At 46.4% G+C, this 286,008-nt stretch overlaps 5 protein-coding genes across 11 annotated transcripts; 4 read left to right on the top strand and 1 right to left on the bottom strand.

Moving 5' to 3' along the window:
• Positions 1 to 23,984: 23,984 nt before the first annotated feature.
• On the bottom strand, positions 23,985 to 35,574 carry DYNLL2 (dynein light chain LC8-type 2). Its single transcript, XM_055327123.1, has 3 exons — positions 35,308 to 35,574; positions 32,343 to 32,481; positions 23,985 to 30,399 (listed from the first exon to the last, which is right to left on the bottom strand). Exons 2-3 carry the CDS (start codon positions 32,472 to 32,474, stop codon positions 30,262 to 30,264), a joined length of 270 nt encoding a protein of 89 aa, XP_055183098.1. The 5' UTR covers positions 32,475 to 32,481; positions 35,308 to 35,574; the 3' UTR covers positions 23,985 to 30,261.
• A 66,416-nt stretch (positions 35,575 to 101,990) lies between these two features.
• SRSF1 (serine and arginine rich splicing factor 1) lies at positions 101,991 to 105,814 on the top strand. Of its 2 annotated transcripts, XR_008663938.1 has the most exons (5): positions 101,991 to 102,335; positions 102,742 to 102,926; positions 103,301 to 103,473; positions 103,673 to 104,351; positions 105,296 to 105,814. XR_008663938.1 is itself a non-coding variant. In XM_055321490.1 (4 exons), exons 1-4 carry the CDS (start codon positions 102,142 to 102,144, stop codon positions 103,865 to 103,867), a joined length of 747 nt encoding a protein of 248 aa, XP_055177465.1. In that variant the 5' UTR covers positions 101,991 to 102,141; the 3' UTR covers positions 103,868 to 105,814. The 2 variants fall into 2 exon arrangements, 1 of the variants encoding a protein (XP_055177465.1); XM_055321490.1 differs by having other exon boundaries at positions 103,673 to 105,814.
• Positions 105,815 to 122,223: 16,409 nt separating this feature from the next.
• On the top strand, positions 122,224 to 138,535 carry VEZF1 (vascular endothelial zinc finger 1). 4 transcript variants are annotated; one of them, XM_055324807.1, is made up of 8 exons: positions 122,224 to 122,470; positions 124,469 to 124,591; positions 125,196 to 125,416; positions 127,322 to 128,016; positions 128,785 to 128,848; positions 129,896 to 130,097; positions 131,602 to 131,739; positions 135,154 to 138,535. In XM_055324807.1, the coding sequence occupies exons 3-8, from the start codon at positions 125,411 to 125,413 to the stop codon at positions 135,579 to 135,581; spliced, it is 1,533 nt and encodes a 510-aa protein (XP_055180782.1). In that variant the 5' UTR covers positions 122,224 to 122,470; positions 124,469 to 124,591; positions 125,196 to 125,410; the 3' UTR covers positions 135,582 to 138,535. The 4 variants fall into 4 exon arrangements, with proteins under 4 accessions (XP_055180782.1, XP_055180776.1, XP_055180757.1 ...); XM_055324801.1 differs by lacking the exon at positions 124,469 to 124,591; XM_055324782.1 differs by lacking the exons at positions 124,469 to 124,591; positions 125,196 to 125,416.
• Positions 138,536 to 151,644: 13,109 nt separating this feature from the next.
• Positions 151,645 to 233,681, top strand: CUEDC1 (CUE domain containing 1). 3 transcript variants are annotated; one of them, XM_055324699.1, is made up of 13 exons: positions 151,645 to 151,733; positions 195,840 to 195,976; positions 202,813 to 202,909; positions 212,460 to 213,127; positions 217,424 to 217,551; positions 222,739 to 222,865; positions 223,529 to 223,721; positions 224,661 to 224,747; positions 227,227 to 227,298; positions 228,097 to 228,190; positions 228,907 to 228,965; positions 229,767 to 229,837; positions 231,991 to 233,681. In XM_055324699.1, exons 4-12 carry the CDS (start codon positions 212,747 to 212,749, stop codon positions 229,832 to 229,834), a joined length of 1,209 nt encoding a protein of 402 aa, XP_055180674.1. In that variant the 5' UTR covers positions 151,645 to 151,733; positions 195,840 to 195,976; positions 202,813 to 202,909; positions 212,460 to 212,746; the 3' UTR covers positions 229,835 to 229,837; positions 231,991 to 233,681. The 3 variants fall into 3 exon arrangements, with proteins under 3 accessions (XP_055180674.1, XP_055180665.1, XP_055180680.1); XM_055324690.1 differs by lacking the exon at positions 195,840 to 195,976 and having other exon boundaries at positions 151,655 to 151,733; XM_055324705.1 differs by lacking the exons at positions 195,840 to 195,976; positions 202,813 to 202,909 and having other exon boundaries at positions 151,655 to 151,733.
• An 11,099-nt stretch (positions 233,682 to 244,780) lies between these two features.
• On the top strand, positions 244,781 to 251,417 carry MRPS23 (mitochondrial ribosomal protein S23). The gene is made up of 5 exons (XM_055336173.1): positions 244,781 to 244,935; positions 245,482 to 245,652; positions 249,602 to 249,679; positions 249,886 to 250,012; positions 250,424 to 251,417. Exons 1-5 carry the CDS (start codon positions 244,892 to 244,894, stop codon positions 250,544 to 250,546), a joined length of 543 nt encoding a protein of 180 aa, XP_055192148.1. The 5' UTR covers positions 244,781 to 244,891; the 3' UTR covers positions 250,547 to 251,417.
• The last annotated feature ends 34,591 nt before the right edge of the window (positions 251,418 to 286,008 follow it).

Below are 286,008 nucleotides of genomic sequence, written 5' to 3'. Positions count from 1 at the left end.
AAGATCTAGAATACCCAAAACAATTTTGAAAAGGATAAAGTTAGAGGAATCACACTACCTGATTTTAAGGCTTACTATAAAGTCAAGTAACCAAGATAGTGTGTATATTGATAAAAAGACAGACACAGAGATTAATGAAATAGAGTAGAGCCTAAAAATATATCCACACAAATATGGCCAATTGATTCTTGACAAAGATGCAAAGACAATTCAGGGGGAAAGGATATTCTTTCAACAAATGATATTGGAACAATTGGACATCCATATACAGGTAGATGAACTTAGTCCTAACCTTCACACCTTATACAAAAAATATATTCAAAATGATCTATAAGTCTAAATGTAAAATTATAAATCTTTTAAAAGGAAACATAGAAGAAAATCTTTGTGACCTGGAATTAAACAAAGAGTTTTTAGACATGATAAAAATATATACAAAAAAAAAAGGAAAGCATGGGGGGAAAAAGAATTTTTAGACATGACACCAAAAGCATGATCCATATAAGAAAAAAATTGTAAGTTGACCTTTATCAAAACTAAAATTTTGCCCTGTGAAAAACACCAGTAAGAAAATGAAAAGACTATCTCACACTGGAATATACTACTTGTAAGTCACATGTCCAACAAAGGATTTATAATAAAACAAACGTATAAAACTCAACGGTAAGAAAACAATCCAAGTTTAAGATGATTAAAAGACATTTCACCAAAGAGGATTTACAGTTGGTCAATAAGCACATGAAAAAGGGCGCCTGGGTGGCTTAGTGGTTGAGTGTCTGCCTTTGGCTCAGATGCTGATCTTGAGGTCCTGGGATCAAGTCCTACATCAGGCTCCCCAAGAGGGAACCTGCTTCTCCCTCCGCCTGTTTCTCTGCCTCTCTCTCTATCTCTCTCTCTCTCATGAATAAATAAATAAAATCTTAAAAATATATAAGCACATGAAAAGATGCTCAGCATCATTAACCATTAAGGAAATGCAAAAAAAAAAAAAAACCATTAAGGAAATGCAAAGTAAATCACAATGAGATTCTACTACCCACCTATGAGAAAGGCTAAAATAAATAAATAACCCGACAATACCAAATGTTGACAAGGATATCAAGCTCAAACATTGCTGATGGGAATATAAAATGACATTGTCACTCAGAATAACAGTTTGGCAGTCTTATAAAATCAAGCATATACTTCCATATAACTTGGCAAATCCAATCCTAAGCATTGATCCTGGACGGGGGGAATCTGTTCATACAAAGTCTATGAATAAAGATTTGTAACAATTCTACCTGGAATAAAAAAGAGCTGGAAATGGGGTGCCTGAGTAGCTCAGTCAGTTGAACATCTGACTCTTGGTTTTGGCTCAGGTCTTGTTTTCAGGGTCCTGGGATCAAGCCTCACATCAGGCTCCCCACTAAGCAGGGGGTCTGCTTGTCTTCTTCCTATGCCCCTCCCCCTGCTCACTCATGCTCTCTCTCTCTCTTAAATGAATGAATAAATCCTTTTTTTAAAAAAAGAGCTGGAAACAATGCAAATATCCTTTATAGATGAATGGATAAACAAATGCATTACATCCATATAATAGAATACTGCTCAGTATTCAGAGTATGAACTACTGATATATACAGCTACTTGAATGAATCTCAAAGGCACTATGCTGAGTGAAAGAAGCCAGTCTCAAAAGATTACATACTGTGTGATTTCATTTACATGAAATTCTGAAAAAAAAAAAAAAACAACTATGGTGATAAAGAACATATCAGTGGTTGTCAGGGTTCAGGGGTTGGGGGAAAGTGTAACTACAAAGGGTAACATAAGGGAGTTTTTCGAGGTGATGAACCTGTTCTATAGCATGTGGATGCTCAATCTCTCTCTGTGTCTCTCATGAATGAATAAATAAAATCTTAAAAAAAAAAAAGAAAGAATTACAAAACCAGAAGAACTAAGAATGGAGAAGCCAGTGTAAAAAGACTGGGCAGCCAGCTTTAGATACATTTAATTATATAATCTGGAAATTGTAATTACAGAACAGAATATGAAATATAAACCCCGATGAAAGGAAAAGCAGGGATCCCTGGGTGGCGCAGCGGTTTGGCGCCTGCCTTTGGCCCAGGGCGCGATCCTGGAGACCCGGAATCGAATCCCACGTCGGGCTCCCGGTGCATGGAGCCTGCTTCTCCCTCTGCCTGTGTCTCTGCCCCTCTGTCTCTCTCTCTGTGACTATCATAAATAAATAAAAATTAAAAAAAAAGGAAAAGCAGCAGAAGTAACCAAATTGGGAGATTGGTAAAGAGAGGAATTATAACTGAGCTAACCACAGCACCTTTTATAGCAAAGAATCAATCCATACTGTCTCAAATTGAAATGTGAGGTTTGAAAAATCAATGACTCTAACCTCTTTCTGGTTTTTATGGTTTTCATAATCATTTTTTCTTAACCTTGGGGAAATCTTTTAGTAATTAATATCTCCTGTGGTGGAAAAAAATATTTAAAGTACAGCATTTCCTTCAGATCTATTTCAATTTATTTCTCTTCCATTGAATTTGATTAGAATTGAGTTTATATTTTGATAAAATGTGGAGTGGGATCAACTTTTACAAAATCATTTTTTTTAAAAAAGATTTTATTTATTTATTCATGAGAGACACAGAGAGAGGCAGAGACATAGGCAGAGGGAGAAGCAGGCTCCCTGCAGGAACCCGTTGTGGGACTCTGTCTTGGACTCGGATCAGGCCCTGAGTCACAGGTGGACGCTCAACCACTGAGCCACCCAGGTGTCCCTACAAAATCATTTTGGTTTAACTTTATCTAAAACTTTCTTTCATTTATTCATTCTTCTTTTTTGTATATGAGCATAGAGAGCGATTTGAAATAATGTTTATCAGAACTTCTGTTTCATCCATTCTAAAATGCAGATTTCTTTTTTTCACATGTAAATAACTTTGAAATTTAGTGAGCTCTGGCAAAGGCTGTTGGCCAGGTGCCAATAGTGAAGTAGTTGTTTTTGCTGACACCTTCTGGTAAGATAAAGGAAGCCCAGCATCAAAATTCATAACGGTATCAGTTCTTCGAATGAAAAGTCCAGAGATGATAGCTGATCACTCTTTTAAGAAATGCAATACTCCATCACCTGTACTCTTAATGCACAAAGGGTTATATTGTATTTACACACACACACACACACACACACACACATACACATACACATACACACAGTGATTTAGAATCAAGAAGAGACTCAGAAGAGTTAAACTCTAAGTGTGAAATGGTTTTAGGGGTGCCTGGGTGGCTAGTTGGTTAAGTGTCAGCCTGTAGTGCAGGTCATGATCCCAGGATCCAGGGATGGAGTGCCTGCATCAGGCTCCCTGCTCTGTGGGGAGCCTGCTTCTCCCTCTTCTCTTATACTCCCCGTACTTGTGCTTGTTGTTGCGCTCTCTGTCTCTCTCTCTGTCAAATAAATAAATAAAGGGACGCCTGGGTGGCTCAGTGGTTGAGCATCTGCCTTGGGCTCAGGGTGAGATCCCAGGGCCCCAGGATGGAGTCCCATATTGAGCTCCTAGCAGGAAGCCTGCTTCTCCCTCTGCCTATGTCTCTGCCGCTCCCTCTCTGTGTCTCTTATGAATAAATAAATAAAATACTTTTTAAATAAATAAATAAATAAATAAAAATAAATAAATAAAAAATCTTTAAAAAAATAAATGTGAAAGGTTGAGGAATATATTATCCAATTTCACTTCTATTTGCCTTTTTATGTTTGCATAAGAATGATATATCACAAAATACATGTTTAAGTAAGTCTAAAAGAGTTCTTTCATAAACATTCTAAGTGATAAAAAATCATTATATCATGGTTTAATTGGCAGCATTTTTTTAGTAATATAAGAAGATAATTTGTCTTAGAATCAAAACCTAGATTTGATGAAATATGCTATTTCTGAGTGATAGAACTGGATAGTTTATTGCTTTCTTCTTTAAAGTTTTCTATATGGCTCAATTTTATAATGAATATGTGATTAAAGGGGTGCCTGGGTGGCTTAGTCGGTTAAGCAAGTGCCTCTTGGCTCTTGTCATGATCTCAGGGTTGTGAGATGGACCCCCACAAGGAGCTCTGAGCTCTGTGGGGAGCCTGCTTGAGATCTCTCCCTCTCTCTCTGCCCCTCCCCTCACTTGAGTGCACACTCTCTAGCTAAAATAAATAAATAAATATTTAATATAGATATACTTATATCTATATTAAATATATAAATCTTTAATATATAATATTCAAGGGAATATTATTGATCTTCATGTAATATATAATTCTAAGCATATATCAAATATAATATTTTATGCACAATATATTATATAATACATGATATAGTGTGTATAAAACATATAACCTGATAGTTATCAATATACATATTACATAATATGTAAACTTTTCATATGGCTTTATTTTCATCATGAAATAAAAGCTATGCGATTTTTTGTATAATAACTGGTATTATTTCACTTGAACCATCTGTTTTTAAAGATTTTATTTATTTATTTATTTATTTATTTATTTATTTATTTGAGAGAAAGCATTGTGGGGAGAGGGGTAGGGGGAGAGGGAAAAGCAGACTCCCTACAGAGCAGGAAGCCCAATGCAGGACTCGATTTCAAGGACCCTGAGATCATGACCTGAGCCAAAGGCAGATCTTTAACCAGCTGAGCCACCAGCTCACTTGAACCATTTTGATATTATTCTCCCAATCTTATCCATATTTACTCACATTTGCTTAGCTTGGTGTACAAAGTTTTCATATTCTTCAGTTCTTCAGTATTTTGGCCATAGTCTAGGTCTAGGGTCGTTTATTTCATGGTAGAAATAAATATTTCTAAACCAAAGAACCGTTTGACACTCTTTTGGGCTGGTGCCTTTCTAACAGCCTCTGTATATTCTTTCTCTCTCTCTCTTTGTGTCTCATTTTCTCCCTCTCTCCCTCATCTCTTATTTTTCCCCACTCTTTTATTTCCTATTTCTGGATCTTAGAGAGATGTTGCTAGGTTAGAAGAAAGTCATTTCTGGGGCACCTGGGTGGGTCAGTTGGTCAAGCATCTGACTCTTGATTTCAGCTCAGATAATGATCTCAGGGCCATGAGACTGAGTCCCATGTTGGGCTCTGTGCTCAGTATAGAATCTGCTCTCTCCCTCTCCTCCTGCCCCTCCTCTTGCTTGCACTTACTATAAATAAAAAAAATAGATAAAGTCTTTAAAAAGAAGAGGAAGAAAGGGGATCCCTGGGTGGCTCAGCAGTTTGGCGCCTGCCTTTGACCTGGGGCGTGATCCTAGAGTCCCAGGATCGAGTCCCACATCAGACTCCCTGCATGGAGCCTGCTTCTCCCTCTGCCTGTGTCTCTGCCTCTCTCTGTGTGTGTGTCGCTCATGAATAAATAAATAAAATCTTAAAAGAGAAAAAGACTAACCTTTAAAATGGCTACATAGGGGCATTTGGGTGACTCAGTGGCTGATCATCTGCCTTCGGCTCAGGTTGTGATCCCAGGTCCTGCAGGTCCCCTGCAGGGAGTCTGCTTCTCCCTCTGCCTATGTCTCTGCCTCTGTGTCTCTCATGAATAAATAAACAAAATCTTTGAAAAAAAATGGCTATACATTCTTGCCTTCCAGTATTTATGCCCTTGCAGGGTAACTCTGTACCTCCTCTCATCAAGAGACTGTCAACTCCTTGAATCTGAGTTTGTGACTTGCTTTGGCCAAAGGAACAGTAGCAAAGGTGTTGCTAGAATAGACTAGAATATTACTCATCACTGGTGCTTGCTCTCTTGTGTTTGAGACACATGGCCCAGGTGCCCCCATCATGCCAGCCAACAGCCAGCAAATGTCCAGGAAGGAGAACCATCAAGCTGACTCACAGCTGGCTGTAGACCCCAGGGCTCACCCAGCCAAGACCAGCAGAACTGCCTGGCCCTGACTGCCAACCTGCCAAAACATAAGCAAATAAATGGTTGTTTTAAGCCCATCACATTTTTGGGGATTTGTTATGCAGCAAAATCTAATTGATAGACTTAGGCTTCTGCCCAAGATGAAGTAACAGGGATCAGATTTATCCTCCTACCTGAAACAATGAAAATAACCCAGCAAGACTGTGGACTTTGGGTGGGTAATGTAGGACTGTGATCCCAAAAGACAGAAAAATAAATGATGTGAGCCCCAAGATTGCCCCAGCTTGTTGCCTAGAAAAAGTTTCCAGGTGGCAGTACAGATGGGAGGCGGGGACCCAGATGGAGTCTGGGGAATTCCTGAGTTGAGGAGATGTAACTGAGAGTCTGGGGAAACCAACGTGGATAAAGCTCCCAGGACAGAGTGTGGAGGAGAGAGACCTCTGGAGATTCCAGAGGGTCTCTCTCAGAAGTCTCATCAGTGCATGCAAGTAAGGAAGTTATGCGAGGCCAGGGAAATAATCCTGTGAAAGGAAAAAGAACAGTGCCCTGCATTCTCACAGAGCTGGAAATGGAGGCCACTGCCACCAGCTAGACTATAAAAACTCATAATCACAGGGCATTGAATATTCAGGAAGGTCATTCTTCCATATTGGGGAATACTTTGTCCTACATGGAACTCCAAGACTTGTCTAATAAGAGCAAGATCTAAACCAATCAGACTGTTTATAAGTAACTTTACTGCATCATAGAAAATCTAACTAAAGCTAAAACTTATGGAGCGTCTACTATATTCCATCAACTTTACATACATTAGTTTTTTACATATATCATTACATTTATATTATTTATAATGATCCCTTCAAATAGCTGCAATTATCACCCCAATTGTACACGACGATGGAGTTTAAGATAATATATATTAAGGGCCTGGCACATAACATGTTCAATAAGTGATATTTCCCTCAACTCCCCACCACTCTTGCACCCCACCAACCAAGTGACTTTTTCCAAATTGCACATCCACTTCAAAGAGACTATGGTTTTAAAAAAATAATAAAACCCAAAAATTTTGGCCTTCAGGAGGAAAGTGGTCTTTAGCTGGGGTCCTGGGAAAAGTCCTGAATGAAGAGTCAGGAGTGCTGGTTCCAGTCCTGCCACTGCCACTACCTTGCAGGGTGACCTTGAGCCAGCCCTTCATCTCTCTGAGCCTGATTCCTTCATCTGCAATGGGGTGGCAGGGGATAATTTAGATTAAATTTCCTCAGAGCAACCCTCTCATTCCAGAGGCCAGGATGCCTCAACCATTCTCAGGCTAAAATTCTAATGGTAGAGGATGGTAAATTTGGAAAAGCGGAGTGGTATCCAACAACCCCCCCCCACACACACACACACACACACACACACTCAGGGAGCCTCTTTTGGAGCTCTCTTCTGAGGTTTCTTGCACCTAGGAGAACTGGCTCTGTGCTCCCACAGTGGTGCAGCATTACCCACATATGCCAGAAGATGGTGCTGCTTCTCCGTGTCCATTCAACTGTATTTATTCTGTGCATCAAATGCTGCTCTGGGCACAGAGTTCGCTTTACAACCCTACTTTTAAACACCAGGCGCTCTAATTATGCTCAGAGATGGTAAAAGTATGAAGCAGGTGCTTGTTAAACGTTGATTAAATTTCCACTTTGTAGCTTTAACAGCATGGGGCACTTGGTTGATGGTCAGCAACTTTGTATTGATTGATTGAGTTGTATCTGCAGGTTAGAAACCTAAGTGTAAGGCCAGGGTGGCAGGACCAAAGAGTATTCAGTCTGAACACTACAATTCCTAGATGTAGAATAAGTCTTGGAGAGAGATGGGAAGAAAAAGGATGTGCCTGGCACAAAGCAGCTTCTCCTCAAATATCTGCTGACTTAATACATAAAGTACTTTTGCTTACATTGTCATTTATTCCCCAATGCAATAGTTGCTATTCCCACTCTACAGATAAGAAAACGGAGGCTACCATAAGAGACCTGGCCAAATCACAAGGTGACTTCAAAGCATACTGTGCCCCCCCACCAAGATTAATAGCTGATATTTCTATTATTCTTGAGAATTCGTCAACCACTTTCATATACACTTTTTTTAAAGATTTTATTTATCCATGAGACAGAGAGAGAGAGAGAGAGAGAGAGAGAGAGAGAGAGAGAGGCAGAGACACAGACAGAGGGAGAAGCAGGCTCCATGCAGGGAGCCCGACATGGGACTTGATCCTGGGTCTCCAGGATCAGGTCCTGGGCTGAAGGTGGCGCTAAACCGCTGAGCCACCTGGGCTGCCCTCCTATACACTCTAAGTTATTTAAACCCTCATAGGAAGGGCACCTGGGTGATTCAGTCAGTTGAGCATCTTACTGTTTATTTTAGTTTAGGGCATGATCTCAGAGTCATGAGATCTAGCCCACTGGGCTCCATGCTCAGTAGAGAGTCTGCTTGAGATTCTCTCCCTCCCTCCCTCTTCCCCTCCTCCTGCTTTCTAAAATAAATAAATAAATAAATAAATAAATAATCTTTTTTAAAAAATAAAAATAAATAAACCCTCACAGGAACTCTGAGGAGTAAGCTTTTACTATATTTATTTTGCAGATGAAGAAACTGAGGCTTTGCAAGATTGTCTGCCCAAGTACACATGACTGCTGAGGGAAAGATGAATACCACAGCCTCTGAGTCTGCCCCACTTCCCCTATATCAGTTTAACTCAACTGTTCTTGGGGTTACAAGAATTCACTAGAATAATTTTTTACTTTACGTTTTCTTTTGATAACTTTTCTCAGTTTTATTGAGATGTAACTGACATAAAACATTGTGTAAGTAACTCAATGACATGTAACATGTGGTGATTTGATCCACGTATTTAATGTGATATGTTTACCACCTTACATAGATTAGTCCATACACCCTTCACCTCACACAACTACCATTTGCTGTAGTGGTGGTGACAATATTCAAGCTCCACTGCCATTGTAACTTTGGAGGACACAGTACTGTCAACTATGGTCACCATGCTCCACATTAGATCCCTGACACTGACTTATCCTAAAACTGTCACCCTGTACCCTCTTACCAAAACCCCCCATGTCCTCCATCCCTCAGCCCCTGACAACCCCCTCTACTCCCTGTTCTATGAGTTTGATGCTTTTAAATTCCACATATAAGTGAGACCATACAGTATTTGTCTTTGACTTATTTCACTTAGAATAATACCCTTCGGGCACCTGGATGGCTCAATTATTGAGTGTCTCCCTTTGGCTCAGATCATGATCCTAGGGTCCTGGGATCAAGTCCCACATCAGGCTCCCCAGAGGGAGCCTGCTTCTCCCTCTGCCATGTCTCTGCCTCTCTCTGTGTGTCTCTCATGAATAAATACAATTTTTTAAAAAGCATAACATTTGGAAAAAAAAAAGATGAATACCCTCAAGGCCCATCCATGTGACGATTATAATTTTCTTTTTTTTAGTGAATGCTGGATGTCCACTTTATTTTTTTTAAAGATTTTATTTATTCGTGAGAGACACAGAGAGGCAGAGACACGGGCAGAGGGAGAAGCAGGCTCCATGCAGAGAGCCCGATGTGGGACCCGATCCCGAGAGTCCAGGATCACACCGTGAGCCAAAGGCAGGCACTAAACCGCTGAGCCACCCAGGGATCCCTGGGTGTCCACTTTAAAACTAAGACCTCCCTCCCCATTTTAATGTGCCTGTTTCTGTCCATGGTAGCTTTGGCTACTTTCATTATTCAGAGTCCATGAAAGGAAAATGTACTCATACCACGGAGAAACCAAATGACTCCCAGAAGCACCGTTAGAAGGGAGGATTCATAAGGGTTCACACCAAGCCAAGTGGTGGCAAGAGGTGAGCGGTCCTCCTGGCCCAGTCCAGTAGAGCATCCCAGGTATTAGAACCTGTGCTGTGGCTAGCAGGCATATATTCCTGGCAGCAAGTGTGACTTAGATGCAGAAAGAGAAAAAAATTGCATTCGCGTTGTTCATTTGAATTTTATAGGTTCTGTAATCTTGTTGGTATTTAATTTGCCAATTTGCTTTTGGTTTCAAAGTCACATAAGAGCTATAAGCATACATTTATACCTAGTTTTATGCTTATAAATACTTAAGTAATATAATAAAATTAGTTAACACTGGGAGTGCTGGGAATTTTTTCCCTTTAAAAAGATTGTGCACACAGGTTAGAGAAACACTGGCCATATCCCCTTCCGTTGAGAAAGGGACCATAACCACAGACTTTTTTTCTCTGGATAGGAAGGAGAACTCTCCCTAGAAAACAGGGAAGAGTTTATTCCCAGGCCAGATGTGGGGAGAGAGAAAGGCAGTCCCTGCTCACATTAGTCTTTCCTGACTAGAAGGGGCCAGAGGCTGTTGGCTTTGAGGCTAAAAAGGGGTTTCCTGTAGAAGATAGGAGACTCTCAAATGGTTTCACAAAAAACACAAAGTGGGGTTGCCTGGGTGGCTCAGTGGTTGAGCGTCTGCCTTTGGCTCAGGGCGTGGTCTTGGAGTCGCCGGAACAAGTACCACACCGGACTCCCTGCACGGACTCTGCTTCTCCCTCTGCCTGTGTCTCTGTCTCTCTGTGTCTCTCATGAATAAATAAATAAAATCTTTAAAACACACAGACACACACACGAGGGTAGTGGACCTCAAAATCAAGGGTGAAGTAGGTCCACCTTCCCCTCACTTGACTCCCTGATAAAAGATCCAGGATCCACCTCCAGGCAACTGAGAATAAGGACAATTAGACCCAAGGTTTCCATTGGTTTCCTTCAGAATTTTAACTCTTCAAAAATCATGGAAGTAACTCGTGTTTATTGCATCTAATGGGACAATCGGATACTTTAAAAAGTCACTAATCTCTTCCCAGCCCCCCTCAATACTAGCACCTTGAACATAGCTCTATCCTCAACTCCATACTCATGTAGCCATGTCCAAACACACATACCCTATTTAGAGGATGCTTTGGTGACATTTGTTTGACAACATAAGATCATGCCATATGCACATCTCTGCCATTTGTTCATCTCACCTAATATCAAGTCAGTGTACAGACACTCATTCTTTCTGAAAGGCTACATAACATTCCAGAGTATGGCTATAACACAATTTATTCACCCACTCCCCTAAGGAGAGATTGTTGGTTGTTTCCAAGCTTTCCTTCTTCTTAACTGTTAGAAGCAATGTTGCAATAACCATCCTTGGATATATGGCTTTCTCCTCTACACCCACTTTGTGACAGAGTCCTAGAAGTGAGCTAGGTCAACATGTGGGTCATTCTTTTTCAGTTCAATAGCTGTTTCCTATGTTATTCTTCATTTGTTCTTTTTCCAAATATGCATTGGGTGTCTGCTGTGTGCAAGGCACTGTGTTGGATGTGCAGAAGAAGTAAACAAGACAAGGCTCTGCCGGCCAGGCACATAAACACTAAGGAGTACTTATATAATTAATATATATTACATAGGTAACTATTATATCCATTCTAGTTACATATTGTATAACTGTATTTACATATCTCAACTCAACAAAGTGATAGTACCCTGAAAAGGACTTAGGTGGAGATAAAGGATGAGGTCAAGTGGAGAATGAACACAGAGGGCTATGTCCAGCTGGGACAAGGGCTGAGGCCCTGGTCCCATACTTCTCTTCCTCCCTGGTTGCCTATAAGAGATAATCTCTGAAACTGGAGGACATTTTTCCCACTCATGCTAGCCACCATTTATTATGGTGGCCTTATGTATGTTAGACACTTCACATATATTCCTTTATTCATACTAATTCTTATAAACCCACTGCATTAGTTATCTATTGCTGTGTAACAAATTTTCCCCAGGACATAGTGGCCCAAAACAATACGTATTTATTATTTTACAGGTTTTATTTGGTCTTTTATGTCTGGCTTCTTTCACTTAGCATAACATTCACATTATAAGCATAATCCGTATTCCATTCCTTTTTATGGCCAAAAAATATTCCATTGTATGGATACCACACTTTTCTTTAGCTATGCATAAGTTAATAGACATTCTTTTATTTTTACAAATTTTTTAATTTCAGTATAGTTGACACACAATGTTACATTAGTTTCAGGTGTACTAGATAGTGATTTGACTTCCCTATACATTAGTCTACATTCCCCATGAGTGTAGTAGCTTCCATCTGTCACCATACAATGCTATTACAACACTGACTAGATTCCCTATACTGTACCTTTTATTCCTGTGACTTATTCATTCCATATATGGAAGGCTGTATCTTCTGTTCCCTTTCACCCATCTCCTCCACCCCCCTACCCTTTCCCTCTGGCAACCATCAATTTGTTCTCTGTATTTATACGTCTGATTCTGCTTTTTGTTTGTTCATTTATTCATTTGTTTTGGTTTTTAAATTCTACATATAAGTGGGATCATATGGTATTTGTCTTTCTCTGTCTGATTTATTTCATTTAGCAAAATAACACCCTCTAGGTCTATCCATGTTGTCACAAATGGCAAGATCCCTCCTTTTCATGGCTGCATAATATTCCATTGTAGATACATACATCTTCCTTATCCATTCACCTATCAATGGACACTTGGGTTGCTACCATATCTTACCTATTGTAAATAATGTTGCAATAAACATAGAGGTGCATCTATATTTTCAAATTAGTGTTTTCCTTTTCTTTGGGTAAATATCCAGTAGTGGAATTACTAGATCATGTTATTTCTAATTTTAATTTAAGAACCTTCATACTTTTTTCCACAGTGCCTACACCAATTTACATTCCCAGCAACAGTGCACAAGGATTCCTTTTCCTCCACATCCTCGCCGACACTTGTTATTTCTTAATGGACATTCTTTTTTTTTTTAAGATTTTCTTTATTTGAGAGAGAGAATAAGAGAGAGAAAGAACGAGCAGGGAGAGAGAGGCAGAAGCAGACTCTCTGCTGAGCAGAGAACCCAATGTGGACTTCAATCCCAGGATGCTGGGATATTGACCTGAAGCTGACCAACTGAGCCACCCAGGCGCCCCTTAATGGACATTATTTTAATTAATACTTACATAGCACATATTTTTTCATCCTTCATTTCTCCTTATTAAAAATTATAGATAAGGGGTGCCTGGGTGGCTCAGTTGGTTAAGCTATGGCCTTTGGAGGCCCCTTTGGGCCTCCCTGCCCCCTCCACCCGCCCCCCCTCCACTCATGTTCTCTCTCATTCACTCACTCTCTCTCAAATAAATAAATAAATTTTTAAAAAGTTATAGGTAAAATTAAAGTTGCCTTACACTCCCACCACCCAAAGCCAACTCCCTCTCTGGAAGATTAAAGTTTATCCAAATTTTTCTCTGCACATGTATTCAAATGTATATGTACTTATATTATCTATTGCTGTGTAACAAATTACTTCAAAACTTAGGGGCTTAAAACAATAATAAGAATTTACTATGTCACACAGTATCTAAGAATTAGGAATTCTGGAGTGGTTTAGCTAGTTGCTTCTGACTCAGGCTCTCTCATGGGATTGCAGTCAAGATATTGGCAAGGACTGTGGTCAACTGAAGACATGACTGGAGCTTCCCCAATATCTCATTCACATAGATGAAGAGTCAGTGCTAGTTGTTGGCGGGAGGCTTCAGTTCCTCTCCATCCAGGGCTGCCATATGCCATATTTATCAAATAAAAATATGAATGCAAATAGTAAATAAGTTCTGTAGATCTAATTAATGCATAGCATAGTGACTATCACCAAAATACTGCATTATAAACTTTTAAGTTTCTAAGAGACTACATTTTAATTGTTTTCACCACAAAAAAGAAATGATAATGATACAACATCATAGAGGTGTTAGCTAAGCTACTGTGGTAATCATATTGTAATATATAAATATATCAAATCAACATATTGTACATTTTAAACTTACACAGTGTTATATACAAATTATATCCCAATTTTTAAAAAAATGGAAAGTAAGATCCAACTATCTGCTACATACAAGAAACTCACTTAAATATAAAAACATAAATACATTAAAATTTAAAAATGGGGGAAAGATATACTATTTTACTTCTAATCAAAAGAAAGTTGAAGATGCAATAGATTTCAAAGCAAAGAATATTATTCGGGATAATAACTTCATAATGATAAATAAATCAATTCATCAAAAGGATAAACAATCCTAAATGTTTATGCGGAGCTTCAAAACACATGAAAGAAACAAAAAAATGCTAGAAATTTAAGGAAAAATAGAAAAGGTAATAATTATAGTTGGAAGTCTCAACACTCCTCTATCAGTAATTTAGAAAAAAAGTAGACAGACACCAATGAGGACACGGAAGACAATATTGATCAAATTGGCCCAATGCCCAATAGCAGAAGATGCATTATTTTTTAATGAATATTGAATATTTACCATGACAGACCAGATTCTGGACCATAAAACAAATCTAAATAAATGTTAAAGGATTCAAATCATAAAGGTATATTCTCTAACTACAATGAAATTAAATAAGCAGTAACATAAAAATAACTGAAAATCCCAAGTATTTGGAAACTAAATAATTTACTTTAAATAATCCACGGGTCAAAGAAAAAATTAAAAAAGAAATAAAAAGGGCAGCCTGGGTGGCTCAGCAGTTTAGCATCGCCTTCAGCCCAGGGCGTGATCCTGGAGACCCTGGATCAAGTCCTAAGTCAGGCTCCCTGCATGGAGCCTGCTTGTCCCTCTGCCTGTGTCTCTGCCTCTGTGTGTGTGTGTGTGTGTCTCTCATGAATAAATAAATAAATTAATTAATCAATTAATTAAATTTTAAAAAGAAATTAGAAATTAATTTGAACTGAATGAAAATCAAAATACAACCTATCAAAATCTGTATATGCAGCCCAAGCTTAGAGGAAAATGTATAGCACTAAATGCCTATATTAGAAAACGGGAAAGATCTTAAGCAATGACCTCAGTTTCCACAAAAATAAGAACAGCACATTGATCCCAAAGTAAGCAGAAAAGAAAGAAAGAAAGAAAGAAAGAAAGAAAGAAAGAAAGAAAGAAAGAAAGAAAGAAAAGAGAGAGAGACTGGAGTGGAAATGAACAAAATAGAAAACATAAAAATTGAGTAAATAAATGAAACCAAAATCTGGTTTCTTGAGAAGATCCATAATGTTGATATACGTCCAGCAAAACTAATTAAAGGGGAGGAAGGAAGACAAAATCACCAATAGTAGATGATATTACTACGGATCCCATGTAAATAAAATGATAAGGAAATATCATTAGCTTTTGCTGATGAATTCTATAACTTGGATGGAATGGAGAAATAACTTTGCAATAGCAAAGATTACTCAAAAAGAGGTAGATAATCTGAATAGCTCTAAATCTACTCAAGAAATTGAATTTGCAGTTAAAAATCTATGCACAAGAAAACTCAAGATATGGATGGACTCATAGATTAATTCTACTGAACATTTAAGAAAGAAATAATAACCATTCTGCACAAACACTTGCAGAAAATTAAAGAGGAGGAAATAATTCCTAACTCATTCTTGGAAGCTAACCTGAGTCCGATGACAAAACCAGATGAAATATAAAAAGGAAAGAAAACTACAGACCAACATCCCTCCTGAAAACATGTGCAAAACTTCTTCACAAAATTTTAGCAAATAAAATTCAACAACATATAAAAAGGATAATTGTTATGATCAAGTGGCATTTATTCTAGTAATGCAAGTTTGACTTTAACACTTAAAAATCAATCAATGTAATTTCCCATAGTAATAGATATAAAAGAAAAACCACATGATCATCTCAACAGGCATGGTAAAAGCATTTGGCAAATTTCAATGTCTATTTGAGACAAAAACTCTCAGAAACCAGGAGTAAAATGGAACTTCCCTAACCCAAAAAAAGATCTTTTATAAAAATAAAGCAAAGCAAAGACCCTACAATTAATACCATACTTTATGGTAAAAGCTTGAATGCTTTCTCCCTGAGATCTAGAAGCAGCCCAGATGTTCACTCTTTCCGCTCCTATTCAGTATATACTGGAAGTTGTAGCAAATGCAGAAAAAGAAAAGCTTACAGAAAGGAAAGGAAGAAATAAAACTGTTTCCATTTACAGATAGTAGAAAATGCCATGGAATCTTCAAAAAGGTGCTAGAACTTAAAAATGAGTTAATTAGCAAAGCCACAGGATCCAAGTAAACACACAAAAATCAATCATGTTTCTGTATTCTAATATTGAACAAGTGGAAACATAAATGTTTAAAAACATTACTATTGGGACGCCTGGGTGGCTCAGTGGTTGAGTGTCTGCCTTTGGCTTAGGGCATGACCCTAGGATCCAGGATCCAGTCCCACATTGCGCTCCTTGCAGGGAGCCTGATTCTCCCTCTGCTTAGGTCTCTGCCTCTCAATCTCTCTCTATCTCCCTCTCTCTCTCTTTTTTTTTTTAATTTTATTTATTTATGAGAGACACAGAAAGAGAGAGGCAGAGACACAGTCAGAGGGAGAAGCAGGCCCCTTGCAGGGAGCCCCATGTGAGACTTGATCCCAAGACTCCAGGATCATGCCCTGGGCCAAAAGCAGGTGCTAAACCGATGAGCCACCCAAGCATCCCATCTCTCTCTTTCTGTATGTCTCATGAATAAATAAATAAATAATATCTTTTTAAAAAGTAAAAATAAAAACATTACTATTACAATAGCACAGATATACTTAGATATAAATCTAACAAATATGTGCAGAACAATCCTAGAAAAAAGTCACAGAAAACAAAAAAGGCAGAAGGATCATGGATCAGCAAACTAATTTAGGTTAAGCTGCCAATTGTCTCCAAATTGATTTATAAATTCGATGCAATCCAACCCAAAACCCCAGAAAGATATTCTGTAAATATTATAAAACAATTCTTAAATTTATATACAAAGGCAAAGAAACTAGAACAGCCAAAATAATTTTGAAAAAAAAGAACAAATTTGGAGGATTCACATTACCCAAATTTAAGACTTACCTTAAAGCTGCAGTAAGGTATTGGCAGAAAGATAGACACACAGATTGATGGAACAGAACAGAAAGTCCAGAAACACACAGATATAGCCAATTGAATTTTTACAAAGACGCAAAGGAAATTGAACAAAAAAATGGAGTCTTTTCAAAAATGTCAAAACAATCGGAAGATATGACCATATGCAAAAGGGACAGAGAGGAGAGGGAAAAAAGAGAAAAGAGAAGCAGCAAACTTACATTCACTTCACATCATTTACAAGAATTAACTCCAAATGCATCATAGATCTAAACGTAAAACTTTTAGGGGCACCTGGGTGGCTCAGTCAGTTAAGTGTCTGCCTTTGACTCCAGTCATGATCGCAGGGCCTTGGGATAGAGCCCCAGAGCCCCACAAGGGGCTCCCTGCTCAGTGGGGAGTCTGTTTGTCCCTCTCCCTCTGCGTCTCCCTGCTGCTTGTGCTCTCTCTCACACTCTCTCAAATAAATAAATAAAATCTAAACAAACTTAACAACTTTTAGAAAAAAGTAGGAGGAACCTTTGTTACCTTAGGTTATCAAAGTGTTCTTAGATACACCAAAAGCACAATGCAAAAAAGAGATGTTAGACTGAATGTTTACTTTGTAAAAAAACAATTAAGAGAATGAAAAGTCAAGCCACAGACTGAAAAACAGTCTTTGCAAATCCCGTATTTGAGAATGGACTCAGATCCAGAGCACAGAAGAAATTCTTAAGGGGCATGTGGGTGGCTCACTTGGTTGGGCAACAGACTTGTGGTTTTGGCTTAGGTCATGATCTCATGGATGGTGAGATCAAGTCCCAAGTCTGGCTCTATATTCAGTGGGGAGCCTGCTTGAGATTCTCTCCCTCTGCCCCTTTCCCACTCAGGCACTTGCATGTGCTCTCTCTCTAAAATTAATCAATAAATCTTTTTATAAAAAAAAGGAATTATTAAAACTCAACAATGAGAAAATAACCCAATTAAACATGAGAAAGGATATATAGGTAACAATCACTTGAGAAGATGCTCAACATCATTAGTCACTTAGGAAATGGAAATTAAAATCACAATGAGATACTGCTACACACCTTTTGAAAAGTTAAATTTAAAAAGAAAAATTGAAAAAATAAAGAAAAAATAAAATAAAGAAAAAGAAAAATTGACAATAAAAACTGAAAATCTCACACACTGTTGGTGGGAATATAAAATGGTGTGGCACCTCTGGAAAATTATTTTGGCAGTTTCTTTGAAGGTTAAACATGTGTTTACCATAGAATTCAGCAAACCCATTCCTAAGTTACTTACCCAAATAAAATAAAAACCTGAACACAAAATCCTGAATACAATGTTTATAGCAGCTTTAGTCATAATTGTCAAAATGGAACCTCAAATGTTCCTGAATTGGGGAATGGATAAATACACTGTGGTATATCAGCATGACAGGACTACTCAACAATAAACTATGACACACAGAAGAACAGCATGGATAAATCTCAAACTAATTATGTGGAGTGACAGAAACCAAACCCCCAAAAAAGTACACACCACATGATGCCATTTTTACAAAATTCTAGAGAATGCAAATTCATCTACAGTGAGGTAAAGCAACTCAGTGATTGCCTGGGGCTGGAGGGTGGCAAGGAAGGCAGAGGGAGGGTCAGAGAGGGTCATGAGAAGACTTTGGGTGGATAGGAATGTTTGATACCTTGATTGTAGTTGATAGTTTTAGTGGCTTATACATATGTCACTAAATGTATCAAATTGTGCACTTTATATTTTTTAAGATTTTATTTATTTACTTATTCACGTGGATAGGAATGTTTGATACCTTGATTGTAGTTGATAGTTTTAGTGGCTTATACATATGTCACTAAATGTATCAAATTGTGCACTTTATATTTTTTAAGATTTTATTATTTACTTATTCACGTGAGACACAGAGAGAGAGAGAGGCAGAGACATAGGCAGAGGGAGAAGCAGGCTCCTTGTGGGGACCCTGATGCAGGACTCGATCCGAGGACCTTAGGATCATGACCTAAGCCGAAGGCAGACACTCAACCACTGAGCCACCCAAGTGCCCCAAATAGTACAATTTAAATATGTGCGATTTATTGTGTATCAATTACACTTCAATAAAGTTGCTTTTAAAAATGGCTTGCCTTTCTGTACATGTTTGGATTCCTCTATGAGAAGGTATAACAGAATCTCAGTTTGCAAACTGTGATAGTCAATTTTATGTATCAACTATTTTTCAATCAAACGCTAATCCTGGTATTGCTGGAAAGGGGTTTTCCAGGTAAGATTAACACCTACAATCAGTTGATTTTATGAAAAGGAGATTATCCTGGATAATATGGCAGGCCCAATCCAACCAGTTGAAAGGCATTAAGAATGGAACTGAAGTTTCCCTGAGGAAGAAGAAATTCTGCCAGTGGACTGCAGCTTTAGCTCCTGCCAGGGCCCCAGCCTGCCAGCCTACGGACCTCAAACTTACCTACCCAGCCTTCAATCACATAAGCTAAGTGCTTACAATAAATCTCTTTATATATATAATATATTATACATATGATCTACTAGGATCTCATATTATCCTATTGATCCTATATTATCAATAATTATATATAGATTTATGTATCATATGTATTATACATGATGCTGGTTCTGAATAGAAGATATATATATATATATAGAGAGAGAGAGAGAGATTGCCTTTTCTTTTTTTTTTTTTTGAGACTTTTTCTTTAAGAAAGGATTGAAATACACTCCTACTGTACCCCCTTCCTCTCTTGCAACTCCTGCCTATGTTTGTGTGGATTCCCTAATCCCCAGAACCACACTGAGATGGACACATTGTCTGTAAACCCCTGGGTAACTGTCAAGTTATGATCCAGACTTCAGGTTGTTCTGTTGTTCTGTATAAAATGCAAAATAAATGTTTTTATTAACAATGGAAAAAATTTTTGCAAGCACTTGGCATATATAAATATAAATATATATTTTTTTCCCTATTTCTGGCTTAGTTCTTTTTTCCTGGTACAATAAATTAGCCCTAAATGACCATAGTCACATTACCTTCCCAGTCTGCAATTATGGCCTCAGGGAGAGTTCCCTATGACCAGCTGACTGAGGAACAGTCCCTCAGGATGAGTTTATAGATGGTTCTACACAATATGCAGGCACCACCGAAAAGTGGACAGCTATAGCACTATAGCCCCTTTCTAGGACATCCCAGAAGAACAGTGGTGAAGAACTTTGAGCAGAGTACCTGCTCATTCATTTTGTCTGCAAAAGACATGGCCAGAGGCTTAAGTCTATACTGATTAATGAGCTGTGGCCAGTGGTTTGGCTGGATAGTTAGGGACTTGGAACATGATTGGAAAACTGGTGACAGGAAACCTAGTAGTATAGACCTCTCTGAATGGGCAAAGAATGTAAAGATATTTGTATCTTACGTGAATGCTCACCAAAGGGTAACCTCTGCAGAAGAGGATTTTTAATAATCAAGTGGATAGGATGACCTCTTCTGTGGATACAAGTCAACCTCTTTCCCTAGCCACCCTTGTCATTGTCCATTGGCTTATGAACATAGCAGCCAGTAGCAGGGATGGAGGTTATATATGGGCTGAGTAACATGGACTTCTACCCACCACAGTCAATCTGGCTGCAGCCAATGCTGAGTGCCTGATCTGCCAGCAGTAGAGCCCAAAACTGAGAGCCAGCACCATTCCCTGGGGTGATAAGCCAGCTACCTCATGGCAGGTTGATTACATTGGATTACTTCCATCATGGAAGGGATAGTGCTTTGCTCTTCATGAAACAGACACTTATTCTGGATATGGATTTGCTTTCCTTGCATATAATGCTTCTGCCAAAACTACCATCTGTGGACTTCCAGATCCACCGTCATGGTATTCCAAACAGCATTGCTTCTAATCAAAGAACTCACTTCACAGCAAATGAAGTACAGCAATGGATCCATGTCCATGGAATTTACTGGTCTTATCATGTTACCCCATTATCCTGAAATAGCCAGCTTGTTATAAAGGTTGAATAGCCTTTTGAAGATCTAGTAGACAATACTTTGCAGGACTGTAGCAATGTACTTCAGGATACTATATATGTTCTATATCAGCATTTCAGGTATGGTGCTGTTTCTCCCACAGCTAGGATTCATGCTTCCAGGAATTAAGGAGTGGAAATGAAACGTTACTATTCACTAGTAGTAACACCCAGTGACCCACTAGTACAATTTTTCTTCCCATCCTTGCGTTATGCTCTGCTGGTCTATAAGTCTTCGTGCCAAAGGGAAGAGTACTTTTCCCAGAAGACATGATTCCATTGAATTGGAAGTTAGGACTGCCACCCCAGCTCCTCATGCCTCTGAATCAACAAACCAAGGAGGGAGTTACTGTACTAGCTGGGGTGGTTGATTCTGACCACCAAGGGGAAATTGGGATTCTACTACATAATGGAGGTAAGGAAAAGTATGTCTGGAATATAAGAGAGCCTTAAGGCATCTACTGGTACTACCATGTCCTGTGATTAAAACCAAAGGGAAACTGTAACAACCCAATTTAAGCCAAAACTTCTAAAGGCACAGACCTTTCAAGAATGAAGGTTTGGGGGCATTCTGTTAGGAAAAGAACCACAACCAGCACTAAGGTGCTTGCTGAGGGCAAAGGAAATATGTAATCAGTAGTAGAAGAAGGTAGTTATAAATACCACCTATGACCACCCAGCCAACTGCAGGAAGGGGGACTATGAGTATTCATTCCTTATTTTATTATAAATTTATTTCTGTGTATTTTTCCCTCTCTTATCCCCCTTGTATTCTAACATAAAACATATTAATAGTTAACTTTACCTTAAATTATTGAAGTTACAGGATTATCAAGGAGAAGAGTGAACATCACCCAAAGACTCTGAATTCTCTTTGGAGAAAAGGTTAGCACATTTTCAGTTGTACTAGGGTAATTGCGTCATGTTAGGTGGCAGTATAACTTTGTTATTGTTTTTACTTGGAAGTTAAGTATAGTTTAAGGAGATGCATATGGGTGCTGGGTTGACCGGATGTGGACTAAAATGATCAGTTACATGTGTTAACTTGGCTAGGCTATATATAATACCTAGATATTCAACCAAATGCTAATGTAGGTGTTACTGTGAAATTATTTTGAGATGTGATTAATATCTATAATCAGTTAACATTATATAAAGGAGATTGTTTTAGATAATCTGAGTGGTCCAACTTCTAACCAGTTTAAAGGCCTGAGGTTTCCCTGAAGAATTCTACCTGTGTACTGCAGTGTCAGCTCCCACCTGAGCTTCCATCCTGACCTTTCTTACAGACTGCACTAATATTCCCAGACTTGCCAACCTGCCCCCACAACCGAGTAAGCCAACTCTGGTAATAAATTAGATAGATTAGATGGATGGATAAATGGATGGATAGATAGATGATAGATAGATAGATAGATAGATAGATAGATAGATAGATGATAAACAGATATCCTTCCTACTGGTTATGTTTCTCCGGTGGAACTGTAACATAAACCACCTAAAAAAATGTATTGCAGGGATCCCTGGGTGGCGCAGTGGTTTGGCGCCTGCCTTTGGCCCAGGGCGCGATCCTGGAGACCCAGGATCGAATCCCACGTCAGGCTCCCGGTGCATGGAGCCTGCTTCTCCCTCTGCCTGTGTCTCTGCCTCTCTCTCTATCATAAATAAATAAAAATTTAAAAAAATGTATTGCATCTCCAAGAGTCAGAGCTTGTTTTTGACCCAAAAGGGATGAGGCATGATCCCCAGAACTCCTAGGCAAATCCCAGTTCAAAAGAGTATCCTGATGAAGGAGTGAATTAAGCAGGTCAGGGCAACGCACCTAGATCAGTGTTCTTTTAGGGCATGTGTTCAGATATCTTAGTCCTTCCATGGGTGTTAAACTATACACAATACATTGGAATATTGCATAGCCACTTAAAAATACACTTTTTAGGAGCACCTGACTGGCTTAGTCAGTTAGGCTCAGTCTTCAGCTCACGTCATGGTTTCGGGGTCCTGGTATCCAGCCCCACATCAGGCTCCCTACTCAGCAGGAGGTCTGTTTCTCCCTGCGCCTCTTCCCCCTGCTTGTGCTCTCTGGCTCTGTCAAATAAATGGATTAAATCTTTAAAAAAAAAACACTTTTTATCAACTTTCTCTGAAAGAGGAATATAAAATACATCATTAATTGTTTCTAAGGAGGGAAACCCAGTTAGTGCTGGGGGACAGAAGTGGGAGAATTTTCACTTTTTCTACTTTGAAATATTTTTTTAAAGACTTATTTATTTGAGAGAGAAAGAGAGAGAGCAAGTAGAGGTGAAGGTGATGAGCTGAGGGAGAGAGAGAATCCCAAGCAGACTCCCTGCTGAGCATCCCCTCTGATGTGGGGCTCAATCTTTCCACTCTGGGACCATGACCGGAGCCAAAACCAAGAGTTGAACACCAATTAAGTGTTAATTAACACTCAATAAAACGGGATCCCTGGGTGGCGCAGTGGTTTGGCGCCTGCCTTTGGCCGAGGGCGCGATCCTGGAGACCTGGGATCGAATCCCACGTCGGGCTCCCGGTGCACGGAGCCTGCTTCTCCCTCTGCCTGTGTCTCTGCCTCTCTCTCTGTGTGTGTGTGACTATCATAAATAAATAAAAATTAAAAAAAACACTCAATAAACCAATGTTCAATTGAGTTAATTGAACACTCAATTAACCAATTGAGTCACCCAGGCACCCCTACCTTTGGAATATTGAATCATGTAAATGTATCATCTAGACTAGGGATTGGCAAACTATGGTTCACAGGTCAAATCTGGCCCACTGTCTGTTTAAAATTCTATTGGAGGGGAACCGGAGTGGCTCAGTGGTTGAGTGTCTGCCTTTGGCTCAGGTCATGATCCCTGGGTCCTGGGATCGAGCCCCGCATCAGGGTCCCCACAGGGAGCCTCCTTCTCCCTCTGCCTATGTCTCTGCCTCTCTCTCTGTGTGTGTCTCTCATGAATAAATAAAATTTTAAAAAATTAAAATTAAAAAATACAGTTTTATTGGAACACATACATGCTCATTTTTTAATATATTGCCTATGGCAGCTTTTATTCTACAATGGCAGAGTTCAGCAGTTGTGACAACTGTATACACGATGTCATATGGCCCATAAAGCCTAAAATACTTAGTATCTGACCATTTACAGAAAAAAAGCCCATTTCAATGGAGATTTTTTTAAAATAGAAAGGCAAATTGGCATTAAAAAAATAAAAGATGCCCCAAGAGAATTAAAAACATACACATGAATGTTCATAGAAGCACTGTTCACAATAGCCAACAAGCAGAAACAAGCCAAATGTCCCTCAATTGATGCATAAACAAAATGTGATATGTTCATATGATGGAACATTACTTGGCCAGAAAAAAACAATGCAGTGCTGATAAACGCTACAACACAGATGAGCCTTGAAAACATTATGCTAAGTGAAAGACACCAGACACAAAAAGCCACATTTGTAGGATTTCATTTACGTGGAAGTCCAGAATAGACAAATTAAAAAAGACAGGAAGTAGATGAGTGGTTTCCAGGGGCTAGGGGGAAAGAGGAATAAGGAGTGACCACAAATGGGTACAAAGTTTCTTTGGGAGTCCAGGAATTAGATAGTGGTGATGGTTGCACAACTTTGAAAATGCTAAAAGCCACTGAATTGGGGGTGCTTAGGTGGCTCAGTGCCAAATCTGCTTCAGACTCTCCCTCTCCCTACTCATTCATACTCACACTCTCTCTCGAATATTTTTTTTTTTAAGAAACCAAAACACTGAATTGTATGCCCATCACCAAATACAGGGTATTCCAGAGTTCATTAGGGGGCTCAGCACCTACTGATAAATTAGTTCTCTCCACCACCTCAAACTGGAATCAGAACTGGCCTGGGAGTCAGGAGATCAAGTTCTACATCCCGGTTGTCCCCAACATCCATGTAACTTTAGGGAAGTTTCTTTCTCTGTCTGGACCTTAATTTCTTCTCTATAATATGGATGCATTTGGACAGAGAGGGGAGCATTTGAAGGGCCTGACTCTCCAGAATCCTTTCTTTCCCCAAGCTTTATTGTCAGACCTCGATAATCCGTATCCTCCTCCTCATTGCTTTCCAATTTCAAAGCACTTTCACACTTGTCATTTGATCCTCATAACCACCCTTTAAGGTAGATAGGTATTATTCCCATTTTCAGATGAAGAAATTGAACCTGAGAGGACTTGCCCAAGTTCATACAGTGGGTAAGTGTTGGAGATGGGACTCAGCTCCAGATCTTCAAATCCTAGATCCTGGGTTCTGCCCACACTATCACACTGTCTTTGCATGTTTAGCCTCTCTCTGGGAACTCAAGAAAGCAATGTCTAGCAGCCTTAGTGCAAACACTATATACCTTTGTTTGGACAAAGCAAGAGAGCAGAGGTGCAGGGATCTAGGGTCTTCTCTGATTGCTCATGAACCTGTCTATACTGGCACAGCAGCAGTCTATGCATAGAAGTATGCCTCTACATTGGTGTGGACACCAAGGCCATTACATTACACATATACATAAAGGTACACTTGACCTCTTCAACAGGTGATATAGGGCAGGATGGTAGAGAAGCTGTGGGAGGCCAGGACTCAGATTCTGTTCTCTAAGTCCACAAGACTTATTACCTCTCTAGTGAGACCTCAAGAAAAAAGGGGCAAGTCCTCAATCCTTAGTATATGGGAGGAATGAGAAGGGAAGAACAGGGAACTAACCTCCCTGCCCTTGCTAAAGCAGAGGCCAGGAAAGGGATTATCGGTGGAACCAGGGCTTTGCTCCTAAGCTTAGAGAGCTGGGCCTAAACCTTAAGGAATATCAGTGAAACCACTTCTGTCAAACCCAGTTCAGCCCTTATGAGTCACAGTGCCTGGGCTCTATAACACTATCAGCTTTGGCAAGTCACTCGCCCTCTATAATTGTTTGCTTATCCAAAATGTGGCTAGTGACTGCTGAGTCTAGCTCAGAGGGGTGCTTGGAGGTTTCCAGTTCGTAAACAAACTGAAATGTCTTTAAATATACTTTATGAACACACCCTTTCATTCTTCCACGGCTGGCAAGGAAGAAGGGCCAAAGCTTGAGCACACTTGGGATGTGACCCACTCACTCCTTTCCAGGCAGCAGGTAATTATGTACAGGTTGGGTAGCAAGAGGGCAGCAAGCCAGACAGAATTGTCTTCAGGAAAGGCTGGGCTGTCCTGGGGTAGAGGGGCTAACGATGCTCACTTACACTTTTTCATTTGACCAACATTTACCAAGCATTTAATATAGGACAAGTGCCATTCTGTGTGAAGATAAGGCAGTGAAGAAAAGAGAAAATGGCCCTGCTGTTACAGAGTTAATCTTCTAGTTGCGGGAGACCTACAAGTAAATAATAAACATGTCAAGCATTGGCAGGTTCTGTGCTGAATTAAACTGGATAAGGTTAGTAGGTGCTGCTTCATACAGGATGTCAGTAGGCCCCTCTGATAGGTAACAGGATGTCTGAGTATAGACATTAAGAAGCGAGAGGAGAGTCTGGGGGACAGCCACCCCTTAGGTCTAGGCTAGTGGACACTAGAATTCTGGAGAGACACAGACACATCCATGGCAACAGAGACAACTACCATGGTGGTTCAGTCTGCCCCCCATTTGGATTTATTCTCCACTCTTCTTTCCTGTTCCCTATAGATTGCATCCCTGGGTCAGCCTTGCCATCTGCCTTTTGGTTATGTTCAGCCAAAGGCCCCAGAAGACTGAACAGGATAAAAGAGAGGTAGGATATGGAAAATCCCACTGTTTGGCCCATTCTGACAGTGGCTGTGTTCTTCTGTACTATGATGTCCATCTGCCATCCATAGCCCCTTCTAGAACACATCCTCCCCACAAAGCCTTGCAAGATTAGCCTTCCAGGGACGCCTGGGTGGCTCAGCGGTTGGGCGCCTTTCGTTGAGGTCGTGATCCTGCGATCTCAGGATCCGGGATCGAGTCCCACATCAGGCTCCCTGCATGGAGCCTGCTTCTCCCTCTGCCTATGTGTCTGCCTCTGTCTCTCACTCTGTCTTTCATGAATAAATACATCTTAAAAAAAAAAAAGAAAAAAAGATTAGCCTTCCAGATGTGCAGTGTACCTACCTGTGAAGGGATGTGTCCACAGACACCAGTTGGACGGCCTCTCTCACCAGGGCAGGAAGAGGAGTTTGGGCACTAGAGATACCCATCAGAGACAAAATGTGGACAGTGGCCTCACTCTCATCCCTCAATGCTCTAGCTTTGTCCAATTTTTCATACTAGTGAAGGTAGGAACAGAAATTGGGGGTCTAGAGTCCCTAGAGCCACTGCCCCAGAGGTAAAACCTTCTCCAAGATCCAGCCTACCAACTTTGTACCTGAAGGAATTCATTGTACCTACCTCCAACATTGAATAGCTCATTACCCAGTTTATTTCCTTGACTGTACATTTATCACTATTGGAAAGAGCATATTATGTGTAGGCCTGCTCTACCTGATTAGAATATATGTGCTATGGAAGCTCAGAACTTGTCTTGCTGTGTGACAGCATCCTAGGCTCAAGTACATAAAAATCCAGTAAATGTTTTTGAGTAAGTGGCAATGGAAAGGAGTAAAAAGCACCCCTGCTCTCTGATACTCCCACAAGGATTGTGACAACTGCTTGGTACCAGGGGTGGGCAGATACGCTCAAAAGTACTGCCCATCTCCTTAGGTGTGTGGGGGGAGAAGCCCTAGAGCAGGACAACCAGGATAACCTAGGAGTCGGAGAATCCCTGGGTTCCACCAAGATTGTTTCCCCCCTTTCTAGAAATCCCCCACTTTTCCACTTCTAAGTAGCTAGAGCAGAACTTACCGGATATAATGTGCAGGTCTCAGGAAAGCACAGGAGTAGGAAGGCTATGAACTCCTTGGCCAAAGGTTCTAAGAAGCTAAGCTCCTTCAGGTCTAAGCAGCAGCTGGAAAACTGCCATCTGGACCTGGGGCTGGAAACTGGGAAGGCAACATCTGTACCAAAGACCCAAAATATGGCTCACCTGGCCATCTCTATTAAGGGACCTAGAAAGTCTTGTAGGTAAGTACTACTGGTTAATTTTCCTCCCAATTAAAGGGCCTTAGACTAGACCCTACAACTAAGATCTGATTCAGGCCAATCAGCCTCTTTGCTTGGTCTTAACTCTTCAGCCCTCATTCTACTTCACCTTTGATGCACTCTACCCCCACCCATGTGTGGCCCAACTGCCACCAGAGCAATCCTTTTGTTCCCCCTTCCCCCAAAAAACCCAAACAGCTCAGAAGTGCATCAATCGACCTTTAATGTCCAAAAGAGGCATGGATGCAGAGCATAGGAGATGTGGTGGGGTCTGAGCCCCTGCTCCAGAAATGAGGGAGAGATGAACACAAACCAGACATTTCCAACTGGCCACACAAGTCTGGGAAGGCAGGGGGAAACACAGATTTGGACATTCATTAAAAAAAAAAAAAAAAAAAAACCTAAAACCAAGCACTCAATCTTGTGCCCACTGAAGGGTTTGATATAGGGAACTCATTCACCATCCCAGTACCCACCCTCCCCTGTCAGCATCAAAGAGAAAGCTCGGCACACACTAAAGGCTTGGGGAGGGGGCATTCTCCTGCCTCCCCAGGCCCCAAGGATGGACTCAGGGGGAAAAAAAGAAAAGAATGAATGAACTGGATCCCAACCACCCCACTCCCAGAGTGCCAACCCTACAGATGAGAGTTTTAAATGCGATTTACAATAATCAGCAGCTCAGTCGGCAATGACTCCCCCGCCCCCCCATCCCTGTTTGATCAATAGACAAGATTTCCCCCTGCACTCTCCTTGGAATCTCCTCCCACTAGGGGCCCTGCTCCATCTCCTGATACCTGGGCTCCACCACTGCAAGACTAATCCCTTCTGAAGTTCCCCCAAAGGTCCTTGCAGTCCTCTATCACTTCCATCCCCACCTCCCACAAGAGGCTGCAACCACCCACAAAGTCACTTTCCCCCACAAAGTCACCCCAAAGTTACTGAGAATCAGTTCCAGGGCAGATGGCATCATGGCCATCTCCTCATGGGGTATCCTCCTAAAGCCTTCTGGGAAGCAGACAGCCATAGGCCAAGTAGTGTCTGGGCCAGATGGCCTAAGGGGCTTGACCACTGTCTTCACCCCCAAAGCAGACACCCCCAGAGGTTTTTAACATAAAGGCCCAATTAGAACTAACCGTGTAGGCTACCTACGCATACACCCTAGAGATTCCACACTGTCCTGCCCCTCCCTCCCCTCTACCCCAAACCAAGACACACACATACATACACACAGATATACAGAGGAGAATCAAGGGAGACATTGATTTGGTTTGATTGCTAAGACTTAACTAAGGAACTACAGTCACCAGAAATTCCCTTGCCAGCCAACTAACAGGGGCTGCTTTAAGAGAACTCCAGAGGAATGAGAAAACCGAGGGCTAAGCAGGGAGCAGACAGAAGGAGAGAAGAATGAATAGAGAAAAATCAAGCTAATCCTACCCCCAACATCCTCCTAGCATGAGCTCTGGCAGGAAGAATAAAAGAAGGTAATCCACAAAGACACAGCCCTTACTTAGAAACTCTTCTGACAAAGACAGCAAGACAAGTCTGCTCCCCACTCCCACACACCACAGACAAACACGTCTCAGGGCCCCTTAAAGAATCCACCCCCCACCCCACCCTACCCTCTGCCCCAAGCCGTGGAATCACAGTTCAGTGGAATATTCTCCCTGGTACTAGATCAATCCCCCACCCTCCTTCCTATCCCTCTCTCCTTGCCAACCCTTATGCTGTCCCCTGTAGCCTCCCTGGACCTCCCAAAGCAGCACCCACCACCAGGAGGAGGTGGCTGCACAGTTTGAGTTCCGCCTCCAGAAACCGATTTCTCTCCCCTAGCCCTCCCGTCTTTCAGGCTTTGTTGAGGGCTTTTTATTATATGTAGGGAGAGAAAGAGAAGAGGGAGGGGTGGGAGAGATTTCCTAGTGCAATACAACCAAAGAAAAAAATTTTAAAAAGTCTTGAAAAATAAACATAAAGCAGCCTTCTTCCCCAGGCAACTAAACAGAAAGAAGTTTGGTTTTGTTTACTGCGACATACACATGAAATCGAGTATACAGTCCATGCAGTAGCACAGCCATTGGAGAGGACATCCTGATGCTGGCCCCAGTGCAAAACAGTCCCAGCAACGCCGCCTGCCATCGCTGCCGCCGCCACTGACACCTTCACTGTGGCCACCTAGCCTGACTTGAAGAGGAGGATTGCAACTTGACCCAAGTAAAAATAGATGAAGTGCTTTGTCTCATGTGTAACATAGCTGCCAAAATTTCGGCCCACGATACAATGCCAGGTAGGGTTGTATTTCTTGTCAAATTCCTAAAACAAGAACAAAAGGGAGAGAAGAAAGGTGATTAGGACAGCTGGAAGATGAGAAATCAGAATAGGAATCTGATTAATTTAGTTATTACTCCCCCTCCCCCTCTAGCCCACGGCCTCAGCTCCCCAAACCTCAGGAGCTCAGGTTAAGGCTGGCTAGGACACTCCTTCCTTCATTAATAATGAACACTGCAAAGGCTCCATTATTTCTCTCTGCCACTTTACACCCCGATCATCTCTCTTCCTCCTCCTCCTAGCTATCCTGACTCCACAGCCTACCCTGTGATTCTTTAGCAAAGGAGTTGGGGAAGCCAGGGGCAGAAGAGACCACTCCAGAGTCACACAGCATGAGGAAAGCAGAGGAGGATCAAGCCTCCCTGACTTGCCACCTGCTGCCTCCCACATTACTAAACCTGCATTTTCAAATGCCAAAACCAAGACACTGGAGCCAAATGTCAGGAGTACCAGGAAACAGTTCTTTGTAAGTCAACATTAAAGGCACTCCTGTGTGCCAGGCACTGTGTGAGCTGTAAGAAGCAGAACAAGGACATCAGCCATGAGATCAGGGTAATTCCCTCACTTCTCTCAGGAGCACAAGTTCAGCATCAAAGCAACCTAGGAAATCCTTGTGACTTAATCAGACAGGCAGTTCCCTGTCACTCCATGGATGCAGCAGGAAACAGATGGCTCAGCAGATGCACCCTGCCATGCAACAGCCCTCCACCATGGACCCAGCAAAGCTGCCAACCCTGGGACTGTCCCCCAGGTGCTCAACATACAACTTGTTTGGCCTCCGCACAGACCCTACACCAAGGAACTCCAAGAAGTATTAGGGAGCAGTGGAAAGGGGATGGGTCACCAAATCCAGCCTTAATGTTGACTCTCAAGACTGTATAATATAGGAGGGCCACAGTCACTTCCCTGGGTCTCATTTTCCCCATCAGCAAAACAAAGAAGCTTGACCAGATACAATCTAAAGATTCTTCGGAGAGTCCATGATTCCAAATACTCTCCCTGTAAGGACAGATAAGGCCATCAATTAGGAAGGAGTCAGCACCCCCAGAATCCTTACGGGCTCTGCACCCACTGGCTCCTTATTCAGAAAGTCTCTCAGGACTCTAGAGTTTCCTTTTCTCATCCCACCCTGCCTAAGTAGGAAAACAGAAGTCTGTAAAACTTAAGGATGCCCTACCACCTCTATGGACCATAATACCACTAACATTTAGGCTTCCCTTTGGGATAGAGCTAAAAACATCAAAGACTGGAATTATGCCACTAGTAGACATGAATTTTGACTGGGAATCAGAGGCCCTGGGTACCACTTCCCATTTCTAGCTCAGCTGCTTCCTCACTGTGTAAACCATATTCATTCACCCATTCACTCAGGAATTTTTCAGGGATTAAACCTATTACCCCAATATTGCTCATCCATTTTAAGCAAATTATATATTCCAGCCTACCCTTTTCTTAAGAAGGTGGGGGAGGAGATGATGCAAGATTTTTTTTTTTTTTAAGAGAAAGAAAAGGAAACCTCCTGCATGATAAGGGTTATAATGGGGATATCCCACTTTAAATGATGCAGTTCCCTGAAAAATTTGTATATAATCTTATCTGTTCAAATATCCCTGATCTACATTTTGAATAGTTCTGAATTGAGCCAGTTATATTTGTTCCTAAACTTCTCTCCCCAATGCCTTAGTCACATAATTATCTGTAAACATACATAAGCACACAAGCACACCTGAACTGAGTTCCTATTAAGAACTCCTAAGATGAATGCTTTGGCAAGAATCACTCCCTAATTTGTCTGCTTTGCAAGCTCCTGGCTTTTGTTTGCATGGGATATACCCGCTTTCCTAAATTCCCAGTTTAGGCCTCCCTGAGGGCACAGCTCAGATGCCCATCCCCACCCCTGACCAAAAGCCACAGCTCTCTTGGTGCACCTTCTTGATATAAGCAGCAATGTCCTTCTCTATGTTGTACTTCTCCATAGCCTGCGTGGCGCAGTCAACGGCATCCTGTTGCATGTCCTCAGACATGTCTGCGTTCTTGATCACTGCCTTCCGGTCAGACATCGTGACACTGCAGAAGAAGCAGAGAGGTGAAGCTGACACCCCCAATGCTCTAAGAAATGAACAATAATAGCTGAGTGTGGAGCCTCAGTGGGAGAGCTGAAAACAGAAGGTGAGAGCAACAGAAAACAGACGTGAGGCATTATTAGGAGGGGGAGGTTTTAAGCTTTTAGCTGAGACCTGGTCCCCAAATCTGGGAAATACAAGATGGATGGGGAAAAAAGACATAAAGAGCCATCAACTTTCTTTTATCATTTATGAGGTTTTTCCAATTCTAAATTTATCTATTTCTGATATTTTGAATAGCACCAATTGCCAAAATATTACAATACATCACCTACTAGTTGTGCCTTTGGGCAAGTTACTTAACCTTTGTGCTTTTATACCATCATCTTAAAATGGAGACTTTGCCCTACTGAGGGCAAAGCAGGTGGCATTAACACCTGAACACAATAAGCCCTTGATTTAATGACCATTACTGTATCATTGGTATCACAGTGGAAAGAAGATGGACTAGGAATCAGGAGGCCTGACTTCTGGTCCTGACTATGAACTCTCGCAGTCTTGGACAAGACACTCAGCCTTACTGCATTCATTACTTCCATTTTAGCAACAAGGCTAGCTCTCTATCAGGGGTTTGTTATAAGATTAATTAAGGTTATATGAGAACATCTGCAAACAAGGACAGTCTACGCTGGAGTCTGCTGGCCAGATTCAGCCCTCCACCTGTTTCTGCAAAATAAAGTTTTATAGGAACAGGCTACAATGGCAGAGTTGAGTAGTTGCATGAGAATGCATGGCCCATAAAGCCTAAAATATTTACTATCTGGCCTTGCACAGAAAAAGGTTACCAATGCCCAATGGTGACAGAGATAACAAAAGGTGAGGAATTACTATTTTAAGAGCCCTGTTTCATATCCCGGCTATCTAAGCCACGGCATTCATCCTACAGTAAACAGAATTCTGGGGAAGATCTTGCATAGTCCATCCATACCTGGGATGACAGGAATCCCAAGAAGGCTGGTCAGAACCTGTTGAGCAGTCTATAGCTTCCAAGTGCTTTGCAAGAACAGAGAAGAGGAGCTACAAAAACCAATCCTCTGTCCTTGATCACAGTTCCATCACACAGATCCCCCACAAACTCCCCCCCCCCAAAAGACTCTGTCACCCAGCCCAGGGGGCAGATGTCGTCATTCCAGTCCTGTCTGATATTAAGGCTACACGAAGGCCTGCCTGCTTAAGGAGAGATTCCCGGTATCATTCCAGGCCACTCTGATCTCTTGAGTCCACACTAGCCTGTGGGCTGAGTGAACCGAAAGGGAAAGCAGAACTCATGATTACTCCTTTAGCCTGCACCAGATGCAAAGAAAGCATACGTGCCAGCTGCCAGCCACACAGCCCTTGACCGCACCCAAGGCACCTCAAACTAAGCAGGGCTGGTTCTATTTCAGCATCCTCTGACCTCACAACCCTGAAAGGAAAAGTCAGGGCTTCAAGGAGTATGTGAGCACCACCTGGTGCTGAAGAAAGGTCAGGAGAACCTTGTTGTTCAAGGCCTCACTAGCTACATGACCTTGGGCAAAGCAACATCTGCATTTTAAGAATCAATGTCAAGTTGAAATAAGATAAATGAGGCAACTTCAATGAGTTTGAGCAGATATATAATCAGCAAGCAATGTTCTGATTATAAAACTCTATATTTGACGAAAACTAGTGTCACCTGGTGGCCTATTCCAGGTTACCACTCAGAAGGGGGCACTGTTTACAAACGCAAGGGTGGGGGTGGGGCCTGGTTAGAGACAGTGAAGTTAAAGCTGAAATTGGCAGCGGTTTTCCCAGCAAGCTCACCTGCTCCACTGCCTTATCCCCGAAGTCCAAGGGAACAACTTTGTCACAGTAATTAAAAGCCACCTTACTCTCTACTAGGAGAGCGCCTGCGGTTACATAACGCTGGTCTTGTGACTACAATGCTACGATTCTTTACCCCAGGCCCCCCAGGCGTCCGAGAAGTGAGGCCTAGCCCCAATCTGCCCTGTCCAAGGTGCCAGTGAGAAAGAGATAGGGAGGTGCCCGGTCTACCCCTTCCCTCCTGAGAAAAAAAAAGGACCTGGGCCTCCAAAGAGAAGGATGACCAGAGGGCCCCAGGCCAGCTGCCTCAATTAAAAGGCAGGGGCTCCTTGGAAAAGCCAAGAGGGCACTCCAGGACAGCTCCCCTTCCTTCCCTGATCCCGGATTTGGGGACAGAAAAGGCCAAGCCTCAGAGACCTGGACCATCCTCCCCAGCCCCCAACACACACAAACGCTGGTATTTCCTCCCTTGAGATCTCCAAGGGGGCTTATCCCTCCACCATGCCAACCTCCAGAGAGAGCTGCGGCCCCCAAAGAACGGCACCTGGGGGCATGAGAAAGCATCCTCTCCCCACCTCCGCTCCGGCCGGTCAGCCGCCCTCCCCCCCCCCACCCCCCCCCACCCCGGCCTGGAGCAGCGCCGGAGTGACTGGGCGTCCTCGCTGCAGGAAGGACGCCCCAGAGGGTGGCGGCGGCAGGAGGCGCCGCGTCACGCCCGAGCCCTCTCCACCCCCTCTCCCTCGGCCCCAAACACCAGAGGCGGCCTCCACGCAGCGCAAGGAGACTCCCGGGGCGGGGGGGGGGGGGGGAGCCGCACCTCCGCAGCCCGGGGCCTCCGGCCGCGCCCGGGGGTCGCGAGGGCACAGGGTGGCGCAGCCCCAGGAAGGAGGGGCCCCGAGGGGCGTCACGCAGAAGCCGGCCCCGCGCGTGGCGCCGCACGCGATCCGCGCGGGCCGCCGCCCCGGGGACGCCCCCACCCACCGCTCACCTTCACGGAGACTAGTCCGCGCGGGGCCCCGGGGGAGCAGCGATGGCCTGAGGCAGGGCGCGGGCAGGGGCGGTGTCCCCTCGGCTTCTCCTGCAGCAGCAGCCGCCGCCGCCGCGGTCTCCGGCTCCCGCAGCCCCGGGCCGATGGCTTGCCGCTGCCGTCCGCCCTCCGAGCTTCCCCGACCGCCCGCGCTCCGCCTCGCGCCCGCCGGCCCGCCCGCCTGCTCCTCGCTGGCGCCTCGCAGCTCCGCTCCGCTCTGCCGCTGAGCACGGCCGACGCGCGGCCCCCCCTGAAATAGCGCCCCGCCCCCGCCCCCCCGCCGCGCGCGCTGCCGTCCGCGCTCCCCATTGGCTGCGCCCGCCCGGCCCCGCACTGCGGGCTTCTCCCCGCGCCGCTCTCGCCCCACATCTTGTTTCCTCCCACAATGCCTCGGGGCGGAGGGGGGGGGAGCTGAAAAGGGTGGGGGGGAGGGAGCTGTGGCCTTAAGGAGAGAAAGGAGACGAAGAATGCAGACCCCTCCACCTCGGGCTAGGAGGCCAGGCCTAAAAAGGAATAAAGAGGCGAGGCTTAAAGAGAGGGAGGGCGTTAAAGACCCCAATCCCTAGAAGAATAATCGGAGAGAGAGGGATGGAGATTAAGGACCCAGGGAACAGATGGGGAAGGGGTAGAGATCCTAACCTGAGGAGGAGGGAGGGGAGGGAGGTGAAGTCATCAGCCTCAGAGGAAAAGACAGGACCCCCTCCCTCCCCCCAGATCTGTAGGAAGGAACAGCCCGCTGCGGAGAGGTAAAGGCACAACAGCCCCAGGGCTCCCCTCCCCTTACATTCGGGAGAAGTCCCTTCCCCACGCAGCTCTGCCTTTGTTCCGAGTCTCAAGGCCACAGGACCTCCACTCCCAGCTGGAGCCCCAGCTGCTCTTTATCACCAGGAGCAAGATGGAGGCAGACCCAAGGCACAGTTGGGAGAGGGGAGGTTGGTCGTCGGCACGCAGGCTCCTGGGGTAGAGGCGACAGAGAGCCGTTTCTGGCCGGTCCAGACCGGAGGGGGCGTGCCTAGAACCCCGGAGAGGTGCGAACCAGAGTCGGGCAGAGCTGTGGGGAGCCTGAAAGCTCAGCCCTTCCGTAGTCCTCACCTTACCGAGGAGAGAACCAAAGCACGGAGAGGGCAGGCCTGGTTCTGGGTTCGAGGCTGAAAAGTGGTGCTTGGAGGCAGCGGCCCCCGCGGTGGCCCAGGAGGCTCTGTGGGAGTGTGTGTGATGCCTGTGCACGTAGGGGAGTGCCGGCCCTCCACTGCACCCCACCCACCTCCAGAGAACAGGAAATGTCTGCCTTTTTTTCTTCCCTTCGGTTTCACAAAGGAAGTGTCTACCTAAAGGGGTGGTGAGAATCTTCACAGGGAGCCATGCAATTGGGCCACAACAGTGAGAATTAAGAAGCTCCCCTTCTCATCGGTTTCCCCTTACTGGCCCAAACCTTGGTCAGGAAGTCGGACTTGCCCTGGCGGTGGTACCCATAATTTAATATTCGTTATGTGTCAGGGGAAGCCTGGAAAATCATGCCCTCCTACTTCTGCTTTCCACAGCTCTGTCATTTCCCAGCCTCAGCGAACATTTCAGAGAAATAGGCAAGGCCTGATGTATCCCTTCACACTTAGGGTATTCTGATGTCAGCCACATTGTGAATGAATGGGGGGCGGGGCACTTGTGGGCAGAGACGAGGGGTTGAAGGAGGACGCTCTATCACCTCAAGGCTTGTGGAGAGCTGATTTCATGGACTACTGGGAAGAGAAGTCGTACCCTCTTTCTCCAATGATCATTAGCTTCCAGCCCCTTCTATGGCCTGAAGGTCAGAACTGCCATGTATGGTTGTGCAGGTTGTTCACTCTACAATGACATCCAGCCCAAAGAGCAACCAGGGGCTAAAATAAAGCCTGCACATTACTTGCTAAGTTGTGTGCCCTGGTACAGGCCAGTGCTCACCCATAAGATGCATACTTTCTTCAAGTGTGCATAAAAGTGACTGAACTAGTGGTGGCCCTTCCAAGGCCATACTGCCGGCATATAAATCGGCTCTGGGATATTGGGAAGACTTACTAATAGTATGGTTTATAAATGATAATTCATATTTATAAAGTCCTCTGTGTCAGGCTCCCGTCTAAATGTTTTAGATGTATTGTTGCATTTAAATCTGGAACAATTGCAGCGAATGTGTATTACCATCTTCCTGTACAGATTTGGAAACTACCTCTTAGAGAAGTTCAGTAACACGCTCAAGATTACCCAGTTTTTGTCAGAGCAGGATTTAGCCCCAGGCTGTCTGTTCCCAGGACCTATTCTCTAAGCCATTCCACTATCCTGCCTTCTAACAGAGAAAAGAAAAAAAGTGTAGACCGGGGGTTTGGCTCTCTATATGAATTATACCAGCATTTCATAAACGTATCTGACTCTGAAGTTCCCTCCCCTTTTTTAAGATTTCATTTATTTGAGAGAGAGTGAATGAGAGCACAAGCAAGGGGAGGGGCAGAGGGAGAGAGAGAAGCAGGCTTCCAGCTGAGCAGGGAGTCCAATGCAGGACTCCATCCCAGAACCCCGGGATCATGACCTGACCCAAGGCAGATGCTTAACCCACTGAGCCACCCAGGCACCCCAAAGCCTTTTTTTATCCAAACATTTATTAACATCTCAGGGAACTACTATTCCATAGGATACAGTTTGAGAAACGTGTGCTATGCTAATTACTGCTATTTACGTGAAATGCTTATTGTTTAATTACCATGCAATGTTAGTAACAGTAGTAATTAATATGTCGGCTTAACTTGGTGGACCTTTTTATTTGATGCCACTACAAATTCATGATTGCCCAGTTATCTGTTGTTGCCCAGATGGCAGAAACATGTCTTCAGATTTATAAATCAGAAAGGACTTTCGTTCTTGTCTTATCGGTGGGCCCCATACCCTCTGCCTCCTTCTTTAACCGAACAGTTCTCCAGGGCATTGAGCTTTGGTCACTGTTCAACTTTACTTTTATTCACGTTCATGGTTTTTTACCATAATTCAGTCCTGGTGGCCCCCCTAAATCTCAGACCTCTCTACTGTGAGTATTCCACAGGCTTCTCTGACTCTTCACATACACACATATAAAGTCTGGTCATTAGAAGCACTAGCCCTGGAGCCAGAATGTCTGGATTCAAAGCTCTTGTCACCTCTCTACCAGCTGTGCAGAACTGGTCAAGCTATTCATCATCTCAAAATTTCATTTTCCTCATCTATAAATCAAGAATAATATCTATTTCATAGTTATGAGAAAATGCATTAAAAACTCAGCGTAAAAAAAAACCTCTTGGCATGATGCCTCATCCATAAATGTGATTAATAAATGTTAGCCATCATCATTTCTTTTCCAGACTTGTTTCCCTTCCCTGTATTTCTTACCTCGGTTCGTGGCCCCATTATCCACCCAGGGACCAAGTCAGGAACCTGCGAACCCTCTTGCCCACCCTGTGTCTATCATCACTCAGCTCTTAGTTATTTCTACAGCCCCCATTCCCTTTCACTGTGAATACCCTGCATGGGGAACTCATCTCTTCTAGTTGGTTCCCTGCCTGCAATCCCAGTACCTCCTCCCCAATCCACACTGAATTGATCCATCTAAAATGCAAATCTCCCAGGCACTTCCCTCTTCCCTACTCAGAAAAACAAAACAATACAAAAACTGCTCTTTCCCATAACTTCCCTCCCCCATCTCACCCTCTACATCCCCCCACCTCCTCCTTATCTCTCCACACTTCCCAGCTCCCTCTTTGTGCTCTAGTAATGTGGGCTACTGCCTACGAATTTCCCCCACACCCAGATTCCACACCTTTGTTCATGTGGTTCCCTTGCCTGTGAGGCTTGTGGTTTTCTTTGCTGGCTAATGCCTTGGTTTGAGTGTCCTCTGTCAAGCCTTCCCAAATCTCAGGTTTTTATCACTAACCACATTCTATAAAACTTGTAGGCTTAAGTTTGTCTGTAGTTCCTTGCAGGCAGAGGTTACATCTTATTTATATGTGGGCTGTAGAACCTAGCATAGTTCTTAGAACATGGGAAGTTCTCTGTAAGTATTAGTTAAATTAATTATGCTGATTAGGGTAGGACCTGTGGGATTCCCACAGTGGAGAGGTCAGGACTTAGGGGACCATCAGAGCCTACATGGTGATAACAACCATGAATGTGAATGAAACTACTACAAGGCTGAAAACTATGGGTTCAAAAGACACTTCATCCCTTCCTCCATCCAAAGAACCACATTAGGGCTCTTCTCTTTTACTAGAACTGGCAACACATGCTATTTACACTGGGGCCTTCCCACTCAGAGCAAGTTGCTGGCTGAGGTAAATCATAGTCCATGCTGGGGAACACCCAGGCCTGACTCTTGGATGAATTTTTCTCCTTATACTCCCTGCTGGGTAGTTGGCTGATATCCTGACCCTTACAGGTAGACAGTCAAAGACTCTCCACCCCAGGTGACTGGGTCACCCAGAAGAAAGAGAGGATGGCACTGACAAAAGTCATTTCACTAAGCCCTTCAGGTGTTGACTTGCTTCAAAGACTCCAGAAGGATGGAGAAGGGTAGTTACATACATATACCCTGACAGTACAGTGTAAACCCTAGTGCCAGTCCCCTCTGCCAAGTCTCCAGGGGCGTGGGGGGGAACCCAAGGAAGAAAGTAATGTGATAAGAAGTAGCGGAATCTGCCCTAATTCCTCACTGATTTCTTGAGTGGCCTCATAAAATATACTTCCCTAGGCAACTAGTTACCACACCCTAATTATCACCTTTCCTACTTCCCAAGTCTCCTGAAAACTGGAGGAACCAGCCATGGTCAACAATGTGCTGACAACTAGTGAGATGAGCACTGGTCTGGGAGTCAGAGAATTCCTGAACCAATTTGGCCCTAGTCAAATAATTTCGTTCCTTAGAATCTAGATTTCTGTATCTAGAAAACGTAGGACTGAATAATCTATAAGGTCTGTCAGCCCCTAAATCTATGATTTTCTGATTCCAATACCCTATCACAAAGTATATCTTACCTGTGGGTTAGAGAAATTTCTCTACATGTAGCCAAGCTTAAATACCTCTTTTCTGATCCTTCTCTCTGATCCACTTAGAATTCGGAGAGCATTTCTCTACCCTCCCATCACTCAACACAGCTGGGATATCATTCTGTTCAGCTGTGTATTCTCTCAAAGTGCCTTGACATAGTTAAGATTCAATGAATGTTTGAGCTTCAATTAAAACATGAAAGCAAGTGGTCATCAAGAAAGAACCGAAGAAAAGATGTTCCAAAGCGGTTTCCAGATCATGACTCCTCCTAATTTAGGAGTCCTCCTCTGCTTTGTTATCTGCACAATTCTGAGGAACCCTGCCCCTGCCATGGGAGAACCAAGACAATAAATAATATGGAATTTGTCGGTACTTGTCCAAAAGATCAAGCTAAGGTTCTTGTGTGCAGGTAACACCTGAAGAAAAAAACAGGGCCAACAGAGCCACCATCACCCCCAACCCCAGACTCCAGGGAGCAGGAACCATGGAATGGTTTCCTCAGGGAAGCCCTGGCATTTTCCTTAAGTCACCCAACTGTCAATTCAAATTCCCAAACAAGGGCATCTGATTGGACACATTGGGTCTCAGGCCCACTTTTTGGCCATGGAAGTGAAAGGCAGCCTGAGAGACCTTCTAAGATCAAAAGGGGAATATCTGACAGAAGGGAAACCTACATGAAGTTACAAGAAGCAAGAGAGTGGGTGCTGGGCAGGCAGAAACACAGATGTCTACTCTTGGAGAGCCTCCAGAGTGGGAGGCGAGATTATTTATGAGGGAGATCCTTGTCCCCACTGTCATAAAAACAAACACTAAGCTCTCTCACCCTCAGTCCCACAGAGTGAGATGGGGGATGGTGAGTGGGGTCCTAAAAAATGAGGTCTGTACAACTTTGCCCTCCTCTCTGAGAACAATTTCGAAGGAAAACTTTGCCTTGTTAGGCATATCACAGTATATTCTAGTTGGTAAAAACATGAAAAAAAATCCCATTAGGAAACGGAGGTACACCTTACATTGTAATGTAATAAGTTAGTTCTGTTTTTTACATATATAGCCTCTTTATTGAGATACAGTTCAATTCACATACCATAAAACTCACCTTTCCAAAGTGCATGATTCACTGGTTTTTCACTTTCACAAACCTGTGCAACCATCACCACTATCTAGCTTTAGAACATGTTCACCACTCCAAAAAGAAACTCTGTACTCATTGAAAGTCACTCATCTGGGCAGCCCGGGTGGCTCAGCGGTTTAGTGCCACCTTTGGCTCAGGGCGTGATCCTGGAGTCCGGGGATTGAGTCCCGTGTCGGGCTCCCTGCATGGAGCCTGCTGCTCCCTCTGCCTGTGTCTCTGCCTCTCTCTCTCTGTGTCTCTCATGAATAAATAAATAATTTTTTTTTAAAAAGTCACTCATCCATTTTCCCTTCCAGTTTCCACTAATCTACTTTCCATTTCTATAGATCTGCCTATTGTGGACATTTTCTATAAATTGAGTCATAGAACATATGGTCTTCTGTGACTATCTTAGTTCAATTAGTGTACTGTTTTCCAGATTCATCCATGTTATAGCACGGATCTGTACTTCATTTCTTTTTATGGCTGGTTAATATGCCACCATATAATCATACCACATTTTGTTCATCCACTCATCAGTGGAGGGGCATTGAGTTATTTCCACTTTTTTAGCTGTTATGGATAATACCTCTATAAGTATTTATACACAAGTTTCTGTGTAGATATATGCCTTCAGTTCCCTTGGATATACACCCGAGTGTGGAATTACTGGGTTTTGTAATAACTCTATGCTCAACCTTTGGAGGAGCAGTCAGACTATTTTCCAGAAAGCTACATCATTTTACATTCCTAAGCATATGAGGGTTGCAACTTCTCCACATTCTCACCAACACCTGTTATTGTCTTTTATATTACAGCCATCCTAGTAGGTATGAAACTATACCCGACTGTAGCTTTCATTTGTGTTTCCTCGGTGGTTAATGACCTTGGGCATCTTTTCATGTAATTGGCAGTGTGTATCTTTCCTTTGGAGAAATGTCTGTTCAGATCCTTTCTTCATTTTTAAATTAGGTCATCTTTTTATTATTGAGTTGTAAGAGTCCTTTATATACTCTAGATACTAGGCCCTCACCAGAGATATGGCTTACAAACATTTCCTCCCATTCTATGGATTGTATTTTCATTTTCTTAATGGTGACCTTTGAAGCCCAACAGTTTTAAATTTTTTTAAAGGTTTTACCTATTTATTCATGAGACACAAAGAGAGAGAGGGGCAGAAACACAGGCAGAGGGAGAAGCAGGCTCCACAAAGGGAGCCCAATGCCAGACTCAATCCTGAGACTCCAGGACCACGCCCTGGGCCAAAGGCAGATGCTCAACTGCTGAGCCACCCAGGCGTCCCAACAGTGTTTAATTTTGATGAAGACCAACTTGTCAAAATTTTTATCCCTTGTGCTTTTGATGTCATTCCAAGAAATCATTGCCTAGCCCAAGATCACAAAAGCTTACTTCTTTGTTTTCTTCCAAGAGTTTTAGCTCTTTCTAAATGAAACTTTTTGAGTTAATTTTTGTGTGTGGTGTGAGGTGGGTCTTAACTTCATTGTTTTGCTTGTGAATATCCAATTGTCCCACATCTTTATTTGAAAAAACTATTCTTTCACCTCTAAATTGTCTTGACACCCTTATGAAAGATCACCATAAATATAAGTTTCTTCTTGAACTGCCAATTCTATTCCATTGATTTGTCTATCCTTATGCCAGTACAACACTGTCATCATTACTATAGCTTAATAAGTTATGAAATCTGGAAGTGTGAGTCCTTCAAATTTGCTCTATTTTTTCAAGATTCTTTGTCTATCTGAGTCCCTTGTGTTTCCATATGACTTTTAGGACCAGCTTCCCAATTTCTGTACAAAAAAAAAAGCCAGCTGTGGGGCACCTGGGTGGCTCAGTCAGTTAAGTGTCTGACTTCAGCTCAGGCCATGATCATAATCTCAGAGTTCTGGGGTCAAGCCCTTTGATGGGCTCCATACTCAGCAGAGAGTCCCTTACCCTCCCCCTTTGCCCCTCCCTCTACTTGTGCATTCTTGTTCTCTCTCAAATAAATAAACTCTTGAAGAAAAAAAAAAAAAGTATGGAACCTGAAAAGATCCTGAATAGCCAAAGTAATGTTGAAAAGAAAAGAGCCTAGGTGACTCAGTCGGTTAAGCATCTGCCTTCAGCTCAGGTCATGATCCCAGGGTCCTGGGATTTAGCCCCACATCAGGCTCCCTGCTCAGTAGGGATCCTGCTTCTCCCTCTCCTCCTACTTGTGCTCCCTCTTACTATCTCTGTTGTTATCTCTGTCTCTCTCAAATAAATAAAACCTTAAAAAAAAGAAAGAGAAACAAAGCTAGAAACATCACAATTCTGGACTTCAAGCTGTGTTGCAAGGTTGTAATCATCAAGGCAGTATAGAACTGCCACAAAAACAGACACATAGATCAATGGAACAGAATAGAGAACCCAGAAATGGACCTTCAGCTCTATGGTCAACTAATCTTCAACAAAGCAGAAAAGAATATCCAGTGTAAAAAAGACAATCTCTTCAACAAATAGTGTTGGGAAAACTGGACAGCCCCATGCATAAGAATGAAATGACCACTTTTTTACACCATACATGAAAATAAATTCAAAATGGATGAAAGACCTAAATGTGAGACAGGAAACCATAAAATCCTAGAGAACACAGGCAGCAACCTCTTTGACCTTGGCCATAGCAACTTCTTGCTAGACATATCTCCAAAGGCAAGGGAAACAAAACCAAAACTGAACTATTAGGACTTCATCAGAATAAAAAGCATTTAGCCATTTGCACAGCAAAGCAAACAATCAATAAACTAAGAAATAACGTATGGGGATCCCTGGGTGGTGCAGCGGTTTGGCGCCTGCCTTTGGCCCAGGGCGCGATCCTGGAGACCCGGGATCGAATCCCACATCGGGCTCCCGGTGCATGGAGCCTGCTTCTCCCTCTGCCTATGTCTCTGCCTCTCTCTCTCTCTGTGTGTGACTATCATAAATAAATAAAAATTAAAAAAAATTTTAAGAAGTAACGTATGAAATGTGAGAAGATATTCATAAATGACATATCAGATAAAGGACTACTATCCAAAATCTATAAAGAACTTATCAAACTCAACACCCCCCCAAAAAAAAAACAAAAAAAATCCAGTCAAGAAACAGGCTGAAGACATGAACAGACATTTCTCCAAAGAAGACATACAAATGGCTAACAGACACATAAAAAAAGGCACAACATCACTCAGCATCAGGGAAATACAAATCAAAACCACAATGAGCCAAATCTCCCACCAGTCAGAATGGCTAAAATTAACAACTCAGGAAACAACAGATGGTGGCAAGGATGTGGAGAAAGGGGAAACCTCTTACACTGTTGGTGGGAATGCAAACTGGTACAGCCACTCTGGAAAACAGTATGGAGTTTCCTCAAAAAGTTAAAAATAGAACTACCCTACAATCCAGCAATTGCACTACTAGGTATTTATCCAAAGGATAAAAATAGTGATTTGAAGGGGCACGTGTACCCCAAAGTTTATAGCAGCAATGTCTACAATAGGCAAAATATGGAAAGAGCCCAGATGTACATCAACAAATGAATGGATAAAGAAAGTACGGTATATGCATACAATGGAATATTACTCAGCCGTCAAAAGAATGAAATCTTGCCGATTGTAACATGGATGGAACTAGAGGGTATTATATAAGTGAAATAAGTCAGTCGGAGAAAGACAAATACCATATGATTTCACTCATATATGGAATTTAAGAAACAAAACAGATGAACATAGGGGAAGGGAAGGGAAAATAAAATAAGATGAAAACAGAGAGGGAGACAAAACCACAAGAGATTTTTAACTGTAGGAAACAGTGTTGCTAGAGGGGAGAGGGGTGGGGGGATAGGGTAATTGGGTGATGGGCATTAAGAAGGGTACTTGATGTCATGAGTACTGGGTTGTTTTTTGTTTTTTAAGATTTTACTTGACAGAGAAAGAATGTACAAGTAGGCAGTGTGGCAGGCAGAGGGAGAAGAAGTCCCAGGCTCCCTACTGAGCAGAGAGCCCAACTCAGGGCTCCATCCCAGGACCCCAGGATCATGACCTGATGCAAAGGCAGATGCTTAACCCACTGAACCACCAGGCCCCCGCTGAGCACTGGGTGTTATATGCAACTGATGAATCACTGAATTCTACCCCTGAAACTAATAATACACAATATATTAACTAAACTGAATTTATTTTTCTTAACATTTAACATATTCTATTTTCTTTTAATTCCAATGTAGTTAGCATACAGTATTACATTAGTTTCAGGTGTACAATATAGTAGTTCAACACTTCCATCTATCACCAAGTGCTCATCATAGTGTGCTCCTTAATCCCCATCACCTATTTCACCCATCCGCCTGCCCCACCTCCCCACTGGTTACAAGTTTATTCTCTATAGTGAAGAGTCTGTTTCTTGGTCTGTCTCTCTTTTTTCCCTTTGCTCAATTTTTTGTTTCTTAAATTCCACATATGAGTGAAATCATATGGTACCTGTCCTTCTCTGACTTATTTCACTCAGCATTATACTCTCTAGCTCATTCCATGTCATTGCAAATGGCAAGATTTCACTCCTTCTTATGGCTGAACAACATTCCATTGTATAAACATATATTCTTTATCCATTCATCTATCAATGGACACCTGGCCTGCTTCCATAATTTGGCTATTGTTAATAATACTGCTGTAAACATTAGGGTGAATATATCCCTTTGAATTAGTGTTTTTATATTTTTATAAAAATTTTATTTATTTTAAAGGGAGAGAGCACAAGTAACTAAATTGAATTTAAATAAAAAAAATTTTTTAAAGCTAGCTGTATTTTTATTGTTATCTTAACAACATTAAGATAATTAAGATAATATTAACATGTTCTGATCCACAAACATGGGATTTCTTTCCATTTATTTAGGTCTTCTTTAATTTCTTCTAATAATGTGTTATAATTTTCAGTCTACATATCTTTCAGCATACATATCTTTCTTTTGGTAAATATATTCCTAAGTATTTCATTCTTTTAAAAATATTATTGTAAAAAAATAAATGAAAATATTATTGTAAATTGAATTGTTTTATTTCATATTCAGATTGTTCATTGCTAGTATATAGAAATATAATTGATTTTTGTATATTATATTTTGTCTTCTGCAACCTTGCTGACCCCATTCATTAATCTCTAATAGTTCAGAATTTTCTCTATACAAGATCAAATCACATATGAACAGATAATTTTACTTCCTCCTGGCTAATTGTGGTGCCTTTTATTCTGTTTTCTTGCCTAATTGTCCTTGCTAGAACCTTCAGCATACAGTTGAATAGAATTGATGAGAGACATCCTTTTCTTGTTTTACCCCTAATCTTAGGGGTAAAGCTTTCAGTCTTTCAACACTAAATTTAATGCTAGAAGTGGAGTTTTTGTAGATGCTCTTTATCAAGTTGAGGAAGTTCAGGGGCACCTAGGTGGCTCAGTGATTTAGTGTCTGTCTTGGGCTCAGGTCCTCAGGTCGTGATTCCAGGGTCCTGAAATGGAGTCCTGCATCCAGCTCCCTGTGGAGAGCCTGATTGTCCCTCTGCCTGTGTCTCCCCTTCTCTGTGTCTCTCATGAATAAATAAAATCTTTTAAAAAAACAAGTTGAGGAAGTTCATTTCTGTTCATTCCTAGTGTGTTGAATGTTTTTGTCATGAAAGGGTGTTGGACTTCTTCAAATACTTGTTCTGCATCTATTGAGCTGATCACGTGGTTTTGTTCCTTTATTCTACTAATATGGTGCATTACATTGGTTTTCAAGTATTAAACCAATCTTGCATTCCTGGAATAAATACCATTTGGATATATATAATCCTTTTTATATGTTGCTAGGTTTGTTCCACTAGCATTTTGTTGAGGATGTTTGCATCTATAATCATAAGCAATATTTTTAAAAATATTTTATTTGTGAGAGAGAGAAAGCATGAGCCAGGGGGAGGGGCAGAGGGAGAAGCAACCTCCCCACTGAGCAGGGAGCCTGATGTGGGAATGGATCCCAGGATCCTGGATCATGACCTGAGCCAAAGGCAGACACTTAACTGACTGAGCTACCCAGGCACCCCCATAAGCAATATTGATATATAGTTTTCTTGTGATGTCTTTGTCTAGTTTTGGCATCTAGGTAATATTGGACTCCTTTGGAAAGTATTCCCTACTATACTATTTTTTTGGAAGAGTTAGAAGAATGGATATTATTCTTTAAACACTTGATAGAGGGGATCCCTGGGTGGCGCAGTGGTTTGGCGCCTGCCTTTGGCCCAGGGCGCAATCCTGGAGACCCGGGATCGAATCCCACATCGGGCTTCCGGTGCATGGAGCCTGCTTCTCCCTCTGCCTGTGTCTCTGCCTCTCTCTCTCTCTGTGACTATCATAAATAAATAAAAAAAATAAAAAAAAATTTAAACACTTGATAGAATGCAGTTAAAGCCATTTGTTAGTCTTGACATTTTTTTGTGGGATGTTTTAAAAATATCAAAGAAATCTACTTTTAGGGGCACCTGGGTGGCTCAGTGGTTGAGCGTCTGCCTTTGGCTCAGGTCATGATCCCGGGGTCCTGGGATCGAGTGCTGCATCAGGCTCCCTGCCGGGATCCTGCTTCTCCCTCTGCCTATATCTCTGCTTCTCTCTGTCTCTCATGAATAAATAAAATCTTAAAAAAAAAAGATATCTACTTTTAGGTCTATTCAGATTATCTTTTTCTTGAAGTAGTTTCAGTAGTTTGTCTCTTTTCTAAGAATTTGTCCATTTTATCTAGGTCTATCAGATTATTTTAATAATCTGTTATTCAAGTTATTCAAGATATTTCTTTATAATCTTTTTTATTTAAGATCTGTGGTAATGTCTTTTATTGCATTCCTGATTTTAGTAAGTGAGTCTTCTCTTTTTTCTTGGTTAGTCTTGCTAGAGATTTGTCAGCTGTGTTCAAAGTACCAGCTTTTATTGCATTAATTTTTCTCTTGCTTTTCTATTAATATGGTGCTTCTTGAGCACTCAGATGATACAAGCTGCTTGGGTCAGTGGAAGTTCAGACTGGGACTATTTCTTTAAAGTATCTGGATTCAAACTCAGCTCCTTATCTATTTCCCTCTAAATCAGGAGTCTCTCTATTTCAGTGTTTCCCTCACCCCCATATCCTTGTAGTGATATGACAAAGAAGACAGAGATCACTATTACTTGGGGGCTATGAGGGACAAAATTCCATGAAATCCACAAACATTCCTTAAACATTTGTAGCAAGTTCTCTGGAAGAGAGATGGGGATGAGTATCCAGATGCAGCCTCAGACCTCCAAGCTCACAGCCTAGTCATCATACATGTACACACATGTACACAACCAACTTGACTCCAGGCCAGACTACAATGGAGGCTGTGATTGAGAGTGAGCAAATTCCCACTGGGAGACACAGGGTTGGAGGGCAACCTATCTGGAAGAATCAGGGAACAGAGGAGTTGACATTTGAGGTAAGTCTTGAAGTATGGTAGAATTTGAAGGGAAAAAAGACAAAAGAAGGAAGGAAGGAAGGAAGGAAGGAAGGAAGGAAGGAAGGAAGGAAGGAAGGAAGGAGGAAGGAAGGTTTTTCAGTCAGAGAGAAGCTTGGAACTTGGGCTGGTTTACTCAAACTCTGGTGCCATCCATACCTACAGAAGCAGGTAGAGACAGTTGCCTTTACCACTGTTGATCACACCCTCCTTGGGACTCCCTCCTCCCTAAGCTTCATGGCACAGCACTTCCTTGATTACTTCCTACCTCCCTGGCTGTTCCTTCTGAGTCTACTTAGCAGGTTCCTCCTCTTCCTCTGCCCATCCTAAGTGTTGTTGTTCCTCTGAGTTCTGTTCTAGATTCTTTTCTCTTCTCACTGGACCCCCTTCCCTTGGAGATCTTTTATGTTGCCATAGCTTCAGTGACCAAATATGGACTGGGAACTCTCAAATCTATGTGTAGCTTTCTCAGATCTCTCCCCTAATTTAGGTCCATCAGATCTACCACTCCACTTAAAACATCTCCACGTAGGTGCTATGTATTCTTTAAAATTAGGTCCAGATGTGAGTAGAAGGAAAACCCCAAGTTAAATGGCCCAAACAAAATAGGAGTTTATGCCTCTAAAAGGAGTCTGGAGATATTAAGTCCAGGCCTGGTATGGAAGCCTGCAAGTCATTTCTCTGAAATCTGTCCCTTTGTCTCTATCTCTCCACCACCATCCTCCTCCAGGTCAACTGCAACAGCTCTGTCATTCTTGCTCCTCTCATACACATTCTCTCCATTTACACTGTCCAATGTGGTAGCCACTAAACACATGGACCTACTGAGCACTCAAAATGTGCCTGGTCCAAATTGATATGCGCTGTAAGTGTAAAATACACAAGGGATTTCGAAGGCTTAATATGAAAAAAATGTAAAATATCTTAAGATTTCTCTATTGACTATATGTTAAAATAGCATTTTTACATTTTAAAATTTTCACCTATTTCTTCTTACGTTTTTAATGTGGCGACTAGAATTTTTTAAAGATTTTATTTATTTATTTATTTATTTATTTATTTATTTATTTATTTATTAGAGACAGAGAGAGAGAGGCAGAGACACAGGCAGAGGGAGAAGCAGGCTCCATGCAGGGAGCCCGACATGGGACTCGATCCCGGGTCTCCAGGATCAGGCCCTGGGCTAAAGGCGGCGCTAAACCACTGAGCCACCCAGGCTGCCCTAGAAAATTTTAAAATACATATGTGGCTCACATTTGTAGCTCTCATCACATCACCATTGAAGAGCACCACTCCACATAAAGCCAAAATGAAATCTTTTTCTAAAGCACAAATGTGAACAAGTCACACATCTTTTTAGACCCTGTCAGTGGCTTAACCATTCATTGTCTTTAAAATAAAATTCATTCCACTCAGTATGGTTTCCAAGGCTTTGTGACCCAGTCCTAGCCTCATCCTCCAGCCTCATCTTTTATCACCACCCTCCTCCTCTGCTCCTTGCATGCTGCACTCCAGCCCCATGTACTTCTTTCCATTCCTTAAATGTACCAGGTGCTTTCTAGGCTCCTGGCCTTTACACCTGCTATTCCATGTCCGGAGCACTCTTTCTCCTCTTGGTTTCTTGACGTGCCGCTCATCTTTCTATCCTCAGCTTAGATGTCTCTTCTCCAAGAGGCCTTCCCAGCTACACTGCTTCTCTGACCTCCCTTTACATTTCTATTTTGACCTCACTCTACCCCACCCCAACAGCTATGCCAAATGTGTCCTTTTCCAGACTGATTATCTTGCTTGTCACCTTCACTGTGGTATCCAGAGGAAAGGCTGACCTGTGTCCAGTAGTCAGTCAACAAGTATTTGCTGAGTCAATGAATGAATCGATGAATGACACACCCCAAAGCCAGATAAAGTTTCAGAGAGCAGCACGGGACCAAATGACTTCTAAGTCTCAAAGAAATGGTCACCCAGTGACCATTAGGTTCCCAATCTGGGAAATGAGGCAAAAGAAACTTGCAAACACATTGCCCTGTCTTCAGTCCTGCTCCAAGCCAGCACTGGCTTATTTACGGAGACCCAGGCCACCACAGTCTCTTCCTCTTTCTCAGGAAGAGCAAATAGTGCTGACTTTCCTCCCAGAAAAGTTCCCTGGCATGTGCCCCAACATTTTCAGAAAGAGCCGTATTGAGGATTCTCACCAGAAATGAGCTTCCTCCTGGATGGGGGTGGGGTGGGTAGATAGGAATGGGGGAGGGAGGTGAGAAGGGTGCCCATTTTGATTTGCCTTCTACCTAGTACCAAGAGAATTGATGTGCATGTTGCTAATAAAGTGTGAGCCTCTCTGTGAAAATTTCCTTTGAGGAGACAGGAGATGAGGAGATGAGGAGATGGGGATACAGAACGGAAGGCAGGGAAGTACTTGGAGTCACGAAGCCAGAGGAGGGATGCCTGGGTTTCCATCGCTAATTTGCTGTGTGACCCAAAACAAAGTCACATGGCCTCTCTCAGCCTAAATTCCTCTTCTATAATCAAAAGAATCAGCTTTCTGCACCTCTGGAGAGGTTGCTATAAGAATGAAAGGTTAAAAAAAAAAAAAAAAAAGAATGAAAGGTGATGGGGCACCTGACTGGTTCAGTGCATAGAGCATATGACTCTTGCTCTTAGGGTAGTGAGTTAGAGCCTTGTGTTGGGCATGGAGCCTACTTAAAAATAAAAATCAATCAATCAGTCAATCAATCAAGCTTTATTAAAAAAAAAGAAGAATGGAAGGCAATAATGGATGTGCATCGGTTTTAAAAACACAAGTATCAAAATAAAAATATCATGCACAGGCAAGGTTTTTAGGCTGTTGCTCTGTTTGGCCAGGAGATGAACACAGAGTTATGGGAATGAGGCTGGAAATTCTGAGTAAGAACCTATCTTCTCACAACCAGGATGAGTTTACACGAGGGCAGAGTGGGGAAACCATCCTCTCAGCCATGACCCTCCCAGGAGCCTAATCTGCCTATTGTGCCTTGGACCAGAAAAGCTGAATCCTGAATAGAGCTTTGAGGAAAGTGAGCCCAGCAGGTGACTTTAAGGCCCTGAAAAAAAGACAGTCCCATCTTGGCCTCCCTCATGGCTTCTGACACATTCAGGAGAACATGGACAAACACACAAATATGCATCTTTGTAGGTGATACCCACACTCCAGGCCCTCTGTCCAGTGCCCTGAATCTCAGAGCCTCCTATTATCCTTTTTCAACTTGGAAGGACTCTCAGTGGATTGACCCTGCCCTTTACCCTGCTACAGACCACCCTGCCACAGGATGCTCCATGTGGAGTCCCTAATTCCCAAAGAGTCCATCCAGCACAGAAATAGTGGCTAGAGTCCCCTCTGAGCTAATGAAGTGGGTCTTGAAGGTGGGGTACATGCTGGAGGCCCTTGCTCTCAGGGCAGACTCTGTGCTCAGCAAAGTTACCGCTCACAAGTTGTATTATCCTCTTCTCTTTTTTCCTTTCATAGCTATGTCAGTTCACACAAAGCAATCAGGAATACCTGCAGTTTTCAACCTGGAGAACTGAAAACATTCCCCAGCATGCTGCCAGCATGAAGAAGCTCTGTAATTACAGACATGCAGGGGCTTGTGTTCCTGACCTCACTCATCGATGAAACACTTCCGTCCCCTTCACTTCCCATGGTGTCTTTATCGAGGAAGTGTAAAGCTGGGTCCTTCAGAAAAGTAAGTTCCAACTCCCTACTCTATCATGGGCAGACACTAGACCTCACCATGATTCAAATCCATTCAGTCATGTATTCACTCCTTCATCCAACACACATTTTAATAGCCCCCTGCCATGTGTCAGCATAGGGCCAGGTGCTAGAGACACACCAAATGTGTGTTCCAACCCCTACTGTTGAGGAGATTATAGATTAGTAAGAAAGTTAAGGTATATGATGTAAACAGTGACAGTAAAAAAAAATCAAAAAGTAATGTGTGATAAGGAAAGTGCAAGTAAAATCCTAGATACGAGGAAGATAATTTGGGGAAGAGTAGTTGTTTCTTAATAGGCAATATCGTGCAACGGCTGAGAGTACAGACTCTGGGACAACAGACCTGGGTTCAAATCCTGTCTTTGCCACCTACTAACTATGTAACCCCACAGAGAAATGAAGAGAATCTTGAGGTTCTTGTAAAGATCAAGTGTCCAGCTGCTGTGGATGTCGGCTGCTATACTCAGGGAAAGTGGCATAGAAAATGGATTTTCTGCGTGTGTGGAACAGGAGGGTAAGGCATTCTAGAATGATAGAGACACAGAAAGAAGGTGTGGGGCTTGTATGAAATTCCTTTGGGCTACAAAATAGCCTGTGAAAAGGGATGAAAAAGAGATGAAATTGGTAAACTTGGCTGGGGTTAAACTCTGGAACACTGGATGCCAAAATGAACAGAAGTAGAATGACATAGTGCAGAGAGTGCCTGCCTAGGCCCAACTGGTAGTCCTCATCTTTAGAGCCATGTTCAATTGAGGCCAAACTTCAGGGTATCCAAAGAGGGGAGCCAGCCCTTGGGTCTTGGTGCATCAGCCTGTCTCCTGGATCCTGCCCACTTAGAAAAACCAGTTCCTGCCCCTCTGGCAGACAGCCCTGGAAATAGGGCCAAGGGAGAGCCCTCATTTTCTTTTCCAAGGACAAGTAGACATGGGACTCCCTGCCAATCTGAAGCCTGGTTTTGGGGCACAAAGCCTAGGAGACGCCCCTGAAAAGGTGGCAGATAGGAAGGGAGGTGGGAATGGAGAGTGGATTCAGCCAGGAGGGTGGATTCAGCTGAGCATGCTCATAATCATGATCACGAGCTTCTGTTTTGCTCTGGGGTTACACAGAGCCCCGTCAATGCCATGTTTGAATAGGGCAGACTGAGAGCAAATATTTCATCAAGCACAAAACAAGCTAAGGAAAGCCTGCAAAAGGGACCAGCTTCCCAGAGAAGGATTACTAGCTCAGCACCATTCCCAACCCTAGGTCGAGAGGGCCAGACAGGAAGGCCACCTAGTAAAGCACTCAGTGTCCTTACCTGGGAGCATCAGGAGGCCTCTATTCTTGTCTAGCTCATGCGTCTCTCTCTTTGTGTGACTTTGGGGTAATCACTTTCCCTTGGCTTCTGTTCCTTCTCAGTAAAACAAGAGTTTTGCTGGAAGGATCTCAGAGGTCATTCACAGCTCAGAAATCAAACGTCTGTACCCAAATTAAGCAATGCCCTGCTGTTAAGATTTAGGGTGCTCAAGTGTGTCCTTAATATTGGAAGGAACCCAGAACATACAGACATAAGAAAAGAAAGAGAAAACTAGGGGGGCTGTCTGGAGTCCCCACCCCTCAGTGAGCTCAGGGGTGAGGGCTGCAGAAGGGGTGGTGAGTGGAGGAAGAGCTGGGGGGGGGGGGTGGGCAGCTTATCTAAGAGCCTGACATCTCCAGGCAAAGGAAGCTAACTGGTAAGAGGATTCTTCTCCCAACTCCAGCCCAGGATCCTGTGGAAAAGCTGCATTATAATCGATAGCCTCATAAATAAATAAATAGTCAACGCATCCTGTCTCCAGTTCAGGGCTTCTTTAGGAAAATCAAACCCCGACCCACTTCTGCTCGCTCATTCTGTTTTTTTTTTATTTTTTTTATTTTTTTTTATTTTTATTTTATGATAGTCACAGAGAGAGAGAGAGAGGCAGAGACACAGGCAGAGTGAGAAGCAGGCTCCATGCACCGGGAGCCCGATATGGGATTCGATCCCGGATCTCCAGGATCGCGCCCCGGGCCAAAGGCAGGCGCCAAACCGCTGCGCCACCCAGGGATCCCTCATTCTGGTTTTCTATGGAGGCTTCCAGTGGGAAGAAACTCTTAAAAGTCATCTTGGGCATTCCTCTGCTTCAGGGCTGGCCTGCCATCAGTCATGACCTGAAGGAAAGAATTAGGAGGTAAATCCATAGCTAAGATACCCACAATACTTACACACACACATAACAGAATGGTGCTGTTTTAAGATGTCTACAGTGCATGCAGTTCCTTTCCGCCAGCACTGATAATTGGAGTTTAATTGTCTCAGGAAGGAATTCGGGCCTTAGAAGCAGTCAGTAATCCAAACTCCTGGCTTTGGTTTGGCTATCTCACAGCAGGCAGAGGTAGCTCTGGCTCCCCAGAAAGTGGCAAAGGACTCATTCTCTGGTCCCTTCTAAGAGGCAAGGGCGCCCAGTAGCTCAGTTTAGTGGATTCCTAAAGCTGGTTGCTAATTTGCAAGGCTGCATTAATGGACTCCCCCCACCCCCAACCAACTATGGGAAATTATCGACGCAATGGAATTCCTACCCTAGGAAGAGACTATGAATTGTATAGCACATCAACCCTCAGTCGGCTCTTAGAGCCAAAAGAGTCTGCAAGAATTCTTTGGCCCAGCTCTCTCCCTTTGAACAGCCTCCAAGGTCCCGCCCTAAAGTGATGGGCCTAGGGTCTAATGTAGGGCACCGGAGTCTGGCCTGAGGTTCCCCACTCTCCCCACAGCAGGGGCTGGGGCTGGTGCTGAGCAAATGGGTTGTGGCTGTCACCAGCAAGGAACTGGCAGCAGACACAGCAGACTCTGTTTTCTTTGCAGGCTGAGGGTAACTAGAAGAAGCTGAGAATTCCTCTGCTCTGCTCTGCTCTGCTCTGCTCTGCCTCAGCAAGAGGAGGGGACAGGAGGACTAGGGGAGCAGGGAAGCCAGTGACTCTCATTCCAAAGGAGGAACTGTTCCAGCTCCTAGAATAAGTGAAAGAGTGCAGGCCAAAGATGGAAGGGGAAGACAACTGTAGGGCCCCACGGAGTCCCTGGGGAGGATGTCAGGAGACTGGGTCCCCTATCTGGACTTGCTCTGGGGTGAGGGGGAGAGCTCACATTTATTAAATGCTTGTTCTATGCCAGGCACTAAGCTAAGGACTATTGTAGTATGAATGCAGTTTGCATAAGGGCTGGGAGCATGGCCTAAGTGACATGTGACTGTGTTCAAACCCCACTTTGCTACTCACTAGCTCTGTGACCTTGAGTAAGTTACTTAACCTCTCTGTGCCTCAATTTCTTCATTAATAAAATGGGAATAACAGTACCTACCTGGTAAAGTCATTTGAAGATTAAGTGTATTTACATACAAAAGCTCTTAACACAGTATCTGCCAGGTAGAAAGATAAGTTTTTGCTGTTATTCCTTTGTTGAATCCTCACACAAAGCTCTGAAGTAGCTATTAATCTCTGAGGCTCAAAGAAATCAAATGACTTGCCCCAGGTCCTGGATCCATTTGACAGCCTGGGTGCCCCCTCCTAAGATTACCTCTCTCGGGGGAAGCAGCTTCAGAACCCGCCAGCTCCCACCCCAGGTCCACCCCAGTCTGGAAACTCCGTGGCTGCTTCAGCAGCTGCAAGAACAAAGATGGATCTCTATTGTGTCTGTGAGGCCTGGCAGCCTCTTGGGGAGGAGGTCCCCACCATCCTCTGTGGCAGCACCCTGACGCCTCAGCCTGCCCCCCTGCCCCGGGCCTCCCCTGGAGCCTTCCACCTCCCAGCACAGTCTCCCCTGCTCGTGCAAGATGCCGGCTGCCAGCCTGGAGGATAAACAAACTGGCGCTCTGGCCCAGCCCTCTGCTGGCGGGTGGTTCCCCGCCCCCCTGGATCCGCAGTGCACAGTCGCTCTGTTCTCCTGCCAACTTGGCAGCGCGGCTCTGCTGTTACTATCAACACCTCCAAGGGAAGAGGGAGAGGAGTGAGTTCTATCGCCTGGCACACTGAGCAGCAAATACGTGTCAGAGCCAGCCCGGAGTGTTTCCCCGGCTCCCGGGGCTCCTGGTGAGAAGGAAAGGTGGGCCAGAGCAGAGAGGCCCTGACTGCAAGCCAGCCCCACCCCCCCCCCCCCCCCCCCGCACAGCCCCCGGGGGGTCCGGCAGCTGGGAGAGAAAGGGCCACAGAGGATACCTTGAGGCCTGGAACCACGCTGCCTGGGATCTACCCCACCCCAGTGCTTGCCACAGGCCAGGGGGGCTGATAGCTTGATCCTGGACGTGGCTGGTTCAGGGTGGGGCAGCCTAGGGCCAGGAGAGAAGAAACGAGTCTTTTCTCTGCAGACTGGGAAGCCCTGGACTGTGTGACCGGTGCCTTCTCTCAACTCTCTTGGACTTACGTGCAGTGAGCCCCTTCCCCCTTGTAGAACTGGATTGGGAGCCCTTAAGGGGCCACACGTTCCCACTGAATGGAAACTGCACAGACAGAAACCACATTTCCTTTTCCCAACCCTCTCCCCCAGGCTCTCTGGCCCTGCCCCCATGGGCTCCCTAAAGCAGCTGATACCCTTCTCAGCTCCTGCCAGAGTCCTGGGGCCCCTTTTGGAAGAAGAAAGAGCCCCTATTTCCAAGGACCCAGTGCTCCACCTCCAGCAATGCTGGCCCACAGCACAGGGTCTACATCAAGTCACCTGCCCCTGACAGAATGGAGGGTGGTCACCTCGCAGCCTCTCCCAGGAAGAATTGCTTTCGTAGCTTTCTTGTGAAAGGGAAGGCCTTTGTGTCCTGCTTTGGGCATCAACAAAGGTGGTGGGTTCAGGGAAACCTCCTAACCCTTACACCACGCTGCCAGCTAGTCTACGCACAGCTGAGTTGTATGCTCACAGTCTATGTGCTGTCAGCCTGTCTCCTCCCCAGTAACAGAGCAATAACCTTTCCTAATCCATGAGCCAATGGTGATAAAGACACGTAGATGGTGCTTATGTTTCTAGGGCTGTGCCTGGCACTTGGAATCAGTATGTTTTCCTTCCTTCTTTCCTACTTTCCTACCTCCCCACCCCCTTCCCTCATTTCTTTCTCTGCTCCCTCCCGACCCCTTCTTCCAGATGTGAAACTGATCCTAAGACCATCTCTATTCCCTGTTCCAGAAGTCTAAAAACCATCACAAGAGAGACAGAGCCACCCTTCTGGTAAGAACTCCCCAGATCCAGAAGGCCAGCTGGCTTTCCAGGGCCAGGAAACAGGAAAAGAGAATTCATTCAGTGAGTCAGAATGTAAATAAGCCACAAGAGACCGCGCCATTCCAGGCTGCACCTGTGAGCATCCCTCTGCTGAAGCTCTGTCAGCGTTTCCATGACAAACTCATATTTCTGGATGCCTCTCTTCCAGCTTCAAGAGCATGCCTTGTGCTGAGACTTGACACTGAAAATGCTTTCATAGTGCTTTTTTTTCTCCCTAAAAAAGATTGCACACTCTAAAAATCCACCTGCTCATTATATGTGTTTGCTTTTCATTCTGAGAGTTTTGTGGGTATTATATTTGTATGGTAGACATGCAAACGTATGATAATACACAAGGGAATTCTGTGGCGGAGAGCTGCCATGGCAAATACGCCACCACTGTTTACAGCACAATAAGATGTCTCCTCTCCCTAAAACAACTCTCATACCCATTGGCCTGTCCCAAAGCCTGAAATTCTACCATCAGAGATTTACTACTTTTGAACTTGGATGATTCTCCATCCCTAAGAGTCTACTGGGATGATGCACCAACCCCTAAAAGGGACTAAGCTGCTACCTAAAGAGAGGTTAGCAAAAGAAATGTGAGGCATCAGGAAAAACGGCCCAAGGGTAGAAGAGCCCTTAAAAAGGAGATGAGAGGCATCCAAAATATGTTACCTATCTTACAGGTTTGCTAGGCCTGCCTATCGGAGAACATGTGTGTGGTGCTTGTGTGCACACGCACACACACGTAGTGCTCTTTATATATAGCAGTTGTTCTCAAAATCTAAGTGGTATTCAGATTCACCTGGCAATGCTTCCAAAAATGCAGATCCCCAGCCCTGCCCTGGACATACTGAATCAGCCTTTCAAGGGCTGGAGAAGAGCCCAAGATTCTACATTGCAGGGAAGCATCCAGATGTGCTGCTGACCAGTCAGGTTTAGAAACCACTGCTATAAAGGATAGAGCACCAGGAGAGAGCACAGAACACCTGAATTTGGGTAACAGCACCACTATTTACTGGAGGACCCTGAGACCTGAACTCTCTGAACCTGGGGAAAACATGCAAGACCCAGCTCCCATGACCCGTATGAGGCAGTGTTACAGAAATGCCCACTGAAAACCAGCAGACAATACAAATGTTCACTGTTATCCCATATATACATGGCATGTGGCATGCACAGATACATGTTCATGTGTATCCATATACCTGGATGTCCTACAGAGAGGGCATGTTTGATCTTCATCATTCTCCTTCACCTATGCTCATGTCTGCCTTCACCTCCAGATGGACTTTCTCACCTCACAACATGCGCCCTGCTCACCTCTCCCAATAACTCAGCACAGTTCTTGATCATTTAAGCATGATTTCTCCGTCTAATGGGTTTATACACCATCTACAATCTCTTGGATGTTTATCCCCTCTGGGGGGAAAAAAGGAAGAGAGGAGTAGTCACTCTGTTTTATGACAAGGGGAAAGCCAGGCAAGTGGGTTTAGAAGGCTTTATACCATTTAAACAGAGCAGTGTTTCTTTCCTTTTGAAAATATGATGAAAATGTTTTCCCAAAAAGTCCTCATGCAGTCTCAGAGTTTTATGGACTTCCTGACGTCTTTCCACAGACCTGCTGGGAGTAGAGAACACCTGGCCCACATGGCTCTGGCAGTTCAAGCACATGAAGCGTCTTTTCAGCTGTGCCTTTGCTGAATGACAGACTTGTCACCCCTGGCCACAAGCTGTGAGATGAACTTAACTGACCTTCCCTCCCTCCCCAAGGAAGAGAGTTAAAACCCAGTGACACAGTGACCTATCACCCTTGTTGGACAGGATCTTCTCAGGCCCAGACTCCGCCTTCCTGTTCCTGATCCTGCAGCATAGAGTCTAAGCTGCCACACAAGGTATCAGGAGGATGGATGGTCTGTACTGCAATAACAGGAAACACAGCTCAGACTGGCTTAAGCAATAAAAGGAATCTACTGGACCATGAGGATAAAAAAGTTCGCCATGGGTGGGCAAAAGCCCACCCAGGGTCCGATCAATTTCCTCTGAGTTTTTTGTTTTTTAAGATTTTATTTATTTATTCATGAGAGACATAGAGAGAGGCAGAGACACAGACGAGAGAGAAGCAGGCTCCCTGTGGGGAGCCTGATGCAGGACTCAATTCCAGGGTCTCAGGATCACGCCCTGAGCTGAAGGCAGATGCTCAACCACTGAGCCACCCAGGCGTCCCTCCTATGAGTTTTTGTTTGCTTGCTTGCTTTTGGTCTCTCCGTCCTTCCTGCTGGTGTCAACTTCATGTGAAAATTTTCAGCCTTCAAGGCTGCCATGTGGTCTTGCCAGCAGCAACCAAAGCTGTATACACACTCATCCCCACTTAGGAGAGAGGGCAAGCTGCACTTTTGATAATGTGGAAAAAAAGTGGAAGCTTCTTTCCAGAACCCCTCAGTCAATGTCTCCCACATTTCATTAGCCCACATTGGGAAACATCGCATCCCAATGAGAGCCTCTTACACAGCAGTGCTGCCTGGCTGGGAAATTCAGAACATGGTAGAGATGGCATGCCTCAATGCTCAGACCTTAGCTCCTAGTCCTTGGGCTTCACCTCCCAACTCTGGACAATTTAAACTACTTTCAAGAAAGAGATTAAGGACTCCAAAGAAATGATTTTATAAAAGCTTGTGTTCCAGTCTTTTCCCACACAGACAGGCCTTTTGCAAAAGCCTGGGCCTTCTTAGGATGGTAAGGAGAAATGGATTTTCGCTTTCTAAAAAGGGAAGGAAGAGAATCTGCAGTCAACTGAGCAGAATGCAAGCCACACGGAGTCAGAGACCAGGGCTGTGTCTCCTTTCTCCTTTAGTCTTTTGTGTGACCATGGAATCCTCTCTGGCCTCTGTACAGAAAGAGTAGAATGGTCATCCCTTCCATTTACAGCAGTCCTATGTAAGGAGCAACAGCTTGGAAGGAAGCTGGGTCCTCAGAACATTCCAAGCTCATGAGCTACTGCTCTGAGCATAGAGATTGTGGTGTGTGGAGTGGTTTCTGACCAGTCCTCACTTGCCAAAACCATCCAGAAGGTTTTTTTAGTGTAACTCCAATAAAATTATGGGTTCCCTATGGGCCTTTAGCTCTCCTCAGACACTCATATAAAGGAATATGGTTCAGCAACTAAAAGACACTTAAGAAGGAATTCCAATTATGTATTAGCATCCTTGAAAAGACATAAACACTTTGCAAAGTTTTTATCTTAAAGGTTTTATTTATTAGAGAGAGAGAGAGAGAGAGAGAGAGAGCAAGCTGGGGGGAGCAGCAGAGGGAGAGGGAAAAGCAGACTCCCCGCTGAGCAGAGAGTCCGATGCAGGACTCGATCCCAGGACTCTGGGATCACGACCTAAACTGAAGATAGATGCTTAACCGACTGAGCCACCCAGGCACTGGCAAAGTTTTTCTATAGCCCCCTTTTCTCCTCCCTAAATCTGGCACATTCACAGCTACTTAAGGATCTTCTCTATGTCAAAAGCTTCTATACACTCTCCAGTACCCAAATGTCTCCCCTTTCTCTGAGCTCTTGATTCCAAAGGCTGATTTAGCCTCCTGTTCCAGGTCTTTCCCCTTCGCCTCCAATCTCTCTCCACAGCCATTCTCCCAGTTCTCCATCTGAGAAAATCTGGGCATCAAAGTTACCAAGATAAAATTCTCTGTAGAACACTCACACTTCAACAAATCTTGTCCCTGTCACATAAGCATTATTGGGGAACAGACTTGCAGTCTCATACACACATAGATTATTCTAATACTGTGTATTAGGGTTCTCCAGAGAAACGAAACCAATAAGATATATAGAAATATATATAAGAGATGTATTAAAGGAATTGCTCGCATGGTTACAAAGGCCAAGAAGTCCCATGATCTGCCATCTGCAAGCTGGAGAACTAGAAAAGCTGGTGGTATAATTCAGTTCAAGCCTGATGGTCTGAGAACCAAGAGCTCCAGTGTGCAAGGGCAGGAAAAGACAAACATTCTATATCAAAAACAGAGAGGGAAGCGGTGCTTGGCTGGCTCAATTGGTAGAACATGAGACTCTGGTCGATTTTAGAGTTGTCAGTTTGAGCCCCATGTGGGGTGTAGAGACTACTAAAAAAGGGATGGAGAGGAAGAATTTGCCCTTCACCATTTTGTTGTATTTGGTTGATGGATTTGATGATGAACACCCACATTGATGAGGATGGATCTTCTTTCCTCAGTCCACTGATTCTTTTCCAGAAACAACCTCACAGATACACTCAAAAATAATGTCTAACCAGCTATCTGGTCATCCCTTAGCTCAAACAAATTGACAAAAATTAACTATCACATACCCCATCTTGAAGCAGAACATCAGCTTTAGTTGTATTTGTTGGTGGAGATAGGAGTTCGTCTTGAGAACATTACCTTATAATAACTTTGACTCCAGGAGTTATTTTTCAGAACAAGTCTTCAGAATATTCTCCAATGGCCTCTCCAGCTCTACTCTCCAGCTGTCTCCACCCTGCTCTGAGATCCAGGAGGCTGAGCTGAGTGGTCTATACCAAGAGGCTTTCTTGCCCTCTGGTTTCTGGCTGGCTTAGGGGGCATTGATAGGAGATGGGAAGGAAGAAGAGGTCAGGATGTTTATTTTGCCAGATCCCATCTGGTGGGCTGATGGTTGGCCAAGTCTCGTGTCCCAGGCCCTCTCCAAGCTGCCCCTGGGATCTGGTCACTCCTCCCTACCAGCCTCTTCAGCCTAGAGGTAGTAACAAGTTCCTGTTGTTGCTGATCCTTGCAACTCGTTACTACCTCCCCTGCTTCCTCACTCTTCTGCTTTCCCTGGAACCTGTAAACATCCCTTTCATCCAAGTCTGGAGTGATGGGACCCAGACTGACTAGTGCCCCTGACTTCCATGGCATTGATGCTTCATTGTGTCTCATCTCATCAATGTAGAGAGTGGTGGGAGGTAGGATTATAGTCTTTTTTTATGGAGGATCTGGCATGAGATTTTCAAAGATGATTCAGTCAAATGTCAAGGTCTAACTTGCATCTTTGGACCAGAATACCCACTACTGTTGGCCAAGTTAAGGGTTTAGTCAGTGGCTAAAGAACAGCATCTCTCTGAAAAGTTAAGTGGAAAAAGAATCTACACTGTGGATCCACACTGTGTCACAGCTGTGATCTAACAACAGGGCTGCCACAACCAAGCAGGAGCCACTAAAATTTAGGGTGTGGCTTTGCTGCTCTAGTCAATCTACCTTATCCTGACCACAAAGAGACCAAAAGACAGAGAGAAATATCAAGGACCTCCTACGGAAAGACTGAGTCAGTGATCAACATGATTTGAGCAATTGTAGAAAAGCCTCTCACCCTCAAAAATACACTCACATCCCCCATTTCCATCCCAGGCCTGATGAGGGTGAAACCAAATCTGCCCATATCTGAAATTTCATCAGTAGAAAGGCATAACTTTGCCTTTGGCCAAATGTAAATATTGTTCCCTGAAAGGTGTAATTTTGTTACATTTGATTAATTTTCCATTATGCTCAAGGCACTGTGGTAAGTGCTAGCTAACACTGTAATCCTATCAGTTACCCCTGAGTATGAAAAAACTGAATATCAGAAGAGAGAGAAACTGCAGAGATGGGGAGAAATGTGCCCCAAAGGGAGGAAGCTGAAGACATACATACTTTGCCTTTCATCATCCTGAGCTCAGGAGAGGCTCTGGGTTAGAGATATAAGTAGGGGATCTTGCAGTGTGTGGTTGGTGTTTAAAGCCATGGGACTAGATCAGGCCACCCAGGAGGAAGGAAAGGAGGAGAGAAGGGCAGGGGAGAGAAGAGAGAAGAGAGAAAGGATATCCAAGAGCTAAGCCCCAGGGCATTCCAACCTTAATGCTGGTGAAAGGGGTAAGTGAATTCAAAAAAGAAAATGAACCAGGGCAGAGTGCCTGGATAGCTCAGTCGGTTAAGTGTCTGCCTTCAACTCAGGTCATGATTTGTGTCCGGATCCTGGGATCTTGGAATCCTGGGATCCTCAGATGGAGTACCTTGGTACCTCGTCTGGTTCCCTGCTCAGTGGGGAGTCTGCCTCTCCCCATTTCTCTCTGCCCCGCCCCCAATCTCATGTGCACATGGGCTATCTTTATTTCTCTTTCAAATAAATAAACTCTTTAAAAAAAAAAGAAAAAGAAAATGAACAAGGGAGAGCTGATAAAGTAGGAGGAAGATTGGTTGACTGGGATATCTGAAAGCAACTGAAGAAAGCCTTTCAGCAAGGCAGTGATCAAGTGATGGAAATTGCAGCATATGGGTCAAGTTGGAACAGAGAATTGACCATTGAATTTGTCAGCATTGAAGTTATTGGGAACCATGATCAATGTGGCTTCACTGTGATGGTAGGGGGAACAAGGCTGATTGGAGTAAGTGTAACAGAGAATAGGAGGTGAGGAGATAAAAACAGTATACAATTTAAGAAATTGTTTTTAATTTATTTTAAGTAATCTCTACACCCACATGGGGCTTGAACTCATGACCCTGAGATGGAGAGACATGTTCCTCCAACTGAGCCAGCCAGGTGTCCCAAAACAGTAAATTTTTTTTAAGTTTTGCTATGAATGGTTAGCAGAAACATGATGCAGTAACTGAAGGGGAAGGTAGAGCCAAGGATTTCGTTTTTTAAAGATCAGAGTTATAGCGCATTTCTGTGCTGGTGTGAATGGTCCAAAAGAGAGAAAATTTGACAATGCAGATGAAAAAGCAGATAATCGCTTTTAATAAGCAAGAAGGGAATAGATCCAGTGTGCAAGGGAAGAGCCCGACCTCAGACACATAGTCGTAAGAGGAGGGAAAGCAGAGTGAGTGTGAGAGCTTGAATCAGGAAGGTTGGACTTTTTGGTAGTGGGAGAATAAGAATTTTTTTCTCTGATTTTTGTGTTCTCAATAGGGAAAATATAATATCAATGTCTGAAAGTGAGAAGCAGGTGAAGTTGTGTGAAGACCTGAGAAGGGAGGAGTGAGATGCAGTTATCCCAAGGAATAGGATAGTGACTTGCCTAGGGGGGCAAATTGTAGGATTACTCGGCAGGATGTGGTCCTCTGAGGTTGAAGTCATAACTTTAACATTCCTTTAAAGGAAGGCCTTTTGCCACATTCAGCAGCTGGAGTGTAGGTGTGGAATAGGGATCCATGTTAGGATTTTACTAGGCCTATAGGTTGGGAGGGAAGAAGGTCAAGATGGTTGTATTAGTTATCAATTGCTGTTAAACAAAATATCCCAACACCTAGTGGCTTAAAACAATAGACATTTATAATCTCATAGTTTCTGAGACAGAACTTGGAATTTGGAAGCAGCTTGACTGAGCAGTTCTGGCTCGGCACCTGTCATAAGGGTGCAGTCAAGATGTTAGCTGGGCTGCAGTCATCCGAAAGCTCAAATGGGCTGGAGAATCTGCTTCCAAGATGGTACACATGATTGGCAAGCCAGAAGTGGCCGTTGGCAAACAGACTCAGTTCCTCTCTATGTGAGCCTCTCCATAAGCTGCTTGAGTGTCCTTACCATCAAACATATGGCTTCTCCCACAGCTAGCAATCCAAGAGGAAGAACTAAGCAGAAGCTATCCTTTTACGACTAGACTTGGGTCACACTGCATTACTTTTGCCACATTCTATTCCTTAGAAGCACGTCACCAGGTCCAGTCCACATTCAAGGGGGAAGGAGTTAGATTCCACCTTTTGAAGGGAGGACTACTGTTATGGACTGAATGTTTGCGTCTCCCCCAAATTCAACCCTCAGTGTAGCTGTGTTTGGAAATGGAGTCTCTAAGGAAGTTATTAAGGTTATATGAGGTCATGAAAGTCAGGCCCTGATCTGATAGAATTAGTGTCTGTATAAGAGGAGACACAGGTCACTTGCTTGCTCTCTCCATGTACACACAAGGAAAGACCATGTGAGGACATGGCAAAAAAGGCTACCATCTGCAAGTCAAGAAGAATGTCTTTACCAGAAACTAAACTGGCCAGAACATTGACATTAGACTTCCAGCCCCCAGAATGGCAAGAAAATAAATTTCTGTTGTAGAAGCCACCTAGTCTATGACATTTCATTATGGCACCCCAAGAAGATGAAACAACTGTCAAAGAACTTGCAGACATATTTTAATATCATTACAAAGGACAAGGATATAAGAAAATGTGTTTATTGTAATGGACCATGGACTCTAAGCAGAGAAGGGAGGGAGGTGGTGGTCTAGAGAAATGAATGAATAGACTGGAAATCACGAAGAGATGAAGTCCCTGAGAAGGTGGAGGAATGCAGGAATGGGAAGCAAATCGAACAGATATGAGGTAGTGGCCAGAAAGAACAACTCAAAATGGGGATATTTGGACATGGCACAATTAATGCTGGTGACAAGATCTAGGATGAGATGTGGGAGGAGGTGACCAAAGTGGGCCAGAAGGGAAAAGTCATTGGTGGCAAGGAGATTAACAGAGAGGCAGAGTATTGGCAAGATCATTTAAGAGATATTGAAGGGACCAGGATGATGCTGAATAGAGGGATGGAGAGAAAGACCGTGAACAAGCTATAAGGTCTTCAGTGAATGGGGAGCACTGGGGAAGAGAGTAAGTTAACAGGGGGCAGAACTTGACAGCAGGTGGGTCTCGAGGGGACATTCCAGGTTCTAGTCTGTGAGTCTGGGGGGAGGGTAGCCATGTGAAGACGGAAGTGGCCCCTAAGAAGTCAAGTGCACACCCAAGTTAGGAGGGAATCAAGGTTCTGAGAAAACTTGATAGAAGAGGAGGAGAAGCAGAGGATCTGAGGAGACGCACACACACACACACACACACACACACACACACATACAATGAGATCATAGTACATATCTCAGAGGCTTGATAAAAGGACTAACAGAGCTAACACTTCATGCTTAGTGCCTGACTATGTTTTCTGATGCGAAACATTCTCTGACAGCAACTGGGTGTTCAACAATTCAATTCTGACGATCTACACATAGTTAGCATCAGATCCCACAGGTTAAAGGGCCTAATCCCACAAGATGGCCCCCACTTTAGATGGCAGCCATGAGTGGGGTCCCCAGACTTCCTACATTTCTGTCCAGATGACTACAAATTGGGAGGTTCCCACAACCCTCACTCAGGCTCAGTAATTTGCTAGAATGACTCACGGAAATCAGGATAACACTTTGCTTACATTTATTGGTTCATTATAAAGAATACAAATGAACAGTCAGATGAAGAGGTATATAGAACGGGTCCAGAAGGGTCCCAGTGCAGGTGCCTCCGTCCCTGAGGAGTCGTGGTGTACCACCCTTCCTGTACACGATATATTCACCAACCCAGACGCTCTTCAAATCTCGTTGTTCAAGAGTTTTTATCTTGAACAACCTCCAGCCCTCCTCCCTCTCTGGAAATTGGGGGGTAGGGTTGAAAGTTCCCATCCTCTAATCATACCTGTTAGTCTTTTTGATGGCTAGCCTCTATCCTGAAGCTATCTAGGGGTTCCAACCTGAGTCATCTCATCAGCATAAACTCAGATGTGGTCATTAGGAGTGGTTCATTAGGAGCAACATAAGATACTCCTATCACTCAGGAAATTCCATGGTTTTTAGGAACTCTGTACCAAAACCAGGTTATTATTTATTTTTTTTTTAAATTTTTTATTTATTTATGATAGTCACACACACAGAGAGAGAAAGGCAGAGACATAGGCAGAGGGAGAAGCAGGCTCCATGCACCGGGAGCCCGACGTGGGACTCGATCCTGGGTCTCCAGGATCGCGCCCTGGGCCAAAGGCAGGCGCTAAACCACTGCGCCACCCAGGGATCCCCAGGTAATTATTTATTAAACCACAGCCTGCCACGTGGTAAGTGCTGTATAAGATACCAATAATCTCTTGTTACAGATGAAGCCACTGAGGTACAGAGAGGTTAATCAACTTTACGGACACATGGCCAGTAAGGGCCAGAGTTAGGGACTCAAACTCAGATTTGTGTTAAATGAGAGTAAGATCCAACTATCGAAACTGCAGCCCATCCAGAGGATTTTAGGCAAACCCTCCCTGCTACCATTCTTACTCCTTCTCCCTCTCCTCCTCCTGGTCCTTCTCCTCCTCCTTCTTGCGATAGTCTGAGTTGGTTTCTGTTATTTGCAACCATAAATACTCTGACCAGAGTCACTACGCCAGGGGACAGGATACCCTATGTGAGTGGTACAAGCTAGAGGTAGCTGAAAAAAAAATACTGTGCAGGCCAAAATTCCTCTTTAAGAAAGAACTGAGTCTAAAATATGAGCTTTCAGACAGAAGCTGGAAGTTGAGGGAAGAACATAAGGAGAGTTGAATTGCTTTGCTTAAAAATCAAGAGGATTTTTTTTTTTAATTTGGCTTCCTAAAAGGAAATTTAAGCTGCCTCCAACTTGACTTTATTATGAAGCTGTTGTGAGTAAATAAGCTTTGGGTACATCCTTATACCCAAAACTTTGATCATATCTCTATTTCCTTCAGATCAGATTTTAAGAAGCAGAATTATTTGGTCAAAGGGCATGGATATCTTAAAGACATTTTTTTATTTGGTACCAAATTATCCTCCAGAAAGACCAAAACAGTTTAGGTGTTTCTGGCTGGTTCAGTCGATGAAACATGTGACTCTTGATCTCAGGGTTGTGAGTTCAAGCCCCACATTGGGTGTAGAGATTACTTAAAATTAAAATCTACCCCCCCAAAAAAAACCCAGAAGTTTATACTCTGCCAGCAATGAATGAGACTTCCAGTTTACCAAGATGTTCATGTATTTTTAAATGTTTGAGGGCAGCCCCAGTGGCGCAAAGGTTTAGCGCCGCCTGCAGCCTGGGGTGTGATCCTGGAGACCCAGGATGGAGTCCCACATCGAGTCCCACACCGGGCTTCCCACATGGAGCCTGCTTCTCCCTCCACCTGTGTCTCTGCTTCTCTCTTCGCTCTCTCTGAATGAATAAATAAATCTTTAAAAATGAATAAATAAATAAATAAATACATGTTTGAATATAAATGAAAATTGCTTTAGTTTGTATTTTGATATTACCGATAAGACTGAAATTTGTTTTATTCTGCTTATTGGCCACGACTATTTATTCTTTTAAGAATTGCCCTCCCTGGGATGCCTGGGTGACTCAGAGGTTAAGAGTCTGCCTTCAGCTAAGGGCGTGATCCCAGAGTCCCAGGCTCGAGTCCCACATCGGGCTCCCCACATGGAACCTGCTTCTCCCTCTGCCTGTGTCTCTGCCTCTCCCTCTGCCTCTCATGAATAAATAAATAAAATCTTTTTTTTTTAAAAAAAAAGAAGAATTGCCCTCCCACAGGCCTCTGTCTGGTACTTCCCATCTTTCTGATGAACAAAATGCAGCCAACTTCTGTTACCTATCTGTCCACATCGGTTTACTTATTACTTCTTACAGGGTGACCAACTTGGGTTTTTTTTTGTTGTTGTTTTTTAAGATTGTATTTATTTATTTATTTTTGAGAGAGAGAGAGAGAGAGTGGGAGGAGGGCCAGAGGGAGAGGGACAAGTAGACTCCCCACTGAGCATGGAGCCTGATATGGAGCTCTATCCTACAACCCCAAGATCATGACCTGAGCTGAATTTGAGAATCAGATGCCTAATTGACTGAGTTACCCAGGTGCCCCAACTTGTTGGGTTTTATTTATTTATTTTTTTAAAGAAATTCATCTTTTTTTTTAATTTTTTTTTATTTATTTATGATAGTCACACAGAGAGAGAGAGAGAGAGAGAGGCAGAGACACAGGCAGAGGGAGAAGCAGGCTCCATGCACCGGGAGCCCGATGTGGGATTCGATCCAGGGTCTCCAGGATCGCTCCCTGGGCCAAAGGCAGGCGCCAAACCGCTGCGCCACCCAGGGATCCCACTTGTTGGGTTTTAAAAGTGAAAATCCCATGTCCTGAAATCCCCTCAGTCCCAAGTACACCAAGACAGTTGGTCACTCAGCTCTGGGTTAGATCTTCACCTGGGAAATGAGGACTAGAGGTCCTCTCATGTCTCTCCTGGATGTTCCTTCATTCACCCCACAAATATATACCATGCTCCATTGCTCTGGGCAAGCATTCTGCTAGGGAGGCATTATAGATTCCTCCGGGAATAGGCCCCAACTCTCCCTAACATCCATGATGGTTCCCCTGAAGGATAGTATCTTGATGACTTTTCAACTAAGACCTAAGTGATTGGTTGATAGCAGACAAGGAAACCCTAATATGGAAGCAGGAAGAATGGTCCCCAGGGCACACTGGAGGGAAGTGAAATGCCAGGAAAGATAAGAGGGGGATGAAGGGGCAAAGGTAAATGCCATCTACTTTGAAGTTTTGGCCAAGGATCCACCTGTCCACAATTCAGCCCAGGAAGTGTTAACAGGGTTAACAGAGTAAATTTCTCCCAAACCAGAGGCAGCTGCTCCACCATCTGGGGCTGTCTATTCCCTCACACCCTTCCCAAAGTCCTGAGCCCTCAAAACAGACGTTGGAGGAACTCCTCCAGGTTCCAAGGCCTCCAATGACTTATTGACCTAGGTTTATGCTTCTCAAAATCCTGAGAGTCCCTCTCCCTGGGATGTTCCATAGAAATGAGCACTACTAGAGATTCTTTATACGGAGCAAATATTTTTGTGCTCCATGTTATCAAATAGCAGAAAATAAATTTTTGCAGTGCCCAAGAAAGGTCTTCAGATAGAAGCAGCCAAGGACACAGCACTGTTCAAAACCTTTCTCCTCTCTGCCAGGCTAAGTGGGCCTGGCTTTTGTGGATTCCAATCAAGAGACTGCTGGGGGGATGGTGAGCTCACCAAAGGCCAGAGTGAAGTTTTGCCTCGGGTCCCCACCCCCACCCTCCCAGCACAGGGCAGGAGCTCAGTAAGCCCTCACTGAACTGGGGGCCCAGGCTAGGAGGAGTGGGAGAAGGGAGTTGGAGCCCACAGCTCCCGCCACAGCCTTTAGGCTGCAGGGAAGTTCTAATGAAAAGCCTTCCAGACCTCTAATGACAGCTAAACTGCCAGCGGGCTGTGATTGCTCATTGTTTGGTTATAATTAGCAGCGATTTCTGCTGGTGGCAAAGCTGCCGCCTGCCACCAGTGGGAGCAGGGCTGGGGGAGGGTTCTGCTACCGGAGCAGCCACCAGCCCCTGGCCCAGGGCTCCCAAGGCAGGCTCCTTCACTCCCTGGCCCTGCCTACCCTGCGCCCACTGGCAAGGCTCCTGGCTGGCCCAACTTAATCACTGATACTGATCAACACCAGGCCAGAAACCAACTGCCTACTGTGACTGCATGGGCTGAAAAATCAGGCACACCTGGGTGTGATACCCAGTTTTGTCTGCTAGATACAAGCTGTGTGTTTTCAGGCAAGTTATTCAACCTCCTGAGCCTCAGTTTCCTCATCTCTAAAATGAGGATGGTAGGGGTGCCTAGCTGGCTCAGTGGGTAGAGCATGCTACACTTGATTGCGGGGTTGTGAGCCCCAGTGCCATGTTGAGCGTAGAGGTTACTCAAAAGAATTTTATTTTATTTTGTTTTTTTTCAAAGATTTTATTTATTCATGAGACAGAGAGAGAGAGAGAGAGAGAGAGAGAGAGAGGCAGAGGGAGACACAGGCAGAGGGAGAAACAGGCTCCATGCAGGGAGCCGGATGTGGGACTCGATCCCGGGTCTACAGGATCAGGCCCTGGGCCAAAGGCAGCACTAAACCGCTGAGCCACCTGGGCTGCCCTCAAAATAATTTTAAAAATAAAAATAAAATGGGGACTGTAAGGACAACACTCATCTTGGCAGATATGGTGAGACTAAAAAAAGGGATAACTCAGTTAAGGTACTTGGTGGAGTGCCGGCGCACTGTTGATGCTCAGTGCATCCTGGCTGCAGTTGCGGAGGTGATGGGGAGCTGGAGGTGATGGGGAATGGGTTCAGCTCAGAAGCCTCCCTTCCCTCTTTCCTTCCTGCACTCCCTGTCCTCCTGCCCTTGGCCAGGCTCCTTTTACACAGGTGCTCAGCAGCGTGCGATTCTTTCCCTTTTCCCTGAGGAACCAGTTCTCAGGGATGGTCTGCCTTAGCAGTTTGGATCCCAAGGTGACCTCTTTTACGAGAGTGGTCTCTTTTTTTTCTTTTAAAGATTTTATTTATTTGAGGGAGTGAGAGAGCATGAATGTGTGGGGGCAGAGGGAGAGGGAGAAGCAGACTCCCCAATGAGCAGGAAGCCCAGCAAGGGGCTCCATCCCAGGACCACGAGATCATGATCTGAGCCGAAGGCAGACACTTAACTAATTGAGCCACCCAGGTATCACTCCAACTCTTTTACTATGACCCATGGGGGAGAAAATACATTTTATGTAGTGACCCACATATAAGACACACACAGGTAGATAAAACAGAAACAAATGTTTCTTGAAGCAGTACTCATCCGAATCAAGTATGATCTGTTCCTTTCCCTTCCCTCTTCTATTTTGTGTCCTATATATATATATATATATATATATATATATATATATATATATCCAAATTTATACAGAGTTTTGATGTTTTGCCAAAGGTCAGGACCCATAAATTGATTTCATGACCCAACAGTGGGTTGAGAACTTCAGTGTGAAAAACAGTGCCCCAGAAGGAAGACGCCAGTTAACTCTCGTCTCTCATTCTATAGGAAAAGGCTCTATTCTCTAATAAAGGGACTTTTATCAGGGAGCCAAGGGGAGAGAGAATTCTGAAAAGTTGAAAGCCATATAGCCACGGGTGAAAACAACTCCGAATCTTAGTCCATAATGAGGGTGGGTTTTTGCATACCTTTTGAGGTTTCCAGAATAAAGGTTCAAAAAACAGGAGGTCACTTTTGCTCCCACAGCAACCTGCAAGCTAACTTTTCCTTAGCTGGGATTCCAACAAATCTTCCAAATGCCGCTGTGCCTAGGTGCTAAGGAAGGATTTATGTAGACTCAGCTGGACAAGAAATGCTCTGAATAGGACTGTACTTATAGTTTTTTCCCATAACAAAATCAGGGCATGTAGCTTCACAAGTACTTATGAAGACAATAGGATACAATATTTAAAACTAGCACTGTCCTGGAAAGCCCCCAACTTGGGAATCACAAGGTTACCATGAGAATTGGAGAATTTGAGGCCAAGAGAGTCAGAAGGAAGAAGTCCTCTTTCCCAGGCACCCAGGGCTTGCCTTCTGATTTGGGAAAAGGACCCTTGACTTCCAGAACATCCCGGAATACCAGAAACTTCTAATACCCTTGAGGATGTTCAGTTATTGAACACATTAGCAGATTTGCTGGAGGACTGGATCCTAAGTGGTAAGAGGAGAAGTGGAGTAAAGGGAACTGGGAGACCTCCAAGGTGTTTCATGATGTTGCTCACAGCTGCTTGGGCTCCCAGCTTCTTGCTCACCCTGCCTTGTTCCAGTCACCCTTCCCCTCCTCCCCCTGCCATATACCTGCCATGGCCTCAGCCAACTGTGCCATTAAAACTTGACTTTGGCCAAAGGTGGCTACTGTTATTGAAGAATGAATAGGGACTGGGCTGTGCTGAACTTACACACTTGGCTCTTTTCTTTGTGGACCAATCCATGTTGGAGTGTGATATAATATTTTCCCTGCCACTTGGGGACTCAGATTCTGGGGTTCCTTCTTTCTACACTGCAGTCCAGGTTTCTGAGACATGAGTAGGACAACAGTCCTGTAAAAAGGTCTAATTTCCTCTACTTCACAATGCCCCTACTTCCAGCCCTGGTTGTGTCTGCTGCCCACATCCATACTTCCCCAGCGAACACATAGCCAATGCAAATGGTATCTCTGAGCCTCTGTGAACCCCTCAGAAAGGAGGTCAATTTCAACATAGATTCAAGACCTTGCTTTGGGCCCTAAGGGAAGCAGCCAGATGAAACAAAGAAACACTTCCTCTGAGGATCCTCTCTAAGACCTTCCTCCCACAGATTCCAGGGAAAGAAGGTGAAGGGGACATGGGGGTCACCACTCAAGGCCTTTTTAAATCCCTATTGCTTTTTTTAAAGAATTTATTTCTTTATTTGAGAGAGAGTGAGCATGAGCAGGGGGAGAGGGAGAGGGAGAAGCAGACACCCCACTGAGCAGGGAGCCCAACATGGGGCTTGATCCTAGGACCTTGGGATCATGACTTGAGCTGAAGGCAGATGCTTAACTGACTGAGTCACCCAGGCACCCCTCATCCCTATAGCTATTAAACAAACCCAGCTTGACCCAGCCCAGAGATCAATGCCCAGTAGACTCCAACCCCAATACCAGGAAGTAAAATGCAAAGTCCCTTTAATCAATTGCCCAATTACCTCATTCCGAGCTCCATCCTCCCTCTTCTTGGCCCCGCACCTTCCGAAAACAATGCCTTTGATTAGAACCCCTAAATGCTGTTGCTTTCTGCTATCTGCCTCCTTTGCCCGCTTGTTTCCTCTGTCTATGTTTCTAGGAGTCTAATTGTGATTAAATTACAGGGTAATACTAATAGGGGGGTGAGAACCAGCTAATGGCTCACTGTTCAACGAGGTAACAATTGTAGTAATCACCAAACTAAAGGCTCCCGTGCATTATGGAGGTTGCTGGGGTTTCCTGGCCTACGCTTCTTCCACACCCCTGTCTCAGCGAATGAATACAATTCACAGAGCACACCAAACACTCAGAGGCAAGTGAAGATAAAAAGGACATTATTGAAAGAATAAGGGGGAAAGGAAGGAAACTCTTACAGGAATAAGACTTTGAGTCACAACAAAAGTAGAAGCAAAGAAAAATGGGCCCAGCATTTCAAAAAATATCTTGGAAAATGAAACAAAGTTATCAAATCAATTATTTATATTTTTAAAGAGTTTACTCATTTATTTGTTTGTTTGACACACAGAGAGAGCACAAGCAGGGAGAGCAGCAGACAGAGGATGAGGGAGAAGGCTCCCAGCTGAGCAAGGAGCCCCAAAGGGGACTGAATCCCAGGATCCTGGGATCACGACCTGAGCTGAAGGCAGACTTTTAATGGCCAGGCACCCTCAAGTCAATTATTAACGGGGCTTTGGCTTGGGTTTTGTGGGATATGATGAAGTTGGAGTAGTACTGGTCCTTCATGCACATTTTGCAGATTCGGCATGATGGAGAGCACGTGTAAGTTAAACATGTGATTCTGTAGAGCAAATCCACACCACAAGCATTCCAAAGAGACCCAAGCCAACAGTGTCACAATTCCATCCAATAAATTGTGCTCACATTGGGACAGAAGAAAAACAAATATGACATAGGCCCTGACTTTAAGGTCCGCACAGTCCAAGATGAGAGACTAAGTAGAGTAACTATAAGAAACTATTCCAGACACTTGTGACCCACATCTCAATTTAGAATGCACTTCCTAGGCTCTTGGCGATCAGGAACATAGGGATCCTTACTTCTCATTTTACAGATATGGAAACCAAGACTCAGAAGTAAAATGCTCAAGGTTATATATGCCCAAAGTTTTGGAATTCTGTTGGCTCTTGCCTCTTCCTGCAGGGAATCCCCAGCAATGTCTCAGTCTGCTGTTGAAGATGTGTACCTTTGCCCCTGCTCCACCATCTCACACCACAACCCAGGGACACTAGAAATCTGAAAGTGAGAGCAACTCCCCTCCAGCGTTAGAGGACCATACAGGGATGCCCCAAGACCTTAGAGTTCAGCTGAAATGCTGCCTCTCTCTCAATCTTTCTCTCTTTTTTGCTGCCTCTCTTTTAAATTAGAGCCCCCCTCTCTCACTAGAGTCTAGATTTGAATCTGTAAGATCCAAATGGTGGGGCTTGGGAAATATATCCAAATGGTAAAGTGTCCTATGCTTGAAAACAAGAAGTAAATGTATGAGTAAAAGTAAAAAGAAAGAGAGAGAAACCAAGAAATAGACTCTTAGTTATAGAGAACAAACCAATGGTTCCCCAGAGCGGAGGTGGGTGGGGGCATGGGGAAATAGATGATGAAGATTAAAGAGTACACTTATCATGATGAAAAAAATTTTTTAAGATTTATTTATTTGGGGATCCCTGGGTGGCGCAGCGGTTTGGTGCCTGCCTTTGGCCCAGGGCGCGATCCTGGAGACCCGGGATCGAATCCCACATTGGGCTCCCGGTGCATGGAGCCTGCTTCTCCCTCTGCCTGTGTCTCTGCCTCTCTCTCTCTCTCTGTGACTATCATAAAAAAAAAAGATTTATTTATTTGAGGGGCACCTGGGTGGCTCAGTCAGTTAAGTGTCTGTCTTTGGGTCAGGTCATGATCTCAGGGTCCTGGGATTGAACTCCACATTGGGCTTCCTGCTCAGTGGGAAATCTATTTGTCCCTCTCTCTCTGCCTTTCCCTGCTGTTCATGCTCTCTCACTCTCTGTCTCAAATAAAATCTTTAAAAAGAGAGAGAGAGATTCATTTGAGAGAGAGAGAGCGTGGGGGAGTGGGGCAGAGGGAGAGGAAGAGAAAATCTCAAGCAGACTCTCCACTGAGCACAGAGCCCTACACTGGGCTCCATCTCACAACCCTGAGATCATGACCTGAGCTAAAATCAACAGTCGGATGTTTAATTGACTGAGACACCCAGGCACCTCCCCAAAAATGTTTTGAAATAGGAGTAAATGTCATAGTAATGCTTAGGATTCAGATAGTAGAAGCATTCTGGTTCAAGGTGTGTCCTATATGAAATGAAATCAGATGTTAAAATAGAAGCTTTAGCTGAATCACAATAAATACCGAATAACAAAGTGAAGTGCTAGACCAGGATTTACAAAATAAGTGGCAAAGAGTATTTAAGTTACAAACGAATTGAAGTAAAACTTTAGACAAGACTTTCTTTGGAGAAAGCTGTGCTCTGAGTTCCATTCGACCCATATCTCAAAGATGTCAAGCCTGAGAAACCAAAATGTCAAAAGGCACAGTAGGGTTACACTTGGAAAGTAGCTATCCTTAAGTTGTTGGGGCAGAGGGAGAGCTGTGAGGGAGAGAGAGTGTTGGCCTGGGATAGTCAAAGATGCTATATAAGAGGGCAGCCCAGAGGGACCAACGGATTTCAGGGAGAACCTGAAGGTGTGGCTGGATTCCCAAAGGTAGAAGAAGGAATAAGCAGTGAGCCAAAGGAAAATGCATCACCCAAAGTGAGAGAACTACAAGTGAGAGGTCCCCAGGAATGGTGGTGTTAGGGACTGAATGTATCATCCCCAAATTCTTATGTTGGAATCCTACCCCCCCCAACAATGTGATGATATTTAGGAGGTGGGGTCTCTGAGAGGTAGTAGGGTCATGAGGGTGGAGCCCTCATGAATGGGATTAATGTCCTCCTAGGAAGAGACCAAAGAGCTAGCTTGCTGTCTTTCTGCCACGCCAGGATACAATGAGACTGGTCAGCAGTCTGTAAACCAGAAGAGCACTCTCACCAGAACACATCCCTCCTGGCACCCTGATCTCAGACTTCCAGCCTCCAGAACTGCATGAATAAATTTCTGTTGTTTATAAATCACCCAGTGGTACTCTGTTATAGCAGCCCTAAATGATTAAGACAGGGGTGGATATAATAAAGCACATAAAAGTGTCCACTTTAAACACCTGGCAAGTTCGGAGAACACCAATGCCAGATCCCAATGCCAGAACCAATCAAGTGGAAACTTTCCTGCTTCTTCCCATTCCAACACTGTAAGCATCAGAGACCACAGCTAAAAAGATGGGAGGGGAGGGACGGAAGTGTTGCCTACCGCCTATGTTCAGCCTGAGTTCAGAGGGGAAAAGCCTTAATTTCACAGCATATTTGAAATTTTAATGATTATCTGAATATGTTAATCACTGAGTTGCATCTATATTCAGACTTCAGGTAAACACAGACTAAGAAAAAAACAAGAAAATCGTGAGGACTGCCTCAAGTCTTATTCAGGTGCAGCAAACCTGCAGCCCCACTGGACTTAAAGGGTTAACGAGAGAGCGAATTTAGATTTATAATTACATCTCAGGAGCTGCGCTTGTTTAATAACAATCCTTCAAAAGTGTACTGATTTGTTCAATTGCTTCCCTAAGAAAGATGGAAACAGTTATGCCATTCATAAACAGACCCTACTCCTCAAACCGGTGGCAGAAAGGAGAGGCGAGATTAACCAATGAGAGATAAGACTTTCAGGAACCACTGGCAGGAAGCGTCCAGTCTGGAGCAGGCCTGCCCCTGCATGGTGGAGCTGGGGGAACTGGTACCCAAGGTCAGGCCCTGGTCATAGTCCGCAGCTGATGGAAGCCTATTCCGAGGAAGCCCTGACTCCCCAGACTCCACCAGCTGTCCTTGGACAGCAGAGATGGAGAGTGATACAGCTGAACCTCCGTGCAGGTGGAGCCCTGAGCACAGAATCTGCTCCATTTTTCCCGGTGGGAGGAATCCCACCCTGGGCTGGGCAAGGGGTGGAGTTGGTGGGGGGAAAGCATTGAGCAGTTGCTGCTACTTGCTTCTTTGTCCACCAATGTGCCATCAATAGACCTCTTTGTACATATGAGTGCCCAGGGTAAAGTGGATTCACTTCGACTGAGGCAGGCAGGTCGGCAAGGGAGGATGGAAGTGGACCATCTGGAAATTACTCTAGGGGTTTAGAGGTCATGGAAGGCAGCCCAAGCTATTCATCTGATATGTCCCAACAAGTCTGAATTCTAGCTGAGTATGAGCACGAGGTTGACACATCTCTCCCTCTCATATATTTAAGAAGTAAAAGGACTTCTAGCCCATGCATTTCTCAGTAGTGTCCTCACTGGTCTCCTTGCCTTAAAATATCCCTCCTCAAATGCAGCCTGCACAACACTTCCAGATTGATATCCTTCATCCCCTCTTTTGACCTCCCTCCTCCATCGAGCATGAATCTCTCTGATTCCCTCCAATACCTTCTGGCTCTGCTCCAAGCCCTAGGAGGACTTCAAATCACCCATCTCTTCAATCTCTTACGGGAGTTTTCTTCCAACCCTCCTCCTGTGGCTCCTTTTCTTTGTTTACCAGCCCGTGGTGGGGGTGGGGGGTGGGGGCGTGGGGGAGGTATGCTTTGCGCTTTTCTCCTTACTTGTTCACATGCTTCCCCTGGCTCAGCCAGAGCTGCTAGAAGTAAAACTATAAGGAGGTCTGGTCACCACCTCTGACTCTGCCACTGCCACTTCAGACCGGTGACCTTCAGGAAACCACCTTCTTTCTAAGCAGCCTTTCCTTCTGTCATAAAATTATTAAAGTGAATGACTTTGAAGTTTTTTTCCCTAGCTCAAAGTTCATTCTCCCATTAACCCTGCTTTTAGGCAAACTTCTGCGTCTTGGTAATTCCCAGGCCCAAGTGACCTAAATCTGATGATAGGTCACTACCTTTCTTCTGTTATCCTTTATGCACAGTTTACTCTCCTTTGGTCCTGGACAGAGATGGGCTTGCTTTACCTTTTTTTTTTAAGATTTTATTTATTTATTCATGAGAGACACAGAGAGAGAAACAGAGACACAGGCAGAGGGAGAAGCAAGCCCCACGCAGGGAGCCCAACATGGGACTCTATCCCAGGTCTCTAGGATCATGCCCTGGGCTGAAGGTGGCGCCAAACCGTTGAGCCACCCAGGCTGCCCTGGGGCTTGTCTTACTTTTTTTTTTTTAATTTTTATTTATTTATTTATGATAGTCCCAGAGAGAGAGACAGACAGAGACACAGGCAGAGGGAGAAGCAGGCTCCATGCACCGGGAGCCCGATGTGGGACTCGATCCCGGGTCTCCAGGATCGCGCCCTGGGCCAAAGGCAGGTGCCAAACCGCTGCGCCACCCAGGGATCCCTTGTCTTACTTTTAATAACATTTCTAGAGCGAACAAAACTTTCTTTTTTCTCTTAGTGTCTTTTGGGTCCCAACATTTGTGTTTTTATGGCAACAGCTTGACTTGAGGTCCTGCTTCGAATGGTTCAAGTATTTTAAAGGTTCTGCTTTGCAAACTTCAACTGGACACAGAAGACTCTGGGTTCATTTGAGGCCACCAGAATAGGATTCTAAAGGAGAATATGTTAGTTAGTTAGTTAGTTAGTTAGTTGATTGCAATGATATTTTCACAACAGACTGAAAAACAGACTGAAATTTCATCACTCAGAAAAAGGCTAGAGACTCCCACATTCCACGAATCTTGCCAACAGATGTTAAGATTGCCTACTTATCTGCTGCTGGGTGACTGTCTGGGTCCCACTCTGAGTATCAAGGGACACAGCACCTGTTTTTCTTCCCAGTCATACGACCATTTGAGAACCCCACTCAGGTGGATATAGGATCATCAGAATGAACATTACTCCTCAGATATACAAACATTTGCCTTAAGGATTTAGCATCCCTGGTTACCCATCCTAGACAACTGTTTTACCAGCTGGTTGCCTTTGGGCTAGGGTCTTACTCTGTCTTTCAGTTTACCATCTATAAACTGGAAAGTAAAAATAGGGTTATATTGAGAATTAAATAATAGTGCATGTGAAGCTCTTAGCACTATTATTTGCCCTGGTAGTTCATATTACAAGAAGATGAATAAGCATACTGAGGGCTCATGGTCACCTGGTTTTGTGCTCCAGAGTGGATTTGGGTTACAAGAAACACAGAAAGAACACAGAGGCCCAGGTTCTAATCCTTGCCCTCACCTCCTTGCCTTCTGCTCCCTATTGAACACCAATGCTATAAAAATTAGAAGTAACATACAGGCAACAATAGGATCAGTTATCTTGAGTGGCTGTTAAAAAAGGCTTAAGAATAAGTGAAGATAAAATTTAAGAACCAGAAGAGCCTCAGAGAATCTGGACTCCATTCACCCTCCACTCACTTCTCTTTACAGACAAGCAAATGAAGTCCAAAATCTAACACCAAGCCAACAATAGAACTGATTCAGGGAGATCTTGATAAATTAGAGACTCAGGGAAATATTAATTAAGTTTTAGGAAGTTGTGAAGAAACTAATATTTACTGGTAGTTGTATTAACTTTTTAAAAAGATTTTATTTTATTTGTGAGAGACAGAGAGAGAGACGCAGAAACATAGGCAGAGGGAGAAGCAGGCACCCTGTAGGGAGCTCGATGCGGAACTTGATCTCAGGACCCCGGGATCACCACCGGAGCCAAAGGCAGTTGCTCAACCACTGAGCCATCAAGGTGTCCCTGTTGTATTAACTTTAAGTAAGTTTTTAATAACAGGTAGATCTGATGCCCAGACAGAAAGAGCATTTTGTTATTAAGGGAGCGGGAGTGTAGAGGAAATGGGCGGCTTGGACTAGAGAGGGGAAGGTGAGGCAGGTAGAAGTCATGTAGCGAAGTAACCCTTGGAGGGAGAAGGGCCCACAGAAGCAGTCTGTGACAAAGCGGTTTTGAGCTGGTCTGTGTTGCTGCTTCCTCAGCAATCAAATGAGGGTCAGTGTATCCTGTCCTATCCTAGGAAATTCCTTTGCTGGCGATCAGTGGAAAGCAAAAAAGAAAGGGCTAAGTCTAAAGTGTATGGTGTTTGTGTAGAGAGAAAACCTGATCACCTAGATGGTGGTGGGTAAAAATCCTGTCAAAGGTAAAATAATCTAGCAAGTCTTTCAGGGGTATTCTAGGTTGGGAAGTTTGGGGAAGAGGAAAGAGAAAAAGAGCTTTTATTTCAGTCTCTACCATAGGCCAGGCACAGTACTAGATGGCATTTTTAAAAGTAAACTCTATCCCCAAAGTGGGGCTCGAACTCAGGACCCTGGGGTGGAGAGTCATATGCTCTACTGACTGAGCCAGCAAGGTGCCCCATAGATGGCACTTTTTTTTAAGATTTTATTTATTTATTCATGAGAGATCCAGAGAGAGAGAGAGAAGCAGAGACACAGGCAGAGGGAGAAGCAGGCTCCATGTAGGGAGCCTGATGGGAGACTCGATCCCAGGACTCCAGGATCATGCCCTAGGCCAAAGGCAGGCACTAAATCGCTGAGCCACCCAGGTGTCCCAATGGCATTTTTTAAATAGCAATTTTAGTAAGATATAACTCACATACCATACAATTCATCCATTTTTTAAAAAAAGAATTTGTTTATTTATTTATGAGAGAGAGAGAGAGAGAGAAACAGCATGAGCCAGAGGGGTAGAGGGGAAGGTAGAGAGATGCAGGGCTCACTTCTAGGACACTGAGATCATGACCTGAGGGAAAACCAAGAGTCGGGGGGATCCCTGGGTGGCTCAGCAGTCTGGCACCTGCCTTTGGCCCAGGGCGTGGTCCTGGGGTCCCGGAATTGGGTCCCACGTCGGGCTCCCCGCATGGAGTCTGCTTCAACCTCTGCCTGTGTCTCTGCCTCTCTCTCTGTGTGTGCCTCTCATGAATAAATAAATAAAATATTAAAAAAAAAAAGATAAAACCAAGAGTTGGGCGCTCAACCAATTGAACTATCCAGGCGCCACTCTCATTGTGGTTTTAATTTGCTTTTCCTGATACTAATAATGTCAAGCATCTTTTCATGTGCTTATTGGCTATTTATATATTTTCTTTGGAGAAATGTCTATTCAGATCCTTTGTCCATTTTTTAAAAATTACATTGTCATTTTATTACTGACTTGTAAGAGTTCTTTATATATTCTAGATACAGGTTCCTTTCTCAATATGATTTGCAAACATTTTCTCCCATTCTGTAGTTTTGTCACCTTCTTGATGTTATCCTTGAAAGCAAATGTTCTTTCAATGAAGTCCATTTTAGTTATTTTTTCTTTTGTCCTCTGTGTAACTTTTGCAAGTATCACACTAATCAGCGTGAACCATGAATGAAACATAAAGAGAAGAAAAATGGATGCTTGGCACTACTGGGAAATACTACATTATGTAAGAATCTATTGCATTTATGCTGAGAGAAAGAATTTAATTCCTTTCTATTACCTAAACCCTCTGTGACTCAAATCCATAGCATTCTGGCCCCAACACAGACAGCAGCCCAACCTATTCTGTTTCACAGATACCAGGCATGAGCTGTGGAGAAGTATTGCCCTGGGGCCTGAAAAAAAAAACTCAAAAGGGTAGATGTTTAGGAGAGATCATGTTGGTTCTAAACTGAGCGTAGAATCCAGAATGGCAGAGGTACCTGTGGGGTTTTTTGTTTGTTTCTTCCTCTTCAATATGTAGCAGGTACTACCATGTATGTGGGGGGGAAAAGGTTACCACATTCAGAGGCTTATTTATGCTTAAGATTGTCATTTTTACCTAAAGGGAAAAAAAGATTTAATATTTGGTAAAATACACATAACAAAATTAAGGAACCTATGTGGTGTGTTTTTTAAGACTTTTTTAAAAGTAATTTCTACACCCAATATGGGCTTGAACCCCCAACCCTAAGATCAAGAGTCTCATGTTCTACTGAGTGGCCAGGTGCCCCAAGGTGCCTGTGTTTTTTTAAATAAATGTGTATTTGTACTATGTGCTGAAACTAGAGCAGAAGTCTCTCCTGCCTGCATCTGCAGGTGTTATTTCTGGAGTTTTAAGAAGAGACTGGCATGAAAACCTAGAGTTTAGGTAGAATCATAGTGGAATTAGTTAACTAGGAACCAACGTCTTGGTACAGAATATCCTACTATATCTCAAATCTAGAACTATATCATGGTCCTGAGTCTTTAAATAAGTCTCATTGGTTGGCTTCTCTTAGATAAGAGATTTTTACCATCCCATAAAGGTATAGATGATGTAGACGTTTGAGATGTTTTAGAAAAGCCAACATATTAGAGAATTTAACCTATCAAATTTGTGATTTTAATTTGAAATGTTTATTGTCATTAGATATTTTAAGATTTTTATCGAAGTACTCCGTGCTTTGCAATGTAAACTATATTCTTCAATATAGTTTAAAAAGTAAAATAGTGACTTGAGACAACCAAAAACAATAGCTCCCAGTCAATTCCAATAGTAAACACTTTCCATTCTTTTAGTTCTTCTCGTAATTACCTTTACATTTATGTGATATACTGTTCTATTGATTCATCAGTTGCAGTGACTTCTTATGATACATGTGTGTTAACTACTTCTTACACCCTCCCCCATCCAACCTCCAAATACAGTTATATCAGTTTTTGCTTGGATCCACATTTTACATTTTAGTTTCCATGACTATGTAAACATTGTTCAAGGCTGATCCGACAGTATACTGTGATTTTACTTCATCTTTCATAAACCTATTTAGCTTTCCCGGAATTAATAATTAACTCAGTTTTTAAAGAAACATTTCTATTTTAGATCAGTTTTAAATTTACAGAACTGGGATCCCTGGGTGGCGCAGCGGTTTGGCGCCTGCCTTTGGCCCAGGGCGCGATCCTGGAGACCCGCGATCGAATCCCACATCGGGCTCCCGGTGCATGGAGCCTGCTTCTCCCTCTGCCTGTGTCTCTGCCTCTCTCTCTCTCTCTCTCTCTCTCTCTCTCTCTCTCTCTCTGTGACTATCATAAGTAAATAAAAAAAAATAAATTAAAAAAAAATAAATTTACAGAACTATTGCAAAGATAACAACAGAGAGACCCCATAACACCTCCACCTAGTTTCCCTTATTATAACAGCTTACATTACTTACACCAGGGTAGAGCTGTCACAATTAATGAATCAATAATCATGCATTGACTAAAGTATATTCTATTCCGATTTCCTCAATTTTTCCCTAATGTTTTATTTTGTTTTTTTTCTGTTCCAGAATCCTGTCTCCTTGGACTCCTCCTGGTTCTGAGAGTTTCCCAGACCCTCCCCGTTTTCATGACTTTCACAGTTTTGAGGAATGCTAGACGGATATTTTGTAGAATAACTGTGAATTAGGATTTGTCTTATGTTTTTATCATGATTAGTGTGGGGTAATTTATTTTTGAGAAGACTATTCTCATTAGATCATACCAGGTGTACCTATTATTGATAGGACTTATCACTGTTGGCATTAACCTTGATCTTCTTGCTTAAGGGAGGATCAACAGTCCCTGCCTCATAAAAGTCACTATGTTCAGCCCACAGTTAATAATGGGGAGTTAACTCTACATATATTCATAAATGAATTCTATATGGGAGATTTGTCTATTCTCCCTATTTATTCAATCATTTATTTATACAGTACAAACTCATGGATATCTATTTTTTACACTTCAGGTTATCATCCAATACAATTTTTTTTTCATTATTTTAAAATTGTTCCAGTTTGGCCATTGGGAGTTGTCAGGGGGCTCCTATATGCCTTTGACAATATCTCCATCATTGTGGTGGGATTCTTTAAAATTTTATTTCTAAAATATATTTTTAAAGATTTTATTTATTTATTCATGAGAGACACAGAGAGAGAGGCAGAGGGAGAAGCAGGCTCCTTGCAAGGAGCCCGATGTGGGACTCACTCCTGGACCCTGGGATCACGCCCTAAGCCAAAGGCAGATGCTCAACCATCGAGCCACCCAGACATCCCTTATTTTTAAAATATTTATTTGAGACAGAGAGCGAGCGAGCAGGGGGGCGGCACAGAGGGAGACCGAGAATCTCCAGGAGACTTTCACTGAGCAGAGTCAGATGTGGTGCTGGACCACACAACCCTGAGATCATGACCTGAGCCAAAATCAAGAGTTAGACACCCAACTGACTGAGCCACCCAGACTTCCCATATTTTTTTAAGCATTCTCTTACCTTCTGGCACTACAAAATGCTACAGGCTTACAGTCATTTCTCCAGGGAACTCTGGTTCCTTCTACCGGAGAATGGTATTAGAAGCCAAGACCTGAGTGCTAGGTATACTCATTTCTACTAGGGTGTCTTGCTTCTAGGCCCTCCCAGTGACAGAAATAGGAGATATACACAGTATGCTAATCTATGTATACCCTCAAATCTATAAATATTTCTATATGTAGTTGAGTCTCTATATATAAACATGAGTTCATACCATCTTCAACTCTATTCCAATTACCACATGAATCATTCTTGCGTCTTTCTCTCCTTGTCTATAAGCTCCCATTCCAATACTGAGAACATAGCTCTCACCATCAGCCTTCCACTTACTTACTGGTTCAATTCCAATATACAGTTTTTTTTTCAGAATTATTAACCCAGGAAGCAATCCGTTTATCAGTGTGTATCCAGTGCTTATGTACAGTTCCTTCTGCCTTTAGTTTTACAGACTACACTCATTTCCAAAGATACTTAGGTCAGAACTTTATTCCCCCACTCCCACCAGAGAGCTTGCTTCATATATTTGCAATATATTTAGATTTATCACATTATGCATTTTATACTGGGTTCCCTCAACTTCCTAAATGATACTTAAAATTTGCATGCATTAAACTTTATACTCTTTGTGCTGTAAAGATCTATGGGTTTTTGAAAAAGTTCTATAGATTTTAATGTTTTATACTCGTCATTAGAGTATCCTACAGAATAGTTTCACCATCCTAAGCCCATGTGTTTCACTTCCCTCTTCCTGAGTCCCTGACAACCATGATCTATCATTTCCACAGTTTTGTCTTTTTCAAAATGTCATATATTTGGAATCGTACAGTATGTGGTTTTTTTCAGACTGGTTTCTTTCCCTTATCAGTATGCATTTAAGATTCATCCATGTTAAGACTCCTAACTCTGGGAAACGAACTAGGGGTAGTGGAAGGGGAGGAGGGCAGGGGGTGAGGGTGACTGGGTGGCGGGCACTGAGGTGGGCACTTGACGGGATGAGCACTGGGTATTAACGTTGAAAAATTGAACACCAATAAAAAATAAATTTATTTAAAAAAAAAGATTCATCCATGTCTTTTCATAGTTCATTTAACTGCTGAGTAACATCCCATTGTATGGATACACCAACCTCATTTTTCATGCGCTTAAATATTTTTGAACTTACCATTAAATCTTGCAATACTGGGGATCCCTGGGTGGCGCAGCGGTTTGGCGCCTGCCTTTGGCCCAGGGCGTGATCCTGGAGTCCCGGGATCGAATCCCACATCGGGCTCCCGGTGCATGGAGCCCGCTTCTCCCTCTGCCTGTGTCTCTGCCACCCCCCCTCTCCGTGACTATCATAAATAAATAAAAATTTAAAAAATATAAATCTTGCAATACTCAATACTGAAATGTTTCAATACAAGTTTTACATGGTCATGGTCACTTTTTTCAGATGATCTATCCATTACTTTTTTCCCCTGCTAAAGACACCACACTTGCAGTTTTTCAGTGTTCTGCTCTAATTTAGACTAGCTGTCCTCAAAAAGAGCTGCAGAGTTGTCCTCCTGGGTTTGCCCCCTGACATCATACTAGAAATTCCATTGTTTCTCTCCACATAAACTTCTTGTTCTCTGCATCCAATGTCTTTTTTTTTTCTTGGTTTACTTCTTTCTTTTATTGGAACAAATTTCCAGCACCTTCCTGAGAAATAATGAATGGAAGATAAATCATTAAAAATTCTGGCTTTGCTCATGACTGAAAGTTTGGATGTGTATAGAACTGAACACCAAAAAATAAATTTTTACTCATAAACGTCAGGGAATTGTTTCATTGTGATTGTTGTTTTAGCTTCCAGTGTTGTTACTGAGAAATCTGATATTCTGATTCAGGGCTGAGAGGGAGATTGTGGTAGGTGATGTATTTTGTTTTCATTAGAAGATTTTAGGATATTTTACCTATAGTATTCTAAAATTTCACAAGGATATAATTTGGGGAGTTTCCTTTTAGTTCATGGTGCTGGGCATTTGGTGATCTCTATCCATTTGAAGACTCCTATCTTTTAGTTCTGGAAATATTTCTGTACTAACCTCTCTGATAATATTCTCCCTATCATTCTCATTAGTAGTTTTTTAAACTTCCTGAATTCTCTAATTTTCTTATTTTTTCTCAGTGTCATCTGTTTTTCTAGTTTCTGAGAGGTGTCCTTGCTTTTTGAATTCGTTTCATTTCTTTACTATCATAATTAAAAGTTTCAAGAGTGTTCCTTTCTTACCCCATAATTGTTTTTTTTTAAGATTTTTTATTTATTGGGATCCCTGGGTGGCGCAGCGGTTTAGCGCCTGCCTTTGGTCCAGGGCGCGATCCTGGAGACCGGGGATCGAATCCCACGTCGGGCTCCCGGTGCATGGAGCCTGCTTCTCCCTCTGCTTGTGTCTTTGCCTCTCTCTGTCTCTCTGTGTGACTATCATAAATAAATAAAAATTTTAAAAAAAAGATTTTTTATTTATTTATTAACGAGAAATACACAGAGGGGGTGGGGGCAGAGACACAGGCAGAGAGAGAAGCAGGCACCATGCAGGGAGCCCAATGTGGGACTCATCCAGGGTCTCCAGGATCACGCCCTGGGCTGAAGGCGGCGCTAAACGGCTGCGCCACCGGAGCTGCCCCCATAATTGTTTTATAAATACACCACACACATCTGCTCTTTTTCCCTACTTGTTTCAGCCTCTTGTTGGATATTTTCTGGCAGTCCTTGACTGACCGTTCATATTTATGCGTAGGCACTAAAAAGTTGATTGCAAGCAGCATATAGAAGGGCAGGACCTGACTGTAGGGAGAACTGGCTACAATTCTTTTGCTTTGGGTCAAAATTTTCCAGAGCTTCTATCTTTTGTGTCAGCCTCCACCACTCAGGTACCTGGTACCCTGTTTCAGAGTCTTTCATAGGTTGTGTGAGAGAATTCAGCTTGCTTTGGGTGCCCTTCTGCAACTCTGCCAGGCTGCCAAGTCACTCATGGACTTCCCACTTCCACTTTCTCTACTTTTCCCACTTTCTACGTCTGCGTATGGTTTAAAGCCTCAGATGTCTTCTAAGTTTTATCAAAGATGGATTTGGTATATGGTCTTTGTTCTTGTGTTTTTTGAGATGATAGTGGGACCGATACATCTATACTCTGCTATCTGAAAACCAGAAGTCTTTTAGAACCATACTTATTTGGAAAGGTTTGATGAATATTTTATTTTAATTTTTAATATTTGATTTTAATATGAAAAGTTGAAGAGGGGGATCTCTGGGTGGCTCAGCGGTTTAGCGTCTGCCTTTGGCCCAGAGCACGATCCTGGAGTCCCGGAATCGAGTCTCGAGTCGGGCTCCCAGCATGGAGCCTGCTTCTCCCTCTGCCTCTCTCTCTCTCTGTCTATCATGAATAAATAAAATCTTAAAAAAAAAAAAAGTTGAAGAGAATCTGGTTAACTTTCTAAACGGAATTTTTAGATAATTATTGGATTGTAAGTAGTGTTACATCAGGAAATTTTGCTTTGTATTAAATGTGCATGATGGCCATAAGTACCCTATATGGGTACCATTCCCAACACACACAGTTAGGGTACAGGGCATAAATGAAGTTATGCCAATTAGATGTACTGATGCCCTAATACAAACTGAAAAACTTTCTGCTATAGACAACCACTCCTAAACCATCTATTATTAACAGCAAAATAGGTACACAGTAATGTCCACAATGAAGGTCTCTGACTTACCAGTGGAAATGATCCAGTTCTTCTTACCCATTTCAATAATACTTACTGTGCATGCTCAATTGCTTATGGTTGGCATACTGGAAATTAAGCTGAAGGAGATGGAAGACTAGGATAATCAAAACCAGGACATCAAGATGACAGTATCAAATGTCAATATATTGAATACCCAAGCATCAGTGTGTATTTACTGAGCAACTTCTGTGTGCCTGTACAACAGGCTGAAAAAAAGAAGGCATGACACCTTTCCTCCTGGAGATTTCAGTTCACTTAGAAGAACCACAACATACACATGAGCAACAAGGGCCAAATAAGACAGAAGATAGAAGTGTGGCAAAGCCCATCTTCTTGGCACATTGCAGTGTGTAGTGCTAGTAAAATTTGGGGTTGCCAGTATCTAGTTTCTAACTTCTTGGGTGTTGAGAAACAATTGCAGAAGTGGCAGCCCAATAGCACAATTCAGTGTTAAGGCAATCGTGGTGGTGGTGACTAGGACTTCCTAGTCCCAGCTCTATGACCTTATTTATTTATTTTGTCTCAGTAGTTCAGATTCTGGCCTCCTGATCTCCATTTTCCTGATTGTGGCAGAAGAAGCAACATTCTTGATAGATCAGTTCTGTCATGTTCTGAGAGTCACGCCAAGAGGTATACCTCGAGTCCACTCCTATATTGCTTCTAACAATTTGGCAAGTACCTAATTTCCTATATTCAACCCCTTTCTGCTTAAGACAACCTAGAGTATGTCAGTTTCCTATATTGAACCCTGACTGGCAGAGGACTAACATTAGGAATTTGAAGGATTTGAAAGAATCAGTTATATTGAATCTGTAATTACTTTAAATGTTTTGTGAAACTTGAGAACTACTTACTTAATCTTATCTTTACAGAAGATTAATAATTACCAAAATGTTTGATTCTAAAAACATAGGAGAAACTACATTTTTTTAAAGACTTTATTTGACAGAGAGAGAGAGAGAGAGAGAGAGAGAGAGAGAGAGAGCACAGGTGGGGGGGCAGGAAAGGGAGAAGCAGGCTCCTCACTGATCAGGGAGCCCAACACAGGTCTTGATCCCAGGACTCCAGGATCAGGACTTGAGCCGAAGATGGACACTTAACCAACTGAGCCACCCAGATGCCCTGAGAAACTAGATTTTAAAACCTAAGGATTTTAATATATTGAATATCAATTAAAACATGAGGTATAAATAGTAACGCCCTCCAACAGAAACTCCCCTTAGACATTAAAAAAATACAACTGACATTTAGCACTATCTCTCCAGCCCCTTACACAGAATCTAACATCAGAGTGTTCAATGAAATTTGTTGAGTAAATGAGCAAAAATACCGTGGGAAAGATTTCATCATCAGAATTTTAATGAAAGTGAAGTTTAACGCATCTTTTCCTTTCTGGGGTCAGACCTAGTTTGTGGGGACACAGCTAAACACACCACGAAGGTTGGAATTGGTAAATCCAGGACCTGTTCCGGTGCCTCCCTCAGAAAAATGGTGAAGAAGATGGAAATAAGCCAGCACCCCGAATGCACTAACTCATTCTGTGGCAAAACCAAGATGAAAAGATGAGCTGTGGGGATTCCTGGGTGGCTCAGCAGTTTGGTGCCTGCCTTCAGTTCAGGGTGTGATCCTGGAGTCCCGGGATCGAGTTCCGCATTGGGCTCCCTGCATGGAGCCTGTTTCTCCCTCTGCCTATGCCTCTGCCTCTCTCTCTGTGTGTCTCTCATGAATAAATAAATGAAATCTTAAAAAAAAAAAAAAAAGACAAGTTGTGGGGATCTGGCATTGTGGTGTCTGCATGAAAATGAAAACAGTAGCTGGGGGATCCCTGGGTGGCGCAGTGGTTTGGCGCCTGCCTTTGGCCCAGGGCGTGATCCTGGAGACCCCGGATCGAATCCCACGTCAGGCTCCCGGTGCATGGAGCCTGCTTCTCCCTCTGCCTGTGTCTCTGCCTCTCTCTCTCTCTCTCTCTGTGTGTGTGTGTGTGTGTGACTATCATAAATAAATAAAAATTAAAAAAAAAAAGAAAACAGTAGCTGGTAGTGCCTGGACCCACACCACCACTCCTGCCCTCGCAGCAAAGTCTGCCACCAGAAAACTGAAGGAGTTAAAAGACCAGTAGAAGCTATAGCATCTGAAACATTGCCAGCCTAGTAAATGGATTAATTTACGTAACAAACAACAAAACCCAGAAAGAAAGTGAAGTTCAGAAAAACTTATCACTAGATAAGTAGCCTTTAAAATTGGGGAAGACGCCTGGGTGGCTCAATGGCTCTGGGCGTGATCCTGGAATCTGGGGGTTCCTGCTTCTCCCTCTGCCTAAGTGTCTGCCTCTCTCTGGGTCTCTCATGAATAAATAAAATCTTAAAAAATAATATAAAATTGGGTGTATACACCCAGGTGGTATATGATAAAATACCATATTTTTTTTGTTTTTGTTTTTTTGAGAGAGCGGGAGGTAGGGGCAGTAGGAGAGGGGGAGGAAGAGAGGGAGAGCACCCAGCGCCCAGCGGGGAGCCTGATGTGGGGCTTGATCCCACAATCCTGAGATCATGACCTGAGCCAAAATCAAGAGTTGGACAATCTGGACTGAGCTATGCAGGCACTCTTAAAATACCATCTTTTTAAAATTTTTTAAAGATTTTATTTATTTGAGTGAGGGAGAGAGAGAGAGAGAGAATGAGAGTGAGAGTAAGCAAGAGTGCAAGAGCAGGGGGAGGGGCGAGCAGCCTCCCTGCTGAGCAGGAAACCCAGTGTGGGGCTTGATCCAGGATGCTGAGATTATGACCTGAGCAGAAGGCAGATGCTTAAGTGACTGAGCCATCCAGGTGCCCCACCAAATGTTTTTTTAATCAAATGTCTTATTATGTACACAACAGTATAGAAGTCATGTACATAATATATAAAAATGTACATACATGAGAGGTTTGTGCTCAAAAATGTTTAATGATAAAAAAAAGTGTTTAATGATGGTATGACTTATCAGGAAACTTTGTAGGCTACTGTGGAGGATAAAGGCAAACTGTTCTGGGTAGGTGTTATGTTTCTTCATGTTTGTAACCCCGAAGTACCCCAGCTAGGGCCTGGCATAGCAAGATAAATGTTCAGAATGAGAATGAATACAGGAACAGATGAATTGATTAATAAAAGGACATTTATTTGTTTGTTTATTTATTTATTATTTTTTAAAAAGGACATGCATTTAGATGTCCTGGATAATATAATGAGTACGTGAAGGTGTCAGGATGCGAATTCAGATCTGCTTACCTCCAAAGTCTATACTGTTATAAGAATAGGTTGATGCTCAGCACATGAAATAGATCAGCAAAGAGGAACCTAATTTGTTTTTTTTTTTTTAAAGATTTTATTCGTTTATTCATTTGAGAGACACAGAGAGAAAGAGAGGCAGAGACACAGGCAGAGGGAGAAGCAGGCTCCATGCAGGGAACCCCATGCGGGACTCGATCCCGGGACCCCAGGATCACGCCCTGGGCCAAAGGTAGGCACTAAACTGCTAAGCCACCCAGGCATCCCCGGAACCTAGTTTTTAACACACACACACACACACACACACACACACAGAGATAAGCCCTGAGCAATAGAGAAAAGCATTACATTAATCAGGTTTTTATCATCCTGTCAGCTTTTCCACAAGGGAGACATTCTTCAGAAACACAGAAGGGCAAAAGAGCTACATCACATTTCCTCCAGTTATATATTTGGCTGGAGGAGGCTCCAGGATACGGAGGCTGTATCCTGCATCCTCCTAGAGGCCAGGGACACTTTTGCTTCTTTATGTGATACACAGAGGGAATTTCTCAACTTTTTTTTTTTTTTCAGCATAGGCCGGTAAATCTCCCAACCCTTTTTGCCTGCCACAAAAACAAACAAAAAGAACTTCACCTACCTTCTACTAAGCTAGATCCCCACAATATCAAGTTAGTCACAAGACAAAGTTGTGTTTCATTTATTCTTCCCTCCAAAGTAGAGTGGACTAACATCTGAACCACAAATGTTGATAATCCAAGGGCACAGGAGTTCAGAGCCTGAATACAAAGCACTGTGAAATTAGTGAAAACGTCTGTGTACAGGGCACTCTACTACTAGTTGATTTCTACATGTTATCACATTTAACCTTTATAACAACCCTAAAAGTACTATCATTATCTCCATTTTATAAACAGAGGCTTAACCACGTTAAGGAACTTGTGCAAAATCACACGAGTAAATGGTTTAGGGAATTTAAACAAAAACCCATCACACCAGATCAGAATTCTAGATTTGTACAATCTAGAAGAAGATCTGTAGAGTAGTGCCTCTGCCCACCCATGGTTGCCATTAGGTAACAAGAAGTAAACCTTTTGTGAAGCCACTGAAATTTCTGAGGTTGTTTCATTATTGTAGGCTTACCTAACACAATTTAGTTGATACAGGTAGCTTTTTTACTGTTTATAGTGGTGCAAACTTTGGAAACCACTTTAGTAACTTGGTACAGTGCAAATCATGCTTAGTGAGAGCTTCTATTGCTTTATAGCATCCCCAAGCAGGTACTTTCTTTGATTTAGGACAAAGGCTCAAAAATGATGGTGCTCTGCAGGCAAGACTCAATCTGTGGGGGTGTGGCTTTGGCATTCAGATTGTTGAATACAAATTGCTGCATCAACATCTAGAGAGAGATTTTCTTAAGGGCAATTAGAGTATTTAAAGAGTATATTGTCAGATGGAAATGTAACTAGAGCCCCAAATATTCTTATAGGTCTTGTGAACTAGCAAACTAGGAGTTTATAAGAAACTTTTTGGCACTGTAAATTGATAAAACATTATTAAAAAACATGACGGTAACTTTTTTATTTTTATTTTATTTTTTTTTATTTTTTATTTTTTTTTTTTGACGGTAACTTTTTTAAAACCTGTATTTAGGGACGGCTGGGTAGCTCAGCGGTTAAGCATCTGCCTTTGGCTCAGGTCCTGATCCCGGGGTCCTAGGATGGACCACAGGCTTCTCCCTCTGCCTATGTCTCTGCCTCTTTCTGTGTGTCTCTCATGAATAAATAAATAAAATCTTAAAAAACACCTGTATTTAGTTGAAGCTAAAAAAAAAAAAAAAGATCATGTTTGAGTGATAAGCAGTTATTGTATCCATAAAGGTGAAGGATCTGAATAATCCTTTAGACTGTTTCTTTTGTGTTAAGAAGCCTACCTAATGGGGCTTTCTAGTTGTGCAAATTTAAAGCAACACCCACTTGCTCATTTTGAGGAAAAACTATAAAGAAAGCTTTTTTCTAAATGCAGATATTTTAGATTGAGAAGCTGAATATATTACTTGGACATATAAATTATGCTTGGTAAATACATGCTATTCCTTCATGAGAGACACAGAGAGAGAAGAGAAGCAGAGACACAGGCAGAGGGAGAAGCAGGCTCCATGAAGGGAGCCCGATGTGGGACTCCATCCTGGGTCTCCAGGATCAGGCCCGAGCTGAAGGCAGAGCTAAAATGCTAAGCCACCTGGGCTGCCCCAATACATGCTATTCCACTCTAAATTATTAGAGGGGCTAAGAAGGTACAGAAAGAAATATTTCTTAGCTCATTACTGATTTGATATGTTTTTGTAGGGATGAGTATGTTATTTAAGATGTGGATTGCACTGTATCAGAAACTGAGATCCAAAAGACCACATAATAGATAGACTTCATCTCTTATTAGAGGAAATGGAACTGGAAAAGAAAAAATATACTGGACTATGTTTGGCTGGCAAGGTTCATCCTTGACTATGTACTAAGACTATCCTACATGTGGTATTAATTGTGAACAATCCAGACTTCAGAAAATATACCAATGTTGGCCCATTAAGACCTGATGAAATTGTTCTGGTGGAGGTGGAGAGATTACATTCCTGCAGAAAGAGAGGAAGTTCCTCTAAAGGCAAACAGTCTCACTCTCAATCATATACAAGATAGATCCCAAGACTGGAAATGGAGACTCTGAAGCCAAAGGAAAGAATATTTTCTTCCCTGGTGTCTGGATTCCACAGAATAGAAAATAACTGTGAAGGAATTGCATCTGGTGAGGCATAGTGGCTTCTGGCCACGTGGAAGCAGGTATGAGCCAGACAAGGAAGAGCCTCATTGGCATGGGTCTAGGAAATGGGCCAGCACCAGCCTGAAAGCTGGGAGGATACCAGAACTGTAGAATATAATCTGCAAATTTTTGGGAAGTTCATCTGCAAATTCCACAGTGAATGGACATTATTAGATATTTACTTAGAACAAAACCTGTTATGAACTCTTTGCATGCTGCATTACTTCAGTGCAAGAATGGTTACAGAAACCTGCACTCTTGCACTGGCAATTTTCAGTCAACTACACTACAAAAGAATGCAATTACAAAAGAATGCAAGCAGAGCAGATGAACAACACCTCTTCTTCAAAGCTGGTCCCACCCGCAGGGCAGCTGGTTTCCACCAGTTCTAGGTTTCCAACAGTTCTAGGTACCATATGCTAAACTTCAGTAATGGTTAATGAAGCGCCTGTAAAAAATGTTACTTCTAAAAAGTGTATTACTTATGGTTACAAATATTAACAATGTAAAATATTACCCATGATAAAAACACCTGGGGGTTGGGGTAGAAAGAAGAGAGACCATGACAAAACTGTATTTTGAATCTGGTTTAAGTAAAAATCACAAGAACAGGTTATTTTCCTCTTGGTCAGAGATTGGCAAACTTTTTCTGTGAAAAGCCAGACAGTAAATATTTTAGGCTTGTGGATCATGCAGTCTATGCTGCAACTACTCCACTTTGCAAGTAAATCTAGAAAATAATTCTGACAGTTTTAAACTAATCTGGGATATCCTTTAAAAAAAAATACCTATACTCTCAAAACTTTAAATAAAAACTTTTATTGAAATTATTTCTAACAGGGGTGGCCAGGGTGACTCACTCCATTAAGTGTCTGCCTTCAGCTCAGGTCATGATCCCAGATCCTGGGATACAGCCCTGAGTCAGGCTGCCTGCTCAGTGAGGTGCTGGCTTCTCCCTCTGCCACTCCTCCTGCTTGTGCTCTCTTGCATGCTCTATCTTTCCAATAAATAAATAAAATCTTTAAAAATATATATATATTTCTAACATACCTATAGCATTACTAAGATATAATATCACTATTACTAATAGTCACAGCTAACACTTATACAGGACCCAAGTTATAAGATTTGTCAAAAAAAAAAGTAGCATTTTTGGCAAATAAAGCATATCCGACATATTTTTTTTATATTTTATTTATTTATTCATAGAGAGAGAGAGAGAGAGACAGAGAGAGAGTCAGAGACACAAGCAGAGGGAGAAACAGGCTCCACGCAGGGAGTCCGACGCGAGACTCGATCCTGGATCCCCGGGATCACGCCCTGGACTGAAGGCGGCGCTAAACCGCCGAGCCATCCGGGCTGCCCATCCGACATATTTTTAATAAAGTTTCTTAAAGAGGGATCCCTGGATGGCGCAGCGGTTTGGCGCCTGCCTTTGCCCCAGGGCGCGATCCTAGAGACCCGGGATCGAATCCCACATCGGGTTCCCGGTGCATGGAGCCTGCTTCTCCCTCTGCCTGTGTCTCTGTCTCTCTCTCTCTCTCTCTGTGACTATCATAAATAAATTAAAAAATTTTAAAAAATATATAAAGTTCCTTAAAGAGCCATTTACTCCAATTAGGAAATGTACAACATGAATTGCAGTTTTAATTTTTAAGGGAAAACACTAAGCAGAAAGAGAGAGTCATAATATTAATAGGAAGAGGGAGACATGGTGAAAATATATCTATTTGTAACATCATTTTAAGAGCTGGTTTCTGGCAAGATCATATCTTATTGTTATTAACGATGGGAAGAAATGGCCAAAAACAAAACAAGAAGAGTCAAAGAATAAGGGAAGCCAGTCCTAAAATAAGATTACCCAGACTATATTATTAGAGGACTTATTTGGGCCTGTAAAGTGGCCATCATTTTTATACTGTGAAATGAAAACAATCCTGTACCCATTGTGTCTATCCACTGGCAGCAACATGATGAGGTTTCCATAGAAACAACATTCTGCTCATCTAACGGCCCACCTCTTTCAAAAGGCAGTTACTAAACTGTCAATAATTTTAACAGAGATTTTACTGGTAATAAAGAAGTTACAGCAGAAATCTGTCCTCCGTAGAGTTTGCTAGAAATGAGACAAATATAAATGAAATAAAAAGATATATACTAGTCCTTCCTTTTTCAGAGAATATTTAGCACTAAAGCAAGTGGAACAAGGAACAGAGTCATGCAAATGAACTGTTCCTGGAGGGAACCCCTGTACACAGTAGAATCAAATATTCCTCATCTCTGTGTCTCTTTACCCAGTAAAAATAAGGAATCCCCAAGGAAGACAGTAGGGATTGACACATGAATATGGAAAACAGAACTTCCAGATTCAAAAAGCCATATTACAGTGCAAATTATTCTAGAATACTCACTATCCCCAATAATGCCTTTAGAGAAATGCATTAGCGAGTGACTTACCTGATTTTGTAAATATTTTTTCCCCATTTTGAAAAACAATTTTATTGAGTTACAATTTACATACTATACAATTCCCTTGCTTTATGTACGTACAATTCAATGATTTTTAGTATATTTACAGGGTTGCATAACTATCACCACAGGTATAGAGAATAAAGTGTTCGGCAAATAACTGAAAAACTGGGTTGTGTGACTTCAACCTTTTTTTTTTCCTCAAGTAATTATTTCCAGGGTAAAATATAGTGCCGACACTAGTATATATTTACTAGATTGAATTGAAAGCATTTAAAATTTTTTGAGGAAAAAAAAAAGAAGAAAAAATAAAATTTTTTGAGGAAGTCACTTTTTATAAACAGCAGCAGTGTTAAAAATAAGGCAACTTCTGAGGATTAAGCTAATAAAATGTATACTTCATAAATTAGCTAGCTGTGGGAGCAGCCCTAAAACTACCAGTGTATGTGTAATTGAGGGGTTGACAAACACTGTGAACCCCTAATTAAGGTGAGGATGTAATCTCAGGAGGAAAACTGGAAATGGTTGTAAATCGGTTAGCAGAAATCTAATCAATTGTCTAGTATGCTGTTCAAAGTTTATGTGAAGATCTGCTACAGAAAGAGACTTGTCAGGGTGCCTAGGTGACTCATTCAGGTGAGCATCTGACTCTTGATCTCAGGGTCCTGAGTTCAGGTTCTGCGTTGCGCTCTGTGCTGGAGGTGGAGCCTACTTAAAAAAAAAAATCTCCAGTCTTTACCCAGCATCATTGTGCAGGGAGCAGACACACAAAATCCAAGGGGTATAAATGAAGAGATATACTCTGAAGTGGGGCAGGGGTCATTTTTTAAGGTCTCACCACTATCTGAATGAGATCTCTCAAAACAATTCGCCTCATTTTGCTTTGATTACTCATTTACTAAGCAACTGCCTGATCTGTTTTCCAGACCTGCCAAAACAGTTGTCTTGGCGTGTACAATCTGAGCATGCTGGCTACCAAAAATGAATCTGTTCCCCCCACTCCCTGCCTCCCAAAAAATGAATAAATGGTTTGGTTTGCTTGCTTTCTTGTTTTTTACTCTTGTGGACTAAAATATGTTAATTAACTCTGGGATACTGATATATTTTTTTAAATATTTATTTATTTATTAGAGAGAGAGAGAAAGAGAGAGAGAGGCAGAGACACAGGAGGAGGGAGAAGCAGGCTCCACACTGGGAGCCCGATGCGGGACTCGATCCTGGGACTCGAGGATCGCGCCCTGGGCGAAAGGCAGGCACTAAACCACTGAGCCACCCAGGGATCCCCTGGGATACTGATATTAAGATTACGCCCTTGAGGAAGCCGGGTGGCTCAGTCTGGTCAAATTTCAGATTCTTGGTTTCGGCTCAGGTCATGATCTCAAAGTCCTAAGATTGAGCCCTGTGGAGGGCTCCGTGCTCAGATGAGAGTTGGCTTGAGATTCTCTCTTTCTTCCTCTGCCCCTCACCCCTACACTCGTGCTCTCTCTCAAATAAATCTTAAAAAAAAAAAAAAAAAAAAAGAGGCGCAGCCTGGGTGGCTCAGCAGTTTAGTGCTGCCTTCTGCCCAGGGCATGATCCTGGAGACCCAGGATGGAGTCCCACATCGAGCTCCCTGCATGGAGCCTGCTTCTCCCTCTGTCTGTGTCTCTGCCTCTCTCTCTCTTTGTGTGCCTCATGAATAAATAAATTATTTTTTAAAAAAGATCACAGCCTTAACTGTAATAATCACCAAACTAATGTCATCCTGGTAGACCTTAAAAAAGAGCCACTCAGACTTTTCCTGCTATATTCTGACCTCATGATGGACCCCAGAATCTCTAATTTGGTTACATCAAATACAATAAAAGAAGCCAAGAGAGGAGCAAGAATATCCTATTCATTTTATATTAAATTCTACTTGTATTCATCTGAACATCAGAAATAACTGCCTGAAATTGGACAAGAATAAATCAAAGCAAATTTACAATTTTCTTATTTTTCTGGAATGAAAATCTCTTGAAAGTAATTAATGTCTTTTCTGCTACTAACCGAGTAGCACAGTGCTAAAAACTGAATAAATTTGTTGAAATAGTGTCTTTTTTTTAATTAAAAGCCCAGTTTCAAAAATCCCACTGATGGATAATCAATGAAGGAAGGATATTCTAAAAGACAGACAATCTGTCCCTCCCTCTAAAATTTTCAGAGGTCTCTTAGCTTTGGGAATCTACAGACCCCTATAAGAATCTAACTAAAAATTCAAATCCTCTTTGCAGAAAAAGTACATGCGTGTATATGCATAATTTTGGAAACCATCACAGAGTTCTAGGACTACCAAAGATCCTCTATGAATCTGTTCAGGATCAAACTGAATTTTTTATTTTGGGATCACTCAGACACATTGGTGAAATGCACTCAATCAACTTTTAGAACGAAGAAAACATGCCCTTCCCCTAAACAATGTACTTATTTTTTAATCTCAAAGGCACTTAGGATTTTGAATATACTTGTGTTCCCTTCTTTACTATGACTTCTGGGATGACTGGAGTCAAATTTGCAGTCCATCTTTAGTAACTGGGCAGGCAATTACCTCAGGCATTTTGTATAGTAATCTTATCCATGACTTCATCTTAAATTCCCCCCCTCTTATTTTCCCATTCCCCCTGAGTTCTTGGTACAGTTTTAATAATGTTCTAGGTTATCTCTGTAAACTGCTTCACATCCTTGGGGACCATTGCAAACAAATACTTAATATGAAGAAAATCCTCCGTAAACTCAGGGTGCATTTCTTAAAAGTTGAATTCATTACAAATATTTTAAAATCCCAACATTTTACATAAAAATCCAGATTTCAGATATCTCTGAAAAAAATGTTAACAGGTTCTTATTTGCCTGGGCCACCATGCAAGTGGGATCAGTTCTGAGCAGCAACTGTGGTCTCCAGGGGTCACAGTTCTTTTTTTTTTTTTTAATTTTTATTTATTTATGATAGTCACACAGAGAGAGAGAGGCAGAGACATAGGCAGAGGGAGAAGCAGGCTCCATGCACCGGAAGCCCGACGTGGGACTCGATCCAGGGTCTCCAGGATCGCGCCCTGGGCCAAAGGCAGGCGCCAAACCGCTGCGCCACCCAGGGATCCCCAGGGGTCACAGTTCTAACACATCCCTGCTCGTTTAAATATTACCTGAGAGGCTCGGGAATGAGGTCAGAAAGAGGAACAAACTCCAGGATTCTGCCAACACACGCGCGCTTCTTCTTGTTTTTTTGAAAGAGTTGGATACATAACAGGCACAATTCACTCTTCAACCTTTCAATGGACCTCACCTCTGCGCTAGGCCCAGTGATGGGCGATTAAAGAGAAGCTGAGGTCTCAGTCCTAGCTGACTGGTCAGGGCTCGGCCACCGCCACTAGGTCAAGGTGTGTTGAGCTGAGCTATACAAAGTTAAGTTCTGAGCCGGCGGTGGAACGGGGTCTAAGCTGGGTTGCCCTAAACGAGACACTTGTCTGAGCAGCCCACCGCCTGAGATCAGAAGGGGCTGGAAGACAAAACCACTACTCAGCTCGGGATTGAAGCACAAACAGCGGAGCTCCGGGACCAGCCTCCCTCTACGAGGAGGTTCCCGTTTCCGGAGCAACCGCCAGGTCCCTCCCCCCTTAGCTCCGCCCCCAGCAGTCTTTCCCGCCAAAGGCCGTTAACGCCGCAGAGCATCGTGGGACAAGGCTCCAGGCTAGGTTTCACCCAATGCTTTTAAGGCGCGGACTTGTTTTAAAAGAGACTCATTCCTGAGAAAACGGACCATCCTTTAAGATTCGTCAGGGATTAGTAGCTCCCTTAACGAGGGATCTCTGTTTAATTTTTACCAAAGGGCTGGTCACGTCATTTGCGAGCCACTCCACAAATCCAGAACGCGAGGAACTTTTTTCTCCCTTCGCGCGGAGGGTGACGTCGCGCATGCGTGAGCGTACCTTTCGCAGCACCCGTTACGCTCTTGCGCGTGCGTACTGAGATCGAATAGCAGCTTCCTCCCGCTTCTCTTCCTCCCTCCCCCCATATCCGTGCGCCGAGCTGATAAAGGCGCCATTTTGGAGGGGCCGCGGGAGACGTGGTGTCGCTGCGGGCTCGCTCTGCCGTGCGCTAGGCTTGGTGGGAAGGCCTGTTCTCGAGTCCGCGCTTTTCGTCGCCGCCATGTCGGGAGGTGGTGTGATTCGTGGCCCGGCGGGGAACAACGACTGCCGCATCTATGTGGGTAACTTACCTCCAGACATCCGAACCAAGGACATTGAGGACGTGTTCTACAAATACGGAGCTATCCGCGACATCGATCTCAAGAATCGCCGCGGAGGACCGCCCTTCGCCTTCGTTGAGTTCGAGGACCCTCGGTGAGGCGGCCTGGGCCTTGCCGCCTTGAGGCAATAAGTTGGAGTAGTTGGGGAAAGGCCTTGTTACCGAGAATGGGGAGGTGGGCTTTTAGGTTGGGGGTAAGAGTGTGTCGCCCATGCAGGAGCCGAGTGAGAGCCGAGTCGATGTGGTTTCTCTGGTGGCTGGGCCCACGGACGTCCCCAGAGTGGACTCTCCGTCTCGGAGCGGGAAACTGAGGCGCCGAGGGCTGGTGTAGTGGTCGGGAGCCTGGCGTGCTTCTGGGTGGGGGAGGGGCCATTCCTATTATGCAGCGCATGTGGGCTCTTCCACGCTGGGTGCGCATGTGCGGGGGCCGCTAGTTCCGACTGAGTTAGCTGCCCCTCCCGGGCCTTACTCTTACACCTCTTGCTTTCTCTGATCACGCAGAGACGCGGAAGACGCGGTGTACGGTCGCGACGGCTATGATTACGATGGATACCGTCTGCGGGTGGAGTTTCCTCGAAGCGGCCGTGGTACAGGCCGAGGCGGCGGCGGGGGTGGAGGTGGCGGGGCTCCCCGAGGCCGCTATGGGCCCCCATCCAGGCGTTCTGAAAACAGAGTGGTTGTCTCCGGTGAGTTTACTGTTGGTGAGGGTTGTTGAGGAGGGACAGGAGCCACTTTTAAGTGTTCCCTTGCGTGAGTGGTTTTGACAAATGCCTGTTTTTGTGGTAGGTCTTAAATTTAGTTTCTCGGGTGAGTTTAGTAAAGGATAACTGTAGTGGAGGTGTACCAGTGTGCTAGTTACCTACCATTAGGTTGGATGCCTGGACGATGAAGATCCTTACTTTACAGAGAATTTGGGACTTTGGATTCCAGAATCTTAATTAATGGCTCTCTTACCTACGATCTTGAATCTGATTAATTTTAAAGTGGTTTTCGTTCTAGTATAGATTTTAAGTGTAGTGTGAAATTTAGGGTGATTGGTATTGAAAAAATGCTTTTTTAGGACTGCCTCCAAGTGGAAGCTGGCAGGATTTGAAGGATCACATGCGTGAAGCAGGTGATGTATGTTATGCTGATGTTTACCGAGATGGCACTGGTGTCGTGGAGTTTGTACGGAAAGAAGATATGACCTATGCAGTTCGAAAACTGGATAACACTAAGTTTAGATCTCATGAGGTAGGTTTTTCACTTACTCTTTTCTTTGGCCAGAATTGGATACAGTGGTCTTAACAGTGGAATTTGAAGGTAAGATTCAGGCAAGGGTGTCCAAGTAAAGTACCAGATTTCTGGTTTTAGTTACATTGTATTCGTTCAGCATGCCTGAAGACAGGTGAAAGCTTAGATCTTTCAATCGAAAGTTCTGTCTATTCAATAGGGAGAAACTGCCTACATCCGGGTTAAAGTTGATGGGCCCAGAAGTCCAAGTTATGGAAGATCTCGATCTCGAAGCCGTAGTCGTAGCAGAAGCCGTAGCAGAAGCAACAGCAGGAGTCGCAGTTACTCCCCAAGGAGAAGCAGAGGATCACCACGCTATTCTCCCCGTCATAGCAGATCTCGCTCTCGTACATAAGATGATTGGTGACACTTTTTGTAGAACCCATGTTGTATACAGTTTTCCTTTACTCAGTACAATCTTTTCATTTTTTAATTCAAACTGTTTTGTTCAGAATGGGCTAAAGTGTTGAATTGCATTCTTGTGTAATATCCCCTTGCTCCTAACATCGACATTCCCCTCATGTCTGATAAATTGTATTTTAAGTGATGTCATAGACAGGATTGTTGAAATTTAGTTAATTCTCCATGCTCTTCAGACTGTGATATTGTGTAAATGTCTATTCTGCTCTGGTTTGTGTGAACTGGGATGTTGGGGGTGTTTGGTTATCTTACCTGGGGAAGTTCTTATGTTTATCTTGCTTTTCATGTGTCTTTCTGTAGACATATCTGAAGAGATGGATTAAGAATGCTTTGGATTAAGGATTGTGGAGCACATTTCAATCATTTTAGGATTGTCAAAAGGAGGATTGAGGAGGATCAGATCAATAATGGAGGCAATGGTATGACTCCAAGTGCTATTGTCACAGATGAAATTGGCAGTATTGACCTTATACTAAAAGGCAAGGGATAAAAGTGATTATATATATATATATACATATATATATATATACATCTACCTTAAAACACTTGCAAACATCTTGTGCAGTTATCTTTAGCTACAATTGCTTTGCTCTTTAAACCTTGGCAATTGTGGCAAAATTACATTGCCCATTTTGTAACAATTATTTTGCTCCCTTCCCCCCTTTTTTGTTTTAATAGGGACTAATGTGGGAAGAACTGGCTAATTTGTCACAGTGCTTAGTTACAACTGTTAATGTGTGACCTGCTGTTGGTGTACATGTGGGTACAGGGTGTCTTTAATTCCAACCAGATAGAGTATAATATCAATACTGCTAAATCTGCATGTCCTCTGTGTGACTGATATAGCGTTGCTATTTCATTTTTTTAAGACAAAATGAAAGCAAAATAGAATTCCAATGTATTGGTGTAGATAATCTAGTTGGGAATATTTTTAAGTCTCACCTTCCCCTTTAAACTAATATTCATAATTGACTCATGTTTAAAACACTTTAATTTACAAATTAAATTGCAGATGGGAGCATTAGGTTTAGTTTAGACTTAGGGTGGGTAGCAATACGAGTAAACTTTTCAACTACATAACTTTTTGCAACCACAAAACCTGTAATACGCTGTACAGTAACAAGTGTTGGCATTATCAGTTGAACTGTAAATATAAAATGCTTCTTCCAATTAGTCTCTATGATGATTAAGTTTCTAAAATTTATCTGAACACCATTCAGAAACTTGTTTTGGGGAATTTGATAGTTATTGATGTACATCTGTTAAACTGATGACAGACATAACTCATCATTCCCCAGAAACCTTTTTTGATTACAGTATCTAACATTTTGCCTCCTCTTTTTTGGTTTTGCTGGTTATAAAGGTTTGGATTGGAGAGGGCTCACTGGATCCCAATCCTTGGAGCTGGATCATTGGATTCAAATCATAATGTGGATAGGATAGGGAGGATGAATTACAAGGATTCATGGAGCGGGATCAGATTACCAGGAACATAGGAGTGGATTCCTGCCCCAACCAAACCGCATTCGTGTGGATTTTTTTTTTTTTTATTCAACTTAATTGGCTATTCCAAAGATTTTTTTTTTTTCCTATTTTTGACGATTGGAGCCCTTAAGATGCACGATGGAATTGTGTTTTGCATTTTTTGGTAAAAGGAGCAAAGCGAGGACCTGGAGATAATACGCTGGAGCAATCTCCTTGGAAGGATTCAGCACGAGTAGATGGTAAACATTTAAAGGGGAAAGGGGGGGTTTGTTTAAAATAGTAAATCAGTAAGTCACTTCTAAATTTAAAGAACAAAATTGGAGTTGAAGAATAAGTAGGTTTCCAATTGGCTATTGCCGTTTTTCTTTGAAAAAAATAAACATTTTTTAAAAAACTATGCATGGTTGTCCTTTTTCCTCTTCATGTAAAATTTCAGTTGGGTGACTAGTTTATCAGTTAATACTTTTGATAAGATTATGTTGTGTGTTAGTAAATTAAAGGTTCTTGAAAGGTAATCTAGTAAGTGGAGTTAGCCATCTCTTATTGTTAATTGTAAAAGACTTCTGGGGGAGATAAGGTTAAGAATAAGGCAATTGTGTATATAATATGGTAAATGGGGGGTGATCTAGTTTCTGAAAGATAATCTTCCCATACTTTGATAAAAATGATTAAATTTATAGATGTTTGATTTTTGGTGATCATCTAGACAACATAGGCTTTTATGCAAAATTGGGTAGTGGCCAGTTAATGTTAACTTGGGGATAGCCTTTGAGATTTTCATGCTCTTCTCAAAAATTGGTAAGTATTAAATGTTAAATTCAGCACAGATTAGCACCCTTAACACAAATTACATTTTTTTCTGAAATGTGAATAATACACTAGAATATTAACTGCTTATTTGTCAATAAAAAGCTGGGCTTTCTTTAGAATTTTGCTTTGCAAAACCCTTCTCAACCATAAGCTGATTCTGTATCCAAAACCTACCAAAGCAGTGATTTATATCTTAGTCTGCTAGTTGTTGTATCTTTTTATTTTGATGGCCCCTTGGTGCTATATTTTCATTTGAGTTGGGGGAGGAGATTTTTATTTAAAATCCCTAATCTTTTTCTTTTGATTTCCTCATAGCTAGTCAAAACCATCAAAACACTTTTTTCTGCACCCAAAAGAAATAACTAAATCTTAAACATTTGCCTTGGATGCTAATCAGAGCTGGAAGCTGAATTTAAGACCACTATGCAGGTGACATAATTTGAAACCTTGGAAAAACTATACATAGTCTTGGTAATAGAAGAAATGGGCCCTAAGAGATTTACATAAGGACACCCAACTGAAACATTTAGATGAACCTTGTGGAATGTAAGGAAGAGAAAGGGATATTAAGTTCAAAACTTAAGAGTCTCCTTTAAGTAAAGAACTTGGCATAAATTAAGGAAGTTACTAGTTTTTATGCAAGGATTTAAAATACAACATTCAAGAAGTGGAAAGATTTTTACTATTTGAAACCTATGTTTCATGTATAGAATATAAATATTTTTAAATGACTAATTTTTGAAAGGTTAGTATGAGTTAGACTTAAGCATGTGTTCATTGAATGTGTTGGAAACCAAGATAAAACTACCTTCACTGAAGATAGTGCATTTAAGCTAAGTTGAGAGCTGTGCTCTACTAAAAGTTTAAGTAGTCCCAACCTCAGAATTGACGTGGGACACAAAATATTGTCTGATAATAAACTGAAGATTAGAGAACTTGGCTGCATATTTATAGAAGGTAGCCAGGTACCAGACCAGGCAGCTAAAACTAAAACCCCTGAGGGAAGATGCAGACTTTGTTTTTCAGTCTTAGGAAAAGAACCTTAATCTTCTATCCATTTTTACAGCTATTTAATGAACGTCAGTTTTGGAACTAAAAGTGGCCCTGAATTGTTCCCCTTTTCTCCCTATTTATGTTCCTTTAGAATAGTGTAGGGAGCCTGTAATTAGTTTGTTACTTTCTAACCAAGGAAAAACTTAAGAAGCAATTATTTTTCATTAACATCAGATTGAATAACACACCTTGCTGTTCAGCCCACATCCTTCTGGAAGCAAAAGGTAAGAAACCCATTTTCTGATTCCTAGTTTTTTGGGACCTGAATTTTATTTTTAAAATTGGTTTAATAATTTTTTTAAAGACTGTATGAACATTTTCTTCGCTTAAAAAGTTTTTCCCCCTAAGTTTTATACCCACATAAATCTTGAGTGCTCCCATGTCCATTTATTGTAGTCCTTAAGTTCAATATGATTCTAGAATTTCAGCTTTCTTAGTTTTATCTTTGAAACTTCTGGCTCATTACGACTGATGTGGTTTTTTCCTTCAAGTTGTCTATGTAGATGAATTTCTTAGATGTGTCTTTTCATTTTGTATAATGAAGTTGTACCGCAATTACAATTTAAATAACTTATGTATGTATTTACCATAAAGTATTAAAGAAACTATTAGACTGACGTTTTGTTGTAACATAACCATCCTGTGGTTTCATTTAGTTCCATCCCAGTATGAAGAGTACAGAGGCAGAAAACAGGTTCACAATCTCTTATCCAAAAAATTCTGAAAACATTAAATGTGAAACCTGACCAGAATTGATGCCTTTGTTTTGTACTTATGGGGACTACATGTTCTTAGCGGAAATACTGAGGCTTCATTACACAGTTGGCATAGGCTTTGCTGGGGCTGTTACATGATACGGACTCTACCATACTTTATAAAGTGAATGGCTCTGAATTACAAATATGCCTGGTCCCTTGAGTTTGGATAAGAGATTATAGAACTCTAATAGAATATAGAGCTAAAGCTTCTGTGTAATTTTGGGCGTGTGAATAAAAACAAACCTGTTAAATGTGGATCCTTTATTAATGGAGATCTGAGTTCCCCGACTTTTTTAGTCTGAAGCAGCCACGAGAAAAAAGGTATGACCCACATTTCTTTATATTCTGTTGCTATAGTAGACTCACAGTTGTACTCCACTGGAGGAAATTACTCTGCCATCCTAGTGTATGTAGTGGTATATTCACTTCTTTGAGGTAATTTTTTTTTTTCAGTACTTTGCAGGAATATTGATCACTATGATCCTATAGGAAAAGCTGGGATTGGCATGAAGTGATGAGATTATAATTTTGATTGTTTATTGAATATAAATAGTCCTGGCAAAAATTTGCTTTAAGTAGAGGCTCAATGAGTTACAGTTAGACCAGCACTTATTCCTGTGATTGAGGACTTTGGGGATGCTTCTTGATAACTTCAAAAGCTATATGTGAAGGTGGTGGTGATTTTTGTAGGAATCAAGGAATTTTTCTATTAAAAAAAATTTTCTGGTGCTTTGTAGTACCCCCCCCCAAAAAAGAAATTGAATAAATTAGTCTTTGTCATGTAGAAGTTAATTTAGTTATAAATAACCTCACAGTAATAAGTTCTTCAGCTGGGCTATTGGAGAGAGAAAATACATGAATGCCATTGCTTAAGGAGTTGCTGTTTTAGGTAGGTGTACAAAACAACAGACAGATGAAAATACTTCTGGTCTTGAGTTCGGCAGATCCTGGGTGACTGTTACCTATCAACTATTGATAACTATCAGTGTGAAAATAGCAGAAATTGAGAGCCTCTCTAGAATGCTATACTCATTCAGTATGAACAAAACAACTAAAAAGGGTTGCCAAATGTCTAGTAAGTTTTTTTTTTTTTTACCATGTTCTATTCCACATTCCACTCCATTGTTAAGTAAATGCTAGGGAAAACTGTGTAGCCACTAGAGGGAGTTATTGTACAAAATCAACCAGGAAAGTATCCCTACTGTAAAACAGCTTTAGCGAAGTGGAAACCAACTCTTTTTTTTTTTTCTTTTAAGATTTATTTATTTACTCAGAGAGAGAGGCAGAGACGCAGGCTCCATGCAGGGAGCTTGACATGGGACTCGATCCCAGGTCTCCAGGATCACACCCTGGGCTGCAGGTGGCACTAAACCGTTGCACCACTGGGGCTGCCCTGGAAACCAACTCTTAATCCTCCCTATCAACTCCTAAGTTAGGTGGGGTGTTTGCGGTGGGGGAGTTTTCTTCCTGTAACTTTACCTCTGCCTTCTCATCTGTTGAGTAAGGATCCATTTAGGTCTTGAACAGAGCTTTATTAGTACTGGACCCTCTAAAGAAAAATATGTCTAGGTTCAGGAAATTAGAAAATGCTGAAGATGTGAATCTGCTTGTTTTTCTGCCTGCCTTGTACACTTACAGGTATGGATCAGTAAGGCTAGAAGTGTAATAATTGGGTACAGGATGTGCTGCAAAAAGTAATCTAGGCATAAAATTGGTCTCCTACTAGGAAAAACAAATATGCTTTCAGAGATCTTTGTCATTTGTTTTTATGGCATAAAAAGATTTCTGGAATCTTATTTCTCAGCATTACTAAAAGACTTGGTATTAGTGTCTTAAAACCCTGCTTATTTATCAAGTTGACTGTTATTATATTTTTGATTTCTAGGCTTTGCTTAACTAGGCATAGAGTATCTCATGATCAGAAAGTCCATATACATGGTTCTCTTGTCATATTTACTAAATGCCATTTTATATTAAGACAGCTGAAAATTTGGGGGGAATTAACACTTTAGCATCTGTCATTTCTGTTATCTCCTTCCCTATAACCTAACATTGCAAAAAATGTAAAGGACACAAACTTATCTCTAAATTCACTGAAAATACTCTTAACATTTCTTAGGCCCACTTGATCTTAGTCAAGAAAATGGTATGGGAACACCCTTCTTAAAACATTAACGTTAGAAACTTGTCTGCTTTGAAGAGTAAGATACTAAGAGCAAATAAAAGTATTTTCCAGGAGAAAAGAAAATGAAGTTTACACAGTAAAACTTGTCAGCCTGCTTAACATTTTCTGTGGCAAGTGAGACCGCAGAAGGTGATTGCTGATTAGCAGGCTTGGTGCAAGTTGGATTGAGAATGCTCTAGGTTTGGTTATTGCCTGTCCTTAATCCTAGGAATGTTAGGACCTAGGAGGTCCCAATTTAACTTATGAAGAGATACTCTAAAACCAAAATCGTACAATTGAAAATCCAGAATTCCCTTTGTAAAAGAAAAAGGCTAAAATTTGGAGATTGTAAAGTGCCAGAGGCATGCAGAGTTGTGTCCTGAGGTGCTGTTAGGGAAGCCTTAACATAGAAAATTTGAGATAAGCTTTCAAGTTGCAGCAATGATTAAGGTTTAAAACAGGAACAGATTGCTGCATGAGTCACAAAAGACCACCTACAGCCTTGAAATACAACTTTGAAGTCCTGGGCTGAATCTCTTCTGCCCCTAAAGTGGCTTGTAGAAATTTGACTTAAACCGTCTACTGTATGGCCTGTGAATGCCAAGTGTGGTCAAAAACTCAGTATCTTCACTCCAAGCCCCAACAGCCCACCAGTTACTATTGCTAGGGCTTTTTTTTTTTTTTTTTTAAATGAAAAATGTATCCTGTCACTTTCTACTAGAGTTATCTGCAGTGCTTGGAAATTACTCTTAGAAATATGGCACCTGAGGCCCTTGGTAACCTAGCTCCCAACCTACTACCTCCGAAGTTTCCTCTCTAGCTAGCCTCCCCTGATATACTCCATATCCCAGGACTTGGCATTCTCCAGCATTTCTCTTGCATTTGGTCCTCCTCTTCCTTCCTCCTCTAATGCCTTGTATCTGTTTGTTTAGAGAGGTGGAACTGAAACTTTTGGATAGTACCTCAAAATCACCTCCTGGAAATTTAATACCCATGATAGAGACAGAATCATTCTTTGGTGTGTGGACACAGACTTGTGCATTTTACTCTGGCATAGCCTTGTCACTTAGCTTGCTTGCACTTATCCATTCATCTACTTCAACTTTCTTGCTTCATGAATTTTTATTTTCTGAGGCACCAAGATAATGTTTGGCACGATAGTCGCTGAAAGCACCCACTTCAAAAAGAGTAAGCACTATTGGTTCTTCCTCTGTTCCCACAGAGCATTTCTACTGTATTTTAAAACTTTTGCCATTCTGCCTTGATTATCAGTGAGTTGTTTATGTATCTGTCTTTTCTAACAGGTCATAACCTTTCTTCCTCCCCCTTCCAGGTACATAGCACAAAATAGCTATGCACTGAATAGACATTCAAGATAATTAATCAATTGCTTTGGAAGAGAAACCTAGAAATTTGAATTCTTTCCCGTACTGAATATCTTGAATAAGTAACCAGTAAATAGAGGTCTAAGTTTCTTTTGTGTCTAAGTTGGAAATAAATCATTAATTGATATTTATTGTGTAGTAGTAGAAGCTAAATATTTGTATGTAACATTAAAATATCATTTTCCATTCTGTGACCTCCTGGAGTGTTTCTAGTTATTTTTGGAGACTTTTTTTTTTTAAGAAATTTGAATTACAAAAGTGTGTCAAGAGTGACATCCACATTTTAAGATGTAAAATGTTGATTAGCAGTACAGCAAGCACACTACAACAAAGAAAACTAAAAATGGTTCCTTTGTCCTCTAAAACTAGATAGTAAACTTGCACCAAGGTGATAATTGAGTTCTATGACTTTCTGTATAACCAGGTCTTAGCCACAGTACCACCACAAAACTAAGAGTTTTGTTTAATTGCCACATCAAAATGCTGTTTAGTTTTGTGTTCCATCTCCATTTGCCATAGCAGCATCCTTACCTGTACATCCAGATTCATTACTAAAGTGTTTTGTTGGTTTCACTGACTCCAGTCTATATCCTGGCCATCAAGTCTGATCTTCCTAAAACATGTTAACTGCCCTAATACAAATCAACAGTGGGTTATAGTCTATTTTCCCAATATACCACTATTCTCAATCACATCTTCCCTTACTCTGGTTGGTCTGGTAAATACAATGCTTCTATTTGCTTCTGTGTGTTTGTAGACATTTCTCCTTCCTCTTCCCACTTAATCACCCTAAAGCTTCAAATCCTCATTCTCAGTTAAACATAATTCCTGAAACTAAAAAGTAAACTTCTAAGCCCATATAGTAGTTCTCTGTGGTGCATTTAATTTCACAAACTATTGTTACTGTTGAAGGTTTTGTGTTAATTTTTCCTACCCATTGAGGTTTCTGTAGCATTTCTATACCATGCAGCCACATGCAGTGCTAACAATTTGTTAAATGTTGATAAGAGGTGGAAAGAACTTACTCCTTTAAAGCAACCCACTAGAAGCCTGTTTCACAAACTTGGCTAATAACTAGGTGGATTGTTGGAGAAAATTCTAATTTTAGTACTGTATCAAATAATTCTTTCTTAGATGTGAAGCTAGGAAACTCAAATTGAAGTGCTTGCTTAAGGGCACGTAGGTGGCTCAGTTGAGCATGGGACTCTGTTTCATCTCGGGTCATGAACTCTGGGCTGTGAGGTGGGGTTCAGTGCTCAGCACAGTCTGATTGGGATTCTTTTCCCCCTCCCTTTCCCTGTCTGTTCCTCCCCTGGTCACGTTTTTTTCTTTCAAATGAAAAAAATAAATGCTAGCCTAAGCCAAGTATAATAGGAAAAGTAAATATCCCAAAGATCAGTCTTGGAAAGTCAAGGAGAAAGTTGGTTTTTTGCAAGCCCCGCACAGTTCCAGTATAGATCAAGAATTGATCCTGTTGTCTTAAGAGGAGTTCCCTCTTTCTCCTTAGTCTCCTTTTTATATCATTAAGCATGATTCTTAACATGCTTTAAATTAACTTACAAACTCAATCGTCATACCTCAGTGAGAATCCTTTATTATCCGCAAAGGCATAAGGTGAAGATTTATATAGTTTAGAAAAGGGATAGTACATTTCCTTGGTTAGGGAATCAACATGACTTCAGGACTCTTGACTAGTACTTAAGTGTCTCAAAGCCAGGAGACTCAACAAACCTCTCCCCCCCACACACACACACCCTATAAGCATCCCCATTTCTTTTGACTCTAGTTCTTCCACCCTTTCATGATCAGCTAAAGACTTAAATATTCTTGGAGTAATTGCACTATATTTCTGCTTTGCTTTTCTTCGTGTTTAGTGTTATGCATAATGTATGTGCTTGTATGTTGCTTTCAGTCTAGTTGTTTCATGTGTATGTGTTTTGCTTCCCCGGGGTACCTGATAAACTCTTCTGAGAGCAAGCACAGTTAACTTTTGGACACTTATTCTGAGATTTGTGGTATGCTAATGCACACCTTAATGTTTATGAATATGTTCATGAAATCCTAGGTAGGTGCATTGCATAGCTGAGATAAGTAGTATGGTCCTCCAATCATTGGGCTTATTTCCAAAGTAGTGACTTCAAGGATTCATGTCCTTGCTACCTTTTTTTAATGGAAAGTTTGAAGGAAAAAAATGCAAGAGCATTAAGGCATATACCTTATTCTCAAGGAAAGTAGTAGCTAATTGTTCCATAAGGTACTTTCACTCATTTTAATCTCCAGTGATTTTAGCTTCATTTTGCAGTTTGAGGAAACAGGCTCAAAGAGGTGAAAGTAACAGGCCCAGAACTTGAATCCTTGTTTTGTGACAGATTTATTTTACTACCACTTTTTAAAAGCTAGCCTGCCTTTTCCAGTAGGGCAGTTTTAGGGGCAGGTTAAGTCTTTGATTCAAGTGAACATCACCTGTAATATCCACCTGGTGCCACCAGGGTGTCCCATTGTGCTGTCTTTGATCCATGTTGTTAACGTGTTGCTGATGGCTGTTTTGAAGCCAGAGTTCATTTCGTTTCTGTGGTGGTGGCCCAGAACTCAGCAATAAGAAAATGGGGGTGTTTAGCTCGCTGACTTTCTAGTATACAGTGCCAAGCCAGCATCAGAGTTGCCCTTGCCCTCTTTTAACCTCTTGCTAGTCAGGCTGGCCTCGCAGGACAGCAGGGCTTGGCTAGCAATTCTTAACTAGGCAACAGTCCCACAAAGAACAGTAGTATAGAACATATCCCATGAATGGGTAAATGTCCACATATGTATGCATTTGTTTTGGTAGCCGAGTTTACATGTACACAAATTTATATCAATAAAACAGATCCAGGACAGAAAGATTGAATTGCTTTACTTCCTACTCTAGGTAGATGAGTTTTTTTTTTTTAAATATACTCTTTATTTATTTATGATAGTCACAGAGAGAGAGAGGCAGAGACACAGGCAGAGGGGGAAGCAGGCTCCATGCACCGGGACCCCAATGTGGGATTCTATCCTGGGTCTCCAGGATCACGCCCTGGGCCAAAGGCAGGCGCCAAACCGCTGCGCCACCCAGGGATCCCGCCACCCAGGGATCCCGGTAGATGAGTTTTAAAAGACAATGTGTGGTGACTTCCCACTTTACAGTTTATCTTTGGTGTCAAAGCCTCACTTAACATGAGAACTAACAAGGTGAGGTCTCCTATTTAGTGTTAAAGAGCACAAATACCCTTTAATTTTGTTTTCTTCCAGTGCTCTTTAAGCACTTCGTGCAAATGTCTAGTCTATAATACTTCTCAAGCTTTAATTTCATTACTGGAAGAGATCCTTAAAAGTATCCCGGTGACTAGTACAGTTCCAGGCATATAATAGGTGCTCAGTAAATACTTGTATACTATGGATAGCAAAGCCTACATAGTAGTTATGGGACAGTCATACACATGAGCCATTTCTCTAAGGAAGAGAGTCTGCATTAGGCATAGGGAGGTCCTTGTCTTTAAGCTGATTAGAATCCATTATGAACTGAGGAAGTAGTCCCTGGGGTGTCCTGGCTGGCCTTTGTAATCTGAAACATATCATTCTGGGTTAGAATTAGCACAGCCTGAATTTAACTTTACCCATGCAATGTCTAAGACTGGGTGTTCACCAGGGCTCTTAGAGCCACCAGGATAGATTACTAAATTAAATGTTACTGATTTGAGATGTAGGCTTGGTGGTGCCCTTTCCCCTTTCTGCTCCCTGCCTACTCAGATGTGTTTACCTCTCAAAATTCCTGTGGTTTTCAGGAAATCACTGGAATAAATCCTAACCCTACCTCTAGTAGTCTAGCACCCTTTTCAGTTATCTCATCTCTAGTGAGAGGGCTAATCCCAGATTATTATAGTACCAATTTAGACCCTTCCATCTGCTTTGCTTAAGTGATTAACTATCTGAGCTAAATTAAATCTATCAAACATATAGGGGCTTCCTCAGGGTTTATGAGTTTTGCTGAGTGTACTATGTAGGAGACTGGATTAATTACTGTAAGGAATAAAGGTTATCAGTTCCAATGTCCCTGCAAAGCATCACTAAGGGGCTTTTTTTTCATCCCCATATTATGAATCTAGTTTTAGTACATTGGCCTGAAGATGCTCTTCCATATATAAATAGTATATTATGTCTTTACTATCTAAAAGGCAGAAAGGATGTGTATCCTAACCTTCAGAATGCCTGCTTCTGGAATTACCTTATACCTGATACTCAGGAAGCATTTTCACTGGTTTGGATTGACTATTTGCCTTCTGCTCTCCTAAGTATAAAATCCTGAATGCTGGGATGGAAAGTGAAAGGAAAGGTGTAGTGGGGAGAGGAAGCTGGAAAAATAAGAGGAAACAGCTGGAATCTGAGGGAGGGCTACTTATGTAAGGTCTGTAAAACAAAAGACTAACAGAGGACAGGATTAGGCCTTGGGGGTAGAGGGCTAATTTACTTTGGTCAACTAGTTGAGAGCCTTATAATGTTTTGTTAAAAAGACTAAAGTTAATTCAGAAGAAAGATCTAGATTCTCTGAATCTGACCCATCTTCCCTGTTTACCATAGTAAATCCCTTCATGGAGTCAAAATCTAAAAGGCACTATCCTCTAGCATTTCTGGTCTTCATCTTCAATTCTAGCAAGGAACTTGCTGCTGCTGCTCAGGCAGTCAAGGGTGCAACGTTTCCAGTAGTGTTTGTGGATAGCTGGTAAGCTTGATGTTTTATTCACAGCTTAAGGGGTAAATGCTGATTCCAGCTCAGTCCCTATGTTGAGCTTTAACAAACAGCTTGCCAGGTTCCTGCACCTGCTTTTATGTCTGGACCCAATGACTGGACTTTACGCAGTGTTGAGTTCAGAGACTTCTCAGGTCTCTGAGAAACATCTTTAAAGGAGTGAATTCCCTCCCCTGGAGCCTTAGCCAGATTTTATGCTGTCCTGGCCTTGTGTTGCCATCTTTTGGCATTGCTTTCTAGAACAGAGCAGCCTCTCAAGCTTAGTCTAGCTAGTCTTGCGATGCTGTATCAGTATCTTCGGTCACCACTGCTCACTTCACTCCACGGGGAACATAATGCATCAATTTCTCAACACCTGTTTCGTTATTCCTCTCCCCTTAACAGGAATGAAGGAATCTTCAGTAGAACATCAGATTGACCCGATGAGGTTTTTTCTTAATTCTAGGCCCATGAAAGGGAGAGGAAGGACTTAGAAAGAGGAAAACCATAAAATCCACATGTACTAATATGCTCTTTGGAGATTTTGAGAAATGAAATCATCCCTGAACTCTAGACAATCCTTCAATCTGTTGTGAAGAAATTACTAAAGAGATATATCTATTGGGGTTTGGGTAAAGAATATTTTCTTAATTTATGTTTTTCTTCTGCCCGTACTCTTCACAACATTTGGACAGGCACTAATGAGTAGTAATCTTTCTTTGCAAATGAATAGTTTTTCTGATAATGCAGATGGGTAGCACAGTGCTATTTGGTGTTACTACATTCTTCTTTAGGGGAATGTGTTTGGGGTGGAGGCTAAGGCCACTGAAAAAGAGGTTTACCTCTATACCAGAATAACTGTTCACGTAAGAATTTATGTTTTTTGAACATTAGCATGATGTAACTGAGCTAAGCTTTTATTGGTTCAGGCCCACCAAGTTTGTGTGACTTGTTAGGTATCAACTTTTTTTCGAGCTTAGCCATTACCCTGAGCTTGGGGCATTTGAGGGCAGGGAAGAACAGGTGGCCAAAAGAGAAATGTTGGTGCCTGAGAGTGTGTTTTCCAGTTGTATTGAATTTCTTACGTGGTGTATTTTTGACCTGTCTTAGTTTCTTTCCTTCTTGTGTCCTATGCTTTTTTGCTTTCTATTTGTTAGATGTCTTCTGTCAGTCATTCAGGAGTTGTACAATGGAAGTTAGTATTTCTACTCAAATGCTTTGTGGATGGAACTGATAGGCTTAGCATTGATTTCTGGTAACTTCTTCCTAAAATTAAAGTAAGAAATGTGTTTCCGTGGCTTTGGACTTGGTTTTGGCACTTTGAGTAATATGACTCTTCTTAGAAAAAATGTTTTAGGGGTGCTGGGTGGCCTAGTTGGTTGAGCTTCCAACTCTTGATATCAGCTCATGTCTTGATCTCAGTATGGGAGTTCAAACCCTGTGTTGGGCTCCACCCTCAACATGGAGCCTACTTAAAACTCCAAAAAAAAGAGAGAGAGAGAGAGAGAGAGAGAGAGAAAAGAAAAAAGAAGAAAGTAACAATAGTGTTTTAGAACCCTCAACTGCCAGTTGAACTAAATGTCTACCATGAAAATTGGTAGATTTGCTTCCTGTACTTTTGTTTTCTGTGACTATCCAGATGTCAAGGAACTTAAATAGGTATTCAGGAAAAAAATTCTCCATTGTTTCCCCTTCCTCACCTTACCAGTTAAAGCAGAAATAACTAGTGATGACATTTTAGGTGGTAGAATTGAAACACAAACCCAACTTCTGACCACATGGGCCACAGGCAATTGGCTTAAGCCCTTAGTGTGGTTATGAAGTTGGAGTGGACTGCAAGGGAGTGGGGGATTACTTCTGCTTTCCTCCCAGAAGCTTTGCTGCGTGTTGTTTTGATTTGGGGAGTAGGGGGGATGTTCCCCTTGGTAAAACGAGTAGGGGGATGTTCCCCTTGGTAAAACGTGCTTCCTTTCCTCCTCTGGTCCTCGATTGCATTGAGGCTGGTAACAGTAACATTTCTCTCTGGTCAGGTTTTTTTTTTGGTATTTGCAAATATTGCATTTTTGGTTTTTACTAGTAGTTTTGTTCACTGTCAGTTCTAGTTTTTTTGCATGAAGAATTAGTCCATTAACTTGGCAGATTTGCAGCCTCTTTTTACTTCTTTGAAGTAGATCTTCCCTGCGGAAAGTTTTGAATTTGATTGGTTTTCAATTTGTTGAGCAGTCTTATTTGGGGATAGGTAATTGACAACAGCAGTGACATTTTCTATTCTTAGGATTCTAAATCTAATTTATAATCCTATTGTACTCACAGATTTTAAAATCCTCTCCAGGGGATCCCTGGGTGGCGCAGCAGTTTGGAGCGTGCCTTTGGCCCAGGGCGCGATCCTGGAAACCCGGGATCGAATCCCACATCGGGCTCACGGTGCATGGAGCCTGCTTCTCCCTCTGCCTGTGTCTCTGCCTCTCTCTCTCTCTCTTCTCTGTGACTATCCTAAGTAAATAAAAAATAAAATAAAATAAAATAAAATCCTCTCCAAAACTGGAAGGAAATATCCTGTTGCTTTTTAATTTTTGCTAAAAATTGTCTTTGAAGAGCTGATCATTTTTCAAGTAATTTCTACACACAATGTGGGGCTTGAACTCACAACCCCAAGATTAAGAATTACATGCATGCTCCTTGTACTGAGCCAGCAGGCACCTCTAGAAAAACTGATCTTAATAGGCATCTTCCTTTGTCTTGTGTCATTAGCCTTTTGGTCACTTACTTAGGGCTCTTTGGAAGACAGGAGGATGCCTCGGTGGCTCCTTCAGTTGTTTGACTCTTGGTTTCTGCTAGAGAAATGGTCTCTTGGGGTCCTGGGATCCCTGCTCAGCAGGGAGTATGATCAGGATTCTCCCACTCCTCCCATTGAGTGAGCCCCTGCGTGCACTCGCTTTAAAACTAAATCTTTAAAAGGGGCGGGGGGGAATTTTGAGGCATGGTGAAAAAAAATGTTACTTTGAAAGAGGAGTAATTAAGTGGCTCAGTTATGCACAATTCCCAGCCCCAAAATTAATCTAGAACCACTAAATAGCACCAATAAAAATATTTACTTAGCATTCATTATATTACAGGAAATGTTCTAAGCATTTTACATATATTACTCATTTAATTCACAAGTCACCCCTCTGTAAGATAGGTACTTATTTTGTCCTCATTTTCCAGATAAGGAAATGAGGCCCTGAAAGGTTAAGTAACAGGTTATACAAGCTGGGGCTGAGGTGGGAAAGAGGAACCTTTCCCAAGCAAGGGAAAGGGGGGAGAAAGATGGGGAGGGGATCAAGTTTTATTTGGGTGAATGTAGGCACATTTTTTTTTTTGTTTTTGTTTTTTGCTTAGACACCAAATTTTCAGTTATCATACCAAAAAGTAACACCATTGACTCACCCACTGAAAGTTGTTGACGATACAAAGGATGAATTTACTGTGTTTAGATATCCCCAATCTTTTGACTATGCCCCAGTATGGCTATGGAAGCTGGCTTGAGGAGGGGCTGTTGTTTGTAGTTAAGGATATTGTCTGTCCTAAGGGTAGAAATCCCCCTTCTAAGGATGGAGTCTTTGATCTTACTGGTTTCATTATATTCCTCAAAACATTTGGAGCTAATTGTTTTTGAGTAATTGCTCCAAACTTTCGGATCCAAATTTTCCCTTTGGAAAATACCATGAGATATAAAATTTCATCTGAAATTAAAAAGCTATTTTCTTTTTAAGGGAGAGTTTGGAGAACAATCAGGAATTCTGGTTTCCTCTCATGGATGGAGATAAAATTAGCCATTTTCCTCAAGAAAAGTGATATCCCAGCTCTCTAGTAATGAGAACTGGACTGTTTTCACTTGACCTCTACTTCCTGTTCAATGGGAAAACCCCTCCAGAGATGCTGTGAGAAAGATTGCTGGAGAAGGTTTTCTAGATCCTGGAATAAGAAGTTCAAGAGAGTCCAGCAATTTTATCATTAGGATAATGGTCTTCCTAACTACTAGTTTCATTATCCTCAAGCCTCATTTTCAACAGTTTGAAAGGCTGCAAAGGAGGAGAGGCTAAACTGGGGAGGAAGAGAACTTGGTAGAGATGAATTATATAGACCTTGAAGGGAATGTGTGCACCAGAAGCAGAAACTTGGATACACTGAATGAAAATGAAAGAACAGGCAGTATCTAAGGTCAGAACAGAAGGGCTTTAGTTTACCTAGTTAATTCCTTAGATTTACATCTTAGTTCACTCCTTATCTTGCATGTGCATATAAACCTAGGCTTCCTGAAACTTTTTTTTCCTCCCCAGAAGAGCAATGGACATTTTTATAGGAGACCTAGGAGCCACTGTAGCAGCTTAGCTGAGGGATGTGTGAGAAACTGTTCATCATTTTCTGTCCCCTCCTGTCTTAGGCTGACCTGGTCCTTGATGTGCTACCTGCTTCTGCTACTGATCCATACTGCAGAACTTCTCATTCATCCCCAAGGCCTTGAAGCGATGTCCAATAGGGAATCGACTCTAAAAGGAACCAGACCAACGAACGTTTCCAGCCCCTTCATTCTGGTGACTGAGGGAAGGAAACAGTGGGAGGGGTTATACATGTGTAGTGGATGGAAGGGAAACAGACTGTCAAATTACTCTCTTTAGTTTCTTTTACGAATAGAATTCTACAACCATATTATTTCTATTGTGTAAGTATAGGGGAAGTTCAAGATGGTGACCTTGATTAGAATGTGTCTGGAGAGGAGTAAATGGAGTGTATTAGATAAGAGACAGTTGGTTATGAAAGATGTTGAAGCCTTGAAATAATGTGACCATCTGAGGAGTTTTTTTTTAAGCCAGAGTTTATAAAAATATCACTGATATAGCCTGCCCCCTCATTTCCCGCCACAGGAGACTTCTTGGACTGGAGACACTTGTTTAATAATAGCTTGTCTCTGATATTCCCAGTAGCTACCTCTCTGTGAGGAAAGGATAGCAAACGTTCAGGACATCATCATACAAAGTTCCAGTAGCAGTGACGCCTACACGGAAGACGTGGAACTGCAAACAGGCCGGGGTCACCTCAGTGACATCTGATGCCCGTCCAACCACAAGTTCAATTTTTGTTTTGTGGGGTGAGGAAGCAGACTGTACTGAAGCACTAAAATGATTCGTCTATACTTTCTCACTCGTTTTTATTTTTAAATTTTTTTTTTGGCGGGAGAGAGGGATGTTCGGGTAAGATTTCATATCCTATCTGGAGTTAAAGGGAGGATGAGAAAGCTCAGCCCTTCGCCCAGGAATAAGCCAGTCATGACATCTCTACGCGTGGGAAGTGTTTCCCTCAGCTGGGAGGATCTGAGGCTGCACCCCAGTGGGATTCCTTGCCGCTCCGAGGTAGACGCGTATTGTAGCAGGAGTGCGAGGGTTTAGCTGGCTAGGGACGAACTACCAGCGGGGAGGGACGCTCGAAGTCCTAGGGGCTTCCCCCCAATTTGGAGCCCGCGCCTCCGATTGCTGCGTATATGGGGCTGAAGAGCCGGGTGACCGCCGTGGCCCGCGCCATCCGCCGAGGGTCTGGCAAGGACGCGACGCCGCCGGGCACCGCGTCTGGGTCCCGGGAAACGGCCCCGCCGTGCCCAGCGAGCCCGCGCCAGACCCTGGCGTCCTCCATCTTCTCTCCTGCTCTCCCCCTGCTCCAGCTGCCGGAGCCGCGGACCGCAGCACCACACACCCCCGCGGGGGGGGACGCCGCGCCCCATCCCCGCCCCCGGCCCCACCCCAGCCCCGCCGCGGGGGCCCTGACCCCACCGCCGGCGGGCCCTGGCTGAGCTCCGAGGCGGCGAGCCTGCGGCGAGGACGCCCGGGAGGGGTCCGGGCGGCCGGGGGCGGCGGCGGCCGGGTCGGGGCTCCCCCCCCGCCCGCGCTCGCCGCGGCGGTGGTGCGTCCCGGAGGTTACCGGAAGTGGCCGCGCTCGGCGCTGCCATGTTGAGGAGCCGCCGCTGCCGCTGCCGCCGCCGCCGCCGCCGCCGCTTTGTTGTCGCCTCCTCCGGCTGAGGAGGCTCCCCGAGCGGGGGGAGTGGGGAGGAGGGGGGTCGGCCGCCGCAGCCATGGAGGCCAACTGGACCGCGTTCCTGTTCCAGGTACTGGGGGCCCCCCCGGGGGGGCACGGGGGGGACAGGGGGGCCGGGCCCCGGGCTGGCGGGCGGGCGGGCGGGCGCTCCTCCTCCCCTCCCTCCCGGCTCCGCGCTCCGGCCCGGCCTTAATCCCCCTTTGTTTTTCCGCCCGCCCGCGCCGGCGGAGCGGGGCTGCTGAGGTGAAAGGAGGCGGCCTCACGGGGTGCGGGGGAGAGAGCAGGCCTCGGGGTGAACCCCGGGCCCCCCCCAGCACACTCAGGCACACGCAGACACCCTTCCCTCCCGCCCTGAAGGGGAAGGGAGGAGGCCGGTCGCTGTCACCACCCGCGGCCCAGAGAAAGGAGGGCGCTGGGCCGCTGGCCGCTGGCCGCAGCGCGCCCGGCCCGGGCCCGCACGGTGGGGTGAGGGGGTCCCCAGGTCCGACTCCGAGACACTCCCCACACACACGCACGCACTTCATCCATCTTTCGCTCGCTCTCCTGCCTCCTCACCGCCCTCCCCTCTTTTTGTGTGTGTGTGTGTGTGCGTGTGTGTTGACTTTCTGACCCCCCGTCCCCGCGGCTAGCGGGCATCCCTGGGTTCCCCGCCACTCCCCCTTCCCGCCGCCCCCCTCGTGTTTACCCTGTTGGGGGGTGTTGTGCGTCTCCCCTCCCCAAACTTTTTCACTGGATTTACGTTTTTTGGTGTTTTTTTTTTTTTTTTTTTTTTTTCTCTCGCAAGCCTTTGCCGAGCCTTGGCAGCTGACACTCTGTCCAGCTCTCCCTCTGTCCAGCTCTCCCGCCGTCCCATTCAGCCCGGGGAATCCCCCAGCCTGGCCGGGGCGGGAGGAGCGGGGCGGGGGGGCGGAGGGGCGGGGGGTGCCGGGACTCCTGGAGGCCCGACCTTCTCCCGGAGCGCTTTTCCCTCTCGTCCCACCTCGAACGTTTCCTCCAACCAAGTGGGGGAGACGGAAAGTGGAGAGAGCAAACAAAGTCGGCTTACAAAGCCCCCAGATGAGTCATGCGTTGGGGTGTTGGTCTACACTTTTTTTTTTTCTTTTTTTTTTGCAAGAAACTTGAAAGTGTAGACGATACGTTGGCAGTCCTCTTGCCCGCCCATTTTAGGTGGGGGACCCCTGTTGGGAAGACCTAGGCTGGAACTTAATTTTTTCCCCTGCTTCATTTCTATTTGCAAACGAAGCACTTAGTGGGCTGTAGTGATGAGCTCACGGGGAAACTTCGGAACGGGAGGAGGTTAGGAAGCTTGTCACTTTAAATAAATGCGTTCTTCCCGCCTCTCTGGGTTATTTTCCTTCTTTGAATAACTTTGTGAAATCCCAGACGCGTTACTTGGGCGCTTGAGACCTTTTGAAACTAACCAGGAATGGATGCAGAATTTTCAAAAAATTCGCCCAGCCACTGGACTCATCCCAGTGGAAGTAATATAGCGAATTGGATAATTCGAACATTACCTATAGTGTAGAGCTGGTTTATTGTTTTAAGACATATTTTCTCTCAAATGTGAGTAATTCGATTTTTATGTAGTTGATTGAAATATGTTCCGGCTTCTCAAAATTGAAGATATGCAAAATTATGGAACTCACAAACTTTCTCATTCTGATCTGATATTGTTTTATCATGCTTTAAGTCAACTTAAAAAAAAATGCATTGAGAAAAAAAATGATAAATAACTAGCTGGCATCCAAATTGGTGTAAAGGTGGCAAATGCCCTCTCTCCAAAATCTTTCAAATGGTCGTTTTAAATATGGGATTAATGGGCCACCTAAGTGATTTTCATGTGAGGAATGATTTAGATTTACCATATTAAACCTACTGCCCATAAACTTCATGGAGATTGCAAAAAAGAGTTCTTTATGTAAAGGAAAAACCAATAACTGATTTTTGGAAAGCTAATTGAACAATCCTTTGGAATACTTTTATTATTCTTTTTCTGGATAAGACAAATGCCAAGCATTTATTGATCAACTTGTTAATTAGATTTTATATTATTTAATTTTTTTTTCAGCAATTAAAATCTTTTTTTCCACCTGATGGAGAAGTGTGAAAACTAATATTTGATCCTGGGCTTGGCAATGTGTGCAGTGAAAATTGTTGGAAAAATAATTTAGAGCCGAGGACAGTTGAATGGGTAAAGAGAATATTTCAGTCTTTTCTATGGAAAGGTATGAATAGACTTACTCAGTTTCAGTTTTAAGTAATTTTTACTGGGGAAATGGGAGAGTTAAACTCTCTTGTTTGTTTCCTAGAGCATATTATTGAATTTATATTTTAAAACAATTTAATACCTGCTTGCTTTCCAGATAACCTGGTGGAAAGTGAAAGCCATAGCTGTTAAAATGTTTGATGGATGATTCTCCTAACAGGACATTCAAGATATGACTCACTGATGCTAATTTGTTTCAGTACAAAATTTTTTGCCCTCTGGCAGCGGAGATTTCATGGTGCTATATCTTACTACCCTGGGTGATGAAATAACATTTCTGTTTTGTTTTTTTTGCCAACTTCAGAAAAAGGAAAGCTTGGGCAGGGTTAAAAAAAAAAGCCTTAAAGTTGAAAGAGATGGGAGATAAAATTAAAGCATTGGTTTGATGATACCAGTCAAATAAAAGTCTACCCAGAAGTTCTTTTTTTTTGTTTTGTTTTGTTTTTTTTTTTTGTTCTTTTTTTTTTTTTTTTTAATCACTTAACTGAAGGCAGGCCATGGTTGTTATTTTACTCTGTCTCTCCCTCAGAGAACAAGTTGGGAAAACCCAGTTCCCCTCTTAGAAGGCTTCATGTAGAAGTGTGGGGATCCTAGGAATCCTCAGAGAGTGATTCCCGTAGTGGTCGAGGCATTCTACAGCATTTCACCCAAGAAGCAGGGACCTGGTGTGACCCTCGTGTGAGAGTGAGCTTCAGCAATGCTGTAAAAATACTTTATGTTGCCACAGACATCTGAATTGGTAAAATGGCAGTAAGTGCTTTTAGTACTCCATCGAACTAATGGTTGTTTAGAATTGAAAAATGCCTCTAAACACTATAAGTCTGAACTTTGTCCAGAAGATTTGCATTCCCTATTATCTGATCTGTTAGCCTTTGAAATTGTATATCTTGAACTATCTTCAGCTATTAACTGTTTGTATACTGTATGGAAACTTGGGTATCCACAGCCAGGTTGGAAAGGGGATAAGATTTGCATCCAAATTCTGTAAAGTTTCCACTAATGTCTCATGGGCAGACACTGACATTTACAAGAGCTCCATAAATTAAATTAAAAGTGGACTATAATTCGGTATGATCCCTAAGTCCAGAAAGATGCTCAACAGGTCAGCACATAATTTCTGTGAGTACTTCCAGGACTCCAATGGGATTCAACCAAAATTATTAAATTGGAACTGGTAACTCTGAATACCACACCTCCTAATGACTTGGGGGAGACTTGGTTCCAGGCTTAGCTGTTGTGCTGCCATCAAGTAAAAATGGAGCTATGTGTGGTAGATACTTCTATCCATTAGGGGAGAAGAAGCTCTGTGTGAATGTGTGTGTCTGTCTCCTTGTTTTCCTCTTAATCAAGTTAACTGTAGGACTTGTGATTATAGAGTAAGAAGGCTAAATAAGTGACTAGAAGGTCTAAGATAATGGGATGGGCCCCTCCTAGGATGTTGTATACTTAAAGTATTTGGAACTCTTACCGCTAAGTGCATGTATCCATCCTTTGAGGATTACAAAACTCAAGCATAGGGGCTTGGGTTCACTGTCCAAAAAGTTTCAAAAAAGAACATTGATAAAGTACAACGTACCAGGAAGAACTATTTCAGGAATGTTTCCCATCATTTTCTAAATGTTTATCAGAATGGAGAATTTTGAAAGAATAAAAACCAAGAGAGTAACTATTCATAAATACCAAGAACCTGATCACAAACCTGACGATGAAATTTTGGTTGCAGTGCAGCTAAGGAAAATTTCCAGTGTCCAACTTCAGAGTGGAGAAGCACATCATAACAGCAAATGTTTAATACTTTAACAAAATGTATAAGTGCTGGAAGAGGATGAAAATGAAAGGAATTTTAATTATATTTAGTTTGTTTTTTCTCGCTAGTCTGTCTTAGTGTAGGGTTTGTTGTTAAAGGATGCAGATTTCTAGTGTAGTATCAAATGAACTGAGAGACAACTGACCAGTGTTTTGCTGTAGGCTATACCTTCACAGATGCCTTCCAGGCTGATTAATAGCAAGTTTCATTTCAATCAGATCTTTTAGTAGGAAAATTAAAAAGTAAACTTTTAAAGAAGTTTTAAAGAAAACTTTAAAAGTAAACTTAACAAATAGTGCAAGTATTCAGAGAGCTAGCATCCTTTTTATCACTTAGCAACAGCCTCCTTCCTCAGTCACTAAGTTCTGTGATGGGAGACATTGCCTTTCTTTTCCTAGGTAAAATAGACAAATAGATGATTATGTGTATATATGTATATGTGTGTGAGTGTCTAGCGTGTGCATTACTGCAGTAAGGTACTGGTAAATACTTAAGTCTGGAGTGTAATTCTTTTGACAAGTTATTTAAACTTGGTTTCAGCACTGACAGACTATGCAAACTGATTTCATCAGCTGGTGTGTCTCTTATGAACCAGAGTGGTGTGTAGTCAGCTGTTTGAAAGCAAGATCACTGTCAGCAACTTAGTCGTAAAAGTTTTGTGTCTGCACAGTGATTTTTAATGCTTTGTTTTGGGAACTCTGAGGGTAACTAGGTGGTTGCTGGATCTCTGCTGCAGGGAGTAGCTTACAGGCTCTTTGTTTCTTCTGGTCTCTGTTGTCTGGAGCATGTTGAATTTTGAAGGCCATTGTGCGAGGCTGAGTTTCTGAAGTGTAAATGTTTGGTTTTAGGCCCATGAAGCCTCCCATCACCAACAGCAGGCAGCACAGAACAGCTTGCTGCCCCTCCTGAGCTCTGCTGTGGAGCCCCCTGATCAGAAACCATTGCTTCCAATACCAATAACTCAGAAACCTCAAGCAGCACCAGAAACATTAAAGGATGCCATTGGGATTAAAAAAGAAAAACCCAAAACTTCATTTGTGTGCACTTACTGCAGCAAAGCTTTCAGGGACAGCTATCACCTGAGGCGCCATGAGTCCTGCCACACAGGGATCAAGTTGGTGTCCAGGTCAAAGAAAACCCCCACCACGGTGGTTCCCCTCATCTCCACCATTGCTGGGGACAGCAGCAGAACTTCGTTGGTCTCGACCATTGCTGGCATCTTATCAACAGTCACTACATCTTCCTCGGGCACCAACCCCAGCAGCAGTGCCAGCACCACAGCTATGCCCGTGACCCAGTCTGTCAAGAAACCCAGTAAGCCTGTCAAGAAGAACCATGCTTGTGAGATGTGTGGGAAGGCCTTCCGAGATGTGTACCACCTCAATCGGCACAAGCTCTCCCATTCGGACGAAAAGCCCTTCGAGTGTCCTGTTTGTAATCAGCGCTTCAAGAGGAAGGACCGGATGACTTACCATGTGAGGTCTCATGAAGGAGGCATCACCAAACCCTATACTTGCAGTGTTTGTGGGAAAGGCTTCTCGAGGTACTGCATTTTGCTTTGCTTTTGTTTTTATTAGGTATCAGTGAATTTCAGTTTTGTCTTTTTGTGACCCAGAAGGCTTATGTGAGAATAGCCGTGGGCAGGCCTGTGTTATTAGAGGAGATTGATGATAGATAAAGTATTACACTTCCAGGTCTAATTCCAGTTTGGTGTGGTTGACAAGTGGTGACATAGTGATTAGCTTAATATTTCAGTTCAGTAGTGGCCTGGTGGACTCAGGCCTTCATTTGGCACATCTGTAATTCTTATCACTGCAAAACCATTGGTTTCCAATTCAGCTGGGTGACTAGACTTGAGGTTCACTGTGTAAATCAAAGAAACTTATTTCCTGGAAGTTGGGATGACCTTGGATACTCTTAGTATAACTTTTAGGACTTTTTCCCATTTTTCTGTGGTTACTAACCTTTCACTAGTTTCCTTTTTAAAGGCTTTTGAAGTTAATATAGTAGTAACTGTCTCTGGCAAGTGTTAGGACTGAAACTTTGGGTATTTTATAATTTAAAGAACCAAGACCTAACATGATTTGATGTTGACTAGAAGAGAAAAATTAACAGGTAAAGGACTAAAAACTTTTGTTTATGGTAACAGAGGTAAGGAGGCTTGCACTGGGGGGAGGGGGAGTTGATAGTTCTGCTAGCTTTCTTTAAAATGCCCTCCACCCAAAGCTGCCAAGCATGTAAACATCACAGTGAGTAGCATTTCTCAATGTGTGTTCCATTACATCTTCTGTTGAAACTCTCTCTTTCACAGGCCTGACCACTTAAGCTGTCACGTAAAACATGTCCATTCAACAGAAAGACCCTTCAAATGCCAAGTAAGAGTTAAAATGACTTATCCTTAGTGTAGCACTTAATGCACAATATCCAGAAGGTCTGAGCCAATCAAATCTCACCGTTCTTGAATAGTCTTAAAATCACTGACTTGAGTAAATGTGGTCCATTTGAATTCTGGTTTTATACAATATAAATGACAGCTTCTATTTCTGTGAGGCAAGAGCATTTAAAAATGTAAATGTGTTGTTTTCGTTAAGCTGCATTTCCCTTTCCTTAGGCAACAGTATTTATCTTACAAGAAAAAAATGTATAGTCTTGCAAAGGTCATTATGTATTTGAAATGAATAAATGAATGAAATGCTTTAAGTTATTTTCTGGGTGGATGATTTTTAACCATAAAAGAAGAAAATAGGAATTTTCTCCCAAGTGGAGAAAAATTATTGGATGTTTGTCTGTCAAATTGGAGCCTTTTCTAGTTGTTTGAAAATCTGTTGATTTTATTTGGCCTAAGTTGTGATAATGAAAAGGTTAAGAATCTTGCTAAATCCAATGACTTTTTTTAGACATCAGTAATTTTAGATTGTTGCTGGAAGTCTTTCTGTGCTCCTTTCAGTTAAATGTGTTAACAACTGACTTTATTGAGTAAATGATTTGAATCCTAAGAAAAATCCAATCCAAGGAAGGAAGCTAGTATCATTTGAGCAAGTGCCTGCTATGTGGGAGGCCTTGGGCCAGGCTCTTAATCTCACCAGTAATTTTGTGAGGTAGGTATTACCCTCCTTTTACAGATGGAGAAACAAATGCAGATAGGTTCATTTGCTTAGTGTTACACTGTTTCATGAATCAAGGAGCTGCATTTATTTCCAGGTTTAACTGACTACAGCTTTTTCAGTACTCTGTTATTTTTTCTTCCCCCTAAATGTAAGGGTCTAAAATTCACCAAGTGTTTCCTTACGATTATGATTCTAGGTAACACATTCAGTTAAAATGCAACTAACTAAGTCTGTTTGCAGACATGGATAGGGTTATGCCTAGAATATAACTTACTTTAAAATGAGTAGAACAGGATAGTCTATATTTAAAAAAAGTTTTCCTCCCTCATGCAGACGTGCACTGCTGCCTTTGCCACCAAAGACAGACTGCGGACACACATGGTGCGCCACGAAGGCAAGGTATCGTGTAACATCTGTGGGAAGCTTCTGAGTGCAGCATACATCACCAGCCACTTAAAGACACATGGGCAGAGCCAAAGTATCAACTGTAATACATGTAAACAAGGCATCAGTAAAAGTAGGTGACACTTCAAATTATATTTCTGTTGCATTTCAGATTGATGAAATGGATGTTTTTCATAATGTTTTGAAGATGTTTTTACTGTGCTCTCAGAACTGTGTTCATATTCATCTTACATGTTTTTCTCCTATGACTAAAGCATATAAACACATGTTAATGGAGAGTATATACTGGTATTGGAGATCTACTTCACCTGCGTGGGTAGATACAGACAACACTGACAAGCCCTCCACTAATTTTGCCCAGTCCCGTGTTTGTCTACTAATAGCAGTCAAGTTAGAAAAGCAGAATTTCCCTGTCGCTCTTTTTTCAACGTGTCCCTTCTGTGGAGTTTGAACAAAAAGCTATGGTGTTTTAGAATTGTAGCAGCAGAAGCCACACTAGGAAGTTGCAGCTTATGTGAGACAGTTTTCATTGTTTTTGTTAAGAAAGTTTTATGAGGTTAAGGAAGATTCTTAAGCATCAGTGTCTCCTAACTCCTGTTTGAGTTAATAAAATGCCCTTGATAACCTTAAAGATGAATGTGGCATCAAGTTTGCTTCTCAAAATCAAATCAGTAAAGTTGGGATATCCTATCCATTTGGACGTGTAAGTGCTGTGCTTACCTTAAATTCAGAATCAAAGATAGAATATTTCAGGGAGGGATCCCTGGGTGGCGCAGCGGTTTGGCGCCTGCCTTTGGCCCAGGGTGCGATCCTGGAGACCCGGGATCGAATCCCACATCGGGCTCCCGGTGCATGGAGCCTGCTTCTCCCTCTGCCTATGTCTCTGCCTCTCTCTCTTTCTCTCTCTCTCTGACTATCATAAATAAATAAAAATTTTAAAAAAATTAAAAAAAAAAAGAATATTTCAGGGACTCATGAGTAAAATTCAGTATTTGCATTTACCCAGGCTTTGTCTTTGAGATTGCCCTAACCACCAGAAGAAAATCTATTCCTAATTCTGTATTCTGTTTTATATATATGTATATATAACACACACACTTTATGCTGCAGAAACATTAAATTCTCAGAATAGGTGGCCAAAAGTGAGCGGAAAAGAACACTTAGTTTGTTTTAATCTCATCCATTTTTGCTTCTTTGTAAGTACATTGGGTTTATTATCTGGCATGTCACGCTTTTTAACTTTACAAAAATTTGCTTTTAGTGTGCATTGTTGTCAAGTAACCAACTTGATTAGATATTTCAATGAGCATAAATTAGTCTATACTATTATTACCCAAGTTCCATTCTAAAAGACACTTTTAATATAGCAAAGAATTATTTTCTCTTTTATATTGATTTTCCCCCAGCTCTCTCCATTTTTCTTGTAGTAATTTATTTATTTTGACCAGTATAGACAGAAGCAGCAAAAGAAGATGCTCTCTAGTAAAAACTATCAAGTCAAATAATAATAAAGGTCAGAGAAGCTTGAAGAACCAAAGTATCTAAGTTTCAGATTTTGAAAAAATGGCTACACTTTTTCAAGGTAATGTAGCATCTATGGTTTATCTTTGGAGTAGCATGCATGAGTGAAGAAACCAGCAGCCAGAAGCAGCAGCAGCAGCAGCAACAACAGCAGCAGCATGTGACAAGCTGGCCAGGGAAGCAGGTGGAGACACTGAGACTGTGGGAGGAAGCTGTCAAGGCAAGAAAGAAAGGTAAGATGAGGGACACCTGGGTGGCTCAGTGGTTGAGCGTCTGCCTTTAGCTTAAAGCGATCCTGGGGTCCTGGGATCAAGTCCTGCATTGGGCTCCCCACAGGGAGCCTGCTTCTCCCTCTGCTTATGTCTCTGCCTCTCTCTCTGTATCTCTCATGAATAAATAAATAAAATCCTTCAAAAAAAAAAAAAAGATAAGATGAGGTGGCCAGTGCTCATGGTACGGCTGATATGTGTTCACGTAGTGTGCCCCAGGCTCCAAGAGAGGCATCCACAGCTTAGGGAATCTGGCTTCCTGGAAACCTGGAAATACTATATGTTGGCCACCAAGCTTCTAAGCTTCCAGATAAGTGTTTTTTGTTTTTGTTTTTTTACTTAAAGAAATAAAAAATCCTTAGTGCTTCTGGTCATATTCTTTTGATTGACCTTTTCTTAGAAATTTGGAGCCAGATTTGGTCCTTCACTGTATGTTCAGAGTTCCATTTTTATGTCAATCTCCATGCATTATGGGCTCCTCTTTTGCCCTTCTAAAACATTCCCACTTTTGGAGGTGGATGAAATATTCTTTTGGTACACAAGTTTATTTTCTTACAACTTTGCTATTTTCTGCTCTTTAATGTTCTTTCTGTGTTGCATTATGTATTACCTGTTTCCGGCTTAACGATGCTGATATTTTTGCTCTTGGTCTTACCTTAATCTCATTCAGTCTCTTACTGGGGCTGGTGTTAGCCTAACATGTGTGTACTTAAGTTGTTAGGGACTTTACTGTCATTGTTACTAAGATTGAGAATGGTTTGCTTTCCTCTTCTAAATCTTGTGAAGAATTAGTTGGAGTATCTGTTTTCCACACAGCTTTTTAACTTAAGACTTAGAGTTTTGGCTTCTGGACTATTGTGGGGGCATTTCAAATCAATCATTTTTGTCTGTGTACCATCAGCCACAGAGAGATTCCTAAATTGCTTCTTTCCTTCCTGACCTCTGCCATGTCTTACTGTTTTATTTCAAATTCATAAGGAATCCTTTGCCTGTAGGCTCCTCTGTAATTCCTTCACTGTGTAGTCTCTTCCCTCCTTTGCTTTCATGTAGTACAGCTCTTCCCTTCCACAGATCCCTTCTAAACACCCTGTATTTGGGATCCCTGGGTGGCACAGCGGTTTGGCGCCTGCCTTTGGCCCAGGGCGCGATCCTGGAGATCCGGGATCGAATCCCACGTCGGGCTCCCGGTGCATGGGGCCTGCTTCTCCCTCTACCTGTGTCTCTGCCTCTCTCTCTCTCTGTGTGTGACTATCATAAATAAATTTTTTTAAAAAAAAAAAATAAATAAATTATAAACACCCTGTATTTGGATAAAGATGAAAGGAATATAGAGTCCTTTTTCATACATCTACTCGCATTGCAGCCAGATAGGCTTTCTACCCTTCCTCAGTAGCTTCGTGCTCTTCTCTTCCAAGTGAAGATTTGTTATTATTTAATAAAATGTTTTATGGTTAGAAGAGGTGGAGATGAGGGTGTGCAGGAAAATGTCTATGTGCTATGACAGTCGCAAGTAGGTGAAAGCATGTTATGAAGGATGTTTTACTTGAGAAGGAGTAAGAGTAAAATGATTTAAGTCCTAGAAAAGGTTGATGTTAGACTGAAAAGAGAGGCAGGGGCGGGTGGGGAGGGGCCGGCACAGGTGAGGGTGAAAGCCCCTTCTTTGGTGGAAACAAGAATACCTTTAGCAGTGCTAACATCACCTCAAAAGTGAGTCGGTTTTCCCTTTCTGCACTCTTCTTTTGGGTGTTGTGTTTCATTTTGCGTGCACAATAAGACTCAATTGTTTAGCTCATCTTTTGACCTCCACGAAACAGAATGCTATTGTATTCCCATTTGTAGCATGAATCTCTCTGGAAATGACCACTAGTATTAGAAACGTCTGTATTCGTGTTAGTAAAATGTCACATCTTGGGGGAGAGGAGATTCCTGCCCTGACAACCTAAACTTGAATCGCCAGGTCTCTTTTTTTAAATAAGGTAATATAAAGTCCCCAAACCTGAGTAAGAATCAGATCACCCATCTCAAGAGCTTTTTAAAAATACAGATTTCTAAAGTTCCATCTAAATATCATTGTTGAATTTCCTGGGAAGTTTTGTTTTGTTTTGGTTTGATTTGATTTGGTTTTTGTTTTTGTTTTTGTTTTAAAGCTCCCTAAATAAATGATTTTGATCATCAGCCAGGTTTGGGAATTCCTGACAGAGAGTATGGAGTTTGCCAGAGTTCCATCATATTGATCAAGGGAGTGCTGCTTATTGACTCCAGGGTCAGCGTGAGGTGATTTGACTCGGATGTGTGGAATGTGTGCAGACCTCTGTCCTTAGTCTTAAATGTATTTTCTCCATTTTGATAGCCAAGTCACATGCATCCAACTAGCCAGCTCATCTGTCTTCTCACTGCTGTTTTCTGACACACCAGCAGGTGGTGCTGAATTTTATTGAGGGGTGGGGTGGGGTGTCACCTCTGAGGGAAGTTTTCTTTAAGAAGTGCCCAGGCTTTGCTGGGTAACAAGCACCAAGGTCCCACAAATCACTGTAGGGTCTTCTTGCTTAATTAGTCCTCCTTGGTATGGTTGATGATGTATAGAATGTGTGCAGTTAAATGACACTGGGTGTAAAGTGGGTGATTCTGTCAGCATCAGAAAGAGAAGAAATGGGAGTGGAGAGGAAAATATAAACCCACTGAGAGATATTTTCTCTTTCCTTAGCATAGTTAGGGAACCTAACTAGACACATTAGGATTGTTTAAACGATTTTTCTAAGACTGAAATAAACAGGTGATATGAAAATAGCTTGTTGGTCAGTCCCTACTTTGGGATTTTTAAAACCTTAACAGAATGTAGCTTCACCTCTGAGGCTTTAGAGTAAATAGCATTGAGGATACACAACTCTCTCCGCTAGTTACAGTGTGCCTTACCAGAAGATTTTTCTGATTACCTGTTCTTGTGTGACCATCGGCCCAGCTCTGTGTAAACAAGCTCTTTCTCCCGGCCTGCCAGTGGTTGGCTCTGCCTGCATGAAATGGTAGTGAGAATACTAAGCCCTGCTTGATATCTCTGCCTCCCAGAGTGCCTAGCAGAAATTAACTGATCTTCCCAGCATCACTGTGAGGTAGGTAAGTAAATCTAAATTTGAAACCAAAAGCGCCAGGCTAAACAAGTTGCCCAAGGCCATGTGGGAGGAATAGCATTAGAAAAGATTCATGCATCGCCAGTCCTGTACTCAGAAAGAGCCTCCCTTCCTGTTGACCGCTTGGTAAAGAACCTGTAATTTCATTCATTAAATGTCCTTTTTAATTAAAAAAAAAAGTTGGTTCAGAGTTGTTTGTGAATTTAACTCATTGTTTTGGGAGTCTAAAGGCCATTTTGTCTTCTTATTTTAGAAGCTGCTAACCTGTGCCAAACCTCCACGGCTGCTACGACACCTGTGACTCTCACTACTCCATTCAATATAACGTCCTCTGTGTCGTCTGGGACGATGTCAAACCCAGTCACAGTGGCAGCTGCAATGAGCATGAGAAGTCCAGTAAATGTTTCAAGTGCAGTTAACATAACCAGCCCAATGAACATAGGGCACCCTGTAACTATAACCAGTCCATTATCCATGACCTCTCCTTTAACACTTACTACCCCAGTCAACCTTCCCACCCCAGTCACTGCTCCAGTGAATATAGCACACCCTGTCACCATCACGTCTCCAATGAACCTGCCCACACCTATGACGTTAGCTGCCCCTCTCAATATAGCAATGAGGCCTGTAGAGAGCATGCCTTTCTTACCCCAAGCTTTGCCTACATCACCACCTTGGTAAACAGTATTATAAAATCAAAATATGGGTTAAAGTAAATATTTACCAGCAACTTACTTTTAGTTTATTAAAGCAAAAAGTAAACCATGAAATTGGGAGATTTTATTATATTAGTTAATAATAGTGTAGTGGCATTTTTTTCCAATTTGGCTGGGATTGTTCAAGGTAGGGTGTGTATGTAACTTATCACTGGACCACTTTAGTTTAATCAGAAATTCGTTTTAGCTGACAGCATTGCTTAAACAATAGTAGTTGGCAAGGTAAAATGCCAGAATTAAAACCAATCATAAAAAAGCAAAACCCATTTCAAAATAAAAAAACAGCATTACTGTTTCTAATCCCAAGGAATCATTTTATTCTAAACACTAGCAGAACTCTTCTCCCCATACGAGGTGGATGGCTGATTTTAACCCGAAGCTCTAAATCCACAGAGAGCTAGTGCAGAATTGTCTGTGTTTATTGTTTTTATGAGTCAATACATGCATTGTCATAATAAAATGCATTTCAGAGAATATGCATTTTACCTTTGGGAATATGTTAATTTCAGGCAGCATTCCCTATGGGAAAGGTGATACCAGCTCTGATATGCAAAGCATATGATAATTTATCATTCTAACTTCAACATATAATAGGGATTGTGACCTGATATTTGGAGATGTAAATATTGCTCAGCATATTAATCCTGATGGAATATAGCATTGTAGTAGACTTTTTAAAAAAAAACAAAACACCAAAATATACAAATTGTGTTTTGGTAAGAAAAGGCCTCAACTGACAGAGGAGAAGTCAAGTTTGTGGACGGGCAGACTCCTAACAGAGGCCACTGGGACTCCTATTCAGGAGCCAAGGAGTACTTTCGAACAGTTAAAATATATTGCTTTAAATTGGAAGATGCTGGAGGCACTGGGATGTGATATGCCCCTCTCTCTCCCAATCAGAGCCTGTTGATATTACAACAGGGGAAGATGTGTTAGTTGCTCACTAGAGTTTATGTCTTATATTAAATTGTATACAGTTTTTATTCTAACCACTAACTAGGTAGTATACCCCTTCAGAACAAGCAGAGTGTATCTTTTTTTTTTAATTTCTCCTTCCGTTTCTTAATCAAGTATCGTGGAGATTTGTTCAACTTTGTAAATATGAACATCACTTTTTTTTCTTTGAGAAAACACTTGTATCAGCTTTGTGGTGTTTTCAGGGAGACAGCTATCTGTGCTCCCTGTAGAAACCCAGCAATGATTGTGCACGTTAAGACATGTGCTTTTTATTTCTTAGCAGAATGTTTTATTTCTGTACATAAAGTAGAAACCAAAAGTTAGGGAAACAGATACACTTTACACCATCATGCCACACATTAATGTTTTTAAAACATTGTGTTTTTAAAAAAAAAAAAAAAGTTACTAAAACCAAGACGCTGTGATCTTTTTTTTTTTAAGTTGCAATATGTTTTTGGGTTTTTTTTTTTTCCTTTTTTAATCTTGCAGTTAAGAGAAATGGAATTTAGTTGTATTAATCTTGGAGAATGTTTGCAGGACTGACTATCAAACTGGATGACTTCCGTTTATACCCCACTGTGTCAGTTCAAGCATCCAATACCTTACATCTGAGGCAGACTTCCTACATCAGGGACAGGTATCTGTGTGTCATTATACAAAACAGTTCGAGGGGGTTGAACTACATAGTAAAAAATAAAAATAGTACTTAGTGTAAAATAATTTTATAAATGATCTTTTGTACTTTAGGACATTAAATTGTACAACTTTTGTATATATAAAAGCTTAGGAACTTTCTGTTTAGCAGGAAGGCAACACATTCCTACACTTTTAATGTATATGTTTGTTATAATGTCCATGTAAACATGCCCTATGTTTGTGCCTTTTAATTAGTTTGTCTCAATAAACAAAATGTAGAGAAAAATATGTAGCTATGACTTTGTTACAACTGTTCCTATCCACAGTACAAAGATGGTTTGTTTTTAATCTGTAGAGCATTATGTGTGGACTACTGGAAGGACTTGTGTAGGGAAGGCCCACACACGGCCCTGCTGAGGCCTAGATTGGGCAGGTAGTGGCCACATTTGGAGGAAGTGTACATTTCCTGGCATGCAGCCCCAGGACCGGGTTCTGGCTCTGCCTGCTAGGACCTGTCATCTCTCTGGCTGGGCTGGCAGTCACCATCCACCCTGATTCAGATAGCCCAGGCTTCCTCCACAGTGGCCCAAGGAGCAGTCCTCAGTGGGGGCACGTGTGGACCCTACCCCCAGGCTAGAGTGTGGTCGTCAGAACCCTGAAAGTATTAGTTCTTTAAAAAAAAAAAAAAAAAAAGATATATACTAGAAATGATTGTTTTATCAATTCATTGTATAATAAACAGGAGTGAGACTTCATTGTATGACTTCAGTTAAAATGCTATTTTGTATGCATTCTTTATTCACTTAAGAAGCTTGTCTGCAATAATAAAGCCACGTCGTGTCTTCTTTTGGGAGGGAGAGAGTCGGCAGGAAGGGGGTGGCGGCGGGCCACTGAAAGGGGGGCCAAATAGGTTGTGTGGTGAGATTCTCCTGTGTCTTGGAACTGGAATTGAGTTTTGATGCTGATGAACTGATTCAACCAAGTGTTGAAGGCACGACGGCCACCACGCTATGAAAAAGCAGTTTTGTTTTTCCCTTCTGGTTGTAACCTGGTTGAGAGCTTCCCCTTTATCAGATTGGCAGCTAAACAGTTGTATTAGATAATCCTCAAATCTGACATCCAGCCTGTTATGCTCTAGGGCTCGCTGCTTGGCCTGCATTTGCCTTTTATTGTATATCCATTTCCCTCCTAAGGTGTGCTCCTAAATGAAGGTTTCTATGTAAGCAGATGATGATTTTTTCCTGTCAATACCAGCACTGTATTACTAACATGCAAAATACTGCAGATTTATTTTGACAAATTAAAGTTAACCAGTCACAAACGTTATGATGGATTGCTTACTATCTCAGAAGCTTCATCAGTTCACTACAATGGTAGAAAGATTTTAAAGCACTGCTTCTCCAGGTGTACACATCTTAGTATGGGGCTGGAGAAAGGGGGAGGGACTGTTGTCATGCTGGTTGGTACTGAGCTGCTACCAAGAAGAGGGTGGAAATGCACCATACTGATCATAGGAGACAGACTCCTGCCAGTCAGCTTGAGGAAAAGCTAGGAACCCAGGCCTTGGGTCAGTGGCAATAGGCATAGTCTCCTGTTCTACCCAAAAGAAAAATGGGTTTAGGGCATTTCTCATGCTCTAGAACCCAGTTTCCTTGCTGGTAAAGGGTTTTAGGCTGGGTCTCATACCCATTTGTGTTCAGCTAGATTCATCAGATGTCCGTTGGGTATCAGTAATGTGCCAAGCGCTCCTTGGGCACTCTTGGGTTGTGTAAAGCAATTCCGATGTGGTTGCTATCTCCCAAGGGCGCTGGAAGAGGAACATGACAAGCACTCAAGTGACAGTATTCTCACCAGATCAAGTTGAATCTGACCCTTCATTTAGTGAAAAAGTTTTGGATACTTACATGTGTTTTATATAGAATTAAAGCTTCCCAAACCTTTTCTGATGATTGCTTTAGTCTCTGTTGACTCGGTGAAAACAGCTGGAGGAAAAGTGTTCCTAGTGTTGCTTCTGTCTGGAAGCGAGTGTTACTTCCCTGAGTTGCTAGCTAGCCTTTAGAGCCCTGGCTGTCCAGGTCTCTGCTCTTTTCAAGGGGCCCAGCAGTTTGGTCCTCTCTAAAGAGACCTGGGTCCAGGATATAGAGGGGATAGTGAAGGTTTTCCCTGAAGTGTCCTCAAGGATCGCTGGACAAAAAGTCCAGTGTGTTCATGGGATTAATTATACATTCCCCCTCCCTACTCTAGTAAATGTGGCTCTCAGTCTTGCACTCTTTGTTTCCCCCTTAAAGAGCCTTGTAGCCTGAACGAATGCCATTTGTCCCCATTTGAGCCTATAAATCTCCCCCACAGCTGGTCTGACCCTGGCAGATTACTGGATAATCTCCCCCTGGTCTTCTAAAAAGGAGGGGGTAGGGGAGACCAGTGTGTGATGGTTCAGGACTCAATACTGACTGTGCATTGATCTAGATTCCAGCTTCTCTTGGTTGCCCACTGTTGGGCAGTCAGACTCATTTAGTTCCCAAGGAAAGAATGGAAAGACAGTCAAAGGCTTTGCTTTGGATTTTCATGTAATCTAGCCTTCTTAGGGCAATCTGTCAGGGGCTGGCTAGTTAGCTTTTCCCTTCCCAAAACAGGCACTTGACCTAGATCTTGGCCCTGGACCATGAGGGTCAAGTATACTTCACTTTACAAAAACTGCCATGTCATGGTAAGAGAAGGGATTTTTCACACTTCAGATTCTGTATCACCACTGACTTGCATCATAATTTCAGAGCTTTTCTTCATCCTTGATCATCTTAAATTGACATCCCATCCCCTTCCCAATCCCTAAATATCTTTTTGAAGAGTGCATAAAATAATTTAAAATCACTATTCTTACTGGAATTAATCCTTTTTGAGTATGTACTGCCAGCCACGCAGGAGGAATTCTCCGGAATGTTTTTGGAAGTTTATGTTCTTTATGGATTTTTCTCAAAGTGAGGTTGATTTGGCTGCATCAGCCCTGTGACTTGTATGTCACTTTTTCCTAAATACATCTATAAAGAGCCTGAAGCAAGAACTACCAGGCTAAAGGTGGACATTTGAGTCCAGCATCCTGTTCTGCCAGTGAGCTCTTCCTTTGGCATGGGAAGTGGAGAGGACAAGGAGACCAAGGGGGCAATGGCAGGGACATGCCCTCCCAGTGACTGGTCCACCAACTCTGTCTGAAAGTCAGTGCCCCGATCCCAGACTGGGAACAGATGTACCAACCCTAGAGGCTGTTCATGGAGAGAGGAGCCAGCCTCAGAGACTCAGATGCAAAGTTAAATCTTTGTCAATCGTAGAGGCAATCAGGGGCCACCTAAGCCACAGTGAGCTTAATCCACTGAGAGAGCTGACTTGAAGGAGCCTGGACACCCAAGGCCCTTGGCGCACAAGCCAAGAAATTCCTAGCTTTGTTCATGGTGGGAAAAGAGCCAAAGATACATCAACTCTGCTTAATGGGGGGAGGGGTAGAGGGAGGCCGGAATTGAGGGACTTGGAGGTTCTAGGAAGAGGCCCCGGGAAGGGGAGAGAGATTTGGGAGGAAATGTCTTTGTGCTTCCTGTGGTGTAACTGTCACCCCGAGTCCCCCCCTCTCCATCTATCTGCCCTGGGCTGGACATGATTGCTCCAAGGACTGAGACAGGCTACTGGTCCAAGCCAGTAGTGATCATTTTAGCTTCACTGAGCAGAAAAGAAGATGTGTCCTTTAGCCGCCATAAATAGGACTGCATCAGGAGCTGAATAAATAGGCAAGATTCAACTAATTAGTATGGAATCCCCCAAGGTGGGATCCATGAGCCACTTTCAGGTGAAGAGGTGGGGGTCCCATCCTGGAATCCCCAGAGCTTCAACCCAAGAGAGTAGGCCCTGTGGCTCATGGTGGCCTGCCCAACAGAAGAGAAGTTCTGACACTTGGTCAACACCAGGCGCTCTGTGGCTGTCAGGGATCTCCGAGGGGGGAGAATGGGGCAAGGGTAGAGTTGGGGACAGAGAGACAAATGAGACGGAGCCTTTCTATATGCTGTTCCCAGGTCTAGAATGTCCTCCCCACAAGCAACCCTGCAACCCATTTGCTCCATTGTGAACCCCTAGATATCCCACAAAACAATTTAAATGTTGCTCTGAAACCTAACCAGTAACATTAGACAGTTGGCTCATTTGTCTGCGGTATAACAAGAGGAGTTGGGAGATGCCCAAATAAAATGGAGGTAGTCTAGCACCCTTTGGTTTCTAAGTTCAGCTCTAGGGCCCACCCCACCCCCAAATCTCTGATTCCAAATTAGTGGGGCCACGACAGCCTGGGGTTTTGCTGACTTTCCCTTGTATGGACGGGTCCCCATGTCTGGGAAGCCTGAAACACAACAAAGCACCAAGTGCCAAGGCCAGAAACAGCAGCAACAGGTACATGAGGCCCCCACAGGATCCTGAGCAGGGTGAGAATGGGCATAAGGTCCCCGTAATACAGGGTTGCACTCGAGCAGAGGGTTGGGATCTGACAGGCTTGGGTGTAAATCTAGGCTGTGCCATCTGGAGCTGTGGGATCTTGGGCAAGATGCACAACCTCTCTGGCCTCCGTTTGCTCAGCTGTAAAATAAGAATGATAACAAGAATGTACCCCACCTCCACCTGGTCCTTCTATTCCCTATCTCATTAACAGCAACATCAGTTTGCTCAGGGCACTAACTCCATTCTCTGTAAGACCTACAAAGTTGCAGAATGCTTCCCTGCATGGCCTCCGCACCTCAGACTCTCAGATTCTGAGGACTGGCATCCAGCATAGGAACCAGAGCCTCATCCAAGAGTGAGTAAGTTAGACGGAAGACCCGGCTGGGAAAAAGCAGCTAACTGAAGGCTGGCCAGAGATGAGACAAAGGAGGGTTCAGGTTAGACCCAGGGAAGAACTGCAAGGTTGGGAAACCTGGGAAAGCAGCCACGATCTGGGGATGGTGCATCCTGCTTCAGGCACGTCGTTCTATCTCGCTTCCTTCTCCTACACGCACTACATCCAGACACGATGCCTGGGCCGCTCTTCCCGGTGGTCCCGCCAGCCTGGCACTCAGAGGTAGTTCTTAAAGCCGGCTGCTGCAAGCCTGGCACAGGCCTGAACTCCTGCCCTCCCAAGAGGAAAAGGAGCGCCACCTCCCCCCCAGGCAGGACAGGGGAGAGAAGCCTGACAGCCTTCTCACACCTGCTTGCTCCAGAGTCAGTCCTGGGCACCTCCACCTGCTCCCCCGAGGGAAGGCGTCCCGGACTCAAGGCGCTCCGAGACGGGAGCCCCGCAGGGAGCGTGGCACACCTGGCTTTTGCCAGGGCTGCCTGGGTCAAGCCACTGTGGTGCCCAGTCCGCCAGGGCTGGCGTCCAGTGCCCTCCACCGTTTGGCCTGATCTACTTTGCCGGCCTCCTCTCGGGGATCCCGCCCCCCCCCCCCCGCCTCCCTCTCCCCCAGGGCCCACTGGAGTGACTGCAGGGCCGCGACGCCGCGGCGGCGAGCCCCGCCCCGGGCGTGCTGGCCCCGCCCCCACAAGGGCGTTACTGAGCCGGGATTGGCTGAAATGTCCTGTCTGCGTTCTGATTGGTCGGGCCGGGTTGTTCATTCATCTAGAGCAGGCCTCTTGCAGAAGTTTCTCCAGGGCTGCTTCACTTTCTTCTCTCTGCACAACAGTTGTACTTTCTAGGTAAATAGATAAAATGCAGGTCTATGCGTCCACAGGTGAGGTGCCGCCGAAAAATAGTGTTGGCCCCATCTCTCAGTAAACTGCATCCAAAGCACACAGGTGGGGAACAGGGAGAGGCGTGTGGTGGGGACTGCATTTGCAGCGCGGGGGGAGGCTGCGCGGTTCATCCCCTTCGCTGGGGCAGCTTCTCAGAAGACTCACGTCGCTAGAACCGGCGCTGTCTACCGACGCTTATATTTCACTGCCTTCTGTCATGTTGTTCCATATGCTAGGAATGCTTTTCCTTCTCAAGCGTCCAATTTTTTTTTTTAAGATTTTATTTATTTATTCATGAGAGAGAGAGGCAGAGACACAGGCAGAGGGAGAAGCAGGCTCCATGCAGGGAGCCCGACGCGGGACTTGATCCCAGGTCTCCAGGATCAGGTCCTGGGCTGAAGGCGGCGCTAAACCGCAGCCCCCCCCCCGGGCTGCCCTGTGTGTGTGTGTGTGTGTGTGTGTGTGTCTCTAAATATTCCTATTCAGGGGGATCCCTGGGTGGCTCAGCAGTTTAGTGCCTGCCTTCGGCCCAGGGCATGATCCTGGTGTCCCGGGATCGGGTCCCACATCAGGCTCCCTGCATGGAGCCTGCTTCTCCCTCTGTCTGAGTCTCTTCCTCTCTCTCTCTGCATCTCTTATGAATAAATAAATAAAATCTTTTAAAATATAAATAAATAAATAAATAAATAAATAAATAAATAAATAAATAAATATTCCTATTCACTAGGATCCTCTGGAGAAAAACCTGATTGCAGGGCTTGGGCACGGAACACATAAAGTGAGCCTGGAACATTTTCGAAAAACTTTTTTTTTTTTTAATTTTTATTTATTTATGATAGTCACACACACACACACACACACACACACAGAGGCAGAGACACAGGCAGAGGGAGAAGCAGGCTCCATGCACCGGGAGCCCGACGTGGGATTTGATCCCGGGTCTCCAGGATTGCGCCCTGGGCCAAAGGCAGGCGCCAAACCGCTGCGCCACCCAGGGATCCCTCGAAAAACTTTTTATTTGGAAATAATTTTCAAAATTGCAACACGTTGCAAAAATGAAAATAGTACAAGAAACATCTGTATACCCTTTACCCAGATTCACCTATGGTTAACAGTTTATCCCTTGTTTAACCACATATGGGCTCTCTCTCTCTCTCTCTCTCTCTCTCTCTCTTTTTAAAAATTTCATTTATTCATGAGAGATACAGAAAGAGAGACAGAGACACAGGCAGAGGGAGAAGCAGGCTCTCTGCCAGCAGACACTCAACCACTGAGTCACCCAGGTGCCCATGGGCTGTCTCTCTATCTCTAACTTTTTTTGAACCATTACAGGGTTTCACACATCTCGGCCCCTATCTCTAAATACTTCTGTAGTTCCTAAAAATAGAGAGATGCTCTTATACTCTTATGAACTTTATACACTTACATTTATGTAATACTTTTATTTAATCTACCATCCACATTCGAGTGTTGTCCGTTGATCTAATTATGTCCTTTTTTATCCCAAGGGCTCAGCCCTGCCAAAGGATTCTGTTTTCCCTTTTAAAGAGACACCCAGGGATCCCTGGGTGGCTCAGCGGTTTGGCGCCTGCCTTCAGCCCAGGGCGTAATCCTGGCATCCCAGGATCGAGTCCCACGTGGAGCCTGCTTCTCCCTCTGCTTGTGTTTCTGCCCCTCTCTCTCTCTCTCTCTGTCTCTCATGAATAAATAAATAAACTCTTCAAGAAAAAAAAAAACTTCAGGAAAAAAAAAGAAAGAAAGAAACACCCAGGGGCACCTGAGTGGCTTAATCAGTTGGGCATCTGACTTTGGCTCGGGTCATGATCTCAGGGCCCTGGGACTGAGCCCTGCACCGGGCTCCCTGCTCAGTGAGAAGCCTCCTCCCTCTATCTCTGTGTTCTCTCTCTCTCTCTCAAATAAATAAAATCTTAAAAGAGAGAGAGAGACCCAGTAAGCAGAATCTTCCTCAGAGATATCACTTGGCCCTCTAGGGTTTTCTGCCCACCACCTTGTAATGGGCTGTGGTACAACCTTAAGGAAGCTCTCCTACCAAAGAATAAGACATTTTTGGATTTCCACTAGTGCCCAGAGCCTCGCTCAGGGGCCAGTGATGTAGTGGCAGCTTCCTCTCCTTCCTTTCCTGGCCATTTACAGGCCCTGCAGAGGGCCCCTCCCTCCAAGCAAGAAGGAGCCCTCCCCAGATGTTCCTTCACCTGTAGTTCTGCTCCCCAAATCCCACCTAGGAATACTGCCCCATCCCCAACCTCCTCCATGAATTGTTATCGCTGAGAAGAACCAGATTGAAACATCTCTCAGACTCAGTTGATCTCAGGCAGGCCTCTTTGGAATTATAAGAATGATAAGCAAAACAGGCATCATTCTTTGAGTGCATTAAAGTGACAAGGTACCGACTCTGCAGCCAGGCCACCTGTGTCCTTATCCCCAGCTCTGCAGAGGCTTAGACAAGTCACTAATCTCTCTGCACCTCAGTTTCCTCATCTGTGAACAAGGCCTAGTGGTCGTACCTACCAGAGGGCTGTTGATGAATAAATGAGGTAAGGATGTGAATGTTGGGGTGCCTGACTGGCTTAGGCAATGGAGTATGATATCCATTCCTGAGTGGATATCATAGTCCTGAGTTCAAGCCCCACGTTGCGTGTAGAGTTTAAAAATAATGATAATGATGATGATGATAATAATAATAATAAGAAGAAGAAGAAGAATTTTATTTTTTTGAAGATTTTATTTACCTGTACATGAGAGACAGAGAGAGGCAGAGACATAGGGAGAGGGAGAAGCAAGCTCCATGCAGGGAGCTAGATGTAGGACCTGATCCCGGAACCCCAGGATCATGACCTGAGCTAAAGGCAGAGGCTCAACCACTGAGCCACCCAGGCATCCCGATAAAAAGGGTTTTAAAATAGAACGTAAATGTTGGGGCACCTGGGTGGCTTAGTCGGCTGGACATCTAACTTCGGCTGGGATAGATGATCTCTGGGATAGATAGAGCCTGGTGCTAGAATGCCCCACAACACTCCCACCTTAAGCTGGGCCCCCGGATTCAATGCTTTATCCCCAGTTACAATTGTTTTCATCTTTTTTTTTGGTTTTGTTTTTTGTTTTTTTGGGTTTTTTTTTGTTTTTGTTTTTGTTTTTTGTTTGTTTGTTTGTTTTCATCTTTAAAGGCATGGCTCAAAAGCCAGTTCATCAAAGGTGCCCTCTCTGACCTCTCCCCCATGAGAATGAACCACTTCCTCCCCATGGAGCCCCAGAGCCCTCTGCTTACAGTTGACTTTACTGGCCCACGCTGCCTTGTATTATTTGCTAGCTGTTCCCCATCGACCCTCCCCTTAAACTTGGGAGGTGAGGAGGGGCTATTACATATTGTTCATTTTGGGGATCTCAGTATGGGTACACAGGAGGTGGTCAAAAATAGTCCTGGTGGGCAGCCCAGGGTGGCTCAGTGGTTTAGCGCCGCCTTCAGCCCAGGGCGTGATCCTGGAGACCCGGAATCGAGTCCCACATCGGGCTCCCTGCATGGAGCCTGCTTCTCCCTCTGCCTGTGTCTCTGCCTCTCTCTGTGTGTGTCTCTCATGAATAAATAAATAAAATATTTTTAAAAATCTTAATGGTTACCTGAAATTCCATTTATGTATGCCTGATTTCTGCCCCCAGCTGGCAGCCCCTGTACAGGAGGGCAGGACCCCTGGAGCCTTACAAACTGGTACCAGTGAAGGGAAGACAGGTGGTTTTTGTAAGGACAAAACATATGCATCTCACTCACCTGTCAGAAGTCTGTCCTCTGGCAAATAGTTACAGACAGTCCCTGACTTTTGATGGTACAGTATGCGAATTTCAACTTTATGATGGTGCGAAGACCATATGCATTCAATAGAAACTATACTTCAAATTGTGAATTTGGATCTTTTTCTGGGCTGGTGATATGCGGTATGATGCTCTCTCGTGATGCCAGGCAGCAAGGCTCAGCTCCCAGCCAGCTCCGAGACCAGGAGGGTCATAACCCATGTACTGGTAACCAGTCCATACCCACATACCCGTTCTGTTCTTCACTTTTGGCATAGTATTTGACAAATTACATGACATAGTTAAGACCTTATTATAAAATAGGCTTTGTGGAAGACGATTTTGCCCAACTCTAAGTGTTCTGAGCACAGTTAAGGCAGCCTAGGCTAAGCCGTGATGCTCAGTAGGTGAGATGTATTAAATGTGTTTTTTACTTATGATCATTTCAATTTATGATGCCTTTGTCAGGATGTAACTCCACTGTAAGTTGAGGAAGAGCTGTACTCAGCTCATGGGGCCTGCCAGGCTGGGAGGTGTGGGCCTTGAGGCAGAAGGAGCTCCTGCGGAGAGCAACAAGACCCCGGGACACGTACGTGGGCAGGAGGGGCAGAGGGGCCACTAAGGAGCAGCTCGCTATGCAAGGGAAGGACAGTTTACAGAAAGTGCTACAAGCATGACATCTGGTGCTGGCACTCTGGGGGAAGGGGGAAGGAGCCCGGGCTCCTTCTCTCAGATGAAAGTCAGGTGGGCAATCCCACAGGCACCCATCCAGTTACCAATCCCACCATCCTGGGAGGGGGTTTACTCATTTTTTTAAGTAAAAAATGTTTCCACTGTTTCCATGTTTCATCCATGTAACATGGATGTTTTTTCAAAACTCCCAAGTTTTTTCAAAACTCCCAAGTGTTACAACCAATTGTTTGTGTGTCTGAGTTTTCTTGGTCAGATCCATGAAGATGGAGAAAAGGATAGGATTCCCCAAATTATCTGGATGTTCACACCACTTTCTTTGCCACCTCTGGCCCAATGAAGCTGCCTTTGGTGATTCTAGGAGGAGAGGGTTTCTTGGTGGCCAGGACAATGTGGTTGTTGCCAACACCACAGCCACATGTTCTTGTCCTCGATCTGCGCCCCAGCAGTGTGTGGGGCGGAAGTCTCAGAGGGGATATGGCCCATTTTCCCTGGGGTCCAGCTGGGACCCATTTTCTCCAAGCTGGAGCCCCGCAGCTCTCTAGCAGCCTCAGCCTCATGACAGAGGTGGGACCCAGCAGACACGCTCCTATGTCTCTGAGCTTAATATAGCCCCAGACTTGGCAAGAAGCTTTCCTCAATTTCCCATTTGTTCTCTGGGAACAGCAAGTGGTCTTGACTGTTCCAGCAGAGGAGTAGGGGATGAGGACCACAAAGGGGAGAGAGTGAAACATAGTTGGAGGACAGGTTGGGAAGTGCCTCTTTTCTTTCTTTTTTTTTAATAATAAATTTATTTTTTATTGGTGTTCAATTTGCCAACATACAAAATAACACCCAGTGCTCATCCCGTCAAGTGCCTCCCTCAGTGCCCGTCACCCATTCACCCCCACCCCCCGGCCTCCTCCATCTGTCTTTTCAACAAGACAGAGACGTCACCAGTATCTGCTTTAGCAAACAGGGGCTAGCAACCGAGGAGGATGGATGGAAAGGCAGGATCCCTGGTGGCCAGAATTAGGGCAGAGCAGCGGGAACGGGGATGGGGAGGAGATTCCAGTGAAATTCAGGAAGTAGAAAGTCCTGAATTTACTCAGAGGTCTAATTTTTAGAGACAGGAAGAAAATAGCATTTGAAATTGGTAGCTCAGATGAATGGGAGGTGCCTGTCATCAGGACACAGAATTCTGGCAAAGGAAGACACAGAGATCATGGGTTCCAGGCTTGCCATGCTGGAGGTGAGGTGGCTCTGGGCCAGCCCATCCAGTGGCAGCCACACATTCCAATCAGGAGCCCAGGAGAGGGAGTGAGTACTAGAATGGGTCACCAGCACAGACGGCTGACAGCAGGCACACTGATCTGATGCCCTTACCGGTAACGACACTAGCAGTTCTTGAGCACTCGATGTGCCAGGCGGTGTTCTGGACACCTCACCTGTGTGGATTGGTTTTATCCTCATCACAGTCTTTTGAGATAGGTATGCTGTGAGCTCCGAACACAGGGAAGGAAACCAAGGCACAGAGAAAGTTCAGTAACGAGGACATGCAGCAGGCAAGTGGAGCAGCCAGTATTGGTCCCTGCTCCACTCTAGCCCCACTGTGGTAACATCCTGGGAATTGTGGGATCTCAGGGAAACTGAACAGAATTGTGCCCTGGAGAAGTTCCTGGTATGGACTGAGTGGAAGAAAGGAAGGAGCTGGCAGGAAAACCAAGAGCATCTGGAGTCATTTCAGGGGCATCCAGGGCTACAAGGGAACAGAGTGGGGCAGGGAGGGGGCCCTCAGGGGAAATGACTAGGGGCTGGCTGGTGACCTCCCCCCCTCCCAGAGCTGTCCCCAGAATGCTGGAGGAAGACGCCACCGCAAGATCCAGTGGGGATGAGGAAGCAGACCGAGTATGTCTGGTTTCTTTTTAGAGGAAGTCTATTGAGGAATGGGCAAGAGGAGAACCAGGGCATGACCTGAGGGCAGGGCAGGGCTGGGCTTCAGGCTTCTGGAAAAGGAGACATCCTTCAGGTTTGTAGGTATGAAGTAGAGAGAAGGGGAGAAAGGAAGAACTGATGTAGTCTCCTGGAGCAGGAGGAGGGCTGGGCTTGAAAGCTCAGGGACATCTCATCCTCTGAGCTGAGTATAACCCATAGGGGAGGACCCAGGGCAGAAGCTGGGGAATACGGTGGGGGTGAGAGTGGAAGAGGAATGAACAGGACTTGATAACCAATAGAACACAGGCAAGGGACACTGAGGACTGAGCTTTCTAGCTACCAAGCCAGAGGAGGAGGAGGCTTGAGGAGGGAAGGGCTCTGAGCTGGATTCCAGCCTCCTGCCCGTGAGGAGTGCCAGGGACCTGCAGGCCTGGCCTGGGAACCCAGGAGGAACTTATAGCTTAGAGGCAGTGGTGGGAGTGAGGGAGGTTACCCAGGAGGCTGTGAGGGGCAGGGGAGGGGACCGAGGACAAGTTCTGGGGAGACAACTCTGTGCTCAAGACGTGTCCTTCAAGGAAGAGCATTCAAATGAGTGCCTGGTTTCATCTGATGACTATATTAATAACACATTAAAAGATTTTATGAATACTTGGAGGGGATGCAAACAGGGGTATCTCCATGCATTTTCTGGGCTCCGAAATGCCAAGGTGACAGCGAGGAACTGCAGAAGGATCTTGCAAGTAAGCAGGAAAGCGACAGATGAAGTGCACGGTGGGCAGCAGTCACAGTCAGGTAACACCTGTGATGACATAATCTAGAAGACTGGCAAGGAGGATCAATCCCAAGCTCCCAGTGACAACTTCAGGACAAGAGCCAGGAGTCAGCATGGAGGCATGAGTCAGTCTGTCTTTATTAAGGATCTTTAACCTGGGGTTTAGGGACTACCTCCTGGTGTGTCAAGGGCCCTCCCGAAATTGAATGTATCACCAAGTGAAGGAGCATGAGGAGAGGGGGTGGAAGGAGAGCGGAGATCCTGAGGATCTGGGAGCCCAGTCCTCGAGCTAGCTGGGCTATCAAGCTAAGCCCATGTCTCCCCAAGGAGGGTGTGGTGCTGAGGTTTCTCTGGCTCCCAGGTTCCTAGCTTGCTAAAGAAACTCCCTTGACATGCAAATGATGGAAACACACGGTGTCTGGGGCACTTTGGTTTGTGGTTTTTACCATCAGATGTCTCTGTGGCTGAGCACGCTGGCTCATCTCCGCAGAGCTAGGGGACTGCAAGCCCTCGGAAGAAGAGAGAGGGGCTATTATCTGGAGTCGGGGCCCAGATGGGACGGGAAGCGGGCCTCTAAGGCTGGCTTGTCTCAGACCATGGGCAGACCCTCTGTGCGGCTGCCTGGGGGCAGAGCTGGGACTGTACCCTCCTCAGAGCTCCTAGGTAGCTTCTCTTCAGTGCAGGGTGCTGGGCCGTGGCCACCTGCCCCACCCTACCCACCCTCAAACTGGGAGTTTGAAACCAAACCAGGTGGAAAAAGAACAGTCAAAGCCGATTTCCCATTTATTGAACAAGTTCTTCTATAGAAAAATCTCGGGGGCTCAGGAGCCTCTGAAGCGACCGGGCATGCTGGGAGGAACTAGGGGGAATGGCAGGAGGGGCCTGCCGATGTGATGGGGGCGGCTTTGATCCCCTGACCCCCCTCACCACCTCCTCTGACCGTGACACCGGGCTTCCTTTCCCGAGCCGGGATCCCAGGGGCGGCCCCTCCCCCACACTCGAGCCGTCCCGGGCCCAGAGGTGCGTCCGCGCTCGGCGCTCGCGCGGGGCCGCCCGGCTCCGCGGTTCCCCGCCCCCGCCCCCGCCCCCGGCCGCGTCTCCCGTGCGCCGGGAGGGGCAGGGCGCCCCGCACCCCGCTCCGCGGGGGGCACCGAGGCTCCTCCACCGCGCCCTCCGGCCGGCCAGCGGGGACTGGCGGCGGCCGGGCGGAGGGCGGACACAGAGGCGGCCCGCCAGCCAGCGCCCCCGGCCCCGCGACCCCGCCGCTTCCCCACCCCTGCCCGCTCCCCTCCTCCCGCCGAGCGGGTCTGGGGGCGCAGCGGCGCGGCCCGCGCCCCGCCCGCGGCCCCGCTCCTCCCCGCGCGGCCCCACTTGTGGCCCCGCCGGCGGCCGCGCAGGGACCGCTGCACTTCTCGCCGCCCGCCGCTAGGAAGCCGGCCTCGCCTCGCTTTCTCCGCCTCCCGCGCCCCAGCCGCGCCGCCGCGCCGGGCCCGCCGCCGCCGCCGCCGCCGCCGCCGCCGCCGCCGCCGCCGCCGCGGGACCGCGGCCCCTCCCCCGCCCGCCGGCCCCTCCGGCCCGCGGGGAGCGGACGCGCGCGGCGGCTGCTCGGTAAGACCCTCCCTTCGCTCCCCGCGCGAGCCGGCCCGCCCGGCCCCGCGGCCCCACCTTCTCGGGCGCCGGGCGCGGGGCGCCGCCGGGAGGGCCGGGCCGGGCGGGCGCGAGTTTGATTCCCGGCGCTGCCGCCGCGGCTCCCGGGGAACCCGCGCCGCCCCGGGCGCACGTGGCCGGGCCGCGGCCCTCGCCCCCTCCCCCGCCCCCCCACCAGGCCGTGGGCGCGCGGGCCGGGCGGGCCCCGGGGGCGGGGAGTGGGGCCCGGGGTGGGGGCGGGGGCGGGGGGTGGTCGCGGGCGGGGAAGGGCCGCGAGGCCTCCGCGGGCCGGCGCCGCCGCGAGCCCCCGCCCCGAGCCCCTGCCCGGCCGCTCCCCCTTTTGTGTGTGCGCCCCTCGCCGCGTGCCCCGGCCTGGGGGCGCTGGCGGGTGGGGGCGCCGGCCGGGGGCAGAGCCCTCCTAGGGGGAGGGGAGGCTGGCCTCCTGTCCCCGCCGATGTCACAGGTCGGCTCAGCCCCTTCTGGTCCCACCCGGTCCCCTGGGAGCTGCATCTCCCGGTGGCTCGCTGGGGAAAGTTCGGAGCGCGCTGTCCCCGCCCCTGCTCCCCCGCCCTCCCGCTCCGTGCGCCCCGGGCTCCAAGCGCCAGGGGGCTGGTGTTGGCGTCTCTTCATCCTTCCCTCTTCAGTTTCTCCTTGCATTGTTGCCTTACACCCAGCATTGGCTTGGTCATTTCTTTTCCTCTTAGAAGTTTTGGCTGCAGGAAATTTATACTGAAATTAAATTCCCGGGGAGGAATTTGTTTTAGGGGGAAGGAGGTCTTAGATTTTCTTTTATTATTTTCTTTTCTTTTCTTTTATTTATTTATTTATTTATTTAGGTGAGAGTGGGGGGTGAGGTGAAGGACTGGGAGTTTAGAATAAGATGTCCTAGGGGTGGTACCAGATGCAAGGAGACCATCTCACTGCCCACCTGGCCTCCAGGTGGGAGTGCCACTGAGCATGGGGAATAACCCTTCTCTTCTGTTATCCTGCAAATCCTGAACCAACTGGTCCAGGAGAAAAAGACTCAGGGAGATGTTCTTTGGCAGGCATGCTCATCTTTACAGCCTGGGTGGGGTAACCATGTACGCCTGAAAGAGGTGAGGGACACAGGAATTCTCTCATGCAGGAAGTCATCTTACCATGAGATTTGACTCCTTTGTGGGATCAGGTGTGAAATTGGGCCCTCTCTGTTGTCGAGGGTTGATGCCATTGGGACCTCTATTTTGAATGTAGCGTGGCATCTCTGGGACAGAGAAACCTGGCTTAGGTCACCAAGAGGCTGAAGGGTGTGTGCAGGAGAGTTGGGTCTGAAACCATCCTGTCCCCTTTCTGCAGCTGGAAGGAGCAGGAGACAAGGGAACAGAAGTGCCTCAGGCCTGGGCAAATCCTTAAGCCGGAGAGAAAACTTGGACAACTAGGCTGGCCTAGGAGTGATCATATGACTAGGCGGCACTTGGAGGCCAGAGGTTGGGGTCACCGCCCCCTCTGAGAATATGGTGAAAGCTCCAACTCTTCCTGCCTCACACATGTATGTTGCAGGGACACGTTTTGTACACACTATCAGAATGTTACTACTATACCCTTTGGAATTGGAACTCCTTTTAAGACCCCTGACCTACAGTCTGGCCCAACATAGACCATTCAGAATAGTTTCCTCTTTTGTGGCCAGTGAGTAATCCCAGGGTGTGAAGAGTAGACGTCCCAAGAGGTCTTTTCTCAATGCCCTTCTCATGCAACTTTGGGCTGGTGGCCATGGAGACCTGGGAACTCTGGACAAGATCCAGCTCCCTACAGTTAGCCAGAGGATGGGGGTGGGTGTATGGGATGGGGGGCTTCTCCAAGGGCTGATTTTGCTGCCTGGGTGGTAGGAAGGCTCTGGGCACTGTGCCAGGGCCACAGTGCTGTTGAATTAGAGGCAAATATAAGGGTTAGGGTATGGGATATTCTGATATTTCTACTGAGTATAGGAGCCAGGCGCTTTAAGAACCCCAGCTTATTCTTGGGGAAGTGGGGTTGAGGTGGGAGAAGGAGCTTCAGTGGGTAGTGTAAGTGTGAAAACACTCCTCTTGAGGAGGTTTTGGGGAGGAGTTGTCCAAGGCCAGGATCTAGATACTGTAGATTCCTTAGATATCTCTGGACTTTAAAAGGCAAGTGGGGGCCAGAGGAGATGGTTGTCACCAACCCCAGTGCCTTCCCAGGAGGAATGGCCTGCCTTTTCTTTCTTAGCCAAAGCTCCCTAGTTGGGCTGCTCGGGTGTTTGTGGCATCTGCACTTGCTGGGGATCCAGAAGAGGGCCTGTCATCTCTGACTTCTCTGCTTTGGTGTTGGGAGGCCCTTCCTATACTCAAGTGCCCCCAGACAGAGGTAGCTCATGGGGATTTCACTTTGTTTAACTTGCCTGCACAACGTTTGCCATAGAGTAGCACTCACACTTGTGTCCCCCTTGGGAGCTTCCTATGTTTACTCTGCCTTGATTGATTTCCCCCATCCTAGCATATATGGCAAAAGCACTGGGGGCTGGAAGCTGGGAGTCAGACAGGGATCACCTCTGACTATAGAAGATGGCCTGGAAGAGATGCCTCCATTTCATTGGCTCTTATGCCTACAGGAAGTAAGAACCACAGAGGGTCTTGGAGATGGTGGTGGGCCTGTAGTCCCTGAATTTGGGACTTGAAAGTCGTCTTGGTGAGACGTAAAGGTCCTGTGGCAGTGACTAAAAATTCACATTCCTCAGTGGTCAGGACTTGTCTGCCTGCTGCTGGCCTACAAAACACCTGATGGTGAATTTAGGATGCTGGCTGTGGTGGCTCACTCAGCGTTTCTCTGATGGCTCTGCTTTCAGCCTCCCAGGGAACACCTCCCACATGTCAGAGCAGTATAATGGACTCCGAATCATCCAGCTATTACTCTTACTTTTAAAACAGGCCATAAATGAAACATGCTATAACAATGCCTGTAAACATAAATTCCCTTATAAAACATCACCTTTTCCTTTGTGTTACAGTGGCACTAAGTGTCTTTGAGGAATGATTGGTGGGTAAAAAAGTTCCAGCTCCCTCTGACCTCTTTTCCCCAAGAGATAAGCAGGGCTCATTTTGCAGTTCCCCATCATAGCTCAGTAGAGTTAAGATCAGTAGTTCAGAGGACCCAGTCCTCCATCTTCCATTCTGATTTTGTAAGCACCTCAGTTTCTCAGCTTCAGAAAGTGTGGAAGGAGATCTAATGTGTACACCAGACAAAGAGTGTAGTGTACTTCTTCAGTGCAGAAGCTATTATTTATTATTATTACTGTTATTTCCGTACATGGGTACTAATGGTTTTCAGGCTCCTTATTGTTAAGGAAAATCTTTGGTAAAGACTCTAGAGGTAGAGGCTGGCTTTAGAAGGGGTCTGATGGAGTGGGGTGAGGTTTTAAAATTATGAGCAAAGAGGACTGCATGATGGGGAGATGGGGAGCCTGAAATGTCAGGGGTGATGGATGAGAGAGAAGCATAGTTGAGTGCAGAATGACTCAGCATCAGTATCCCTGCTGTGGACCAACTCTTCTCCCTTCTCTTTGGAGACTTTGCCCTGTAAGCTAGTAGGGATAAGATGGGTGGGGGAGGATCATAATAAGTTAGGATGGCTGCACAGCTTTTATGTTGATGCTAACATTGGTCCTGGAGAGATGGGGCAAAGGGGGTCTGGAGGAAAGGAGTCAGGTGCGGATGGGGACAGGCCCATGATACAGTCAAGAGTGGAGGGGGATTCTGGGAAGGAAAAGTTTTGGGGAATAGTGATTCCAGCACTCACCGGGCACCTGCTATGGGTCAGATCCTGTTTCAAGTGCTTCTCATGGATCAGCTCATTTCATTCTCATAAGATTCTATGGATGTTATATCTATTTTTCAGTTAAGAAACAGGACGTAATGAGGTGAAATAACTTGCCCATGGTCACATGGCTAGAAGGTGGTAGAGCCAGGATTCGAATCCAAGAGGCCTGGCTACAGAGGTTACATCCTTAGAGAAATTCATAGAGGGACCACTCCTGGGCTAGTGGTAGAGAGAGGTGAGGACTGGGCGGGGGGTCGGGGGGTAGAGGAGGTGGGAGGTTGAAGGGGCTTGTAGCTATGCTTGAAGGGCTGCCCATGCAGTGTTCAAACATCACCAGAACATGCCTGAACTGTTCAGTCTGTGGAGAACTGGCCAAGGGCCAGGCATTCTACTGGGGCCTGACGCCAGACACAAAGGTCATTAAGACATGGCCCCTGCCCACAAGATGCCTATGGTCTAGTAGGGGAGACAAATATGTTAGCCTAGAACTCCAGTTCTTGGCCATGGCAAGTACTGCGGTGAGACAAAGTGCTGCAGAGGGGATGCTTTGCCATCCAGTAGAGTGGGGCAGGAAAGGCCTCCTGCAAGAGTCAGCACTTGAGCTGAGTGAGGGTAAAGAGGGCTCCTGTCTGCAGGGCTTTCGATCTGGCCACAGAGGACGTCACTCTGTGAACTCTGATTAGAACCGAGGATCAAATGTTCTGGATTTGGCAACATGCTGGCTGAGATGAGGCAGGAACCGGGAAGTGCAGTTGGCTTCCTTGATGTCTTGTGGTTTTTAAGAGTCACCTCCTTAATGCTTGCAGTGAACTTGCTGAAGAAGAAGTAAAAATCTCCTAAGAGTTACTGCCCAGAGGGCGGCCTGGCTGGCTCAGTTGCTAGAGCATAGAGCGGTAGAACGTGCAACTCTTGATCTCTGGGTTGTAAGTTCAAGCCCCATGTTGGGTGTAGGGATTACTTAAAAAAATAATTTTTTTTTTGAAAAAAAGTTACGCTCAGAGCACAGTGATTCACTCTAGTCTCTCTGAACTTAGAAGCAGAATCAGAGGCAAATGGATGTAAGCTGCAAAGGACTCAAGTAAGGTATGAAGAAAATGTTCCTTGCAGATAGGATGTGAGATGTGAGAACAAGTGACTCATAGGAGTGGAGGGGAACAGCCTTCCCTGAAGGTCTTTGAAAATGGGAACAAATTTCATTTGTCTTGGTGGTTGAAGAGGTTTCATCTGGAGACAGGAAGATGAAGTAGAGGCCCCTAGATGTCTGTGTCAGCTCAGCGATAGGAGGGTAAGAGGAGCTGGAAGTTTTGAGCTAGAAGATTGCTCAAATCTGGCTTCAGTCCTTATTTTACCATGGAAGTGACCACGGCAGATGGCCTGTGATGTGGAGTGGCTCATCCATTAGTCAGTGAGCCAGGACACCACGCACCAAGCACATCTGCCCAACAGCTGAGGTCTTGCCCTGCCCTGATCCCAGTCAGAGGGGATGCTTACTGGGAGCGCCCATAGGGTGAGGTCCAAGCTTTGTGGAAAGGGCTGCAGGAACCCTGCGAGGGGCTGACGTTCTGGCTGTTGGTACTATAGAACTAGCGTCAGCTCCACTCAGATGTTTCTGACAATGACGTTCCCTGTTGGAGCTAGGGGGTCATCTTAGTCACCCTGCTAGCCTGGCACCTACAAGAGCTTCAGGTGCACATTTGGAGCCCCCAATAAACTTTTTTTTTGATATTTAATTTATTTAGTCATAAGAGACACACAGAGAGGCAGAGACATAGGCAGAGGGAGAAGCAGGCTCCCTTTGGGGAGTCTGATGTGGGACTGGATCCCAGGACCCCAGGATCATGATCTGAGCCAAAGGCACTTACTTGCTCAACCACGGAGCCACCCAGCTGCCCCTAAACTTTGCTGAATGAAAAGTAGTAGCAGACAATCCAAAAGTTGTTACTCTTTTACCATGCACTTGTTGGGCTAGTGCATTGTTTCTCCAATTGTGTTTTGCTTAAGCTGACAGTAGAATCATTATCTAATATTCCCAGCCACAGAGAATAAAAGGTGGCCCAAATTTGCTGCGGCAAGGCTAAGTAACACAACGTGGTTTAGGATCTTCCTCCAAAAGTACAATTCTTTGAAAGATAGTCAAGGGCTGACGTTATGTTCATTTACAATGTTTTGATGTTCTATGATGTTTTAGGTTTGTTATAGTTCCTAGCACAGAAGTAAAGGCTGCATTTTTCAAACTTAGGAAAAGCATATGATACAGTGATCTAAACTGCATTCAGCTAGAAGGCTACAGAAATCTCTGAAGAGAACAAGTCTTGGTCTCAGAAGAGAATCAGATTGAGCCAACTAGGAATGGATGCTGAACAGTGGGTTTAAAATACTTTACTTGCTGGGGGTCAGTTTAAATGGACCTGTGCCAATTAAAGCAAAGCACAGGCAGAAAACACTAGGCTTCCTCCTTTGACCCTGTTGTCCCTTGTTTGTTAAGGAAGCAGGAGGTTCTAGGGGGAGCCTGACAGAGCTCTGGTTTGAAGCTCTGTTGGAGAGAAGATTCTCTGTGGTCATGTAGGGTGATCACGCATAGGAAATGATTTCATTTTGTTCAGGTCTGAGATTAGTTTCGGTTTCAGGCTGTGCCAGGAGCTGAGCGAGCCAGCGAGCTAGGGCGAGCTCAGGGAGGGGTGAGCTGGGAGACAGTCTCCCCATCGGCCACGTGGGCTAGTGGCAAGGTGGCCGGACAGGGAACTCCTGCGCTGAGGAAGAAGATGAAACAGAGGTGCAGTCGGGCAAGGAAGCCATCGAGTGTCTGTGTGTCTGCAGACTGGGATGGGTGATGAGGGAGGGAGCATGTGAAGATAGCAGTGGGTGTGCGTAGGACACAAGCCTGCACGGGCTGGGAGGTCATAGGGAGGCTGTAAAACACACATTACCTGCACAATGTGTGTGGGTTTTCCATGAACAGGTGTAGACCTGAGAGGAAGGCAAGGTATAAGTATACCTGGGACTAGCATCCTTCAAACTAGCCCCCACTGTGCACATTTCCTTGCAATTGACTTTCCTTAAAAAAGAAAAAGAAGAAGTCAAATTAAGTTTTGCAAGCTGACAGTTGAGAACTTGTAGACCCTTGCAAGTTGGGGCATCCTGTAAGAACTTCAAGCTGTCATTTTTTCCAGAGACGGTATGGGGCCAGTCTGGTTGTTTCCCAGGCATCATTATCCTAGAGAACCAGCAGTACCCCTCCCCAACTGGATCTGGGGGAGGCACACACAGATGTTTTGCCCCTCTTAGCAGTCCCATCTCATCACTGCATTTTATTTCTCCAACTCATAAATTCATTTTGTCTCTCAGAGAATCACTGGAGTGCCTGGCTAGCTCAGTCTGCAGAGCATGTGACTCTTGATCTTGGAGTTGTGAGTTCAAGCCCCACATTGGGTGTAGAGATTACTTTTTAGGGAAAAAAATTATTTATTTATTTGAGAGTGAGCAAGAGAGAAAGAACACAAGCAAGGGGAACCGCAGAGGAAGTGGAACAAGCAGGCTCCCAGCTGAGCAGAGATCCCAGTGAGGGGCTCAATCCCAGGACCCTGAGATCATGACTTGAGCTGAAGGCAGATGCTTAACCAACTTAGCCACCCAGGTACCCCTAGAGATTCCTTAAAAAAATAAAATCTTAAAAAAAAATCAAAGGTGGCTAGATGGCTTAGTCAGTTGAGCAACTGACTCTTGATTTTGTCGTGGACTGTGGTCTTGGGCCATGAGATTGAGCCCCAGGTCAGGCTCCATACTGGATGTGGATCTTGCTTCGGATTCTCTCTTTCCCTCTCCATGTGCCCCTCCCACCCCTCCCCTTGTGCACACACGTGCTCTCTCTCTCTAAAAGAATTTAAATAAATTTTTTAAAAATAATAAGCAGATGAAAGAGAGAATTACTGAACTTTAAAGCCAGAAAGGATTTTGAAGATCACCCAGACTACTCTTAGAGGAATTTGTAATCCTGGGTCATTCAGGCACTTCAGAGAGACCTATGGTATGTGGTTAAGCACATGAGCTTGAATGCAGTCTCTGCCACTGGCTGATGAGTTCTTGGGGTGAGTTACTCAGTCTCTCAGAGCCTTGGTTTCCTTACTCACACAATGAAAGTATTGATATTGCCTAATGATTGCTAATGAGAATCAAATACCTATTAAGTCCTTGGTGCAATGCTTGGCATATTCGTAAGTTCTCCATAAATGTTCGCGGAGGTTGCTGCTGCCGTTTGTCATTGTTTTTATTATCATTTCACGGAATCACATGGTAGTTGGTGGTTGGGCAGGGGCTACAATGGCTGAATGCTCTTCCTGCCTCGCTCTCCAGCTTGGCCAGAAGGTGACTTCATCTGTTTTGATCTACGATGTGAAGGGCATTTATGGAAGCATGTGTGTAGAAATCTTGTAATGAATGTTCACAACAGAGCTAGGAGAGATGGGCTTAATCCATTTATTAAATATAATTAGACTTTGGTCCGGAGTGTATGTTTACCAAATAATTTATTTCCACAAATATTGTTTACTTGTGTTTAGAGATTCTCTAAAAGCCAGATTGGTTACCTCTGCTGGAAAGGTTTGGGTGTTTTTCAGTGTTTTTATGGAAGAGTTCTCAAACTGGAAACATCCTTTTCGATGAGTTGTGGTGGCAAGCAGGCTTTCGGGTGTAATGGAAATGTTTCTGTAGCCTAGCTGCTATTTATCAAGGGTGAAGACAGTGCGTGTTTTAAAAAACTATGGGCTTGGCAAAAGTCCACATGGCTTAGGCCAGGCCTGCATAAATGTGCTCCCAAACGATTTGCACTGACCTTTTTTGCAAATTGCTGACAGCCTAGGATCCTCCCGAGGGAGCCCTTTTAGTTTGAAACATCCTTGAGGCTGGTACAAGCCTCACCTTGAGGGAGTCTTTTGACACCTTTGATGGGGTGGACCATCTCCTGTAAGGCTGCTTTGGTATGTTTTCTTGGAATATGAAAACAAATGGAAATTAATTTTATTTGGCAGACTGTACAACATTCCCTTGAGATACTGCTACTCCCTGGGGGTTACAGAATTGAAATCTGTTCTTGATGTTGATCCATGGCACTTCTCAAATTTCCATGCTTGAGGGAGGGAGCACGTGAAAGTGTGAAATTTGTAAGAGTATGATTTGGAGTAAAAAAACAGAGATCTAGTCTCATTCCTGCCACCAGAACTGTGTCATTCTGAGAAGATCACCTAACTTCTTCTTTTTTTTTAAAGTAGAGCTGGGGGATCCCTGGGTGGCGCAGTGGTTTGGCGCCTGCCTTTGGCCCAGGGCGCGATCCTGGAGACCCGGGATCGAATCCCACATCGGGCTTCTGGTGCATGGAGCCTGCTTCTCCCTCTGCCTGTGTCTCTGCCTCTCTCTCTCTCTGTGACTATCATAAATAAATAAAAAAAAATTAAAAAAAAATAAAGTAGAGCTGGGTGTGAAGCCCAATGTGGGGCTTGAACTCACAACCCTGAGATCAAGACCTGAGCTGAAATCAAGAGTCTGTGCTTAACCAACTGAGCCACCCATGTGCCTCTGATCACTCAGCTTTTTAATTTATACTTTTCTTGAGGTTAAGCTATTATATTATAGCCATAAGAACAAATGGCTATTGAACACATCTGTACACAGAGCTGGTAATAATAATCCTACTGTACAAAATTGTTGCGATGGTCTAATACTAATAGTGAACATTTATTACATGGCTTATTGCATCCCAGGCACCTTCTTAAACACATTCACTTATTTATTCAGCTCCATATGAGTCTAGTATTACCACCACTTTACTGAGACACAGAGGGCTGAGTCAACTTGCCCAAGGTCACAGAGCTAGTTGAGGAGTTGGGGTCCGAACTCAGAAAGCCAGGTTGCTGTGTCTGTAGATGGTGTTTACAGGAGAGCTTTATCCTGTGGTAGCGTTGGGCTTCTTCATTCTTTGACTACTCCTCTTTTTATTTGAGGAGCTGAGGGACGGATAAGCTGAGCCTGGAGGTAGATTAAGTGTACAGATCACAGTGTTGGAAAGAATGAGGAGACGGAGCATATGAGAGCTTTTTTTGGAGTTATAGGGAAACAGCTGTTTCTAAGTTTGGGACAGAGCTGAGGAGAGCCGGTAGGGACAGAGAAGGACATTTTCTGGGTGGATTTTTACTATCTCCCACGAGGGAGTGCACTGTCTGTGGGTTTAAGAGCCACATGCCTCTGTCCTATCACATTTTATCTGAAAGCCTGTCTTTAAATCCCAACTCGGTCCTCAGCTGTGACAGCTTTAGAAACTTAGAAAACTAGCCAAGGGTAGCGAATTCTTGCGACGTGAAAGGAGAGGTGAGGATGGCTTTTTCACAGAATTTCTTCCTCGCTACTGAATTTCTATGGAGTGCCTGTATGGGGACGAGCCACAGAGTGGCTGGTGTTCAGTGAAGAGAGGACTGGAAACTTGTCTGACTTCTTTTTTTCCTCATGAATTGACTTAATAAGGGAATGAATCATCCTATTAGCTAGCATCCTGGAAAAGAAGACAGGAGAGAGCAAGTGAGTGGGATGGCGTTTGACTGGAACCAGAAGCCTGTGGCAGTCTCCTGGGGCAGGGGCCAGGCTGCCACGTGGGGCCTGGGGGTTCAGGCTGCCACGTGGGGCCTGGGGGTTCAAGCCGAGGCTGAGGTCCCTCCAGGGACTTTGGGAAGGGCTCTCAGCTTCCTGTCACTGCTACCATCAGTGAGGCTCTGGGGAATGAATAGGGGGTGTTTCATCCTTAAATGACAAACCAGTGGTGAAATTCACACACAGCAGTGGTAATTTTGAAGATGCTAACATAAAAATTCATTACGTAAAACTAGACAATTCAAAAATAGCTTTTGACCTTCAGGGATGGGAATGGCTACTTCTATCCCCATCTCGTGAAGGTGGCAGGGGCCTCCCTGTGCTAATACTTGATCCCCAGCCTTCCTTGGGGGATTTCTTGTTCTCCTCTAGGACTCCAGATAGGAGTCTTCAGGGGGTGAGCACTCCCCGCCCGCCCAGCCCCACCCTCAAGTTACCCCGCTATCTGAGTTTGCTCAGAGGCTGGGGAACATACCCTTCTCTGAGACATTCTTTGTGACCTTTCTGTGGACCTCTGAGTTGAGGCTGGGGCCCCCAGGGGAATGTGAAGGCTGTAGGGGGAGGAGGGGATGGGGAGGGGTTACAAGGAAACTCCTCAAACCAGCCCCCTGGAAGGTGAAAAGGTGAAAAGAGTCTGAAAAGTCTGTCTTCATGGCACACATTTCCCAGAGCATTGACTTTTCTCAACAATGCCTCTCTGCCCCCATTTTGCCTCATTTTCCTTCCTGCCCTGGCCATCAGCGGCAGTTACTACTGTTAATAGCTCCCATTTGTAAGAGGACTTACTCTGTGTCAAGCATTTCACTTTAAGTAATTCAGTTTAGTCCTATATCAACCCTATGAACCAGGGATTATTGTCTCTTTAGATGCGGGAGCTGAGGCTGAGGTCTAAGGGGTGAAGCACCTTCTCCAAGTAACAGCCATTTACTGGGTGGGATGGTTTTTGGTCTTTGATTTAAAATTTTCATTGTGAAAATTTTCAAATATACACAGAAGTAGAGAGACCAGTATAGTACATTCCCATGTATTCATCAAACTTCTCCACTCTTTATGGAGAAGTGCTGGCTCTGGGGCTTCTGTGGTTTCAGCATATAGCAGGATACCTTTGTGTGAGTTAGAAGAAGGGACTCTTTCTCCAGGATACAGAGTTTGGTAAGCAGAGCATAGGCTAGATTCCAGCCCCCTTGGATGGGCGCCTTGTGAAGTGAGCAGCTCACACAACTGTGTATGGCGACCCTGCCAGCTAACTTCTCACCTAGCTTTTGGCATAAAAAAAGGAGACCGTAGCCAGGTACCAGTCCCTGACAGTGGTGATGTCTCTGGTTGGTCTTTAGCTATGTGAGGTCATGGGAGAAAAGCTCAGTCATTGGGGATGGCTCGGGCTAAAGTAAATTAAGCAGGGAGTGGGGGGAATCCCCAGAGGAGATACTTCTGCTGCAGAGGAAGGTGAGGGCAGATGAGTGGTGTCTTTTGCTGCTCCCGTTTTCAACCTGCCACCTGCTCTCTTGACAACTCCTCCCCATGCTTTCTCTCCTGTGTTCTGTGCCCAGGGCAAGGGAAGCACTTGTGTGTGGCCATGAGGCTGGCAGTGTGGGAGCTGGTGGCTCGCAGGGTGTGAAAACCTAGTGTGAACTCACTCTTGGCGCCACCCTCCTGGAGTGGCTGGGACAAGCTGCCTCTGTGTCCTGGCAAAATACCTTTGCTCAGTGCTCAGTTCAGCCAGGGTTGGCTGGAAGGTCCTGCTTTCACACCTGTAGAACTATGCTTGTTAGTCCCAGAGTGGAGCCTGTGGGTCACCAGATAAGGAGCTTCTTGAGGGGAGGGACTGGGCCTTTTTTTTTCCTACCATGCTCCTGGCTCTCCCCATGGCAGCACCTGGCACCGGAGCTCTGGAAATATATATATATTTTTTCCTCTGGAAATATTTGTTAAACAAATACAGCATCCCGCAGGCCAGGGAAATGTGCTGAGGGGCACAGGTTGAAAAACTTGTGAACTTCAGTCAGGAGAGCCTAGACCGTGCTGGAGCCATAATGGAACCAACCCTTCCATGCAAGTGGCTTGACACAATCTAGGTTTAATTTGTGCTCATGGAAAGTCTGATGCAGTTAAGTGGTCCTCCCCCATCTCTAGCCACACCACCTAAAATACGGTGCCTTCAGAGTTACCACAGAAGTGGAAGGCAGAAATGGACACAGCCCCTCGCTTTGGCTGCCTTGCAAGGAACTGACACCCCTAACTTCCATTTCCATTTCATTGGCCAGTACTCGTCCCATGGCTTCAACCTAACTGCTAGGGAGGCTGGGAAATATAGGCAGACAAGGGACTGCCTTGGTGCTTTCAAAGGTGAGCATTTTGTATTTCTTGCCCGTGGCATTAGACCTTTGGAGGGTCTCTGGCCTAATCACTTGTCCTCAGGTACTGTTCTTTTTACACTGACAGGAAGGCAACACCTGCCACTTCCTTTAATCCTTTAAGAGAAAGAGGCATGAGATGGTAGTGAAGGAGACTCACAGCAGTGATTTTAACCTCTTTTTAAAGATTTATTTATTTAAGTAATCTCTGTGCCCAACATGGGGCTCGAACTCAGGACCCAGAGATCCAGGGTGGCAAATTCTACTGACTGAGCCAACCAGGCTCCCCTTCACCTCTCCTTTATTACACATTGGCCGCATGACTTTCATTGCGTCACTTCACCACCTGCAAGTCGGTGAGCCTCCTTTCACATTTGTAAAAGGAGAATAATAACACAGCCCATCTCTTAGTTCAGACTCCACTGATTGCAAGTAACAGAAACCAGCTTGAGCTGTTTGAAGTCTCAAGAGAATGAAAGAATCAAGGACAGGAAACATGGCTGGCCTCCCAAGTGCCTACACCTGCAGGATGCCACTGCTTCTGTGGATGTGTGCCAGATGTCCTGGCCCCTTGGCTTCCAACTAGACGGGCTCTGGTTCCAGGAACCATCAGGCTGAGCAGCTCAGATTCAAATTCCTGGTGATAGACTCTGATTGGCCCATTTGTGCCCGCTGTCTCCCGTTGGTCCAATCAGCTGTAGCCAGGAGCACGTGGTCTGTAAGGCATTCCCCAAGGCTTGGGGGGCCTTGGTGCGTGGGGGTGGACAGTCCTCAGAGAGGGGCCCGTGCTTACCTGGTTCAGGGATTGTCAAGTCAATTGGGTACTATCTGGAAGAAAGCTTTGAGCATTGTAAAGTGCTGCATTAAAGGGAATTAGCATGTTGGTGTGCGATTTCTTGATTTCTCCTTAGGAATCTTGGAGATTGCACTGCCCTGAAGGGGGATGGGAGACATTGTAATGCTGGGAGAAAGAGGCCTACTAAGCAAAACAACACAACAACAACAACAAAACCCAGATAAAACTCCTGTAGCTGCAGCGGAGCTGGAGCTGTTTGTTAGAAGGTCACACAGAGCCTGGACCAGAGGAAACCGGTGAGACTAGCTTGAGGCATTGCCCCAGGTCAAGCCAAGTTTACAGGCCATTGGACCTTAACACTGTAAAAGAGGGAGTACTTTGAGTGTGCTCTCCGCTGCAGAAATGTGGATGCTTCTGTAATTGAAGCTATGATGTGGAAAGGATCATAGCCCAGGTTATGGCACTTTGTTCCTTGTCCGACAGTGTCCCTGCTGGCTCTGTGACTATGAGCAGGTCACTTCCCCTCTCTGGGCTTAGTTCCCTGCAGGCTCTGTTGTGCAGTATATGCATGTGTCTGTGTAATGAGGGAGTTAAGGCCTGGAGTCTGGAATCAACACAGCTAGGTGTGAACCCTTGTTCTCTCTTCACTTGCCAGCTATATGACCTGGGGAAATGTCTACATCTCCTTGAGTCCGGGGATACTTGGAGTCTTTTCCTCATACGGTTATGGTGGGGATTACATGAAAGGAGTGCTCAGTATCCGCTAGTGTTATATTAATAGAAGCCAGAGCTGGCCAGTTGCAGGGACAGGGACCTATGGCATGGTGCTTCTGGGCGCCCAGGCCCTTTGCTTAGAAGAGCTGTGTCCCCTAGTGCGCTGGGGTGCAGGAGAAGCCGGAGGAGCCTAGGGGGCTGGAGGGAGCGTGGGGAGACTGCGGACAGAGGCAGGCCTAGCCCGCGGCCTTCTATGAATTCAGTTCTGCCCGCACTGCCAGGTGCAAGGTGAAGCTTACAGCCCCTGGGGCGCCGCCCCGCGCCCCCCTCTCCGCCCACGCCCCATCTGCCTGCAGCAATCTGTTGAGTTGGGGGGGCTCCTGGCCTTCAGCCCCGGGCCGGGGCCGCGGGGTGCCTGGGGAGGCTCCGGGTCCCCAGCAGCAGGCCGGGGGTGGGGGGGGGTGTGGGGGGGTGTTAACGCGCTCTCCGGGGCGAAGCTGCGGATCCGGGCAGTTGCGGAAGAGACGAAGGAGCCCTCTGCGCTCGGAGCTCTTGGAGGGCGGAGTTATTCAGAGGCTGCGCTCCCTCGGGCCGGTCCTGGGGCGCGTGGCCTCGGCGGCCGGCGGCCGGCGGCCCGGGGCTCAGACTGCGGCTCCGGGGCTGGCCTCGCCGGTCCGCTCGGCTCCGGGCTCCGGGCTCCCGGGCGCGGCGACAAGGGGCCACCGAGAGAAGGCGCCCCGCCAGCGAGCGGCCGGCGGGACGGGGAGCCCCCGCGGGGCCGGGGGGCAGCCCCAAGCCTCTGGCTCGTTCCCTTCAGGACTATGTCTTGAGCCGGAGACTTGCGGGAAGTCGGCGGCTCGGCGGGTGCGGGTGCGGGTGCGGGTGCGGGGCCGGCGTCCCGGCGCTCGCGGCCCGCGCCCCTGCGGGGGTGCACCGTGGCCATGGCAACCTGTCGGGGCCGCGGGAGGCGCGCTTTCAAAGGGGGCCTTGTTCAGCCGCCTGGGGCTCCCCGGTCCCGGGGAGGAAAGGGAGGGCCGCCGGGAGGGGCGGGCCGGGCGGCGAGGAAACGTCCCCCGGGCCCCCGCCCCCGCCCCCGCCCCCGGCCTGTTTCCTGGAGGCCCGGGTTCCCAAAGCTCCTGCTTCTGCGGAATGAAAGGAAGCGTCCGCGTCAGGAATGCGTCCAGTCTCCAGGCAACAGGGTGTGTGTGTGATTGAGGGGAGGGGAAGAAGCTTGGAAAAAAACCCACTATCCCGCTGCCCCCCCCCCCCCATGGAAGCCCTCAGTGCCCTAGACCGCTTTCAGCAAGCTAACCAGGGCCACAGGAAGCGGATCCTTAAGACTTGCTCATCCTTTTGGCCATGAATATCAAATGACAATAACCTCCCAGAAAACATTAAATCATTCATTAAATGTAATGTAATCTCATTGGGAATCTGTATTCTTATGTATGAGCCAGTGAATCTTTGTGAGAAGGCTGATCTTGGGAGCTTGAATAGCCTTCACTGTCTTTGGGGGAGCCTGGCCCCTGGATTCCCTCTCATTGTTTTGTCTTTAAGCCAACCCAAGTGTAAAAACCCAGTAGGATGCATGGCTGCCTGCTAAGCGCCTACATCATTTATGAGGTCTCCTCCTTATGTTTGTTACCAAATGAGTGAGTGATGAATGCAGTTCCATGTAGGGTAGGTTGGGGTTGTAACTAGATCCTTTCCTTTGACACGGCATTCCTCTCTGGCCTTGTCTGAAGAGGTGGCCAGCAGGGGCCAGGCCTGGGTGTGAGGAGGAGGGGAGGCAGGACACAGATCTGACTGTGTCCCTTAACACTTTAGGATGGCCAACCCACTGTCAGCTCTCCCAGTCCTTCTGGGGATCCTTAAGGGATGTGTGGGGAAAGATCCTAGCCTTTAAGGCTTCAAAAACAGCTGGTTGGGGGCCTGCTTACATTATTTCCAAGTCACTGTAAGTCTGAGGACCACAGTGTCCAGTCTGGTAGACCAGAGTATCTGGTCCTGCTACAACTTCCAGCATCACACCTTCCCATTCTGGTCCAGAGAGGTGGGACTCCACAGAGTTGAGTATATAGAGGTGAGTGGTTCTGGCTGCTGAGCCAAATTTCCTCATACCCAAGGGGGAGCACAAAGGGTTCTCATTCTTAGGTTGGACACTGGGAGCAAAATCAGGTGGCTAGAGTCTCATGGACCCTCATGTTTTCTATCCACTCCTCCTCTTGAAGTTTGAAAGGTTGTAAATTCTTCTTGCCGTAAGCTGTTGAATTGGGGGGAAATGGTGCTATTTGAAATGGCTTCTTCACCTGAAGCTGGAGTGGAGGGAGCTCAGTAACTTTCCAAACTTTTCTGATTAGCATAAAATAGGAGGAACCACATGGAGCTTTGTGGAGAGAGAATAAAAGAAGATATAGCTCATGCTTATGGAGAGATCCAGTCTAATGGATGAACCAACACATTAATAAAAGAATAGTAAGGACTCGTAAAGTGACATTCTTATTTCCTTATGGAATTTGAGAACAGAACCAGAAGGTGTGGAGAGTGGGGCTCAGGCATGGGTGAGTTTCATAAGCTCCCCAGGTGTACCACCAGGATTGCAGGCCATCCCTCCAGTGCAGTGTTCACAAACGGGGATGATTTTGTCCCCCAGAGGACATTGGTTGTGTCCAGAGACATTTTCAGTTGGCACAACCGGGTATAGTATTACTAGTGGCATTTGTGGGTAGATGCCAGGGATGCTGCCAAGCATCTCCCAACATACAGAATAGACACCTTCATTGGAAAATGATCTGGTCCTAAATGTCAGTGGTGCCCAAAGTGAAGAAACCTGGCTCCTGTGCCCGTACCAGACTTTCTGGAGATTTGTGCTGAGCAGAATTCTGAGAGAAGGAAGGACGGATGATCAGTGGAAAGGAGCCAAGTGGGAGCATCACGTAGGGAAATAGCACACAGCAGGGTTTGGAGGAAGGAGAATGTGATTTGGTTTCTTCTTCTTTTTTTTTTTTTTTTAAGATCTTATTTATTAATTCATGAGAAACACACACACACACAGAGGCAGACACACAGGCAGAGGGAGAAGCAGGCTCCATGCAGGGAGCCTGACATGGGACTCGATCCCAGGTCCCCAGGATTATACCCCGGGCCATCAGGGCTGCCCCTGTGATTTGGTTTCTGCAGAGGGAGAAAGAGGCTTGTGGTTTCATGGGAGTCATCTGAGATGTAGAGGATATTTTCAGCCTGATGCCCCATGGAGTCGGGCTTGCATCTTGTGAAGGGACTACTGGTTGGGACATCAGGCCCTTCTGACTGTGTTGGCTATGAGTGTCAGTACCCTCAGGCCTCTCTCCGATCTGTGACAGAAGGAGCTCCTCTCAGGTACCCTTGGCTTCAAATGCCCAGTCCCACTCTGGGGCTGCCTTTCCCTAAGCTCCTGCATATGGGAAAGCTGTGCTCTTCCTCTGTGGTGTCAGGAACAGGCCATGCCCTTTGCCTTAGTTAATGGCCCATTTCATGTATTCCTGCTCCTTAGAGAAGGTGAGGGAAGGCCTAGTTTGCTGAGTCCATGCTCTATGCCCACTTCCTGATGGTCTTACTGTGGCGATTGGTCCATATGTCTGTTTTTTAAAAAGATATATTTATTTGAGGTGGGGAGGGGCACAGGCAGAGAATCTTCAAGCGGACTCCCTACTGAGCCCGCAGTCTGATGTGGGGCTCGATCCCTTGACCCTGAGATTATAACCTCAGCTGAAACCAAGATACAGACACTTAACTGCCTGAGCTTTGCAAGTATCCCTGGTCTGTAATATTTTTGAAGAAATGAGTAAATTTTTGGATGAATGGAAGATCCGGGCTGCCTCTGTGAACTGCTCCACTTATAAGCACGTAGTCCTCCAGTCCTTGTGCCCTAACTGGAATTAGGAGAGACTGAGATTGACAATAAGAAGGAAGATCTGTATAGTAAGAATTTCCAGGGAGTAGGACACTTATCCTGAGGGTTATCCGAGGGAAGCAGAGACCCTTCCTATTTGGAGGGGAGCTGCTCGTGGTCCTTTCTGGCTGCCGGAGTGGCCACTGAGGGGCCATTTTTACCCTCCTGGGGTGATGCACATTACACTCCTTCCTCTGAGGCTTCTAGCTCTTAATTAGATTTCTTAGTCTTCCCAGTAGAGTTGACTATTCTTTTATAAGGAGTACAAAGTGGAGTCCAAACACGTGAGCATAATAAGTCTCCCAGGCCTCACTGCTGGACATCCACCGGCTGGCAGCCTGGCATGAGTGGAGCAAGTGAGCATAGTTCCCCCAGAATACCTCATCTCTCAGGTACGCTGGGAGGTAGCATTCCTCTGAATGTTTGCACATGCTTCTGAGCTGCTCTTCTCCACCTTCAGTCAAGCCCTTGTGATAGAAAAAGGCTTCTATTTCTGCAACTCAGGGGCAAAGGGCCCCGAATGTTCCAGGCTCAGGCTGGAGTGGAAAAAGATGTATTGTGAGAACTGCCTCTGAGCCAAGCCTAGTCCCACCAAGGCCTTCTGCCTTCTTCACATCCAGGCCCAGAGGGGTGAGCCTCTTCTTGGACCCTTTGCTGGAGTCTAGCTGGCTTTGGAAGGCGAAGTTACCAGCACCAGCCTCACCTGCCCTGGTGTGCCCCTGTGGTTAGAACCTTGCCAAGGCCTTGAAGTCCAAACTTCAGACCGGCAGCCCTTATGTCGCCTGGTTAGAAGTGGAGTCTCAGGCCCTCCCTCAGAATGCCTGAGTCAGTCTGCATTTTACCAAGATCCCTGGAGATTCGTGTGTACATTGGGGTTTGAGAAGCACCGTGCTGGAAGACTGCTTGCTGAGGGGACAATCAAGGGGATGGCTGGAGTATCACACATGCCTCTGTCTTTGCAGAGTGCTTTAGAAGAAGACTTCTTCAACTAGCTAAGGGGAAGGATGGGTTGTGGTTTTTATTCATTCAGGGATGGGGATGTGGTCCCATGAGTCTGCACACGTCTAACAGTATCTGAACCGGTCTGTATGCATTCCCTGTTCAAAGAGGCAAGTCCACCACCACATGCCTGGATGCTGTTGAAATGTCAAATTGCTAGAAATGTCTTTTTAAATTTTTTTTTAATCTTTAAAAGATAGATTGATTGATTTGCAAAGAGAGACAGAGACATAGACAGAGGGAGAAGCAGGCTCCCTATGGGGAGCCTGACGTAGGACTCGATCCCAGGACCCGGGGATCACAACCGGAGCCAAAGGCAGACACTCAACCCCTGAGCCACCCAGGTGCCCCTGTGAACTTGCTTTTAATGGCCCTGGTCTAGAACTCCATGTTTAAGGTCAGATAGAGCCGGATTTGAACCCTAGCTCTATCACTTCTTTGCTGTTCTTAGACGGCTGTTTAACCTCTCTGAGCCATAATTTTGTCATCTGTAAATCAGAGATGATAATGCCCCTACCTCACAGGATGGGGGTGGGGACTAAATGAGATAAGCAGGGGTAAGGCACAGAGCCCACTGCACAGAAGGCACACTTGATGATGCTGGCTAATCAAATGGCACCATTGTCATTGTTTAATGTCTTGGAGCATCTGACAGTGAAGACAATAGCCCTTGTAAAAGCATGCCCTTGTTCTTAGATAGTGTTCTTTAAAACTAGCAAATTGCTTTGGAACAGACACCTTTTTCCCCTAGGTTTAGGGCTGCTGATCATGAATTTGCCTGTGTGTGGATCCAAGCAAAATCCAGAATCAGAATTGGGACAATGTTGGAACTTGTTTTCGAGTAATGGAAAGAAGTAATAAACACTGTAGGAAATCCCTGTCATCCCACGGGGCTCTGCTGTTAACTCTTTCCCTCCCGCCCCACCACAGTGTCTCTCCAGGATACCCTCTCCTGAGCGGGCGGGGTGACTCTTCAGTGCCAAGTTCTACATCCTCCCTTCCTGGAGAAATTCAGGCTGCCCTCTTGACCATTTCCTCAGAGCAGGGAGGTGAAGTCAAGAAATAGAGGGGTCAAGTCAAAAGATCTGTGTTCTGGCATCAAGTTAGCAAGGCATCACCTCACTGGCCCACAGTTCTTACCATCTTCTTGAGTTCGGACCCTTTCCATAATCTATAGAGAACTCAGTCCCTTCCATCTTGAAAAGTAAATGCGCACAGCAATGCCTTAAATTCTGGGTTTGATTTTGTGATGTGTGTGGGAGCCTGGGAAGTAGTCCATGGACTTCACCAAACCCTCAAAGACCCTTGGCTGAGAACCTCAGAGGAGGCTGTAAGCTCCACAAGGCTTGTTTCCTGTCTAATAGAATATCTAGGTGACCTACAGCATGAGACAAGGGACAAATTGCAGGGGCTTTGGAGTCCTGAATTCTGGGGTCTGAATCATTCTTCTGCTACTTGCTATCTTGTTGACCTTGGGTGAGTTACTTATCTCCCCAAACCTCAGCTTTCCCATCTTCCAAGTGGGGATAAGAATAATACCTACTTCAATTGGGTAGTTGTGAGATTAGACTAGGTGACATTTGTCAGATGCCCCTGTTACATGATTGTTTAGCCTACAGAATGTCCCATTGCCTTCTGGAGGAAGCAAGAACCCACATGGCTCCTGTTTCAGAGCATCCAGTATTTGGACTGAGAACGTGAGGCTTTCCTTTGGGTGCATGGGGAGCAGACCCCTTGACCTACCTCTGGGAAGTCTTAAGGGCTGGAGAGCTTGGGAGCCAGGCTCCTAGAAGCCAACCCCGCTAGACCTAGCTGCTCCTGTTCTGTAGTTGCCCTGTGCTGTGGTTTGGGGTGGCGCTGAGATCCCTGCATTGGGAGCTTCCCTGAAACTAGATGCCCACCCCAGAGGGTGGGGAGGAGTCGAAATGAAGAATGGAGGAGCAGACTTTTTTTTTCTCCCCTTAATTAACTCTGGCTCTTTTGCTCCCCAGGCTCTCTGCGGCCCCAGCAATTAGTGGGAGTGTTAACTGGGGTCAGGGCAGTGGCAGGGCTTGGGGGAACTCCTGGGGACAGTGCTGGGGAGGAGAAGGAGGAGGAGGAGGAAGTGCCTCTTGGGCCAGAATGAGGGCTGCGCTTCCCGCGGTCCTGGCCCTCCGTACCCCTGTACCCCTCGCTGCCCCCTTTTAGCTGAGTTGCCCGGAAAGCCAGGGCCGCCCCCATGACAGCCCCCTGCCCTGGCTCAGCTGTTCTGGGAGAATGGCGAGGAGTTAAAGGACTCCAAACATTGGCCCCCACCGGGCCCTTAATTACATTAGCGCACAAAGCGGCAGTGCCGGCCGGCTGCTCTGGGAGCAGCGCCTGGCCTGGCCCCGAACAATTGCCCTTCTGTTCTCACGGCCTGTTTTCCCCCAGCTGCGCCTCCTTTCATCTGGGCCTCTTTCCCAGGGATGCGGGCGCATTCCCAGGAGGGTGCAATCGCAGCCCTAACCATCTTACTTCTTCCCTGGCTCCCTTGGTTTTGTTTCCTCCCTCCTGGCCATTCCTTTCCCCTCGGGTTCGGGTTCAGTTTGGGAGCCCGCCTCCCCGCGCTGCAGACGGGGCCCATCCAGTCTGAGTTTAGAGCACGTGGGGGAATGATTTGGGAAAAGAAAGAAAAAAAAAGAAAAAACACGTTAACGTGCTCGTCTGTGTTTGCTTCTGGCTGGCATGCTGACATGAAAGAGGAGTAAAATGCCCCCCCTTTATAATGCCACCCCAGTAATCATAATGACAACTTCCATTTGTTTAGAATTTGATAGTTTTCAGAAGTGCCGTCCCAGGGGCACCTGGGGGGCTCAGTCGGCATCTGCCTTCAGCTCAGGTCATGATCCTGGGGTCCTAGGATAGAGCCCTGCATCGGGCTGGGCTCTCTGCTCAGCGGGGAGTCTGCTTGTCCCTCTTTCCCTCTGCCTCTCCCTCCCCTGCTAATATGCTTACTCAGTCATTCTCTCTCTCTCTTTCTCTCAAAAATAAATAAATAAAAATCTTAAAGGAAAAAAAAAAGGAAGTGCTGTCCTATACATTTCTCACTGACCTGGGAACGGCTGCTTACAGTGGCCGGGATGGGTACCACTGATGCCTCCTTCAGGGGAGTGCAGGGGCTAGCAAGTTGCACAGCAGTGAGAGATCAGGGCTGACCTCCAGGCGCCCCTGCCTCCTTGGCTTCCTGAGAGTGGCCCTCTTTCAGGCCTCCCCCATGTCTCAGCACAAGTGCCAGCCACAGGAGGACCTCCCGAGGGGCACCATTGGTGATGGTGAACCCATGTTCCTTGCCATGAGCTGCAAGTGAGGAAGCCTGAGAACTTGCCTTTCTAATCTTTCCACTGGACTCTGCCCCTTCCCCAGCTTCAAGGGATGAAGCTTTTTTTTTTTTTTTCTTTTTAGTGCTGAGCTATTCCAGATGCTTAGGTCTTTAAAATCTCCAGAGAAGGAAATTCTCCAGCCCTGTCCACATTCCAGTGTCACCCGGCCCTGGCACCTGGCCCTGGTACAAGCCTCCTGACCCTGTGATGTGAACTTCCCAGTAAGTGGGACCTGCAGAACCTGCTTTCTGGACCCCGACTGGCCTTGCCCAGTGAGGAGAGGCAACAGGTCTACGGCCCCAGCCAGGTGCCCTCTTTGCCCCCACCGGGCCAGCCACCAGGCAGCAAAGCACAGGCGGTGGGGTGACTGCTGGGCCCCTGGAAGAATCTCTGCTTGCAGAACCAGGCCTGGTTCAGGCGGTGCAGCCCCTGTAATTAGTGTTCTTTAGGAGACAGCTGGTGCAGCTTTTTCTGCTTTAAACCCCCTTCCTTCTTCGCATTTGCACACGCTTTAGGGACCTGCCATTCTCACTCCCACCGACATTCCCACGAGGTTCCCGAGCCCCATATGGTGAAGCTTGTCTCTTTTATATCCTTGCGCTGAGGTGGGGAACGGTGCAGGCAGGAATCCTTGTCTGCTGGGGGTCTCCAAAGGACCTGGGAGCCCCCGCAGTGCAGCTGTCTTCTGCTTTTCTGCCTGGAGCAGAGCACCTGACTAGGCGGTGTTTCAACACAATCCTGTAGAGCACATTCAGGGCTGATGGACTTTTTGTTCTGTTCCCTGGAGAATTTCAGGCCCTTGGGAAGGGTCCCCCACTGGCTTGCTTGTCCGGGATCAACACAGCAGCCCTGCTGGGGCCTCTGGAGGCAGCTGTGCCTGTTCCATCTCACTGCTGGGGGCTGCCTGTGGTTTATGTCACCCCGGCAGGGCTTCATCCTGACTCTCACATGGATTGTAATCTTATTCCTGCACAGTTTACGTGTTCACCAAAGAAAAACTGGAAAATGCTTCATTTCTTTTTTTTTAAATTTATTTATTTATTCATGAGAGACACAGAAAGGCAGAGACATAGGCAGAGGGAGAAGCAGGCTCCATGCAGGGAGCCCGATGTGGGACTCGATCCTGGGATCCCAGGATCAAAGGCAGATGCTCGACTGCTGAGCCACCCAGGTGTCCCGAAATGCCATAATTTTAAAGCATTATTTCCAACGGCTGTATAATATTTCATCTCATGGCCATACCATCACTCACTTGCACATTCCCCTGTTTTTGACCATCCCCTCCCCAACTCATCTTCATTTTAAGCCTCAGAACTTTATGGAACATGCAGTCAGGAGCCATTTGTTTGGGTTGTACTGGTGTAATATTAATCCAGAGCTGGGGCCTCTGCCAAGGCCTCTTCTTGCCAAGGCGCTGGGAGGAGGGGCCTAGCTATGGTGTAGGTCCAGAGCAGACAGAGGTTCCTAGCACGGCTTCTTCCGTGCTTGGCTTCATAGTCCTTAGAGTGGGGCATTTGTTCCAGTGGCCTTTGGCTGCTTCAGGAAGCTTCTGCAGCTGATGCAGGGGTAAGGTGATGGAACACAGGTCCAGGTTGGGTCTCACAGCCCATCAGGGAATTGGTGGAGTCTCATTTCCAGCCTTGGGCCTAGCAGGGTAGCCCAGGTGCCAGGAACATGCTGCTGTGACCCAGTCTGGTCTTCTTCCTTGAGCTGTTCTGGACTCTTGCCTTGTCCCACAGCAGAGCCTTCCCTCCAGGCCTCCTAGGTATTCACCCCGGAGTCCTCAGATGTTGTTTACCCTTCCGCAGAGGGCCTGGGGACTGCGGTGGCCTGGGTTGCTGGACACTGTCTAGGGCTACTGCCTTGTTCAGCCACTCCAAATGGCAGGGTAGACACCAGCTTTTTCTCCCAGTGCCTCTTAATTACATGTCTGATGGTGATAATGATTAATAACAGATATAATAAACATTATCCTTTGTGCTTAAGACCCAAAGCCCTATTTATTTATTTATTTATTTATTTATTTATTTATTTATTTATCCAAAGCCCTTTCACTTCTCTTGATTCATATCCTTTTCCCTTTCTTCCTGCCCCAGTGAAGGGGTAAATGGAGGCGTTGAGTGATTTGAGAGCTTGGGGCAGCAGTGTAAGGAAGCAGGGAGGACTGGCCAGACTTGGGTTCCAATCCTGGCTCTGTCCTCTGTATGTCCCATAGCCACTGACCCACAGAGCCTATTTCTTTATCCATCCAAAGAAGACAATGATGCCTGACTTGCAAAATTGATACAAGGATAACATGGGATTGTTTCTGTAAAATTCCCTGTGACATAGTAGGTGCCCAGTCAGTATTTTGTGGATATTGTTTAGAGCAACAGAATGCACCGACCTCAAAACCAGAGAGGGACTTGCTCACCTCCTACGTGCTCAGGTTTTACCGGAGTCTATTCAACTGTGCGATTACCTGGGCAGCTCTAGGCAGGAAGTGTTCCTGTTTGGCCGATCAGAGAAGTATGGCAGACCAGAGTTGACATTGTTTTCAGCTCCTGGCTGGGACATCCTGCCAAGTCAGGCCCTGTTCTCCTACGCCTTGCTTATCCAAGTGAAAGTAACTAGGGCCCTTTCTTTTCGGCTTTTCCCTTGGCTGGTCTAGAGAAGGCAACTCTGTGAGAATGCAGGGTGTGGCATCATGATTAATTTGCAAGTATGTCTTTGTGGCCACACTTGTCTGCAGGCTCTTGCTAGAACCTAAAAAAGCCAACAGGAAGCCAAAGAGAGAGTCATCTGGGGACAGGCTTTGGTTCTGGGTCCTGGTGCCCCAGTGTGAGGTCACAGAGTTGACTGCTTCCAGGAGGCAGTGAATTCTAGCCTGGCTAGACAGAGCTGGCCCTTGAGTCTGTCCAGAGAAGAATCTTAGAAACTTTCCAGCCATCTTCCCAAGGCCTTAAGTTTTGGAGTTTTGGATGCCATTCCTCTGGAGGCCATGGATTGGTGGCATCGGCATCACCTGGGAGCTAGTTAGAAATGCAGACCCTCAGGCCTCAAACCAAACCTGTTGAGTCAGGAGTTGGAGTTTAGCAAGATCCCTAGGAGATTTATGTGCATATTAAATGTCCAGGGGCCACTGATTTAGATCAGTTCTCAATCAGGTGCAATTAGAATCAGCTGTAAAAAAATGTACTGCGTCCCTAGGTCCTACCCCAGACCACTGAATCAGAATCACTGTAGGTAAGATTTGGGCACTATTATTTAAAAAGGAAAAAATTTCCTAGGTGATAGTGTGCAGCTGGAGTGGAGAATTAATTTGGACCCGTGTTGGGGCACCTATGTGCCTTGAATATCTGCCTTTGGCTCAGGTCATGATCCCGGGGTCCTGGGATCGAGTCCTGCATCGAGCTCCTCCGTAGGGAGCCTGCTTCTTCCCCTGTCTATTCTGCCTCTCTCTCTCTCTCTGCATCTCTCATGAATAAATAAATAAGATCTTAAAAAAAAAAATTTGAACCCGTGTCAAGATCTACATCCAAAAGGATGATGATCATGATGGTCATAGTTGCTGCTTACTGAGCTTCTACTCTGCATAAGGGTCATCATCCTTATCTAGAATCCTGTATGAAGAAGGTCTTTATCTTTGCCTAGAATCTCCGTTTAAACCTGAAGGTGGTAGCTCTCTCACTGTCTCATACTTGAAAAAACTGAGGCTCACAGAGGTGAAGCAAGGCACTTAAGGCCACAGAAATAGTGGGCTGGAAGTGCCTGCCCAGAGGCTTCTTTTGCCATCGCTGTAACTGAAGCTCATAATGGTTTAGATGGATCTCGTTCTCCTTGGAAAATCTGGCAGGGGATTTTTTTTTTTCTGGCTCAGTGTCAATGATACTTTCAGACCCTGTGGTTTTAGGATCATTTAGTTTGAGGAAAAGCACAGCGGCTTTTAGTCCTCAGATTCATGCCTCCCCAAGAATGAAGGGACAGGGCAAGAGAGTGACAGACGAGTTGCAAACGAATGATAGAGAAGCCTTAAGGAATTTTCAAAGGTTGGAGAGCCCCAGCCTGGCTTTATCTATTTGAAGCTAGCCTGTGGGTTTGAGCAAGTCACTTTATGCCCCTGTACCCAAACCCCACACTCCCCCAGATGAGCGAGGGCAGAACTCAGGCTGCTCTTTCCAGTTCTGCAAATCTAAGATAACAGTGGGGGAAACTGAGGCAGTGGCCAGAAACAAGCCAAACTGCAGACCGCAGGTCATTTGCTCAGGGAATGGCGGGGAGGCCACTGCGCGGGGTTGGTTGCCATGGGGAGTCAAAGAGCATAGCAGCCAGCCAGCACACACAGCCCTGTAGCAGAGCCTCCCCAGGATTTGCGAGGCTGTAAAGAAACCAGGCGAGAAGCACAAAGAAAATGGGCCAGACATTGAGAAATAGCCCTTTCTTTCAGGTTTTGAACCATGTCCAAACCTGACTTCTAAGTTCGAATAAGGGTTTGAAAATCAGCCTGAGGCTCCCACGGAATCTAAATCCAGGTTACTGTGTGCATCTTCCTTATAAAGTCATAGAATAGCTGCATTGAGGGGATGAGAGGAGTGCGGGTGGATGTTTCACGGATTTTTTTTTTTCATCGCTTTTCTTTTCAAGAAAACTCCCTTGCATTATATGGCACCTTGCAGTTTCAGGGGCCGTTATGCATGTCACTGCATTGCTGCTCCTACACCAGCACTATGGGGCGAGACGTGTGGTGGGGCGGGGGAGGGGGTGTCTTGCATTATATAGCAGAAGACACAGAGGCGCACAGATGCTAAGTGAGAGCCTTGAGGTCCCATGGCAAAGTGGAGTAGAGCCTGGCCTCGAATCCAGGTCTTCACACTCCCCAGTACAGCATTCCTTGTGTCCCACCAATGCTTCTCTGATGACTCCCTCCTTGGGCCTTCCAGAGTGTGGAGCTGGAAGCTGTCAATAGCCTTGCATAGATGTAGCTCATAAAATAGTCAATTTCAGTCATCTGTGCTTATGTTTTATTTATTTTTATTTTATTTATTTTTTAAGTAGGCTCCATGCCTAGGATGGAGTACAACATGGAGCTTGATCTCACAACTGTGAGAGCGAGACTTAGGCTGAGATCAAGAGTCAGATGCTTAGCTGATTCAGCCACACAGGCGCCCCTGTGCTTGTGTTTTATTTTATTTTATTAAAATTTTATGTATTACTTTTGAGAGAGAGGGAGAGAGAGAGAGAGAGAGAGTGAGCACGAGCAGGAGGGGAGGAGAGAGGGGGAGAAAGAATCTCAAGCAGACTCCCTGCTGAGAATAGAGCCCAACATGGGGCTCAATCTCAGGACCCTGAGATCAACAACCTGAGCTGAAACCAAGACTCTGACACTTAACCGACTGAGTTAAGCAAACATTCTAATATTACCTTCAGCAAGATAAAGCCAGGATGATAAATTAGGATGGGAAATGGACTGGTGGTTTACAGCAATGATTCTCCAACTTGGATGTGTGTATGACTCAATCACCTATAGATTTTTCTGAATTGCAGATTCTGATTCAGTAGGTTTCGTATAGGTCTGAGGGTCCTGCATGTCTAATAAGGTCCCAGTCAGTACAGATTCTTCCAGTCGCAGGCCACACTTTGAATAGGGAGGGTTTAGAGCACCATCTCTGGAATCAAACACACTTGTTGGGCCTTTAATTGCTAGCTGATGGAGCTGGGCAAGGTGTAAGCTTTCTGTGCTTGTAAATGGGGAATAAAAAGGACACCTTATCTACAGGACCGTTGTGAAAACAAAATGGTCTGGGGCCCATGAAGCCTGGCACGTAGTGAGCACTCAATAAGTATAAGTTATTAGTAGGATCTGGAGACAAATACCATAAAGCCGTTCAAGCCAAACAGGAAATGCTTGCTGGTTGGCTACTGTTTGGGGCTGTATATGCTGATATACATTTCCGTTATTCATTCAGTTCCATCATCATCAGAATTTTTTTTAAGATTTTATTTATTTATTAGAGACACACATACACACAGAGAGAGACAGAGACAGAGACACAGGCAGAGAGAGAAGCAGGCTCCAAGCAGGGAGCCCGATGTGGGACTCGATCCCCGGACTCCAGGATCACGCTCTGAGCCAAAGGCAGATGCTCAACCACTGAGCCATCCAAGCGTCCCCATCATCAGGATTTTTTAATATGCCTTCTATGCTGTTATTTCCATTCACTTATGAGGAAACAGGCTCAGGGAGTCTGGGTGCCTTAACTAGATCCACACAGCTAAGAAGTAGCAAATACAAAGTTACACCCAGGTCTGGTGCTGGCTGTATACACTCCAGCTGACTTCTGTTGGTGGCATGGAAGCAAGAGCCTCTGAGCCTGGTTCCAGGGAAGTAAAGTGACAGTCTTTAAACTTTTTTTGCTCTTACATCTGTCAAAAGAATTTTGAAAAACTGTATCTTCTTACACACTTTTAAATTCACATAAACGAAACTTAAAAAAAAGGTTTTATTTATTTATTTGACAGAGAGAGCACAAGCAGGGGGAACAGCAGGCAGAGGGAGAGGGAAAAGCAGACTCCCCGCTGAGCAGGGAGCCCCATGTGGGGCTGGATCCCAGGATCTTGGGATCATTACCTGAGCCGGAGGCAGATGCTTAACCGACTGAGTCACCCAGGTGCTCCTAAAAACTTTTATCACAACTTTGGGGCACCTGGGTGGCAGTCAGTTGAGTGTCCAACTCTTGGTTTTGGCTGAGATGGTGATCTTGGGGGTTGTGGGATCGAGCCCCATGTGGGACTCCACACTCAGCCCTCTGTCCCTCCCCCTACTTGTGCTCACTCTGTAAATTAAATCTTTAAAAAGAAAATGAAAGCTTTTATCATACTTTTAGTAGAGTGTATTTTCAGGCTGACTGTATGTCATATACTCACTTCAGATATATTTTTGTTGGGGCGCCTGGGTGGCTCAGTTGGTTGTTTGCCTTTCAAGGCTCGGGTCAATCCCAGAGTCCCAGGATCAAGCGCCACATCAGGCTCCCTGCTCAGCAGAGAGCCTGCTTCTCCCTCTCCCTCTGCCTGCCGCTCCCCCTGCTTATGTTCTCTCTCTGTCAAATAAATAAATAAAATCTTTAAAATATATATATATGGGGATCCCTGGGTGGCTTAGCGGTTTAGCGCCTGCCTTTGGCCCAGGGCGTGATCCTGGAGTCCCGGGATTGAGTCCCGGGTCGGGCTCCCTTCATGGAGCCTGCTTCTCCCTCTGCCTGTGTCTCTGCCTCTCCCTCTCTGTGTCTCTCATGAATAAATAAATAAAAATCTTAAAAAATTTATATATATATATATATATGTGTGTGTGTGTGTGTGTGTGTGTGTGTGTATCTGTATATATATATATATTTTTTTTGTCAAAGCCTTAAACCAGCAAACTTGGCCCATGCCATTAGGAAAATGTCTGTTGTGATTCCTAATCAGCAAAGCTGGACCTCGTCCTTGGAGGCGTCAGGCAAATCATACTTTGTGTCAGAAAAAGTCAGATTCTGTTTTGAGATTTGAATAAATGTGTTAAACAGGTGCCCCTGTGTCAGCTTCCTTGCTTCCTGATTCTAACCCTAAAACAAACAGATGGGTAGCTAAGACTGATAAGGCCTTGGCAAAATAAGGCCAGCCCCCTTCTCTCCATGTCCATCTTCTGGGGCCTCCTGCAGGAATGCTGCATTCTCCAGTGGCCCCTTTGTCTGGTGAGCTTTCACACCTCAGGGAGAGCACCAGGGTCCAGTTAGGACGGCTGGGGGCAGAGTGGGGGCTCTCTTTGGGGAAATGGTTAGGAGGGGCCATTGTGTAAGAACTACAGACCCAGATGGTTGCCAGCATGGCAGTTTGAGAAAGGACTCCCTGTGGAAGTGGAGGTTTGGCAAATTGATTCCCTGAAAGCCAGCTGTGTCTGAGCACCCCCTGGAAGTCCCCGCATTCCCCAGATGAGTGCTGGTGGGAAGGACACTGAACCATGTGCCCCCTGGAGATGCTGCGGGGCGGGGGGGGGGGGGGGCGGTTTGCTCTGTGAGCATTTTATTACTTACTCCAGAGCTTAGGGGCCTTTGGGAATCTTTTGCTGGAGCTGGGATTGAGTCTTCCTCCGGTGACACCTTGGATGCATGTCGAATGTCTCTTCCCAGCTCCTCTTTTCCCATTGAGGTGACAGGAGCTCACACTCTAATGATGTCTCCTTGTTATATGTAAACAGAGGCCCAGAAAAGGACAGTAAGTCCACGGCCACAGAACAATCCATGTACCCCACCAAGAAAGCCACTGGCCTTCCCCGGGGAGGCATCACAAGACAAAAAAAAAAAAAGCCTTGGGTGGGTGAGAAGAGCTGGTTTTCGAAGCCCATCCCCTGCCCCAGCAGGTCTGCTAAATGGGCTGATGGGGCCTGCACTTAGCCTAGTTTTCACAGGCTTTGAAGTTGGGCAGACCTGGCTTTGTCATTCACTAGTCACGTGACCTTGGGCCAGTTACTTGCCTCTCTGTGCCTGTCTCCCCATCAGGAAGCAGGGATGAGGCTAGTGTCTCCCTCACGGGCTGGTTGAGAGGGTAAAGGAAACAATGACTATATAGTGTCTGGCCCACGCAGCATGCTCAGTAAATATTATTGTTGTGGTGATGCTTGTTTTTTGTTCTCTGTAGGAATTCTGGTCAGGGAAAAGCTGAGTGGAATGAAGTCCTGGTAGAGACTGTCCAAGGGCAGAGCCGTGCTGGCGTGTGGCATTGTCTCCTTCCCAGGACAGCAACATGTGTGAAGGAGTGCTTACTTACTACATGCCACCTGACAAATGATGAGAGCAAGCCCCAGGCTCTTAGTACTGCCTCGAGCCCCTGCCACCTGCTGAGCCTACTTTTGGCATCTTCCTCTGGCCCCCACCTGAGAGCATTCCAGCCTCTGGCCTTCTTGTTGTCCTGGGGGAATGAGGCCTCCCCCTCATGCTCCCCACATCTTCCCTCAGCTAGTAGCTTCAGGAGTGCCCTGTTTACCAGAGTCCACCTTGCCAGACCTGTCGGCCTCTCCCTCGGTGAGTTCCTGTACCCTTCTGTGGTGGCCGGGGCCCCAGATGCTCAACCAACTCACCTTTCTGTCTTAAAGCTGCCCTGCCTCAATTTCCGTGGGCCTCTCCCAGCAGCTGTTTTATAGAGTCTTGTCCTCACCCTTCCATCCCTTCCCCTTGGGAATTTATTTTGTCATATTTTCTTACAAGCTTCCAACTGGAAACTACTCCCTTGTCCTCGTCCTAAGCCTCAGCGAAGTAAATAATGAAACAAAAAAGACGCTCCAATCTGCCATGGGGTTTTGCTGTTTCAAGGAATCCCTTTGTCAAGCAGAGAATCCTTTTGTAGAGTGAATAATTGCTCACTTTGGATTTCTGTCCAGGATTTTTTTGTTCAGGAGCTTTCTCAAGAGTGGAGCCAGGCTAGTTGGTAGGCCTGGGGGAGGGGGGGCTTCTCGCCTCCCTCTCTACCAACTGAGGGGGCTCAGGGTATGGCTTCTAGATCTTCTGATTACCGTTAATCCTTCCTGTCAGGGCTCCAGCCCGCCAACATCGATCACGCTGGCCCGGAAGGTGGTGACGGGTTTGTGTTTCTCCCTCTGTTTTGTTCCTTTGCTTTGTCAGTCCTGTCTCCATGGAAACAGGTGCAGCCTTTGTGTTGCCTTTGCTCGGGGCAAATCGATGCCTAGTGGGGATTTTTCTTTGCTATCCTCCCTCCCCAATTTAGCATCAAAGGGAGAGGTGGGGGCAGCACAGGGATTGACAGGAGGCCTTTCGTGGCTTGGAGAGCCTGGGGCAGGGAGCCACTGTCACTCCTCCAGGCTGGGACTCCAAGGCTTGGTGCCTGGCCTGTATCCCCACCGTCCCCTTTGTGGTGGCAACGTGTGCATCGTGGGGCCGTCAGATAGAGGCGGGTGTGCAGTGGTTTGTAGCCACTCAGCCCTCCTGGGCCCTCGGTGTTTTCAGAGGCAACTGCTGGCCACCGGGGGCGGGGGGCTGGGTGGGAACACTGGCATCAGCACTGACCCTTTGTCAGGACCTTGTGGGGGGGCAGGATTTTGACCTTTCTGGGTCTTGGTTTCTCCAGAGGGCTTTAAACCTTTTCCATAATGTGACTTCTTTAACCTTAAGGAAACCCCATATTTGGGTAAATTCTGCTAAGTTACTGTCACAAGCTGTTCTATGGTGACTAGTAAACCCTGTGTTTGATTCAAACCAGTGAGTTGCCTGGTTTGAGATGACACTTGAGAATCAGAAACCTCTCTTTAGACTGAGCATCTTGCTTCTGTACCAGCCCCGCCACAGGTGCCCCCTTCTGTTCCAGGCCAAGCACAAGTGTTGGTCTGAGCAGCCTGGGACAATAATAGATCTGCTGGAGTCCTGCAGTCCTCCCTCAAAGAAGTTCATTGGTGAGGGGGCGAAGTGGGCCCACGTGGGCTGGGGCTTCCAGAGGCGGCGGCCAAGCGGCAGTGCTCAGCCTGGGGGCCTGGGCCGGCTGCCTGCCGCCGCTCCTGTGGTCACCTCGGTTGCCTGGGCTTTGCCAAACTCCGTCATTCCCATCATCCGACAGGCGACCCAGTAGGCTTTTAGCAGTTCTGCACTCGTGCTACCTTGAAGGCAGTCACTTAAACCTCATCAATTAAATCAGCAAACTGTAAACTTCATTTTATTTTTTAAAGATTTTATTTATTTTATTTATTCATGAGAGACACAGAGAGAGAGGCAGAGACACAGGCAGAGGGAGAAGCAGGCTCCATGCAGGGAGCCCGATGCGGGGCTCGATCAGGCCCTGGGCTGAAGGCAGTGCTAAACTGCTGAGCCACCCAGGCTGCCCTAAACTTCATTTTAATATCTGAACTCTCTACCCCTGCAGCAGAAGATGCATTTAACCTCAGATTTGCGTTGTCCCAAAGCCTCCCTCCAGACGGGGACCCTCAGCGACTTGCCTGAGGAGACTTCTGAGAGTGTTGGGTGATACACTCATGGTGGTAAAGGTCAAGTTGTCCAGTCTCCTGCCTATAGGATGGGTATATGATGGAGCTGGAACTTCTGGGTTTCTCTCCTGAGAAGTGAACTCTCACATGCCTCCTTATAGTCTGTAAGGTTCTTCTGGACTCGAACTTAATTCCCATTACATTTTCTCTGGACTTTAAGAAAGACAGAGAACCAAGAGCAAGTATCCTGAATGCTTTACTCAAAGACTCTTCAGTCTCTGCTCAGCTTTGGCCACACACACTCCTGTTTTTGATGGTTGTCTTCTTGCTTTCTCTCCTTCCAGCAGAACAAGGTCTGAGTTTTCTGTTGGTAAGACAGGGGGAATAGTAGCTGTCTCACTGGGTCATTGTGAAAATCAAATGAAGGTTCTAGAGATACACCCCACCATGTACTGTCATATGGCTCATTCTCAGTCGCCCCAGTTGACCCAGACTACATTTTGTTTCCCAGCCACCATGATGCCACTCGAAAATACTGCTTTTCTTCACAGCATCTCTTGTGTAAAGCCCCTGGGCTGGTGGGACATCCTCTTCTTGTTCCTGGGACCAGACAGGCCAGATGGGGCAGGTCCAGGCCACCCCACTGCTGCTCCCAAGCCATTGGGCCAGGAGACATGGACTGGGTGGGACTGCTGATTCCTGGGCTCCCCTAGATGGTTGCAGCAGTGTCCCTGGTCCCTGACTGTGAGGGGCCTGCAGCAGGGACAAATTGCTCCTGCTCCCATGGACAGCAACCTGGATCCAAGCTTTGTCCAAAGAGTGAAGCTTGTATCTACTGGGACCCCTGAACCGCAGGGAGCGAGGGCTTCAGAGGGAGCTAGTTTTTTTTTTTTTTTCCCAAGTGTTAATCTTTCCCCCTTTGCATGGATTACATCAACCATAGCCCACTGGTGGAGGACAAGGACTCTGGAGCCAGGCTGCCTGGGTGGGTACTTGCTTGCCCAGCTCTGCCACTGTGGCCTCCCTGTCTGCCTAATCTCAGCCTTCTCTGTGGCACATAGGAAAAATATTTGCTGTGATTTCTCCAGAGTTTTGAAAAATTTGCCTAGTGGAGCTGTTTGTAGTAAAATTCCCCCCCCCCTTGTCCGGATCGTCATAAATATCTGTATTGCTGGCTTGTTTTATGCTGGGTCCTGACCTGGGTGTGGGGCTCAAAGAGCTGAATGAGACCAAAACAAATCCTTGCCCTGCGGGTGACCACCGTGTGTCCGGGCCACCCACCGTACACTGGTCATTGTGATATGTGACCTGTGCTGCCACGTTGATGGTGCAACAAGACTCTAACAGGCCAAGGAGGTGTGGGGGTGTGTGTCAAAAAATGCCTCTGGGAAGGCTTCTTGGAGGAGGAGGACTGCAATCTGAATCCTGAAATTAAAGAGTCATAGTTGGTCAGTGTGAGGCTGTTGGGGCCAAGGCATTAAGAGTACAGGGAAGTGTGCCAGGATCCGTGGTGGTCAGAGGAGGGCATGGCCCAGGACTCAGATGTGCATTGGCTAAAAGCAGCAGGTCCCTGGAGGACTGGCCAGCCTGGCCCGAACAGGGAGGATGTTATCTCTTCTCCAGAATCAGATCTCTGAGTGTTAGGGGTGGGTGAGCAGGAGACAAAAGACACCTACCTCAGTGTTGATATTATTCCTCCTTTCCAGCTGGTCTCTAGGTTCCCTTGGTGTTTTCCCCATGACCACTGTCCCTCCCTCCACTAATTTCCTACTCACCTCTGGGCTGGTGTCTCAAGACTAGAAGCCCCCAGAATACCCTGAGCCTCTCTGACTTGCTGTGGAGGGGGTGGGGTAGGGAATGGGAATTGCATGTTCCTTGAGGGACTCTGATTCAGTAGGGGCCCTGCACCTTTGTCTTTCAGAAGCTCCGCAGAGATTCTGCTGCATCCCTACACCTGAGGATCCCTGCTCCAGGGGCCTGAATGCTTATAGCATTTCCGCCACTGAGGCACTAATGGATTTTTCCCTACCTGGTCTCCTTGTGGTTACTTTCTTTTATGTTTACAGATGGCATTATTGTTGCCTGTTTGTTTGTTTGTTTGTTTGTTTTTAAGTAGGTTCCGCGCTGGGCATGGAGCCCAGTGTGGGGCCCGAACTCATGATGTTAAGATCAAGACCTGAGTCTTGATCAAGATTCGGATGCTTGGGGCCTGGGTGGCTCAGTTGGTTGAGTGTCTGCCTTCAGCTCAGGTCATGATCCCCAGGGCCTTGGGATCATAGGGCTCACTGCTCAGCAGGGAGCCTGTTTCTCCCTCTCCCTCTGCTGTTCCCCCTGCTTGTGCTCCCCCCACCCCCCACCTCGTCAAATAAATAAATAGAGTCTTAAAAAAAAAAGTTGGACATTTAACCAACTGAGCCACCCTGCCGCCCACATTGCTTGTTTTTAAACCTCTCCTTTTATTCTTCCAATGGGGATCTCTATCATCTTGTTTTGAGCTTTACTATTTTTTAAAAGATATCACTAGATAGTGAAATAAGGGCATGAAGAGTAAAAGTTGTCCCAGGTCACAGAGAAGCCCAACATGTGCCTTAGAGAATCTGTGGTGTCTCCAGCCTGCTCAGAATGTCTTCTGGGGCAGAAGGCCGAAATGTCCAGAGCCCCAGATGTTTGCAGAAATGGGACAAGGATCTTTTAGACATTTGCTACCTTTTTATTAGGAGGTGGTACCTTCTTGTCTCCCTCCAGTGGTTCCAGGCCTGCACAATCACAATTGACCCCCAGAGGGGGCCCCATGGGAAGACCCTCAAGAGAGTCCTTGGCTTTGTGCAGGATAGAAATCAAATGCAAACCAGGAGGTAATGAAAGCAGAGTTTACTGAATAGCGTAAGTGATAGGGCGTAGCAGATGGAGTGTCTGAAAGACTCAGAAAGGAAAGGAGACTACATCTTGTCGCTGGAGTTAGGGGTTCATACAGGAAAGGGGTCCAGGGTATGTGTTCCTTCAGGAATCTCTATAAATCACAGCAAGTGGAGGTTTTGATGCCAGCGTGGGGCAGTTTGTTTGAACCTAATGTTTGGGACGTGTTTGGGATCTGGTTCTTCTTAGATGTTATTCGGTGTTTAGGGGGGTGTGATGAGACTTAGAAGTGAATCACTCCCTTGCTTCCCCCTTGGAGTGGGAAAGTAGTTTCTTCGGTTTACCCAGATGCTAGGTGAAATAGAGAGTATGACGGGCACCTGGGTGGCTCAGTTAGGTAAGGGTCCAACTCTTGATTTCAGCTCAGGTCATGATCTCAGGGTCCTGGGATTGAGTACAGCATCTCTGTGCTCACCAGAGAGCCTGCCTCTCCCTCTCCCTCTGTCCCGCCTCCTGCTCATGCTCTCTCTCTCTCTCAGATAAATAATTAAAATCTCTTTAAAAAAGAGAGAGAGAGAGAGAGAGAGAGAGAGAGTGAGTAAATGGGGCCTTTCGAAAATGGAGTCCCTTCTGCTTCCCTGTCTCACCACCATTGTTTCCATTTGTTCGGCCTGCTTACTTAGGCATCTGTTCTCCTGACAATATCTGTCCATAAATCTTGTTTCCGAGTACTGGGTGGCTTAGCGGAGGAAAGACGAAGCCTGCAACTGGCGACCAAACCTCCACCATGGCTACACGTGGGTGTGACCACCACCATGCGTGCTTGCTGGTGGGCACCAACACCTGCCGCTCGGGCCACGGCTGTGCGTGGGTAGCGGTCTCCAGGGCTGCAGGGGTGGGCCGTTTGGCTGCCTTTGGAAGGAGCCCTTTCTGCAGGCTTCTGTGGTAACAATGCTATTGTAATTCTTGGTTTCCACGAAGAAAAGATTTTCATGTTATGCGTCTGGACATGCAGTAGGTGCTCACTAAGGTTTTTTTGGTTTGGTTTGGTTTGGTTTTTGACTCACAGTGAATGAATGAGTGAATAATTAGAAGTCTGTGTGTGGAAGAAAAGATTCAATTTACCCAGGACAGTCAGAGCATCTCCTGGATAATGTAGGGCTGCTGGAGAAGTGCTCCTCCAGGCTGTGCCTGTAAGAGCTGATATGAAGGCAATGAATGGTTGAGTGCCACATTGCCCATCCTCAAGGCCACTTTTCCAGGCCACCAGGAACCATGTTCAGTGCTAAGGACATTAGCTTCAAGAACAGAGGAAAAAAAAAAAAAAAAAGAAGAAGAACAGAGGAAAGCCAGTACTGGCTAGAAGAGAATGCCTCAGGGAAAGGGGAACCTGAACTAGCTCTTGAAAGCTGGACAGGGCTTGTTCAGGAGGACAGAGGAGAGGGACAAGTCGGTATTCTAAAGTGTAGTTTCAGAACCAATGGCACCAGCATCACCTGAGCACTACAAGTTCTTGGGCCCAACCCCAGACCTAGGGGGACAGGAGCTTTGGGGACTGGGTGTGTGGACGACAAGCCCTGCCAGCGACCCCGATGCTTACTGAATGTGGTGAGCACTCACGCTGCCGCTGACAAAGGAAGGAGTGATCTTTACAGGAGAGGGGCCAGAGGACCCGGGAAGTGACCCGGCATATTTCAGATGAGTTCTTCTGCTAGAGGCACAGAGAGAAGACCAGAGGGGGACAGGAAGGGCGGCCAGGAGGCATCAGAGAAGCAGGCACAGGATGAGTTTGAGGTTTATGGATCTTGGCTGGATTGGCGGTAGCTCTGGGAACAGAGAGCAAAGCTAAGTGGTCTTGTGAAGGGAGAGAGGACAGCCCTGGTGACACCTTTGATCTCGTGCCCCACTTTAAGAACATCCTTTTCTTTAAAATGTTTAAAAATGTCTTGTGCCCTGTCACATTGTTATGTGCTGATCATGGAAAAATATAAGAAAGGAGTGACACAGAAATCTACCATCCAGGACAACTATTGCAGATGATGTGCTACCTGCCAGCCCTTTTTGCTATGCACATTTTCTTGGTGGGGCCCGAAAGCATACCATCTGTTTGCGTCCTGCATTCTTTTTTTTTTTTTTTTTTTTGCGTCCTGCATTCTTTGCTTAACAAAACCTCATAAGCATTTCCTGATGTGCTTCCAGGCTGTCTCTTTTTATCATCCTAGGAGTGTGAGTAGGTTGGCCAGGGCAGTGCTGGTAAGGAAGGAGTCACTGAGGCCCTGAGAGAAAAGGAAACTTGGTCCATGACTTTCAGACAGTAGAGAAGACAACTGTCACATGGCCTGGGTGCGTCAACTCACAAATTATAAGGGGGAAAAAAAGAGATGATGGGGGAGGCCGTAGATTAAGACAGACTTAGAGGACAAACGACAGGGAAGACTCAAGTCCAGTGTCCATGGGTGTACATTTGGACACCAAAGAAAGGCAAGGAAGTGATGATTTCAGAAGTCAGCGTGTGGCATGGGGAGGGGTTGTGGAGTGGCCAGCAATGTCTCCTTTCTTGATGCGGATGCTTGCAAGATGTTGCCTTAGGATAATTAATTAAGCTTACTTATGTTGTTTATAGCAGTTTACTTTAGCAGTTTTATTTTTTATTTTTTGAAGATTTATTTGAGTGATAGTGAGAGAGAGAGAGAGGAGAGAGCAGGGGCCAGAGGGAGAAGCAGGCTTCCCGAGGAGCAGGGAGCATAACACCAGGACCCTGGGATCATGACCTGAGCCAAAGGCAGACGCTTATAACCGACTGAGCACCCAGGTGCCCCAGTCAGTTTTATTATTTTGTTAAAAGGTTCAAGGAGAGGGATGCCTGGGTGGCTCAGCAGTTGAGTGCTTGCCTTTGGTCCAGGGCATGATCCCGGGGTCCTGGGATCCAGTCCCACGTTGGGCTCCCTACATGGAGCCTGCTTCTCCTCTACCTGTGTCTCTGCCTCTCTCTCTCTCTCTCTCTCTCTGTGTGTGTGTCTCTCATGAATAGATAAATAAAATCTTTAAAAATAAAAAATAAAAGGTTCAAGGAGGGCAGCTTGGATGGCTCAGCGGTTTAGTGCCACCTTCCGCCCAGGGCGTGATCCTGGAGAACCAGGATGGAGTCCTGCGTCGGGCTCCCTGCATGGAGCATGCTTCTCCCTCTGCCTATGTCTCTGCACGTCTCTCTCTCTCTCTCTCCTCTCTCTCTCTCTCTCATAGATAGATAGATAGTTAGATAGATCAAGGAAAAGCAGATCTTGCCCAAGAGTCCATGTGGCAGAGCCAGGAACAGAATCCAGGCTCAGAGGTTACCCTCCGCTCTTCGATCTCCATTGTCCCCACACTCTATGCGTTGTCTGCTCGCCCGGCTCCTGTCCCCAGCCTCCAGTCGGCCACTTGCTGCAACTGCAGATTTGTGGGCTTGGTTCTGGTTGACTTTGAGGGCCAGGCTGAGCTGTGGTTTGGGGAGAACAGTGATGGGTGGCCCTTGCCTGAAATGGGGAAACTCTGAAGTAGATCAATCAGGTTAGGAGTGAAAGTGTGTCAGTCACGTCCTGCCATCATGTGTGCAGGGCTGGGGGGCAGGGTGCCTCGATCAGTCTTGTTCTCTCTGGTTGGTTCAAAGACACAGACCCAAACACCCAACATCACTCACTTGTCAGAATCCCCTTCCTCAGCCTGATCCATCAGTTTCCTTGAAATATTGTTTTTTTTTCTATATAAGCCCTTACACTCCCGACCCACTCACACCCACGGCCCCTCTGCCTCTGCTTCTCCTTTCCACCGACTCCTTCCCATTGCTCTGGACAAGCCCAAGGAGGCGGTGCTGGGGCCACCATGGGGCATCCCTAGAGAAGGGGACACTGGATAAGCCTTGATGATGCTAAGAATACCCTGTCTCCTGGCAAACAAATTGGAAGGCTTTTTCTGTATCTGGCCTTCCGAGGCCTGGGCCCTCTGAGGAGCCAGGACTTGGGCTTCTATCTGGACTTCTGCTTCTCTCTGCCTGGACTGGCAAGTGTCACAGAACCGGGCCAAGGCTTTAATCTTGGCAGGAGCAGAGGACACCAGTGAGGGGTGCTTACCCCAGCTCTGCTTGCTCAGGAGAAGGGACCTTTGCCCTTCCCCACCCTTTCCAGAAGGATGTGGAAGGGCTTCTCTGTTGGGGATCAGTGACCCATAGTCCTTGGTCTTCCGTGGATAATTGTAATAAAGCACTCCAGGGCTTCACCCTGTCAAGGCAGAGGGGCTCCCCTTTCGTTCTAGAATAGCACTGTCTGTTAGAACTTCCTGCAATGTTGGAAATGTTCTAAAATATATCCTGTTCAATGTGACAACCAGTAGCTGAGGTGGCTCTTGAACATGTGAAATGAGGTAGGATGACTGAGGCACTGAGTTTTAAATTGTATTTTATTTTAATTAATTACAATAGAAATTTATATTGTCACCTGTGATGAGTGGCTACATTATTGAACAGTATGGTTCTAGAAGGAGTGTGTCTCCGATAAGGCCACAGTGGCCAAGCTGAGATGTATCAGAGCTGCCTGCCACCCTCTTTCCTCCGCACCCACCCTCCCAGACACACATTACACATTTCAGGAAGGCCCTGGATACAATGTCCTTTTCTAACAAAGTCTACTGTTTATATATTTTTATCTCAAGTGAGGCAGAGCTGCCACTGACCACAAATGTGTCCCCACACATGGCTTCTCTTCATCTTCCTTGCACCATCGGAGCTATGCAGGGTGGGATGTCAGGAAACCCTGCACCTAGGAAGTGTGAATCCTGCCGTTACAGGCCTCAAAGCCCATTCTGCTCCCTGCTTCTCCCTGTGAGGAGGGAAGAAGCCGGTATCAGCCAATGCCTGGTGTAGCCCGAGGCTGGGCACACTGGTGTGAATGAGGCCAGGTCACCAGGGTGACCTGCCCACACTCTGGCAGTTTTGATCTTACTTCCTATCTGAACATCTTGGTCTTGAGTAAGAAGCATTTTTACTTTCTGTATGAAGGTGGAGGCTGGGGGATCCCTGGGTGGCTCAGTGGTTTGGCGCCTGTCTTTGGCCCAGGGCGTGATCCTGGAGTCCCAGGATCGAGTCCCGCGTCGGGCTCCTGCATGGAGCCTGCTTCTCACTCTGCCTGTGTCTCTGCTTCTCTCTCTCTGTATCTCTCATGAATTAAAAAAAAAAAAATCTGGGATCCCTGGGTGGTGCAGCGGTTTGGCGCCTGCCTTTGGCCCAGGGTGCAATCCTGGAGACCCGGGATCGAATCCCACATCGGGCTCCCGGTGCATGGAGCCTGCTTCTCCCTCTGCCTGTGTCTCTGTCTCTCTCTTTCTCTCTGTGACTATCATTAAAAAAAAAAAAAAAAAAAAAATCTTAAAAAAAAAAAAGAAGGTGGAGGCTGGGGCAGTTTAGGGTTTCTTGGCTTTATATATGAATATATTCTTGAGCAAGCTGGGCAGTGGCCCCAAAGCAGCACCGGTTGTTTATCAGATGAGTTGGTGCTCTGATCACCTCACCCTTGCCTGCGTTCTCCCCGTGTCTAGCGCCTGGGAGCGCCCTGTAGTGTCTGCTGAATGAATGAGTGGGTTCCACCTGCCAGAGCACCCGGGACAGAGCTCTTCTTAGTCTCTGTGTCTGCTTTCCTTCTGTCTTTTCTTCCTCTGCCCTGCAGTACTGGCAAGCCCTCTATCCTCCCTGCTCCCTTTCAATCCCAGGCTTTCAGATGCAGGCTTCGTATTTCAGCCCACTAACCTTTTCCTGTAGCTGTTCCCTAGAGTGTCATAACCCACCTCTTCCGAACATTCCGGAAAGTATCCTTGCACCGCCATCTCCCCGCTGTCCCGTGGCATGTGTGACTTTGCAGGCCACGTGAACAGTCCTCATCACAGGGGTGTCATTGTCCCCTGGCCTGCTCCATGCAGATGGGGACAGAGCCCCTCTGTGCAGGCAGGATTTCCTGCAGTCTGGTTGCCTGTGTGTGGCGAGCCCAAATAGCGCCCCCTTCTGTCTGCTGGTGCTACCGCTCACTGCCTCCTTGTGCCTGACTTAACTTTTCAGTTCTTTTTCTCTTTTCTTTAGAGAGAGAGCTGGTGGGAGGGCAGAGGGAGAGGGAGAGAGAAGCCTTTGCAGGCTCCACGCCCAGTGCGGAGCCCCACGCTGGCCAAGGGCCTTGCTCTCCTGACCCTGGGGTCATGACCCTCTCGGAAATCAAGAGTTAGATGCTCCACCCTCCAACTGAGCCCCACGCGCTTCTTTAGTTCTTTTCTTGTAGTAAAATGTATAGAACACAACATTTACCATTTTAACCATTTTTCAGGGGCAATTCAGTGGCATTATGTCTGTTCACACTGTTGTATAATCATCAATCACCACCATCCATTTCCAGAACTTGTTCATCATCCCAAACAGAAACTGTGTTCATCAAACAATGACTTCCTCCCCCCATCCCATCAGCCTCTGGTAACCTCTATTCTATTTTCTGTCTCTAAGAATTTGTCGGTTCTAGGTGGTAAGTCATAGAAGTGGAATCATATGGCCTTTGTCCTTTTGTGTCTGGCTTTTAGCGTGTTGTCAAGGTGCATCCCTGTCATAGCATACGACAGAGTTGCATTCCCCTTGGTGGCTGACTAAAACTCCACTTTTCCCTATGTGTACACTACATTTTTAAAAATATTTTATTTATTTATTCATGAGAGACAGAGAGAGAGAGAGAGAGGCAGAGACACAGGCAGAGGGAAAAGCAGGTTCCCTGAAGGGAGCCCGACATGGGACTCAATTCCAGGACCCCAGGATCAGGCCCTGGACCAAAGGCAGGCGCTAAACCACTGAGCCACCCAGGCATCCCAATTTGTGTTTAACTTTGTAAGAAACTACTAAACTGCCCCACCCCCTCACAGAGCACCATTTTATGTTCCCACCAGCAGTGCACCTTATTTTTTATTTTATTTTATTTTTTTTTTTGAAAATTTTTTTTAATTTTTATTTATTTATGATAGTCACACACACAGAGAGAGAGAGAGGCAGAGACATAGGCAGAGGGAGAAGCAGGCTCCATGCACCGGGAGCCCGATGTGGGATTCGATCCGGGTCTCCAGGATCGCGCCCTGGGCCAAAGGCAGGCGCCAAACCGCTGCGCCACCCAGGGATCCTTATTTTTTTTTTAATTCTTAATTTTAAACTACAGAGATAATGCATGTTTATTGGAAAACTTCAAAGGATGCAGAGCAGCATGAAGTAAACAGAAGCAGAACCCCTCATGCAGCCCTACCTCTAAGTAACTGCTACTTAGTATTTGGTGTATGTGCTCAGACATCTGCCTGTGCCTGTCCAGATATGCACATACACACTCAGACCCCTCAGCAAAACTAGCACTATGTGCACATGGCCCGCTAACTTGGCTTTCTCATGTCATTCCATCTCAGCCCCAGAAGGTCTACATATTTATTGGCTAGTGGGTTCTAAGAGGCAAGTGGGGGCTCTCCCCTCTGTGTTGCTCTTGTGAACTGCTCTGCACTTACTGCTTTGCACACGTGGGCCCCCATCTCACCGGGTCGCAGTCTATTGGGGGGAAATGTGAGCCAAGCTTGATACTGGGGAGGCCCTGCAGCCCAGGACCACCTTCCCTACCAGGCTCAGCTTTTCCCAACTTGCTCTCTACTCCCAGGGCAGCCAAGCTAAGCTGAGCCGTGAGCTGCTTTGTGAAGGAGGGCCACCCACCTTCGGGAAGAGGCAGCCAAGGCCAGGCACGCCCTTTCCTATGGGAATTCCCAGGAGTCAAGTAACTTAGAGCTGGATGGAGAGGTGAGCAGTGGCCTGGAGAGAGAGAGTCTGGGCTCTGGTGGTGTGGGGCAGGCAGGGTGGGGTTTCTTTTTGGGGCACCGAGAAGGTGCTTGTGGGCCAGCATGCAGTGCCCTAACACCCCCCCCCCCCAGGAAAGACCCAGTTTAGGTTTGGCAGAAATCCACCTTTCAAGCTAAGGACCAGCCCGTCTTTTGCCAGCACCTTTTTCTGCAGAGCCCCAGGCAGCTGGTGGGAGAGTACAAAGCGGCCTGGAAAATCCATAAACTGCATAATCAGCCCCTGCATCTTGGCCGCTTGACTCTGTTTATTGCTTCCTGTCCCCGAAAGCCCTTTACAAACAGAGAGTCTTTGAGGGGGGTGAGCTGGACCCAGTGGGTGGCCTGCCCTTGCCAGCCGGGCCCCAGACCAGCCCATTCCCTTGTACTTCTTGCTGCTGCCTCCAGTGGAGCTCAGGGAGGGTGGGAGCATGGGAGGGGGTTTGCCTGAGAGTGTGAGAGGACCCCCCCCAAAGGAGGGTGAACTCCCAGAGAACTGTTTACTTTGTAATTGACAAAGGACAAAGACCCCATTTCTACCAGTTTCCTTGAGAGCCTGGAGGTGAAGTTCTGATGAGGTGCAGGAGGGGAGCAGGTGAAAGCCTTAGCCTCCGATTGACCCCTGCAAGGTGGGGAGGGGACCAGGGGCCCATTCCTGGGGATCTATGGACAGCCCTGGTTCCAAGGCCTTATGGGACTTGCTCAAAACCCGGTTTATTCTTGTATTACTTTTTTTTTTTTTAAGATTGTATTTATTTATTCATGAGAGACACAGAAAGAGAGGCAAAGACATACGCAGAGGGAGAAGCAGGCTTCCCGCAGGGAGTCCAATATGGGATTTGATCCCAGGAGCGGAGGATCACAACCTGGGCCAAAGGCAGACACTCAACCACTGAGCCACCCAGACTCCCTATATTACTTTTTTAAAAGCAGGTTTTTCCCTGTTGACTGACTTTTCTCCCTTTTCTCCTCCTGGCCTCCCTATACTTCAAACTCCCTCCCTGCAGAATTAACTAATTCACCTCGCAGCCCTTACCACCACTGCTGGGAGCCAAGATGTGACTCCTTCAGAGAAGAGCGGGCACCCTGATGCTGCCGGGGTGTCTGTGAGGGCGGTTTGCTGTCCTTTCCTTGCATCTGGGGGACAGCACGGGGTGCAGGGCACCTGCGTGGTTGGAGGAGGGATGCTGCGTTCTGGGAAGGGTAGGCACAGGTAGGTAGTCTCCCCAGGGCTGCCTGTTGCAGCCAGATGTGGCCCAGTCGTCCCTCTCTCAGACCGGGGCCCTGTGAGGTTGGTTGGAGGCCTAAGTTCCCACCCTGCCTCTGCTGCCACACTAGTGCCTCCCTTTACTTGGCTTCCTGAGATGACTGACCACAAGGCCCTGATTTAAGAAGCTGAGGGGATGGCTTGGCCTGTAGCCTCTCTCCGTGTGGACCTGCCATGGGTTTGCTTCTGCCTTTCCGCAGGGGGCTTGTCTAAGCAGACTTCCACGTGGGACTTGTGTGTGTCTGAGCCTGTGTTTTTGGTTGTGCAACTCTGAGCCGGCCCCACCCTCCCAGCTCCTTCCTGAAAGTGAAATGTTACCGTCTTTGCTCAAGAACAAAAGCCCCAAGCTCAGCCCTGCCATGTAAATGATTTTCAAGTGTAGCCATTTCCTCCCGTGGGGCTTACAGCTGAGTGTTGAGGACAAGGAGGTCCCGTTGGGGATGGGAGAAGGAGCCTGGCACTGTCTCCTCTAGGCCCAGGGCCACTATGGCAGTGAGGCAAGTGGCAGCCCTGGCTCTGCGTGGAGCGGTGCCCACTTGTTTTGTACTTCCCTGCTCCGGGGCCTGCTCCACGCCGCGGGATACCTGGGGTGAGGGACCATTGCCAGGCAGACCCCATGGCCCAACCCTTCTGGAGCCTGTTTCTCTCTTTGCCCAGGCAGAGATCAACACCCCCACCACCCCCACCCCCACCCCCGCCGTAAGTGCAGTGACAGTGCGGAAAGTGGGTGGTTGGGAGTGTGGGCTTTGGGGAAGATCTCTACTCGCCACTTCCTGGCTGTGAGACCGCAGGCAAGTTAATTCCTCTGTGCCTCAGTCTCTTCATCGACAAAAGAATCTACTTCCTACCCTGTGGGGCTGTTTTGAGGATTCCTGTAGGCAGAGCACCTCACACAGTGCCAGAGGAGTCCCCCTGCAGGGTATGCAGAGAACGTGCCCAGCCTGGAGCCTGGCTGAATGGGAAGGGCTTGCACACTCTCCCCCGGCATTGTAAACTGTGAAGAGCTGTGCACATATGTAAAGCACCATCTTTGGGCTGGTTGGCGTGCTCAGAGTGAGAAGATGATCTATTTCAGTGTCCCTAAATGAGTAGGATCAGCAGACCGTGGCTGTAACTCCCGGCTGCCTCGCCCCGTGGAGGTTGGGTTTCCATCCTTGCCCTTCCTGCCCGTCCTTTCCCCTCCGTTAATTTTGCGGAAGCACACGTGGGCTCACTGTCTGCAAAGGTAGCATGAATCTGAATCCACCTTGTGTCTGTGGGCTGTGGGCCTGAGAATCTCCACAGCTCCACTGCTAAGTATGCATAGTCTTGAAGGACAAATGAACCATGTTTACCGCTAGCAAGCAATGCTTGAGCGCTCACTGGATACACTGTGTGTTAACTTGGGATCATCAAGGAACCCCAGGGACTAAGGAATGTCTAGCTGCTTTTCAAAGTCCCAGCGGTTGCTGGGTGATTCCCATGCTGTTGCCTCACAGCCCTTAATTCTGGATAACCTTGCAACCCACTTGGAGGGTGTGGTGTTTCTGGCCATACCCTCTATCAGACCTGGCCCCTCATGCCCATTCTGTGATGGGAGGAAGGGTGGGCAGGGTCCCCACATCCCAGGCTGGGTGCTTCTCCTTGAGAGAACGGGTGCGAGTTTGGGCTTGTGGGGTGACTTGGCAGAGCTTTTGTTTGCTGACTGTTCACTAAGCCCAGGTGTGCAGACCCAGTGTTTACAGAATCCTGCTTGTCTTGGGCTGGCATGAAGCAGGTGATGCTCGGGGAGGGGGAAGTGTTGTGGATTTGTTTAGGGCTGGAGTCAGAGATTAGATATTTTTGCAGATCAGTCAGACTGGGACTTTTTAATGTGCGCCTACAGTGTATACTGCTATAGGGGATGGACGGTCTGCAAAATTCAGTTCCTGGGGACCATCTGGGGACTTAGGGCAGACACAGAGGAGGTCGGGGGGAGATGGCCGTGGAGATCATTTTAGTCCTCCTTGCCCATTTCTTAGATGGGAAGCTGGAGGTCCAGGAGGTAAAATGACTTGCCTAAGGTCACTGGGCTGGTTAGTGATAGCACTAAAACTAGAATCCAGGGCTTCTTATTGCATTACCCTGTGAAGTCATGGTCCTCATGCTTTATTGGGCATCAGAATGACCTGGAGGGCTTGTTAAAAAGCAGATTCCCAGGCCAGCACCCCACTCCCACCTTGAGATTCTGATTTATTTATTTTTAAAGATTTTATTTATTTATTCATGAGAGACACACACACACACACACACACACACAGAGAGAGAGAGAGAGAGAGAGAGAGAGGCAGAGACACAGGCAGAGGGAGAAGAGAGGCTCCATGCAGGGAGCCCGACGTGGGACTCAATCCCAGGTCTCCAGGATCAGGCCCTGGCCTGAAGGCGGTGCCAAACCGCTGAGCCACCCAGGCCACCCGACATTCTGATTTAATAGTGAGGCAGAGAGTGTGTGTTTTTAGCAAACACCTCAGGGGTCAGGGGAGTCTCATGAAGTCTCACCACCCTCTGAAATACACTGCTTTAATGCAAAGAGTATTTTCTTCTGAGACTGATAGAAAAGCACAGTAACATTTCCCAAGCGTGGGCTGGTAGCAGGAGAGGAAACGGGCAGAGATGCAAAGAACCCAGAGATGAGAGCATGGAGGTTAAACCCAGGCTTTAAAACTCTTGTGAGCAACTAGTGTGTCCAGAGACTCGACAGGCATACTGCTCTCTGCCATGTAAGGCCATGGGGGTTGGATGTGGCACAGCCCTGGACAACCTCTAGGTCACATAGGGCTCAGTAAAATGGCTCTGATACTGGTAGAAGGTGATGATTTACACGCTAGGTGCCCGTGAGGCTTACCCAACATCATGCATGGGCAGCATGGCCCGGCACTCAGTAAATGATTATGTATGACTTCCCGGGGAGGGGGCTGAGGGACTTCATGTCCTTAGAGAGTGGACTTCTGCTGAAGATCTCATATGACAAAAGGGGTTCCGCTTCTGTGGCTAAGAAAGGCTATAAGTCTTTCCAGCCTCGGGGGACCAGGATACAGCCACCTCCTCCTGCGGAGGCACCGTCATGTTGTGCCTAGGATGGTAGTGCCTCTCTCTGGCCCTAATTCACCCCCACCTCACCATGTCCTGCATCCCTGGGAGGCTTCAGTAATGGGAAAGGTGAGACTAATGAGGGCCTGTTTCTCTTTTCTAGAGGTGGAGACCAAGGGCCTAGGAGGCAAAGAAGGCTGGTTTTGGAACCCTAGTTGTTCCTGCCCTCTTCTGACTATCACAGTAGAGGGCCAGGGCTGCCAGCCCTTGCTGTCCCGAGGCCCTTCCCTGCACTCCATTCCAGGAGCTGATCCTGCAAGCAACCAGGAAGTTGGTGCCTTGGCCAGGGTATACCGCTTCCTGGTTCTGGGCAGCTGTGCTGCCAGTCAGGTCAACCTGAACTTGCCTTTGCTGACCAGACACTGTAAAAAAACATTTTGGGTACAGATGGGGAAGAGAGAGGGCTTTGGGGCCTCCCAAGGCCTTGCCATCAGCCCAGTGAAGGGAGTGGCTTGCATAGTGGACTGTTAGTGCAATTAGTGCGTGTGGAGGATAGTGTGGCTATAATTTTTAAAACACAGCTTCCAGGCAGCCCCGGTGGCCCAGCGGTTTGGCGCTGCCTTCGGCCCAGGGTGTGATCCTGGAGACCCAGGATCGAGTCCCACGTCAGGCTCCCTGCATGGAGCCTGCTTCTCTCCCTCTGCCTGTGTCTCTGCCTCTCTCTCTCTCTCTGTCATGAATAAATAAATCTTAAAAAAAATAAAACACAGCTTCAGAGTTAGGTGAAGAGAGGAATGGACTGAGTACCTGCGCTGGATGACAGTGTTCAGGAAAAACCTAATGAAAGTTGTTTGTGTCCTATGGCCTTTTGAGTGAATGAGTTTGAGTGAGCTGGGGCATGTTGCACACGCAGACACATGAGCTGTTTTGGAGTCGCTAGTGTATGCACCACACGGAGAGAGCACTGGCTCAGGAAGCCTGATTCAGATCCCAGCTGGGTTCAAATCACAGGCCAAGGAGCCCTGTGACCTTTGGCAACAAGCACCATCTGGAAGTGAGAACAGGAGATTTCTTCCTGCCTTACGTACCTGGCTTCTCTAAAGGGCATGTGTGGGCACATGGCTATGTGGAGGTGAGGCATTATGGACAAGTGAGGGCCTCAGGTCAGGAGGGGAAGCCTGGGGGCAGGCTTCTGGGTGCCCCAGGCTGTGGAAGGGGAGCTTGGCTGCTGCCCAGACTGAGGAGGGGCGAAAGCAAAGAGGGGATAGCAGCCTGTGGTTGGGGAAAGTAGCTGGCCTGGTAAGTGGCTCTAAACAATTCCATCTGCTGTCTGAGCTGGCCCTTCTTGCTGGGGTGGAATTTCTGATGGTGTCTTAGCTGCCAGAGGGGGAGGGCCTGGCCCTTCTGGCCACAGCTGCTCCCTGTTCTTTTGAAGCTCAGGGCCAACCACCCCCTCCCCAAGCCTCTGCTCCCCAGCCCCAGGCCTGCATTCCTCAGCTGCCAGAGGCGGCACTTCTGAGAAGGCTACTCAGCTTGAGTGCCTGTGTGGCTCCTACGGCCCTGGGATGGCCCTGGGATCGCCTGGGAGCCTCCTGGCCCCCAGGAGGGGTGGGAGGCCTGGGCGACCCAGGCCCCAGGATATTCCAGTCCCTTCTCCCCTAGGATGCATGGCAGAGTGTGGGCAGGAATGGGGCTGCTGACCCAGCTCCCTGCTCCGCTCAGGGCCCCAGAGCCCCCCAACCTGAAGTCCTGGAGGCCTCTGATGGGAGACCTTTGTGCTGTACAGTCCCACTTCCGGGGCTGCATTCAAGATTGTAACCCCAGGCCTGACTCGTGGGCTGGGTTCTAGACTCAGCCCCTGACAACCACATGGCCTGAGGGCCTTACTAACAGCCACCCCGGGCTGAGGGCATCTGTGTGGAGCCTGGGTGTGCCCATCGCATGAAATCCCCTGGAGGGGAACCCATCCCCAGAGGAACAGGTATCACATTCTACAGATGAGGAAACTCACTCAGAGATGCTCTACTTACCCAAGCAGTGGTGATGAGAATGCAAGCTGAGATTGATCCAGAGCTAAAACTCTGGGCTCTAAAGACTTTTACCCCAGACTCTGCGCCATTCACAATTTGTTTCCCCTCTGCAAGGAGCTTCCTGTCCAGACTTAGTCCTACTCTGCCCCAGAGGACCCCCCCATGCTGTGGTCTGACCTCTGGAACAGCTGGGGCATGGGCGACCACCTTATCCACAGCCCCTGCAAGGCCACCGGGAGAGGGGCAGGCCCTTGAGCAGGAGGGAGCATCGTGGGAGCAGTGGTGCCTAGCTCCCACTGAGGCAGGACTGGAGTGGTAGAGGCAGGAAGGATGGAGCCGGGACTGTAAGGATTACAAAAGTTCTAAAGTCCTAGAGGCTCTGTGGTTTGCTTTTTTCTTAAGACTTTTTTCTGTCACCATTCAAATTTTGTTTTTGTTTTATTTTGTTTTAATTAGAGAGACAGTATAAGGTGGAGGTTAAGAAGAGCATGGACTCTGGGGCCAGACCGTTTGGATTCAAATTTTGGCTCCATCACTGACTGTGTGACCCCACGTAAGTTATTTAAACTCTCTGGGTTGTAGTTCCCTTATCTGTAAAAAAATTTTTTAATGGGTATTATAATTGCTTTACTCTGAGTCTTGGATGAGATCATGCATGCCAAGTGCTGAGACAGTGCATGGCCCATAGTTAACGCTCACAGATGTTTGCTATAATTATTATTAAAAAATAGTTCATGTCTGTCATAGATAATATACATATATGCAAAAGGATTAAAGAATCACTGGCATTGCTGTCATTTTGCTATTCTTTATAGGTTATTTGCTTATTTTATTTTTAAACTAATGAATGAACATGAATCCAAATTTAAAAGATATACAAAGATTTACGTGAGAAAAAGTGAGAAAAGTTTCCGTGATCTCTTACAACTTGATTCTTCCCAGCAAAAAAAAAAAAAAAAAAAGATTCTTCCCAGCAGAGCATAGGATCAGTTTCTTATGACTGTCCTCTCCATACATACTGACACACACACCAAAACGTACTATATGGTAGTACAGTGACTGTCCTCACTGTGTTTTGTCTTGCATCGCTCCCCTTCGCGATAGGCCTTGGACGTAGAGACATAGAGATGCTTCATTTTTATTTACTGTTGTATTCCATTCTGCATATTATACAAATTCCAAAGAAGTGGGCTTCATGGATCAGTGGGTGGGTGCACAATGTGTGCTGGCATGTGGGGCAGGGGGCAAGAGTTGGACTTCTGTTCTCAGGACCCGCTGCTGCTTGCCCTGAGCACCCCTCCCTAATCTTGGTTCCTTGGCCTGGATTCCCTGGGTGTGCTCAGATAACTAAATTGTGTGGCATCATTGACTGACCACGTGTCCCAAGGGCCCAGGGGCATCTGGGACTGTCCAGACTTGAGAGTTCAGCCCCAGACCAAGCAGGCAGGTCTGTGAAGGGACCTGCAGCCCAGCTGCCTAAAGGAGACGCCCAGGGAGGGGCCGCTGGCCCCCCTTTCCCAAGGAGCTGGACGTGGGCCAGCATGAGCTCATGCCTGGAGCCAGCCCAGCTTCACTGCCTTGCACCTGAGCTGCCAGTAGCTCCCTTCTGTGAGTTTGGGCCATTGGTTCCAGGTACACAGACATTGCTGCCAGCCCAGAGGGGCTCCCCAGGGCTATGACCCCTGGCTAGGGTATTGGGGAGCAGCACCCCTTCTGTCCCACTGACATCTGATCTCTTCCCAGGCTCCTGGGCTGAGTGTCTTGGCTAAGCTGATAGAATTTGTTAAAGGAGAGAGGGATTGTTGTGGAAATAGTTTTTAAGCAACTCAGGTGGAAGTGGAAAACAGTTGGTCTTCCAGACAACTAACAACCTAGGTGGGGTGGGGAAAAGGTTTTTGTGAGGAAGCCACTGTGGTTCTTCCTTCAGGATGAGGCTTCGCCTGCAAACTTCTCCCTCTTCCCTCGCTCCCCCATCACAGGCCCCAGGACCCCCAGCCTCTGCAAGGGCAGCTCTGCCCTGTGAGGACCCAGTTCAGTACACAGTTACTGAGTTCTTGCCGTGTGCCTGGCTCTGTGCTCAGCCCTAGGAATACAGAGGGGTGGTGGAGCTGGATGGATTTACAGTGTTCATTCTGGAGTCAGACCCCCTGGGCCCAAATGTTAGGTTGGCCACTTAGCTGTGTGACCTGAACGAGTCCCTCAACTCTTCTCTGCTTCATTTTTCTACCAATAAAGTAGAAATCTAGAAATCACAGTGACAAATATGCATCTTGCAGGCCTGCAAAGAGAAGATGAAAAGAGTTAACATGCAGAAAGCACTTGGAATATGGTTGGCTCGGAAGGAAGCAGGCAACAGTGTTAGGTTATCATTATTACTATTGCCATTATCCTACCAAGATGAGCCAAAGAAATGACATGTGACTCATGCTTGAGGAGCTTCATCATGGACCTTTTCAGCCGGAATGCAGAAGTGGCTTCTTGATGGTGCCTTTTATAGCAGCCAAGCCCTGAACCGGGGCCTCAGGAGCAGAGATGAACCATGGTGTCCTTGGGACTGAGGCTCCAGGGCCAATCCTTCCATAGGGGTGGGACCTTAGTAACTTCCTTTGAAGCCTCTTGCCCTAGGCCCTGGCAGAGCTCCCATTGACCACAGACCTGGAAGTTGAGGTGGGGAGAGAAAAATGAGGAAAGCAAATGTCTTTCCTTTTCCTTCTTCTGCCAGTTTTTAAAAGACCTTTTTTTCTGGAAAGGGGGGTTTTTGTTCTGCCCCAGCTTTAGATTGAACTAAATGATGGGGATGGCCCAGAAAGGTCAGCGGGCAACCCAAGGTCACCTAGCAGGGCGCAGCAGAGCCGAGTCTGTCTCTCCCCATCTTCCTCTGGCTCCTCTCAGGTCCAGCCAGGCCTCCTTTCCCCGAGGGCTGTGCCCGAGAGTCCTCTCTGCCCGTCGTGCCCCAGAGGTGGGCACCCGTGTGGCTGCCCCGCCTCTCGGTCCCCCTCAGAACGAGGCTGGCTTTGTCCCGCCCCAGCAGCTGTGGTGGGTTGAGTTTTCCATTAAAGCCTTTTCCGCGCCTTGGGCAGGAGCAGGAGGCTCGGCATTTAAAGGTCACCCGGCTTTTGAAGCTGCAGTGACATTAATAGCTTGGGAAGAAAACAAGCCTGTGCAGGGGCAGGAGGACAAGGCGCCTCTGTCAGGGCTGCCCCTCCCCTCCCCGCCGGGCGCGCACACGCACACACGCACACACTCGTGCACCCACACACAGACCCTGAGAGCCTCCATCTGTCTCTTGCCCCCCCCCCCTTTTCTCTCTCCCTTTTGTGGCCTCTGCAGCTCAGAAGCCAAGATGCTCAGCCGGCCTCCCTGCGCCCTGCCCCCACGGCGTCCGAGGTGACAATTGGACAAGGATGCAGCTGCCCTTAGCCCGCAGCCTCTCCATTAGCACTGCCATTACCCACTTGAGCTTTCCCCAGGACTTAGCCATGGTTACACAAGCGTCCCAGGGGTCATATGACCTCATTCTGGCCCTGCTGGCTTTTACAGCCTGGATTCCTGATGAGACAAAGTGAGCCGGGGCCTCGTCTTCTGTCTTCCCGTGCGGGGAGGAAAGGGCTGGCAGGCAGGGTGCATCTTGCTTGCCAACTCTAATCACTTGGTAAAGGCTCTGTGGGCTCCACAGGACAATGATAATACCTGGATGGATTCGTGATGTCTGCTGAGGATGGGGGCTGGAAATTGGTGGCGTGTGTGCCTTGTGTTTCCCACTTACAAGATATATTATTCTGAAATTCTTCCAGTTTTGGGGTCCGAGGCCCTTGGGCTGTTTGGGTTCCTCTCCTTTTTGTCCCAGGTGGGGGTGGGGGAGAGAAGCAGCTCTGTTTGCCCTCTCCCGTGAGCAGCCATGGCCTGTGCCCTGAGACACCACCTAGTGGCCTGGCCTGGCGGTGCCACTGGGCTGGGCCCAGGTCTGAGGTGAGATGGACAGTGAGTCCCCTCTGCAGGGCGGGACCGCAGCAATCACAGATGGATCAAAAGATCTGGTATGTTCCTTGTCCCTGGGGGATTTTCAGAGGATGAAGCCAGGGGTGTACAGAGACAGAGCTGGCCTCGGGCAGTCCCTCCTCCTTCTAGAGGACAGAGGGTTGAGGAAAGGAAAGTGCTGGCAATTGGGACCTCTGGCCTCCTAACCCCACATCTCTTCCTGAGGCTTCCTGTTCTACCTCTACCTTTCAGGGTTGGGTCCTCCCAGGGGGCAGTGGAATGTTATGTTGGATCTTGGAGGGGGGGGTCAACTTCTGATCCCTGGAGCTGACACTGGCTTGGCCAGGGATCCATCCTGCCATCAGCCTTGGGTGCCTTGTAAGTGAGGAGGCCCTCAGGCCCTCAGGCCAGGCAGCAGGAGGCTCCTGGGACCTCAACTAGGCACCGACTGCTTTGACCTCAATTGTTTCATCTCTGAAGTGGGATAATAATGCATGCCCCTATAGAAATGATAGCTTTTTCATGAGGACTAAAGGAAACTAGAGGAGAAGGGGCTTTGGAAATAGAAAAGTCCTCCCGCTATGCCTACCTTGCTAGGAGCCAGAGGAGGAACAGAAGGGAAGACAATACACACTTCATGGTACTCCTGCCTCTTCCTTTCCTTTCTTTACGCACCTGACAAGTGTCTGTTGTCAGTGCTAGGCCCTGTGGAGGCACCCTACCCCAGGGAATAAAGCATAAACCTGGCCCTCATGGAGCTTACAACTGGGTGGCAGGGATGGTCAATGACAAGGAAATATATAATCTCTCAGGTGGTCTGTTCCATGAGGAAAACAAGGCAGGACATATGGTGAGGGGTAAGGTGAGGACCTTGGCAGGCAGGGGTGGTGCTTGCTAAGGTTATGGTTATGCTTGAGTAGAGGCCAGAAGGGAGGGAGGGAGGGAGCATGTCGATGTGTGGGGTAAGATTAGGGCCCCCCGGATGCAAGTGTGCATGGCTTGCAGGTGGATGAGCAAGGATCCAGGATGTTCAGAGAGAGTGAGGTTGGGGACAGAGTGGGGTTTGTTGGTGTGGGGCCGGGCAGACCACGGTGAGGCTCCAGGTTGTGTTTTGAGGATATGAAGAGCCAAGGGCATGGGTGGGTGGTGGGGGAAGGAGGTTGGAGCATAGGAATGACAGGACCACTGTGCTGAGTTGTCTGTTGGAGGAAGGGGGGGCGCAGACCCACAGGGATGGTAGCCATGGAGGTGGTGAGGTGTGGCCAGATTCTGGGATGTTTTTTTTTTTTTTAAGATTTTATTTATTTATTCACAATAGACATAGAGAGAGAGAGAGGCAGAGGCACAGGCAGAGGGAGAAGCAGGCTGCATGCCAGGAGCCTGACGTGGGACTCAATCCCGGGACTCCAGGATCGCACCCTGGGCCAAAGGCAGGCGCCAAACCGCTGAGCCACCCAGGGATGGTTTTGAAGATAGGAGAGACTGGATTTGCTGTGACTGGGTGTGGAGTGTAAGAGAACTGGAGCGCTCAAGGGGACTCCCAGGCTTTGGGCCAGAGTCACATGGAGCTGCTGCTGTTCACAGAGATGAGGAAAGTGGGAGGAGCAGGGTGGGCTTCGAAGGAACCACAAAGTCTGATGACTCGTTATGTCAGAGCTGCTACTGGACATCCAAGTGGGGGCAGCAGGTCAGATGTGCCCAGGTAGAGTTGAAGGGCATATTCCCAGGAGGCCTTGGGGCAAGAGAAATTTGGGAACCTGTATTCAGCGTGTAGATGGTATTTAAAGTCATGAGACTGGATAAGATTGTTCAGGGTCTAAGTGTAGCCAAGGGCCAAAGTCTGTGCCTAAGACCGCACCAACCTGTCTCCTTGGGTGTTACTAGCTCCAGGCAACCATGTAAGTTCCATCACGACATTCCTTCCAGGTGGTATTACACCTGTTCTTACAAATGAGGAAGCTGAGGTTCAGAGAAGTGAAGTGATTTCTCCAGGTCACACAGCCTTCCTGGGCCCAGTCAAAATAGGAGCCCAAGACTCTGGCGCAGACTCTCACTGCCCCCCGCCCCAGGTGGACCCTACCTGGTCTTGCAGGAGACTGGCTGGGATGACCTTGGGCAAGGTCAGGAGAACAGCACTTGGGCAGCTTGCCCACCTCCCTGGGCCAGGCCAGGAGTGACTCAGGCCTTGGCTGTCTCCTCACACTGAGAGTGAGGATTGGCAAGCTGCTGTCCCCCTCCTCCCAGGCCCAGATTCCTTAGCGGGGGAAGTGGAAGGCCTGGCTCCCTGGGACCTGCGGGAGGACAGGTGTGAGATTTCTGTTTCCCAGTACCCAGGTCACTCACAGCCCAGAGTTTAGGAAAGCTTCGGAGTTGGTCTCCAAGACCCAGACATCTAACAGGCTCAATGGGTTTCGTTCACTTCCTTTTTCAGAAGTGGGTCAGGGGTTATCTCCCTCCGTTGCCCAGCCAGCACCCAGCAGCTGGGGTTCAGAGAGATGGAACGGTTTCCCCAAGGTCACAGGGCCAGCTCTGGGGCGGAGCCAACAGACACCCCTCCCCCAGTGCTGTCTAGGTCATATCTCCTCTGCTGGAATGTCAGCCAGGCTGAGCCTAGTCTTCTGAGCCTGGGCCACATGCAAGGCTGCATTTCTGAGGCTCCTTGGCTCCTAGCCCTCTGAGCCTGACTGGGCATTTTTGGCTCTCAGGCGGTGGGTTCCTAATTCTGGCCCTCTCTACGCACTGGCTGTGTGACTTCGTACAGGTTACCTGACTTCTCTGAACTGGTTTCCACAGCTATGCAATGGAGACGATAACATCTATCTCTAGAGTTGTAATAAAGATGAAATGAGAAAGCGCCTGGCACAAGCTCGTAAACCTAAGTTGCCTGCCTTAATTCTTCTATGTGTTTTAAATTGCTTTTCATTTGAGGCATGCTTGTTGCAAAAGGCAGCCCGGTGTGGATGACACTGACCCCGAGGACAGCCCTTCTTCCTGCCTGCTCCCAGCTGTGCCAGCCCACCTCAGCCCTGGCCTCACGCTCTGTACTTGAGCTCCGAGAAGGATGGTCCTCAAGGGGTGCGTAGCCCCACCTGCTGCTAATTATAGGCAGCTTGGTTTTTGGGTCTGTGTGTTCTTGCAGAGTCTTGTGGAGATGGTATCTCTGAACAGCCAATCCTGTTTCCTTGCACTTTCCATTAGCCTTTCTGAGCCACTTTCTCCTCATCCACAGGACGACCTGTGATGGGAAAGTCTAGGCTTTGCCACTACCAGCCATATGTCTTTGAGCCATTCTGACAAGCCTTGGGTACCACTGTCTTCATCTGACATGTGGAGCAGGCTGTGGGGCTGGCCCGGAGTTGTCAGCCATGCCGTGTAGTGGTACACGTGTGCAGGAAAGGCTGTTTTTCCAGGCTTCACACCTGGGGTAGATGGAAGAGGAGGCGGCTTGACCTGTTGTGTCTCCGGCTGCCCAGACCAGCCAGCCTTCCCTGGGGCTTCGAAGATCAGCACTTCTTGAGGCCTGAAGGACTCACCCACTCCATCCACTCTGGGTAATGGCTTGGCCAGTGTCCCGACTGATCCTGGCGCTTTGCCAGCCTTCTGGAGGTGGTGGCAACACCATCCAGGCAGCTCACTGTGTTCCAGGCACTGTGTGGAGGATGATCTTGTTTCATGCTCACTGAAGTCCCGAAGTACAGGTGCGGGCACTGGGAACAGTCAGGAGGGGACATTCCTCCAAGATCCCACAGCTGGGGCCTGGCAGAGCAGGGCTGGCAGCCTGGCTCTGAACCCGTTTACTTCCTGTAGACAGTAGGGCCATGGGAATGCCTCTCAGGACCTTCATGACACAGCCTGATGGGCCAATCCAGGGGACTGGTAAAGCAGAAAATGTGGACCCCATCATCTTCATTCTTCCTCCACCAGGGGTGGGTCAGATCCTGGCTTCTCTCTCCAAGGGTCTGACCTTGGCAAAGTGAGAGCCAAGTCCCTCAATCTTTTAATAAATTACCTGCAGGGCAGGGAGAAGGTGGCTTTACTCCAGAGAGAGTGTTAACACAAGGCACTGACCTGTGTGTGCGATGACAGCAGGACAGCAGATGGCCACCCCGGGCACTGGCTTCTGGGGACACATGCCCCTGAAGTCTTTGTTAGAGGCCTCAGCAGAGGTTTCCAGAGCCCAGGACAGCGGCAGCAGCTCCAGGGTAGAGTTTTGGCAGAATCAGAGCAGCATCCTCTGACCTTCCGACGTGGCAGGGGTGGTGGAGAGGTGTGGGCATGGGGGTTGGGGTGTCTAAAGCCGGCTGTGGGAGGCCAAGTCATACTTGGCTACCTTCCGGTGCTCATTTTCATCACAGTTCTTGGACTGATCATTTGAGGTCACCTCTCCGTGTCTCCTTGTAAAATGACCTCTCTGGGCTGTGAGTTGCTCGTTTGGGAAGACGGGGTGGAAGAAGTTGGATAATAAATCATGCTTCACCCAGTCATCAACAGAATACTACTCAGGCATTAAAAATGATGAAGTAGATCTATATGTTCTGTCATGAGAAGATGGCTACAATAAATTATTAAGTGGAAAAACAAGTTGCATAGAATTTATGGTTTGGTCGCATTTCCATAAAATAAATTCATACATATGGTAGTGGATGCATAGAGAAAGTATCTAGATATAGACATACCAGTGTTAATAAATGTTTTCCAGAAGCTGGGAGGGATGGGCAGCCCCGGTGGCACACCGGTTTGGCGCCACCTGCAGCCCAGGGCCTGATCCTGGAGACCCTGGATCAAGTCCCACATCGGGCTCTCTGCATGGAGCCTGCTTCTCCCTCTGCCACCCAGGCGTCCCTGAGGTAGAGATTTAAAGGAGGTTAGAATCTCAATATGGTGGCACTGGGGAACAATATGCAGTCTCACTTGACCTGTGCAGGGACTGACTGAAAGGGACAGAAAGAATCTATGCTTGCTCTGGATTTTGTGACCTTGGGGTGAGTGGAGAGCCCATCTACCGCACCTTCCGCACTCCTCGGCTCTCCTCCTTCTTACACTATCATCTGTTTGTTTGAGATCAGGGCAAGGAAGAGCATCATGTTGATTTGCTCACATGACATAGGAACCTATGTCCGCTGTTAAGATTGACCCCATGTCCTAGAAAAGGGAAACAACAGCTTTGCCCCTGTTTTGTCAGACTTAAGAAATACCCTTTTTGATGGAATGGTCCCTTAAAGCTGCCACTTTTCTACAATTAACAAAATTACTGTAAATCTTGGGATCAGCATGAGAAAGCCGGAATTTGAGGTTTTTAGATATATCCAACTCTCAGTTGACCGCACTAACAAAAATGTGACCTTGGCAGTGATTTACGTGCTTGGTTTTGAGTGGGCTGGACAGTTTTCTGTTGAAGATTTAATGGCAGGACGCCTGGGTGGCTCAGCAGTGGAGCTCCTGCCTTCCATCCAGGGTATGATCCTGGGGTCCCAGGATCGAGTCCCGCATCTGGCTCCCTGCATGGAACCTGCTTCTCCCTCTGCCTGTGTCTCTGCCTGTCTCTCTCTCTCTCTCTCTCTCTCTCTCTCTTCTCTGTGTCTCTCATGAATAAATAAATAATAAAGTCTTTAAAAAAAGTAGAAGATTTACTGGCACCATCCACAAACTGGAGGCCATGATGTTGGCATCATCAAGTTGGTAACATGGCTTGGGACGCAGAGACTGGGTAGGCTGGAGACCAGCGGGCAGGATGGGGCCTGAACCGAGCCCCTCCTGCCTCAGGTCCTCGAGGCTCCTGGGCAGTAGGAGTAGTGGTTGAGACCAGTGGTTCAAATCCGAGTCCCTCCACGTCCTCAGCTTCTATGCCTCAGTTTTCCTACCTGCGAAATGGGGACACTAGCGCCTGCCTCGTCGGGTTGTCAGGAGTCGGCCCGCCCAGAACACGGAGGATGGTGCCGGGCCTAAAGTAAGCCTCCGCCACGGGTGGCAATTCTGTGCTAGCACAGAACCGCGGCTGCGGCTGCGGGACTACTGCGGCTGGAGAGGAAGCGCCAAGAAGGGGCTGTCGCGGGCGCGCGGGCACGGACGCCCCATTGCCGATTGCCCTGGCATCCCGCCCCTGACTCTGCCCCCCTCTGTTTCAGGTGCGACCGTCGGCGGAGCCGGCCCCAGGATGTCCCCGGGGTGCGGATGAGCGGCTGCCCAGGCCCGGATGCCGCCGCCCCGCCAGGGCCGCTCCGCGAGGGCCGCCGCCCGCCCTGCGCCCTAGCCCCGCGCCCCGGGGCCCCGCGCGCCGCCCGCGCCCAGCCGCCCAGCGCCCCCCGAGCGCCCCGAGCGCCCCGAGCGCCCCGAGCGAGCGGCCACGGCGCACGGACCCGGCGGCAGGGGCTCGGCGCCCGCCGCAAACATTTTCCCGCAGCGGCTCGGCAAAATGACCAGCCTGTTCCGCCGGAGTAGCGGCGGCGGCGGCGGCGGGGGCGGCGGGGGGGGCGGGGGCGGAGGGGGCGGCGGCGGCGGCGGGGGCGCGGCGGGGGCGCGCGGGGCCGGGCCCGGGGGCGACGCGGCCGCCGCGCAGGAGCTCAACAACAGCAGGCCCGCCCGCCAGGTGCGCCGCCTCGAGTTCAACCAGGCCATGGACGACTTCAAGACCATGTTCCCCAACATGGATCACGACATCATCGAGTGCGTGCTGCGCGCCAACAGCGGTGCGGTGGACGCCACCATCGACCAGCTGCTGCAGATGAACCTGGAGGGCGGTGGGGGCGGCGTCTACGAGGACAGCTCAGACTCGGAGGACAGCATCCCCCCGGAGGTAGGGGCACAGCCCCATGATTCGCCCGACGCCGTCTCACCCTCTTAGAGGACTTGGGTTGTTAGCCCTGGCTGAGTTCTAACGCATGAACAGCCCCTTTCTCGTAGGAACACCATACCCCAGCCAGTCGGTGGCCTTTTACGGGCAGAAATCATACAGTCATTCAACAAACATTGCATACCTACGCAGTGGTGTGCCAGGCACAGTACTAGACCCCAAGTGGGGTCATCAGAGTTGAGGAGCTTGCTCAGAATGCAGACACTTGGGCCCTACTCCAACATACCGAGGTCCAGTTCCAGGCTGGGGCCCTCTAGCCTGTATTTTTCTAGAAAGGCTCCTTTTACACCTCTGGGTGTCCACGGTGGCCAAGTCAGACCAAGTTTCTCCCGACACAGAGCTCACAAGAGTCAGGCAGTGATAGCCAGAGGCAGTGAGTGCTATGGTAGGAGAAGTGGAAGCAGGAGAGGAAGGATGTCTTCCCAGAGGAAGAGATGGCCAAACCGAGACCCAAAGAAGAAGTGGGGAGTGAGGAAGAGGGTGTGCAGGTGGAAGGAACTGCTCATGCAAAGGTTCAGAGGTGAAACAGCGTGAGTCATGAGGAAGCTGGCAGCAGGACCATCTGTCAGGACCTCTGGAGCCTGCAGAGACCGAGAACTTGAGAAGAACAGGGCTGTATCCTTAGAGCATAGGGAGCCACCGAAGAGGAGTGACCTCAGATTAATTGGCTAAATTCCTCTGACCAAGACATGATGGAAGCAGCAGCAAGCATTGCCGAAGCAGTTTCCTCCTTTCTCAGGGAGGTCGCTGGGGGCGAAGGGACCACCCTGCTGCATCAGGGCCCATCTGGCCCCATCCAAGAGTCCAGTAAATATTTGACCCCCTCCCCTCCAGTCTCTGCAGGACCTGCAGTGCTGGGTACAGAAGGGACACACAGAGTCTTTCCGTGATAGGGTTACTGCCTGCAGGGTTTTCTGGGACCTGCAGCTATGGACGAGATGGAAGGGCCCAGTGGATGGCATTTAACTCTGCTCTTCACTGAGTCTCTAGCCTGTGCCAGGCACATCTTATCTGCTTCAGATGTCTCTGTCCTTCCAGTCATATGCTCTGTGAGGTGGCATCGTTATTAGCTCCATTGACAGAAAACCTAGGCCCCGATATAGCCTCAGGTTCCTTGTCAGCGCAGCCCTGCAAGCATCCACTCTATGAATCAGAGGCCTCCTGCAGGGCGAAGCTACTAGCCCTTCTTCCCTTAGCCGGTGCTGCCTGGGATTTCTCCCCCTGGGTGAGATGACAATCTGCCTCATCGCTATGTCACCTGCAGCACCCAGGACAGTCCAGGCCCATCACAGGCACCCAGGGAACACTCGTTGAGTGAATAAATGTTCCTCATGCCTTTGCACAGGTTTCTTTAGTCTCTTTCCTTGGGAGACCACTCCTTCGATCTGCCTGGATTAGCCAGTGGAAGGAGTCTTAGAAAACCCAGATCCCCTCTGTGGAAAGGAGGGGTGAGTGTGTGTGTGAGCATGGGTGCTTGTTTGCAAATACATCCTTTAAGTGTGAGCTGGAAGGAAAGTATTCTGTATACTCTGACCCTTTCTACACCCTCACTGAATCTGCAGCCTGGCAAGTAGGATAGAATCGTCTTTCCTCCTTCATCCACGGCACCCACAGGCCTGTGATCTCCACGGGGCTTCACTATCCCCTAGATAGGCCTGCACTGTGTGTGCCTCTGTTTTTCTAAGACTCAATTTCCATGGGATCCCTGGGTGGTGCAGCGGTTTAGCGCCTGCCTTTGGCCCAGGGCGTGATCCTGGAGACCCGGGACCGAATCCCACGTCGGGCTCCCGGTGCATGGAGCCTGCTTCTCCCTCTGCCTGTGTCTCTGCCTCTCTCTCTCTCTGTGACTATCATAAATAAATTTAAAAAAAAAAAATTAAAAAAAAAAAGACTCAATTTCCAAATTGAGCCCCTTCTTGGCGCCCCTCCTTGGCTGTTTCCCCAAACCCCCACCTCTGGAGCTCTGCTTGGCCCGTCAGCAGGCAGTTCCTGAGCCAGCGGAAAGTGCTTCAGAAAATTTATGAGCAGCAGCTGGAATGACACTAACTGCTGACTGGAGAAAGCCCCCTCGCTGGGCGCTGATGGATGGTGGGCTGGCCCAGGGGGGGCATCCTTGCCACAGAGAAATATCTCTTGTCAGATTGGCGGCCTGGCCCCCGGCCCCCAGAACACCTGGCAGGCATCCATCACCCAGACTGAGTTGAGCCAAGGGGCCACGGAGCTGAAAACTTCAGCACCTCGAGAGCCAGAGGAACAACCTCCTTGTGGCTGGTGGGGTTGTGGGGAGAGAGGCTGAGGGAGAGGCCTGGAGCACGGCGGGGCTTACTCTCCCTAGAGACTCGGGATCAGCCTTTCTGGAGCGTGCCTGGCCCGCTGCCTGCCTCCTTGGTGGTTCCTCATTCTGCTCCGGGAGCCTCTGAAGAACGTCTGCTTCCTGCAGCCCCAGGAGGCTGGTCTGAGGAACAGGAGCGCCTGCCAGGGGAGGGGGCCTGATCTCCCTGAGTCTGGAGGCAGGCTGCTGTACAGGCCACAATCTAGGGAACCCCCCAGCAGCTTCCTTCGGGGACATGGCCCTCCCCTCCTCACCCATCACGCATACACCAGCCACGGAAGGAGAAGTTGGCATCAGGGCCCCCGTCTGGAACCCTGTCCCTCAGAGCAGCAGGGACTGAGGGGTAGGGAGTGTGGGCTGGGGGCCAGAAGCAACCTGTTCTCTGGGTGCACCCTGTAGGTACTGAGCCCTGTCCTGTGCCAGGCACCCAAGGTTCCCCAGTGAACTGGACTGGAGCTTGCAGTGTTCCCTCTCTCTCTCTTTTTCGTCTTGTGGAAATTTGGGCTAAGCAGAGCAGTGGCCCACAAAGCAGCTACATTCTTCTTTTTCTGCAAAAGCATCTGTTTAAATACTTTCCGCCTCAAAGGAAAGAACGTTAGTGCATTCCAGGGAGGGAGGCCTCCTTGGGTCAGGCTGGCTGTGTATGCACAAAGTGTGGCAGTGTGTGTGTATGTGTGTGTGCATGTATGCACTCGTGTGTGTGCCTGGGTGTCCCTGTGAGCCCCTGGGTGCCTGGGCATGGGTGGGCTCAGGGCAGAGAGGTGCCAGTGCAGCCAAGCCCCACCCAGGCTTGCAGAAGCAGTTTAGCATGACTTCTGCAAACTCACTCAGGGTTAAAATGCAGGGCCTGGGGTCTCTGGGCCCACGGACAGTCTCTGAGACCTTCTCGTGTTCTTTGGTTTTAAAGGAGATGGGAACAGAAGTGGAGAGCAGGGGATAGGGAGCAGGAAGCTAAGGTGTGGTAGGCCAGCTGGGGTGTGTCTGACCTGGTCGATGGTCGCCTCCTGCCTTCCGCCCCAGACTCCTCTGGGGATCTCTGTGGAAGGATCCAGGTCAGTCCACAGAGTAGAAACTCTAGGCCGGGGCCAGGCCTTGGCTTTTCCCTGCCTCGCTTTCTGGCTTCTGGATGAAGAGAAGAGTCCAGGAGGGAGAAGCATCCTGGGTACTCCCCTTGCCACCGTCCATCCTGAGAATCCAACCAAGGCATGTGGGCATTGTGCTTGAAGGATGGATCCTTGCTGTGGAGACTAAGTTGAAGACTCAGTTCCAAAAATAGCATAGGGCTTTGCCATGTCAATGAGCCTGGACCTCAGTTTCCTTGTCTATAAAATGGGAGTAATGATCCTTATGCTACCTTGCCAAGTTGTTTGAGGTTCAGGTGAGATAACTGATGTGGAGGTACTTTGAGAGAGAGCATGAATGATGTCAAAGTTATTTATCAGAAGTAACACATGTACCGAAGAGCACACGGATCATATGTGTGCGGCTCAATGACCTTTCCCCCGTGCCCAGGTCAAGAAACATCAACCCAGCCTGGAATCCCCGTGGGGTCCCTTCCCAACCTTCTGCACCCCCACAGAGATCATACTGCTCTGACTTCTAGCCCCGTGATTGGTTTTGCCTGTTTTTAAACCTTGCTAGGGTGGATAATGTTGCTCTGAACATTCTTTTGGGGACATGTGCTTTCATGCCCGTTGAGTATATGAGAATTGTAAGGTCAGAGGCAGCCATGCGTGCAGCTTCATATAAATCCAAACAGTTTGGCAAAGTGGTGGCCATATCAATTTACACTCCCACAGCGACGGAGAGTCCCTTATTACGCATCCTTGCCCATGCTTGATTTTGTCTGAATGTTACTTAAATTCAAAGGATTGTTAACATTTCTGTTTTTATTGTTTCTGATACAGATCTTGGAAAGGACTTTGGAACCTGATAGCTCTGATGAAGAACCCCCCCCTGTCTACTCCCCGCCAGCCTACCACATGCACATGTTTGACAGACCTTACCCTCTGGCTCCCCCTACTCCACCACCCCGGTGAGAACCCATCTCCCCTTGGAGTGCATGGCAGTGGGGAAAGGGATCTGGGGTGGGGAATGGTGGGGGTGGGTGGGGTTGAGTACAAACACAGTGGGAAACTTGGCTGGAGCCCTCAGGATATTATTTCACCAATAACTGCAGCAAGAGATATCTTAGCTAGATACCAAGAAGAACTTTCACACTGTCAGGATCCCAAGAGCAAACATTCACAGAATTCCTCCTCTTGACTAGGTGTGATGCTGAACACGATGTGGGGCACAGAGTTACATGAGGCTTGGCGCTGCCTTCTGGGATCTTATAGTCAAGGCCCATGCCAGTGGGAGAAACAAACACAGAGCCTATGTACTGACAATTCCCCTCCTGAGCCTTTGGCAAACATTACTAATTGACCACCAGGCCCTTTCTTGCTCAGTTGAGACAGAACTTCCAAATCCTCTTCCACACAGCAACTCCCAGACAGTCTGCAATAATTGATGGGATGGATATTTGTTTGCCATCCCTAGTCTAGGAATGTTTTGGGAATTTTTAGGCAATGGGAGTAAGTAAGTCTTTTTCTGGGATACTTTGATAACTGAAGGCGGAGGAATAGACTGCTAGGTTCTTGGAAACTTCTTCCACGGGAGGGACTGTGTAATCTGGAAGTTTAACGTGGAGCTGGTTGCCAGCTGGGTCCCTGAGGTGCTTGTTTTTCTGGGCTTCATGATGTTTGTAGTGGGGCTGCTGGAGCCTAGGAACCTCTTTGTCTCAGAGCTGCAGTTCCTTAGAATGGCTCAGGGCTGGGGAGCTAAGGAGTTGGGTGGGGGGTGATGGTGGGACAGGGCACTTGTGCCAGTGGATTTTTTCTTTCTGGGGATCTTGGGCACCTCTGACTGTGGTAGTGGAGACCTCTGCTTTGCGGGTAAGGTCAATGACAACAGCCACCATCCACCAAGTGGAGGAAGCTGGTGAGGCTTTTTATGTACATCACATTCTGATCATTGAATGACTTATGAATGCACTGTTAGCATCCCCATTTTACAGATGAGGAAGCAAAGCCTAAGAGAAGTTTCATAACTTTCCCAAGACCACAGAGCTGAGCTGTGAGCTGGGGCCATTCTGATTCCAAAACCAATGTCTTCACTGCAGTGTCTTTCACCTCCCTAATGAGAAAATTCGCTGTGATTACAGCTCAGGTAGTTGATGGAAGCCTAGAAGGTTACAGGACAGAGGGAACAGTGTTTTGAGTCAGGGAGGGGAGCAAGCTGGGGTCCTTCCTTTCTTGTGGAGGCTCCAGTGGGGTGGGATGCAAGATGTATGTGGGTTGGTCTAAGTGAGGCCTTGGCAGGACTTGTAGCCTCACATGGGTCATGGAGCCCAGGGGTAAGTGATTAACTTTTGACTTTTTTTTTTTTAATATTCTAAGATGATTTTGCAAAGCGTTCAGTTTGTACTAGGCAAAGTGATTCTGCCTGTTTTTCAGGAGGCAAAACTGAGGTCATAAGAGACAGAGTCCCAGGGTAAACCTGGCATGGGTACCCAGGCTGCATCCTCCCTCTTTTCCTCTGGCTGGGTGCTCAGCTGCTGTGAGGGCAGGGGCAGTGGAGCTCAGTGACGGAAGCCACAGTTGGGGCCAAGGTGACCTCAGCACTAAGAGGCCTGAGGTTTAGGGCCCTGGCCTAGAAATGAAGGCTGTGCTGGGCCTGGGGAGGACACAGGGCAGAGAACTTGAATTATAGAATCAGAAAAAAGAAAAGTGCACTCCTACCTCCTTCTTTCAGCTGCCCAGCTTCTGATACTTTAGGTGCTTTGGCTGTGTGGCCTCTGGCTCACTATTTAACCTCTCTGAGCTTCATTCTCCTCACCTGTGCAATGGAAATACTAATCCCCACATCAGCACTATTGTTTTTTTTTTTAAATTTTTATTTATTTATGATAGTCACACACACAGAGAGAGAGAGAGACAGACATAGGCAGAGGGAGAGGGAGAAGCAGGCTCCATGCACCGGGAGCCCGACGTGGGATTCGAGCCCGGGTCTCCAGGATCGCGCCCTGGGCCAAAGGCAGGCGCTAAACCACTGCGCCACCCAGGGATCCCACATCAGCACTATTGTGAGGATCGAACAAAATACTATGCGTGGAGCACTTAGCACAGTCCCAGGCATGGATCAGACCTGTGGTATACTGCTCCTTCCCACTCTGGGCTGTACACCTGGCCTCTGAGTTCTAATGTGGAACATTGAGACCAGTGGTGAGAAGAAGCAGGGCCAGGCTCTGAGCATGTGCCCCCTTTGTCCCAGGATGGCCTTGCTAGGCCAAGGTCCACCCCTAGGTTATTTCCAGGGACTTATTCAGCCTCTCTATCCAGAACATTCATTCCCAGTATCTACTGAGTCTCTTGCAATATGCAGATGCTGAAAACCATGTGTGTGATGCTCAGATGAATACAGCACTGCCTAGAACTCCCCACCATTCCCGAGGAGATCAGAGTCTAGAGGAGGCATAGAGCTGGGGGCAAGAAAGTCTGTCTGGAGGAACTCATGTCCAAGCTACTCCCAGTGAAGCAGAGGACCGGAAGGCATTTCAGGCAAGGGAAACAGCTTGTGCAAAGGCCAAGAGGCAGGAGAGGGAGAACCATCTGGGAGCTTAGGAACTCCAGAAAATATGGAATGGCCCTGAGGCTGGAGCAGTGAGCTGATCCTGAGGAGCCTTTTGGGTCCTCTGAGGAGCTTTGGCCTTATCTTGCAACCGGCAGGTTTAAGCTGGGGAGTGACAGGATCAGGTTAGTGTTTTAGAATCTCCCTCTGGCTGGTGGGGCTGGTGGGGTGGTGGAGGAGGAGAAGGAATAGCAGGAGGCCCGTCTGTCCATCTGCCCACCTCCAGTCACCTGAGGTACTGCAGATGGGGTAGGGTTTGGGAACTTGCCCTGCTGAGACAAGAGAGAGGCAGGGTGATCCCAGGAGCGAGGGCCTGCAAAGTCAGAACTCTTGGGCCCAGGCTTGCTTGCATGATCTGTGTCCCTGGACAGGGCCCGACTCCATCTGGGCCTCAGTGTCCAGTCTTTACAAAGATGCTGCCTGGAAGGTTCATGTCTGAAATCCTTCTGGGGTCTGATGTTCCATAGGTAAGCCTGGGGGTCTGATGGGGTCCTGGAGCAGAGGCCCTGGGCCAGGAGAGCCCCCTAGCTTTCTCTCTGCTTCCCCTCCTCCAGCCAGCCCTTCCCTCTATCTCCGGAATGAAAGGTCTCTAAGACCCAGAGTTACCCCTCCGCCCAGGCCACCTGCCGTTTTCTGTTGAAATTACAGCCTTGGAAGTTTTTTATTTGCCTCTCAGCTCATTTCTGACATTCCTTTCCGACCACAATGGAGTTGCCTGGGCCGCCAGGGCTCTGAGCCGCCCCCCCTCTGGCTCTAGCAGCTGCGGCTGGGCTGACCTCATCTCTGCTGGGCCAGGCCCGACCTTCCTCAGAACTTTGGGCCCAGCAGCCAGGGAAACCGGGCTGCGGAGGGGTCTCCCGCTCCTTTTTTTTTTTTTAAAGATTTTATTTATTTATGAGAGACACAGACAGAGAGAGAGGCAGAGACACAGGCAGAGAGAGAAGCAGGCTCCATGCAGGGAGCCTGATGTGGGACTTGATCCAGGGTGTCCAGGATCAGGCCCTGGGCTGAAGGCGGCGCTAAACCGCTGAGCCACCCAGGCTGCCGGGGTCTCCCGCTCCTAGTCCTCCTCCCCTCTTGGGCTCAGTGACAAATGGCTAGAGGGGTCCCAGGGCAACTCCGCACTTTCCCCGGCGGCTCCGGGTGTGAGTGAGTTGGAGTGGGTACCCGTGTCCTGGGGGAAGGCCCTGGAGAGGAATTCTCTGCGCTGGGGCCAACCACGGGGTGGAGGGGGGTGGTCTGCGAGTCCCTACTTCTGCCTTGGGGCCCTCAGGAGGAATGAAGCCTCGGACAGGGAAGAGGCCTGCGCATGGTGGGGGGAGCTGCCTGGGCCGGGCCGGCTTGCCTGGCCGCGTTCCTCCGGGAGCCTCCCCTCACCTGCGCGGCCCGGCCCGCGGGTTCCCCGGGCTCCCACCGCCGCGAGCAGCTTGTTATCCCGTCTGCCGCCCCGCCCCCTCGCCCCGCCAGGCCACCCGCCCGAAATAGAAAAGGAAAGGAAGTTATTTCCACAGTCAGCGGCAGCCCGGAAAAGCTCCCCTCCAGTGAGGGGGCGGCGGGATTCCTGGAGCTGGAGACAAATCAAAGCCACCGAGAGCGCCGCGCACCCCCAGCCGCAGCCTTGTGTGTGTGTCATTTCCCTGATTCAGCAGAACACGTGTCCTGCGGTTGCCACGCTGCAGGCCACCTAGGAGCTGTGGGGAGCTCCTGGCTGCGCCCCAGGCTGCGCTCAGCCCAGGGATGGCAGGCCGGGGGCGGCGGGGCGGGCAGCGGGGGCTCAGGCCACCGCTTCTCTTCCTGTCCTCCCCGCCACCCTGGCCTGGCCAATGGCCTCAGCCATGGCACCTCCCGCCTTAGGGAGAGCTGCTCTGAGCACCCCTGACCACACGAACCCATTCCCACCTTGGGCGTCCCTCTTCAGGACCCCATTCACGACCCAGCCTCATGAGGGGCTCCCGCCCACCTCGGCAGGGAGACCACTTTTCCAGGAGGAAGCGGAGTCCCAGAGGAGAGCCGGGGTCAGCCTGTTGGCGGTGACTGAGCCAGACCTGGGGCCTGAATCTGCTCTGCTCTCTAGGGGCCCTGCCATCCCCATGTCCCCACACCCCAACCCAGCAGACCAGCATTCTGGCAGGCTGGGTGTGGCAGCTTTTGTGTCTGGTCATTGGGAGCACGCCTGCTTCTCAGCAGCCAGGAGCTGGCACTGTGCTGGGTGCCAGGGACACACCTGCTGTCTGTAGAGGGCATTCATCAACATCTACAGGGAGATCCATGACACCCAGCTTGAGCGCCATTAACAGAGAGTGCTCTAGGCCTAGAGACCTTGAAGGCACAGAGTAGCTGGAGAGCGGTGTGGGTCTGGAGCAGGAGCCCAGGCCCTGGGGCCAGAGACTGAGGTTAGTAGAGGCCCGATTGGGAAGAGAGATAGAGCTCTGGATCTTTGTCCCCTGGAGGCCCTGGGGAGCTTGGGAGCAGAAATGCCATTCTGAGCAGGATCCTGGTGTGATGGGCTGAGACACCCTTTCCCTCATCATTGTTACCTCTCACCCTCCAGCATCCATGTCCTGGGCTCTGGACCCGCTTCGAGCCAGAGACGCTATCGTAACTGGAACCCACCCCTGCTGGGCAACCTCCCTGATGACTTTCTCCGCATCCTGCCCCAGCAGCTGGACAGCATACAGGTAATGGGGAAAGCCCCCCAGGCAGCTGTGTTTGCCCCCAGTTTGTGCCAGCCGGTTTCGCTTCCTGATGTTTGAGTCCAGGCTGAGCTATTTCTGTTGCCCTGGGTTTGCAGGGAAAGAATGCTGAACCGAAAGCCTCATTTCCTGCCTGGGCCTGGAGGTTTCCTGTTCCACCCAGGGAAGGTGACAGCCCTGAGGAGTCTGTGGCTACAGCCATCACCCCAGGCTGGAGGGAGGTGGGCACGGGGGCAGCCGGTGGCACAGGGTCCGGGCACCTCCCCACCCTCCTATGGGATAGTTTCTTCCCCTGCTGTTGGCATGGCCCTTGCAAGAAGGAGGCTTCACCCTGACACAGCTAGGACAGGGAGAGTTTTGAGTTTCAGCATCCACGTGGAGCTAGCCAAGCTATTGGGCGGCTTGCTGATCACTTTTCAGGACTGTTCAGGTTGTAGATGGGGGCTGGGGTGGCCCACAGGGTAGAAAGAGGAGTCTGGCCTGCTAAGTTGGACTTTGACTGACCACTAGAGCCCAATGGCAGGTGCAGGCCCCAGGGTGTGGCCGGAGGATCCTGGGAAAGGACACGTGTGAGCCCAGTATGCATGGAGGTTTGTGCAGCATGTGCCACTGTGAACAGCTGTTCAGAGTGCTTGCTTCCCTCCTTAGGGTAACCCTGGGGCCTCCAAGCCCGGGAGCAGAGAGGGAGGCCTACCCCCTGTGGCTGGGCCTGGGTCCCGGGACCAGGAGAACCGCTGGAAGCAGTACCTGGAGGACGAGAGGATTGCACTCTTCCTGCAGAACGAGGAGTTCATGAAGGAGCTGCAGCGTAACCGGGACTTCCTCCTGGCCCTGGAGAGAGGTGGTGTACTGAGTGGGGGCCCTGTGACCACCTCTTTGTGGCTGGGGAAGGGGGCTGGAGTCAGCTGGAGCCTTGGGTCACAGAAGGAGCAGTGATCTGGTGGCCTCTGTCCTGTTGATACATGCCCCCTACCAGGTTATCCTGTGGGAGCCCCAGAATTCTGGCAACGGGGACACGACTCACCAGCCAATCCTTCTCTCTGGGGTTTATCTTAGGCACCCCTTATTGTTTTAAAGATTGATTAATTAATTGATTAATTAATTTGAGAGAGAGTGTATGCATGCGTGCAGAGGGAGGAACAAAGGGAGAGGTAGAGAGAATTCCAAGCAGACTCCCTGTCGAGCATGGAGCCCAGACTGTGGGGCTAGATCCCACAACCCCAAGATTATGACCTGGGTGGAAAGAGTCAGATCAAGAGTCAGACACTGAATCAACGGAGCCACCCAGGAACCCCAGGGCTTTTCCTTTTTCTTGGGGGGAGGGGGGGCTTTTCCTTTTATTTTTTTTTTCAAATTTATTTATGATAGTCACAGAGAGAGAGAGAGGCAGAGACACAGGCAGAGGGAGAAGCAGGCTCCATGCACCGGGAGCCCGACGTGGGATTCGATCCCGGGTCTCCAGGATCGCGCCCTGGGCCAAAGGCAGGCGCCAAACCGCTGCGCCACCCAGGGATCCCTGGGCTTTTCCTTTTAAATGAAGGATTGGACTGTGTGATCTCAGGGTCCTTCTAATTGTGATGTTCTATTATTGCAGGTGTTTGTCAGGGCTGTAGTTTCTATGGCACAGCTGGTTCTTTGAGAGCCAATAGATGCGTGTGCACGTATTTTGTGTGTGTCGTGTGAGATGTGGGGGCTCAGCCTCTATCAGCCCCCTGCATCTCGACCCAGGGTGCCTCCAGGAGAGAGCTCATGTCCTGACTGGAATGTGGTCCTTTTCCAGATCGGTTGAAATACGAGTCCCAGAAATCCAAATCCAGCAGCAGCGTAGCTGTGGGAAATGACTTGGGCTTTCCTCCTCCTGCCCCAGGTAACCTTGCCTTCCTGGGAGAGAGGCCTGGAGGGCAGAGAGGCTCACACCCCAGCTGTGCTTTGCATATCTGAGTTTGGGGGTTGGGTGGGGAAACAGGCTGGGAGGGTTCTGAGCCCACCACCTTGCTCACTTCCAGTGACGGCCCCTCCGCTTAGCAGACCTGGCTCCTTAGGGTCCCCCTGGGATTTGACTTACAGGTGGCTAAACTACTCAGAAAGTGCCAGGAGCATGGGCAGGAAGAGGACATGCCACAGCACAAATGTTCCACAATGGGTAGGCTCAAGGAGGATTCAGAGACTTCCAAGGCTTGATCTCTGCCCTGGGGGAGCTTATGGTCTTGTGGGGAATGCAAGAGAACCATCCCAGAAATGGGTAGAACAAACCAGCAAAGCTGGAGACACACCGATTATAGTAAATGCTCATAGTAGGGAGAAGAGCAGGGCAGGGTTCATTCATTCATTATCTGAGGGTGTATCTGCCATGGCTGGTGGCTGGGCCCCACCCTAGTGCTGGAGGAAGAGAATTTTGAGCTTTGTGTACAAGATGGTGAGAAGCAAGAATTGCCTCAAAAGAGGGCAGGCCCCTCCAGGAGCCCTAGCCCCTGAAGGAGGGCGAGGAACAGACAGCAGGCTATTGGGATGTATGCACAAGGGTTGAGCTGGAGCTGGGAACATGGGCAGAGAGGTCCAGGAGGCCCAGGTTCCACACTTGATAGTAGGACCCTGTCCCCGTGTTCCTGCGTGTGCCTCAAGGCCCCTAGCCAGCCAGTGCCTCCATCCATGCTTAGGCTGCCCACTGCAGAGAAGGCAGCAGTAGCAGCTTTTGCCCAAAGCAGACCTTACATCACCCAGTGGAGTGGGATGAGGAGCAGAAGGACAGCGAGCTCAGCTGATCCCAGCTCAAAGAGAGAAAATCCTGTGGAACTGACTCATAAGCAACAGGCTTGGAGCTTAGGCCCTACCAGATGTGCATCTGGGAGTTTTAACGACAGTCTCTCACCCTTGATCCTGAATGAACTAGACACACCAGGGCTGCTGCTGAGATGGATCATAACCCACAGGGGACTTAGCGGACAAGGTGACTTGGGATTAGCCGAGTTGCAGGCTGGACAGCAGGGGCTTTAGGAGGGCAGTAGGAGATGTAAGTGGGTGCTGAGTGAGCCGAGAGACTCCGGGTAGCCAGTTCGAGTTTGACTTTGGAACTAGTGCTATTCTCATCCCCACTTAATGTCTAACGAGTCAGAAACTTCATGTCTGGAGGGAATAATGGAGGGGCTGACCCAGGCAGGAAGGAGAAGGGAGGAAAGCCTGGGTGGCTCAGTCGCTCAGTGGTTGAGCATCTTCCTTAGGCTCGGGGCATGATCCAGGGGTCCTCGGATCGAGTCCCACATCGGGCTCCCTGCAAGGAGCCTGCTTCTCCCTCTGCCTCTGCCTCTGTCTCTCTGTGTGTGTGTCTCTTGTGAATAAATAAATAAATAAATAAATAAATAAATAAATAAATAAAATCTTTTTTAAAAATTAAAAAAAAAAAAAAGGAAGGAGAAGGGAATCACCATCAGTGCAAAGGCCTGCTCTTTTGCCTGCACCTCCTTTCCATTCCCTTATTAACTCTCACACCAGGCTGGGGTGCAGGCTAGCTCCTGTGTGCTGGTGAATATTTAATGGCCAATTCAGTATGTCGGGGAAGCCCCAGTGCCTTGCGTTGGGTGACTTCTATGATGTAAATACCCCCACCACAACTGATTTCAAGCCAGCAGCATGGCTTCATGGAATGCAGAGTTGTCAGAGAAGCGGATGGTTGGAAGTGTGTGTGAGCCAGCTCTCCGAGCATACACAAAAGAGCCAAGTAAGGCTAAGTGGAGAAAGAAGTCCTCCCCAAATCCCTAGTGTCTTCCTTTCTTAGAGCTCTTTCTTTTCTTTTTTTTGAAGATTTGTTTATTTATTTATTATTTATTTTTTAAGATTTTATTTATTCATGAGAGCTGTACACACACACACACAGAGAAGCAGAGGTACAGGCAGAGGGAGAAGCAGGCTCCATGCAGGGAGCCTGACGTGGGACTCGATCCCGGGGCCCCAGGATCACACCCCAGGGCTGAAGGCTAACCCGCTGCGCCACCGGGGCTGCCCAAGATTTATTTATTTATTCATGAGAGACACAGAGAGAGGCAGAGACACAGGCAGAGGGAGAAGCAGGCTCCCTGTGGAGAGCCTGATGTGGGACTAGATCCCAGGACCCCAGGATCACGACCTGAGCCAGAGGCAGACACTCAAACACTAAACCACCCAGGCGCCCCAAAGCTCTTTCTTGGTTAGGGAAGAAGCCTGATCTTTGCCCCATTCCTCAAAAGGAAGAGTTAGGCTGAACCCCTGTCCTGTGGTGATGGCCCTGACACGTTGCCCCCCTTCTCCCCGGAGGGCCTTTGGGCAGCCCCTCCCCTCTCCAGCCTGCCCTCAGAAGTGTCTTCCCCTTTCAGGAACCAGTGATGCCAATCCTGCTGTGTCTGAAGATGCCTTATTCAGGGACAAGTTGAAACATATGGGGAAATGTGAGTCCAGCCTATGCCCTTTCCTCATCTCTTCTAAGACAGGCCTTGTGGCCTCATAGGAGGGAGGGAGCCACCAGGAGCTTTTTAACGTAGCTGACTCTTGGTGAACCAAAGTGACATTTTAATCGCACAGGCTGGCTCCCTCAGCCTTCCTGCCTCTCTTCTCTCTGCAGCTGAGTCTGGCTACAAATTAAGTTTTAAATCCTCTTGAGCCAGCTGTCTGCCGAAAAATAATAATGTGCTGCACCCACCCCACTCCCACCCCAGTTTTTGAGTTCACAGCCTTTGGTGGCTTGAAGGCACTTGGCCAGGCCTGATGAGTGGGGAGGCCCGTGCTAAGCCCCCTTTCTGTGGGCACGAGGCCCGAGGGGTTGGTGACCTCTCCCACAAAGTCCTGCCAACCAGGACACACCTACTCCCCCCACCCCCCCAAGTGTGAATGAGGCTGCCATCCTTCCAGGCTCCATTTCAGGGAAAATCTCGGATTAGTCATGGAAATCCCAGAACCAACTCTGGAGGTGGTGAAGGGGGCGGGGGAGGCGGCGGGAAAGACAGCCAAGACGTTCGCTCGCTGTCTCTGGCAGCTGGGGCAGGAATACCCGGATCTCGGCTGCCTGCCGGGGCCTGCCCACCCCCCTCGGTGGCCTCTGCTGCCCCTGCAGGGCCAGCCTGGTATGGCAGCCTCCTGCTGCCACCCACCCCTCCCTTGCCACCGCATTCCTGTGGCCCGCCGCCTGCTCCCACCCCCGGGGCGCCCTGGCGCCCTGCGGCTGCGGCTCACGGGTCTCTCTGCCCCAGCCACCCGGAGGAAGTTGTTCGAGCTGGCCAGGGCCTTCTCCGAGAAGACCAGGATGAGGAAGTCAAAGAGGAAACACTTGTCCAAGCACCAGTCGTATCCTTTCTGGCCTGGCTCGGGGGCGCTGAGGGCGCTGACCCCCTGGCCCAACTCGAGGCTGTGCCCTCCCCTCCCCAGGGCTGCGGCTGCCCCTGGCCTGGAGCACCATGGCCTGGAGCACCATGACCAGGCTGGGAGCAGGCCAGCATCTCCACTTCCTTCCGTGGGCTCCTCCCTGCCCAGTTGTCCCACGACATCTCCACTTTCTCTTTGGGCTAATCTGCTCTTGAGAGAAAACGTGGTTCTTCCACTGAGCTCAGCAAACCCTTCCCTAATATCTTGAGTTGAATTGATGCACAGATCTTGCTGCCTTCCCATTTCAAGCACATTGGGCCCTGCCTTCTCACTTTCAGGGCCTTGAGTAAAAATAAGGTTCTGCGTGTTTTTACACAGACTCCCCACCGATGCTTGTCAAATAGGGCCCAGGATATTTGAAGCTGAACCCCAAAGGGGAATAGGGAGGAAGTCCCTTCTCCATCCCCAGTGATGGGAGCTGGGTGAGAAAGTCAGGGCCTGGCTGCTCACTAGACCCCAAGGAAAGGAGGCTTTGGGGAGCACCGGGGGCTAAGGCTGGTACTGTAGAAGAGTACTGGCTGGTACTGTCCTGAGCTTGGAGTGGGTGGTGGAGGGCCAGAGACAGGGAGTGGTAGACCTAGGAGGACGATGGCAGTGCCCACCCATCTCTGAGACAGTTTTCCTGAATGGCCCGGCAGGCTGGGAGCTGCAGTGTCAACGGCTAATCTTCTGGACGACGTGGAGGGCCACACTTGTGGTGAGGCTAGGAGGGCAGGGGAGCTTGAGCTGTAAATCGCTTGTGACTGGTGACCCTCCAAGAGGAGGGTCTGGGTATTTTGTGGGTGGACCCAACCTGGGGGACACATCATGGGTAGGTGGGCAAGTGACCTGAAGAAATGGGTCCTCCTACTTGGTTTATATTGCCTCTCCCTTCCTTCCACACCCAGAAGGGGGCCCCAGCCGCACCTCCACCTAGATCTCTGCCTGGAGCACAAAGTGTCAGGTGCTGTTTCTGGGGACTCCTCTCTGAGGTGGGAGGGGGCAGACAGACCTACCCACGTGGAGAGGCCTCACCTCAAGAACCAAGTGCTGTGCAGTTTCAGTCTCTGTGCCCAAAGGACTTTCAGCGTTCATCCAGTCCCTCCCAAAGGCCATGTGGGTTGGGAGACACTGCCTTAGACCCTAGCAGGCCCAGAGCTGAACCTCATCCTCATGCCTCAGAGGCCCTTTGGTGGTCAGGAGACATCCAGAAACAAGGACTAGGAGGGTCTTAGAGGCCATATGGAGGGTATAGCTTCCCCACCCATTCTACAGATGAGGAAGCTGAGGAAAGAACTTGTCCAGGAGCTCAGTGATGGAAACAGGCCAGCATCCAGTTGTCCTAACCCCACACTGTGCTCTGGTGCCTCTGGGCACACCCACACATCCCTGCCCCACTGCAGGATCAGGAGGTGCTCCAGCAAACAAGGGGGATGGAGAGAATTGGGTCAGCCTGGGGGACCTGCCTGAATGAGGTCCTGCGTGGTAGAGGATGAGGCAACTTCCCTCTGCTTTTCAGATGAAGACTTCCGTGGAAGGAGGCAGGAGGTGCCCAAGGCGGAGGAAGCCCTAAGGGAAGGACAGTAAGAGGTAAGGCCTAGAGCCACAGCTGATCGGAGACTGCTGGAGGCTGGGCCTGCCGTGCCCCAGACCCCAGCTGTCCTCCCAGGGATCCAGAGGCATTGGGTGCAGGCATCTAGATGGCATAGATCCTGGTTTTCTTCCCTGTTCTTGTGGCAGGGGACACAGTCTTCTGCATGGAAGCTAGTCTTTTGCGTTTCCTTTCACTTTTTGGTTATTTATTCATTGAGCAAAGTAATCACACCTGCCTGTACCAGACCCTGGGAACAGGAGGGGGAAAAGTCAGGTTTGACCTTAATAGTTTACAGCTTGTTTGAAAGACAGTCCAGGACGCACACTGCACAGTCAGAAGACGACTTGGGAAAAGTTGAAGCGGCCTCACCAGCACTGTGCTCACATAGACTGTCCCGTTGCCGGCTTGGGGTGGGTGACATAAAAAAACAGTCTCTCTCAAGGCAGCTGTTTCTGGTGAGAGCCCTGGGCCCTCAGGCTGCTTCTCCTCCTCTTCTGTGCATCCCTGGGGGCAAATCAGGGAGTGTCAGCACCCCTCCAGGACTCAGTGGAACCTATTCCGTGTACCAGCCCCCCTTCATCTGAGGATTGCCTGTCAACGCTTCCTCAATCTGCTGTCCCCATGGCTAGCATCTACAGCAAGTTGACCGTGTGGCAAGGGTGGCACTGTCTTGCAGTATGAAGAAGTGGCTTGCTGCCCTTAGGATAGTTGTAATGGAGCTGGATCAACCAGCCTGAGCACCCAGCCTTCACACCCCTTCTGGGTGACTGCCTCCCACATCCCCCAGGATGGGGAAGCTCGGGCCTTCCTCAGGCACGGAGCTATACCCACGATTCCCACTGGTCCAGGATGCCCAAATACAGCCAGTGTGGGGAAACCCCCCCCCCCACTCCGTTGTTGCCATTCCATCCCCTTTGCACTGCCCCCATCCCTGGAAAACCTGTCTGGTCCAAAGCCGCCCCCACATCAGGACCTTGCCATCATTATTCCTCTCCCAAGCCATCCAGCTTTTCCCTTTCCAGTTCCTTCCTCAAGTCTACACCCTTCTCCTCCTCCCCATCTTAAAAACCAAGAGGTTTCACCACTTTCCTTCATTGACCAACTTATGGAAAAAGTGGCATCTTCTTTCACCTGTTGCAGGCTGGCAGTCCTTCCACCACCCCCAGATTGATTCAGGAATGTCACCTGCCAGGTCCAGGTCCTAATGTTCTGCATCTTCCCATGCTCCTTTCTGCACGCCGTGCCCACCATTTTCTTGAAACTGCCCCCTCTCCCCATTCCTGTGGCCCAGGAGTCCTGGGTCTTCTTCCTCTCTGCTGCTCCCCGATCCCTGCTGCTCCTCGCTGCTCTTCCCAGTCCCTGAGTCCCAGCGCTCCTGGGAGCTTTGCCCTGGACTTTCTCACTCCCACTGTCTGGCACTTCACCACTGCTTTTACAGCAACAGTAAGGCTTCTGTGCAGTGGGTCCTAACTCTGCCCTCCTCTCTCAGTCCACCAGATCCACTCCGCATCCCTGGGTGCCCATGATCAGATCGTCTTTCTAGCCCTGGGTCTGAAGTTGCTGGAAGCCAGACTGCAACTTCTCTGGACTTCCCCATTTCATTTCTCCTATCCCTTTCACCCCTTCGCTGGTAGACTCTCATTGCCTGGTTCACAGCTGTTAATCTCTTCATTGCCCCCACTCTGGTCACCCGTCACCAGGATGCCACTCCTCTGCACTCCTTCCCTTGCTGTTTGAGTGGGCCCTCCTCAGCCTGGTGTGTGGAGCCCACCAAATTCTGACCCCAATTGGTTTCCTGCTCCCACAGGTCCCTTTGGAGTGGCTCATCATAGCTAATGCTGCATCCCAGAATGGGCTGGCCACTTCCCCACCCTGAGCCCCTCCTGTACACTTGCTTCTGCCTGGAATTCCAGCCCCCCTCTCCATCTCTAGCTGCCAGAGGCTCTGCTCCTGCTGTTCTAGGAACTTAGATTGGGGGTGGGGGGAGCAGGACATGACCTCAGGCGGAGTTCCAAGGCCGGCATAGAGTCCTTGGAAGGAGAGAGCGCCTGTCTTTGGTACCTTCTGCCCAGAACCTCTGCGGGGACCACTGACAAGGAAAGACCACCTGGCTGCATTGAAAACGATTTCTATCTCTTTTCCCTACCAGATGCCAGCAGTTCCTTCTTGCTGGAGATGGTCTGACCTGGTGGAGGCGGCCGGAGAGCCAAACCGGCCCCCAGCTGAATGGCCCAGCTGCCGCTGGACAGATGGCGCTGAGGACTGAGGCCTGGTGATTCTCTGGCCACGTTCCAGCCCTACCACTGCCACTGTCACTGCCACTTTCCATGGGACTTAGAACTTCGGAGTTTTGTGCTGTGATTGGAGAAAGGACCTGGGGTCCTAGGGGCAGCAGCCCATCATAACCCCTTTTGTAACCAGACTGTTCTATGGGCAATGGGTGGAAATGCAGGAACCACCACCACCGTGCCCCTGCTCCCTTCTTTAGAAATCCCAGAAAAAAGACAAAGGTTGGAGCACCCAAAAGGGCAGGATGGTGGAACCCCTGCCCCCATCCTTTCCCCAACTGTCCTTCTGGGCCATGGACACTACCTGAACCCCCCCTGTCTCCACCCCCAGCTCCCTTCTGGGCACCGTGGGCCCTTTATTCCCATGGCTTCCTGCATCTCAGCCTTTCCCCCACGGCTGTGGACCCTTGGTACAACCCCTGGACAGAGCCCCAGGTGGGAGAGCACTGGGCAGTTACTCAGGCCCCTTCAGAGGAGTGACGAGCCACTAGGGAGAGCTGGCTGCTGGGCACCCTGCCGGGGCCCCAACTGAGTCTGTTAGGGGCTGGCACGGCCCCCAGCAGGGATGGGGAGGGTGGCCATCCCAGAGCTGGAGCACTGGCTAGGCAGGAGTATTCTCCACGATGGCAGAAGACAGAAGCCAGTCACCCAACAGCGGGGGCTCACAGGGGGCTCTAAGTGGAAGTCCTACTGTCACTAAGGGTGGGCAGCAGCAGGTTCTGAGGTGACCCTTGAGAAAGCACAGGACTAAGGAGCAAAGGTGATGAGGCTGCTGGTTTGGGGTAGGGGGGCGCCTGGGGCAGAAGGGCTTGCTGGGTGCCCCTTGCCAAGAACAAGAAGGTGGATGATCTACAGAGGCACGCTCCAGTTCAAGAGCCTTACTGGGCACCAACCACTGCCAGTGGGAGGGCGGTTAGCCCAGTCTCTGCGGCCAGCCTCAGAGATGGGAACGCGTTGACCTCCAGGGAGAGCTGGGGAGCCTGGGCGGGCACGAGGTGTCCCCCTCCCCAGCCTCTGCAGTGGGGCACCAGCCCAGTCCAAAAGCACAGGATGCGGGGTGTGGGGATTGGGAGCGCCTGGCCTTGGCGGGGCCTGGTGGCCACACGTCACCCCGAGGTAATGAGGGCACGCGGCTGCGGTCATACCTCTCTGCTGAGGCCCGGGCCCACTCGCTGGCCCAGCTTCCCCGGCGTGCTCCGGAGAGGGGGCCCCCGGAGAGGCAGTGGGGCTGGGGCTCCCCCGGAGGGCCATGGAGCCTGCTTGAGTTTGGCAGCAGCGCGGGGCCTGGGGTGCTGGCGCGGCGCCACCCGTCGTCCACTGCTCCCCCAGACCTGGCCCGTGGTCCCCCCAGACCGTCTGGACCCTGGGGGCAGAGGAGAGGCCTCTGGGCTGTGGCCCGGACCCCTCCCAGTGCCTGGCGGGGAAGCCCCAGCCCCAAGTCTGTGCGTGTTGCTTTGTTAGTTGTTTTTTCTCCTATGTGTGGGTTTTTTTTCTTGGAGCTGTTTCATAGGAATTCCTGTAATAAAGACTTGGTGTTCTCTTGGTGCTCTGATGTGGCCGGCGGTGTGGGCTGGACCCTTCTCTTTTCTCTTCTTGCCCTGGGAAGGGCTTGCCGCCGCCCCCCAAGCCCGGGTCACTCCCGAGGGCCACGCGCCTTGCCACCTGCCTCCCCGCCACCCCCCCCCCACCATCCGTGCCACCCTGTGAACCAGTTAACCTGCAGCCATGTGTAAGGCCCCAAGGGCTCAGCCCCGCCTGCAGTGCACTCAGGAGGTGACACCTGCGACCCACACGGCAACCTGGCCGACCTGCTGGCTTTGCTCAGTGCAGTCTGCTTCCTGTTTGCCCAGGGAAAGTAAACTGCTAGCTTCGAGGCAAAGGAAAATAGCAAGGGGAAAGCCAGTCTGTTGAGAAAGCCCCAGTCCATCACTTCCCCAGATAAACAGAAAGCTTCTGGAGTAACGCTGACGGGAGGCTGCAGGAATGTTGCCGTGTCAGACTTCCAAAGGCCGGCAGAGATCTTCCCATGCAAGTGCCTCTAGCTTTCCCTACTCCTCAGCTCTGCTGTGCCAGGGAACTCACTTCCAGAAGGGGAAGCTGGTGCCGCTTCCAGACAGGGCAGTTCTCAAGGTTAAAGAGTTCTTCCTCATGCTGAGCCCAAAGGCCTTCCTGTGGCTTCTGCCCACACATTTTGTTTCTGGGCTCCCAGTCGCCCAGGCGGAGGCCACTGCTTCTTCCCCCTGATGCCATGCTTGAGCACAGTGTCTGGAGGAACAATGCAGGTTCCTCCTGCCCTCCTTATAAAGAGCTTCTCCCTCACCGCCAGTCAGACTGAGGTGGGACAGCTCTTTCCATGCATACTGTTTGCATGTGGGCACACCAAGCTTATTCTTTTTTTAAGATTTTATTTATTTATTCATGAGAGACAGAGACAGAGAGACAGGCAGAGGGAGAAGCAGGCTCCATGCAGGGAGCTTGATGTGGGACTTGATCCCAGGACTCCAGGATCAGGCCCTGGGCCGAAGGCAGGTGCTAAACCGCTGAGCCACCCAGGGATTCCCTCAAGCTTATTCTTTAACTTAACCCTACTCTGTGCATTTTTTACAAGATTTTATTTTTAAGTAATCTCTATACCCAGCATGGGGCTTGAACTTAAAATCCAGATATCAAGAATCATATGCTCTACTTGACTGAGTCAGCCAAGCACCCTGGCCCTATGCATTTCTTTACTGATAAGTATGTAATCCCCAGAGGATAGTGCTGACACCTGGGGACTTGTTAGGAATGCCAAGTCTTTGCCCTACCCTCAATATACAGACCCAGTCACACAGAGAGTGTAGCCCAGCAATCTGATTCTAGTGTTTGGGAGCCACAGCACCAGGTCACTACCTAGTAGTGGCTGCACAGAATGACCTGAGTTTTCTTTTTTTTAAGATTTTATTTATTTATTCATGAGAGACACAGAGAGAGAGAGGCAGAGACACAGGCAGAGAGAGAGGCAGGCTCCATGCAAGAAGCCCGATGCGGGACTCGATCCTGGGAATCTGAGATCAGGCCCTGTGCAAAGGCAGGTGCTCAACCGCTGAGCCACCCAGGCATCCCTGACCTGAGTGTTTAAAAAAAAAAAAAAATCCTGATGCTCAGTACCCCAGACCAATTAAATCAACAACCATAGAGTGATTTATTTAAAGCTCCTTAGGTAATTCAAGGGATGCCTGGGTGGCTCAGCGGTTGAGTGCCTGCCTTTGACTCAGGGCATGATCCTGGGGTCCAGAGATCGAGTCCCACATCGGGCTCTCTGCATGGAGCCTGCTTCTCCCTGCCAGTGTCTCTGCCTCTCTCTGGGTCTCTCATGAATAAATAAATAAAATCTTTAAAAACATAAAATTTAAAAAAGCTCCTCAGGTAATTCAAATTTGCAATCAAGTTTGAGGACCGGCATACTGGGAAGTCTGGTAGGTGTTTCATACTAGCTCAATTAATCTTACCCAACAATGGCCACTTTACGGATGATGAAATAACATTTCAGAAAGGTTAAGTAACTCGCAAGATTACAGAGCTGACAAGGTGTGAAGCCAGAAACAGGGCCCTGGGCTGCCTGACTCCAAAACCTCTGTTCTATGCTCTCTACCCCTGCTGCTCAAAGTGTGCACATCCACCTGCAGTATCAGTGTCACCTGGGGCCCTACTCTGGATCTACCAAATCTGAAACTGCAGTATTTTAACATGCCCTCCAGATGATTCTGATACACGCCAAGTTTAAGAAGCACAGTTCTACAACCTTACTACTCAAAATTTGGTCTACGTACCAGCAGTATTTGTATCATCTGGAGCTTGATAGAAACAATTTCAGGATCTACCCTAGATCTACTGGACTAGAATGTCCATTTTAATAAACTCATCAGGGTACTTGAATGCACTACGAGGCTGGAGAAACACAACTCTAGAGTACTGGTTCTCAAACTTGCTATAAATGGAATTCTTTTTTTTTTTTTTAAGTAATCTCTACATCCAACATGGGGCTCAAACTCACAATCCTGAGATCAAGAGTTGTACATTCTTCCAACTGACCCAGCCAGGTTGCCCCATATTGGAATTATTTCTGAAATTTGGGTCTCATTCTCAAAGATTCTGATTTTATTGGTTTGGGATTTAGATTGTAAATCTGGGAATCTGATTGTAAAAGCTCCTCAGGTGATTCTAATATGCAGCAAAGTTTGAGAATCATTCACCTTTTTGTCTTTTAGTGTAGCTGACTGAAGGGGACTATAACCAGAGAGGGGATGTGGGGAGAAAAGGCAAAGAGCTTCCCAGATCCAACAGGAAGAGGATGAGGCACAGCAGATGAAGCTTCTGCTCCATGATGAGTCCCTCCATGTTGAACAGTGTCCTCCCAGAACCTAGGAGGGAGTTGGGCTGGGCCAGATGACCCCCTTATCCATCTGCCCTCAGCTGCTAGGCTTATCTGCAGAGGTTGGGCTCCTGGTATCCACAAGATAATGCTTGGAGATTTACCTCCTGCAAAAATGCTGAGCTGGGCTATCTGGAGTTCTGGTCCAGCCAATGCCCCTCCCACTTTGTATGCTTCAGTGTCTCCAGGGCTCAGCCCCAACTTGAGAAGAGATCATGGGTCTGGGGAATGCTGTGCCCGGAAGAACTGATCTGGTTATAACTATGCTGGGGGTTCAACCCTCCCCCTCTTCTCTCGAGGCACCTGGTAAGGAGTTGAGGTTGGAGGAAAGACAGGAGGAGGAGAATCTAGTTTGAAGAAGGCAGAAGGCAGGCAAAGTATAGGATGATGAAGATGATAGCTGCTTACTGAGTGCTTACTGTATGCAACTCTTCTGGGTGCTTTAAAAACATCATTTTACCTAATCCTCACAACTGTTATATGAAATCAGCATTATTACTTCCATTTCACTGATCAGGAAACTGAGGTGCAGAGATGTGAAGGTCTTTACTCAACATGACCCTCAGTAAGTAGTAGTACTTACTACCCAGGCAGCCAAACTCCCAAGTTGGTACCTAAACACTAAGCTACATTTTGGGGTGGGGGAACAGGGTTTTTTTTAAGATTTTATTTATTCATGAGAGGTAGAGAGAGAGAGAGAGAGGCAGAGACATGGGCAGAGGGAGAAGCAGGCTCCATGCAGAGAGCCGGACATGGGACTCAATTCCAGGACTCCAGGATCATGCCCTGGGCCAAAGGCAGACCCTCAACCGCTGAGCCACCCAGGCATCCCAGGAACAGGTGTTAAGACCTAGAACCCCTCTGTAGATGCAATTTGTTAAGCACAGAAAACTCTACCTGCTTAAAAACATCTCCTTCATGATGTGTGATCCAACAGTGTGCCTGGAACTCACCTATTAGCATTCTTTATTTGGTTTTAAAAACAATCTCTTAGGGATCCCTGGGTGGCGCAGCGGTTTGGCGCCTGCCTTTGGCCCAGGGCGCGATCCTGGAGACCCGGGATCGAATCCCACGTCAGGCTCCCGGTGCATGGAGCCTGCTTCTCCCTCTGCCTGTTCTCCCTGCCTGTGTCTCTGCCTCTCTCTCTGTAGGACTATCGTAAATAAAAAAAAAAAAAAAAGTTAAAAAAAAAACCAATCTCTTAGTATTTCCATTAAATGGAAAATTTGCTATTTAGAGAGAAGCACATGAACTCCTTTCCCCATTATCACAGCATAGATTAATTTGTTGGATTAGCTGGCTAGGCCAGCTAGAGGAAGATTTAGAAATTTCTGGAGATGGGTGAGGGCCGGGCGGGGGTTGAAGAGGGCTGTGTAAACCTACTGCCACCTGGTGGTCAACTCTCAGAATTGGCCATTGAGAGGCCAACACCATTCTCCCAGAAGGAAGTGAGCACCTGTTTGGCCAGAGCCCAAACAGACAGAAGGGAATTTACTCTGTTTGCATGGTTATATGTTTTGCAAATTTTGCAAAACAAAGATATTTTTGCACTTTTTTTCTTAAAAGAGCCACTAAGATTACATAAGCTTTTGGCCCCACAAAACCAGAAGCTACCCTGTCATTTCTAGAGATTAAAGAGTCACAATTCTTTACCAGGTCAGGAGGATTGTTCCAGGGACTCCGGAGTGAGGGGCTGCAAAGCTCGGCACAAACTCAGCTGGCTACCTCCTTGCTGCTCAAAGTGTGCTCTGTGGACACAGTGACCAACTGTCCTGGTTTGCCAGGTCGAAGAGTTCCTTGGATGTGCAAGTCTCGATGCTAAAATCGGGAACGTCCTGGGCAAACTTGGGCCAGTTACCCTACCTGCAGATTGGCAGCATTGGCATCAACTTGGAAGATTGTTAGAAATATAGGGCTTCGGTCCTCACCCCAGACCTCTTGAGTCAGAATCTGCCTTTTCCAAGATCTTGGGAGGTTCAGGTGCACATTTAGGGAGGAGTTGCTCTGGCTTCCACAAGAAAAGAGGGGCCCACATCAGCCTGAAATATCTGCCTTTCAGGGTCTCATCCTCTGCTGGGAAAGCTCCAGAGTGATTCCAATTGGCCTTTAATTCCAATAATAAAAGGCCAGATTGTTGCCTCCGGCCCAGCTGGCTTCTGTTTCCTTGGCTACAAAAGGAGCCACGGTGATACAGAGTGGGTAGAGGCATAAAGTGTTTCTCTTTCCTCTGCTTGAACTGGATTCTTGTTGGGGGCAAGATTGTTTGCTGAAGAAATGAATGGGCAGCTGTGTGAACATGCCCTGCAAATTAGTAGGTGTGATTTAATAAATTGTGATTTGTTAATGTGGAATGGTCAGAAAATACTATGATCATCACTCTTATTCCTTAAGCCTACACATGAGGCACTGTTCGAAGCATTCTGAAGGTATTAATCCACTGACTCCTCACCACAAGGCTGTATGGTAGGTGCTACGATTATGCCCATTTTGCAGATAACAACGCTGAGGCCCAAAGGTTTGTAAAATGGATCTGTCAGAGAGGCACAGAGGATAGCCAGAACTAGAAATGACTAGGTTTGTGGTGAGGTAGAGGATTTTTTCCATTCAACACAGCTTTTGCCCACCCACCCAGGGCATATCTGAGTAAGGCCTCCCGGAAGAAGGGCTGGGATGGCTCCATCCTCATTTGTCCTAACTTGGCTTTATTTATCCGTGTTGTTCCTTAGAAAACTCTTTCTGAGGGACTCCTGGGTCACTCAGTGGTTGAGCATCTATCTGACTTCGACTCAGGGCATGACCCCGGGGGTCTGGGGCTGGAGTTCCGCATGGGGCTCCCTGCAGGGAGCCTGCTTCTCCCTATGCCCATGTCTCTGCCTCTCTCTGTGTGTCTTTCATTAAGAAGTAAATAAAATCTTTGAAGAAAAAAAAAAAACTTTCTGAGAGTCATCTCTGGGCCAAGTGGCAGGCTGGGTGTGGGGAGGCAGAGATAAGAGACCTAGTTCCTCCCCTCAGAGAGGCCCAGTTAGAGACTCAGGTAACAGAGTTGCAAGGCCACATTTTGAGAGGGATAAGCCAAGGGTGGGAGGGAGGTTGCAGTTGCAGAGTGTGTCCTGGGGGCTGAAGTGCCCTCCTAGGTGACTCTTGAAAGGAAGTGGAGGCTGGGCCTCTGAGGAGTATGCTGGGCCAGGAGAGGGAGCACACAACAGCCTGGAGGTGGGAGATGGCACTCCTGCCTCCTCCTTGGACATCTCCCTCCTTGTCTTCCATCCTCCTGGTCCTGGTACTTGGTATTGAATATATACTATTGTTTTCCTCCTCTTTTGAGGCAAGCAGCTAATTTCTCCTTGATCCTGGCTCTCTGCCAAAAGTGAGTAGCAGTATTGATGATTTCATCAATATGCTGGGATTTTCACTTACTAAGGCTGTTCAGCTATTGGGGATGCTTTTTCTCTTTTTGTCTGACACACTCCCAGGCACTATTTAAATAGGGGCACTATTCATAAAGATGTGGGCAGAGTGTAGGGAAGCCACAGAGGATGGCCTAGAGCCTCTAGCTAGTGACAGAGGGGCACAGTTTGCTGAATCTAGGCCTGCGGGGGCAAGGGATGGAATGGGGACTGGAACCTGGTGAGGGAGTTCTGTGTGAAGAGGTGCCCTAGGAGAACCCTCATTTTTTAAAAAAAAAGATTATTTAGTTATTTATTCATGAGACACACACACACACACACACACACACAGAAGTGGAGACACAGGCAGAGGGAGAAGCAGGCTCCATGCAGGGAGCCCGACATGGGACTCCCGGGTCTCCAGGATCACACCCTAGACTGAAGGCGGTGCCAAACCACTGAGCCACCAGGGCTACCTCCTAGGAGAACCCTCATGCACTGCTGATGGGAATGCAAGCTGGTGCAGCCACTATGGAAACCAGCATGGAGGCTCCTCAAGGAGTTGAAAATAGAGCTACCCTAGGACCCAGCAATTGTACTACTAGGAATTTATCCAAAGGATACAAAAATGCTGATTCAAAGGGGCACATGCACCCCAGTGTTTATAGCAACACTATCAACAACAGCTGAATTATGGAGACAGTCCACATCTCCATCGACTGATGAATAAAGAAGATGTGGTAGGTATATACAATGGACTATTATTATTCAGCCATCAAAAAGAATGAAATCTTGCCATGTGCAACAATGCAAATGGAACTAGAGGGTATTACACTAAGCGAAGTAAGTCAAAGAAAGACAAATATCACGATTTCACTCGTGTGGAATTTAAGAAACAAAACAGATGAACACAGGGGATGGGAAGGAAAAACAAAATAAGATAAAAGCAGAGAGAGAGGCAACCATGAGACTCTTACCACAGAGAACAAACTGAAGGTTGCTGGAGGGGGGTAGGGGCGGGATGGGGGATGGGCATGACGGAGGGCACTCGCTGGGATGAGCATGGGTGTCATATATGTAAGTGATGAAACATCGAATTTTACTCCTGAGACAAACCAACAAAAAGGCCTCTCCATGAGGGCTGTGACTCAATGTTCCTGGACTGTACATGGAGAGAACCAGGGGCATAGAGACTGGCTCTACTCCCCTCCTTCCTTCCATTCCCCTACCAAGACCTCCCACTGGTGGTACCAACTGGAGCCTGACTGGGAGCAGAGAGCCAGGGGATGAAGTCCAAAGAAGTCAGCCTCCTGAGGGACAGAACTGGGTGAAGAGCACAAAGTGGGTGCAGATCTGGCTGGGCAGATGGAAGCTACTCCGTGTAAGTACTTATCAATGTTATGGTGCTCGACAGGGGCCCTCCAAAATTCCTATGTTGAACTCCTAACCCCCAGTACCTCAAGATGTGACTGTGTTTGGAGATACTCTTGAAAGAGATAGTGAAGTTAAAATGAGGCCATGGGGTTGGGCCCAGATCCAGTATGACTGCTGTCATAATAAAAGGACACGGACACATACAGAGGGAAGACCATGTGAGGACACAGGGAGCAGGTGACCGCCTGCAAACCAAGGAGAGAGGCCTCAGAAGCATCCAGCCCTGGCAAGTTTGACTGGGGACTTTTAGCCTCCGGAACTGTGAGACCCAGTCTGTGGTACTTGTTATGGCTGCCCTAGCAGACTACTATAATCCACACGCTATTCAGCCCATAATTTATCTATTATGAATTTGTTTCTCTGTCTCCCCCACTGGGCAATCAGCTTCTCCAGGACTCAGCACAGGGCCAGGTAGTTGCTTAAATGCTTGTGAGATAAATGGATCATTTAGCAAGAAAGCAAAACAATAAGGCAATTTATCAAATACCAAAATGCTACAGTCCCAGATGGCAATGGGGGGTGGGTTACAGGTCACAAGAGGAACAGTGATGCCTTAACTGCCATTGGTTGTTACTTGATACTTGTTATTTACCAGCACTTGCTATGTGCCAGGTGTTACGATTAGGGCTTTACACGAATGGTGGCTTCAACTCTTGCAGCAAGCCACACAGATAGTTGACACAGTTTAGTGGGCACATCTCCAGGGGCTGAGCAGTGTAGTAAAAGGAATAAGGTTTTTTGGAGAGTTTACAAGTTCTGTTTCCTTCTGTGTAAGACTGCCAGGACTTTACCAATGGCTTCAGGTAGTTGAATAATTAAACGGGACGATCCATATTCCTGGTGCAGTGCGTGGCATGAGTGTGTCAGCTCCTTGCAGCCTTGAGAGGTCCTGGTGAGAAGACAGAAGCCCCTAATGTCACATTACCTGCCCCCAGCTGCCGGACAGCTTCTTCCTTTTCCTGAATGAATGCTCCACGGGGTGCATACTTCCTGTTGCGGGCTCGGAGGGTTCCCAATTCATCTTGCTCACACATCCCCAAGGTCCTTCTATCTACCCACCAGCATTCCCCTGGCTCAGTCACAGAGGCACTACTATATAGGATGCTGGAGGGGAAACTTTAAAGACTCAAAAGAGGAAGGAATCTTTTTTTTTAAGTTTTTATTATTATATATTCATTTATTCATCATCATTATTTATTTATTTATTTATTTATTATTTATTTATTTATGATAGACACAGAGATTGAGAGAGAGGCAGAGACACAGGCAGAGGGAGAAGCGGGCTCCATGCCGGGAGCCCGACATGGGACTCGATCCCGGGACTCCAGGATCACGCCCTGGGCCAAAGGCAGGCGCCAAACCGCTGAGCCACCCAGGGATCCCCAATCTTTTTTTTTTTTAAGTTTTATTTATTTATGAGAGAGAGAGAGAGAGAGAGAGAGGCAGAGACACAGGCAGAGGGAGAAGCAGGCTCCATGCAGGGAGCCCAACGTGGGACTTGATCCTGGGACCCCAGGACCACATCCCGGGCTGAAGGCAGGCGCTAAACTGCTGAGCCACCCAGGGATTCCAGGAAGGAACTTTCTAAGATCTAGAGGAAAACCTCCACCTTGCAATTCCTCCCCTACTGAGGGTTTGGGTTCTTGGCTCTCCTCCCTGATCTTGGGATAAACTCTTTGACTTCTTTACCAGTGGTAATGGCAGTGGCCTGGGGGGGCAGGCCGGAGTGGGAGAAGGGAAGTGTGTCTGTGGTCTGGGCTGGCAGCTAGCTCTGGCTTGGACAGAAATAGAAACTTGTAATGGGGCTGGGAAGACTATATTTAGCTGGGAGCATGTTTGCTCTCCCTGGAACAGAGTCTTCCAGACCTTCCTAGGACTGGGAGATTGGAATCTCTACACTTGGCCCAGCAGCCAGAACTGTGTTCTCTCTTCCCTGTGCCACAGGTCCCTGCAGCAACAATGAAACCCGCCTTAGTTTAGCCCTGGGCCTGAAATCACCCTGCCCCCTGCCCCAGGGGCCAGTTTTGTCTGACCTCGGCAGGTCTACCAATCTCCAACTTGAGGCATAGTTAAGGAGGGCTGTGGGTTCTGGGAAAGGCCCAGGCTGCACTGGAAGTCTGGCTCTGTCAGGTATCTGACAAGGAACCTTCCCCCACCCCACCCCCCCGCCGTGGTCTTTCTCATCTATAATAAGGCTAATAATAGCTACCATCTGGGTAGGTGTGTGGACTCCAAGATCGCCCAAACAAGCAGCAACTGCTCCTCAAACATTACTTCCCTCCTCCCTACCAGCCTCCCATGGAGCGGGAGGGCTCTGGGATGACTTGGTGCTCTTTCTCGCTGACAAAGAAGACAGTGGGCTCCCAGGAACTATTTTGTGTGTATGTGATTCAAAACATTTCATTGGATCAAAAAGTTCAAATATGGACAAAAAACTCTTTACAGGCCAAACTCTGAGGGAAATATATAGAAAAAAAAAATCAATCTTCCGGTCTTGTAGTCTCGCTGGAGATAACGCATGTCCCCAGGTGTGTGCGCCTTGCACGTAGTTGGTTTGTTTTTTGTTTTGTTTTGTTTTTTTTTGCACGTAGTTTCTATCTTCATACGAACACTTATAAAGGGGTCTTTTCTTTGAGCAGGTTAGGAGCCCATAAGATGCGTGTCTGCAACTTCCTTTTTCATTGAACTAGAAGTCCCGGGCACTCATCTTAGGTAAACACACGGGGCTCTAACTTGTCCGTCGTAGGAGCCGCACAGGGGGGCGGGGGATACACTCCTCCACGTGACGTTCCGCGCCGCTACGATGCTGCAGTGACGGCCCTTCAGTATCCTCGTGGAATCGCGCCGTGATTTCCCTGGGGTACGCTCCTCCAAGTATTATTATCGGACCAAGGGGTGACCCCGAGGTTTCGGGGTCTCCGTCTCGCAGTTTGCTGGGTCCTCTTTGGCTTCTCCAGCTCCGCGGAGGAGCGAGTCCGCGAGCCTTCCGCCGAGGGAACACCTGCGGGCCGCGGCGCCCCGACGCGCGCGGGGGCACGAGGTGCTCCGAGGCCGCCACCCTCGCGGTCCCCGGCCTCGGCTTCCTCCTGCGGAGTCTGCGGCCCCCGGCAAGACGAGGCGCCATCCGGGCCTAGCGCCGGGGCGACCGCTCATCTCCGCCTTACGCGTGTCCGGGGCTGGCTGGCTCCCCAGACGCAGGCTGCGCCTCCCTGGCCGCCCATCGCCTTCCCTCCGCGCCGCACCCCCCCCCCCCCCCCGATCGGTCGTGTATTGCTTCTGCCCGGCTCTGGCCCGCTCCCGCCCTTTTCGGCTCGGCTATCGAGTGCTCCCGTCTGAACCCGGCCGAGGGCCGAGGGCCGCGCCAGTTCGGCCCATCCTTTGCTTCTGCCTGGCCTGGCTCTCCGGCGGGGGCTGTGGAGAGAGCGCCGCGATCCTCGGCTCGGCCAGCGGCCTAGTTCGCCTGCCGCTGGCGCTTCCGCTTCCGCTTCCGCTTCCGGGAGCCCCAGGCCCTCCGCGTCCGAGGCGCCAGGCATGGCGAGGAGCCGGCTGGAGACCGTGGGGAGCGTTTTCTCGCGGTGCGTGCTCCGAGCCCGGGGTGGGCTGAGGGTCCCTCCCCCGGGCGGGGGCTCTCGACCGCTCCCGCTCTTCCTGGGTGCGTCCGCGAGCGCGGCGAGGCATTCTCCGGAATGCGGGGGTCTGAGCCGGGCGAGGCCTTTCGTGCGGTCTCCTGCCTCCGAATAGGTTGCGCTTGACGACGCCACTCCCTGAATGTGTTTCTCCCGTTCACGGCCGCACCTGTGCCGTTAGGCGAGTGCGGTTCGCTAGGAAGACGGAAGGAGGAAGAAGCAGGTGGGCCGCGCCGGGCCACCTGTGCATTTCCCTGGACGCGATGGGGATGGGGCTAAGGGGGTGGAACGCACGCGACAAAACAGAAGGACTTACCCTCTGAGCATTGTGCGGTTGGTTTGGAATATGGAACTATCAACTGTGGGTGGGGAGCTCGCGTGTCCCGGCCTCCTTCCCCTTCTGTCTTGCGGACTCCGTGATCCTGCTGGTGCCCCAGGCTGGGATTACGCAGGCTGGCCTCCCTGACCCACCCTCGTTATTTTTCCTTCCATAAGGACTCGGGACCTGATTCGGGCTGGAGTGTTGAAGGAGAAGCCCCTTTGGTTTGATATATATGATGCCTTCCCCCCGCTAAGAGAGCCGGTCTTCCGGAGGCCCCGCTTGCGATACGGCAAAGCGAAAGCTGCTATCCAGGACATTTTGTACCCGGAGGATCGGATTAGAGCGTGAGTGCAAAGCCCGCACGGTGGGCAGAAGGCAGCAACACTTTGGAAGGAAACACCGAGCGAGCGGTCTGATAACTTTAACCCGAGTCCAGCCAGGGCTTGCCCTATGGAGAAGGTCTTGCGTAGCTACCCAGTCAGGGAGTCAGTGCCCCGTGCATATGTGAGAGAAACTAGTTCTGGCAAGTAGAATCTGGAGCCCAGCAGTGGACTGATTACTGTAATTACAGCTTTCCTTTGCTGTGCGTCTATTAGCATTATGGTAAGCCCTTAAAAAAACGTTCTCTAACTTAGGTCTTACTCTGACCCTACAACATAGGTATCTTGTGTCCATTTTATTCATGCGGACTAGGAGGCTCAACGAGGTCAGCTCACTGGGAATCGGGGGCAGAGCTCTTTCCCTGAATTTCTTATTTTTAAGGATTTTTATTTATTCATGAGAGACACAGAAAGAGGCAGAGACACAGGCAGAGGGAGAAGCAGGCTGTCTGCGGGGAGCTGATGCAGGACTCTATCTCAGGACCTTGGGATCGAGACCGGGACCAAAGGCAGACACTCCACCACTGAGCCATTCAGGTGGCACTCTTTCCTTGAAATATTGATGTCAGTTTTTGGTACATAGAATTTATGTGATTCTTTCCTTCTTTCTTTTTTTAATATTAAGATCGGGGGTGCCTGGGTGGCCCAGCAGTTGAGCATCTGCCTCTGACTCAGGGAGTGATCCCAGGGTCTGGGATCAGGTCCCACATCGGGCTCCCTGTGGGGACCCTGCTTCTCCCTCTGCCTGTATGTCTGCCTCTCTTTGTGTGTCTCATGAATAAATAAATAAAATCTTAAAAAAAATAAAAAAGATCAGAAGTTGTACAACGTAATGCATATTCCTTATTCTTTTTTAAAGATTTATTAAGACTTATTTTTTAGAGCGCTTGCACAAAGGGAGAAAGACTCCCAGGCACCCTAGATTTATTTATTTATTTATTTTTAAATTTTTTAAATTTATTTATGATAGAGAGAGAGAGAGAGGCAGAGACATAGGCAGAGGGAGAAGCAGACTCCATGCACCGGGAGCCTGACGTGGGATTCGATCCCAGGTCTCCAGGATCGCGCCCTGGGCCAAAGGCAGGCCCTAAACTGCTGCGCCACCCAGGGATCCCGATTTATTTATTTTATAGAGAGAGCATGCACACCAGAGTAGAGGCGAGGGGGTGGGGGAGGGAGGGAGGGAGAGAGAGAGAGAGAGAGAGAGAGAGAGAGAGAAGTAGATTTCATGCTGAGCTCAGAGCCCCAAGCAGGGCTCGATCCCTTGACCCTGAGACCATGACCTGAGCCAAAACCAAGAGTCAGATACTCAACTACCATACCCTCCCTTATTCTTATCTCTATTTCTGGATGTAAGAAAACAATTTTTGAAGTCATTATATTCTTTTTTTTTCTTCTTTGAAGTCATTATATTCTTTTTTTTTTTTTTTTTTTAATTTTTTTTGTTTTATTTATTTATGATAGGCACACAGTGAGAGAGAGAGAGGCAGAGACATAGGCAGAGGGAGAAGCAGGCTCCATACACCGGGAGCCCGACGTGGGATTCGATCCCGGGTCTCCAGGATCGTGCCCTGGGCCAAAGGCAGGCGCCAAACCGCTGCGCCACCCAGGGATCCCTGAAGTCATTATATTCTTATTTGAGGTCTAAGCCCCTTTCATTTGAGGACTCTCCTCCCCTGGCCTCCAATACTTCTTGAGGTGGGAGGACAAGTATGTTCTTAACTCTACTTATAAATTTTCAGGGTAATATCTGAGATCTTTGGGGGCATTAAATACTTTGTCACTGCTTTTCTGGGTGGGCTCATTGCATGCACTTAGTCAGGATTTATTTATTTTTATTTTATTTTTTTTTAAAGATTTTATTTATTCATGAGAGACAGAGAGAGAGGCAGAGACAGAAGCAGTCTCCATGCAGGGAGCCTGATGCGGGACCTGATCCTGGGACTCCAGGATCACGCCCTGGGCCGAAGGCAGGCACTAAACTGCTAAGCCACCCAGGGATCCCTTAGTCAGGATTTATACATTAAAATCATTTGTGGGTGTCTTAGTCTTTTGAGTATTGGATTCTTGATTTTAGCTCAGGTCATGATCTCAGGGTCCTGGGACTGAGCCCTGCATTGGGCACCATGCAGAGTCTGCTTGGAGTCTCTCCCTTTCCTTCTGCCTCTTTCCTGGCTAATGTGTGCATTCTCTTGCATGCTCACTTGCTCTCTCCCTCTCTCTCTCAAAGTTAAAAAAAAAAAATCTTTTGTGTCTACATGGATAGTAGGAATTGGCTGATAGGTTATTGGAGAATGTGGAATATTTTACTACTCCCTTTTTTATTAGTTTTAATGCCAAGATGATAATACTTTGAATTTAAATAAATTTTTGAACCTTTATTTTTGTGGCTTTTTTTTTTTTTAGTGTTTTTGCTATTTTAAAGAACTTACAACAACAAAATAAACTCCAGACATATCAAAACCTAAAGGTAAAAAATTAACTCATAAAAGTACTAGAAGAAACCATGACAGAATTTTAAAAATAATCTGAATGAGAAAGACCTTTATAAGTACAACATAAACCCCAAAGCCATGAATGAAAATATTAAAATTTTCTGCTCCCAGAAAGTACCACAAGCAGAATCAAAAGTCATTCAACATATTGGGGGGGAAAAATTTGCAACAGGTATGACAAAGGGCTCATTTCCTATTTATAGTGGTTTAAAATTTGCTTATAAATCAAGAAAAAAACCACAAACCACCAAATGGAAGGCAAAGAACATGGACAGAGCCCAGAAAAGGAGATTCAATTTGCTTTAATTTTTTTTTTAAGATTTTATTTATTTATTCATGATAGAGAAGCAGGCTCCTTGCAGGGAGCCTGATGTGGGACTCCGTCCCTGAACTGGGATGATGCCTTGAGCCAAAGGTCGACACTCAACTGCTGAGCCACCCAGGTGTCCCTTCAATTTGCTTTTAAACATGAAAAGACGCCCAGTGTTTTTCATAAGAAAAGGCAAAAGTACAATGAGTTCTCATTTTTCACCTGTCAAACTGACAAAGATCAAAAAGTTGGAAAATAGAGTTTAGCTAGGTTATGGAGAAATAGATGCTCTTCCTACATTATTGGTGTGAGCATAAACTGCTATAGCCACTTTGGGAAGCATTTGGCAGTTTTATAAGGCCATGTTACAAATGCACATACTTTGAGCTAATAATATTGTTTTTATGAATTTATTCCAGGTTCATTTGCATAGTGTCCTAAGAAATATTGATAAAGGTAATCATTGCAGCACTGTCTAAAGGAGCAAAAAATTGAAAACAATCTAGTTCACTGATTTGAAATGATCTCTAAGAACTATTATGTAGAAGAAGCAAGATGTGGAACGCCTGGGTGGCTCAGCGGTTGAGTGTCTGCCTTCAGCCCAGGGTGTGATCCTGGAGACCCAGGATCGAGTCCCATATCAGGCCCCCTCCATGGAGCCTGCTTCTCTCTCTGTTTATGTCTCTGCCTCTCTCTCTCTCTCTCTCTCTCTCTCTCTCTCTGTCTTACATGAATAAATAAATAAAATCTTTAAGAAAAAAAAAAAGAAGCAAGATGTGTAGTAGTGTTTCCTGTTAAACTGTGTCACTGGGTTCAGGGAATGATAAATGCGTATATGGTTGTATGTTAGAACATTCTTGGATGGTTACACAAGAAACTAGTTAGTGCTGCTTCCTGGGAAGGTACTGGGGGTTTGGGGACAGGTGAGCAGGACTGTTAACTTTTCATTGGATACCTTTTTGTAATATTTGGTGTATTTACTATGTGTATGCACTACTTATTACAAAAAAAAAAAAAAGTGTGTGCCTGGCCTAGTAATTTTTTTTTTCTCAGTTCTTGGCCATGATCTATAAATGGAGATTTACACTGTGTTGTTTATATTTTCTAGGAAATTTTATTCAGCCTATGGATCTGGTCAGAAAGTTTTTGATCTGTTCAATCCAAACTTCAAGTCTACCTGTCAACAGTAAGTCATTTTACAAGTCCTGGGTTAGTTTTTTTGTTTTTTAAGGAATTTAGTTAGCATTTTGAGGAATTTTGTTGAATTCCACTGGAGGAAAAAGCCCTGGCTCCTGTAGGAAGACCTGTTGAGGGAATGCTTGATACTGTGTAACAGTGTATCTTGAGGACTCTAGATATACAGACCTCAGATGTGACTGCTTGGAATTCCAGGTTTGTGGAGAAATACATTGAGCTCCAGAAACTCGGAGAAACAGATGAAGAGAAGTTATTTGTGGAAACAGGGAAGGCTTTATTGGCAGAAGGTGTCATTTTGAGACGAGTAGGAGAAGCAAGGACTGTGAGTATTTTTTAAGTAAGATTTTTATTAGGATTAGTTGTCAGTTCGTTAGAAGTTAAAGGAAGGCTTGGTTTTCCTTCTACAACCTTGGCTTATGTCCCTGAACACCAGGTCAAATACTGGTATTAAATATACTGAAGTTAAAAAAAATAGATACATGTATACACACACACACATATACTGAAATGTGATAGTAACTGCTATTTGGAACAAGTGAGTTGTCATTAGGGCTTTTGAAATTATGATTCTGTAGGGATTTTTATCCTGTATGTTGCTTGTTACAATAGAATTTGACCTGGGATATTAATGTTAAGTTTGACTCCATGGTAGAATGTGCTTAGTCATACAGCTTCTGCCAGTCAGTGGAGCAAAAATGACAATATCCATGTGATATATTTATGTCCTTTTAAGCACAAGGAAGGTAGTCACGTTTCCTGGAAATCTGAACCCAAGGATGCCGAACCCCAAACAGTATTGGAAAAAAAACCAGCCTCTGCAAGAACTTCCACAGGACCAGCATTCGGAGGCTTCTGAAGAACAGTCGAAAGGTCTTTCACCTCCCTGAAGAACTTGTATACCGTGTATACTGACATCCAAACTGTGTTCACTAGATGAATGTTGAACTGTTTTTAACAGTTGAACTGTGTAAATGTTTCACAGTCTCTAAGGCAATATGTTTGTCTTCTTTTAGTTTCTATTTCTAGGTTGTCATAAATCTCAGTTTCACGGTTTAAATGAACTTTTATGTTGGGACGATATTAAATAAAGAATTCCCTGACTGTTTATAAAGTAAATTTACTTTAAAAGTGTAAATAACATGAAGAAACCTTTATAAGCATTGTTTGAATGGGACTCATTCTGACTAGGTTTGCTTGGATTTTTGTGTTAACATGTGGGTTAGCTATATTTGGTTCTCAGGTATCTTTCTCTTTTCTGGCTCCTTCAGGCTTTTACTTGTGCATTTGGTATGTCCCCTGGGCCACCTGTTTCTGTTAACCCATAATCTTTACATTTTGCTATAGAGCTGTTGATCTTCAGCTTAAGAGGCCCAGCTGACCTGTGCTTTGTGGTAAGAGTAAGAACCTATCATTGATGATAGACCAAGGTCAAAACCATAGCTTTAATCTCATAGACTTAAGAGTTCTGGAGACAATTAGCATATGCCCAAACATAGTCTGCTCAGTAAAGATTTGAATGAATAAACGATTACATTCAGCTAAAGACTGAATTCAGAGAACAAGTATAGATAACTGGATTGCCAAGAGGGGGCCAGCTCAGTTAGACACTGCTCTCCACCACCATCCACTTGTCTCCGTGGTGTAGAGATGTACTTACAAGACCGTACGAACTGTTCTCCTTTCTTCATTTTCATATCTTCTGCTGAATAAATGAAATATTCTTCTGAGCCTTTGTTTTTGTGATCAGGCCAGTGGTTTTCAGCTACTGGTAATAAGCTGCTTCAGAAATTCTTTATTTTAAAACTCACATAGCTTTTCTGTTGTTTATGTAGAGTCTCTTTTGTCTCCTGGTAGACCAGGGGCAGAGCCCCCATCTCAGCATGTGCACGGCCTGGCACACAGTGCTCTGCGAATGAAAGGTGAATAGTACATGAGGCAAGAGCAATTCTCAGCCACGCTGTATCTCCCTGCCACCTCTGTCACTATTCTGCAATTCCTCGTTTGTGGAATGCTTTACTTTTAGATGGGAAAATAAAGTTCATCCATTCAACAGCCATAGCCAGTGAGTGCCAAGCCTTGGAAGGAGGACTTAAACGGGTGGAAGAGACAGTTTTGTTCTCAGGGGAACAATTGTGGAGGGAGGGTCTCTTGTTACTTTTCTAAACCTTATGTTTCTGGGGCTTCGAAGGTAGTTTCTTTGCCATAATGGTGAAGACATTTTTAGAAAGTTGTTTGATGTATATATTTTCAAAATTTTTATTAGAGAGAGAGAGAGCATGAGCAGGGGGCACAGAGGGAGAGGGAGAGGGAACCTGAAGCAGGCTCTGCACGGAGTGTGGAGTCCAATCCTGGGTTCAGTTTCACCACCAGTTTGAATGGTGATCTTGATCTTCCAAGATCACGACCCAAGCTAAAACCTGAGTCAGATGCTTAACCCACCATGCCACCCAGGTGCCCCTGATGCATCATTATTTTAAAAAACTATACATGCAGATGGTTCAGAATTTAGGTAAAAGGGTGGTTTCCTTTCCAAAATCCGTCTCCAGCCACCTGTTTCTCTCCCCTAAGGCCGCCACTATCCCCATTTCCTTCCCAGGAGTATTTTGGGATATGCATTAGAACACTGTGCTTGCTGTCCTTTACCTCGTTTTCCCACTTAACATGTCAGATCCTTTGTGTGGTTGCATAGTGATTTAATCAGTGCCCAAGTGACAAAAGTGGCTCTGTGTTTACTCGTGCTGCAGACAAGGCCAGTGCTGTGTGGCTGCATCCTTCTCAGTGGTATACTACTGGAAGAGCTGGTCTTTAATGTCCAATTGTCCTCCATAGAGACTACTCAGCTCTACTCCCACCAGCAGAATACGGAGATGCCTGTATCTCTGGAACCCACCAGTACCTTTCCATCATGTTCTTGTTTTTGTTTTTTTTTTTTTTAAGATTTTATTTATTTATTCATGAGAGACAGAGAGAGGCAGACTCACAGGTAGAGAGAGAAGCAAGCTCCGTGCAGGGAGCCTGATATGGGACTTGATCCCAGGATTCCAGGATCATGCCCTGAGCTGAAGATGGCGCTAAACCGCTGAGCCACCCAGGGACCCCCATGTTGGTTTTTTTTTTTTTTTAAGATTGTATTTATTTGAGAGAGAAAGCATGAACAGAGTGGGGGAGGGGCAGAGAGAGAAAGAAGCAGACTCCTCCTCACTGAGTGTGAAGCCCAAGGTAGGGCTCAATCCCAGGACCCAGAGAACATGATATGAGCCAAAGTCAGACACAATGATTGAGTCCCCCGGGCACCCTCGTTTCCATCTTTTTAAACCAGACTAGACTCTTCCCTGAGGAGAGCCTAAGCCTGGTAGAAGGGAGAGAGACTAGACATAGCAAACTTCCGTTAGGTTGAATTTCGGTGGTCAAACTAGTGAAAGTGAAATTTATTGGGAAATTCAGAGCCCTTCTCACAGTTGGTGTGGGCAAAATCCATTGTCGGGATAGAGATGCTCAGAGAGAATGGAAGTGCAATCTCATTCTTGCATTAGGGAGCTTAAAATCTAATTGAGAAGATGAGTGACTTTGGAAACAATAAGATGAACAGGAATTCTTTTAAGTTATGGTCTAAAATAATGATTTGAGTCGGGGAGGAGCCAGCTCTGGACTAGTCCAGGAATACTGGATGGAGAGCCTTGAAAGGCAGGGGGAGTTGAAGTATGCATGAAGGAGGCCTGCTGGGAGCGCCCTTCCTGCCACCACAGTCTTTAGAAAACTTTTCACTGCCATTTCCAAATGGTACCTGTTCAGGAGCTCCTGGCTGGCTCAGTTGGTAGAGCATGCGGCTTCTGATCTCAGGGTCCTGAGTTCAATCCACATGTTGGGCATAAAGCTCAGTTAAAAAAAAAAAAAAAGAAAAGTGGTACCTGCTTGGAAATGTTACCTGACATTCAAATCAGATCTCCAGGCCCTTACTGAGCCCTTTCCAGGCTGTACTAATGCACATTCAGTTGGCACACCTGCCTCCCCCTGGTCGTGCATTCCAGGGGGAGCTACCTTCTTTCTCTTCAGTGTAAACAGGTGCAGAAATTCTTCCTTATACCACTGAAGCATTAAACAGCCTTTTTGGGGTGGGCCCTCCAGTGTGGGTTTGCTGAGCTGAAGGCAGGAAAAGCATGTATCCAGGTTACAGGGCAGTTTGCAAGGACAAGTTTGAAGATCTGGGACTAGTTCAGGTTACTCCTGTTTTTGCTGATACGACTTTGTGCCTATGTGGGTCTCAGACTACAAAGTAGGGAAAATGTTTGCCTCTGGCTTCTAGTTAGTTTTTTGAAAATGGAGACAGAGAATGCAAAGCTCATTTACAATATGTGTGATAGATGCTTCTGTTATTCTTGAGGAGTAGTGGAAAACAGGTTTGAACAGATAGTGTGGGGTCAGATCATGGTGGCCTCAGTAACTACCTTAAGTTGTTCAATGGGGTATAATAAATTGTGAACAGGGAAGTAATGTAGTGAAAGCAATATCAGGTGGAAGGAAGATTCACTCAGGTGTGATCCAAAGAATGAGGTTGGTGGAATGGGCAGGGAGCAGGGAGGGCGGGAAGAGGAGACCTGTCAGACTTTGCTCTCTGCAGCCATGCCAATTGGAGGCAGATTCCAGGGCTACAAACCTGAGTGACCAGAAGAGTAGCTGCATCACTAACAGCAAGGTTGGGAAGAGGGCTTCAGTTCTCAACATACTGAGAGGAGATATTGCATCGTTCAAATAGCAGACAGATAAGTGAGATGTCTGGAAGATGGAGAGGGAGTCCCTTGCATAGGGGTAAGGGTTGGAGCTAGGAGAATGAATGAACTCTCCAAGGACAGTGCAGAGAGGCACAGGGTGTTGGGGGCTGAGCCAGGTGAATGCTCTTAGTTAAGGGACAGGAGGAACGAGAAGGCTAAAAAAGGAAACAGGTCCCACATCTTCCACCATTGTCTAGCAAGGCTTTTTTTATGTGGTCCTGGATATATAAGGTTTTTTAGAGTTCCTCGATTTTGTTTGGTACGCCTGATTCTTGATCATGTGTCCTTAAAAGGCAAGCCCAAGTCTTTTTGTAATTTTGTGTAATATTTAGTATCATGTTCTCAGATAAAGTGGTATTATAGGAAAATTGGTACTCCCAAAGGATTCCTGATTTTTTTAAAATGATACCTTTCTTTTAAATAAATGATGGCTGGCCACTTAAAAACATTCCACAGATTCTCTCTTTAAAGAAAGTCATTCGGAAAAAAAAAAAAAAAGAAAGAAAGAAAGTCATTCGGGCAGCCCGGGTGGCACAGTGGTTTAGTGCTGCCTGCAGCCCAGGGCGTGATCCTGGAGACCCTGGATCGAGTCCCACGTCGGGCTCTCTGCATGGAGCCTGCTTCTCCCTCTGCCTGTGTCTCTGCCTCTCTCTCCCTCTCTGTGTGTCTCTATGAATAAATAAATAAAATCTTTAAAAAAAATAAAGTCATTCATGTGGGATAAGATTATCTCTGAGCCCGGTGCTGCCTCTGCTCTTGGGAACCCAGACAGGCGTGCAGGAGTCGTGGGGCCTCTTCCATCCTTCTAGGCTCTCAGCTATGACCAGGCCTAACTCAGAACTGGGCTGGCAATTTTCCTGACTATGTGGGCACTAGAGCAGACAACAAGATGTGGCTCTGGTCGTGGAAGTGCTGGTACTACCTCAGGAATGTGGAGCTAGGAACAGGGAAAGGTGAGTATGTGTGTGTGGTGGGGAGGGGAGCGAGATTATGACTTCGTGCAGGGTCTCCGTGTTCCTGAGCTCTTTTCCAGAACAACCCAAAGGTGGAGGACTGACTGGCGAGGTCAGTCATGTGTTTTGAGCCTTTGACGGCGCTCAGTGAGATGGATGCCTGAGCAGGTTCAGTGAGCAACTTGGTTGAAGTTACCTTGTCTGGCAGAGGAAGGGCACCTGCCCTCCTGTGAGAAAGACAGGAAATGGCTTCCAGGTCACTCCTAGGTAGCGCTCAGTGTGGCATGTGGGTGTGTGATTGGATGAGCCAGGTGTTGGAGCAGTTTCTATGGAGATGCTGAACCAGACAATTGTTTTTTTGTTTTTGCTGTGGCATTTAAGAGGTCGGTAGGGGAAGGCAAAGGAGGCAGGAAGTTGAGTGCTATGTCCCCTCCAGGATGTCACTGCCACCAACCCTTCCATCCATATGTATTACAGACAGAGGATTTTTGTTGAATGGTAGCTGACAATGAAATTACATCTGGGGTATAGTTTTACCCTCGATTGAGGCTTGTCTTGGACTGGAACTTAAATGTCAGTCACCTGACCTTCTAGTTGGTCCGTTCTTTTAATTAAAAGCTGGTTCTAAGCATCATCCAGTAGTGGTCTATTTATTATTTATCAAGCATTTTCCTTCCAGCAGTTAGTGAAAGGTCAGTGGCTTCAACGGATGCTTTGTTTTTGGTGAGTAGCTTAGATGAAAAAGATATACAATCAATCTCTGCTCCCTCCCGTTTGCTCATGGGCAGGACACTGTTTAATAGTCACTGTGGCATTTAGGACAGCAGGACTCTGAAACATGCAGAAAAGTGCATGTGCATCCCTTGCCGCTGAACATTTCTCCAAAAAGTAAACATCAGGTTGTGATTATGGTTAATAATGAGATATTGATTGTTTGAAAATGTCACCACCCGGGACCATTTGGCCCCAGAACCACTAGGTGGCGCTGCAGTCTCATGCAGCTCAACCACAATAACTTTTCTTTCCTTGCCTTGGGGTACCTTGCCTTTCAAGGTTGGCAAGTGTCCTTGTAAAATAATGTTCTGGCTGAGGTTTTGGAGGCTGAGGTCCTGGGGTGTCTGAGATAGGGTAGAGATGGGGACAGATAGGCCACAGGACAAATGACAGAGGCCTGGGGGGGAACCGACCGTGTTTGCACCCTAGTGGGAGCAAGAGATGAAGGAGATAACTGTGCTAAGTCCCTAGAGACTGCCCAGAGCAGTGTTTCCTAACCTTCTCCAGTCAATGACAAAAATCTGTGAATTTGCTGCAGAGGACGAGGACAGGGGTGGTGCAGGCAGAGAGGCAGTAACGGAAAAACCCCAGGCCTTGCAGTGTCAGACATGGGACTAAAACCCTGACCCGTGGCTTTGTCTTGTGACATTTGAGGAGCTGGTAAATAACTTGACCCTCAGTTCCCTCATGTGTAAAGCAGGGGTCCTAACATCTCCCTCATCAAGGTGCCGTACAGGTTAAGTAAGAGCAGGAACAAAGTTCTTGGCACTGAAGTAGTCTTTGCTCTGAGTGCTTGGAAGGTTTTCAGCAACTGTTGCTTCCCACGGGGTGAAGGTGAGTGTGTATGAGATGAAAATGGTGAAGAGAGCCTCCTGGAGGGCTCAGTTGCTTAAGGTTAAGCATTTGCCTTAGGCTGGGGTCGTGATGGGGTCAAGGATCAAGGCCAGCAAAAGCTGTGGCTCCCTGCTCAGCGGGGAGTCTGCTTCTCTCTCTCCCTCTGCCCCTCCTCACTACTCTTGTACATGCTCTCTCCCTCTCAAATAAATAAAATCTTAAAAAAAAAAATCAAATGGAAGAGAAACCAAAAACTCAGATTGTGTCCCTTTTCACCAGTTACTTGTCTAACTGCTTCTTTCTCCTCAACCCCTCCCCCCAACAGTTGTGATCTCTTTTATCTTCTTCCAACCTTCTAGGACCAATCAATCAGCCAATCAGTCAAACAATTAAAAACAAAGAGACAAAGGAGGAAGCTAAAGAACAACCTGGGAACCTACTGTCAGAACTTAGCCAGTGCTGGTAGGTTTCACTGGAAAACTTGGCTTGTGTTTAATTATTTCTTAGAGAGAGAGAGAGAGAGAGAGAGAGGGAGAGAGAGTATGTGTGTGTGTATGTGTGTGTGTGTGCGCATGCGCGTGTGCGCGTGCGCACGCAAAAAGCATTGTCCCAATGGCATTCCTTCTGTTTCTTCTTTCCATCCTCATTGTTGCTCCCCCTGGCCTCCTTGCAGTAAACTTTGCTACTTTCTTTCCAGAGGGTCACTACCTAGAGGTTCAACAGAGGAGAATGGCTCCAACCATTGGGGCAGGAGAAACATTGTTCCTGGGGCCTGGGCTGCTCAACCATTGGGGCAGGAGATTCTGGAATTCCCTCTAGTCCTCTTCCCAGTGAAGGGCAGGGGAGATGCCAGGGTTGGAATGGTAGGTGGGATGGGAGTGAAGTCTGGAGAGCCAGAAAGATCTATTTATGTCCTTCCCACTGTCTTTTGCCCCTCTTATTCCATTTGACCCTAGTTGGTCTGCAGGTGGGCTGTGGGACCCCTCTGCGACTTGTCACCTGGGGTGCTAGGCTAGAGGACACAGGGCTGAGGGGGCCACTGAGGGATATTACAGGGGAAGAGCTCTGGCCTCTTTCCTCTTCAGGTCTCAAAGAACTGTGTTCCATTCTGGCACTGCCACTCTGTGTGACTATGGCTTTGGACAGGTCACTTAAACTTTCTGAGCTGCATTCAGTTCCAGCACAGGGTCTGGAGCTAAGAGATCCTTGAAAGTGTACTTGTTGAGTGAACGAATGAGGAAATGAATGGTTTCCCCATCTAAACATAGGGATCATAGTACTGTACTGGGTATGTTCTGGGGTGCAGAACCCAAAGAAGATGCTGGTTGTGGCAGAACTTGGTACTCTCAAGCCTTCTACAGTTACATAAAGTACAGCTGCTGGTCAGAAGAAAATGCCCCTGGAGCTGCTGGTGCTGGGCTTGCCCTGGCAGGAGAGCAGGGAGCCCAGGACCGCGGGCTCAGGAGAGGACTGGCAGCAGGCGCAGATGGCTGGTCTAGGCTCTGCTTGCTGAGGGATTCTGCAGGAGATGCCGGGTTCTTAAACCCTCTCCTGCGTGCTTGCTTTAAATCCTGAGCATGCTCAGCATTACCTCTTGAATGTTAAGCACAAGGAGAGCTGGATCCTGAGCTTCATCACCAGCTTCCCTTGGCTCCTGCCAGGGCGGGTGAAATAGCCCTGCTCTGTCTCAGCAGCGAGGGTCACGGCCTCCCTGCCCTCCTGGAGTTCATCCCTTCTTCAGGCCTGGCTCCCTGCTGGGAACCATTTTCCCCTGCCCTGGCATGTATGCCACTTGGGTTCCTCAAGGCTTCCAGCCCCTTAAATGTATAATACAAGGGATGATGGGCTTGTGGTACCGTTTCTGCCTGCAGCCTTGAGCTGACTCAAGGCACAGGCAGGGTCTCTCTTTTCAGGCTGAGGAGAGGTTGGGTCAGTGCCTGGCTCACCTCGGGTGAGTGTGCCCGAGCCTTAGCCCCTGGTTTCCCCAGTCCAGCCACACTCATGGGGCCCTGAGGTTAGAACAAGAGAAAGCCAGCTTAATCCTAGGAAGTTTCAGATTTAAATCCTAAGAAGGCAAAGCTTGTCTTTGGCAACCCTGCACTGTCCCTGACTTTCCTACTCTGGGTTGTGAGAGAAGAGGAAAGAGCTATTGGAGACAGGCCAGAGGAGTCAGAGAGGTCTGGTAGTCTGAACTGCAGGCAGGTGGAAGGCACCAGAACGTTCCACAGTCCTGCAGCATTCCAGCCGGGTCTCTGCTGGCCTTCTGGGCAACCTAAGCTCCAGTGCAGTGTGTGTTCTCCAGATTGGAACTGTTTATTCCTTCCCTTTTGATTGTTGATTGACACAACTAGGGTGGCTCCTTAAAAGAACCAGTTGAACATGAGAGTCCTAACTCTGGGAAACGAACAAGAGGTAGTGGAGAGGGAGGTGGGTGGGGGGATGGGGTGACTGGGTGATGAGCACTGAGGGGGGGCACTTGATGGGATGAGCACTGGGTGTTATATGTTGGCAAATCAAAACTCCAATAAAAAATATACCAAAAAAAAAAAAAAACAAAACCCAAACAAACCAGTTCAAATAACTGTAAAGCCAAGAGGTCAAATTTAGAAAAATCTCATCAGCAGGATTTAGTTCCTGTGTGCTGTTGACTCATCATTAATAACTATATTTAATATTATAATAGATTATAAATGCTATTACATATAATACCAATGAAATTCATATTATAATTAATGTTAATGAAAGATAGATGACAGATGCTTATTGCTTAACTGACATGCACCCTGCCAAACCCCAAAGGAGTTACTTTAAGATCTAAAGGACCTGAATGTATTTTACTGTTGTTGAAGAGAATAAAGCTTTCAGATATAATCAAGATTTCTTACATATGAGAACTCAGTGATCCATAGGCAATGTCTTCCTTAAAAAAGAAAAAAGAACTGAGTGTACCTCCATTGTTTTACTGACATTTAAAAATAGCTCCTTCAGCCTACAACTGAGGCAGAAGATGACATGGGAATGCCCCTGAGGCACCACATGAGGTTCCTGGAGATCCCAGTCCAGCCCCAACTTATCTATTCGTTGGCCTTGTGATTTGGAAAAGTTCTTCAACCTTTATAGCTATTTGTAAAATAAGGGGGTTGAACTACAAGACCTTGGAAACTCTATTCTTTGGGGCTTTGGTCCAAGAAGAGCTGCAAAGATGGGGAGAACAAGCATGTTCCAAGACTTACTAAATACTTATTTAAAATCTCACTTTTAAATGTTGATTATGGGGGGATCCCTGGGTGGCTCAGCGGTTTGGCGCCTGCCTTTGGCCCAGGGCATGATCCTGGAGTCCCGGGATGAGTCCGTGTCGGGCTCCTGGCATGGAGCCTGCTTCTCCCTCTGCCTGTGTCTCTGCCTCTCTCTCTCTCTCTCTCTCTCTCTCTCTCTGTCTATCATGAGTAAATAAATAAATAAATCTTAAAAAAAATTTTTTTTATTCTGGAAACACTCATAAAGGTAGAGTGGTATTATCCTCATGTTCATCATGTAGACTTAGCCATTGTTAATATTTTGCCTTATTTGCTCATCTAGATCTTCTCTGAAGATTTTGCATATCGATATATTTTTCTGAATCTTATAGCACGTCCAGACATGACCTCTCTCAAGGCTTCAGCCTGCTTCTCTGAAAAATAGGACCTTTCCTTACATCGACACCATTACCATTATTAAGCCTAATAAAATGACAACTAACAGTAATTCTGTAATATTACCTGATAACCAGTCTGTAGTCAAATCTCCCTGCAGTCCCTGGAACAGGCTGTCTGTCTCCTCCTACCTCCACCATCCCTGGGGTCAAACATGGTTAACTCTTTCTGTGTTTAGTTCTTCGCATGTGAGTTCACACCCCCATCTGCTGTCCTCACTGGTTGGCTTTTTTTTTTTTTTACTGGTTGGCTTTCTGCTAGGAGAGATGACAGTTGGTAACTTCTATTTTCTCTTTCTTTCATGGCAGCATTTCCTCCCCTAGTTCCTCTGTGTAGTAACACTTACCAAGGTTCTGTTTGGGGTTGAATTGTATACGCCCTCCAGCCGCCCGCCCCCCAGGCCCCCAAAAAGGTATGTGGAAGTCCTAATTGCTGTGAATGTGATCTCATTTGGCATTGGGGCTTTGCAGATGTGATCAGGTTAAGCTGAGGTCATGCTGGCGTAGAGCAGGTCCTAAATCCAATGACTGGCATCCTTATAGGGAGAGAAAGATTTGGAAGCAGACACACACCAAGAGGAAAGACAGCTACATGGAGATGGAGGCAGAGATTGGAGTGGGGCTGCCATGAGCCAAGGAGCACCTAGGGTTGCTAGCGGCCCCCAGGGGCTGCAGGAGGCAAGGCAGGAGTCTCTCCAGGGCCTTCAGAGGGAGCACGGTCCTGCCACCACCTAGATTTCAGCCCTCAGACTGGGAGCGATTAATTACTGTTGTCTTAAACCCTCCATTTGTGGCAGTCTGTTGTGGCCACCCTAGGTAACAAGTATGGTTCCTCTATCTTTGGACATCACTATAAGGGAAAGCTTGACTTTCCACGTTCTTAGGTAGGGAAAAACCCAGTTCTTCTCTACTGCATTTTTCCCTATGACTTTCCTTTACTACTCATATAAAACACTTTACTTCTGGCAGGGTGTGGAGGGTCCCCACAACGAGCAATTGCTACACCAACGGGGTATCCTACAATTTAATTTAATTCTGATGCTATCTACCCAGACACAGTGTCAGATCCCACACGTTAAGGGTTCAGTCTAACAAGACTACTCCTCAATGTGCATGAAATCAGGGAAACACTTATATTTACCAGTTTATTAAAGGATATGATAATAGGGGCACCTGGGTGACTCAATCGGTTGAGTGTCTGCCTTCAGCTCGGGTCTTGGTCTCAGGGTCCTGGGATCGAGCCCCTCTCCCTTTGCCCATTGCCTCTGCTCATGCGTGTTCCTTCTCAAATAAAATCATTTTTTAAAAATTAAAAAAATAAAGGGTATGATAATACAGCTGAACATCCAGATGGAAGAGATGCATGGAACAAAGTATGTGGGAAGGGGCATGGACCTCCCAGACCCTTTCTGGATGGACCACTTTGCCAGCACCTCCCTCCACATGTTCACCAACATGGAAGCTCTCAGAACCCTGTCCTTTAGGGACTTTATGGAGGCTTCATAATGCAGGCATGATTGATCATTGACTCTACTTTTCCCTCTCTCCCTTCTTGAGAGAATGGAAGGCAAGGCTAAAAATTCTAAGCTTCTAATTATGGTTTGGATTTTCTAGTGACCAGCCCTCATCTGGGAGCCATACAGGAACCCACCCAGAGTCATCTCATTAGAATAAAAGATACTCCTATCACTCCTATCAGAAATTAAAAGAGTGGGATCCCTGGGTGGCGCAGCGGTTTGGCGCCTGCCTTTGGCCCAGGGCGCGATCCTGGAGATCCATTTTATTAGGCTCCCGGTGCATGGAGCCTGCTTCTCCCTCTGCCTATGTCTCTGCCTCTCTCTCTCTCTCTGTGTGACTATCATAAATAAATAAAAATTAAAAAAAAAGAAATTAAAAGAGTTTCAGGAGTTCTGTGTTTGGAGCTGGGAGGCAAAGATCAGTATGTATTTCTTATTATGAATCACAGTATTACAATCCCATAAACTACTTATGCCTCTATTTCTTTTTTTTAAATTTATTTTTATTGGAGTTCAGTTTGCCAACATTTAGCATAACACCCAGTGCTCATCCTGCCAAGTGCCCCCCTCAGTGCCTGTCACCCAGTACCCCAACCCCCCACCCACCTCCCTTTCCACTACCCCTTGTTCATTTCCCAAAGTTAGGTGTCTCTCGTGTTTTGTCACCCTCACTGATATTTTCACTCATTTTCTCTCCTTTCCCTTTATTCCTTTTCACTAATTTTTATATTCCCCAAATGAATGAGACCATATAATGTTTGTCCTTCTCCGATTGACTTACTTCACTCAGCATAATACCCTCAGTTCCATCCACGTCGAAGCAAATGGTGGGTATTTGTCGTTTCTAATGGCTGAGTAATATTCCATTGTATACATAAACCACATCTTCTTTATCCATTCATCTTTCGATGGACACCGAGGCTCCTTCCACAGTTTGGCTATTGTGGACATTGCTGCTAGAAACATCGGGGTGCAGGTATCCTGGTGTTTCATTGCATCTGTATCTTTGGGGTAAATCCCCAGCAGTGCAATTGCTGGGTTGTAGGTATGCCTCTATTTCTTGTTCTATCCACTACCTCTTGACTCCCTACTTTGTATGATGAGGGTAAGAACCAAAGGTTTAAACACAACTGGAAGGACCCAAGACGTGAGAAGTCCAAGCGATTAAGAGCTGCATTTGGCAAGTGGTGGATGCCTTCTGGTTCCAGGGCTGCTGCTGCTCCATCTTCTCTGTTTGCAGAGGTTGGACACTGTGTCCACAGCTCTTTGCACCCAGAGTCAGGAGCAGGCGTTTGAGGGAGAGTTCTGCCCAGAATCGAGGTTATTTAATTCCCCTCTAGGCAGCAGCCTCTAGAGTCTGCCTGCTTCCCTCCTGCATCACACAGGCCTGTTCCTCTTGGAAAGTTCCAGACACTGGCAATAGAGATGGGCCCCTCATAGAGCAGCCCCCTCTGAGTCCTGCATTGGCATTAAACCCTTGGCGTGCATTGGGAGATGCTAGCACATGGTTGTGTGCTGCTCCCCCCACCCTTTTTTTTCTGTAGGAATGTCATTAACCATCTTTTCCACTGTGAAGACCCATGGGCAACATTCCTGTCACATCCTGATTCAAAGAAAACCTGTACTTCTTCTGAACACCTGAGATAGTTTACTGTCATGGTCTTGGCCAATTTGGTACCTTGGTTTCCCTCTTTGCTTGGACTGTGAGTAAATTCAGAGTTAAAGTTGCAGTCATATAGAACCGATTTAGGAACTTATAGTGGCATTTGTTTTTATAATCATTAAATATTTTAGGCATATAAAAATTACAGAGACTATGTGACAAAAGTCCTGTCACCCAGCTTTAGATGTAAAACAGCAAAGACATGGGCAGCCCCGGTGGCGCAGCGGTTTGGCACCGCCTGCAGCCTGGGGTGTGATCCTGGAGACCTGGGATCGGGTCCCACATCGGGCTCCCTGAATGGAGCCTGCTTCTCCCTCTCCCTCTCCCTCTGCCTGTGTCTCTGCCTCTCTCTCTGTGTCTATGAATAAATAAATGAAATCTTTAAAAACAAAAAACAAAACAGAAAAAACAGCAAAGACAGATTGAAGCCCTCTGAGCACAGGGTCCCGACCTGGTTCTCCCAGGATAGTAGGTCTCTTCCTGGACTTGCTTTATCCCTTCCTATTTACAAAATAACAATTTTTCTCCAAATGTATCCCTGTAACAAACATATGGTCTTGTTTTACATATTTAAAAACATTCTGTAAGTGACTTTGTACTATATGTACTGCTCTGTAGTTTGTTCCTTTTCCTCAAGATTTTACTTTGAAACTTCCCTGCGTTGACACATGCAGCTCCAGTTAATTCATATTCACTGCTGTGTAGTATTCCACTAGAAGACTAGACACATGATTATGCAGTGTTTCAAAGCACGGGCCTGGGACCAGAATGCCAGGGTTCCCAGCTTGGCCATAAAGTGGGGCAAATGATAATGCCTACCTCAGAGAGTTGATGTGAAGATTAACTGAGGTAACAGTTATGAAGCATTTGAAATATGCCTGGTGCACAGTGTGTATTATTCAAGGGCTGGCTATCACTGTTGCACATTTATTTTTCAGTCGGTGGACCTTCCAGTTTTTCCCTGTCTCCGAGATGTTGTATGGAGCATTATTCTATCTGTTTCTTTGTGCATGTGTGCAAGAGAGTTCTTCCAAGCCAGGACACACACCGGGGAGTGGATTGCTGGGCTGTGGGGTGTGCCCATCTTTCCTTCTCTGATTCTAGAACATCAGTGCTGATCCTCACTTTCACCTGAGTGCATGGCTCTTGCGCTGGCCCATTCTTGGTGTTTTGGTGCGCTACTTTTGCTTAAACTTTGCTAAATCTTTCTTTCCCTTTGCCTGAATATTCCTGTCTATTTATTTTTATCCTAGTATGTACTTCTGTGAGCATTCTCTTCTCCACGTGCCTGCCTTTTTCTTTTGAATGATGTGAGATATAAATACATAAAAATTAGGACTCCACAGAACGAAGAGCACAATCCCCTGCCTGCTGTCCCAGCCTGGACTGACAGGCTTCCTGCCTCTCAGGACTCCATCAAGATTGCTACCAGTCATGCTAACACGGAGTGCTTACTATGTCACAGATGCTCTGCAAGCATTATCCTGTTTGATCTCATAGCAACGTCATAAATAGGACCATTAGTCCCAGAATCTTGACTCAGATGAAGCAGTCTGATGTCAGAAGTTATACTCTTACCCAGAGCCTCCTACAGGGCTGTAGTGTGAGGTGGCCCAGGCTGCACACTGCAGAACTCTTGGGGGCACCATTTGCACAGACTGCAATGTGAATGGTGCCCCCTGGAGTTGTGCAGTGCAGTGGCCCTGGCCTTGTAAGTAAGAGCTTACAGTAAATGCTTCCTACCTACTTGACAGGCTTACAAGGGTAGCCCCCCCCTACCCACTGAGGGGCTTTGCTGCTCAGGATTTATAGGACTTTCTTAAGGTCATGGTTCTTCATGTTTTAAAAGCCTGTTGGCACAAGAGCCCTCCTACCTATATAAACATTTGTTTAGGAAGGGGAAGCCCAGCATGGGCCCTGCATGCTGACACCAACCATGTAAGGGCACGCACTCGGCCGCTGTTCATGGCTTTCCCCCTTGGCCACTGCAGACTTATTGAGCAATATATTATGAGTGTGGCTCACTCTGATGATGTGTTATGGATAAATCATTAAGGAGGCAGCTCACCGCGGTGATGTATTGGTGTAATAGATCATCAGAGTGAAGTCTTCTGCCGACGTACGGGCTGGCTCAAAGGGTGGTGTCATTCAGGGAAGAATTAGCCCAGCAGCAGATCTGGCTTAATTACAGGATAAAAGGTTTGTGAATGATAGGCTGAAGTCTGCAGCACTAGCATTTTGATTCTTGATGTAAAAATATAATTGGGCTTCCTGAGAGAATTTTTGACTATTTCCAAACAGCCTTCCTCTCTATCACAACAGTACAACTGGCCACGTGGTTGCAGAGGTACCTTTCATCAGGGGGCTCTCCAGCCCCTTTCCATGTCTGAATTACGTTGTCCTTTCCATTTACATGTCACAGAATGAGTTAAAGGAGACAAAATCCAGAAGGCCTGCCTTTAAGGCTATCAGAATGATGTCCTTAGCAACCAAACCACTGGAATTGAGTGATTTATTCAAATAATCATTAACTAAGGCAGTGGTTCTTGACTAGACCTGTGTGCATGTGTGGGGAAGATGGGGGTGGGGACAGTCTGCTGAGTGTGTGTATGTCTGTGTGTCTGAGGACATTGGCATCTTAGGGATGATGGTAATAATCATGTTTATCAGACATTTAACATTGTGCTAAAGGGTTTGCATGTATTATTTAATCTCATTTAGTTCATATGACAACATTGTCAGACAGGCATTCTTCTTTCTTCTTTTCTTCTTCTTCTTCTTCTTCTTCTTCTTCTTTTCTTTCTTTCTCCTCCTCCTCCTCCTCCTCCTCCTCCTCCTCCTCCTCCTCCTCCTCCTTCTCCTTCTTTTTCAGTTGAGAAAGCCAGCCAGAGCAGGTGTCATTGGCCAACATTGCACAGGGGCTCAGTGGCAGATCCAGTGAGCCTGATGCTGCAGATGACTCCTGTAATCTTCCCTTCCCACCCCAAGACTGCCTTCCTTTGAGCCCAAAACCATTTTGTGAACTACAGGTCTCAGCACCATTAAAGATGCTATGTTGAAAATTTGATTATTTTGTTTTAAGACACATAAATCAAACCTCAGGTATTCGTAGGATCCCCAGTTTATTCTGAGTTGGTTCTTTCTTTCTTTCTTTCTTTCTTTCTTTCTTTCTTTCTTTCTTTCTTTCTTTCTTTTAAGATTTTATTTATTTATTCATGAGAGACACACACAGAGAGAGAGGCAGAGACACAGGCAGAGGGAGAAGCAGGCTCCATGCAGGGAGCCCAACATGGGACTCGATCCCTGGTCTCCAGGATCACGCCCTGGGCTGAAGGGGCACTAAACCGCTGAGCCACCTGGGCTGCCCTGAATTGGTTATTTCTTGAGAAACTTATAGGATGAGACTTTCTTTTCTTTTTTTAAGATTTTATTTATTTATTCATGAGAGACACAGAGAGATAGAGGCAGAGACACAGGCAGAAGGAGAACCAGGCTCCATGCAGGGAGCCCAATGTGGGACTTGATCTTGGAATCACGCCCTGAGCTGAAGGCAGACACTCAACTGCTGAGCCACCCAGATGTCCTTATGATGAGACTTCCTAGCAATGGCAGACTAAACTATTTGGACCAACCCTCCCATTGGAGTCAACTATAAAAGCATAAAATAATTATCTTCTTAAATAGTATTAAATTGCTGACAAACAGGAAGAAATTCTTAAAATTTCTTTTAAGAATTTCTTAAGAAACAGTAAGAAATTCTTAAAAATCTTCTTAAATAGTATTAAATTGCTGACAAACAGTAAAAAATGATGAGGTCAACAGATGGGGAAAAGTAGGAACCAAAGGGATGAGGGGGCACAGAGGCTGGTTTTGCCTTGAGGGTTTACTGATCCTCAGTAGCCTTGCAGCCTCCAGGGAAGAGAGGACCAGAATACAGCAAGGAGGGGCTCTCTCCACAGTAAGCTGGGTGAGGGCAATCTGGAAGTGGAGCAACAATCACACAGAGTTACTACACAAGGTTCCAATTACCAGTTTGTCCTGGTTCAGGAAATTGCAGGCCTTGCACTGGATTTAATTTGGGCCCATACTGGTATGGCTCTAATGAATTAAAGAAGTGGATTTCTGGATATAAGGACTTTTCCATTAGGCCTTATATTATTACTATAGATAGTTTTTAAGATACTGGACTGTGGTCTGTGATAACCAGGCACACAAGGAAACCCAACTCTGTGAATGAGAACCAGCAAAAACAGACAATAAAAGCAGATCTATCAAGACTTTCAATATGGAAGCCATCAGACTAGAGACAATAAATGACTTTTCCGCCTTCCTATGTGTAAATAAGTAAAAGACAAGTTTGAAGATATCTTTGGAGAGCAGAAAACAAGAAGTTATTTTAGGAAAAATATACAGTTATCTATCCACTGTTCTCTCCACCCATTCCATACCTCCATCCACCAGAGAAGAAAGATTTCTGAGCAACAGAATTCAATATAGAAAGCTCAGTTGGTTTGTTATTAAGCAAATGAAAAGAAGCATTGTTCTGTCTCAATATGGTTATTTTCAACAAAGAATGTTAAGCACAAATCTTCCTTTTGGCCTTTATTTGTGACTTTAGAAAATTATAATTTGAAATTTATTGTCAACATAGGAGTAAGAAATATCTTTAGACAAATTGACTGAAAAATCTTGAAAATAGACAGCAGAACATATACTACCCCCTTATTCTGCAAGAAAAAAAAAAAGAGGAGTATACAACCTCACATCTTTAAATTGTCATAGAAAATATTACACTTTTTAAGATTTATTTATTAATTCATTCTTTATTCATTCGAGACACAGAGAGAGGCAGAGATATAGGCAAAGGGAGAAGCAGGCTCCCTGTGGGGAGCCCAATGGTGGACTTGATTCCAGAACCCCAGGATCATCACCTGAGCCGAAGGCAGATGCTCAACTATTGAGCCACCCAGGTGCCCCAGAAAATATTACATTTGATATATAAATGTTAAAATCTGAAATGTAAGTGGCTATGATGCTGTGAGGTATAGATGACATTGTGAAAAATCTGTAGGATATTGGATAAAAACAGGGGCTCAGACTGGTTGGGTTTCCAGCTCTGCCATGTATATTTTGTAAGCTTGGGGCAAATTACTTAACTTCTCAGAGCTCCAGTTTGCTCATCTGCAAAATGGGGATAGTAATAGCACTGCACCTAATTCAAAGGTTGAAGGAGCCAAGATCGTGGGTGGAAAGAGCTTTACATTCTGTTGACACATGAAACGTGCCATTTGTGACTTTAGCTTCTTGGAACAGCATTAAAACATCCAGGTGAAACTGGCATTTGCATTTTGCTTCTGTTTAAATCCAGGAAGGATTTATGTAAGGAGATTGATTCCCTATGTGTTACAGTCAGAAAAACTCTTTTACCATGAAAAGGTGATGAGATTTGGCTCCTGGGGGCCAGCTTAGGGCTGCTCAGGCTTGGCCATTTACAGTAAACCTTTTGATAAAGAAGCCACTTATTCTGGCCTCTAAAATCAAGGGCATCTCCTTGTGAAGGTAGAAATCCAGGTAAGATAAGATTGATAATTCTGCATTGCAGAATTTATTAAAGATGTCCAGATTAAAAATTGGGTTGTCTGCCAATCAATCAGCCTGTTTTCTATGTTTTTCTCTGTCATTTACTAAAAATATTCCTGTATCACACTGAATCCTCTATAGACATCATAAATGCTAATCTCTCTTCTCTTCCTTGCAGAAGGACAAGCTTGGTTGTGTTCCCTAGCAGATGTCCCTGGGTTTGTCCTTGTCTTGCTGAAGGCTTTACTATTATTATTTAAAGTTTTCTCAAGTCATGTCATTTAAAGTGAGGAAAAAGAGCACATGAGTGGAATTCACCAATGAAGTGTGGTTTAGGCTGCATTCTCCTTTCTTTGGGTAATTTCCTTGAATACTAGTGAGAGGGGACAGGTTGGAAACAGCCAACTTGAAGATTGACCTAAGACTTAACTATTGATCAGTAGGTCACTGTACATCTGTTGGGGTTCCTTGTGTCAAAGATCCAAGTCAGCATCATTGGAATGTCCTAATATCTTGGCCTGAGTTTGGGTTCTCTGGAAGTAGACTCTGAGATGGAGAGCTGCATGTAAAACCTTAGTTAGGGGCATTCTCTGGAGACACACCTGTGAGGGGGTCAGGAAGGGAGGACCAAGCAGAGGGAAAAGATGTCCCATATTGTGGTTGCCATGAAGACCCCACCTAATTGTACAGGGATTCTTTGTAAGAAGTAAGATGGCCCTTCAAAGTTGTCACCAGGTAATGGGGCTGGGCCTTTGCATCTCCTCCATCAGCTAGTCATTGTTAGGGCCATCCCTGGGAGAGGATGTACCTTAGGTGAAGCAATTTCCAGGGAGGGATGAGCCATCAGCAACCCATATTTTCAGCAGCTGGAGTATGGGTAGGTGGCCCCAAAGAGGGAGATCTCAGGAGACAGAACCCATAGCAGATTGTCCTTTGAGCTGCTCAGATTCACTTGCTTCACACAGTAAGTTTCTCCATCTCTATGGAGATATCCAAAGTGTGGACCTTGGTACCTTCAGGACTTGATGAGGCCTACCAGACGTTGTGCTTCTTGATTGGTGGTGGGAGCTGAAGGTCTGGCACTCTGGAGCTGGGACACTTCTCAGAACTCTTCCAAATGAGAAAAGGAGGTTGAGCATTTTCATGCTCACCTAAGTCAGTCCTTGGCTATAAGCCTGCCCCCTGGAAGGGGTGTAATTTTGGGCAAAGTAGAGCCCTGGGGCTGGAGTTATCCCCAGTGAAGGATGTAGCCAGCAGTCACCATCAGCTGATAGTCTCAGCAGCTAGAATGGGTGATGAGGAGGTCTGGGCAGAGCACCAGAGTATCCATTCAAGGGATCAAACTCCAGGGCTGGGGCCAGAGTAGGGCCCAAATTTAAGGAGTCACTCATTCTCAAGATCATATAAATGCAAATTTGGCACTTGCCTCACCGTAGTCCTGGCCCTGCCTGACACTCATGGGAATCTGATATCAGAAATGGTAGAAATTTCAGGTTGACCAGGATAAACTTTCCATTTACCATGAAGGCAGCATCTTTCTGGAACTGGTGGAATCTTGGACATAGTCCTAGAATATTTCCTTTCCACTTCTCTTTAGGGAATGGAAAGGTGGACATTAGGGAAAGGTGTTACTTGTTACTATTGCCAAAAAAATTCAAAAACACCTTGCCCAACCAGCCAGTTATTCTATAAATTTGTTTTTCTAAGCCCCTGGTCATTTCCGCATGATTTTTGTGTTATGGAAATGAAGTCAGAGAAGGGAGTTTGAGCTAGAAGATTCCCCCCTCCCTTTTTTTAAAGATTTTTATTTTATTTATCCATGAGAGTCACACAGAGAGAGAGAGAGGCAGAGACACAGGCAGAGGGAGAAGCAGGGTCTATGCAGGGAGCCCCATGTGGGACTCGATTCCAGGACTCCAGGATCATGCCCTGGGCCGAAGGCAGGCTTTAAACTCCTGAGCCACCCAGGCATCCCGAGCTAGAAGATTCTTAAGTTTCCTTCTGTTACCATGACATTGAAGACATTGTCCAATCTTGAGCCTACTGGCCAGCTTCAGTGGGTGGGACTACTCCTCTGCATGAAGGGAGCATATTGCAGAATAGTCAAGAGAGAAGACCAGCCATTCCATGCTAGGAGAATAGGAGGTAATTGAAAGGCCAGAGAAACACATAACTCAAATGCAAGTAGGAATCAGAGTTGGACCCCAACAGTAAGAAAAAGCATGAGTTGATTATAGAGCAGGCTGAGTGAAGGGTGACCTGGTGTGTGGGGCAGGATCATTCCAGAATTGATCATTCCAGAATTGATCCTGAACCTGTAGGATTCTGGCTATGCCATCCTGGGTATGTGAGAAATTCATGCATAGTTTTTGTTTTTCCCTTTCACAAAAAGAGTCTTTGACCATCCTCCCCAACTTAATATATATAGTAGAGGCAATTCTTTTTTTTGAAAGATTTTATTTATTTATTAATGAGAGACACACAGAGGCAGAGACATAGGCAGAGGAAGAAGCAGGCTCCTGGTGGGGAGCCCGATGCAGGACTCAATCCTGATGCAGGACCCCGGGATCACAACTCAAGCCAAAGGCAGATGCTCAACCACTGAGCCAGCCAGGTGCCTCAGTTGAGGAAATTCTAATTAGATCCCATTGCAGTTTTTATTTTTAACTTCACAACTTGATAATAAAGTTCACTTGGAAGGATAAATACATGAGAATGGCTGATAAAATTTTGAAATATCAGAATGTAGTATTACCTACTAACTGTCAAATGTATTACGAAGCAACAATAATTAAAACAGCATGATAAAAGTATAGGAATAGGTAATTAGACCAGGCAAGTACAACAGAGTCTAGAAAAAATTGGTATATATATATATATATATATATATATATATATATATATATATGGACATTAAGCATATGGCAAAGATAGCATTTCACATCAGTGAGAACAGGATGGTTTGTTAAATAAACAGTGTTGAGAATAGGTTGTGAATTTCAGGGAGAATTTAAATTTAATTCTCTATCGGATCCAAATAAATGCCAAGTGAACTAAAGATCTAAAAATAAAAAAAGTAAAACTATGAAAGTACTAGAAGAAAATATAGTGTGTTTTTGAGCACGACATGAAACCCAGAAGACAGCAGGGAAAGAGTGACAGTTCTGACTACATGAACTAACTAACACCAACAACTTCTTGTGGTATGAAAAATAATGCAAACAATATTTAAAGAATGGAAGAACATATTTTAAAAATATACACTAGACAAAAGGTTAACAAAAGAGCTACTACAAATCAATAAGAAAGAGACATACCATAGACAAACAACCAAGGGTGACGAACAGGCAATGTGTGGAGGAAGAAATATGTGTGGCAGAAAAAGCGTGAAAAGATGAGCAATCTCAGCAACAATTAGAATAACACACATTGGGGGATCCCTGGGTGGCTCAGCAGTTTAGCACCTGCCTTTGGCCCAGGGTGTGATCCCGGGGTCCCGGGACCGAGTCCCACGTCAGGCTCCTTGCATGGAGCCTGCTTCTCCCTCTGCCTGTGACTCTGCCTCTCTCTCCCTTTCTCTCTGTGTCTCTCGAATAAATAAATAAAATCTTAAAAAAATAAAATAAAAAATTTTGCTCTTTGACCCAGAAATTATACTTTTTGGAATTGGTCATACAGAAACCTGCTTTCAAGAGAGAAGAGATGTATGCTCAAGTAGTTTACTTAGCATCATTTGCTCTAGCATATTAGTGCTAGACAATACAACAGTGCCTTTTTTTTTTGAAGGCCTCTAAAAACAACATTTATTGTCTTATTAGGGACTAAATGAAGAGACAGTTTCCCAGGCTGATCCTTCAGCTTTCCTAAGGCCATATGGAAATCATGGCTCATGGTTCAAAAGTAGCATGTATCCAGGGTGGGGTAGGGGAGGACAGCATCATTCTAGAAGTCCCCACCACCATAGATCTCCATCTCTGTGGGGGGGGGGGCGGTGTCCAGAGCTGGGTGGATGTGGCTAAAAACCAGCCATGGCAGGTAGCTGTCCAGTGTTCTCTAGTGCCCTGTTCTCTGGGGGCTGACTGACTCCTTCTGGCTCGTGGATGATGGCTCCTATGCAGACAGGTCTAAGTCTGGTTCCAAAGTGTTCTGGCTCTAGATTAGTGGCTGTGTTGAGGGCAGGTCCGGCTCAGTAGCCCACACAGACTAGAAAGTAGTTCCCAGTTGAAATATATACTGTCCCACCAGGGCTGCCCCAGCTTAGGGTAGAAAGGGAGTGGCCATAGCCCCAAATCTTTTGAGCTCAGAGGCAAAGGTAGTGGGGGTTCTAGCACCACCTCTGCAGACTCCCAAGCCTTCTTCACACAGAAGAATGGAGAATGATCCATCAGGGTAAGAGAGGTTGGAAAAATTATGGGGTATCCATACAATAGAAAGCCTTTAGAAAGAACAAGCCTGATCTATGTTGTACTGATTTGGAATAAGGTCCACAAGAAGCGGGATGCCTGGGTGGCTCAGCAGTTGAGCATCTGCCTTCCGCTCAGGGGAAGCCTGTTTCTCCCTCTGCCTGTGTCTCTGCCTCTCTCTGTGTGTCTCTCATGAGTAAATAAATAAAATCTTTAAAAAAAAAAAAAAAGGTCCACAAGAAGCTGTTAAAGAAAAAAAAGCAAATTGAATATTAAAGCGTGAGTCCATTTTCTAAACAGTTAAAAAGCAGCATTTAAAAATTTAAGCTCTTATAGAAACTGTCAAGTTCATAAAAAGTGCAGAGAGATAACTTAATGAACCTCTACAGTCCTATCACCTTGTTGCAATAATTTTAACTCTTGGTTGTTTTTTTTCCATCCCTTTCACTTGCTTCTTTCACCTGTGGATTACTTGAAACAAATCCCAAGTATCCTGTCATTGCACCCATAAATACTCAGGTCCACTTCCACATTGAAAGGATGGTACAGACAGGGAAGCAGGGTTCAAACAATACACACCACACTGATCTCAGTGGCCATTGTAGGGGAATGGGACTGATGAGGGTGGGTTTTTCATTATAAACATTTCGGTATTACATGATTTGTTTTTGCATTATTTATTTTTTAAGTAGCTCAGTAAAGTTTTTAAGATAAAGAGAGAAACCTCAATCATCCCTTTTATCTCTACAGAATCCCTTTATAAATTTTAAAAAAGCAAACAAATAATTGTTACTTGATTAACAATTGAACATAGGTTCAAGCAGGGGCTTGAACCCATGACCCCAATATCAAGCATGCTCTGTCAGCAGAGCCAGCCGGGGTGTTCCTGTTACTTAATTTTTTAAAAAGCCATCTCAAATCTTTTATGGAATGACTTGGGATTAATGAATCAATAAAGGTATTAAAATGAGTACATAATTAATACTTATCACTATCAGAATATCCAGGGTTTTTTAAAAAGATTTTATTTATTCATTCATGATAGTCACACACACACAGAGAGAGAGAGAGGCAGAGACACAGGCAGAGGGAGAAGCAGGCTCCATGCAGGGAGCCCGACGTGGGATTCGATCCCGGGTCTCCAGGATTGCGCCCTGGGCCAAAGGCAGGCGCCAAACCGCTGCACCACCCAGGGATCCCAGAATACCCAGTTTCTTTTAAAAAAAGATTTTATTTATTTATTAATAAGAGACAGAGAGAGAGAGAGAGAGAGAGAGAGAGAGGCAGAGACACAGGCAGAGGGAGAAGCAGGCCCCATGCAGGGAGCCTGAAGCCGGACTTGATCCCAGCGCCTGGGGCTGAAGGTGGCGCTAAACCGCTGAGCCACCTGCGCTGCCCAGAATATCCAGTTTTGATTAGGTTTTTGATAGTCAATTTGTAGCCCTTTTTGAGCTGCATGCATAGTGTGTATATTATAATACAGAGAAGCTCTTTTTTCTTTTACGATTTTACTTATTCAGGAGAGAGGCAGAGACATTGGCAGAGGGAGAAGTAGGCTCCTGGTGGGGAGCCCCATGCGGGACTCAATCCTAGGACCCCGGGATAATGCCCTGCACAAAAGTCAGATGCTCAACCACTGAGCCATCCAGGTTCCCCTCTGTATTTTTTTTTCTTTAAGATTTTATTTATTAAAAAAAAAAAAGATTTTATTTATTTATTCATGAGAGACAGAGAGAGAGAGAGAGAGAGAGAGAGAGAGAGGGAGAGACACAGGCAGAGGGAGAAGCAGGATCCATGCAGGGAGCCCGATGTGGGAATCAATCCCAGGACTCCAGGATCATGCCCTGGGCCGAAGGCAGGCACTCAACCTCTGAGCGACCCAGGCGTCCTTTTTTTTTTTTTTTTGCTGGGTGTGGGGCTTGAGCTTATGACCCTGAGATCAAGACCTGAGCTGAGATGGAGAGTCGGGCGCTTAACCCACTGAGCCCCCTGGACGCCCCTAGGTGGAAGCTCTTTTAAAATCAGTGTTGCAGGATCCCTGGGTGGCTCAGCAGTTTAGTGCCTGCCTTCAGCCCAGGGTGTGATCCTGGGGACCCAGGATCGAGTCCCACGTCGGGCTCCCTGCATGGAGCCTGCTTCTCCCTCTGCCTGTGTCTCTGCCTCACTCTCTATCTGTGTCTCTCATGAGTAAATGAATAAAATCTTAAAAAAATAAAATAAACTCAGTGTTGCTGGGATCCTTGGGTAGCTCCGTGGCTTAGCCCCAGGTTCATCTATTGAAATCCTAATCCCCAGTGGAGGTGGAGCGGATTAGATCAGGAGGGTGGAGCCTCACCAGACATTGAGTCTTGTACTTCCCAGACCTCAGAACTGTGAGAAATACATTCCTGTTGTTCATAAACTGCTCAGTCTATGGTGTTCTGTTATAGCAGCTCAAACAGACTGAGACAGATGTGTACGTTTATTACCACTTTATGGAACTGCAGTAGCTCCATTGCCAAGTTCGCAGAGGGAGACTTTGGCTGGCATTGGGTCTGCTGCTCCCTCCTGGCTGTCTGGGCGGTGAACGAGGGTGCGGAGTCCAAGGCAGTGTGGCGTGACCTGGGCAGACATTTCACCTCCACTGGGCCTCCTTCTGTGTTTCTCTCTGCTGTTTCCTTCCCTCATATTTGTGGACATAAGTGCCTCATCCAGCCAGGAAGAACATCCTGGAAACAGGGGAAGTGGCTTGGAAAGGCAGACAACCTGGGTTTTAACTGACTGTGACTTTAAGTAGGTCCCTGATCTCTAAGGCTGGTTCCTCACTTGAGTTAAGGGTTGTGAGGAGAAAATGCCTCGTGGATGAAGAATACCGAATACCTATCTGGCACAAAGTAGACCTTCCATGTAGCTTTATCATGAAGCATGAGCTTGGGCTTCTCATTCAAGGATGTGTCTGCTCCTGGAACATTCCCGTGTGGAGGCCTCAGAATTGCCACAGCACAGGCTCTGTTGCTGCAGAAGCCGTGGGCAAAGGCCTCCTCCTCCTTCCCTTTTCCAGCTGGGCTGACAGGACCAGGCCCATCCGCAGCCCCTGAAGCCCTGTCTTCACATCCAGGGGCTCCTGGGCTCTTCCCCATGACCTTGGAGTTCAGCCCCTGGGGCATTGCCTCACAGACCCAGTCTTCCCACGAAGGCCTCTGTCCCTCGCCACAGGCCTCTTCCCAAGCCCACTTGGATATGCGCTAATGCCATTATCTTTCTGAAATTAAAATCAAGCCTCAACCTATAATGTTTCACGGAGAGGGAATTGGGGTTATATATTCCTGCGTCGAGCGGTATTCTATTTCAGTCATAGCATTTAATTATGATTGGTATGTTAGTGCCCACCGGAGCATAACAAATTGTCATTATGTTATTCTGCTGAGTCTAATTTAATTGGCAAGTTGTCACAAAAGCAATTATCCATCATTTATTTTGTTGCCATAACCACATCTAGAAGAGCACCTGCTGTCTGCGAAGAGAAATGCGCCACAGTCTCTCAGCCCTGGATCCAGGCCACTTATCTGACACAAAGACATTGCTTCCCCCTTCTGATTTAAAAATATGTTCCTCATTTCCTGCTGCGGTCTCATGAACCCTCCTGGGGGAGCCTCAAAGTGCCAAAGGAAATTCATGGGCCTGGAACTCGCCTGGGGCCCCACGGAGAGGCTGGAGGTCAGCCTGGCTCTGTCAGGGTGTGCGTGGGCCGCGGCGGGAAGAAACAGGCCCGTGGAGGTCCGGACCTGACTGGGTTGGGCTTTGCTCCGTCAGCTCTTTCAGCTGCCACCTCGGTGATGGATTCCTAAATATTTGTTGCTCTTTTCTCCCAAGGCACACCGTGTGCTCACTCTCTGGGAAGCAGGGAAGCAGGATTGTTTGGCCATTTCACAGAGAGGGAAACTAGGAAGAGCCACCAGGTTGCCTGACCATGCAGAAAGCCTGAGACAGGAACTGCCCGCTGGTCCCCTCCCTACCTGGCTGCCTCCCCCTGCACAGCATCCTCTCACCCAGGAGCAGTAAGACCTTTGTGAATGACGAAGTTGAAGTCGAAACAAACCAAGTTTTATTCATGTGATTTTTCTTCTAAAGTGGGGACATAGTCATTTTTTTTTTTAAAGATTTTATTTACTTATTCATGAGAGACAGAGAGAGAGGAGAGACATAGGCAGAGGGAGAAGCAGGCTCCCCGCAGGGAGCCCAGGGTGGAACTCTATCCCAGGACTCCAGGATCACGACTCCAGCCAAAGGCAGATGCTCAACCACTGTGTCCACCCAGGTGTCCTCAGGCGCCCCTGAGACAGTCATTCCTTTTTTTTTTTTTTTTTTTTGAGACAGTCATTCCTAAGGGAAGATGAAGCCTGCAGGTCTGTGTCTGGTGGCTCAAAGCGGGTGGGAAAATGCTTCTGTGATGCTCTTATTAGCATAGTAAACAAAAGATCCATAAAGACAAAAACACCCCACCCACTGTATTGCAAAGGTAGAAAGAAAGAATCAAACCTTTAAATCAACCTGCTTTTCCCTCTGGGCCCATCCCTCCAGTTCCCAGGCTACATCTCGGGACACTGGAAAATCAGCAGCTTCCTGAACAGAGGCAGATCAGTTCCTACAACTCTTTTTTTTTTTTTTTTAAAGGTTTTTTATTTATTTACGATAGTCACAGAGAGAGAGAGAGAGGCAGAGACACAGGCAGAGGGAGAAGCAGGCTCCATGCACCGGGAGCCCGATGTGGGATTCGATCCGGGGTCTCCAGGATCGCGCCCTGGGCCAAAGGCAGGCGCCAAACCGCTGCGCCACCCAGGGATCCCAGTTCCTACAACTCTTTTAAAAAAATTTCTCTCATTGTAATTGCTGACTAAAAATAAACTAGGGATGTGTCAGGTTGCTCCCTCCTGGACCAGCACTATCTCTAAGGAATGTTCCTTCTGGCTGTGGAGAAGTTGCTCTTGGCTCTTGCCACCAGGAAGGCCACCACAGCAAAAAGTCCAGGATCTCTGCTCAGTGGGAGAGGGCCCCACCGTGACTCGGGGGGCCAGAGCTTATACAGCTGATACCAGAGGAGGAAGAACTTTTTTTTTTTTTTAAATTTTTTATTTATTTATGATAGTCACAGAGAGAGAGAGAGATTGGCAGAGACACAGGCAGAGGGAGAAGCAGGCTCCATGCACCGGGAGCCCGACGCGGGATTTGATCCCGGGTCTCCAGGATCGCGCCCTGGGCCAAAGGCAGGCGCCAAACCGCTGCGCCACCCAGGGATCCCAAGGAAGAACTTTAATAGCAGGGAGGAGGCTGTGCTCGGGGGTTGGGGGAGGGAGGAGCTGCTGCTGGGCCCCCTTGTGGTTGAGGATGGTGCTTGGTTACAAGTAAGGGCGTGGGTTAGCTCGAACTCTCTGGAAAGTAAGTTGGCTAAATGGGTCAAGAGCCATAAGCATTGTCCATGTCTTTGACCCAGGAAATCTGCTTAGGATAAGCAAACTGTTTCAAAAACAGAGGAATGATGTTTGCTCTGGTGTTATTTTATAAAAGCCAAGACAAAATCTGTGCTGAGAGCAAACCGACCTAGAGCACGTGGCTCTAAGCCCACGAATGTTGGTAGAGTTTGCTTCATGTTTTCAGGGAGGGATATTGAGTCAGGATTTTTTTTTTAAGATTTTATTTATTCATTCATGAGACAGAGAGAGAGAGAGGCAGAGACACAGGCCGAGGGAGAAGCAGGCTCCATGCAGGGAGCCCGACATGGGACTCGATCCCTGGTCTCCAGGATCAGGCCCTGGGCTGAAGGCGGCGCTAAACCGCTGAGCCACCCGGGCTTCCCGAGCCAGGAAGTCTTAATGCAGTTGCATTAAGGGACATTTGTTGAGCACCGAAACAGACAGAGCTAGGTTACGTGCGTATGTAAATTCAGGCGAGCCACGGCCCTTCCTGCGTCAGTTCCTGTCACCGCTGTAAAAATGACCTCCAAGTTCATGGCTTAAAGAATACGTATATATTATCTCCCAGTCCTATCCATCAGAAGCCTGAATCGGGTCTCCCTGGGCTAAAATCGAGATGCCTGTTTTCCTCCCTGGACACTCTAGAAAGAATCTATTTCCTTGCCTTTTCCAGCATTTAGAGCCTGCCCGTGCGCCTTGACTTGCTGGCTCCTTCCTCCACCTTCAAAGCCAGTGGCGGTGGGCTAAATCCTTCTCACATTGCATCACTCAGACTTTTTCCAGGAGTCTCAGCTCCCTCTGACTCCTTTCTTCTGCTTTCTCTGTGCCATTTTTAAGGACCCATGTGATTATATTGGATCCAACCAGATGGATCCAGGATAATCTGGTTTTAGGTCAGCTGACTAGCAATCTTAATTCCCTCTTGCCACATAATGCAGCACATTCACGGATTCTGGAGATTAGGCAATGGACATCTTTGTGTGTTTGTGCGCGCGTGTGTGTGGGGTCATTATTCTTTAAACCACACTCCGGACCAGGAGCTTACAATTTAGTGATAGAGACATGTGAACACATCTTTAGAGTATGTGACAGAGTGCCATAATCAGCCAACAAGACCTGGGGAGGCAGCATGCACATTCATAATAATGCAGAAATTCCTTGCCGGAAGCCAGATGCTGTCCCATGTGGGTTTCCTCCCCCTCGAACAAACTCTCTGCTCTGGTCACTCGAGCCTCCCTGCTGTCACATAATCACTATGTGCTGTTTCCCAGTCCCACGCCTTTGCCCATTGCTGCCCCTACTGGCTGCCTTGTTTCTTCTTACTCCTTACCCAAATCCCACCCAGCCATCACAATCCAGAGCAAATTCCACGTCCTCCATGACCCTTCCTTGTCCCCTTCCTCCAGGGCTTCTATCTCATTTATATTCTCAATGACATAATATTCTATTGAAGTAGAATTGCTACTATCTCCATTTTAGTGTGTCATAATCACGCTGGTTTCAGGGCTCACGTGTTATAATTCTTCCATTACTCTCATAGCACCTGGCACAGAGGTACTAAGGAAACTTGGCTCAATTTGTTCAAGCTATACTTTTTAATTTTATTTTGTTTATTTATTTGAGAGAGAGAGAGAGAGAGAATGAACAGGGGGCAGGGGCAGAAGGAGAGGGAGAAGCAGGCTTCTGCTGAGCAGGGACCCCAATGTGGGGATCAGTCCCAGGACCCTGAGATCATGACCTGAGCCAAAGGCAGATGCTTAGCCCAACTGAGCCACCCAGTCGCCCCCCCAAGTTATTTTTTGAACAAAAAAGCACTCACAAGGGTGCTTGACCTTGAGGATGGACAAGAGCTCTAAAGGGAGCTTGCTCTAACATCTTGCTCTAAAGGTCCACCTAGAGTGTGAGGGACAGACAAGCTGACCAGTGGGTTATGATATGATACGACAAGAGCTCGAACAGAACTATACATAGGAGGGGCATCTAGGTCAGCTGGTGGGTGGATCAAGGAAGGCTTTTCAGAGGAGGTGATGTTTGAGCTGAGTTTTGAGAAATGAGTAGGAGTAAGCTAAAGGGATATGGGAGAAGAATTCTATTCTGAGAGGAGGAGGAGGAACATTTAGAGCAGAATAAACAGTGGCGCCTGGCTGGCTTGGTTGGTAGAGCATGTGACTCTTGACCTCTGGGTTGTAAGTTCGAGCCCCATGTTGGGTATAGAGATTACTTAGAAATAAAATCTTTAAAAAATAGTAAGGCAGGGATCCCTGGGTGGCGCAGCAGTTTGGCGCCTGCCTTTGGCCCAGGGCGCGATCCTGGAGACCCGGGATCGAATCCCACATTGGGCTCCCGGTGCATGGAGCCTGCTTCTCCCTCTGCCTGTGTCTCTGCCTCTCTCTCTCTCTCTCTGTGTGACTATCATAAATAAATAAAAATTAAAAAAAATAAAAAAATAGTAAGGCAGAACAAAGAGATTGATTTCTGGAAAAGCTACTCACTCTCTCCACCAGATATGAGTATTACAGATGCTAAATTTTGTCCAGCTTGGTTTTCCCAGCACAAACTCACTGCTCTGATCACTTGAACCTCCTCTCTGTTTTGTTGTATAGTCATGGCATGCTTTTCCCCAGCCATTAACTTGGAAAAAGCAGCAAAAGCTGACATTCACAAGTGAAACTGACAGGGAAGGGAAAAAATGATTGAGTCCTACTAGGTCCAAAAACTAAGAATGATGATACCTGTGACAGACAATAAATAATATTGTGAGTGTGTAACCTGATAAGGAAAAGACAAAACTTAAAAAAAAATGGACAAAAGATATGAACAAGCATTTTACAGATGAAAGAATACAAATGTCCAACAAGCATATGAAAAGACACTCAACTCTATTTGTAGTCAGGGAAATGCAAAAGAAAACAAACAATTAGTACCAGTTTTACACATCAGATTGGCAAAAATTAAAGATTGATAATATCCAATGTTGTCAGGCGCGTGGGTAAACAGAGACTTTGTGAATTGCTAAACCTTTTTGAATAAGTAATCTCAAGGTGACTTTTAGAAGTAAAAATGAACACATCATTTGATCCCAATTTTGAGAATGTGTCTTATAGAAATAATAACATCAGTATACATATATATAAGATATATACAGTGTAGGTAATGAGACATACAATATTGTATATATACAATAAGATATGCATATATACACACAAAAGATGGAGCCTACTTATAGTAGCAAAAGCTGGATATAATAAGAATTGTCCATCAATAGGGGAATGTTGAATAAATTATAGATAGAAGCCCTTTATCTGATATGTCATTTGTAAGTATCTTCTCGCATTCTGTAGGTTGTCTTTTAGTTTTGTTGACGGTTTCCTTCACTGTGCAGAAGCTTTTTATCTTGATGAAGTCCTAATCATTTTTGCTTTCGTTTCCCTTGCCTTCATAGATGTGTCTTACAAGAAGTTACTATGGCCAAGTTCAGAAAGGTTGTTGTCCTCTAGGATTTTGATGGACTCTTGTCTCACGCTTAGATCTTTCAATAATTTTGAGTTTATATTTGTGTCTGGTGTAAGAGAATGGTCTGGTTTCATTCTTCTGCATGCGGCTGTCCAATTTTCCCAACAGACTATGGAAGGTTTTTTTTCCCCAAAGATTTATTTATTTATTCATGAGAGACACAGGCAGAGGGAGAAGCAGGCTCCTCACAGGGATCCTGATGTGGGACTCAATCCTGCGACTCTGAATGGCAGATGCTGAACCCAGAGCCACCCAGGCGTCCCAGATTATGGAGGATTTAAAGAGTTAATTTAGATGCATATATGTTGACATGGAGAAATCTCCATGATACCATGACATAATGTTAAAGCAGGTGAGGCAGAGAGCAAGGCCATACCGGGGAATGGTTAGGTGCATTGAAAGGGTCACAAAGAAGACAGAAGGCCATATGCTCCAGGATGTTAGCACTGATTACCTCAATTGGAATTGGAAGGGAGATAGTAATTTAAAATAAATTCTGTATCGTTTGCCTGATGACAATGAGCACAAACTGTTTTTATAATTGCAAATATTATTAACATTTACAAAAAAGTACTGAGGAAGGAGTTCAGCGGAGCTTCCCTGTTAAGGGGGAGAGGAATGTGGGCAAGCTCCTGAGTTCAGGCCTTTTGTCCCTCCCTGGCCTCTCTTCTATTCAAATGAGCTAATTAAACAAATGTGAGATAGCTTTCATTTCCTTGGTTAAGTGGCTTTAGATCCTGGGATAAAAAAACAACATCATTTACATTTGCAGTGACCCTCTCTTTATATCCTCGAACTCCAATAATAAATTAATTAGAGCCATTCAGCCCCAACCCGCCTCCCTGAGGATGGCCTTTCTTCAAGAGCTGGTGTCTGTCTGGATCAGGCTCAGGATGAGGTGTATTGTGAAGGCTTCTCCTCTGCTGGAGAGGGGTGCGCCCAGTAGTGGCTCCCGGCTTGGGAAGTTGTTTGGGTACTTTCCTCACGTCTCTGGGGCTCAACCAGTGAATATGTGTGTGGCTGACCCAGAAGAATGCCATTTGCATCTCAGCTCCGGGCTCCTAAGCCACGCTGGAAGGAACCCCTTTCTTCTGAGCTTGAGCTACTCCAGAGGTCAAGGTCCCACGGTCACCATGGCAACTCCCTTCAGGGCACGAAGGAGTGGGCTGAGGGAAAGAGTCCAAAGTGTACCAGGGGGCCCCAGGAGAAAACCACTTTCACAGACAGGGATTTCAAAGTCTCAATTTGCCCTGCTATACAGGGCACTGCTTTATATAGGATGCATTATTTCTGGAAAAATTGCTCTAGGTCAATTTTTTTTTTTTGGTAAAATTGTATAATTTTATTGTGAACGTGCAAGTGGAGTTCCCTATATTTAGAACCCTGTTGTAGATTCTTTTGTAAGGTGACTGAAAACACCGATTATCTTTTAGTGCGAGCATAGGTGTTCAGGTGTCATGTTGTTTTGAAGTTTGGCAACGCCGGTTTAAGCTCCATGCAGGGAGCCTGATGTGGGACTCGATCCCAGGTCTCCAGGATCACCCCCTGAGCCAAAGGCAGATGCTCAACCACTGAGCCATTCAGGTGTTCCAAGGCTCTAGAAATTTGAACAGCACTGTTCACCAAATCAACCTAACTGATATTTGTAGAATATTATCCTAAACAATGATGGCAGAACAGATCTTCTTTTCAACTACACAGAGATCTTCACAAAGATAGACCAAATACGAGCAATACAGCAAGAATCAATAACCTAAGGAATTGACATAATATAGAATATCTTCTCTCAGTACAGTGGTATTAAAATAGATTTCAAAAATAAGGGGATATCTAAAATATGGCCCTAGGGGCACCTGGCTGGCTCAGTTGGTAGAGTTTGACTCTTGGTCTCAGGGTTGTGAGCCCCATACTGAGTATACAGATTGCTTAAAAAAATAAAATCTTAAAATAAAACATCATCCTAATATTTGATAATTAAGCAACAACTATATAATCCTTGAATCAAAGAAGAAATCACAAGTATTTTTGAAGTGAGTGATGATAAGGAAGAAATAATACTAGTCTTATACAAAATTTTTCAAAAAATAGGGAAGACTTCGCAGCTCACTCTATGATAGTATTACCTGATACCCAAACCAAAGATATTATGTGGAAAGGAAACCATATAACAGCATCCTTCATGAACACAAATGCAAAAATTCTTAACAAAACTTTAAGAAGTCAAATCTGGTGGGCATCTGGGTAGCTCAGTCAGTTGAGCCTCTGACTCTTGATTTTGGCTCAGGCTGTGATCTCAGAGTTGTGAGATCAAGCCCCATGTTGGGCTCGATGCTCAGCAGGGAGTCTTCTTGAGGATTCTCTCTCTCCCTCTGCCCAACCCTTCCCCGTGCCTGCCCACTCTCTCTCTTTCTAAAATAAATAAATAAATAAATCTTAAAAAAAATTAAATCCAGAAATATATAAAAAAGATAATACATCATGTCCTGATGGGATTTATTCTAGGAATCCATGGTTGGTTAAAATCTGAAAATCAATTAATGTAATTAATTTTATTAACAGAGTGAAGAAGAAAAACTACATGGTCATCTCAGTAGAAAAATGTATTTGATAAAATCTCCCCATTTATTTGTTCTTTTTTTAAAAATATTTTATTTATTTATTTGACAGAGAGAGAGAGAGAGCATATTCACATGCACAAGCAGGGGGAGCCACAGGCAGAGGGAGGAGGAGAAGCAGACTCCCCGCCAAGCAGGGAGCCCAACATGGGGCTCGATCCCAGGACCCTGAGATCATAACCTGAGCCAAAGGCAGATGCTTAACTGAGCCACCCAGGTGCCCCCAAATCTACCCATTTATGATAGGTACTCTCAGGAAATTATAAATAGAGGAAAACTTCCTCAACTTGATGAACGTCACCTAAGAAAAACCTACAGCTAACATCATACTTAATGGGAAAAAGACAAAGATGAACATTCTTACCACATCACAACTGGAGATTCTAGCAGGTTAATAAAGCAAAACAAACAAACAAAAGGAAAAACATGCAAACAGAAAAGTAGAAATAAAGCCATCTTTGTTCACAGGTGACATGATTTTTTTTTAATTTTTATTTATTTATTTATGATAGTCAGAGAGAGAGAGAGAGAGAGAGAGGCAGAGACACAGGCAGAG

Source organism: Nyctereutes procyonoides, unplaced genomic scaffold, assembly GCF_905146905.1.
Source record: "Nyctereutes procyonoides isolate TBG_1078 unplaced genomic scaffold, NYPRO_anot_genome, whole genome shotgun sequence".
NCBI lineage: Eukaryota > Metazoa > Chordata > Mammalia > Carnivora > Canidae > Nyctereutes > Nyctereutes procyonoides.
This window is presented reverse-complemented; position numbering and strand designations above follow the sequence as displayed.

What these genes read in the sequence shown, in the direction of transcription:
- DYNLL2 (XM_055327123.1), bottom strand. Translation starts at nt 32,474, where the DNA reads ATGTCTGACCGGAAGGCAGTGATCAAGAACGCAGACATGTCTGAGGAC. An exon ending in TTGCTGCTTATATCAAGAAG is followed by an intron (nt 30,400 to 32,342) that starts GTGCACCAAGAG and finishes TTCTTGTTTTAG; the next exon opens with GAATTTGACAAGAAATACAA.
- SRSF1 (XM_055321490.1), top strand. Translation starts at nt 102,142, where the DNA reads ATGTCGGGAGGTGGTGTGATTCGTGGCCCGGCGGGGAACAACGACTGC. An exon ending in GTTGAGTTCGAGGACCCTCG is followed by an intron (nt 102,336 to 102,741) that starts GTGAGGCGGCCT and finishes CTGATCACGCAG; the next exon opens with AGACGCGGAAGACGCGGTGT. An exon ending in CTAAGTTTAGATCTCATGAG is followed by an intron (nt 103,474 to 103,672) that starts GTAGGTTTTTCA and finishes TCTATTCAATAG; the next exon opens with GGAGAAACTGCCTACATCCG.
- VEZF1 (XM_055324782.1), top strand. Translation starts at nt 122,438, where the DNA reads ATGGAGGCCAACTGGACCGCGTTCCTGTTCCAG. An exon ending in TGTGGGAAAGGCTTCTCGAG is followed by an intron (nt 128,017 to 128,784) that starts GTACTGCATTTT and finishes TCTCTTTCACAG; the next exon opens with GCCTGACCACTTAAGCTGTC. An exon ending in TGTCAAGGCAAGAAAGAAAG is followed by an intron (nt 131,740 to 135,153) that starts GTAAGATGAGGG and finishes TTCTTATTTTAG; the next exon opens with AAGCTGCTAACCTGTGCCAA.
- CUEDC1 (XM_055324699.1), top strand. Translation starts at nt 212,747, where the DNA reads ATGACCAGCCTGTTCCGCCGGAGTAGCGGCGGCGGCGGCGGCGGGGGC. An exon ending in CTTTCCTCCTCCTGCCCCAG is followed by an intron (nt 224,748 to 227,226) that starts GTAACCTTGCCT and finishes TTCCCCTTTCAG; the next exon opens with GAACCAGTGATGCCAATCCT. An exon ending in CACTTGTCCAAGCACCAGTC is followed by an intron (nt 228,191 to 228,906) that starts GTATCCTTTCTG and finishes ATGGCCCGGCAG; the next exon opens with GCTGGGAGCTGCAGTGTCAA.
- MRPS23 (XM_055336173.1), top strand. Translation starts at nt 244,892, where the DNA reads ATGGCGAGGAGCCGGCTGGAGACCGTGGGGAGCGTTTTCTCGCG. An exon ending in GTGGGGAGCGTTTTCTCGCG is followed by an intron (nt 244,936 to 245,481) that starts GTGCGTGCTCCG and finishes TCCTTCCATAAG; the next exon opens with GACTCGGGACCTGATTCGGG. An exon ending in CCGGAGGATCGGATTAGAGC is followed by an intron (nt 245,653 to 249,601) that starts GTGAGTGCAAAG and finishes TATATTTTCTAG; the next exon opens with GAAATTTTATTCAGCCTATG.